Here is a 264,083-nt window from a genome sequence, read left to right as displayed (position 1 = left end):
CTTTTCTTCAGTGCTCCTGTGTTTCACTCTCCCCCAGTTGATTGCTTTAGTGATCATGCCTTAGGACTTGTCTTTACCAATAATCGGGTACTTTTCATAATCACAATTACAGGCATCTCACCAACTAACCACCATCTTCCATCTTTCCCACGCACTCCTTCCAGCACTCTGACCCTAACAATGGTGCTACCTGTGCCAGACCATCTGCATCTGTGTCTGCATATCCTGCCTTCCTCCTGTTACTAGGGATGAACTGTTTGAACTCCTGGGTTCTGTCTGTTCCCACCCCACACTCATCATCAGTTTTCCTTTCTTTTCTATAATGTCTCACATTTTATACTTTGCTGCCACATTCTACCTCAGATACTGCCCATTTTTTCCCTCTGTAATAGTAAACTCCTAAAATAGTTGACTATATTTACCATCTCCAGATAATTTCCTTGTCTCTCTTGCAGTCTCTGCAGGCAGAACTTTTGTGATCAATCTACCAAAATAGGTCTTGTCAAGGTTAAAAATGGCCTCCACTTTAGTAAATTCAGTGTTGTTTGTCAGTAATGCCAATAACTACCCTCTACCTCCAAACATAAATTTTTTTTTCCGTGGAAGAAGGAGAGGGAAAAGCAGAACTCTAAATTTGGCTAACAACTTCTGAAATAACTTAGTAATAACTAATTTAACCACATTTACCAGGACACTAATTTTGTTTTATTTTCTGGTTTGGAAAACATGTAGGCTGATTGTCAGAAATTAAGCTTAGTTATAGGAAAATTTAAAAAGTTACCTTTTTGTGTATCTTAGGTTTATTATCTATGAAATTCACTACTGCAAAAAGAACAGGAGGCATTTTAATGTGGAGAGCTGTTAAGATCTATAAAGGGGAGAGGGAAGTGGTGGGAGCATTTTAGTGTGAAGAATGAAGTGAGAAAAATGGGGGAGACCAGAAAGCTTTGAGTCCCGTATGAGTCAAAAGAAGAAACAAGAATTCCGTCTCAAAGGACAAAATTTCAAAGACTATTGAACTTAACTAATGACAGCTCTAAACCACTGACCAGTCATGAAATAAGAGGATAAAAATATTCACCTAGGCCGGGTGCTGTGGCTCACACTAGTAATCCCAGCACTTTGGGAAACTGAGGTGGGGGATTACTTGAGGTCAGGAGTTCGAGACCAGCCTGCCCAACATGGTGAAACCCATCTCTAGTAAAAATACAAAAATTAGCTGGGCATGGTGGTGTGTGTTTGTAATCCCAGCTACTCAGGAGGCTGAGGCAGGAGGATCACTTGAACTTGGGAGGCAGAGGTTGCAGTGAGCCGAGATCGCACCATTGCACTCCAGCCTGAGTGACAGAGTGAGGCTTCATGTAAAAAAAGTGGAAATAGGTTTAATGTCTTTTGAAACAGTTGTGCAATACCTAGCAATGCTGAAGGTATATAGCATGATGATCCAGGAATTCCCCTCTTAGGTTTATACCCCAGGGAAACTGTGTGTGTGCCCAAGGAGACATAAGAGGAATGTCTAAAGTGGCTTTGGTGGTAATAGCAAACTGTTGGAAATAACCTAAACATCTAGCAATAGGAGAATAGATATGTAAATAATGTGGTATGTGATAAAACAAAGAAATAAGTTGTGTTACTATATTCATATGCTGGAATGCTACACAGCGGTGAAAAGAAATAAGCCAGGACTATATTTGAACATGGATGAATATTACAAACTAGTGTTGAACAGAAAAAGAAAATTGTTGAAGAATGCATATAGTAGGATAATTTAAATCTGCAAGCATGTGCACTAAAAATATAAACAAATGCATGGGAATGAGAACCACCAAACTCAGAGAGAAGGAGATAACTCAGGAAGGAGGGGAAGGGATGCTGCTGGGAGTGGTACCAAGGAACTTCCCCTGGAATGCTTTATGCTTTATTAAAGTTTGTGGTAGGTACTTAGATGCTTTATTTAAGTCCGTGGTAGGTGCATGAGCATTTGCTCTATTATATTTCATATCATTTATATATTTCATATAAAAATGCTCAGACTACTAAGTATTCTTCATGTCTGATACTCATTTTGTCTTGTTTGAGTCTTTTACTGATTGGAATAATTAATTTTTTTCCACTTAGATGTGAGAATAACCTGGGACAGTTGTAGTGGGACACCAGCCGACCGTTGATTCATATTGCATAAGCCAGAATGTCTGGGGACCAAGGAAATGTGTCTAGAAATTTTGTGCTCACTAGACAATGATGGTAAATGTGTAATATGGAGATTTCTTATCCAAGTAAGAACATTCTAAAAGCCAGATAATTAATGTATTTTTTCATGAGGTAGAAAGCATCCACAGCATGACACCCACCCTAGTGATAAGTAAGGCATCCAGTCTTTGAAATGGGGTTATTTTTGACACACTCTGCAATCAGAGCTTGCTTTTAAAGGTCTTACGCAGACTTGTCAGGACAAGGGCTTGGGAGAGCCTACTGCCTAGGAATGATTTAGGAGACGTGCCTGTCCCAGTTTCTAGCAGAGGGACCCATAGGCCTCCAACGCTATGTCTGTGAGACCACGACTCTCTGGGATGGAGGGTGGCTTGAGAAAAGAGGAAGGGAAAGGTGCCTTGCATTTAACTTTCTCATTATTTGGTTCCTTTATGCAACTTTTGTTGTAGAAGCCTCAATGCTAACATTTCTTATTTTAAGGAATCTCACTCCATTTCACAAAGATTCTGAGAAGCAGAATATGAAGGACAAATTTTCTCCATCTTTATTATATTGATTTCAAGAACAAGCATATTAAACATAATAAAAGTTGAGAGTATTGCATTGAGACACTATTTCTGTTTTCTAGTTTTTTTCCTTCAATATTTATACCTGTCAACCTGGGGTCCTAGGACAATAGATGGCAAACACTTTCAAGAATACCTCTCTCTTTTCAAGATCTTTGATTCTTCTTTGAACACACTCTCTACTCTAGGTTTTTTTTTTTTTTTTTTTTTTTTTTGCATTGGCAACCTCTTTAATATCTAGACTAGATATTATAAAATCGGGCCTCATTTGTCCAGTATATATACAATATATACAGTATAGCAAAGTTAAATGAAATGCATGTACCATATAGGCAACGGATTAAGCTGAAATTTTCTAATAAACAATGGCAAAATGACTTTTGCAGTTTCTTCCCTCCCACCTCGCAAGTGGTTAAACAATTCCACTTCCAAATAGCATTTCCCATCAGTTTTTAAAAGCTATTTACAAAAAGTGTTATTCTACTACTACTTTTAAATACAATAAGCACTTCCAAATATCTAGAAAGGCTAGATATTTCATATAACTTGTCCACCATGTACACAGCATCATTAAATAAAATTGCAGACACATAACAATGGTTATCATCTGAGTTATCTTCCAAATGTTGCCATTTTGCCCTTGAATCATTCCCTCCTCTCTTCCTTCAATCCAGTGGACAAGTACAGGCACGTGTAATGCTTAGAGATGGTTGAACAAATTCCTATGCAAAAGTCATTTACAGAAGACAAGTTTTCCTATGAATTTCAGCACAAGGCTTACAAAATATGCTAATTTTACTAAATGCTTTGTCATATACACTGGCAACCTCTTTAACATCTAGAGACTAGATATTGAAAATTTGGACTCATTTGTCCATTATATACACTATATACAGAACAAAACAAAATGCACAAAACGTACAGAAAAATGGTGTCGAAAATGTCCAAGTACAAACACACTAGCCTATTACCTTTTGCAATTTCTTCCCCTCCACCTCCTCTAAACCATTGAACAAGAACAAGTATAGACAGTACTATACTGCTTACAAAGGTGGCTTCACAATTCAATTCCCAAAAGGCAGTATTTCCTATGAATTTTAGCAAAAAAATATTTACAAAGTGGTATTTTACTACCTCTACATTTAACATACATTGGGCACTTCTAAACATCTAGGTGTTTCAAGTAAGGGGTTAATTTGTCCACTGTGTACACAGCAGTCTTGAATAAACTGCAAACATGTAACAGCAGTTATAATTTGAAAGAGTCTTCCAAATGTGAACATTCTGGCCTAGAACCCTTCCCATCTCCATCCATCCAATGGGCAAGAATGCTCAGATTTTCAGAAGACAATCTTTCTTAGGACTTGTAAAACAAAATGTACAAAGCATATTAGTTTACTAACTCTACTTTTGTCATATACTGGCAACCTCTTTGTTAGAAGTAAATGCTCGGTGCCACCAAGTGAAAATAGCACTCAGGCAAAAGTTTTCTCAGCAAGGCAATTTACTTCTATAGAAGGGTGCATCTCACAGTTGGGGCAATGGCGAGAGCACACCAGACAAGGGAGAGGAAGGGATCCTTATTTTTAATGCATCTGGTCCCTACTGCTGTGTCTTTCCCCTGTTGGCTAGGATTGGACCACACAATCTAAACTGACCTGATTGGCTAATGTTTGAAATTGAACACAGCTATCTAGGTGGGAAGGGGAAGACTATCCATTACGGTGCAAGGCATGTCTAGGCTTCTCAGGGCATGTCAAGGTGCAGGAAGGGCAGGAAGGGTTGTTTACAGCATGGGTAACTATAGAAACTAGAGAAACAAAGAACCGGAAGAACAGGGAATTAAAACCTTTTGAAGAGGAATTTATTATCTCTGTCAATTTCCCCCTCTTGATTTTATAGCTTTTCCTCTTCAAAACACCTGATTTTATAGCTTTTCCTCTTCAAAACACCTCAGCATATCTCAGCTCTGTTGTTGTTCTTAGGCATCTAAAAGGAAGAGTTTATCTGAATAAGGTGGAGGAGAGCTATGGGAGGTTTTGCTGAGAGCTGTTTCTGTAAGTCTTTGCACTAAACCATGAGTACAGGGTATGATACAGCATCCTACAAGACTGAGCACACCTATAATGATTACAAGGGAGGTGAATATTGAGGTCATAATTCCTTTCCATTTCCCAAATGATTTTTCCATGAGGCTTGTAAAGGGGTCATTTATTCCAGAATTTTTAGCTAACTCATTTGACAAGGAGGTAAGGCCTTGTAAGGCTTTTCTTATTGTTCCATCGGGGGTGGTATTATTAGGAATAAAAGTACAACATTGGACTCCAATCATGACACAAACCCTGCCTTTCTCTGCTGGCATCATATCAAGAGCTATGCTATTTTCCTAAATCATCTGACTGGTGGGGCCTAATCATTCAGGTGTTCCTTTAATGGCATCTTTTGTGTAATTAACAAACCTTTGTTGATTATAATAATTGTAATTTATCTAATTCTACATTTTTGTTTATAGTTGACCACCAATACAGTGGAGATTCAAATCCTGCAGCTATTTGATTTTGGGCTTTAAATTCATCTGGTACTCCTTGTGGAACTCCAATAGTGTCTACATAAACTTGGGGGTCAAAGGACCTATGTGGGGCACTTCTTCTTTTACTATTTTCTTTTCTGTCACGTTGACGGACTGCTAGGGTGAAAGGGATGGCCAGTTGGACTAGAGCGCAAATGCTGCTCCAATTACTTGGCAGAGTACCCGGCAATAGTCCCCCACAATACCACCACACATCTGCTCAGGGATGAACAAGGGCAGACTGATTGGTAAGCTCTTGAAAAGGTCTGGTTTTACTGAACCCTGTTAAGTCTCCAGGAAATGCTAACTTGTCCCCCTGCCGTGAAAGGCATGAGGTGAAGTTAACATCAGGGGCTGGAGGCCAGATGGCCCTCAGAGGCTGACTGCAGGGCTCTTGACCTCAAGGAAAAGCAGTGAAAGACTCTTGCATGACTCATTGCCCCAGGCTGTGGGGTTCTGGAAGAGAGCTACCACACAGCTCATGCCGCGTCTGTGAGAGGACCACCCAAGTGGAAAGGGGACAATTTGGGTCTCTCGCCTAACTGTTGCACAAGTGTAACAGTCGCTTTTGTTTAGCTTGCGAACAGAATATTTAACCCATTCCAGCCAAGCATTTGCATCCTGATACCCTGTTTCAGTCGCTATAGTTTGTTTTAAATCTTTAACCTCTACAACAGCTACTTTGGTTTTATTATTGGGTATATAACAAGAGAAGGTTTGGTTAGTGGAGAACTTAGGAGAGGGAGAAGGGGGTGCAGGAGGTGGGGAAGCATGAAGCACATTTCAAAGGATCCTATGGAGTGCTTCCCTGAGACTTCTACTCCTATACCACAGAAACAGCTTAATGGAGGGGAAGAACTCTGGGGAGCAGCAATGGTAATCTGTACTAGATTACATTGGTTCAGCTGACAATTGGAAGGGGTAACTCCTTTAGTAAAATGAATATAAGGTTTCAAGAAACTGCAAGTACTAGTTGGGGCAGTCCATCCTTGCTCTTTAGTATTTCATAGAGCATTGGACCAACTTCAGCAGAGAAGCTCTGCTCTAGGAGGACAAGATTCCCAGTTCATACTGGAATCTTTGTCAAACTCTTCCCAAACTAACTTATCCTAGCTAACAGATTTCCAGTCTGAGGAGAGCTAGGAAGGACAAAGATACTTTTCTGAAGTGGAGAGTTTCCTCTGGCTTGGCAAATCTCCGCAGGGCATCACAAAGCAAGCATCAAAAGTAATAGTTCGGGGTGAACTCGACCTAGTTACATTAATAACGAGAGGACTAACAATAGAAGGGGAAAAGAAAGGGTTGCAACATAAGAGGATCAAACCAGTTTTAGCTTTACCTTGGTTGGAGTTGGCGCTGGGATAGCTGTCTATGATTCTGGATGGGGTGGTGCTCTTTTGACCCGGGTGTGATGAGTCCATCCTCTTTCTGCTGTTCGAACTGTGGCCTTGGTGGTTAGAAACACTAGGTAGGGCCCTTCCCAAGCTGGTTCGAGTTTTCCTTCTCTCCAACTTTTGATGAGGATATGGTCCCCAGGTTGATGTTGGTGTACTGGAAACTGTAGGAGTGGTGCCTGTGCTAAAAAACCTTTAGTTATGAGGGAAGAGAAAGTGGAAGATAAACCAAGTATATAATTTCTGAGAAACTGATCTTTTGTTTCAAATGTAGGAAGACCAGTAGTAGAATGTAGATAAGGCAATCCATAGAGCATCTCATAAGGGGATAGGCCTATATCTTTTCAGGGAGCAGTTCGGACTCTCAACAGGGAAATAGGCTTTGCTACTTTCCCTGATGAGGGTGAATGCCATGGTGTGTGGTATTCCCATTTTCTGTTAGGGTTTGTTTATTGTTTTTTCTGCACACTATATACAACTATCTGCAACTTGTCTAGCAAAGGTATAAATTCCTATGCATCCATAAACTCTAAGGACTGCATCACACATAGCTTGGGGGCCCCAGTGAGTTCCTTGATGTAGCTGTGACAATATCTCTCACATGAGGGGCTTAGACAGCATTTCTCTCTTGTCTGGTAGTACCCATTTTCCCTCATGGCTTTCTTTGGCTCCTATTTCTTCTAGCTTTTCTTGCTTTCTGGGGGAGAAGATAGGGACTACAGCTGGAGCGGGAAGATAAGGGGTTAGGTGGAAAATGGGTGCTGCTTGAGAAGAGGCAGCTTGTTTGGCTACTGGTTAGCTATGTTATTCCCTCAGCTCTCGAAGGAAAGATTCTTCTAGTGACCTGGAACATGAACAACTGCTATCTCTTCTGGCAGCTGTAAGTTCTCTAGTACTTAGATTATTAAGTCTCTATGGACTAAGTTTTGGCCTTTACTGTTAATGAGACCTCGCTCTGCCCAAATTTTCAAAGGTGTGGATGACTCCAAAGGCATACCTGGAGTCAGTATGAATAGCTCCTTTCTGGTTTTGCAGAGATTTTAAGGCTTGATTTAGTGCAAACAACTCATGTGTTTGTGCAGAGCAGTCATTAGGTAATCTTCCTGATTCTATTTTTGTGAGGGTGTCTCCATCTACCACTGAGTACCTGTTAGGCCTTTTCTCTTTTATCACTTGAGAAGAACCATCTACAAAAAGGTGTCTTTCAGTTTGAAAGGGAGTTCCAATTTCTCTGGCATCTTGGAGGGACAACTGTGAGACTGGGGCTTGTCTATGGTGAGAATTTCTAGGAGGGGGCAAGCAAGAGAGAGAAGCTGGATACTGAGGATGGGGTGGACCCGGAGAAGCAGGGCTGGAGGGAGCTGGCTCCCCTGCTGAAGGTGCCTCTGGGATTCATTTCTTTAGTTCCCTGGGATTGCACCTTGTAGCCTCACCTAAGATGGCAAACAGGAGGGCTGGATCAATCCTAACACTGTTGGCAAAGGTCTGGATTATTGCCCTGAAAGGTGTAGAAATCCTGCAAATAGGAGGCCTGCGATCATTTGTCCTCACAGTTACAGAAAAGGTTCAACGGGAGGATGGTATTGAAATGAATGGTTCCTTCCTGAGGCCAAGCCAGCCCTTCCTGTAAGTCATAATTTGGCCAAACCTTTGTGCAGAGGGCTATGAGGCATTTTCTTCCAGAGTCTGAAGGTCAAACAGTCCCAGAGATTCGGGATACACCCCAGAGGAGTATAAACTGGGGATGGTGAGGATAGCTGGTTGCCCATTCTGAAAGGAAACAGATGTCCCTCATTTTCCTTCCTTCTCTCAGCAATAACTCAGGGTGTGAGGGAGAGAGAAAGCAGGTGTTCCTCACTTTCTCTTCCATGTTTTCATCCCTGACTCCTGGTGACCTTGACAGGTGCTCACCCATGGGTGCCAATGTGGCTTGCACCCATGAAGTAGGGAGAGCCTAGAGAATAGGAATTATCTGCACTAACCTATCCCCCCTACTTTTGACAACCTTTAATTCCCTAGGCCTCATCTATGCCATGGAGCATGGCCTCCTTCCATGGAGCAGGAGTTTAATTGGCAGGAATTAGTCCTGCCCATTTACATTGTGCCTGTTGCCTGGCTTTGGATCCCTCAGATCTGGTTTTCCATGCTAAGGCTTCAACCTAAAGCTTGGAATTGAGTTTGGGACAAAAAAGGTATTTCAGGGGGGTGCATGGGTCCATTTAGATTAACCCCCATATGGGCCCTGCCAAATTTGCAGTCATCAGACACCAGGGGTCACTCCTCTGTTGTTTCCCTATCATAAGCAGAGTTCTGAGGTAGGAAAAGAACATTCTCACTTAGAAAAAAAATAGCTTAAAGTGCAAAAAAAAAAAAAAAAAAAGGCGGGGGTCTGTCCTGGGGGAAGAACCTCTTTCTCTGTACAAATGGGCTCCTTCAATCACTGTATACCTTCCCTTGTTCAGACTGAGTTGAGCTCCTCAGCAGCTGGGCTCACAGGGTCCCTGACCTCTGAGATTGCCCTGGGGTCTGGGTGGCATGTGCAGCTTACTCCTGCTCTGCTTGGCCACTGGGCATGGCACATGCATGTGGTGGATATGCCCAGGTGCCCAAGCTGGAAGGGGAGGGGGTAAGGAGGGGAGCCACCATACACCATGCATACCTGCAGCTTTTGGGGTGGGGGTGGGGATGACACCTCTAAGAACAAATGGAAATCACATTGTTCTGAATTGCATGTCTGATGGCTGGGCCAAAAGCTCATTCTACTTAATATCTCTAGTTTGTAGCAAAACCCTTAACATTATAAAAGAAGAGACAGGAGCCATTTCAAACTGTGAAAGAAGGAAGGAAAGATACTATAGGAAAATCTAGGGGTCTTGGCTGATGCTTCCAGTTGCCCCAGGACCTTTTTCTGGTCCCACTCAATGGCTAAACCTTCATGAAGGGAAATCAAGCCAACATTCCTTTCCCCTGAAAGAAACAGAGAGGTGGCAGTGTCTTGGAAAAGAGACAGAGCTGATAGTTCCACATTTGTACTCATCCTTCTGATGGATCCTGGATGAGCCCCCAGATGAAAGGAGATAGTTCCCTTGACCCCTTCACGGGACTTGTGAAGCGAGTGACTTGTTTGCTCAGCCCACAGCTTTCAACCCCTCATGGGAGGGAAAGCATGCAGGTGAGTGAGTGCAGAGACCAGGATGAACACTTCTGGGTAGCCAGCAGGAACAGAACTCCATATGGGCCCATAGCAGTGTCTAGGGGTAGCCTGTGACCCCTGGGGCCTCAGAGGGCATGTGTTACAGTGTGCTGTTTTAGCTTTGCCATCCATGAATGGCTTAACTATTAGATAACTCAGTGGAGGGTCAGTGTGACAGCTTCTTGAACCCATACCTGGGTCTTTGTCTAGTGACCAGGAGGAATCAGGTTGCACGAACAAATTGAAGATAACAAATGTGGAGGATTTCACTGCTGATGAAAGTGGCTTTCAGTGGGATGGGGAGGTAGCAAGGGGATGGATTGGGAAGGTGGTCTTACCCTGGAGTTCGGCCAGCCCTGGCCGGCCGAACTCTTCTCCGAGGTTTCGCTGTTGAGCCATAACTCTGAAGTCAAGTTGCTTCTCACCAATGTCAAGCTGCTGCTTCTCTCCTTCTCTGCCACACTGCTCTGATCCTTTGCCAATAGAGTCTGGGGTTTTAATGGATACAGAATGGGGGGCAGGGTGGGCCAGGGTGGGTTTGGAAAAGGCAACATTTGGGTGGAAAAACAGGAGTGCATGTTCTCACTTTAGAAAGCAGTTCCAGGCTTGAGGGTGGAGCCCTCACCAGGGACCCTGCACTTTTCTACCTAGCATTTCCCTGCCTACAGTCTGTATCACTGTGACCTGGAATCCCCCTCCTAACTTCAAGTTGTCTTGCCTTTGCTTCAAGTTGTCCTGCCTTTTCCAGACAAAATCATTGTTCATCTTACATATGTTGACTGATGTGTCATGTCTCCCTAAAATGTATAAAACCAAACTGTGCTCAGACCACCTTGGGTACATGCCATCAGGACCTCTGGAGGCTGTGTCATAGGCATGTGTCCTCAATCTTGGCAAAATAATCTGTCTAAGTTAACTGAGACCTATCTCAGATTTTCAGGGTTCACGTTTTGGTAACCATTAAGGGATTCTGAGTGGAGGTGCCCCAGACCTTTGACAAATCTCCTATCAGTGCTTGGTATCTGCTTGAGCTATCTTTGTGGCTCAAACCAATAAGACAATTTACTGAGGCCTAGAAGTACCCCCTCCGGAGAATCCCTGATCTCCCCAAATTTGGTCAAGATCTAAAGTTTATTTTGCTGTACAACTTCTGTTTTTTGTTTTGTTTTGTTTTGTTTTGTTTTTGGAGTTTTACACAAGGAAGGCAAGTTTTTATTGCTTTCATGGTGATGGAAGGCAGGTAACTCATTTATGGAGTTTGAGCTCACTTCCAGTAGGGAAGATGAATTCGAGATTTTTCCAGTTTCTAGGATGGTAGAGAGTAGTCTTCAGCCTGAGACCCATCCCTTCATAAGTAACTGAATTAGGGTTTGTCTTGGTCAAAGTTAAGATTAATAACCAGCTGGTCTTAATTTCTCCTTACCACTAGAGTGCTCAGTAATCGTACAAGTTTTGCCATCATTTGTTTTGCTTAAAACAGATGATGTTGTTTTTATTGTTATTAGTTTGTTTCTGTTTTTGTTGTTGTTTTGCTCTTTTTCCCATTTGGGTTAGATCAACTCTATCTGACTTGATCATGTCTGAAGGCAAGTTCCAAATTATGGGGAACAAGGCCTCTGAAGTGGCTAAATTTCCACACACAAAAAGAGGTGGTGTGGTGTTGGGAGAAAAATGACCAGCAAAAGGTGGTGGTGGTGGGGAGGAGGGGAGGGAAAGATTTTTTTATTTTGACTATTTAAGGGGCTTTATTTACATAACAAGGTCACCTTTTATCTAGGCGGGCCAAACTGAAATAGCAATGGCTGTCACCCCACAGTGCAGTCCCATAGCTAAGGGTTCTGCCTTCTTTTTTCCTACTATGACAGCCTGGTTTTGTTTCCTAAATTAAGCCCTTTCTGGTTTGATATTTGGTACTTCTGAAATAGCAGCAATTTGTTCTAGCTGAAATATGGTAATGAGATTTAAAAGGATTTTTTTTTTTCGAGACAGAGTTTTGCGCTTCTAGCCCAAGCTGGAGTGCAATGGCGTGATGTTGGCTCACTACAACCTCTGTCTCCTGGGTTCAAGCAATTCTCCTGCCTCAGCCTCCTGAGTAGCTGCAATTACAGGTACATGCCACCACGTCCGGCTAATTTTTTGTATTTTTAGTAGAGACGGGGTTTCACCATGTTGGCCAGGCTGGTCATGAATTCCTGACCTCAGGTAATCTGCCCACCTCAGCCTCCCAAAGTGCTGGGATTACAGGCATGAGCCATTGCGCCTGGCCTTAAAAGGATTTTTTAAAAGGAGTTCAGTGGTTAAAAGTCAGTTTAATTAAAAGATAACATCCAAGTTGTGTGTGTATGTGCATGCATGTGTGTGTGTTTGTATTTAAAAGGCCTTCAAGTGTTGTTTTTTTTTTTTCTCCCAGGACCTCGTTCTTTTCTTGAGCGAAAGTTTTCTTCTTTTCAGTTGACTGAATTCTGTTTTCTAAATTTACTGGTGCTGTCTCTCCTTTCTCTTGCGCCCTCTGCTGCATGAGGGACTTAAAATAGTTTATAATAGCCTAGGGTTTCTTAAAGAAGATGGAGAAGGTGCCAGACTCCCTTTGGGGAGAGACCTGTTTTTCCTTATGGAACCCTGAGAGTGTAAGCAGACAAATTCATCTCAGCTCTTAAATTGCTTCCTTTTGTGTTGTGTTACCTGATTTATTGACTAAAATAGTTATTGCAACAGAGGCTACTCTTGGGTTTTTAAGGAAGAGTGTAGTTTAGACAGTTAGAAATGCCTTTGTTTAAAAAAAATTTTTTTAAGTGCACTGTAAAAGCATCACATGGTCTAGCTTCATAATAATTCTCCATTTTTGGAGACCCAGGATTCAGTATGGGCTCTGCCCAGAGCTCAGAGATCCAGTTAAAAGAGAGGTAGTTCCGGCAGGGTGCGGTGGCTCACGCCTGTAATCCCAGCACTTTGGAAGGCCTAGGCGGGTAGATCATGAGGTCAGGAAATTGAGACCATCCTGGCTAACACCGTGAAATCCTGTCCCTACTAAAAAATACAAAAAATTAGCTGGACGTGGTGGCGGGCGCCAGTAGTTCCAGCTACTCGGAAGGCTGAGGCAGGAGAATGGCATGATCCCAGGAGGCGGAGCTAGCAGTGAGCCAAGACTGCACCACTGCACTCCAGCCTGGGTGATGGATCGAGACTCCCTCTCAAAAAAAAAAAAAAAAAAAAAAAGAGAGGAAGTTCCTAGCTAAATAAAATTGGTCTCCTCATACAATCTTATGATAGATTTCTATAATTTTATGTTTGATTTGGTATCCATCTTTAATTTCTCTCTAGCACCATTAGACTTTTTCTCTCAGTACTTTAAGATGTAAATTTTGCTATCTGAGTTTTTATCTACAAGTTGTTTTCCTTCAATATGCAGATTTAGGGCTATTTAGCTGACAACTGCCTATGGTAGCAAACAGATTATTGAGAATTTGAAAGTCTAAGATAAGAAAAAAGGTTCTTATGAATCTATAAGATGTACTTCTATTGTCATGCCTAATACATCTATGTATTTATGTGTTGTGTACACAATGTTTTACTACATATATATACATATATATAAGAGCTCTAATTGACTTAAAAAAGCACTTGAATCAAATACTTTATCAGGAAAAAAGAAAATACTAGTCAAAAGCTTTTTCAAGGTTATATAACTTTAATAAATAAGTTGGCTTTAAAATTATTGGTAAAGTAATATTAGAAATGTCTTAAGAACTGCCAGCATATATTTTTGTTTGCATTTATTGATCAAGCAATTTTATACTTATCCCTGCCAAATACTATAAGATGTCAAAATTTGTCATAAGGGTTAGAAAACTATAAACCCAGCCCAAAACAGAATGATCTTTGCTTGTGTAATTTTTAATAAATAAGACATTGATACTGGTTTAAGGAAAATAGCTATATCTTGAATTATTCAGTTAAATTACTATAACTTCTAATCGTGTGGCTTTAGGCAGTTTAGTCCATAGGCAGTAAGGTTTGTTTTGGGAAAGGACTGTTATCATCTTGTTTAAAAACTAAAGTAGAAACTAAATTCCTCCCAAAGTTAGTTTGGCCCATGTCTAGGAATGAACAAGGACACTTGGAGGTTAGAAGCAAGATGGAGTTGGCTAGGTCACATGTTTTTCACTGTTTCAGTTATAATTTTGCAATGGTGAGTTTCATATCTTTAAATGATGACTATCGCAGTTTTCATAGTCTAGGTAAATGATTAAAATAAGATAATTAGGCTAGACACGGTGGCTCCCGTCTGTAATACCAGAACTTTGGGAGGCCGAGGCAGGCGGATCACGAGGTCACGAGATCGAGACCATCCTGGAAAACATGGTGAAACCCTGTCTCTACTAAAAATACAAAAAATTAGCTGGGTGTGGTGGCACGTGCCTGTAATCCCAGCTACTCAGGAGGCTGAGGCAGGAGAATCACTTGAACCTGGGAGGCAGAGGTTGCAGTGAACCGAGATCACGCCACTGCGCTCCAGCCTGGATGACAGAGCGAGACTCTGTCTCAAAAAAAAAAAAAAAAAAGATAATTAGGTGAATGTGATGGAATAAATACTTGTAGACAAATGTCATAATTTGGAATCTAAAGTTATATTAAATTAAATAATAGATATTTCATTATTTGAATATTTTCCAATAGAAATATATTGTAGGAAAAAATTCTTTCTAAAAAAGTGTCATTCTAAAAAAGGCGAACAATTTTGTCTAATTCAAAGCTTATTTAAAGGTTATGGGCCAGTCATGGTGGCTCACACCTCTAATCCCAGGACTTTGGGAGGCTGAGGCAGGTGGATCACCTGAGAACAGGAGTTCAAGACCAGCCTGACCAACATGGAGAAACCCCATCTCTACTAAAAATACAAGATTAGCTGGGCGTGGTGGCGCATGCCTGTAATCCCAGCTCCTCGGGAGGCTGAGGCAGGAGAATTGCTTGAACCTGGGAGGTGGAGGTTGTGGTGAGCCGAGATCGTGCCATTGCACTCCAGCCTGGGCAACAAGAACGAAACTCTGTCTCGTAAACAAAACAAAACAAAACAAAAATTTCTGTGCAGTGCAGAAGGTCTTTACTTTTGCCTTTTGGTAACTGGCCTAACAGATTTTATTGTTTATTGAAACAATTCCTATGCCATTATTATCAAGTTTTGGTTTGCTTAGGAAAAAACTGAGATTAAATTAAAAAAAATTAAGGTTATTACATCCATGTATCTTTCTGTATGTGCCTTTAATGTACTTGTGACATTGAGTTACAGGGCTTTGACTCCTGGGTCTAAAAGAACACCAAGTCCTGCTAAATTTTAAACCTTGACAGCAATTAAATCCCATCTACAAGTCCAGTTGAAGATGCCAATCAAAATAAACTGCATTCCTGAAACACGGGGCCAGAAATTAAAACTATTCAATTCCTCAAGGCCCAGGGACTATTGTGGAAGAGGTGGGCTTGTGAGATTTTAAGGGCTGATTTTGGGGATAAAATACCTTCAGTTTCTCTATTAATTAATTATTAATGTCAAAGACACATGGATGCAAGAGCAGCATATAGGCCCCTATGTCAGATTAGCAAGGTTTTCTTGAAGCATTAACTGACTCCTTAATAAAGATTATAAAAGTCTTGTGGAAGTTATATCTTATAGTCAAGATTAAAATCTTAAAGATTGTTTATACATTTTAAAAAACAAATTTAATCGGTTTCATGCTGTTTTTATTAGGGCTTATTGTTTGGAAAATTAACATTCCTCTCTTAAATAATGAAGGTTTTTGATTTTTTTTTGAAATACTTGAGTTATCACTCTGGTCAGGTGACTGACTTATTTTGCAATGACCTGAGATGTCAAGTGATTTTGATAAAAGTGATTTTCATATGAACATACAATACTATAGGATTCCATATTTGCCTATATGTTTACTTTTACTAGAAGCTTTATATTTTTGCATAGTTCCATGTTACTGGATAGCATTGTTTCATTTTAACTTGAAGGACTGCCTTTAATATTGCCTTTAGGGAAAGTCTAATGGTGATGGGCTCTCAGCTTTTGTTTTTATGGGAAAGTCTTAATTTCTCCAGTTCTTAAAGGAGAGTTTGTTAGATATAGTATTCTTGGTTGGCAGTTTTTTTTTTCTTTTAGTTCTTTGAATATATTATTCTACTTCCTTCTGGCCTGTGAGGTTTCTGCTGAGAAATCTGATAATCTGATAGAGGCTCCCTTGTATCTGATGAATTGCTTTCTTTTGCTGCTTTCAAGATTCTTTTTTTCTGTGTGGTTCTTGTACACAACAGACTACTATTCTGCCATCAAAAATAATGAGATCCTGTCATTTGCAACAACATGGATAGAACTGGAGGTCATTATATTAAGTGAAGTAAGCCAGGCATAGAAATACAAACATCACATCTTCTTGCTTATTTGTAGGATCTAAAAATCAAAACAATGGAACTCATGAAGATAAAAAGTAGAATGATGGGTTACCAGAGGCTGGTAAGATTAGTAGGTGGTAGGAGGAAGAAGGGGATGGTTAATGGGTCCAAAAAAAAAAAAGAAAAGAAAGAGTGAATAAGACCTACTATTTGATAGCAAAACAGGATGACTATAGTCAATAATAATTTAATTGGACATTTAAAAATAGCCCAAATAGTATAATTGGATTGTGTATAACACAAAGAATAAATGCTAGAGGGGATGGATACCCTATTTTCCATGATGTGATTATTATGCATTGCATGCCTGAAACAAAACATCTCATGTACCCCATAAATATATATAAAAATATATAAATATATATACTTTCTATGCACCCACAAAAATGAAAAATAAAAAATTTAAGAAAAGATTCTCCTTTTCTGTAACTTTTGAGAGTGTGATCGTAATGTGTTTCAGTGTAGGTCTCTTTCAGTTTATCCTAGTTGGAGTTCATTTAGTCTCTTGAATTTGTATGCATACTTCTTTTCTCAGATTTTTAACATTTTTAGCTATTATTTCTTCATATTCGCTCCCTTTCTCTTTCTGTTGTCTCTTTCTGAAACTTCATAGTGCATATTTATTCCTCCTAATGGAGTCCTGTAAGTCCCACAGGCTGTCTTCACTTTTATTCTTCCTCTTTTTTTCTTCTATTCAATAATTTTAAATTACTTATTTTCAGTGAATTTCTTCTCTTCAATAATTTTAAATTACTTATTTTCAAGTTCACTGATTGTTCTGTCTTTGATGGTCAGTCAGGTATAGCTGACTGGAGAGACTCAGGAAGACAAGGCTTATTATACTGACAGCTGCTAGGAGAGGAGACACAGTGTGCCACACAAGGTCATCTGTTTGGTCAGGAGGCAGGAGACAGGAAACAGGAATGAGGGGAATGAGGGGAAGGTTTGGCTAGAGTCTTTATTGGAGTTTACATGAGAAACAAAAGGGAGGGCAGAATAAGTATTTTAAGTTTGACTATTTGAGTAATTTTGGTGTTATCTAAGCTATGGGTTTGTCCCTAGTTGCTCGGTACCTGGTTGTGGATGATTAAAGCATACCTCCTGGGGCATATGGGCTAGAAAGGAAAGTTAGGGCTTTAGATTTATTAGTTTGTATATCAAAGCCACTCTCCTGGCTGAGCCCTTGCTATTTCTAAGAATTGGCTGAACCCAGGAGGAGCAGCCTTTCCCCAGAGAGGAAGGTTTTTAAAGATGTCAAGACATCATTACACACACACTTACTTTATATGCATTAAACTGATTTTTCTGTCCAATGAAGTCTGCTTTTTTGAACTGTATGTGAATTTTCAACTTTGGTTATTGATTTTTTAGCTCCAGAATTTGTTTGGTTGTTATAATAGTTTTTATCTCTTTGTTGATATTCTTATTTTTTCATGCATCAGTTTCCTGATTTCATTTAATTGTCTTTCTGTGTTCTATTTCAGCTCATTGTGGATCTTTATGACGGTTATTTTGAATGTTAAATTCTCTTTCAGGTAATTAGTAGATCTCCACTTCTTTATGTTAGGGGCAGAAGGCATCCAAGTTACCAGCAGTGAATCTGTACAGATCTGCAGCCACCTCAATTCTTGCCTCCTCAGAAGAAACAACTTGACTGAGGAGCATAAGGCAGAAAAAGAGACCGAGTTTCAGAGCAGGAGTGGAAGCTTATTAAAAAGCTTTAGATCAGGAAAGGAAGGAAGGTACACTTAGAAGAGACCCAAGCAGGCACTGTGAAGGTCAAGTGTGGCATTTAACCTTAATCCTAGGACTTTATAGGATGGTTCACTTTTGGTATCTTGCACTCTTTTTCCCATGATTCTTCCCTTCAGGTGGGCTGCCTGCATGCACAGTGCCCTTGTTACGCTTGGAAGTGAGCATGAGCAGTGTGTTTAGGAAGCTGTATGCATCCCCATCTGAGGCTTTCTTCTCTTTTCTGGTGGAGTCCCCTCAGAAGGTCATACTCTGCCATTTTGTCTCTTAATGTGCATGCCTGGGCTCATTTGCCCAGTTCCTGAGATTTTAATATCAATCTCAAGTGTTTTTATCTCTTTGGGAAGTTGCTTCTCACTGGTGCCTGCATTCAATTAACACTTCAATGTGACAGCTGTGGACCATCAGTAGATTGTCTCTCCCTGGTGCTGGCTGCCAAATGATCATTTTTAGAGAGGCAATGCGAGAACTGTTGAACCATTACCTGATGATGGCCCAACATTCCTGGTGGGTAGGGGAAGAAGTCTCTCCTGCCCCACGCATGCCTGTCTAACTACCTGTAACATTTAGGGCTGGTTTCTGGAGATTTATTTTGTTCCTTTGGTTGGGCTGTGTGTTCCTGTGTCTTTGTATGCCTTGTCATCTTTTGCTGAGATTTGGGCATTTGAAAAAACGGTCACCTCTACTGTTCTTTACAGACTGTCAGTTAAAGAGGTATGTCTGTTTTTCATCAGGAGCTCATCATGTCTTGCTCTCCCTGGTGTTTGCCTCCAATAGTGCAGTTTCTCTGGTGCTGTAATGAGCCACCTTTGTTCTCAGTGGCACCCAACCTGAGTATGCTGTTGTTTCTGTTAGCACTTCAAGTTAGGTGGTACAGAAACCATCTACTATGTAATTTTCTGTTTCATGAGGTATTTCTAATTATAGGGTGAATTTTCATTTCTCAAACGCTGGATTTAAGTTTGAAACAGTATGATGTGTATTTATTTTTAAAATTATGTTCCCACTGGTTATTCAGAAATAAATAGGATTGAGGTGGCCTCCTGAGGCCTTTCAGTCATATAAAATCTCTTAACATTGCCAAAGTGTATGAGTTTCTAAATACTTTACATAGAATCATAATACTTATATTATTGCAGTAGGTTACCTATTGCATCTCTACACATGAGCTTTGATTTCCTTTAATATTTTTTTGGTTCAAGTCCAGACCTCCTCCACAGAAGTCAAAGGTTATTGCTCTGGTGTGGCAAAACACCAAATGTGTACCCTGTATTTACAGACTCAATGTATCAGAAAGGTTACAAAGTCTAAATGCATTATTTTAATTCTCTGATGAAATGGAAATAATCTTGAATAGATCTAGAATACAATATCCTAATCACTAGTTTCAAAAGACTTGAGAGAATAGGCCAAGTGAAGACCAAACTGAGTTGGTCTAGTTGGGGCTGGAGCTAAGTAACTAAACCACAGAGATTGGTTTTGCTTGCTGGGGGTATAGAGGGGATTTTCAGGAAAGTAAGAGGTAGGCTGGGCATGGTGGCTCATGCCTGTAATCCCAGCACTTTAGGAGGCCAAGGCAGGTAGATTGCTTGTGCCCAGCAGTTCAAGACCAGCCTGGGGCAACTGGCAAAACCTTGTCTCTACAAAAAAACAACAGAAACAAAAAATTAGCCAGGAGTGGTGGTGCATGTCTGTAGTCCCAGCTACTCTGGTGGCTGAGGTGGGAGGATCACTTGAGCTCAAGGGTTTGAGATCAGCCTGGGCGACATGGTTGAAACTCTGCTCCACAAAAATTAGCCAGTGTGAGCCTCTGGTCCCAGTTGCTTGGGAGGCTGAGGTGGGAGGATTGCCCTTGAGCCCAGCAGGTGGAGGTTGCAATGAGCTGTGATCACACCACTGCAATCCAGCCTCGGCGACAAAGTAAGAGCCTGTCTCAAAAAAAAAAAAAAAAAAAAAAAAATCTTGTCCAATAGAAGGTTCTCTGATGTTAGAAATGTTTTAGAATCTGCACTGCCCAATATGATACCCTCTAGCCATTCATGGCTACTGAGCAATTGAAAGTTGGCTGGTAAAAATGAAGAACTGAATTATAATTTTATTTTATTTTAATTAAGTTAAATTTAAATAGCCACACGTGACTAGTGTCTAGCATATTGAACATCATAGCTATAAATTAGCGTGCTTTTAGGGACTATCTACTTGAAATATAAGAGTTAGCTTTTAAAAATTTCCCTGACATGTTTTTTCAGCCATTTATATTTGAGTGTTTTATATACTGTTTGGCGTGCAGTGAAATATACAGCAATATCCCTGTCTTGGAGAAAAAAAAGTAAAAATTAAAATAAGCAAAGAGAGACAATACAGAAACATGAGAGTTGCCATAATACACTTTAATCTTCATCACAGAAGAGTTACACTAAGTATAGAGGACTTCAGAAAAGCAAGAGTGCTTTCCAGGTTGTAGTGTTTGTAGGAGGAAGGGACTGGTTATTGAAGCACGTGGTATGTCTTGGGTAGGTAGAAAGAAAGGAAGAGAAATTTCAGGAGGAGGCTTGGTATAAATAAAACTGGGAGGGTAGGAAGTGGTAAGATGTGACTAGGACCCAGTAAGTAGGCTAATTTGCTGGAATATGGAGGTGGTTTGGAAGGTGAAGCTGGAAGTGTGAAGGCTGGAGTCATTATGGTTATAGCTGCTCTTGAATGCATGGCTAAAATCTTGGGATTTATCTTTCAGGCAGTGAAAGTTCAGCCATTGAAGGATTTTGAGCTAAGGAACAACATAATAAGAGTCTTTTTAAGGAAAATAACCTTGCCATCTGTCTGAAATAGAGAGAAATGGGTTAGGAAGCTATTACACTAGTTGAGGCAAGAAGTAAAAGGTTTGTGAACCAGAAGGGTGGCTATAGAAATAGAAGGAAAACAAGGAATGGTTAGACGGAAATATTTTAAGAGATTTCGTAGATTAAAACTGACAGATTTTCTGACATATTAGAATGGATTGTGGTGGCAATGGGAAAGATGAGTCAAGAGGTGACTCCAGGATTGTAGCATTAGCTGAGGGTGGGAGAGTGAGTCCAGTTAAATATATACGCCAGTGAGAGATGGGGACAGATGTATTACACTAGGACCCTGAAGTTTTTCTTGGAGGGTTCCAAGAGGAACCTGAATCACTTGATGGTTACTTCACCACCAAAAAATTGCTGGAACAAACAGTCACTATTTACACGTTAGTGATGCATTTAAAAATTAACTTGAACCGGCTGGGCGCAGTGGCTCACGCCTGTAATCTCAGCACTTTGGGAGGCCGAAGCGGGTGGATCATGGGGTCAGGAGATCGAGAACATCCTGGCTAACACGGTGAAACCTCGTCTCTACTAAGAATACAAAAAAAAAAATTAGCCGGGAGTGGTGGTGGGCGCCCATAGTCCCAGCTACTCGGGAGGCTGAGGCAGGGGAATAGCGTGAACCCAGGAAGCAGAGCTTGCAGTGAGCCGAGATCGTGCCACTGCACTCCAGCCTGGGCGACAGAGCGAGACTCCGTCTCAAAAAAAAAAAAAAAAAAATTAACTTGAACCAAAACTTAATCTGAAAATGTTAGTGTATTATCATGTGAGGACTGAAGCATTTCCAATATGTTAATAAGCACATGATTGTAGAAAATGTAAATATGATGATAATTGGCAATGATACCAGGATTGTACCTAGTGATTTATTGAGCTTCCCTCTCTCCATGTCGCCACCCTGCTGCCTGTCACCACCTTGCCTCCAGCCTTTTAAAATAATTTTTTAGTAGAGTGAATAAGAGCAAACACAGTAAACTATTCTGATAACTGGAATCTGATATCATTTGTTATGAGAATTAAACTTTCATTATTACCCAAATATACTGGGTAATAAACTAAAACATTTTCAGTTTTTCTTCCTTACTAGAACTGGAAGTGGAAAGTTAGTCTGGTATCAGTCATTTTCTTCTTGTAATCTTCATCAAATCTCTCATTCTGAGCCACGGTGAAGTGTTTCTTCCAGTCTCCCACTGCCCCTGAAATACAGTTATGTGGGAGAGGTTCAGTAGCTGTTGGAAGAGTCTGTGCTTCCCTATTCTCCTGTTTCTGTATGATGATTTCTATGCCATGTTCTAGGAAGGGCAGTATTGGACAAAACGTTTCTCTTGCTATCCTGTCACTTCCTTATCCTGAAGAGAAGACAACTTTCTTGTCTGATCTGTGAGACAAGGAGAGTCTCTTGCCACCTGGTTGCATTAGTGGGTGGGCGAGACCGCCATGTTACAATAGCAGGCCTGAAGGGCTTTCTTGTCTTTCCCTGTGCCCTGTTGCACATTGAAGCATGGTGGGTGCTCATGACTGTAGCTCCCATGCTGTAAACTGACCAAGAAGGGCCTATTTCTGGGAGGCCCAAGGTACCATTTGAAGAAGAAAAAATAAGACCTCCCCCCACAAATTCTCTAATTGTAATCCCTGTTACCTTTCCCAGTTTCGTTTTTCTTAATGTTATCTATCTATATATTCTTTATTTTGCTTATCACTAGAATATAATTTCCACGCAGGCATGAATTTTTGTGTTTTGTTCACTGCTGCAAACAGTGGCTAGAACAGTGCCTGGCACATAGAAGCCCCTCAGTAAGTACCTTTGAATGACTGAATCTGATAGCATAGAACTGTCTATAAAATGGATTCTTTGCCCTATCTGACTTAATTCTATATATTTTCATGTTATTAGCCAGAACTCTTAAGGGAAAGTGGGGATAAGTGGTTGGATTTGGACATCAAATCTTACTCTCTTAATCTTAATAATAATTGGCTAATTAAACGCGATTTTCATTTTATCAGTGGCTTCTTAAATACTTCTTTTCCCCAAATCATTTATTACAGATATTATTTTTCCTAGACACAGGAAAGAAAACTCCTCAAATGCTTTAAAATATTTGACAGTTCTTTTAAGATTATAATGAAAATAAACTATAAAAACCTTTTCTCATGAATGGAGAAATGGAGTGGTCCATGATTTCAGCAGGAATCGATGAATAGTTTGCCATTGGATTCTGTTTCATGACATCAAACGAAGTGTAATGGACAATTTTATCTAGAACTTTGTCATCTAATTTCTTCCCAATAAATTCTGCCAGCTTCTGAATTTCATGCTTTGGGTTCTATGATCAGAGTCAAAAGAAAAGTAATGATTTAATAGAATTAGTTTAAAAAGAATATTATGATGGATTAATGACAGTAACCGGTAACATATTACGAGCTAAAATAAAAAACAAATCTTAACAAATGCTCAAGTGACTCATTTTAACGTGATGACCCATATTGTTCTTTTTTTAGTAATTGGAATCACTAATAATTTTTTCCCCTTAATATGTAATCAACTGGGTAGGGTTAGTGAAACATTCACCAGACAATGACATACAGTGCCTAGTGAATGGTTCACTAAGGGAATGTGTCAGGGTTATGTCCACAAGCCCTGCTCAAGGCATTTCAGAAGCACAGGGGCAGAAGATTTAAGACCTGACACAGAGGAAGCTACATCCTGTTTCTGACATTGACAGAAATGTCCCCAGACTGCAGTGATGGCAGGAGGAGAGGAGAGAAGTTTTTTTTTTGCATGCCTCAAGAGGCACTCATGGCTAGTGACTCTGGTACCAGACCACCAAGTCAAGTGGAACTGAGAGGAGCTGAGTTCCAGTGTAGCTACTGATTTCGCATCAAAGGGACATACAACCTTGTGACATCACTGTGGCTGTGGGACGCCTCCATCTCTAGGAGCAGAGGGCGGGTGGGGAAGGAAAGTGGAAGCGCTTACCCTGACCACTGTGTCTATAGTGGGCTTCTGCTTTAAAAGCTTGTATGTCAAAAATGTTTCATTTAATTGACCTCACACAGGCTAGGAATCAGAGAGTGCTGAGAATTGTGAGCTTTGTGGGAACTACAGTGAGGGGACATTCAAGAACAAGATCACAGCAATATTTTTAAAAGTTTTAGGGACTCTGAGGTTAGATTACCTATTTCGATAAAGTTTCTTCCTGGCATGCATAATACGCTAGGGTCTACCTAAACAAAAGAGCCCCATTCCCAGCGACATATCCTTTCTCTGACATGGCTATGATACATGCTGTAGGGAAACATCATCTGCCTGGAGTCTTCGTATGGTGGCACAACACTTTTGTACCAAGTAAAAACAAAGTAAACACAAAGAAGGGAATTTTATACTGATAACCTCATAGGTTGTTCTGCTGGTTCTTTGATCATGCTTCTGAGAATCCTAGAGCTATAACAATTATTTTAAAAACCACATGAAAATAGTCTGTGTTTTCCACTCCTTTGATATTTTGTAGAACTCACTCATATCACAAGGCCCAGCAGTGATTGAACCTTAGAGAAGTGCATCTAAATGGTGATGTGTGCTTGAATCTCCTGGGAATTTTATAAAACTCCAGACTTAGCAGGCCTACAGCAGGCTCCAGTAGCTCATGCAACTAGTCTGTGAAGCACCTGTTGAGTATCAAGGCTTTCAACGACCAATTCAAGAACAGACACTGTAATTCTGTATAGATCTCTGTATTTAGTGGGGTCACAGAAAATAGCTGAGTAGATGATTATTTACAATAAACATCCACTGATATTATCTCATTTAGTCCTCAAATAAATCTTGAATGGGTAAATATTATTATCTTCATTTTTACATTTAAGAAAACTAATTTCCCAAGATGTTAAGTGTCTTTACCAAGAATTGACAGAACTTGATTTCAATAATTTTGAATCTAAATCATTAGTATTTTCCATTGCACCACTTCTTAAAGTTTCTTAAAGCTATTGGCTGGGCGTGGTGGCTCACGCCTGTAATCCCAGCACTTTGGGAGGCCGAGGCGGGCAGATCACGAGGTCAGGAGATTGAGACCTGGCTAACACGGTGAAACCCCGTCTCTAGTAAAAAATACAAAAAATTAGCCGGGCGTGCTGGCGGGTGCCTATAGTCCCAGCTACGTGGGAGGCTGAGGCAGGCGAATGGTGTGAACCCGGGAGGCGGAGCTTGCAGTGAGCCAGAGATCGCGCCACTGCACTCCAGCCTGGGTGACAGAGTGAGACTCCGTCTCAAAAAATAAATAAAATAAATAAATAAATAAATAAATAAATAAAGTATTATGTTCCTCAGTGCTAATAAAAAAACAAAAACTCTGGGCATGGTAGCTCATGCCTGTAATCCTAGCATTTTAGCAGGCTGAGGAGGGTGGAACACTTGGGATCAGGAGTTCAAAACCAGCCTGGCCAACATGGTGAAACCCGGTTTCTACTAAAAATACAAATAATTAGCTGGCATGGTGGCAGGCGACTGTAATCCCAACTACTCCGGAGGCTGAGGCAGGAGAATCTCTTGAACCCGGGAGGCGGAGCTTGCAGTGACTTGAGATCGCACCATTGCACTCTAGTCTGGGCGACAGAGTGAAACTCCTCCTCTGTCTCAAAAACAAAAACAAAAACAAAAAAAACCCAAAAACCAAAGAAACCAAAATGTGCTAGGATTTTTTTTCCTGCTAAACTGCATTTTAAAATAGACATGCAAGGGAGAAAATGACACCATCCATATTGTGTAATAACCTGCCTGTAAGGGAAATGTGCAGCATCCCTGGGAGCACCAGGAAGCTGCAGGTGAGACTGTGTGATACTTAAACTCATGATCAGCCATGTGCACTTTGACAAATGACAGCTGTAACCAATGAAGTGCAGCAATTTTCGGTTCCCCGCATCAATCTGAGTCCCTGATGGGGTCAATGCATTATGACTTAAATGTTTTATGGTCCAGTGGGTACACCTTAGATGGCACTGTGCTCACCTTCTTCATGTCCTCATAGAAGAGATAGAGAATACGGTGTTTGTCTTTGGCTTCCCACCATCCTTTCACATGTTCATGCCAGGAGCCCCAGCACACTGGAGGATGGGATGGAAAACAGGACAATGAGTCACAGAGGTCCTATTATACCACTGAAAGGAGAATTCCTGAAGAGAAGTGAGAATGTTCCATTAAAGAAGGCAGAGCCCCTGCTGGTCAAAAGAAAAGATTCTTTCCTTCTAGGGTGTTTGGAGATTTTGAGAAACGAAGGGAAACAAAGCTAAATTCTCTCACCTTTCCCAGCCAGAAAAGTCTCAAAATACTCTTCCCATGTTCCTGGAGCAGGAAGAGCTTTATTCATTCTTTGGAAATGGTAATAGGACACCATGTTGTCCTTGGGATTTCTTGCTACATAGATTATCTGGGAATGATGAGGGGAGGGGAAGGGAAGAAGCAAAAAAACAGGAATTTTTTTTTTTTTTTTTTGCTGTTACTGCCCAGGCAAGTCATGTTAGGGTAGATACATTTCATACAGTTCATTTTTTCTGAGGCTGCATTCTTGTCATCCTGGTTATGGGAGACTTTTTTTTTTTTTTTTTTTTTTTTTTTTTGAGATGGAGTCTTGCTCTGTCACCCAGGCTGGAGTGCAATGGCACTATCTTGGCTCACTGCAACCTCTGCCTCCTGTGTTCAAGCGAGTCTCCTGCCTCAGCCTCCTGAGTAGCTTGGATTACAGGCATGTGTCACCACGTCCTGTGAATTTTGTGTTTTTGGTAGAGATGGGGTTTCGCCGTGTTGGTCAGGCTGGTCTTGAACCCCTGACCTCAACTGATCCACCCATCTCAGTCTCCCAAAATGCTGTGATTACAGGCATGAGCCAACGTGCCTGGCTAGGATTCATATTAATTTGCATATTGATTATTGTGAAGAGGTATATATATATATATTTAACAAGTGAAGTGTTTTAAGAGGAAATGGAAGACTAAGGTTGTTTTAAGGAGTACAACTCTGAATTCCTTTTGCTTTTTTACCTTACAGTTTTTCTCTAGCAAGGATGGTGGCAGCAAGTGAAAGGGAAGATGTGTTTTCAGGATCCGTGGTGAGGGCATTGCATGAGCTTGTTCCAAACCTGCAAAACTGGTTTTCGATCAATTTCTACGATTTTTTTTTTATCTATTTGCTTCCAAGTCTTGCTGCTTCCATTATTACTACTACAATTCAAAGCATCTATAAGAACATTGTAACTGTAGATCTGGTGTGAGAGAATACGTCTAGCCTATGAATAGATGTTTTGACTAGAACAATTCCTAACCATAACAGTCATCCAAATAAATAAGAACCTAAAAAATTCAAACCCTTTCACCAGGATTATCTTACTTGAGCTTATTCTTTTGAAGTAAAATTAATTTCTAACTAGAGAAACAAAATTTAACTCACTTTTGTACAAACAGTAATTCCATTAGAAAATGTCTGGAGTATAACAATGGCCAGACACAGTTAAAAAAAGACAAAACCATGAAACTTACCAATAATTGTTTGAAAGCCTATAATTTCGAAAGGTGCAAAGACAGTAAAAATCCTAAGTGCATTTTAGGACTGTAGTGAAGTGTGGCTATTTATACTCACCAGATCCTAAGGATGGGATTTTCATTTCGAGGAAAGGAAATCGTTGATGAGTCGGTGCCCGTTTACTTTTCTCCACATCACCTTCATTTTGTATTAATTCCACTATCTCCTGAGTCCATGTTGTTCCTTACGTGCACGTAAAATGAAGATGAATAGACATCTAGTATAGTACATTCCTTAAAATATGATCAAATACTTGTTAGAACATCTATGTCTTTTGTTTTGTTTTGTTTTGTTTTGTTTTTTGAGACAGGGTCTTGCTCTGTATCAAGGCTGGAGTTCAATGGTGCAATCTTGGCTCACTGCCTCCTGGGTTCAAGCGATCCTCTCGCCTCAGCCTCCTGAGTAGCAGGGGTTACATGCATACACAATCACCCCTGGCTAATTTTTATACTTTTTGTAGAGACGGCATTTTACCATGTTGCCCAGGCTGATCTGGAACTCCTGAGCTCAAGTGATCTGCTTGCAAGTGATCTGCTCGCCTCGGCCTCCTAAAATGCTGGGATTATAGGTGTGAGCCACCATGCCTGGACCATCTATGTGAATTTAAAAGCTAGGTTTTAAATGGGATTCAGAAGATAGCATTCCTTATTTATATCTTATTATCATAATATGATTTTAAAAAAATACTCCAATTTTGAATGGACATTAGACTGATAAATATACATTTATTTTTTTCTGTCACAACTATTAATTTGGATTGTTATTATTGTTCTATTTATTTAGCTGTATTGTCCTTAGAAAGGACATTCTCCCCAAATTGTGATCTGCTATAGAGAAATGACTACATGATTTTCAAACTCTCTTTTTCCCAGTTGCATAGCGTAGGAGACACTTAGTATTTGTTGGCTGAATGAGTGAACCATTAGGGCTTGAACTTGATATTGACCATTAGCACTTAGTATTCAATTTTTCGCCTTTCTCTGTTTCCCCCATATCTCATGGGCTGAAAGGCTGTAAAAGGCCTTCCCTAAACTCCTTTGCCACTAAGATTCTGAAGGCTATTTAGATCCCTCCAGTGAGATGCATTAGCCTGAGTTTTGGAAGGCAGTGGGGAGATAGAAGTCATCCTTCCTGAGGTGGTGGCTGCTGATAGTAGCCCCAGCAGATAGAAATTTTGCAGAGACCATTCCACGTTCCATGGCCCAGTGCCCTAGACCCAACCACTGCCACTGTGGCCATAGGTAGAATGGTATCCCCCAGCTTCAGTCTGTCTGTGTCTTGCACTGATCCTGACTGATACAGTGATATTGTGCTATCAACATAATCTTCACCCTTTGATGAAGATCTGTTGCACCAGATGTTCTGGCAAAATCCAGGTTAGGAGGATGTTGAGTTATTTTAGGATGGCTTTTTTTATTTTTTATTTTTCCAGAGACAGGGTCTTGCTCTGTTGCCCAGGCTGGAGTACAGTGGTGGGATCCTAGCTCAGTGCAGCCTCCAACTCCTGGGCTCAATGGTCCTCTTGCTTCAACCTCCCAAATAGCTAGGACTGTGAGTGCACACCACCATGCCTGGCTAATTTTTATTTTTTTTTTGTACATAGGAGTCTCCCTATGTTGCCCAGGCTGGTCTCAATCTTCTAGCCTCAAAAGATCCCCCTGTCTTGGCCTCCCAAAGTGATGGGATTACAGGTGTGAGCCACCATGCCTAGCCAGGATGGCTTTCTGAATCCTGATCTAGGTTGATCTTTCCTGTATTATCTGGCCGAAACTCTATAGATTCCTTTTCCCATATTCTCAATTTAGTGCTTTTAAAGGCCTAGAATAAGGGCATAGGTTAGAAAAAAATTAAATTACATTTTATATTTTATAGTAGTTGGTCTCCTGTATTTTCTGGCAGCAACTTTTATTACAGGACAAAGGGCCAAGATATCTTTAGCTATCCATGCAAAGAATAGTCCAGCCATTTGTACTAGTTTTATGGGAATTTATAGCCATAACACTGAATGTCTATAATGAATGAATTGAATGAATTTATAGACATGAGCCAACATGAGGGCAGATTCAAATGTTGCTAGAGGCTCCGGGGTGAGTGGAATGACTTCTCAATTTATTCTCTAGAGGCCAGTGATTCTATGATGTATTTTTTTCTTGTGTCATTCAGAGTATTATTCTTTTAAAAATTTAGGGTGAACTATTTTTGCCATCTATGCTTGTTTCTTCTTCCTTCTAATAAAATAGCCTTCATTAATGTATATGGTTTTAGTTATGATTAAATATTACTTTAGATGGCAAGTATTTAATTTTCTTAGTGTGCTTTTTGAATTGCTTAAACCTCATTAATGCCATGAAAAACCTAAATGAACCATATCTTTGTACTTGCGTTTGGCAGATAGAGAAAAGATTATTTATGTATTGAATTGATAATCAAGTGGAATTGTCAATGAAATTAAGATGATGAGATGTGATCCTCACCAGTGGCTACTTTTAGAAATTTACATTCAGAAAAATTTGATCCTGAATGGGCTCCTGATGAGTAAGATTGGGAAATCAGGACCAAAATGAAACAGATGGACAAAGAAGAGACCAAGGCCTCCATGTGCCTGCAGAATCTTCTGTCAGGATCTTGAGAGATAAGAACAAAAGAGGATTTTGAACAGTCTCAGAAAATACTGAGGTTTAGATTTTTTGATGTGTGTGTGTTTGTGTGTGTATAACAAGAGTTTTTGACAGCTTGATTTTGCAAAGAGCAAATGTATATACAATTTGTGTGTGGACCCAGTAATGTATTTCTAGTAGATATGTAGATATGCAAAAATATTTATAGAGAACTATTTCCACCTCATCATCACCCAATTTTTATGACGTGGTGGCTCGGCTTAAGCTAGTCCTACTTTTACAGACAACTTTGTTAAACTGATTGTTGAGATAAGGCAGTTGGTTCAAAACTTACCACAAAGGAAGGTGGAAATCAGAAGGATGGTTCTCAGACCCTGAGATGGGAGGGCTGCTGAGGTGATATCAGCATTGCAGAACCAAAGCTCCCCTATTTCTTTCCCAAATCAGACTCAGGATCACCTTTCTAGCTCACACACTCAAAGCAGCTTTTTACAAGATCTACAATAAGGGCCTAGATTGGGAATGAATAAATAAACAAGTCTACCCTTTTGCTCTTAACTGTTTTCACTCTCTCCTGGGAAAGTGAAAAAAAAAAAAAAAGGAAGTACATCATAGTATCATAGGAAGATTGAATTCTAAAAATTTGTATGTCATTTTAGTATGTTTCGGTATAGCTTCAGTTTCCACTAGTAACTTTCCTTAGCCATATCACTCTGTCCAGAGTTTTCCAGATCAACTTCTTTATTTCATGACTAATGCATACTTCCACTTACCTTCCTAACTCTCCTCTTCCCCTTCCCCTGCAAGCCCTTCCACCTACCTGCTTTAGGATAGGTAGAAATAAGCAGGTCATCAGGCTTGGCTTGGAAGTTCCAGATCTTATCCCAGATGTCACAGGTGTCTGTCGGTTGAAGAATTCCCTTCACGTAGTTGACACTTAAGCGCTTTGTTCCATCAAATGTAAAATCCTCCATGTCGTGTAAGGCCATTAGTGTAAGAAATCAGAGGGCTCTTCCAGACACAAAGTTATCTTCAGTCAGCATATGGCTGCGTTGTGGATAGAGGCAGCACTCTATCCACCACACTACCACACTATCCAGCCCTCTAGCACAGGCCTGTCTGGGCCAGCAAACAGGGAGAAAGTGAGTTGCAGGCCTCCCGACTCAGGTTCCAGGGAACTGGAACTCTTGTTTATGACTTTGTCCACTGGCAGTTTCCTGAGGAACTGCAGCCCCCTCCTCACCAGGCTGTGGCGTCACAGCAGAGGCGGCCACAAACCCTGCTGGCCAGCAAACAGGGAGAAAGTGAGCTGCAGGTCTCCCGACTCAGGTTCCAGGGAACTGGAGCTCTTGTTTATGAATTTGTCCACTGGCAGTTTCCTGAGGAACTGCAGCCCCCTCCTCACCAGGCTGTGACGTCACAGCAGAGGCGGTCACAAACCCTGCTGGCTGGGTCCCGTTCCAGCCCTTCCGTTCTCTGTGAGTTAACAGGACATAGTATCACATTGTTTATAGCTCTCATGTCTGTGTCCATTAAACCCTTCATAGATAATTTCAGTAATTATTCCTTCTGGGAATTTTAAACAATTAAAAAGTTGCAGGACTTGCCTGTGAAATTACAGATTCTACACAGAATGACTTCCCTGAGAGACTGCAGGGACTTTCCCGTGGGCTATTAACAGTGGGGGCCTGGATGGATCTGAATCTCCCAGTACAAACATCTGCCAGGGTCAGCTTTGTTATTTTTTAAGAGTAAAATAAATAATGCTAAACTGGAGAATTGTAGGGGTTTCATCACAGCTATGAAAACATGTATGCCTCATTTAAAGCAAAAGGGATGCAGAAAACTCCAGAGTTAACAGAAGACAGTGGCTGCCTTAGGAATCCATTCTGCCCCTGATAATCAGAAATTTCACAACTTGCTTCAGTCCCTGCCCCCGGCCTGGCCTGCACCCCAGGGCCATGCCACACTTGCTCCCCATGGCAGCACTCCTTCTGGAGATCTTGTCGGCTCTTGTGTGTCTGGCTGTCTGATTCTCTTTCTTCGTGTCCCAGCTTTGATGCCCCCTTTCTGGAGAAGCCTTCTTTGACTTTCTATGTCATCTCAAGTAGGTCCCTCCTATTTCCTTGCTCATGGCACTTTGTGTTCCTTTAGAGCAACCATTGACAGTTAGTTTTTGCGTGTTTACTTGTTGGCATTTTCTGTCTCCTTCACTACACTCTAAGGCACATGAAATGGGGCCTGTTGTTTTCTCACTGTTTGATAGCTGTATGCCTAGTGTCTGGCATTCTTCTATTTCTCGAAAGAATGAATGAGTAAAACTAAGCAAAAATTGAGGAAGCGAGTTCCTTGGGCCATCATTATGTGGGGACTAGGTGAGTATGGTGGCTGTGGCTTGACATCCTTCAGAGAGAAGTCAGGCTGCCTGTATTTGAACCCTGTGCCAAGTCCCAGTAGCTGTGGGCAATGGCAGGTTACAGAATCTTTCTCTGTTTCATATCACGCTTTTCCTCAGGTCTGAATTGGGGATCTTAACATTATCTACCTCATGGTTGTGGGGAGATAAAACAGCTTATTTAATGCTTGGCAACAGGGAAATGTTGAATAAATCATAGCTGTTAATAATAATGGGTGACTTTGTTCACCATTTCTCTGTGGCCCATGTTCTGGATGCAAACTCAGAAAAGATCAATTCTTTGGCTTTCCCTATTCCTCATCCCCTCCCTCCAGACCATGGTGAGGTGGATGGGCCCTTGAGACAGAGACTGCCAGGTGGAATGCCTGGGATGCATATGCATTTAAACAGACTTATAAAAATCACCTATAATTTTTCAGTTAGATTTTATTCTATAATCTTTTTGGCCCTGTGTGCCATCAGAGTAGAGTGGTAGATATTCAGCAATGCCTTAGCAGTTTTCTCCAGTGCGTTGTGTGCTAGAGGGGGAGGGCTGGGAGATGGGGGAGGATATGCTTCTGGACCCAAAGATGACTGACTGGGATTGAAAATAGATCCAGGGAAGATGGGAAGTTCCAAATAATTTGAAAAGTGATCTTGACTACAAACACTGCTCTTATTCTCACTTAATGTTTTTACTCAATAGTACTTTCTCATGAGGTTAGGAGAATTAAATAAATATATTTAGTGATTATAAGAATAAAGTTGGTGCTAAGTCTATATTTGACAAGCATTGCTTTGGAATTCTAAATATATGGGTTTGAATTTAAACTGCCCCCTAATAGCTGTGTAACTTTTCTAATACTTATCTCTTCTGAGCCTTTCGTTTTTTATTAATCTCACAGGGTTAATGTAATGTTGGATGTAAATAAGGTATCCTATAATCTTGGGATATATTGGGTACCCAAGATAAAGCTAATATACTCTCCCCCTCTAATTCTTCCCTGAACCTCCCTTTCAACTCTGTCACTGTTTGCTTCTGAGCATGGAGAGGAGATTCCAACTCTTAACGCGCTTTAGATGTCCTTTTTGCAAACTACTAACTTGTTCAGGCCTCAAATGTGATTCATTTGCAAAATTTGTAACTGGGGTTTCCAAACTCTTTTTTTGTTAGTAAAATCCAGCATGCTGGTTACTACCCTTAAACAGGTCTCTGTTTGTTTGCTTTTTACGAAAGGAATATGTAGGCAGGGCATGGTGGCTCATGCCTGTAATCCCAGCACTTTGGGAGGCCGAGGCAGGTGGATCACGAGGTCAGGAGATTGAGACCATCCTGGCTAACACGGTGAAACCCCGTCTCTACTAAAAATACAAAAAATTAGCCGGATATGGTGGCAGGTGCCTGTAGTCCCAGCTAGTCGGGAGGCTGAGGCAGGAGAATGGCATGAACCCAGGAGGCGGAACTTGCAGTGAGCCAAGATCGCACCACTGCATTCCAGCCTGGGCAACAGAGTGAGACTCCATCTCAAAAAAAAAAATAAATAAATAAAATTAAAAAAAAGGAATATGTCTAAAAGACGTTTTGACTCGGCACACTGTTTTAAAACACACCCGGCCAGGCGCGATGGCTCATGCCTGTAATCCTAGCATTTGGGAGGCCAGGGTGGGCAGATCACCTGAGGTCAGGAGTTTGAGACTAGCCAGGCCAACATGGCGAAACCCTGACTCTACTAAAAATAGAAAAATTAGCCAGGCGTGATGGTGCATGCCTGGAATCCCAACTACTCAGGAGGTTGAGGCAGGAGAATCACTTGAACCCTGGAGGTGGAGTTTGCAGTGAGCTGAGACTGCACCACTGCACTCCAGCCTGGGTGACAGAGCGAGACTCGGTCTCAAAAAAAAAAAAGATACCCATTGGAGAGTGAGCTAAGCCTGTGTTGAAAAAGTTGAATTGTAATGGTCTTTGTTCTTTGAATCAATATTTAGCTTAGAGGTATTGTAAATGACTTATTTGTTGTTCAATACTTGAAACCGAAGCAAGAGGAAGAACTAACAAGTCCACATAATTAAAACTGGAATCAAATCCAGATTGTTCAGATATTGATAAATATGGTTTATTCATAACTTCTTTTCCCCCTTCCTCTATTTAGATGGCCTTAAGGCCATTCTGTTTGCAGTACACTATTCCAGGAGCTGAGTAGGGAGAAAATGAAACTCAAATGAATTATATTACTCTTTGCTATAATACTTTAATCAGCTTCAGAGGTTGGAGGTAACTGTAAGCACTTAGTGAGATGAAGCAAGGATGTAGGCAATCTATAATTTCAGACAATTCCTTAAAACATAACCTAAGAACCCCTTACATTCTCAGAAAAATGAAAAGCTGTGTCAAATGCTGGGTCATGTAGAGCTTCCAGCTGTAGCAAATATAGATACAGGATGCCCAGTTAAATTTGAATTTTAGATAAACAGTGAATTAATTTTTAGTACATGCATTTTCTGTGCAATATTTGGAATATACTTATTCTTCAAAATAAATCACTGGTTGTTTATTTGAAATACAAATGTGAGTGGGCATCCTGTATTGCATCTGTCAACCATAAGTAGGGGAGCAGTTCTGGCCAAGTCTAACTCCAAAACAGAAAAACTCCAGGAGCTCAATCAGTGGGATTAGAAACATGCCTGAAGCAGAAAGCCTTTCAGAATTGCACATGAGCTGGGTGACCACTTGCCTCTTTTCCCTGGCTCATGGGGAAAACTTCATACTTTCCAGTTGTTAGCATCTCTGCCAGCCTCTCCTCTGGGCCTGGAGATTCACCCAGCTTGTTTTGTGGAGATGGCACCACCTTTATTGGGGGAACCCACACCTGATAATTCAACATGAGTCCTTTTCTATTTTCCCTAAGTGTCGGCCGATCTGAGAAATAAAGGGAAAGAGTACAAAGAGAGAAATTTTTAAAGCTGGGTGTCCGGGGGAGACATCACATGTCGGCAGGCTCCTTGATGCCCCTGAGCCGCAAAACCAGCAAGTTTTTATTAGTGATTTTCAAAAGGGGAGGGAGTGTACAAATAGGGTGTGGGTCACAGAGATCACATGCTTCACAAGGTAATAAAATATTACAAGGCAAATGGAGGCAGGGCGAGATCATAGGACCGGGACGAAATTAAAATTGCTGATGAAGTTTCAGGCACGCATTGTCATTGATAACATCTTATCAGGAGACAGGGTTTGAGAGCAGACAACCAGCAGGAAGCAGCCAGGTGTGAGCCACTGCGCCCGGTTGTACAACACTCTTAAAATAAAAGTTGGATTTGACCGGTGGAAGTAGTTTGCCAACCACTATTCAAGGTAAATATCTAGAAGTGTGATTGCTGGGCCACGTAGTAAGTGTGAGTTTAATGTTATCAATGCACTGCCAAATTACTTTCCAGAGTGGGTGTATCATTTTGTATTCCCACTATTAATGTATTACAGATCCAGTTAAATTGTATTTTTGTATTCGGGTATCGTCCGTATTTTTTTTAGTCATTCTGATAAGTGTTCTGTGGTATCTCATTGTGGTTTTACTTTGTATTTCTCTAATGGGTAATGAGATTGAACATCTTTTCATGTGCCTATTTGCCATTAACATGCCTTCTTTGGTGAAGCATGTGTTCATATCTTTTGCTTCTTTTTAAATTGTAGGGGAATTTATATCCTCAGATTTTTTATTCTGTTGAAAAGCAATTCTACTCTTCAGTATTGGTAACAAATAGTCCTGATGTTTCAGTGGCTACTAGCATAAGTCTATTTCTCTCTCGTGCTGCCTGTCTATCATGGGTCACCTGAGATCTGTTCCTGATCCCTTAGTACAGGCTTCTCACTGTGAAACCTAGCCTGGCACCCTGCCCCATCTGGAGTGTTGTTGATTGGCATGGCAAAAGTAAGCCATGCTCTAATTAACATTTCTACCCATGAGAAATACATATAACTTTGTCTTATATTTAATTAGCCAAGCAGGCCATTTGGCATGCCTTAACTTCAGAGGTGGGGATGTCCAATCTTTCCATGTCCCTAGGAGAAGAATGTAGCCATAGTGACAACAGCAACATTGTCACTAATAATAAGGTATCTAGGCAGTTCTCATGTATGTCATATTCTCTTACCGTTTCTTTTCAATTAAATTTCTAAAATATACCTGTAATCTCAGCACTTTGGGAGGCTGAGGTAGGCAGATCACTTGAGGCCGGGAGTTCAGGACCAGCCTGGCCAACATGGTAAAACCCCATCTCTGCTAGAACACAAAAATTAGCCAGGCTTGGTGGCACACACCTGTAATCCCAGCTACTTGGGAGGCTGAGAAACGAGAATTGCTTGACCCCGGGAGGTGGAGTTTGCAGTAAACCAAGATTGTGCCACTGCACTCCAGGCTGGGTGACAGAGAAAGACTGTCTCAAAAAAAAAAAGAAATTTCTAAAATGTAAAAGCACTACTAAAAGAAGATATCTTTTAAGGGGAGGCTCACTGACTTATGTATTTCATAAATTAATGTAAAAAACATGGGGCCTGATGTTTATTTTTCCAAGTAAGGATATTTCCAAAAAAATTTACAATCACACTTCCATTTCATTAAGAAGGACATTTTAACATCAAGTGTGAGAGCATAATCTCAGAGTAAAAAGAAAATTGAATGTACCTAGCTGTATGAAAAACTTGTATTATCCTTAACTTTTACATCTCATTAGTAAATCATACCATTGAAAGATGACATTTGGGATTTCTCAGTAGTGGATTCTGGATTAGGAATTACAGGGAAATGGTCCTGGGTATGTGTCCAGGATCAGGAAGTACTGTGCCATGATCAAATTAGGGCCTCACAGAGGTTTAGAAAGGCCATTAGAGAGAAAATTAATGCATATTTCTTTTACTTTAGGTTATTATTTTAAAAAGTGTTACAAGGAACCACATGGGTTATTAATTGCACTGAAAACAAAATGTTCTTTGGCTACATTGTAACTGGTCAATGTGAGTGATGAGGTAGTCTTTATCACTTGTCTTGACATCTAGCTTTACTTTTCAGAGCCCTGCAGAAAGTACAATACCAGTCAGACCTTTTCATAGTCATTTAATTGCTCATTCTGAACCACTACAAAGTGACTTTTTCCAGCCTGCAATGGTACTTAAAACGTAGCAACAAAAAATACTTCACCATAAAAATACATGTGTAGTGGCCAGGCATGGTGGCTCACGCCTGTAATCCCAGCACTTTGGGAGGCCGAAATGGGTGGATCATGAGGTCAGGAGATCGAGACCATCTTGGCTAACATGGTGAACCACCCCCACTACTAAAAATACAAAAAGAAATTAGCTGGGCATGGTGGTGAGCACCTGTAGTTCCAGCTACTCGGGGGGAGGCTGAGGCAGGAGAATGGCATGAACCCAGGAGGTGGAGCTTGCAGTGAGCTGAGATCGCGCCACTGCACTCCAGCCTGGGTGACAGAGCGAGACTGTGTCTAAAAAACAACAACAAAACAAAACAAAACAAAACAAAAACAAAAAAAGTGTAGAAAAGCTTGATGAATGTATGCTGAAATGTTAAAGTTATCTCTAGAAGATGGGATGACATATGACTTAATATACATCTGGAATCTTCAATAAGTATATATTATTTTATAATATGAAAGTTATTTAAAAATTAGAACAGTTTATAATTTAAATATAATGGGAAACTTTTGGAGATTCAAAGTGTCTCAAAGTTGATTTTCTTCTAACATCTTAGTGAGAGATGAATTATTATGAGGTCACTATAATATATCAGGAAACATGAGCTAGGAAAGTTCTGTAATTTTGTTCTGGACAAATGAATGAGAGATCAGAAGAGTCTGGTGTTCGGATTCCTACCTCTGTGTTAATTGTATCTCTTTGAGGAGGGGTTGCAATGTTGCAGGTGTCTTCCTAAACTCTTTACATGTAATAATTCATTTACTGTCCACAACATCTACTTGAAGTGGATACTAATATTCTTCCCATTTTATATAAGATACAACAGAAGAACAGAGAGGTTGAGTAACTTGTCCAAGGTAATACACCCCATCAGTGACATTACCGGTATTTGAATGCAGGAAATTTGGCCACTGCCCTAAGTATCAACAGCTGCCTTTCACAAAGATTCTTACTTCTTGATTTGACCTCTGTGATGACTAAGGATGCTCACAAATGACATGTATGCTAAAAGCTGACAGAATAACAATATGTTATAATATCATGGAGTCCACCTATAACAGTTTTTATAGCCATTTTATTGAGAGCCCTAGGCCTCCAGGTATTGTCTTCCAGAGGTTACTGTGCATTGGGATGGGAGGAGGAACAGGGCAGGGAATGGACAGGGATAGTGTCATTGGGTAAGATCATATACTTAATATTGTTATTTATTATGTATTACATGAGGTTCAGTTATTTGTTCACATTGCTGCCTCGCACCACTCTGTCATAATCTTCACAAGGGCAACCACTATGATTTATTTCTTTCTGCTTCCTCATTACCTTAGCATGTACTTGATACATAGTAGACAATATGGCTAAGTATAAATGAAGGAGTGAGTTACATTCATACCTTTCTACCCTGTTGCCCTCAAAACAGACAAAGCATACTAAATGTAACGCCCCAGGTGACTCATCTCAAGCTTATGCTATATCAATATTTATAGGCCCCAGGTGACTCATCTCAAGCTTATGCTACACCAATATTTATTTTACAAACTGGTCTTCAAAGTAAAATCATTTTTAAATAAATAGAACTCCTTCTTTCTCTGCTCTTCCCCACCATCTTCAGAGGTATTGGAAGTGCAGAGAGCTCTGGCTGGAGCCACTGTCTGATTCTTTAGTTCAGACAAAATTTCCAGCGACACCGATGTTCTGAAGTCTAATTTTAAAATCTACACCTTCTCCCTGAACATTTAATCCAGAGGGAAAGTAATATGAAGAAGAGATAGAATTGACCATGTTTGTTTCAGACATACTCAATATTGCCCTAGGAGCTTCCAGCTTCTCTTGTTATTGAAGAATTTATGAGCCAGGTAATTGGGAATTGGTTGTTATATTAAAAGAAAAAAGCAAGATGTAAGCTTCATGGGGTGTGATCTCACTTATGTAAAAAATACGTAAGATGCTGAAAGGAAATTTACAAATAGAACATCTCTGGGTGCAGTTAGAGGTGGTTTTACATTTTAATAAATAATCATGGATTCATTTTAAACTTGGGGAGAATTAAGCTTCTGTTGTCATCTACTGCCACCTTCTTACTAATGTGCCAGGTGATGTTCAAGACAGTTTTTCATTACGGATAGAAACAAAAGAACTTCCCATCACATCCTTTGCACAGGACTTTCAGCTGGAGCTTTGTTTGTGAAATGTATTTATACCAAAGCCCCTGTCCTGTTCCCTAGAAAGACTACTGCTGTTGCCTGCAGACTCACCTTTCCATCATTCACTCATCAACACTTCCTGTGTACCTGATGTATGTACGGCAGGTACAGAGTGAATGCTACTGTGCTTTTCACTTGCTTCAAAATGGAAGACATCTGGAGAGCATCACCTACTGTGCATCGCTTGCTATTGCTGGGAAAGGATGCTTCAGAGTGTTCATGGTCCTAGATCAGGAAGTATATTATTCATCCTGTGATTATGGCAAAAAGATATAATATCATCATTGACATTTCTTATCTCATAAACTAGCTGGAATAGGGCAAGAGACTGTAAGATGGAAAAAGATATATATGAAATGGCATTATATTTAGTATGCTTTGTCTGTTTTGAGGGCAACAGGATAGAAAGGTATGAACGTAGAATGTAACTCATTCCTTCATTTATACCTAACCATATTGTTTACTATGTATCAAGTATATTCTAAGGTAATGAGGAAGCAGAAAAAAATAAGTCATAGTGGTTGCCCTTGTGAAGATTATGACAGAGCGGTGGGAGGCAGCAATGTGAACAAATAATTGAACCTCATGTAATAAATGGTAAATAATAATATTAAGTATATGATCTTACCCAATGACATCGAATTACCACAATGCAAAGAATTTTTGGTGCTCTCCCCTTAAATTACTTGGTAAATATGGTATCAACTCAAAATAAGAGGCATATATGGTTTAGGGAAGGCACTTTGTAAATTCAGAATTTGTGGAGTATTCAATTCTAATTGTTACACTAAGAAGGACATGACAAAAAAATAATGGGAAGTGTGCTGTAGGTTTTTCCTAGGAATAGGAATGGATATTTAGTTTTCCTGTATGTTGGGAAAGTTTTAAAACAATTGATTTCAGATTGCTTCAAAAAGAGTCAAGCTCTAATCTAGTTTTGGGGCAATGGATGCCACATGTTAGGTCAAAAAGGTAGAATATTAATGTGATCACTCAGGTGATCAAAGGATCTGTGCCGGCCTGTTGGAACTGGTGTGCCAGATCAACGTCCTGGGGAGAGGCAATGCTTTAAATTTGTACCAGCTGGCCATTCGCAGTGGCTTGTACCTGTAATCCCAGCACTTTGGTATGCTGAGGCGGGTGGATCACCTGAGGTCAGGAGTTCGAGACCAGCCTGACCAACATGGTAAAACCCGTCTCTACTAAAAATACAAAAATTAGCTGGTCATGGTGGCGCATGCCTGTAATCCCAGCTGCTCAGGAGGCTGAGACAGGAGAATTGCTTGAACCCAGGAGGCGGAGGTTGCAGTGAGCTGAGAGTGTGACACTGCACTCCAGCCTGGGCAACAGAGCAAGACTTTGTCTCAAAAAAACAAAAAAAGGTGTACCACAATATACCATTTACACTGTGATATTTGCCTATGTTCTAGTTCTTTCTTTGTTTAAATTCCACATCCATATAGAAAGACATGCCAAAAATAATACAGCAGCTACTATAGTGACTGAGATCCTGTTTTGCTTCCTGACATATGCTATTTTCATATGCTTCCTGACAATGCTTATGCATTTCTGACATTCATTGTATTTTTTCTTTTGGAATGTTATTTATAGAAAATTACAGCAGATACATAAGAGAAAAATGAGAAGTTTCCCATTCATTTTCATCACGCTTTATTCCTGATTATTTTTAAGGGTGAAGATATGATATTTACTAGTTCCAGTGCAAATAAACTTCTCACTGCTCTGGAAGAATTCCAGATGTACTCTGCTACATGATGATTCTATGTGTTGTACTTGAAACTAACGCTGCACTTGATACATGGCAAGAAGTCAAGGCTGAAGTTAAACTCTGTTGTCTACCAGCTGAGCTCCCCAGCCTTGGCATGCTTTTTACAACTCATACTTTCTTTTCAAGGTGTTCTTTATTTGACTTTCTCATTTTCAACATCATGGTCTTCTGCTCTTTGAACATGGCAAATCATTGCTGTTTGTATATGGAGGATGCCCAGGCTGAAGATTCCAGTGATGACAGATCATTGATAGTGTGACCTAGTCTGATTTGCCTCACCGGTGAAATGCTTTTCCTTCTTTGGTTTTACGGAAGACACTGTCCTCAAAAAATTAAATACACCTGGGAAACCTGGCCTCTGCTTCATTTAGAGACAGCATTAATGATTTATTTCAAGACAACACTAGGAGAAAGAACCGCACTATTTCCATATGTTACAAGTGGGTTAGAACATAGAGGAGTTGCTGCATGAGATTTTAAAATGTTTTCCAGAAAGTTCCACACAGGTGAGTCACTAACTTGTTTAGAAGCCATTTAAGACACATTTTGCACCTTTCTAAAAAAAATTGAATTGAGTCATACCTCTCTATTGATGTGTGAGAGCCACAGATGGTTTTCTTATTTTTTTATTTTTATTTTTTTTTTGAGACAGAGTTTTGCTCTTGTTGCCCAGGCTGGAGTACAATGGTGCAATCTCTGCTCACCACAACCTCCCCCTCCTGGGTTCAAGTGATTCTCCTGCTTCAGCCTCCTGAGTAGCTGGGATTACAGGCACCCACCACCACACCTGGCTAGTTTTTTTTTTTTTTTTGTATTTTTAGTAGAGATGGGGTTTCACTATTGTTGGCCAGGCTGGTCTCAAATTCCTGACCTCAGGTGATCCACCCGCCTTGGCCTCCCAAAGTGCTGGGATTACAGGCATGAGCCAATGCACCCGGCCACAATGGTTTTCTTCTTAATCATATATTTCATTTCTTACTACATTGCTGAGTTAAGCTATTCTGCTACCAGCATATGAGCTGCTGCTCAAATAGCAGTAACTTCTCTGGCTTTTGTTAAGACATCATCTTGATTCAGAGAGCCAAATGCCACCTTAAGCCATTCAGTTTTCTTTAAAGACATATTGTGGTGGATGGTCTCTGGTACCCTCATCCAGCTTCCTTAGAGAAGGGGATTTCAGCTACCAGGCCATCATTGCCACGGGGCCTTCTCTGTGTCCTGGCCTATGGCCTGCTCTTGTGGCTTGGGCTCAGTGAGTCTGTGGGTTGCTGGTACCATGGCACTCCAGGATGCCAGCTGCCCCCTTGAGCCCACTCCATAGCCTCTGACCCTACACCAACCCCTCCTCAAGCACAGCCTCCAGTTCCACTACTAGAGTGGGAGAAGCCTCTTGCCCAACCTCACTTGCATTTATCACACATTTTGAAATCTGACATTTGGGGAGCATTCTTTCTTTCTTTCTTCTTCTCTTTTTTTGAGACAGGGTCTCGCTATGTTGCCCAGGCTTGTCTCAAACTCCTGGGCTCAAGCCATTCTCTTGCCTCACCTCTCAAGTAGCTGGGACTACAGGTGCAAGCTACCGTGCCTGGCTATTTTATTTTATTTTCTTTGTAGAGATGGGGTTTTACTGTGTTGCCTAGGCTGGTCTGAAACTCCTGGGCTCAAGCAGTCCTCCCACTTCAGTCTCCTGAGTAGCTGGAATACAGGCATGCACCACGATTCCTGGTTGTATTTATTTCTTAGTAATGAGGATTGCTAAGATTAAGTTACTTGTCCAAGGTTACATAGCTTGAGTGGTAGGGCTAAGATCCTGATCATCTATCTTAATGTTCATTTAACTCATGCCTACTTCCCAAACACTAACAAATACTAACATTTCAAGTGCTGCAAGTCACGGAACTGTTTCTGTGGCAGATGCATTCTATCTCCCAACTTCGAACACTGGAGATAAATATCTCCTTTTGCTTTGTGGAAGGAATGGGTCAGAAAATTTATTAAATAAACAACAAATACCAGTCCCTTGGTTGTTCAAGTTAGTATCTACAGCTGATAAGACACTTCCATATATGAGTTACTCCTTTGCATTCGCTGAAGAAGGGTAAAAAGTAATGGATGCTGGTCATTTCTAGGTGTTCTGACTGGGGCGTGGATTCAGGGTGTGAAAGATTTCCTTGCTGGTTCCTGTGGCTGAGTTACTTATAAATCAGATGATTTTGTATGGGAAACTGCTTGCATCAGATACCGAAGTGGACTGGTCTTACCCACTCAAGCACTGAATGCTGAGATTGAATGGGAGCTTGTCTTTTTCCAGTATTTTCATTATTCTGTGCCATATCTATAATCTCATGTCCAAGTGATTCCTGATGGGATATAAGAAAAAAAAATCAAGGTACGTTAATTATCTATAAAATATTAGTTAGAGAAACTTTCTGTAGTAAAAAGTGAAATCTATAATGGCAATTTTAGCAAAAGATGAACAGAAAAACTAGATTATAAGTGGGAATAAGGAGCAAGGCTAGCAAAGATAACTAGAAATTTGCAGAAAATCTGTAAGTCTAATTTTAATGATTGTATTATGTTGGGAATGGGTGCTCGGTGTCGCAAAAATCAACATTGAGACAAAGGATCTCTCAGCAAGGCTAGTTTACTTTCTGCAGAAAGGGTGCTGTTCTCTGGCAGTCTTGCCATGAGAGCACACATGAACAAAGGAGACGGGGTCATTTATAACCTGACGTGTCCACCCTACTGCTGTGTCTGGTTTCCTTTGGCTGGAACAGGACCTCACATTCTGTACTCCACTTGATTGGCTAGCAACTTAGAACTTCCCAAAACAGGCAAATTGCGGAATGCTGAGAGAGGCAAAAACACTTCCAAATAAGGAAGAGAAATTGGTTATGACCTAATGCTTGCTTGGACCGGTTCAGGCATGCCAGGGCAAATATCTAGGCTAGAATGTGGGAGCTGAGAACACAGAGTATATTGATTTCTTTATTATGGCTAGCAGATGTTTAAGAATATTAGCACAGGACTTTGACTAAATTTTGCTTCTAAGAGAGGTTACTATCCATTCTCAATTAGACTTGGAGGAAAGTACCTTTGAAGAGGAACCTCTACTTATTTCATTTTCTACATATTAGCAAATAGTAAAACAGATCTGAGATTCCCCTTGCTTTTCTTCCTCTGTCCTCTCCTTTAGATTACTGCCATGGTCAAATGAAGGGAAAAGAAGTGATTCATGTTAGAAAAATTGCATATATTGGAAAATAACATTTTAGGGGATGAGAATTTGCAAATCTTTCTTATTAAAAGCAGACTTAAGAGAATTAGATAATGAAGGATAACAGGATTAGGATTCTGAGGTATCCTCTAAGTGAGAACAACTTTTGGTTGTTTTCGGGTGCTTACTTTTTCTCTCTATAGGTTCTTTTATCAGAATCACTAAAGAACTATGAATATGAGAAAAAAATCCAAGAATGTTTCCTATTCAACTAAGTCTTCCTGAAGCTTATTTATTTATATTTTAAATTGATAAGTGGTAGTTATATATATTTTGGGGACATAGCAGTAATCAGACACTCTTGGGTGCCTGAACATTAAAGTTTTTGGGCAGGAAAAAGGCAACAAGGCAGTGCTTAAGACAATAAGCTTTTCAAAGAATTGGAGAAAAACCTTGGAGGAAGGAGAGCCAATGAAAAGACAATTGTTAAGGCACGAGTCAGTGAGGGCCTGGATTTGACTTTTGACAGTGGAATTGAAAGGAAAGAGAGATTCAAAAGACAGGACACAAGAAAAACAGACAGGATTTTATGACTGACTGACTGTGGAAAGAAAAGTAGATGTTGCTAACAGAGCCGGTTTAGAAGCCAGCTTCATGGAAAAAGGAGAAAAGGAGAAGCTAGCACGAAGCTTTGAAAGCCAAGGCAGTGAAAATATCATGAAGACCAAAGCAGAAGTGGTTTTCAGGAAACTGTAGTGAAACACTTTAAAAGCTGCAGGTAGATGATATCAGCAAAATGGCAGAATAGGAGGTCCCAGGCTTCACTACTGCCAACAGAAAGTTCAACTGACAACAAAGAACACCTTGGTAAAAATCCCAAACTTTGGGTATAAGCTGGAGTTTCCTGCATTGTCCACAGAACTGAATAAAAACGACATTAAAGAGATAATAGAAATAGTCTCACATTAACCATGTCACCCTTTCCACTCCCCCAAATTGGCACAGTGCCACACAGAGGGGATTCCCCAGGACCCATGATTTCTACAGTGAGAAGTAGAGCCAGAGGAGGACATCCAACTTCCCTAGTCTTCTGAGATGCTTCCCAGAAAGCCCATTCCAGTTTTACTTCATGGGAAATACAGTGGGAAACAGCGTGGCTAGAACACTTGGGGTGAGGTAGAAACAAAGCAAGGAGGTGGTAACAAAGCAGTATTGGTGGTAACTCTGTGTACCTGTCAGTGGTGGCGCCCAATCAGAGGTACCAGCTAACAGATGTGATGTAATGCTCTACCTAGCTTGAGTCCCTAGATGGTCAGCCTCCATGACTCGCCTTAGACCCTACCCAGGGATTCCACTTAAGGAGGAAGATGATCACTGCAGCAAATTTCAGTAAAGGGTAGGGACTAGTTCTGCCACACCCAGAAGTTCAAACAGCATTTGAAGCATCCTCAAAGCCCATCCCCAAACCCCACCCACAGAGGGGGACAACTGATGCAGCAAACTTTGGCAAAGAGCCAAGGCTAGATCTGCCACACACAGGAGTTTAAACAGTTCTCAGCCCAACCTCAAAGCCCACCCCAAGGACTCATTTAGGCAGGGCAGCAAACCTCAACCATCCATTGCTATTAAGCATAGCAGCTGGTTCCATCCATCCCAATCAGTGACTCCACCTAACCTCAGGGTCCCTCCTGCAACACTATTTAGCTGCTGAACTCAAATATCAGTACCATCTGACCAGGGAATACACCCTGTGGCCCTGCTTGATTAGAAGCCATTGTAGTGCCAATTGACTGGCTCGGCTTGATGGCAGAGCTCAGCCAGTAGTTTTGCCAGATAGCAGAGCCTAGCCACCTGTCCCATTTAAATTCAGAGCAAAAACAGGAGTCCAGCCATCTAGAGAAGCTGAAAGTAAGCTCTGCCTTCCCTGAGTCATTACCAGCTGACTCATCCAGGGATGGGTCCTGTTCTAATTTTTTTTTTTTTTTTCAGAATGGAGTTTTGCTCTGTCACCTAGGCTGGAGTGCAGTGGCACAGTCTCGGCTCAGTCCAACCTCTGCCTCCCAGGTTCAAGCGATTCTCCTGCCTCAGCCTCCTGAGTAGCTGGGACTACAGGCGCACACCACCAGGCCCAGTTAATTTTTGTATTTTTAGTAGAAATGGGGTCTCACTAAGTTGGCCAGGCTGGTCTCGAACTCCTGACATCAGGTGATCCGCCCACCTCGGCCTTCCAAAGTGCTGGGATTACAGGCATGAGCCACTGAGCCTGGCCCTAATTTTGAAAGAGTTTGAGAATAATTGTTGCTAATTCTGTGATTATTCGTTAGAATTCACTAGTGAAGCCCTCTGAACATGAGTTTGTTGGAAGTTGTGTCATTACTGACTTTTTCTTTGCTTATGATAGATTTATTTAGGTTTTTTATTTTTTCGTGAGTCAGTTTCAGTAGCATGTGTATGTCTAGCAATTTGGCCATTTCTTCTGGGTTATCTAGCTTGGTATAAATTTGTTCATAGTTTTCTCTTCTAATCCTTTTATTTCTGTGAATTCAGTAGTATGAAAGATGTGGTATCTCTTTTATCTCTGGTGTTAGTAATTTGAATCTTCTCTACTTTTCTTGGTCAGTCTCTCTAAAGGTTTGTTAATTTTGTTGATACTTTCAAAGAACCAACTTTTGGGGTCACTGATTCAATTGTTTTTCTATGTTCTATTTCTTTTATCTCCACATTAATCTTTACTATTTTCTCCCTTCTTCTTGCTTTAGGTTTGGTGTACTCTTATTTTTCTATTTTCTTGAGGTAGGAGAAAGGTATGTAATGATGCAGAGGTGATCCACCAGTGGTGGTGGTAGGTGGGAAGCAAGAGGAATAGACTGAAGGAGTAGGGTCATGCTGAAGCATTTTAACTTCATCCTAAGGAAAATGGCAAGCTACTGAAGGGATTTAAGTGGAAAAGTGAGAAAATCAGAGTTCTGATTTAGACAAATCATTCTAACTATAGTGAAAAAAAAAAAGCCAAAAAAAAACAAAAAAAAGTTGGAGTGGGGGAAGATGGGAGCCAGAGTCCAGAATCTTAAACCTTAGAGTTGGAAAGGACATTTGCAAGTGTTCTAATCCTAGTCCTACTTCCCAGATGGTGTAAGAATCTCCTCTACCACATCTCTATAGTTGCTGTTATACTTTTTCAGCCTAGTTATCACCACCTAACAGGTTGTCTATTCCATTTTTATCAGCTCTATTTTTAGAACTTTTTTCTTATCCTGAGCTAAACTCCTCACTGCAGCATCCATCCATTGTCCACCTCTTGTTCATTGGAGCCATATAGAATAAGCTCATTCTGCTTTTCATGACAACTTTTTAAACAGTTGAAGAATTATATCTTCCCCAAGTCTACTTTTTTCCAAGATTCTTTAAATGTTTCTTATGCTACATAATTTTAAGATCCCTGTCACTTCAGTTACCTTCCTCTGGACACACCCTGGCAGGTCAAGATCTAACATATTCTGAAGTACCAAGGAGCTTTCTGGAGGAGTCTTAAGGGTTTCCAAGGTAAACAATCCTATCATCAGCAAACAGTGACAGTTTGACTTCCTCTTTACCGATTTGGATGCCCTTTATTTCTTTCTCTTGTCTGATTGCTCTGGCCAGGACTTCCAGTACTATGTTGAAGAGGAGTGGTGAGAATGGGCATCCTTGTCTCATTCCCATTCTCAGAGAGAACGCTTTCAACTTTTTTTCCATTCAGTGTTAGATTGGCTGTGGATTTGTCATAGATGGCTTTAATTACATTGAAGTATGTCCCTTCTATGCCAATTTTGCTGAGAGTTTTAATCATGAAGGGATGATGAATTTTGTTGGATGCTTTTTCTGGATCTATCAAGATGATCATGTGATTTTTGTTTTTAATTCTGTTTATGTGGTGTATCACATTTATTGACTTGCATATATTAAACCATCCCTGCATCCCTGGTGTGAAGCCCACTTGATCATGGTGGATTATCTTTTTGATATGTTGTTGGATTTGGTTAGATAGTATTTTGTTAAGGATTTTAACATCTATGTTCAACAAGGATATTGGTCTGTAGTTTTCTTTTTTGGTTATGTCCTTCCCTGGTTTTGTTATTTAGGGTGATGCTGTCTTCATAGAATGAATTAGGGAGGGTTTCTTTTTTCTCTGTGTTGTGGAATAGGCTCAAAAGGATTGGTACCAATTCTTCTTTGAATGTCTGGTAGAATTCTCCTGTGAATCCATCTGGCCCTGGACTGTTTTTTGTTGTTAATTTTTAAATTACCATTTCAATCTTGCTGCTTGTTATTGGTCTGTTCAGGGTATCTAATTCTTCCTGATTTAAGCTAGGAGGGTTTTATTTTTCCAGGAATTTATCCATCTCTTCTAGGTTTTCTAGTTTGTGTGCATAAAGGTGTTCATAATAGCCTTGAATGATATTTTATATTTCAGTGGTGTCAGTTGTAATATCTCCTATTTCGTTTCTTAGTGAGGTAATTTGGATTTTCTCTCTCTCTTTTTTTTTTTTTTTTAATGAAGTCTCGCCCTTGTTGCCCAGGCTGGAGTGCAATGGCGCAATCTGAGCTCACTGCAATCTCCACCTCCCGGGTTCAAGTGACTTTCCTCCCTCAGCCTCCCGAGTAGCTGGGATTACAGGCACCTGCCATCATGCCCAGCTAATTTTTGTATTTTTAGTAGAGACAGGGTTTCACCATGTTGGCCAGTCTGGTCTCTAACTACTGACCTCAGGTAATCTGCCTGTCTCAACCTCCCAAAGTGCTGGGATTACAGGAATGAGCCATGACACCCGGCCTTCTCTTTTCTTGGTTAATCTTGCTAATGGTCTATCAATTTTATGTATCTTTTCAAAGAACTAGCTTTTTGTTTCATTTATCTTTTGTATTGTTTTTCTTTGTTTCAATTTCATTTAGTTCTGTGCTGATCTTGGTTATTTCATTTCCTTTTCTGGGTTTGGATTTAGTTTGTTCTTATTTCTCTAGTTCCTTGAGGTGTGACCTTAGAAGGTCAGTTTGTGCTCTGTCAGTCTTTTTGATGTAGGCATTTATGGCTATGAACTTTCCTCTTAGCACTGCCTTTGTTGTATCCCAGAGGTTTTGATAGGTTGTGTCATTATTGTTGTTTAGTTTGAAGAATTTTTAAATTACCATGCTGATTTCTTTTTTGATGCAATGCTTGTTCAGGAGCAGTTTATTTAATTTCCATGTATTTGCTTGGTTTTGAAGGTCCCTTTTGAAGTTGATTTCCAGTTTTATTCCACTGTGGTCTGAGAGAATGCTTGATATAATTTCAATTTTCTTAAATTTATTGAAGCTCATTTTTTTGCCTATTATATGGTCTAACCTTGGAGAAAGTTCCATGCACTGTTTAATAGAATGTGTATTCTGTGGTTGTTGGATGAAATGTTCTGTATATATCTGTTAAGTCCGTTTGTTCCAAAGTATATTTTTAATCCATTGTTTCTCTGTTGACTTTCTGTCTTAATGACCTGTGTAGTGCTGTCAGTGGAGTATTGAAGTCCCCAACTATTATTGTGTTGCTGTATATCTCATTTACTATTATTGTGTTGCTGTCTATCTCATTTACTAACCCTATTAGTAGTTGTTTTATAAATTTGAGAGCTCCAGTGTTAGGTGCATATATGTTTAGGATTGTGATATTTTCCTGTTGGATAAGGCTTGTTACCATTACATAATGTCCCTTTTTGTCTCTTTTAACTGCTGTGCTTTCACGTTTGTTTTGTCTGATACAAGAATAGCTACCCTGCTCACTTTTGGTGTCCATTTGCTGGTGTCAGAGTATTCCCTGACATCCCTTCAATCCCTGGTCACAGAAGTGTGTGGAGCGCAGGTGTAGAAAAGGAAAAATAGAGCCAGGCGCGGTGGCTCACACCTGTAATCCCAGCACTTTGGGAGGCCGAGGAGGGCAGATCATGAGGTCAGGAGATGGAGACCATCCTGGCTAACACGATGAAACCCCATCTCTACTAAAAATACAAAAAATTAGCTGGGCATGGTGGCGGGCGCCTGTAGTCCCAGCTACTCAGGAGGCTGAGGCAGGAGAATGGCGTGAACCTGGGAGGTGGAGGTTGCAGTGAGCCAAGATCGCGCCACTGCACTCCAGCCTGGGCGACAGAGCGAGACTCCGTCTCAAAAACAAACAAACAAACAAAAAATATATATATATTTGCACCTAACAACAGAGCCCCAAGATACATGAAGCAAAACCTGACATAATTTAGGGAAAAAGACAGTTCAACAGTGATAGTTGGAGACTTCAATATTCTATTTCCAGTAATTAACATAATAACTAGATAGAAGATTAGTTAAAAAAAAATTAGACTTGAAAAACACTGTAAACCAATTAGGCCTAACATATCTATAGAACACTCTAGCCAACAACATGATGCACATTCTTCTCAAGTGCACATGGAACATTCTCCAAGATAGACTGTATGATAGATCACAAAAAAAGCCTCAGTAAATTTAAAAGGATTGACACCAGGTAAATATATTCTCCAACCACAATAAAATGAAATTAGAAATCAATAACAGAAGGAAATTTGGAAAATTTACAAGTATGTGCGAATTAAACAACACACTCTTGAATAACCAATGGGTCACTGAGAAATTCACAAGGGAAATTAGAAAATACTGTACTATAAAAGAAACTGAAAACACAACATACTCAAACTTATGAGAAGCAGGAAAAGTAGTGATCAGAGGGAAATTTATAGCTATAAATTCCTACATTAAAAAGGGAGATCTCAAATCGAATTACCTAACTTTCTACCATAGGAAATTAGAAAAACAAGAGCACACTAAACCTAAAGCAAGAAGAAGGGAGAAAATATTAAAGATTAGTGTGGAGATAAATGAAATAGAACATAGAAAAACAATAGAATCAATGACCCCAAAATTTGGTTATTTGAAAATATCAACAAAATTGACAGGTCTTTAGTGAGACTGACCAAGAAAGAAAGAGGGAAGACTCAAATAACCAAAACTATGAAAAATTTTGTGCCAAGTTAAATAACCTAGATTAAATGGTCAAATTGCTAGAAACACACATCCTCCTGAAACTGACTAATGAAGAAATAGAAAATCTAAATAAATCTATAATAAGCAAAGAAGTCAGTCATGACACAACTTCCAACAAAGAAAAAAACTCATGTTCAGATGGCTTCAATAGAGAATTCTACCAAATATTCACAGAATAAACACCAATTCTTCTCAAACTCTTCCAAAAATTAGAAAGAGAGAGAACACTTTCTACTTCATTCTATAAGGCCAACATTACCCTAATACCAAAGCCAGAGAAATACATAACGTGCAAAGAAAACTATAGACCAATATTCCTTATTAATATAAATGCAAAATCCTCAAAAAAAAAAAAAATAAACTGAATCCAGCAGCACAGAGAAATGATTATACACCATGATGAAGTGGGATTTATTCCAGGAATGCAGGATTGATTCAACATATCAAAATCAATGTAATGTACAATATTAACAGAATTATTAATAATTTGAAAACACGTAATTTTCTTAATCAATGTAGAAAAAGCAATTGACAAAATCCAACATCTTTTCATGAACAAAATAAAACAAATTAGTAATAGAAGATGTTCTAGACTGAATAATGGTCTTCTTAAAGATTTCCATGTTCTAATCTCTGGAACCTGAAAATACTACCTTGTGTGCCAAAAAGGAGTTTGAAGATGTGATTAAATTAAGGATCTTGAGAAGATTTTCCTGGATTCTGGGTGGTCACTAAGTGCAATCACATGTATCCTTATAAGAGGGAGACAGAGATTTGTCCACAGAAAATAAGAAGGCAGTGTGACCATGGAGGCAGATTAGAGTGATGTGGCTACAAGACAAGGTATGCCAGTAGCTACCACAAGCTAGAAGAGGCAAGGTACAAATTGTCTCCTAGGGCCTCTGGAGGGAGCCCAGCCCTGTTGCAACCTTGATCTCGGCCCAGTGAAACTGATTTTACATGTCTGGCCTCTGTAAAAGAGTAAATATGTATTGTTTTCAGCCACCAAGTTTGTGTTAATTTGTTGAGGGTTTTGCAGCCATAGGAAATGAATGCAGATCTGTTAGTCACATTACAAAATCCAACATATTTCCATGATAAAAACACTCACCCATGTAGGAATAGAAGGGAACTTGTTGATTCTTATAAAGGGCACTTATGAAAGTCCCACAGGTAACATTATACTTATGGTGAAAGAGAGATATTTGCTTTTAAAATCTGGAATGAGGCAAGGATGTCTGCTCTCACTATTTCTAATCAACATTGCACTTGAGGCCCTAGTCACAAAACTTGCATAAGAAAAAGATATCCAGATTGGAAGGGAGGAAGTATAACTATCTCTATTTGCATATGACATGATCTTATATCGTCATGAGCCATATGACATTTTGGTCAACAATGGACTGCATATATGAGAGTGGTTCCATAAGATTATAATGGAGCTATGTAATGGAGAAGGATATACCATCCAGGTTTATGTAAGTACACTCTATGATGTTCACTCAGTGACAAAATTGTCTAATGACACATTTCTCAGACATTTCCCCATCATTATGCAAGGCACGACTGTATACAGAAAACCCTAATGAATCCCTTCAGAACTATTAGAGCTAATAAATAAATTTAGCAAAGTTGCAGATTACATGATCAATATACAAAAATTCATATTTCTTTACACTAATAATGAACAATCCAAAAATTCAATTGAGAAAATAATTCCATTTATTATAGCATTGAAAAGAATAAATATTAAGAAATGAAACCATAAAACATTGTTGGCCAGGTGCGGTGGCTCACGCCTGTAATCCCAGCACTTTGGGAGGCTGAGGCGGGCGCATCACGAGGTCAGGGGATCGAGACCATCCTGGCTAACATGGTGAAACCCCGTCTCTACTAAAAATACAAAAAATTAGCCGGTCCTGGTGGCGGGAGCCTGTAGTTCCAGCTACTCAGGAGGCTGAGGCAGGAGAATCACTTGAACCCGGGAGGCGCAGGTTGCAGTGAGCCGAGATTGAGCCACTGCAGTCCAGCCTGGTGACAGAGCGAGACTCCATCTCAAAAAAAAAAAAAGAAAAGACCTCTAAGAAGAGCCTGTGGTTTGTGTGTGAGGATGGGTCAGCAGAGCAACTGCACTTCAGCACTTTCTCCTGACGAAGTTTGATCACTCCTTTATCTCTGCATTTTCTCCTTAATGGCTATCATCATACCAAATTTGCCTTTCTCTAACTTAAGTTGAGAAAGTTTTTCAAAACTAACTTTATTAAAGGGAAACAAAAATCTGAAATAAAATAAAATAAAGTACATGGAAACGGGTGATTTTATTAATCTGAAGATTATTATTCAGTAGTGTGCCTCCACTGGCTGGCACAATTCCCTGGCTCCAAGGCTTTGGATCCCCTTTCCTGCATGGGTCCTGTTAAAGTCTGTGTCCTTCTAGATAGGATTTATGCATTTCAATCACGAACTCTGAGCCACATAGTTTGTTAGAGTCGCAACCCCAATGCCTGCAGGGGCAGGGCAGTAAGCAGGTGGAGTGAACTTGTTGGCATCTGGTGAGTGCCAGCCCCATTTATAGCAGGAGGCCATGGAGCTCTGGGTGCCATTGGTGCCAGAAATTGGGAGTTTATGGAACATCTCCTGACTTTTACATGTTGACAACTAATTCAAAATTTTTTAAAAACAGCACATCTGCAAGCCATATTCAACCTAAAAGCCACTAGTTGGAAACCTCTGCTCTAAGTGGAGAGCTAGGTGGAATTTTGTCTTTGAGACCAAGGCATTTTCCCTAGGTGGAGTTTAGCCTGGCTCCCACAGCCATGATGTTACTCCAAGCAGTATTAGTTTGCTATTTCTGGGTCCAGAGTTTGAGCTCCTTAAGGGCAGAATCTAGAAGCTTCTCACCTTTATACTCTCCTCAGCTCCTAAGGCATATGCTTATTTATCGAAATCATGAAATTGTGCATTAAGAAACAGACCCAAAACGTGGTGAGAAGACTCATATTCATTTCTCTGTAAGGAGAGACCAGCAAATTGCCACATGCTCCCCCTTCCTGATGTTTTCAAAACAAAACAGTTATATGTGAGAATGTGTGTTGCAATTCCAAAGTTCTGTTTTAAGACAATCCTTAGTAACACAGGACTTGGTGTCAAAAGATTTTAGTACTCACATTGGGTTACGTAAAATTAGAATTCTGCATGTTGCCTAACCATTTCAATGCCCAGTGATCAGAGAGAAAATAAAAGCAAGAACGAGACTTATAGTTCATTCTGTGTCTCCCCACAGAAGCACCTCGAGGGTAGGGGCTGTGTCTGATTCCTCCTTTCCTCTCCAGTATCTGGCACTAGGTCTACAGAGTCAGCTGTGAACCTGTAATACTCATTATTAAAAGTATTAATACTTTTAATACTCATTATTAATACTATTAATATTTTTAGTTCTCGTTATTAGAAGTATTATCTTAGGCTAGTGTCCTTAATCTCTTTTTCACCTGCCTCACAGCATCCATGGCCATAGAAGCCTCCGATTGATCTCAAAGCCCCCCCATCTGACTTTGTATAGATCTTCAAAGTCCCCCCATCTGACTTTGTATAGATCTAAAGATGCCACAGTGTGGGTAGGCTGCCATGACCAGGGGACTCCCAACACACAGAAGACCACAGTCCTTTCCTTAGATCAGCTTTAATCAGAAGTTAGCTCAGAGGTGGAGCCAAATGTGGATAAGACAGCCCCACCTTCCAGGTTAAGACAGGTTTTACATTTTGCTGACTGGTCTGCTCCTTGCTCCCTGGACGTGCTCGGTCCCCAGAGGGACACAGGGAGGGGTGAAGAAAACCTGACTTACTCGGGACCTGTTGGTGCCAACCTGATCTTTGGATACTCTGAGAACAGCTTATAATGTCCATTTCTGAGTTAAAGTTTACAATTATATAAATAGCAAGAACAAATTTTACTGCCTATTCAGACTTGTAATTAGATTTTGCAAAGAATTTGGGCATCCCTCAAACAGGAAAGCTATCATTTTATTGACTTACCGTGAAGTGAGAACAGTCTATGACTAGGGTCAGGGGTCAGTATCTCTTGGCAGATTCCTCCCCTAGAAGCAACCTATAGCATCAGCCTATCCACACACTTTAACATTCCTAAATCTATACAAAATTAGATAGGGAGAGCAAGCTTCAAGATTAATATAAAAAAAGGTAGGAATCTGAGGAAGTTAGGTAGGTGATGACTTTTCAGACCCAACCTTTCATGTCCTACTGATATTTATTTAAAGCAGTACCATGTGCCTGAGATGGAGGTGTTTGTGGTTGGGCAGGCTGGCTTTGCTAATTTTAAATCCACCAAAATATATCATTTTGGCATTGACAGGTGTATTAGTCTGTTCTCAGGCTCCTATAAGGACATACCTGAGACTGGGTGATTTATAAAGAAAAGAGGTTTAACTGACTCACAGTTCCGCATGGCTGGGGAGGCCTCAGCAAATTTACAATCATGGTGGAAAGGGAAGCAAACATATCCTTCTTCACATGATGGCAGCAAAAGGAAGTGCTGAGAAAAAGGGGAAAAGCCCCTTAGAAAACCATCAGATCCCATGAGAACTCACTATGATGAGAACAGCATGGAGGCAACCACCCATGATTCCATTACCTGCCACCGGGTGCGTCCCACAACATGTGGGGATTATGGGAAGTACAATTCAAGATGAGATTTGGGTGGGGACACAGTCAAACCATATCAACAGGAGCAACCAATTTCTCTGACGTGGCAGTAACTCATTACACCCATTGTTCCAGGCCCTGTGCTCACACGGTGGCCTCCTTCATGTCATGGTGGGGTTGAGTTGTTTGCACATCCAACTTCGCCCAAACCCCTCTTCATCTCGGGGTATGCCTGCTACACCCTCCTGGTGCTTTCTCCTCTGTATTCCTTCCATTGTTGACCTCCTGGGTGAACAGGATTTGCGTTTTTTTTTTCCCTCTGGTGTCTCCTCTCCTCCATCCCTCTGCCACAGCTGCCATACCATACCCCTGATAAGATGGGAGGGGATTGGATGACCTCAGGAAAGTGGGTCTCAGATTCTCCCTCTTGGACACTGGAACAAAAATACAGAAAGAGATTGTCAATTTGTAGTGAAAATGGCCCATCTAACGAAAGTGTCGAGGAGGCAGAAAATAGGAAAAAGTAGAAGAAATGCTGGGAAGGAGCAAGAGGAAAATGGAGTCCCTACTTGGCTGGAAGCAGCAGTGAAAGGGAGCCAGGCAGACCACAGAGAAACAAAGTTTCATCAGCCTAGGCTACCACTTCCAGTTGAGCTGCCCTTGTCCTGTCTCCTCCCATGAGTGCCTCTTTTGCCAGGATAAATTGAGAAAGTCTGTAGCTTGCATCCTGTCTAAGCAGGGCAGCTGGGTGTAACCCCTGAGATTTGTTGTGGCTTCTCTCTTTGCAGAAAGATGTTCCCACATGGGTCTGCTTATCTTAAGAGACCATATTTTAAATAATCTTTATTTTCTCTGAGTGAAAGCCACCCTCTCTGGAATCCTCTCCTTTATATTTGCCAGCCTTTGGCCTTGTTTCTGTTGTATATAATTAGCCATAGACATTTTACCTTACCTCAAAGTAGTCTAAGAAGAAAGGGAGAAGATTGGGGTCCTGAACTTGGGAAAGAAAGAATGGAGAGAAGGTCTTAGCAGAGCGAGAGAAATGGCAGCAAGCCAGGGACCCAAGAGGAAGAGGACTGGGTAAGGAATTTTCCAGCAATTATTGACTGATGAATTGAAGAATAATGAGGTCTGTGTTATATTTTATTTCTTCTTATTTGATGCAAGTACCTTAGATTTGTCCCGATCTTCAGCAAAGGTCTGCTATAATAGTTTTGCATTTGTGGTTCTCTGGCATTGCGGGGAGGTTGTTCTCTATTTGGCTTAAGAGGGGCAAGCACGTGGTCCAAAATATGTAGGACAAGTGGCAGGCAGGCAAAGGGGATTGGGGATTGAATTGGCTGCAGAATAGTAGCTCCCTCCATCTCCACTTCTTCTTCCCTCCACTGGAGTCCTTGGAAGTCTCAGAGAGATTTACCTGTTGAGCATCCTCCTTTTCTTTTCCTTGGTATTTTATTGTTGCAGACAGGAGTAAATTGTTGGTTTTGAAACATCTTCATAGGGGGCTGTTTAGGCCAACCCTGGGCAGCTAAATCTGGATTTAATATTAGAGATTAATAAACTTCTATCAAAGTTTTATCTTGTTTTAACCACTGGATTTTCTGTTAACTACAGACAAACCCAATACATTGAGGAGAATACTGGATCTCCTGTCATGTGTGATGGGTGCCTGAGTTATTTTCTTTTACGTTATTCCAAATTTAAACCCTATGTATTAAGCAGTGTTATTTAAAATAATGGTTAAGTAATTTTCCAAATACAAAATAGCCTTTTAATGGCAGCTTTATTTCAAACCAAGGAATGTCAGCTTTAAACCTACAATGTTTCCAGCATGTGAGAATGTCTCTCATGAATAAAATATCTGATGCTGGGCGCAGTGGCTTACACCTGTAATCCCAGCACTTTGGAAGGCCAAGGTGGGTGGATCATTTGAGGTCAGGAGTTTGAGACCAGCTTGGCCAACAGGGTGAAACCCTGTCTCTACTAAAAATACAAAAATTAGGCTGGGCGCAGTGGCTCACGCCTGTAATCCCAGCGCTTTGGGAGGCTGAGGCGGGTGGATCACCTGAGGTCACGAGTTCCAGACCAGCCTGACCAATATTGTGAAGCCTCTTCTCTACTACAAATACAAAAATTAGCTGGGCGTGGTGGCGCATGCCTGTAATCCCAGCTACTCGGGAGGCTGAGACAGGAGAATCACTTGAACCCAGGAGGCGGAGGTTGCGGTGAGCCGAGATTGCACCATCGCACTCTAGCCTGGGTGACAGAGCGAGACTCCATCTCAAAAAAAAAAAAAAAAAAAAAGCCTGGCATGGTGGTGCATGCCTATAATCCCCGCTACTCAAGAGAATCACACTCTGACTTAACCTGGGAGATGGAGGTTGCGGTGAGCCAAGATTGCACCCCTGCACTCCTCAAAAATAAAAAAATCTGGCAATACCTAAATAACTATACCAATTAAGCCCATATTACGTGCCAGGCACTTTATACACATTAACTTATTTAATGCCTCCAACAACCCAGTGATAAGGTAAATCACCAACCTACTTCTCCCAGATGATATAGAAGGACTACGAGGCGGATAATCTAGCCAAAGATGCCATCTAGTGGGTAAAGACAACCGCCCTGGAGCCTGGAAGGCCGGTTCAGCACCATGCCCTGCTGCTTCTGAGAGCCTCAGCCCGGCCACAGACCCACAAGACCCCCCTGGCTTTTTGTCCTTTTGTATTCCTGTCTGTGGAACTGTCTGCTGAGCCTATCTGGAAAACAGGACAATTATTTGCCCTGGATTTTGCTCTCTTTCTCTCTGAGGAGAAGTAGAAGGTGAGTTGTTTTCTCTGGCTCTTTCTGGGTGTACCATGGGTGGAAAGTGCCAGAAACTGTGCTGATTCTAAGAGTTCCTATATATTTTGACTCAAGCAAAGATCCTAAGATAATAATATTTGCTAACATATCTTGTGTTATTCATGATAGTTCTTTCTTCTCATGTCATCATGATTTTTTCTTGAATCAAGATATAGCCAGGTCCTAAGTGTACCAGTCTAAATGATGACAAGTCTCACTTGTTTCTGTGTTCTAATGGGACTACTTGAGTGACTTGCATTTTCCTGGCTTTGGCTTCTACCTACCCCGTGATGAGAGCGGGGCTTCCACAGGGCTTCCACAGGGCTCTTGGTTGAGTCAAGCTGGGGTTTAGTGGGACACACTTCTGAATGTCAGACACCACACCTTCTACGGATGGCTCTGCTGCTCCTCTGCCAGAGGCACAGTGACCAGATTATGCTCATCCATGAGATGTCTCAATTCTTATGTATACAGACATCTGATGTGCTGTCTCACTAACTCTCCCATGAATTCATCATGCATCCCTGCATCCATCCCTGCATCCATCCATCCATCCATCCATCCGACAGGTGCTTGCTGAAAACTTGCCAAATGCAGAGGACGATAATGCAGTGAAAAGGCAGACACAGTCCCTGCTTTCTTAGAGTTTCAGCCTTTGGGCAGAAAGCATGGCCAAGGAGCTCATTTGTGGATGAGAAACCTAGGTGGAGAGACAAGGTAACCTGCCAGCATCCTCAGGCTCTTGGCCGCACTGTGATGCCCATCCTTAGTCTCCTCATCTCATGCCCCTTCCCCATGCTGTGTTTTCCCAGTCTGCCTGAGCATGGGAATCCTCTCAGGTGCTTAGGTGCATGCCCAGGCTGCTGCCCTGAGAGTCAGATTCAGTCTGTCTGGAGGGAGGCAAATGGGTGGGAATTAGAAACCAACCAGGCGCATCTGGAAAATGCTGTGTCACACCAGAGTTTATGAGAAGGTCATGTGTTGAAGACACAATATCTGAAATGATAAATAGTGAACTTCTCTTTCTCCTGCTTATGCTGCCACAGATGCCTTCAGCTTCTCCCATAGTTCCTTTCTTAGAAAGATGAGGGTAAAAACTAAAAAGGCTTTAGCTTCCATGGAGATAATTCTTTGCCTCATTCTATTCCAAATTAGATAACCTTGTGTTGTATCCTAAATTTTGATTAAGGAATTTCAAGTGAAATTTGTACAGAATCTCTAACTGCATGAATCTCCCTGCATGAGTGACTTTTTCCCCTTCTCTCTTTTTTATCACATGTATTTAAGGTATACAACATAATATTTTGATACACACAGTGAAGTGGTTACTACAGTCAAACAAATTAACATCATCAATCATCTCACATAGGTTAAAAAAATTATTTTGGAAAGAGTACCTAAAATCTGTTCTCTTAGCAAATTCATAGTATACAATACAACATTACTAACTATAATCCTCACTGCATGAATGACTTATTGTCTCTATCCTTGGTTAAATGTGGGCAAATTAGAGAATGAGAATAGAGTGAACTCATTGGTACAGTAGAAGAGGGGTGGTAAGTGTTTGAAGTAAGTATTTGTGGTTCTGTAGACCCACAGGGTGGTAGCATTGGGAAGGACCCCTGCTTACATTCAGGCCACCAGATATTGCACAGAGATGAGAAAACTAGGACTGGAGATGGTAAGGCACCAGCTGAAGGGTACATAGCCAATGCTGGAGAGTCCATACTAGAACCCAGCCGTCTTCTACTCTATAAAGCAGGTTCATCAAGTTTTACTGCAGTAGACAAATAAAGGTTGACTGTGTGAATGCCATTTTCTTTTTGTTTTCATTTCACCCTTTCAATTTCTCTGCATTACCAAAAAGTCAAAAAATAACAAATGCTGGCGGGGATGTGGAGAAAGGGGAGCCCATGCTCAGGCAGATTGGGGAAATTCCAGCATGGGGGAGGGGCAGGAGGCGAGGAGACTGGGGTGGGGATGGGCATCACAGTGCTACCAAAAGCCAGGGGAGTTTCCCTTTCTCCACACCTTTAGCGGGAATGTAAATTAGTGCAGCCATTATAAACAACAATATGGGGGTTCTTCAAAAAATTAAAAATAGAACTACCATATGACCCAGCAATCCCACTGCTGGGTATGTAGCCAAAGGAAATGAAATCAGTATGTTAAAGAGATATCTGCAGTCCCATGTTTATTGCAGCACTATTCACAATAGCCAAGAGATAGAAGCGACGTAAGTGTCCTTTAATGGATGAATAGATTTAAAAATGTGTTATATATACACAACGGAATATTATGGAGCCATAAAAAGAATAAAATCTTGTCACATGTGACATCATGGATTAACTAGAGGATGTTACGTGAAGTGAAATAAGTCAAGCACAGAAGGACAAATACTGCATGATCTCACTCATATGTGGAATCTAAAACAGTTCATCTCATAGAAATAGAGAGTGTGATAGTGGTTACCAGAAACTGGTAAGAAGGTGAGGTAGGGGAGCTTGGGGAGAGATTTGTCAACGAGAACAAGGTTGAAGTTAAATAGGAGGAATAAGTTCTGGTGTTCTGTTGCAGAGTAGGGTGATTATAGTTGACAATAACGTATTGTGTATTTCAAAATGTCTAGAAGAGAGGATTTTGAATGTTCTCACCACAAATAAATGACAAGTGTTTGAGGTGATGGATATCCTAACTACTCTTATTTGATCATTAGATAATTATTCATATATTGAGATGTCACACTGTACCCCATAAATATGTACAATTATTGTCAATTATAAACAAAATAAAACTTAAAAAGTCAGATGATTCCTTTTCCTTTTTAACCTTGTTTCTCCCTCTTATCTATGTACTACAGCTGTTTTGTGTGTTTCTCCTTCTCCTCCCAAATCCCTTGTTCTTGTCAGTGGCACTGTGTGAGATACTCCCTTTGGACAGATGACTGAGCTGCAAAAGAGGCAGAATGAGTGAAACCGTTATCTGTGAGGTGGGTCTATTGTTCATTTTATTAATCTTGGGTCCTGCTTAGGATCCTTGACCTCATTCTTCAGTGCTCATCTACCTCCTCCCCCGCCTTTTCTACGTGGTCTGAGGATTCTTCTCTTACTCCAGCATTGGCTTTAGAGCAGGGGTTTCCTTTCTCAATTTGGGAAGCTGGAATCCCAGATCTTGTTCTGCTCATTTCCTCTAGACTTCCTTCTTTTGAGTTGTGACTATTTATTTTCTGCCTTTTCCACAGCTGGATGCATAGAGGAATATGGGTATAGAAGGCACCAACTCTTAATAGGACTCCCCTGTTGCTCCCCTCAACCTCCCGTCGCTCCTCCGTTGCAACTCCTCACCAAGATGTTTTCCTGATGGCTGTTCAGCAGTGCTTTATTTGCTTGTTCTGGCCAAATGTTGCCTCCAGACTTCTTTTGCTTGCTTATTGGTTTGACTCTTTCCTGGGTCTTCCTGATTCTCATTGTCCTCAGCTGCCTCTTTTGGCCATGCACATCTTTCCAAGTCCTCACCATCTTCATTCTCCAGATTTCCATTTCCTCTCCTTGGGCCCTTCTGCCTAGTGCCACCACCATCTCTCTCTTCATCTCTGCCTATTCTCTCTAGAAACCAAACCTGCTTCCCTGAGTTTTTAGCCTAATATGCCAAAGGAGAGCCAAACCTGTGACCCAGATGTAAACACTTTGCTTTCATTTTTGGAGCGTTTTATCACTAGGAGTCTACCTAAGTAGCCTGTTCACATGTTGCTCCTATAGCTCCGGCATTCGTGCCTTGGCCTTTGTTCAGAGGAATAACCCAGTGGTCACACTGGTAGATAGGTGGGCAGGATGCCAGTGTAAAATGTGCACTTGAATGAGGAAATGGCTAAACATTTGTTTAAAAAAAATCTTTGTTGTGGTTTATAGTTTTATAAGGCTAACTGGTAGCAACATAGTATTTTATTTTGTACTGAAACCAGTAGTTCCATTTCAAAACAACATCTCTATGTGGATTTCCTCTTATATTTGTGATGGATTTATGGTCCTCACTAGTGGCTTTTTTCCCTGGATCTACTAAGCGGAATCCTTGTTAGCTGAAGTGTAAGGCTGCGTCTCCACATCTTCTATTCTAAGTTGAGGTGAAAGGACCTAAGGAACAGGCTCCTCTCTGATTTTTCTTCCTCTTCTGTGACCACAGATGTTGTGTCCTCTCTTTCCCAGAAGGAAAGAGTCAGGAAGCATTATTGCTGATACCACTTTCTCAACTCTGGCTTCTTGTTAAAACCAACTCATGGGGGAGGGGCCAAGATGGCCGGCTAGAAACAGCTTTGGTCAGAGGCTCCCACTGAGAAGAACGAAAATGGCGAGTGAATCCTGCACTGGCAACTGAGGTATCCAGGTTCTCTCATTGGAACTGACTAGGCAGTTGGCGTGACCCACAGAAAGTGAGGATAAGCAGGGTTGAGCAATGGCCCACCTGGGAGCTGCATGGGCAAGAGGAGCCCCCACTCCCAGCCAAGGGAGGTGGTGAAGTGATTGTTCTACCCTGCCTGGGAAACCAGTTTTTCCACGGATTTGTGCAACCCACGGATCAGGAGATCTTCTCATGAGCCCACACCACCAGGGCCTTGGGACCCAAGCACAGAGCTATGCAGATTCTCGGCAGCCACTGGGCTAGAGACTGCCTAAGGCTACCGAGTTCCTGCGGAAAAGGGCGGCAGCCATCACTGCAGCTCCAGTCTGCCATTTTCCCTTGCTGGTGCCTGGGAGACTGGGCAGTTTGAACCCAGGAGGAATTCCCCACAGCACAGCACAGTGGCTGTGGCAGATTGTGGCCAGACTACCTCTTTAGGCTGGACCTGGACCCATCTCTCCTCACCAGGCAGGGCCTCCCTGTGGGAATTTCAGCAACTTCAGCCAGAGGTTTACAGACAGAACTCTGATGTTCCTGGGACAGAGCTGCTCAGGGGAGGGGTGGCTGTGATCTCAGTGGATCAGCCGACTTAGTCTTTCCACCTGCTCTCTCTGAGGAATCTGGGCCCTTCAGATGAGTGGGATTCCCCCCAGCACAGTGCACCCCCTTTGCCAAGGGGCAGCCAGGGTGCTTCAATAAGTGGGTCCCTGATCCTGTGCCTCGTGACTGGGTGAAATCCCCCAAAAGGGTTCACCAGACACCTCATGCAGGACTGTTCCCACTGGTATCAGGTTGGTGCCACTCAGGGATGGAGCTCCCAGAGGAATGAGCAGGCAGCCATCTTTGCTGTTCTGCAACCTCTACTGGTGACACCTCCAAGTGCAGGAGGGACCCAGGAAAATAGGGTCTGGCGTGGACCCCTAGAAAACCACAGCAGCCCTATGGAAGAGCAATCTGACTGTTAAATGAAAAACAAATAGAAAGCAATAACAAAAACAGCATCAGCAAAATAGTCCCCACAAAAACCCCATCCAAAGATCAGCAGCCTCAAAGATAAAAGTTAGATAAACTCATGAAGATGAGAAAGAATCAATGAAAAAACACTGAAAACTCAAAAGGCCAGAGTGTCTTTCTTTTCTTCTCCAAATGATTGCAACACCTCTCCAGCAAGGGTACAGAGCTGGGCTGAGGCTGAGATGGATGAACTGACAGAAGTAGACTTCAGAAGGTGGGTAGTAATGAACTTCACTGAGCTAAAGGAGCATGTTCTAACCCAATGCAAAGAAGCTAAGAATCATGATAAAACATTACAAGAGCTGTTAACCAGAATAACCAGTTTAGAGAGGAACATAAATGACTTGATGGAGCTGAGAAACACAGCACAAGAACTTCACCATGCAACCACAAGTATAAATAGCAGAATAGACCAAGTGGAGGGAAGAATTTCAGAGCTTGAAGACTATCTTGCTTACGTAAGAAAGGCAGACAAGATTAGAGAAAAGAGAATGAAAAGGATTGAACAAAACCTCTGAGAATGATGGGATAATGTAAAAAGGCCAAACCTATGACTGATTGGGGTACCTGAAGGAGACAGGGAGAATGGAACCAAGTTGGAAAACATATTTTAGGATATTATCCAGGAGAACTTCCCCAATCTAGTAAAATAGGCCAACGTTCAAATTCAGGAAATTCAGAGAACCCCAGTAAGTACTCCATGAGAAGATCAACGTCAAGTCACATAATCATCAGATTCTCTGAGGTTGAAATGAAGAAAAAAATGTTAAGGGCAGCCAGAGAGAAAGTCCAGGTCATATACAAAGGAAAGCCCATCAGACTAACGGCACACCCCTCAGCAGAAACCCTACAAGCCAGAAGAGATTGGGGACCAATATTCAACATTCTTAAAGAAAAGAATTTCCAACCCAGAATTTCATATCTGGTCAAACTAAACTTCACAAGCAAAGGAGAAATAAAATCCTTTTCAAACAAGAAAATGCTGAGGGAATTTACCACCAGGCCTGCCTTGAAAGAGCTCCTAAAGGAAGCACTAAATATAGAAAAGAAAAACCACTACCAGCCACTACAGAAACACACTGAAGTACAAAGACCAATGACACTATAAAACAACTACATCACAAGCCTGCAAAATAACTAGTTAGCATCATGATGACAGAATCAAATTCACACATAACAATATTAACCTTAAATGTAAATGTGCTAAATGCCCCAATTAAAAGACATAGAATGGGACTCTGGATAGAGTCCAAGACCCATAGGTGTGCTGTATTCAAGAGACCCATCTCACATGCAAAGACACAGATAGGCTCAAAATAAAGGGACATAGAAAAATTTACTAAGCAAATGGAAAGCAGGAAAAAAAAAAAAAAACAGGGATTGCGACCCTAGTTCCTGACAAAACAGACTTTAAACCAACAAAGATCAAAAAAGACAAAGAAGGGCATTACATGATGGTAAAAGATTTAATTCAACAAGAAGAGCTAAGTATTCAAAAAATGTGCAGCCAATAAAGGAGCACCCAGATTCATAAAACAAGTTCTTAGGACCTACAAAGAGACTTAGACTCCCACACAATAATAGTGGGAGATTTTAACACCCCACTGTCAATATTAGACAGGTCACTGAGACAGAAAATTAACAAAGATATTCAGGACTTGAAATCAGCTCTGGTTCAAGTGGACCTAGTAAATACCTACAGAACTCTCCACCCCAAAACAACAGAATATATAACACATTATTCTCAGCACCACATGTCACTTACTCTAAAGTCAATCACATAATCAGAAGTTAATCATTCCGCAGCAAATGCAAAATTAGGAGAAATTGTAACAGTCTCTCAGACCACAGTGCAATGAAATTAGAACTCAAGATTAAGAAACTCACTCAAAACCACACAACTACATGGAAATTGAACAACCTGCTCCTGAATGACTCCTGGGTAAATAATGAAATTAAGGCAGATATCAAGAAGTTCTTTGAAACCAATGAGAACAAAGAGACAATGTACCAGAATCTCTGGGTCACAGCTAAGCAATGTTAAGAGGGAAATTTGTAGCACTAAATGCTCACATCAAATAGCTAGAAATGTCTCAAATCAACACCATATCATCACAACTAATAGAACTAGAGAACCAAGAGCAAACAAACCCCAAAGCTCGCAGAAGACAAACAAACAAGATCAGAGCAGAACTGAAGGAGACGGAGACATGAAAAACCATTAAAAATCAATAAATCTAGGAGCTTTTTTTTTTGAAAAAATTAATAAAATAGACTGCTAGCTAGACTCATAAAGAAGAAAAGGAGAAGAATCAAATAGACAGTAAAAAAAGATAAAGGGGATATCACCATGATCCCACAGAAATACACACAACCATCAGTGAATACTATAAACACCTTTATGCAAATAAACTAGAAAATCTAGAAGAAATGGATACATTCCTGGACACATACACCCTTCTAACACTGAACCAGGAAGAAGTTGAATCCCTGAATAGAATAATAACAAGTTCTGAATTTGAGGCAGTAATTCCTCCCTGAATAGAATAATAACAAATTCTGAATTTGAGACAGTAATTAATAGCCTGCCAACCAAAAAAAGCCCAGGACCAGATGGATTTACAGCTGAATTCTACCAGAGGTACAAAGAGGAGCTGATCCTATTTCTTCTGAAACTGTTCCAAAGAGTTGAAAAGGAGGGACTCCTCCCTAACTCATTTTATGAGGCCTGCATCATCCTGATACAAAAACCTAGAAGAGATACAAGAAAAAAAAAACTTCAGGCCAACATCCCTGATGAACATTGATGCACATATCCTCAATAAAATTACTCAAAAAATACTCCTATGTGGGTTTTGGCAAACTAAACCCAGCAGCACATCAAAAAATGTATCCACCATGATCAAATCTACTGCATCCTCGAGATGCAAAGCTGGCTCAACATATGCAAATCAATAAACATAATTCATCACATTAACAGAACTAAAGACAAAAACTACATGATTATCTCAATAGACGCAGAAAAGACCTTCGATAAAGTTCAATATCCCTTCATGTCAAAAACTCTCAATAAACTAGGTATTGATAGAACATACTCAAAATAATAAGAGCTATCTATGACAAACCCACAGCCAATATCATACTGAATGGGCAAAAGCTGGAAGCATTCCACTTGAAAACTGGCACAAGACAAGGAGGCCCTCTCTCACCACTCCTATTCAACAGAGTATTGGAAGTTCTGGAGTTCTGGCCAGGGCAATCAGGCAAGAGAAAGAAATAAAAGAAATAGAAGAAAGAGAGGAAGTCAAACTGTCTCTGTTTGCAGAGGACATGATCCTTTATCTAGAAAATCCCGTAGTCTCAGCCCCAAAGCTTCTTAACCTGATAAGCAACTCAGCAAAGTCTTAAGATACAAAATCAATGTGCAATAATTACTAACATTCCTATATACAAACAATAGAGAAGCAGAGAGCCAAATCAGGATTGAAATCCCATTCACAATTGCTACAAAGAGAATAAAATACCAAGAAATACAGCTAACAAGGGAAGTGAATGACCTCTTCAAGGAGACCTGCAAACCACTTCTCAGTGAAATCAGAGAGGACACAAACAAGTGGAAAAACATTCCATGCTCATGAGTAGGAAGAATCAATATTGTGAAAACTGCCACACTCCCCAAAGCAATCTATACATGCAATGTTATTTCCATTAAACTACCATTGACATTCTTCACAGAATTTGAAAAAGAAGTGTTTTAAAATTCACATGGAACCAAAAAAGGGCCCAAATAGCCAAGGCAATCCTAATGAAAAAGAACAAAGCTGAAGGCATTGTGCTACCCGACTTCAAACTATACTACAAGGCTATGGTAACCAAAACAGCATGATACTCGTACAAAGAAGAAAATCTAGACAATACTATTCAGGTATTTCCTGTAAACAAATTTACAGGAAAAAAACAAACAACTCCATTAAAAAGTGGGCAAAGAACATGAAGAGACATTTCTCAAAAGAAGACATTTATGCAGCCAACAAACATATGAAAAAAGTTCAACATCACTGATAATTACAGAAAAGCAAATCAAAACCACAATGAGATGCCATCTCATGTCAGAATGGCAATTACTAAAAAGTCAAGAAACAACAGAAAGTGCAAGGCTTAGGAGAAATAGGAGCGCTTTTACACTGCTGGTGGGAACATAAATTAGTTCAACGATTGTGAATGACTGTGTGGTGATTCCTTAAAGACCTAGAATTAGAAATATTATTTGACCCAGCAATTCAATCACTGGTTATATACCCAAAGAAAGATAAATCATTCTGTTATAAAGATACGTTCTTGCATATGTTCATTGCAGCACTATTCACAATAGCAAAGACATGGAATCAACCCAAAAGCCCATCAATGATAGACTGGAGAAAGAAAATATGGTTACATATACATAATGGAATACTTTGCAGCCATAAAAAGGAACAAGATCATGGGCTTTGCAGGCTCATGGATGGAGCTGGAAGCCATTATCCTCAACAAACTAATGTGGGAAAGAAAACCAAACACTGCATGTCCTTACTTATAAGTGGGAGCTGAATGATGAGACCACATGGACACAGGAAGGGGAACAACACACACAGGGGCTTGTTGGCAGGGCATGGAGGGAGAGCATCAGGAATAATAGCTAATGCATGCTGGGCTTAATACCTAGGTGATGGGTTGACAGGTGCAGCAAACCACCATAGCACACATTTACCTATGTAACAAACCTGCACATCCTGCACATGTATCCTGGAACTTAAATAAAGAAACTCATCTGGCGAGCTTCAGAAAAGCATCTATGTCCAGGCCCCATCTCTGATGATTCTAATGCATGGCAGGGTGAGTCCACTGCCATAAAGGGGTGCCTGATTTCTCCTGGGATCCGACTCTGACTCCCTTTATCCTCATGTTAATCCTAAGCCCATAGGTGGCCAGAAAAAATGGAAGTGGGTTGTGTTCACCAGTTCACATGCCTACGAAGTTGGCCAAAGTCTCTAATGTGTGCATGTGAGACTCCTCTGAGTGTTCTATGCCAAAACAACAACCAGAAAGTGAAACAGGACAAAATGGATCAAAAAGCCTTATCTCCCTTAGTGACCTAGAGTTCCTATTTGTTCAAAAGTCCCTGGAAACTATTTCCCTTTTTGCCTTGATTTTCATAAGCCCAGAGCTAGATTTTGACCAATCACATGAACTATTCTTAGCCTTTTCTTTGTGTGTGATTATATTTCCTGCTTGACCATATGAATTTTGAGGTTTTATTGAAACACACAATAATATTGTGCAAACAACTACTCTTGTGTGGGTTTTGGACATCACATAGGAATATGCATTAGGGAAGAGTGTGGGTTACAGGGTTGGGGGGAAAATGTACCCACAGGAAGCTGGCAGGACTTGCCAAACAAAGGGATGGCTTTAGTAGAAGAGAAGAAGAAATATGACAGTAATAACAAAGTTTTCTTGATACACTAGAGAGCATTCCTCCTGTAATTCATTGAGGTTAAGGTCAGCTAAAACAGACATGCCCACAGTTGAAAGCTGCTAATGACTATGGATGGCCCACCTTTGAATTCTAGGGCTGGCAGCAGTTGAGCCATCAAGCTTATACACTTTCACACATGGCTCATTCAGAGTCTGTTTCCATTTCTCTGCATGGGGTTTATTGTGTACCTATTTATAGATTCAGAAAGCTTGCAGGGTCCACTTTATTTTCCTTTTTACTGATGTACGTTTCTCTTTTTGATCACAAGTCTTCCTTACACTTTATTTTCTTTTTTTTCTTTATTTTATTTTATTATTATTTTACTTTAAGTTTTAGGGTACATGTGCACAATGTGCAGGTTTGTTACATATGTATACATGTGCCATGTTGGTGTGCTGCACCCATTAACTTGTCATTTAGCATTAGGTATATCTCCTAATGCTATCCCTCCCCCCTTCCTCCACCCCACAACAGTCCCCGGAGTGTGATGTTCCCCTTCCTGTGTCCATGTGTTCTCATTGTTCAATTCCCACCTATGAGTGAGAACATGTGGTGTTTGGTTTTTTGTCCTTGGAATAGTTTGCTGAGAATGATGGTTTCCAGTTTCACCCATGTCCCTACAAAGGACATGAACTCATCATTTTTTATGGCTGCATAGTATTCCATGGTGTATATGTGCCACATTTTCTTAGTCCAGTCTATCGTTGTTGGACATTTGGGTTGGTTCCAAGTCTTTGCTATGGTGAATAGTGCCACAGTAAATATATGTGTGCATGTGTCTTTATAGCAGCATGATTTATAATCCTTTGGGTATACACCCAGTAATGGGATGGCTGGGTCAAATGGTATTTCTAGTTCTAGATCCCTGAGGAATCGCCACACTGACTTCCACAATGGTTGAACTAGTTTACAGTCCCACCAACAGTGTAAAAGCGTTCCTATTTCTCCACATCCTCTCTGGTACCTGTTGTTTCCTGACTTTTTAATGATTGCCATTCTAACTGGTGTGAGATGGTATCTCATTGTGGTTTTGATTTGCATTTCTCTGATGGCCAGTGATGATGAGCATTTTTTCACATGTCTTTTGGCTGCATAAATGTCTTCTTTTGAGAAGTGTCTGTTCATATCCTTCCCCCACTTTTTGATGGGGTTGTTTATTTTGTTCTTGTAAATTTGTTTGAGTTCATTGTAGATTCTGGATATTAGCCCTTTGTCAGATGAGTAGGTTGTGAAAATTTTCTCCCATTCTGTAGGTTGCCTGTTCACTCTGATGGTAGTTTCTTTTGCTGTGCAGAAGCTCTTTAGTTTAATTAGATCCCATTTGTCAATTTTGGCTTTTGTTGCCAGTGCTTTTGGTGTTTTAGACATGAAGTCCTTGCCCATGCCTATGTCCTGAATGGTAATGCCTAGGTTTTCTTCTAGGGCTTTTATGGTTTTAGGTCTAACATGTGAGTCTTTAATCCATCTTGAATTAATTTTTGTGTAAGATGTAAGGAAGGGATCCAGTTTCAGCTTTCTACATATGGCTAGCCAGTTTTCCCAGCACCATTTATTAAATAGGGAATCCTTTCCCCATTTCGTGTTTTTGTTAGGTCTGTCAAAGATCAGATAGTTGTAGATATGTGGCATTATTTCTGAGGGCTCTATTCTGTTCCATTGATCTATATCTCTGTTTTGGTACCAGTACCATGCTGTTTTGGTTACTGTAGCCTTGTAGTATAGTTTGAAGTCAGGTAGCGTGATGCCTCCGGCTTTGTTCTTTTGGCTTAGGATTGACTTGGTGATGCGGGCTCTTTTTTGGTTCCATATGAACTTTAAAGTAGTTTTTCCCAATTCTGTGAAGAAAGTCATTGGTAGCTTGATGGGGATGGCATTGAATCTATAAATTTCCTTGGGCAGTATCGCCATTTTCACGATATTGATTCTTCCTACCCATGAGCATGGAATGTTCTTCAATTTGTTTGTATCCTCTTTTATTTCATTGAGCAGTGGTTTGTAGTTCTCCTTGAAGAGGTCCTTCACATCCCTTGTAAGTTGGATTCCTAGGTATTTTATTCTCTTTGAAGCAATTGTGAATGGGAGTTCACTCATGATTTGGCTCTCTGTTTGTCTGTTATTGTTGTATAAGAATGATTGTGATTTTTGTACATTGATTTTGTATCCTGAGACTTTGCTGAAGTTGCTTATCAGCTTAAGGAGATTTTGGGCTGAGACGATGGGGTTTTCTAGATATAAAATCATGTCATCTGCAAACAGGGACAATTTGACTTCCTCTTTTCCTAATTGAATACCCTTTATTTCCTTCTCCTGCCTAATTGCCCTGGCCAGAACTTCCAACATTATGTTGAAGAGGAGTGGTGAGAGAGGGCATCCTTGTCTTGTGCCAGTTTTCAAAGGGAATGCTTCCAGTTTTTGCCCATTCAGTATGATATTGGCTGTGGGTTTGTCATAGATAGCTCTTATTATTTTGAGATATGTCCCATCAATGCCTAATTTATTGAGAGTTTTTAGCATGAAGGGTTGTTGAATTTTGTCAAAGGCCTTTTCTGCATCTGTTGAGATAATCACGTGGTTTTTGTCTTTGGTTCTGTTGATATGCTGGATTACGTTTATTGATTTGCGTATATTGAACCAGCCTTGCATCCCAGGGATGAAGCCCACTTGATCATGGTGGATAAGCTTTTTGATGTGCTGCTGGATTTGGTAATATTTGTATAAATGTATTCTGTAACATCTACTGTGTGCTCAGCACTGTCCTAGGTATTGGGGATAGAGCAGTGCACACAAGACAGGCAGAAAGCCCTGCTCTTGGAAGTACATTTTATGGGGGAGACAAATGAGATAGATGTGAAATATGCAGGATGCTATTTCACTGTGTTCGTAAGAACACAGTGTGTGCTTAGCAGAACAAATAAACCAGGGAAAGAGAGGGAAAATGTTGAGGTTACATAGGAGGCTGGTCAGAAGAAGGGATCTCTGAGAAGGGATTATTGAGCACAACCCTGAAAAAAGGGAAAGGAGGAGCCCTGCTGGGCAGAGGGTACAGCCAGGGGAGGCATTGGATAGGAGGTTCTGGGTGTGCCTGTGGGACCAGGACAGAGTGAGTGAGGCCAGGGGAGTGGGGAGAGATGTAAGAAGTGTGAGGCCTGGTCCTGTGGACCTGTGAGATGCCCTAAGTACTCTGACTTTACTCTGAGTGAGATGGGATCCCAGTCATTGGCTTCCGGCAGAGGAGTTGCATGGTCTGACTTCCCTTTTAGTAGAATCTCTCTGGTTTCTCTGCTGAGAGTAGAGTGTAGGTTGGCAAGGGCAAAAGTTGGGGCAGAGGCTGTTTCGTTCATGCAGCAAAAATCTGATGATAGTTTGGCCCAAACTAAGTCCAGAATCTGACCAATCCTCGCACTTCCGGAAGTGTGTAATCTAATCACACTTCCAGAAGTGTGAGGATTGGTGAGATTCTGGATGGAGTTTGAAGATGGGGTTGATAGATTTTCTCATGGGCTGGATGGGGTATATGAGAAACAAAGAGGCTCAAGATAAGATCAAGATTTTAGGCCTGAGTAATTTAAGGGACAGTCACAATTAACAAGAAGCAGAGGCTGAAGGAAAAGCAGGTTTTGGAGGAAAGTCAGGAGTTAAGATTTGGACACATGAAGTCTAAGATGCCCTGTAAACATCCAGGTAGAGACGCTGGTAAGGCAGCTGGGTCTATGCACCAGGAGCCCAGGGCCAAGGCCAGGACTAGTGCAAATCTTGGAGTCATCAGCAGATAGGTGACATCTGAAACCACAAAGTGAGTGATATTGACCAAGGAATGATGTGGGTAGAAGAGAGAAAGGAGCCAACTGCAGACATCTAGGAGATAAAGAGAAACCAGCAAAGGAGACTGGGAAGGAACAGAGACATAGGAGGAATGTCAGGGGAGGGAGGGGTCCTGGGAGCCAATAAGGAAATCATTTCAAGGAAGAGAGAGTGTGACCAATTGCGTTAGATGACGTTGATGGCTTAAATGAGATGAGGACAGAGGATTGATCATTGGGTTTAGTGATGTGGAAGTCATGATGACCCTGGCAGGACAGGTTTGGTGGTGTTGGGAGAGAAATTGAAGATAATAGTGTAAGCCAGTGCCACAAGGTGTTTGTAGTAAACGGAAGGAAAGATGGGGGAGGTAACTGGGGTTGGGGAGGTAGGGTCAACAGAGTGGTTTTTAAATGTTATTTTATTTTAAGGTGGGAGAAATAATAGCATGGGCCAATGCTAAGACATATGAAAGCAATAGTCTGGTAGTGCCTAGGACACAGTATAATAGTAAGTGTCTGACACATAGTAGCTATTCAACAAAAGTCATTTAAAAATTTAACTTAAAAATTCAGTAATATTTTTCCCCTTTCTTCTATTATCCCTTCTGCCAAAATTTGCCCTTCTTATGTTTCATTTACACAGCGTAAAGATTAGGTAGGATGTGTCTGAAAGTCTCTTTGATACTAGGATGTCTAAGAGCACTTCAGCCCACTCCCAGTGATAGCTTCCAATCATTAGGGAGTAGCTATTCAACCCTTTTCTCTCTTTTGGCATGCAGCGTAGTCATAGGGTGACCAGCCATTCTATTCTGTCTAGGGCTGTGTCAGTTTAATTACTGAGAACCCTATGCTGCAGGAAACTGCTTAGGTCAGGGCAAGCTGTATGGGTAGATGACCGAGACATAGGGCCAGTCTATCTGCACTTTGGCAGAAAGCACTTGTGCTACTCCAGCTGGGTGAAATGCCTCAGCATGGCACTGGTACTAAGACCCTCATAAATAGGGGGAGCTGCTATTGTTCTACTTCTTATTCTTGATTCCTTCTACCCATGTTCCATGCCATTGGCCCTGAAGGTGCATCTTCAGGAGTGTGTGTGTGTGTGTGTGTGTGTGTGTAGAGGAGTAGCCCTAAGGCTTTGTTTGACTTCAGTGCTTCTCTTCTCTGGTGCACAACTTGCCTGATGCAGGGCAAGGAGTTGGAACTATCCTCTCAGCTCTCTGATTTAGGAACAGCCATCTACATCAGCCCAGTCCTGGCCCTGCACAAGCCCAGTGTCTCAACCTGTCAACAAGGTCACTTTCTTAGGGATCACTCTTTGTCCAAAGACATTCTGACATCATTGTTAGAACACCTACAATGAAATTTACTAGAGACATTCAACCAGTGAAAATACCTTGGGGTACAATGGATCATTTTCAGAGTGTATCTCATAAGGAGAAGACTATAATAATAATAATAATTTTTGTTATTTAAAATTATGAAAGTCAAATGGCAATCAAAGGTATCATATTTTCATGCATTACTGGTGGTTTGTTACTAATGGGAAGGACTACTTTCTTACATTTATTTATAATTATTTTAGAGGAAAAAAACTTAAATATAGGAGACAAGGCAGTTGTTTCTCCATAGGACTATATAAATAATTGTTTCAGTTATAAATTTTTACCTTGAATAATAAAGTGCTTTGGTGCAAATATTTAGGTTTTAATCATGCAAAGCTGTCAATTCAACTTCATCGTGCAAACCAATTTGATATTATATTTATATTGTACTTCCCCAAATGTATAACCTTGTAAAAGCTTGCTTAAATTACCATTTTTTAAAAAACTTTTGAGAAATCTTTTTATTATGAAAATATTCTTCAGGAGTTCCTCTGTGTGTGTGTGTGTGTGTGTGTGTGTGTGTGTGTGTGTGTGTAGAGGAGCAGCCCTAAGGCTTTGTTTGACTTCAGTGCTTCTCTTCTCTGGTGCTCAACTTGCCTGATGCAGGGCAAGGATTTGGAACTATCCTCTCAGCTCTCTGATTTATATACAATATATACAAGGATAGAGGAAATAGTGTAATGAATTTCCATGAACCAATCATCCAGTTTTAATAATCTCATCACCTTTTAGTACTTTTAGTACTCTTTAGGCTTCTTTAGGAGAACAGTTGATGTATTAAAAGATATAGCAGCATTTGAGACTTAGAAAAACGTCAAGAAACTTGTGAAGACTCAGTTTTGACACTGGAAGCCTGACTGAAAGATCATACATTTTTGCACATGATAGTTTGTGAACCTACAGTGTCAGGAGCCACCACTGCACCACCAATTCAAATGATGGTAATGACTGAAAAACTTGCATACACACTAAACCTTTTCTTTCTTTCCAGTTGAACATGCAGGCAATTGGTAAGACTTCAACCGCCAAGCACACAGGGTTTGAGCTTAACTAAACCTGCCTATGTTCAAATTCTAGCCCTGCTCTCGCTAGCAGGGTAATGTAGGCAAGTTACTCAAACTCACTGAGCCTCAGTTCATCACCTACAAATGATGAATATTGTTACCAAGCTTATAGGGTTGCTCTAAAGATTAAACAAGTTAATGCATGTAAAACATTTAACATAGGCTTAGAGTTGGGACCTTCTCTTATAGCTGGCTTGCCTATAATACTGGTTTGACTTCATTCAGAGGATATATTGCAATTGGAAGCAAATCCACTGACCACAGATGACAGCCAGGGCTAGCCACATCTCTCAGGATGTTGTCTCTAGTCCTTCCCTCCAAGAAAATCTGAGCCCCTTCTACGGATGAATTTTGTTTCCCAAGGAGAATTTGATGGGGAAAGCTTATCCTCTGCAGACATAGGTGAAGGCTGGTTTCATGCACTTGGCTCACCATTGCCTGCCAGGAATGTTTCAAAGTACTTATCCCAGCTTCCCAAAGGTCAGGGAGTGCTTTGCTCATCCTTTGAAAATGGTAGTAGGACACCAGGTTATCCTTGGCATTTCTTGCCACATAGATTATCTAAAGTGGTGAGAGGAAACAAAATAAATGATAGAACAAGTTAGAAATCGGGCATTCAGTGTGCACAGCATATGTGTTCTGGTAACCTTGTGCTAAAGGTCATGAATGCATCTTTGTTCTCTTCCACTCATCATCCAGCAGCCAGAATGATCTTGTAAAAATGCAAATCAGATGATGTTGCTTCCCTGTGTAAAACTTGTCAATTTCTGTACCTTGTTCTTACGATTAAGTTCAAAGTTCTCAACCTGGTGTTCAGGGTCTGTGTAATCTCGCCCTCTGATTCCCTTTGCTTACCCTTCCCTGATCACACTTAACTTCCCTTCTTCTGTGGTAGTGCTGATTTCATGGCTGTCCTATAATGTTTCTGATTCTCCTTCTTTAGTGTGTCCTGCTCTGCCACTCTACTCTTAAATCAGGGTGTCTTGAAATGATGACCTTCAAGAGGTCTGTCCCTCTCTCTAAAAGTATATGCAAAATTTTTTATAGATGTATTACTTTGTCAGGAGTGGAGTCACAACTTTCTGTAGATTCTCGATGGGGTTTACGATCACTAAAAGTTTGAAATCTTTAAATGTTGGCCTTCTTTAGTGCTCTGCCTGGGGCCTACTTTTATTTTCACTATATTTGCTTTTCCTGTTTTTTTTTTGTTATCTTTCTATTGCGATAAATTTCATATGTTTATGACTTACGAATTTGTTTCTAGTACATGTCTGTCTCCCGAGCTAGAGACTCATGTATCTGTGTCCCTACCTGAATGTTCTGCATGCATTTTAGACTCGATGGGTTCAAAATTCAATTCGTCTTCACACAAACTAGCTGCTCCTCTTTTATGATCTCTTTCCATTAATGGTACCATGATCAATAGTTACAGTGACAAAATCATACAAGATGTTTCTTTTTCCATGTCTTCCATAGCAGGTCCTTGAGAGATCTTGTAAATTCTGTCTGTTGTGTACATTTGGAATTCATTTTCTCACTGCCTCTGCCTTAACCCAAGCCTTTTAAATTCTTTTCCTGGACGATTGCCACCATCTCCTCACTGATATCCTGTTTTCAGTCTTGCGCCAGTTCTGTTCACCCCTCCCCACCACCACATCCCCCTGGGGAACTTTCTAAAATGTAAATGGGATCATGTCACTTCCTGGTTCATTTCACGTTCTTCAGTGGGATCCAAGTAGCCTACAGGTTAAGTCCAAACATCTTAGCAGGCAAGGCTGTGCAACAGGGCATCTCTGGCTCCTTCCCACCTCTCATGCTTCTTTTCCGGCGTTGGACCTATTTTCTTAAGTCTTGGCTTTTGCTCTTTCAGTAACATGGAATGTCCTTCCCTCTCTTATCACTTGACAAATTTATGTCTGTTCTTTATGCCCTGACTCCTCTGTCACTTTTGTTGACTCTCCTTTTCAAGAAGTTTCGTACTCCCCACTTTCTGCTCCCATGACACCTTTCCTGGTTCTTAATCTCTCATTGATAAGGATGGGCTCAGTATACCTACTTCAAGAAGAGAGAACCAACATCTGCTAGGTTCAGTTCTGAGCCTCTTAGCCTCTTAATAATGCTATAAGGTGGAGGTACCTGAGCATGCTTTTGGTACTTGCTAGATTGCTGTTATAGTTATTCTTATTTTACTGACCCTCCTAGCCCAGGCCTGGCTCTATTTGTACTAACAATATATTTCCATTTGCTTTCAGTCATTCAGCCACCCCTGCCCCCAGACTCCAGATCTACATCGGAAGATCCACTAGGGTCAGTAAGGTAGAGTGAGTAAGACCCTGGATGTACTCTAGAGAACCAGAAACAGTAAAGGTGTGGATCTTGGCAAGCTGACAGAGGGAACAGAATGCCACATGGAAGGGAGGGTGGGGACTGCTTTGGCTTAGTGCCAAGGCCCATTTATAGACCCTCCCTGTAGAGGAGCACTTTTTTAGATTGAAAGGCAATAAGTGGTCTCTTGGGGCTCTGAAAAAGTTAAAAAAAATTCCTTAGTGACCAATTTAAGACATACATGAAAATGCATCTGCACTCCTGTAGGCTTCAATATGGAAAATAAATCTGATGTTTACAAAAATTTGACTTTCATCAGGTCTCAGAATGACTAGGGCTTGCAGCTTGTAGGCACCTTTAGATGTCTGCAAGAGACAGTTTAGCTACAAGTGAGATAAAGCGAGAGGATAGTAGAGCATATAGTTTTTAAGATTCCTTCAGTGGCACTTTCTGATCATTTAAATACTCATTACCTTAATATTGGCAGGAGGCCAACTACCAAGAAGCTTTGGAAGACTTCTGTGGTTATAGGAGGCATAGAGTAGGTGGTATAGAGTAACAGAAAGAGCATGGGCTGTTGGGTAATGAAGAGGTGGATTTGCAGCCCATCTCTTCCACCTTCCATGTCTTTGTCATTGGACAAATTATTTAACACCCTGAGCTACAATATGCTCACGTACCTCTACCTTATAGCATTGTTAAGGGGCTAAGATGCTCAGAAATGAGCCTAGTATATGTTTATTCTCTCCTTCTTCTTGATATAGATGTATGCTAAGCACATCCTTATCATTGAGAGATTAAGAACATGGAAGATGATAGTAGCTTCCATAATCTGTTCCTGGTAGACACAACGTAGGGATGGCTGGGCAATGGTTATGACACAATAAGCTGCTCCCTATGTTCTCATGAGGAAAATTTGTCTCTGAACATTTTCTGTTTTAAGCTTACCTTACAGTTTTCCTCCCAGAAGGATGGAGGCAGTAGTTGTACAGGAAGATGAGTTTTCAGGGTCCTTGGGGAAGGCATTGTGTTAGCCTGGTCAATCCCTGCAAAAATTTTCCTGGCTTATTCTTTAATTTTTAAAAAAGTTTTAATTTTTATGCGGTTGATCTTATCAGTTTTTTTCCTAATGGCTTCCGGGTTTTGTGCCATGTTATGCCTTCTTCACTCCTAGATGATAAGAAACCATTTCTCCCTATTTTCTTTTAGTACTTAGCACTTTGTATTTCCTTTCATACCTCTGATTTTTTGCTACATTGGCCTTCATTTGGTATATTATTTACTGTTAAGTGTCCTCTCCATTGCTCATCCCATTAGCCTTTAGAAATTACCACAGTTCCACTTGGCAACAAGGGATTGTTGGCACCAATGCAAATGAGGGCAATGAGACCACATTGGCAGAATTTAGATTACATGGTGATCATCCAGGTGACCCAGAATGTGTTTACTTTATATATTTTTTGATTACTATGAAAATAAAATCATAATTAAGCAATTGTTTTAGAGGTCTTGAGGACTCTCAAAGATGTGTCCACAGATGGCCTAAATAAAGATGACCAGGTACCAATGCTGGTCCAACATGGACTATTTAATTCCACTGTATCCCTCAGATACGTATAGCCAGAGTCCATATAGGAGACACACACACATTCACGCACACTGCATAGCTTAGTGGTTGAGAGCATGAACTTAGGAAACAGAATTCCTGGGTCCAAATCTTGGCTCTGCTACCTATTAATTGTGGACCTTCAGAATCATAATCCCTCTGTATCTCAATTTCTTCACATATAACCTGGCAGCTACCTCACAAGTTGTGAAGAATAAGTGAGTTAACATGTGAAAAGTATTTAGAATAATGCCAGCCATTTAAATGCCCATCAAAGATAGACTGGATAAAGAAAATGTGGCACACATACACCATGGAATACTATGCAGCCATAAAAAAGGACGAGTTCATGTCCTTTGCAGGGACATGGATGAAGCTAGAAACCATCATTCTCATCAAACTAACACAAGAACAGAAAACCAAACACCACATATTCTCACTCATAAGTGGGAGTTGAACAATGAGAACACATGGACACAGGGAGGGGAACATCACACACTGGGGTCTGTCGGGGGGTGGGGGATAGGGGAGGGATAGCATTAGGAGAAATACCTAATGTAGATGACGGGTTGATGGGTGCAGCAAATCACCATGGCATGTGTATACCTACGTAACAAACCTGCACGTTCTGCACACGTACCCCAGAACTTAAAGTATACATATGTAAAAAAAGAATAATGCCTGATACCTGGTATGTGCTGTGAAAGTCTTAGCTATGACTATGACACTTATTATCTTTCATGGGAAGTGCATGGTGCATCCCAAATTTGAATCTGTGGTCCTTGGTGCCAGACGTCTTTGGCACTGACACTGGGGTGCCACATGAACAAGCAGGGACTCTGCTGGGTGAGAACTGTGTAGCTAACGCTTGGCACTTGTAACTGGTTGAACACTTTGTTTAATTGAGAGATTGTACCTCTCTATTGTTAAGTGTTGAAGCGAAATACGTTAGGCGAAAGGATCTATCTAGATTTGCACAGGAAAAGTTATTTTTCATCCAGTACTTAGAATTAGGGATTAAAGGGAGTTTTTCCCCACCAGAATATGTTTGACTTTCAGACTGTCTACTCTTGAATTGCTCATCTTTATGCAAGGACTGTGGGTTTGTAAATGGAAGACTTACCACAGTGTGTCATTCTTATCCACTCCAGGAAAGGGTGTTGAAGTTGAATGGAAGCGCGCCTGCTTTTCTCAATATCGCCATCATTTTGTATCAGATCTACAATTTCCTGTGTCCAAGTGGTTCCTGAAAGAGAGTAGAATAAAGATCTGAGAAACTGATTATTGACTTTTCGCAACTTAGAATTTAGAAACATGCTATAAAAAATTAATTTGCCTGTTAATACCTCACTTATGTTGCTTACAACATTGAATTAAAACCAACTATTAAGATAATCTTTTCCTCACCAGAAAGGTTAAGGGTAGAAATGTGACTTCTTTATTTTTGTACTCCAATGATGTACTTAAAAAATCTGAATATGCATTGGTATTTCTATAAAACGATAATACAAATAACTATTATATGTAACAACAGGGATTATTTAAAAAGTTTCCATTTGGAGAAAATCACAGAAATTCCCAAACCCCAGCTTTTCCCATTAAAAGCTCTGGCTGCTAATAAGTAGTCTAGTTTTTCTTCCTTGGATTACTTTTATTTTTTTATTTTTTATTTTTATTTTTTAGAACCGAGGAACTGACACAATGTCCATAATAAGAAAAAGAAGGAAAAGTAAGAATTTCAAATAATCCACAAACTGAAAAAATGAGATTGAATGAATTCCTCTTTCAAAGGCAAAGAAAAGTTAAACAGTGGCTTCTACAAGAAAGGTGAACTCCTTATAAATGAAAAAATGACCTTTGCTGCATTTGAGGGTAAAATTTGTTTCTCTTCATGGTCTTGTCTGCGATCTCCTTCCTGATTCTGGGGCTTCCTTGGACTGGGCTCTGGCTTCTGCAGTGTCTGTCCTCAGAAAGTGCATCCTTGTTTGGCTTCTGGGACGCTTGGCTGACCTGGTCCTGTTTTTCTGTGGGGAAGCATGGATTGGATGTGTGTGGGGCTGTGGAATCAAATGGACTCGACTCCTATATATGATGTATGCATTGGGTGGTTTCGGATGAATTATGTAAACCTGATGTATATTAATGATTCTCATGTGGTTTTGAGAGTTGGAAGAGAAAATGGGCAGAATCCAGCTTGTCATAGGCACTAAAGAAATGGTAGCTGTCTTCATGTTTTGACGGTGTTGGTGTACATCCCGAGGGCCAGAGCTAGAACAGATGGGACCACTGTGCTCGGGGAAGCCCTGGGGAAGAAGGTGCCATTCTCATCGTGGCTCCCCCATACCAGTTTTCTGTGATCCTGGTCTCCTTTCCCTAGTACCCTGATAGAGGTACCTGGGTGCAGTGCCATGGCTCTGGCTCCGCCTCTAGACTATGCCCTTGTGCCAGCTGCTCAGCTCCTGGTCAGTTCCTACTCTGTACTAAAACCAATTTCTCTTTCTGCCCTTCTGGGGTCAGCACTGGCTTCGTCTTCGAACCTTTGTTGCCTCCTGATGATGTGCTGTCCTAATTCCCAGTCCACACTGCTTTGGCAGTTCCAGAGAGCCCTTCTCCACATAGGCTAGCTCTGCTTTTTCCTCTCAACTCTGAGCATGGAATTTGGGCCTTGCTTGCCTGCAGCCTCTCACAGGAAGTCATGGGTGCCTCTACCTCCAGACTCCACCTTTGTAATTGGCTCTGCTGTCGTAGATGCTGTGACCATCTCAGGAAACCTGGGCTCCCTCAGTGGCCCCTGACCCTATTCCTGTTTGGCCCACACTGTGCAAGGGCTTCTGCCAGACCTTCTTACCTCACATTCCAGATTTGCTCCCAACTCAGCCTGCTGACAGGGCACCTTGCATCATGAGTCGTACTCACTAGTAACTGCCTCCCTCTTGCCCTGGGGAGCTGAGTTCCACTAGATTATGCTTCTCAGTCACCACTATGGCCTGGTTTCCAGCACAGGCTGATGGCTGCTTTTCCATGGACTCCACCAACAAGGTGGCAATTCCAGACACAGATGTTGACCTGAATGGCAACTCAGAAAGCCATGGCATGGCTCAGGCAAGCTGTGGCAAGGGCTGTGCTCTACAGCTATTCATGGATATTATAAAAGGTGCTGGATGTACAGCCCAGATTTTGCTTCTGAACGGAAGTGTTTATTCCATCAGCTGCTGGGGATGCTGCTGGCAGATGACCCCCAGCTATTCAGCCCTCTCCAGGTCCCTTCCTGGGACATCTTCCATCCAGGGACTCGCTGACACTCTGTTCCCCTCTCCCCAACTGGGATGGAACCAACTTTGCAGGGCCATCCAAGCTTCAGATCATCCCATAGGAGGCTTTTTGCTGGGACTGAGTTGAAGCTCAACTTCTCCCTCTGGACAATCCTGCTTTCTTCCCTTCACTTCCAGAGGGAGTGATCCCAGGAGCACTCCCTAATAAACATCTCACATACTTACCTTCAACTCAGAATCTGCTTCCTGGGAAGAAAAGGAGCTGGTTTGGGAGTGAGGATCATGATTTCAGATTATGACAGGCTGACTTAGGTAAGTAGTAGATCGGGCCTGGAACCTAGCATCTGGGATGGCTTGTGTTTTATAGGGTCACTGTAACCTTCCAACTTACCCAGGGCAATACAGCTTGATTCTGTTGTCCCAGATTAATTATTAACAGTATATCTTTCTATATCAGATGACTTAGTTTGGAGGATAAATGATGAAGTCACCACAGCATCAGGTCAGCTGTTTCCTGCATGTCTCAAGTATCTGTCATGCCCTGTAGCTAGTCTCAGAAAAAATGTTCTTTCTCATTTTCTGGATTTGAGCTGGGAAAATTCTCAGTTCTCATGAGTCCCAAGGAGATAAACTTCTCATTCAAATGAAGTTCTCTTTTCATAATTACTTCCCACTTGTAGCATAGTATTTCTTCTTCCACATTGATAAGTGTTATCCTAGAGAGAAGTTACTAAGAGTGTGACCCTGGATAACTTGACTTGCTTTGTAAAAAAGGCAGTTCAAGTTTTCAGGGGAAACTTGCCTCTAGGCAGGGAAAATCCTGCCTCTAGGAGAGTCAAATAGAATCTGTGTTGATAGAACTGACAACTTGAGGAAAGAAAACCCAGTAGTCATTCCAGGCTGTGACTGGGGCTGTTTACAAGTACCAAGTGCAGTGTCCATCTGACGGCCATCTGATTAATTCGATCAAAACAGGCACTCAGTTCAGATGTTTCTGGCTTGAAGATTCACTCCACTGGTTACCAGGACACTACCCACTTCTGGCTTCTTCTCTGTCCACCGTCTAAGTGAGAAAGCTTCTTGGGGTTTGGTCCTGTGCCTTCTTTTTCCTCTATGCTTTCTTCCTATGTGATTTCATTCATTCCCATTGCTTTGAGCAGCATCTTTAGTAGACACTGTTGGTGGCTTCCTCAGATCCCCTGTACCAGCCTCTTGCACCCCCTCACCTCCTCCACGGCTGTGAGTGTTGGCCGCTCATGTCTCTCAGCTACCGGCTTTGCTAGAGAAGTGTCCTCCTCTGAAGGGAGGCTCCTAATGGAGAAAGTCTCCATCCTTCTACTCCTTCCCCTCCTGCCCTAACCACATCAGGGCAAGGCTTTACCCAATGCCACATCTTTACTTGGCCCCTTCCTCTCCCCTATCTTATACTCCTATACATACCCTTACTGTTTTTTTTTTTTTCCTAAAGAGCACCCTTCCAATAAATCACATGTACCTGAATCCTTGCCTCAGGCTCTGCCGTAGGGCATTTAACCTGAGATTTCACTATCTATAGCAACTCCAGTTATATCTTCAGCCAGAGTGGGCTTCCCTCTGTGCTCTACTTCTGACAGCCCCCCTGACGTCAACACTTAGTGGTCTAAAGGTCACCTCAAACTTAACATGTCCCAAACTGAGCTGTAGTTTAACCCGCCCACCTCCTGCATAAGCTCCATGCCTCTCCCTCTCCCAGGCCTTCCCATCCCAGCACAAGAGGCCACTCAGTTGATAAAGCCGGAAGAGAGTCACCCACGAGTCATCACTTCTTCTTGGATCTCAAGTAATTTTACCTCCAAAATACATCTCAATTTTTCTCTCACTCTTCATTTGCACTCTCACCTCCTTAGTCCAAGCTACTTTCTTTCTCATCTGGAAATGGCAACACACGCATCTTGTGTTCCCCAGTCCATTTTTGACCCCCTTCAATGCATTCAACTGCCTAATAGATGCCCTGGCCCCTCTCAGACCTGGTCCTCTCTGGACTTCCCTGAGTCAGTTCTTGGGGCTGGCATCCACCTGATCATTCCAGCCCCAAAGCTTGTCTCCTCTCTTTCTCTCACCCCACATTTATCATCTGTCAGTAAGTCCTACTGCTCCTGTCTGCATATGGAAACGTTCCTCTCCATGCTCCCTGTTATGGGCTAACTTGTGTGACCCCAAAATTAATATGTTGAAGTTCTAATCCACAGTACCACAGAATGTGACCTTATTTGGAGATAGAGTCTTTGTAGAGGTAATCAAATAGAAATGATGTCATTAGGATGGCTCTAACCCAGTATGACTGATGTCTATATAAAAAGGCAGAATTTGGAGGTAGATGTGCACACATGGAGAGTGCAATGTGAATATCAAGATGCCATATACCTGCCAAAGAGAGAGGCCTGGAACAGTGCCTTTCCTCACAGCCCTCGAAAGAAACCAAGTCTGTTGGTACCTTGATTTTGGACTTCTGGCCTCCCAAACTGTGAGACAATAAATATCTATTTTTTAAGCCACTGAGCTGGTGGTACTTTGTTTCATAGCCACAGCAAACGGATAATACATTCCCTATGTAATAATCCCAGTAGCTCAGAATTTCAGAGTACTAATTCCTTAATCTAAATTAGGACCCCCAATGTTCTCTCATTACACCCTCTACATTTCTTTCTAAGATCTTATCACAGGTAATCAAAATTCTGTGAAATGATTTGTTTAATGGTTTAATATTCTTCTCTAGACTGTACTGTAAATCCCTGCAGGACAAAGATAACAAACATTTTACCGATCACTATGCTTGGTGCCAGTCTCTGGCATTTAGAAGATTCTTGATAGGTAATTGTTGAATGAAAGAAAAAAATGAATAACATGGATTTTTTTAACCTGAAGAATCTGCTTTGACTAGTTATATGTTTTTGATATACCAACTACTCTATCTCTAAAAAAAATCCCTATAGTTTTATAGAAGAATCTTAGATCCTTTGCCATTCTGTCTGATTTATAGACAAGGACACTTCCTTCCTCTGCTCTTTGACTTTACTACATGACCCCATAAGGTGCTGATACATGCTCCAACTTCTACTTCCCTCTTCTCATGTCCGTGTACATACCTGCTTTGGGGTAAGAAGCAATGAGCAGGTCATCAGGCTTGGCTTGGAAGTTCCAGATCTTATCCCAGAAATCGCACATTTTCTTTTGAAGAATGATTCCATTCACTTGGGAAAATTCTTCTGGGGGTAACAAGCCCCATTCTAACTCACTTGTCTCCTCCACCTTATCCTTTAGCCATTCCTTCCACGGTGGTCTTGGGCACCAGCAGGGGAAAGTAAAAAGTAAATGAAAGTTGAGATTCACACGGGTTTTATGTATTCAGTGCTTTGGACACAGAGCTCTGGTCATTCATTACAGGTAAATATGTTCAGGCAAACAAAGACACAATTTGCATGGCTCCTGGGTAGAACTGGAACAAAATCTTAAGCATTGTGCCAGAATAGGCCTTACTCTTTCTACTCGTGAGATTCTGGCAGGGCTGCACCTCCATAGTGCCAGGAGGAAGAACAGCAGTGGGGCACCAGTCTAGGGGCCTGCCCAAGTCCAGGAGGTCACTTCCTGGTCCTGTGGATGCCCATGGAGATGGGGAATTGAGAGAAAATATTGAAGGAATGCCTGGAGCAAGCCTCCAGGAATTCCCTTCCCTCTTCCTTCTCTTCACCTGGAGTTACTCTCCCTACAGAAAGGAAAGTGATTCTCCCTTCTGGGTTTGGTTATCCATGGAGATTTGGAGAAACACCTTCCCCAGACCCAGGGAGACCCACGCTTCTATTGACATATCACATGCTAGGTGCCCATGTTAGGTGCACATGTTGTCAGCTGGGACAGTCCAGCTGGGAATTCCATCTCAACTTCCAAGACTGACTTAGAAAGTTACCTAAATCTCAGGTCTGTTTCTGTTCTGTGAGAGGTTAGACTGCAATATTTGAGGACTATTACTACAATGAGTTTTTTTTTTATATTGAAGCACAGTTTACATGCAGACAAATGCATAAAGTGTAAGTTTATGTCTTGATGAATTTATACTTCTATATGCACCCACATAACTACCATCTAGATCAAGATATAGGACATTCCCATTGCTTCGGACAATTTCCTCATGCTCCTTCCCAGTCAATGCTGCACCAGTGCCCCACACTCAACGCAGAGGCTGTTCTGACTTTTGTCACCATAGTTTAGTTTTGCCTATTCTTAAACCTCATATTAATGGAATCATACATTATGTACTCCTTTGTGTCTGGCTTTGTTCTTTCAACATAATGTATTTGAAATTCATCAAGTATTAGCAGCAACTATCAGTAGTTCATTTATTTCTATTGCTATATACTGTATCATTGAATGAATATACCAGAATTTTTTAATCGATTCTTCTTTTGATGGACATATAGGTTGATACCAGTTTTTGGTGATTATGAATATGAATAGAGCTTCTATGATATTTTCACACTTTTTTCTTGGGGTGGGGGATAGATGCATTCTCTCTTGTTCTCTTGGGTGTATGACTATGATTTGAATTGCTGGATTATTGGTATATTTAACCTTAGTAGAAACTTCCAGTTTCTCCATACATAGACAATGACACTTCAGTTAATGACATCAAAAGAGCTACCTGACCACCTGTCCGAATGATCTCTAAGTGCTTTTTCTAATTCTGAGATTCTGGCTCCCTGGTAGTGTGGGAGGACTGGCAGCCCCTTATTTATGTCACTCAGCTGCTGGCTCAGCCAGGTGTGTGCCTTATCGGCGCAGTAAGTTCCACTCAGTTTGAAGTGAGTGGCTGCTGAACAATGGGCCACTGAACAAATGGGCCCTGTCACTGTGTTGGAGAGGCAGGTTTTTCCAGGGACCACCTCTGCCAGGATTTCTCTCAGCATTTAGATTGACTCAACCCAAGCAAGGGTGCTTCCCTCAGTCATGTTGAAGGGATTTTAGAGCTCATACTACTGTTCATTTACTTTCTAGAATGTGTCATCTGGCATGCTGGGCATTGGCATTAACCACACATTTCAAACAAACCATTATAAAGGCCATCAGAGAAACATTGCCTCAGTTGGTCAGATGGAGGGAATTCTACCAAGCTCACAATAGCCACCGTGGCATCCCACTCTCAGTCATCTCGCAGCCTCAGCTGCAGTCACTACCGCTGCTCCTGAGAGCCCTTGCAGGGGCTTTGAGACTTCAGAGAAGACCTGCCACCTGGAGTCTCCAGCAGAAGGAGGAGAGGGAGTGTTTGCCAAAATAGTAAGTCTATTGATTTATTTATTTTAGGTAAGTTTAGATTTTTATTTATTTTTTATTTTTTATTTTTTTTTGAGATGGAGTTTCACTCTTTTTGCCCAGGCTGGAGTGCAATGGCACGATCTCGGCTCACTGCAACCTCCACCTCCCAGATTCAAGCGATTCTCCTGCCTCAGCCTCCCGGGTAGCTGGGATTACAGGCATGCGCCACCACGCCCAGCTTACTTTGTATTTTTAGTAGAGACGAGGTTTCACCATGTTGGACAGGCTGGTCTCGAACTCCTGATCTCAGGTGATCCACCTGCCTCGGCCTCCCAAAATGCTGGGATTACAGGTATGAGCCACTGTGCCCGGCCTAGGTTTTTTTTTTTTTTTTCACATGAAAATATATTTTATATTTACATATATACATTTATATTTACACACAAACACACGTATTAGGTTGAACTATTTGAAATGGCCATTTTTGAGCTTAAAAAGGTCAGATATTGGCTGGCCTGTTCATGAAGTTATTGCCTCTCATGTCCTAGTTCACGTGTCTCAGGTTTTCTTTGAGATGCTGGGCTGGGACTGTGCCATCTGTGTTTCCACTGGGCCAGCTGGTGTGTCTTCTCTGAGTCTCTGCTCACAGGGAGACTGACAGACAAGAGGAGGAGTAGGGACTCGCTCCCTTTGCTGCCTTCTTGCTCCAGCGAGTGGTACCCCTGAGATAATTCACTTCCTGTAGCAGCAGCAGAGTCCAGTGTGCAGATCACTTCAGAGTCAGCGTCTTCACAGTGTCCTCAGGGACAGAGACCTGGCCAAGTTGTGCTCCTTCCCCAGGGGCGAGGGTTTTCTCCACACACCCCTCCTCCAAGATCCTATTTCAGTAATTCTCATCTTTCTGAAGTTGCTGCCTCTGTGATTCTTGAATGTTTGCTTTCTTTTTTGATACCAATTTCACATGACTCAACCTAGTATTTGCACATCTGAATTTAACAGTAAATCATAAATATAATGGTCACTCTAACAAAGGGAGAATATTGCTCCCTTTTCAGTGATAGACAGATGCTTGGCCTATCACTGAGATAGAGTAAGAGTAAGAGATTTATTGAGGGACAACGCTTGTGAGGGATAAATGAGCAGGGCTGTCAGAGCCTGGTGTAGTAGTAACCCTTGTGGAGAAGGGCAGGAAAGAGGGAAGGAAGGAAGACTGGGTAGGCAAAGTCTTAGACTGGTTTAGCTCTCAGAAAACTTTAGCAAAGCTGTCGGGTGGTTCTCCTGCCAAGCGCCCATCAGAGAAGATGCTCTTCCTGGGAAGGACAGGCCCAGGTGACGGGTGGAAGAACGTGGCCAGCTGACCTCAGGACCTCTAAACTTTCAGTGTGGCCTCAGGACCTCTAAACTTTGGTTTGGAGACTGAACCACCAGACTTTTGACAAGGTTCCACAGTTTCTGTTACAACTATTCAGTCAGTTTGTGAAGAATGTTGAACCCAGCTCCTTAGCTAACAAAACAATTTTATTTTCCGGGGGCATGCAGAGAGGAAAGGGTAATTTACAGTTCTTGCCTGAACAATTTGAGCAAGCTCAGGAAGTCATTTCTAGGGAAAAGCAGTGACAAGGGGAATAAAAACTGGAAGACAAGGTAATAAAAGTGCCCCTGTGTAGTATAGACTTTGTCTCTCTCTCTTTAGAGCTCCGTGTGGAAGGTCAGAGAAGAGTCAGCCATTTTCCTCCCTAGTCTTCATCAAATCTCTTATTCTGTGCTGCTGAGAAGTAATCCTTCCACTCTCCAACGGTCCCTGAAAAGCAATGCAATCGTGCTTGAGAGATTGGACGGGAAGTCTATTCTGAATGCTTTTTCCATAAAGTGAAACTTTAGAGATAATTAAAAAGTATGAATTCGTATTACAGGTACACATCACAGTCTATTTTCTTTCAAAGACGTATTAATATTTTGAGAAAACCTCAGAATTATTGGCAGCATCATGTTAGTTAAAAAGGTAATAAGGCTCGTCATGGTGGCTCATGCCTGAAATCCAAGCACTTTGGAGGTCAAGGTGGGAGAATTGCTTGAGCCCAGAAGTTCAAGACCAGCCTGGGCAACACAGTGAGACCCTGTCTATACAAAAAATAAAAAATTTAGCTGGGCATGGTGGTGTGTACCTGTGGTCTCAGCTACTTGGGAGGCTGGAGGTGGGAGGATTGCTTTAACACAGGAATTGAAGGTTGCAGTGAGCTGTGATTGCACCACTGCACTCCATCCTGGGTGACAGTGAGTTTCTATCTTTTAAAAAAATGAATAAAAAGGAAAAAACGTATTAATATTCTTTCCCAAAATACTAATTATGTAATAATATGGTTCTCAAGGAAATTCATGATGGTTGGCAGGCAGCTTTCCTCATAAATGGGGAGATGGAGTGGTCCATGATGTCACAGGTTATCATTACATAGTTGGTCATCTGGTTTTTCTTCTTACTTTCAAAAGATGTGTGCTGAACAATTCTTTTGACAGGATCTTCATCTAGTTTATTCCCCATAAATTCCATTATCCTTTTGAACTTCATGTTCTGGGTTCTGTTGAGTGGGGAAGGGCAACAAGTAGTCATTAGGGGATTTGGGGGAGAGAACAAGGGAAAGCAAGGAAAACAAATCTGGGAAAAGTTATTTCAATTCTCTTCATCTCGGTATTTGTGATATTGTTGATCTTGCTCACCTAAACTTTACCTGTTGTGCCCAGCACTGCAGCTGTGTCTCTGATGTGAGAAACTTCCCACCAGCAGAAGGATCTGGAACTCAAGGCCTGCTGTGCAGATTCTTTTGTCCCATGAGGTGATCACTTGATGTGGTGTTCTCCCCCTTCCCCTGAGAGCTGGACTTCAGTGATTATTACTGCTCTTCTGGGTCTAGCCACTCAGCGGGGCTACCAGGCTCTTGTCTGGTGCTGGGGAATATCTACAAAGAGTCCCGTGATGCGACCCATATTGAGGTCTCCCAGCAGTGGATACCAGCACCTGCAGGGGTGGAAGTGGCAGGGAAGTGATGTAGACTCTGAGATTCCTTGGCTGTAGAATACGTTTAGTGTGCAGGCTTTCTCAAATGTTGGTTATGCTAGCAGTGAAGTTGTCATGTGGGCAGACTCAGGACCAGGGTGTTGCAGGCAGTGGTGTTAGCTGTTGTTTTCTTCTTCCTGGCAGCAGTGTTTTTCTGCCAAGGGTTGCTGTAATGGTCTGAGTTGAATGGCTTCCAGCCCTGAGGTGGAATTTGCAAGAGAGCTCCTGCTGCAGTAGTAGTAGTGGGACATAAGCTTGCTCTAAGTTGACCAGGGTAAGTATTCTTGTTCTCAGCTGATGGGTGGGACCATAAAGCTCCCAAGAGTTTATGTCTTTTGTGTTATGCTACCAGGGCCAGTAGAGAAATACCATCGGTTAGGGGCAGGGTTAGGCGGGTCTGAGCTTTTGGGCGGGGCTTGCCGCGGCCACTGTGGGGGATGCAGGGGTGGTTCTCAGGCTAATGGGATTATGATCCAGAGGGGAGTATGGCTTTCTCTGCTGTGCAGCAGAATTCGTCGGGGGAGTGGGGGATAGCCGGTAGCGAGAGGCCTCACCCAGCTCCTACACAGTTGGTGAGGTCAGTCTCACTCCTGCAGCGCACTGCTAACAGCGCCTAGTTTAGATCCAGGCAGCCTGCGCACAGAACTCAGACCTGGCTCAGTCCATAGGCTTCCCTGCTGAGAAAGCAAGCACAGCTTTCCTCCTTCTTTTTTATAAATTGACCTTCATTAATACCTCACATAGTTAGGCCATGGTATTCTTTTGTTGAAAATCTATGTTAAGTATCCTCTTGAGGGGACAGGAAATGCTAGAAGTTATCTGCACTTCCCCTGTGTTTTTAGTATTCCCCGTTTCGAAATGATTGGCCAGCTCGTCCTTTGATGAGTGGGAGAGGTGGGAAGAAGGAGAGGGAAAGGTGTGGCTGGGTGAAGAGAGGCAGGAAAGGGCAAGGCTGAATGGCCACAGACCAATCTCTATTCTGTGACCCTATTGATGCCCTTGACTAGGCATGTTCCCAGACCAAACCGAGGGTCAGGCTGCTTATTCTCACGGCCCAGTAACGAGATGCAGATGAACTAGGAAAGAAGAGAGTTTAATTCTGTAACTGGGTACAAGGAGAAGGCCTGGAAAATATTGCCAGATCAGCTCAAAATTACAGTTTTTCAGGGATTATATACCTTCTAAGCTATATGTTTACATTTAAGTGTGTATTCATCCAAAGACATAAGTGATTAACGTCTTCTAATCTATAGTTACGGTCTGAGTTTCGAAGAAGACCTTCCTCTGGAGCCTCAGTAAATTTACTTAATCTAGATGGGTCCAGGTGCTAGGGTAATTACCCTTATCTTGTCTCCTGCTAAATTATGGAGGTTTATGGAGTTCCTTTAGACCCACAATAAAACTTGTTTGTGGAGGTCTGGGGAGTTTCTTTAGACCCCCAATAAAAACTTGTTTAATCTTTATGGGTCCTGTTAAGAATTCCTTCATTATTTGTCATTCCTGTCAAGGCCCAGGAAAGGCCCAGGCAAAACTCTTTGTGGGCTTTTGTTACATTCCAGCCTTTGTATAAGGGCACTGGTTCTTTCAGCTTTTAATATTTAACCACTCAGTCAGTGCTGAAACAGTTGTTATGGAGGCCTGCCTCTTCAGCTGTTAATGAGACCTGGCCTGCCACAGGCAGAGTGGAGAATACCACACCAGTCACTCTGACAAACACTTGACAACCTGACCAGCATTGGGCTAATCTCTGAGATCTCTGACTTGCAGCAACCTGCTTGGGTGAGTCTACTTCTGTATTATTAAGACATTAACTAAATTGTGTCCTTTGGGTCAGATATATTGCTGCATATGAGAAACACTCCTGATAGAGAATCTGTTAAATGTCTCAGGCCACATTTTTCTTTTCAGAGAGATCTGTGAATCTCTGATAGTTTGCTTGCTGATCTGAGGCTTGGTCATCTTAATCTTTTCCTATTACTCTTCCTCTTGTCATGAATCTCCAGTGGTACTTAAAGAGTATACTAGGCACTAAAGAACCGTGTCTGCAATTAAAATGAAAAAGACCAGGCACAGTGTCCCATGCCTGTAATCCCAGTGCTTTGGGAAACCAAGGTGGCAGGATTGTTTGAGGCCAGGAGTTTTAGACCAGCCTGGGCAACATAGTGAGACCCCGTCTCTACAAAGAGTAAGAAATAAAAATTAGCCAGGTATGATGGTACACATCTGTGGTGCTAGCAACTCAGGATGCTGAGCTGGGAGGATTGCTTGAACCTAGGAGGTTGAGGCTGCAGTGAGCCACGATTGTGACACTACACTCCAGCCTGGGCAACAGAGTGAGACTTTGTCTTAAATTTTTTTTTTTTTTTAATAAGGAGTGAGTATCCTGCTGGTCAACCTGAAATTCTACTTCCTGCTTTTGTAACCAGGTGTGAGAGGCTGAGGGAGGAGGTTCCCTTAACCCTTAACCCTGGAAGTCTCCACACCCATGAACAATTCCCAGCCCTCTCAACTGGAACAGTGTGGCTCCCACCCTTGTGCTGTGTGTATGGCACAGACACAGTAGACATATTGACATGGTAGTCTGAGTGTTTCACCATCTATCTTGGAGCCTGCAGGGGCTTCCTGATGCTCCTAGGATAAAGTCTAACATTCTGCCATGACCATCAAGGCCCCATGTGACATGCCCGGCTCTCTTTGGGGCCCCATTTTGTCAGTTCTCCCTGAGCTTGTAGCTCTTCCCCTCATAGCCCTTCCTTCTTGCCCTGAGACAGGCCCGCCTCACCAAGCCTGCTCCTGGGTCTCCTTCTCTCTGCCCAGTCTCTTGCCTAGTTAAAGCCAGCACATGCTTCACACCTAGGAAGGACCATGTCCTCTCAGGAAAGCTGTGCCTCAGGCCCCAGTCTCAGCTGATCTGCTCTGGCCTCTCGAAGCCTGAAACCATCTCACATGGCACTCTCCTCGGTTGGTGACATGTGTCACGACTTAGTGGACTTTTGCTTCACATGCTAGACCATGAAATCCATAGGGGAAGGGCTTTGCTCACCACTGTATCCCCATCATTCACACAGTACCTGGCACATAGTACGTGTACTATTGAGAATGAATGAATGACTGAATGAAGAATGGCTGTAACTCTTAAGAGGAAAGAAACATAAAATCATTTCTTTTTAGCTGTTGGTACATACTTATGGTGCAGGTATATGTGGGGAGAGGGTGTGCTAGGGCTCTTTGCATCTTAGCTTGAATACTGAATTTCCTGGGGCTAGTTCTATTTCTTGCATCTCTGTTCTTGTTAGATTGGTCCCTCCTTGCTTGAGTTGTGGACAACTGGTCGAGTTGCAAAACACTGTGCTTTACCATCATGGTGGCTTTTCATTCTTGACCCTGATTCTAACGTGTTCCAGTTGCCATGTAGTTTCTACTGGTTGTTGGAAGCCTGAATTTAAATGTGATTTGTGGGTGTTTGAAAAACTCACAGTCCCATGTAATCTCACAGCATTAAACTTCAAAGCTCTTTGAAATACTAAACCTCAAAGTCGGCATGTTTAGGTCCTAGCTAGTGAAGAAAAGGAAGCAGAAAGAGTTTAAACCAAATGACAAAGATTATTTTCTTGACCAAACTTTAGTAAGGTTCTTAACATATCTCCTATACCCCTCTGTGTAATTCTTTGAAAAATCCAGTTTTTGCAAGAAAACTATTAAGTCAATATAGCAGGAACTCCCTACCCCCAACATCTGATCAGGTTCTTCATCCTCCACCACCACCCAGGTAATATCTAATCACCCTGGCCTATCTTTAGCAAGAATCCTGTTGGATCACTGTAGCCAGAACCCATCCCTTTCCTTACCGATGATGTTTCCTCTTAGGGATTTTCTATCCCTCCTTCTCCACCCTTCTGCATGGCTATAAATTCCCACTTGCCCACGTTATATTAAGAGTCGAACACAATCTCTTCCACTGCCAGACTCCATTGCCATGGTCCCTACACCTATGGAGATGGTCCTGACTAAAATCTGCCCTACTGTGCTTTAATAAGTGTCATTGAATAATTTTTTCTTTAACAGGACCAACCAATCAACCAACCAACCACCAACCCACCAACCAACCAACCAATTAAAAGTCAGAACTCATTTTATCATTTGGGATCATAGCTGACCCTGGAGTGAATGTTTTTTTTTTTTTTTAACTATCTTTATATTAGTCCATTTTCATGCTGCTGATAAAGACATACCCAAGACTGGGTAAATTATAAAGAAAAGAGTTCAATGGACTTACATTTCCACATGGCTTTGGAGGCCTCACAAGCATGCAAGTACTAAAGAACTGTGTCTGCAATTAAAATGAAAAAGACCAGGCACAGTGGCTCATGCCTGTAATCCCAGTGCTTTGGGAAACTGAGGCGGGAGGATTCACAAGCATGGTGGAAGGTGAAAGGCATGTCTTACGTGGCAGCAGACAAGAGAAAATGAGAGCCAATTGAAAGGGGAAACCCCTAATAAAATCATCAGATCTCATGAGGCATATTCACTACCAAGAGAATGGTATGGGGGAACTGCACCATGATTCAATTATCTCCCACCAGTCCCCTCCCCCCAACACGTGGGAATTATGGGAGCTACAATTCAAGGTGAGATTTATGTGAGGACACAGCCAAACCATATCATTCCTCCCCTGCCCCCTCCCATATCTCATGTCCTCACATTTCAAAACCAATCATGCCTTCCCAACAGTTCCCCAAAGTCTTAACTCATTTCAGCATTAACTCAAAAGTCCATAGTCCAAAGCCTCATCTGAGACAAGGCAAGTACCTTTCACCCATGAGCCTTAAAATCAAAAGCAAGTTAGTTACTTCCTAGCTACAGTAGGGGTACAGGCATTGGGTAAATATAGCCATTCCAAATTGGAGAAATTGGCTAAAACAAAGGGGCTATAGGCTGCATGCAAGTCTGAAATCCAGTGGGGCAGTCAAATCTTAAAGCTCCAAAATGGTCTCCTTTGACTACATGTTCACATCCAGGTCACTCTGATGCAAGAGGTGGGTTCCCGTGGTCTTGGGCAGCTCTGCCCCTTTGGCTTTGCAGGGTACAGCCTCCCTCCAGGCTGCTTTCACAGGCTGACATTGAGTTCCTGTGGTTTTTCCAGGTGCACTGTGCAAGCTGTCGGTGGACCTACCATTCTAGGGTCTGGAGGATGGTGGCCCTCTTCTCATGGTTCCACTAGGCAGTGTCCCAGTGGGGACTCTTTGTGGGGGCTTCAACCCCACATTTCTCTTCTGCACTGGCCTAGAGGTGGTTCTCCATGAGGAGCCCTCCCCTGCAGCAAACTTCTGCCTGGACATCCAGGCATTTCCATACATCCTCTGAAATCTAGGTGGAGGTTCCCAAACCTCAGTTATTGACTTCCATGCACCTGCAGGCTCAATGCCACATGGAAGCTGCCAAGGCTTGGGGCTTGCACCCTCTGAAGCCATGGCCTGAGCTCTACGTTGGCCTCTTTCAGCCATGGCCGGAGTGGCTGAGATACAGGACACCAAGTCCCTAGGGTGCACACAGCAGGGAAGGCCCTGGGCCCAGCCCATGGAACCATCTTTTCCTCCTAGGCCTCTGGGCCTATGATGGGAGGGGCTGCCATGAAGGTCTCTGACATGGCCTGGAGATATTTTCCCCATTGTCTTGGTGATTAAGATTTGGCTCCTTGTTATTTACGCAAATTTCTGTAGCTGGTTTGAAATTCTCCCTAGAAAATGGGTTTTTCTTTTCTAGTGAATTGTCAGGCTGCAAATTTTCTGAACTTTTATGCTGTGTTTTCCTTTTAAAATGGAATGCTCTTAACAGCACCCAAGTCACCTCTTGAATGCTTTCCTGCTTAGAAATTTATTTCACTAGATACCCTAAATCATCTCCCTCAAGTTCAAAGTTCCACAAATCTCTAGGGCGTGGAAAAAATGACACCATTCTCTTTCCTAAAACATAGCAAGGGTCACCTTTACTCCAGTTCCCAACAAGTTCCTCATCTCCATCTGAGACCACCTCAGCATGGATTTCATTGTCCATATTATTATAAGCACTTTGGTCAAAGCCATTCAACAAGTCTCTGGGAAGTCCCAAACTTTCCCACATTTTCCTGTCTTCTTCTGAGCCCTCCAAACTGTTCCAACCTCTGCCTGTTACCAGGTTCCAAAGCAACTTCCACATTTTTGGGTATCTTTATGGCAGCACCCCACTCTACCAGTATCAGTTTACTTTATTAGTCTATTTTCACACTGCTGATAAAGACATACCCAAGACTGGGTAAATTATAAAGAAAAAGAGGTTTAATGGACTTACAGTTCCATGTGGCTGAGGAGGCCTCATATTCATGGCAGAAGGTGAAAAGGCATGTCTTACCTGGTGACAGACAAGAGATAATGAGAGCCAAGTGAAAGAGGAAACCCCTTATAAAATCATCACATCTTATTCACTACCATGAGAACAGTATGGGGAAAACCACCTCAATGATTCAATGATCTCCCACGGGGTCCCTCCCACAACATGAGGGAATTATAGGAGCTACAATTCAAGATGAAATTTGGGTGGGGACACAGCCTAACCATATCAACATTACTTCCGTATACAACAAAATTATTTTCAGTGTTGATCATGAATAGAGACAAGTAATAATAATAGTAAAGAAATGTAGTCAGTGAAACTTTTCTTTTATTCAACTTTTGTGTATAGACTCAAGACCAGTAAAAAAATCAGAATGCCAATTTAAATAAAACTAAAATGTCTACAAAAAGTATAAGTCAGACAATTACTAAATCATACCACTGGTGTAATGTTTTATTTCTTGATTCATTCTTAAATTTTAAAACAAATAATTAACACTTAGAAAAGAGTAAATTTTGTTTTTAAAGTTATTATTCAAAGTCAGTAAACTTCCTGTATGAGCACAACTTTGTACTTACTAAACAAAGTGTGAATGTTGCTGTTCACACTCTTAAATTTTACTGTTTTAAATTCTGGATACAACTGAAAACCCCAATGAGAGAATTGAACAAACTGAGGTGTTCTGCTTCTTTTCCTTTACAACCATTGTGCCACCATCATCTATGCCAAATCTACTGTTTAAACAGCAATATCCAAATACTGCAGGGTTGGAGACACAGGTTATACCTGAAGTGAGCTTGCAAGATTCTGAACTGTTATGAACTTAACCTTGGAAGGAAGCAGGCAGAACTACATCTGCCTGCTGGAATTAAAGAGGTAGACTCTATGCTTGGGGTTTCTGAATTAATTTCCATACAAAGGTGAATAAGACATGAAACAAAACAACAAAAATTTTACAATGCAGTGGGGATACAGATAACTTTTATTTATTTACATAATAAAAAGGTGCTTATTTGAAGCTCATATACATATAGTTAAAACTCAGTGGTAACCTAGCTATTATTTAGAACTTAGGCCAATAAGAGTTTTTCTTTTCACTTTTCTTTTCTTTTTTTCCTTTTTTTTTTCTCTTTTTCAGGGAGAAGCATTTTAACACTGACATTGTTTGGAATTGCCAGTGCATGGTAATAATAAAAAGCAGTCAGTTAAGACCAGCCTGGGCAACATAGCAAGACCCTATTTTAAAAAAAATACCCTACGAAATCCAACAAAAAGCATTCAGAATTTTAGTTGGCTTCATTCTTCCTCTTATTGTCTGCTCCCAGGGTGAACTGCTCCTACTACCCTCAGCTATGGAATGCCACTATTTGGGACTAAAAGAAAAGGGTCAAAGTTCAAAATTTGTGATTTGCTGCAGTCATTTATCCATGCACTTTTTTACTCCCTCTACAAGTTCTCAAGGGCACTTGCTGTGTGCCAGGCACTGCATTAGGTACTAGGAGTAAATATGGCATGAGACTGAACCCAAAGAATTAACAATTGAGTGAGAGGTATAAATAAGAAATTGAAGAGTAAATACATAACAACAGGGCTGCAACTGGGACAAATATGGGAAGCAAGGGAAAAGAACACCTCACTTGGTTTAGGGCTTCCCAAAAGGGTGGCATTGAAGCCAAGACCCAATTACCTCCATGCCTGGGAGCCATGCCCATGCTGACGTTGTTGACAGCCATCCTGTCTCCTCCTTTCTGCTTTCACCAGGACGTAACTTGGGTTCCCAAAAGGCCACTGTCATGCTTTCTGTTTCCTATATGACCTAGCACTGGGACTATTCACCAAGTTTTGGTCTTCTGACATCTCCTCTGTGCACTTCCATTTTATTCCCACCCACCAGTGAGGGCACTCAGGCCATGTTTCCTCAGGGCTGGCTGCACCAGGGTTTCCCTCAAAGTGTTCCTTCTGATAGTGACCAGACAGAACTCCAGGATTGAGCCCAGGCTGGAGTTGCCTGAATGGCCAGGACAGATGACAGAAATTTTGTTTTTAATATAGATATAACCTAATATTTGGACTTATACTCAAGGTATTATGATGTTATAGACTGGGAGACTAGGATGCACTTTCCAGAATAATGGGGATTAAAACAATCCTTTTGTACTCAAGTCATACGTTTTACTTAGTTTATTAAGCTACCTTATATCTTACTTTGGAAAGAATAGTTGGGAAAATGGGCATTAGACGTGATCCTTTTTAAAAAATGAAGTGGTGACATACTGTTAATCATCACAGAGATTGTTTGTACTACATTGTATACATTCACAATATGCTTTCAGAGATTCTTCTGGCTGGGACTGAAGGATTGAAGATAGTATTTGCACTCTTGCCATCCACCTTTTAATTTTATTTACATCTTGCTCAGAGTTCCATGCAGAAGTTTATGGAGGTTCCTTCCATCTTTCTTCTATAGATTTCATCAAACCTCTCATTCTGGGCAACAGTGAAGTGGTTTTTCCAATCCCCCACAGTTCCTAGAAAAAGGAAGGCCAGACAGGAGTGTCACTCTGATTGAAAGATGTGGTGTCCCTGAGTAAAGTGGTGTAGTGCCCATACTGAATCTGGCCTGTCCACATACCTGACTCACCCAACTCCCCCTTCAGTGGACACCTGTCCATGAGCAGCTCTCCTATAAGAAGCAGGCCTAGGGGACTCTGTGCAGGGGGATGGACTTCTAAGTCAGCTGGACAACTGACCCAAGGCAGCTAGTGGCCTGCATGACCTGGCCCCACCTGTAGTGTATTTACCTGATGGATTACTACATAGACATAAAAGAATGATGAACTACAGACACACAACCACATGGAGGAATCTCAAAACATTATGTTGAGCAAAAGACACGAGACACAGGAAAGTAAATACTGTGAAATTCCATTTACGTGAAGTCCAGCAACAGGCAAAATCAATCTAGAGTAATAGAAATTGGAAAAACGGTTGTCCCTGGAGGTAGACATTGACTGAAAAGGGCACAAGAGGGAACTTTCTGGGGTAATGAAAATGTTTCATATCTTGATTGGGGTGCGGGTGGTGTGGGTATATACATTTATTAAAATGGGTTGAACTGTATACTTAAGATCTGTGCATTTTTGGTATTTTGATTATATCTCAATAAAAAACTATTTTGGAAAAATATGAATGAGATAATATTTTTCACCAAACAACAACTTAAACTAATTTTAAACAGGGGAAATTCTCTTTTCCCCACCAATACCTCTTCCAGAAAATTATGCAACAGAAATAAAAGCATCTGGAAATAATTTATGCACAAAGATATTTACTGTAACATTATGCATAAAAACAAACATTGAAAACAATAATAACTATAGTGTCTATCATTAAGGGAATAGTTGGATGAATTATGATGCATCCTTCGCTTGGTATAACATGGGACCAAAGAAATCAATGAGGTGTATGAGTCTATATGCCTTGCCCTAGAGGGGTTTCTCATATCCTGGTAAGTAAAGGTATAAAATATGACCCCATTCTGCATTTTAGGGAGCAAGCTTTCATTATGGTTACATATCTTTGTGTCTGTGTGAGTCTGAAGAAGGAGGGTGTATAGAAAGATGGTTATGTATGAGCCTGAAGAAGGGCACCTTGACAAATCATTACCACTGGTTATCCAAAGAGAAAAGGGGTAGAATATTTTGGTTTGTTTCATTGGTATGGAATACTGTTGTAGATTGGAAAATGCAACAACATAAATTCAAGCACATGCAAAATCAAAGAGGAAGAAGAAAAGATGTTTCAAAGCAGTGTGTATACCATGATTTCACTGTTGTGAATAAAAAATCTGTATGTTATAAATGAGAGAGAAAGGGACTTCCATACTGTTGGTAGTTACTTCTTGGGGGTGGAGTTTTTGTGGAGAGACTTTTAAAAAATATAATTTTATACTGATTTTATTTATTTATTTATTTATTGAGACAGTCTCACTTTGTCACCAGGCTGGAGTACAGTGGCATGATCTTGGCTCACTGCAACCTCTGCCTCCTGGGTTCAAGTGATTCTCCTGCATGAGCCTCCCGAATAGCTGGGACTACAGGCGTGCACCACCACGCCCAGCTAATTTTTTTATTTTTAGTAGAGACAGGGTTTCACCATGTTGGCCAGGTTGGTCTTGATCTCTTGACCTCGTGATCTGCCTGCCTAGGCCTCCCAAAGTGCTGGGATTACAGGCGTGAGCCATCATGCCCAGCCTATTTAGTTTATTTTTTAAGAAAAGCTGGTGTCTTTCTCTGTCACCCAGGCTGGAGTACAGTGGCAAGGTCCTAGCTCACTGCATTCTCAAAATCCTGGGCTCAAGTGCTCCTCCCACCTTAGCCTCCTGAGAAGCTGGGAATACAGGGATGCATCACCACACCCAGCTAATTAATTTTTTTTTGTAGAGATGGGGTCTTGCTGTGTTGCCCAGTCTAGTTTCGAACTCCTAGCCTCAAGCAATCCTCATGCCTCAGCTTTCCAAAACGTGGGATTATGGGCATAAGTCAATCTGCCCAGCCCAATTTAATATTTAACAATGACATGTTTTGCTTTTTAAATTAGAAAGTGATAAAGTTTTTTCTTAAAAAATATTAGATGGGCCAGTTAGAATTCCTCCTTTGGGAATTGGAACTAAGAAATACTGAGGATGAGGCAGTTCTCAACAGTAGTTGTAGTTGAAACTCATGAAGTAGAGCAGGTTTGGGTAAGGGTCAAGACCAAGTTATGAGCAGAAACTGAGTCATCAGAAGTTATAAAGTGGGAGAAAGTTGTAATGGGTGGAGAGACCGGAAGCTGGTTAGCAGAGGAAGCCATGCCTAATAGATATGTGAAAAGCAGCTGAGTCCTGTAAGTGGTGGAGCTTTGGAGCAAAGACACATCCCTCCTGCTGCTGAGTCCTGGACCCTGAGATCCAGCGGCCCCTGGGAGGTCTGGACCAGTGGTGGCTCCTCTTCCTAGTTTTCTATGTGATTGCATTTCCTTTATTGTCCATGGTGAATCTTCACAGTAAGCCCCTTTCTTTGGGGCTAGCTTGAGGGACTCTCTGTTCCTTGCAACCAAATACTGGAACAATACCCTAGAAAGCTCTCTTCTACAACAGGATCAAATCCCTGGTTTTATTAGAAACACATATTAGGAATAGTTGAAATGCATTGGCTTGGAATTAATAAAACTCAATATTGTCTGCTAAGAGGCAGACAGGATGTTACGAGACAATCTGAATGTATGATAAAGAGGCCCCACACACCTTTTCTCATGAAGGAGGAAATTGACTGGTCCAAGATAGATTTGGAAACTGTAGAACGATTTGTCATGGGATTTTCTTTCATTTTCTCAAATGACGTCTCCTGGACAATTTTATCTAGCACTGTTTCATCCACCTTCTTTCCCATGAACTGCATCACCTTCCGAATTTCATGCTTTGGGTCCTGCGGCAAGGGTAACATTGGACTGGAATGAATGAGAGTATCATAAAGAAATACTACAATTCTCTGGGATGTCCTTTGAAACAACTTTGAATTTCTCTGCACCTGAAGAACCACTTTAAAATGGTTCTTCTGCAGAGCCTTCACTCACCCTCTTTATGTCCTCATAGAAGAGGAAGAGAATCTGGTGTCTGTCTTTCATCTCCCACCATCCTTTCACGTGGTCAAACCAGGAACCCCAAACCACTGAAATAGACACAGGAAACAGAATAGTCTACATAGGCATCACACAAAACCTTCTGAGTATTAGGGATTTTCCTGAAGTGAGTTAGAGAGAGAAAACCCAAATTCTGTATTAGATATGTCCTAAGGGTTCTGATCTGTTTGATTTTGAGGGTGGTGTAGATGGGGACAGCCTTAGGGTTACTTGCCCCAACATCGTCCCTAAAGTGGCTTCCTATTATGTGCAATCACATAGGGACAAGGACACCTTTTGGAAGAGGATGGCTGTAATTAAAGACTCTGAATCAGGTGGAAGATGTTTGCTGAGGGCTGTGGGCATACACTCAGTGGCCAGCTTGCTCTGCCCAGTCCCAGTCTGTGGTAGGACACACCTGATGAAGTACAGGCATTCTAGGGGATAAAATGCTGCCTGTGGTTCCCTAGACCCAGCCTAGCTGGAGTGAGAATGCAAGGGTGTGAAGGATGTTCCCGTACCTTTTCCATTGATGAAGGTTTCAAAATACTCTTCCCAGGTACCAGGGTCAGGAAGCATGTGGTTCATCCTTTGGAAATGGTAGTAGGAAACCATACAGTCTTTGGCATTTCGAGCTACATAAAGGAACTTTGGGGTAAGAAAAGAGGTGGGTAAAAGATGGTATAAAAAGTGGACTTTCACAGAGTTCCCTTAGGCAGAGCCATCCTGAGGGTTGCTGTGCACTCTGGCTCAGTTCTGCAGTGCTGGCCCTGCGACTTGGCCTTGTGACCTCCCTCTTCTTTCTGTCTCTGCTTTGTCACCAAGTCTGCTCTCTACTTCAAACTCAGTCCTTTTAATTAGCTAATCAATTAGGGATTGGTGAGGATTAGATTGCCTGATTGCCCCTTTGGTATCAGGAGCAAAATCTTTTTCTGTAAACTATGACCTGCCACTTGAATAGGAGACTTCCACAGTATCAACGTAAACTGATGACCCCTCGCGCACCCTCCCAAAGATGCACAGAAGCTTCATGTTTAAGAGTTTGAGCCACACAGCAAGAAAATAGCTCCTATTTTTCTCCTGGCCTCCTCGGCTTGAATGATTTCCATCTCTAATCATTTCAGCTCTGCCCCTACAAACATTCCTTCAAGTTCCACTTTGCCCACAATTTCACATCCCTGCACTCTCCCAACCTTTCATTTTACCAAATCTGACCTTTTATCCAGTACTCAGTTCACATTTTAATGGCATCAATGCCAAATGGGCCTCTTGACTATGCATCTCAGATCTATGACCAGCTATTTCAATGCTGTGCTTTTTTATTCTTTCACTTTTAAGTGGTTCTCAATTGGGGATGATGGGATGATTGTATCCACTAGGGGACATTTGGCAATGTCTGGAGACATTTTTGGTTGCACAGCTTGGAGTAGTGGTGCTACTGGCATCCATGCAGGGGCCAAGTATGCTGTTCAACATTCTACAATACATAGAAGAGTCCCCTTGCTCCCACCCACAAGAAAGAAAAATCTGCCCCAAATGTCAGGAGTGCTGTATTAATTATGTCTTTTATATTCTGTATCTGATGCTTTGACATCCTGGGGCTTTGCTGACTCTGGAGGAACTGCCTACAACACCCCAGAGCCTATACCCCCAACACTTCCACTGTTGGGCTTTTACACACTGGGCCATTATTCACCTGCCCTGACACCCCAGGGTCAGATACCAGACCACTAGGCCAAGCCCCTGTGGCTGAAAGCCTGCTCCAGTGGTTCAAACTGGCCAATCCCAAGCCTGCCTACCTTGCCTCAACTATTCCTTCCCAAAGAAACCACATCAAGGCTCTTGCCCATGTCTTCTACTCACTGTCTCTTCCTCCTGACCTATCCCATTGCTTCCCTGTGAGGCTCTGTGTGACATGCCATGCCTCCTGTTCTAGGTATCTGCGAGGACACACTTCTTCCTTATGACAGTCACCACTGTACCTGCATGTCTTGCCATGCCTGATTATATCAAGTCCCAGGCCCTTTAGAGCAAGTGCTAAGGTTGAGAAACCCTGCTCCTGAAAGCGTTGACTCTGTTACTGTCTACTAAGTCCTACTCCCCATCTTCTCTTCTCCAACTTACCAAGCTGCCAAGCACCAGTAAAGAAGGTTTTAAGAAATGCTGATTTAAAAAATTCCCCTAGTTTCTAAATTTTTTATGCTCAGTTTTCTTCCTCTTCATTGCTGCTTGATAATCCTTTTATTAATCCCTCCCGTGCTCCATCTCTTGGCTCTTAGCTCCAGACACAGGTCTCTCCTCTCTCCTCAAACCTTTACCCTCAAACCTTCCTGTCTGAGTTCACTAATTCTCTATGCAGCTGTTCTGCACTTTATCCTATGCTTGAGTTTTTAATTTCCATGATTTTATATTTTTTTGTTATAGAAATTCCATTTATTTACTTAATATTTCTGTGTCTAAAAGTAGCATCTTATTTCTTTATTTTATTTTTGATACACTTTTTCATTTATTCACACAACTTGAACCTTCTCTTATTTCTAGAGTTGATAATTACATTGTCTGAAGTTCTTGAGGTCTGACTCTTCCATGGGTTCTTTCTGAAGACTGCATCTCATGGTGGCTTGTTCTTTTGTGTATTTTGTAATGTGGGATGGTGAGCTCAAGTGGGGATCCTATGGGGGTCTGAGTTGCAGCTGTGTCCCTCCAGAGCGGACCTGGGAACACTGGCTGTGGGGACCACCTTGTGGAATGTCTCTGCTTGTAGTTTCTTGGACAATGCAAGGAGTGCAATTTTCAATCTCAAACCCCGAGGGAGTAAACCTGTGGCTATACATTCTCAAGGGAGCTGAGCGCCTAGGTCAAGGCAGAGTGGTTCCCTAAGGTCTTTCTCTGCCTCCTCCACCCATCCATTGAGGATGTAGCCCTTCAGTGGTCCCAGCTTTGGCTCCTCATTCTTCTGGTTCCTTGTGCCATGGGCTTTGACCCTGTCCCTGTGCAGCCATTAAAACTTAAATTGCTGGATTATCCAGGTCATCAGATTTCCCCTGGAGAGTCCCAGTCTCAATTTGCCTCTCTGAGTTTCAGTTTCCTCTGCAGTTTCTAAACTTAGGGACTTTATTTTGATCTCAGTTATGCATTAAAAGGAAACTTGTGATTTTTTTATGCAGTAATCCTGGATGTTCTACATATAAGGGCTTCAGGGGTTCAGAACACCTAGTTTGCCATAATTCTGGAAATGGAAGTTTTTGTCCCCTTATCCAACATTATTACTAAAAGGAGTGAAGTCATTTGAGTCCTCCAACTTCACTCCAGTCCCCTAGCAACATATCTTTCTTAGCCCTTCTTTCCCCTTCATTCCTGCCTTTAAGGAAGCAGTGCCCCACTTTCTCACCAAGGCTGGCGGCTCAGTTTGTACCCTTGACTCCACCTGCTCTACAGCCACTTCCGTATTTACTCAGCAAGGACGTGTCTAATGCCCTCTATGTGCCAGGAACTTATTAGGCACTGGGGTGCATACGAATAAAGTCACAGAATAAATAAAACGAAGAACTCAGAGTCTACCAGAGGCAGAGGTGGGGTGTCCTCAAGAGCGTTGCTCTGCCTGATTCATCTGTTTACCCTTTGGGGAGAACTTTTTTTTTGAGATGGAGTCTCGCTCTGTGGCCCAGGCTGGAGTGCAGTGGCGTGATCTCGGCTCACTGCAAGCTCCGCCTCCCGGGTTCACGCCATTCTCCTGCCTCACCCTCCCGAGTAGCTGGGACTACAGGCGCCCGCCACCGCGCCCGGCTAAGTTTTTTTTTATTTTTAGTAGAGACGGGGTTTCACCGTGCTCTCGATCTCCTGACTTTGTGATCCACCCGCCTCGGCCTCCCAAAGTGCTGGGATTACAGGCGTGAGCCACCGCGCCTGGCCTCCTTTGGGGAGAGCTTTAGCTTTTTTCCTCTCATTCTTCCCTCCCTGGTCTGTTAGAAAACCTCCCCATGGCCTGCAGCCTGGGACCACCATCTTCTCCCCTTCATTTCACAGCTACGCTTACTGCACTCACTGCCTCCCCATGTCTCTAGTTCCCTCCAAACATTCAATCTGGATCCTGCCTTCATGTCCTATTTGAAACTGTTCAGGTGAATGTCCTGCTGAATGTAGAACTTTATGTTTTCTCTTTGCTGGTAAGCATCAGAGACAGTGGAGAGGCAAAGGTGATCACGAATGCTCTGCGTTGGGGTCTGCAGGACTCGCTTTGGTTGGCTTACTTTCCCTTCTGTCACAGGGAGCTGTTGGTATCTTACCTTGCAGTTGTTTTCCCAGAAAGACGGTGGCAGCAGCTGAGTGGAAAGGTGAGTCTTTAGTATCCGTGGAGAGGGCATTGCTTTGGCTTTTTCCACACCTTTAAAATAGCTCAAGAGGAAACATCTGCGTAGTACAAGCACTACATGGGGACCTCATGATCCAGGCTCTGTCCAGGACATCCCATCACCCACCTGTCTTTCTGCTAGTCTCTTGACTTTCTTTTGGGATTTTACAATGGGATTATTAATATAATTTTCATTTTTGTAAAATCACACAGCTTGAGTCCTGGATGGGGCCTTAGAGTTAATTTACTCTGTCACTTTAAGGATGAGGTGACAGAAGGTGAGAATGGTCAAGTGAAGTCCTGCTGAGGCAGAGTCAGCCAGGACCAGAGAAGAGAGGACTCCCTCACCTTCCTGCCAGCCAGAGATGACCCCCATGTGCCTGCAGCAGGCTGTCTCATGTACCCGGCCTGTTTGCAATCACTTGTTTCATCTCTAAAAACATGTATACTTGCTGGCCTGTGAGTCATGATTTCTACTGTCTCATTTTTTTTTTGAGACGGAGTCTTGGTCCATCACCAGGCTGGAGTGCAGTGGTGCGATCTCGGCTCACTGCAACCTCCGCTTCCCAGGTTCAAGCAGTTCTCCTGCCTCAGCCTCCCGAGTAGCTGGGATTACAGGCGCTTGGCCACCACGCCCATCTAATTTTTCTATTTTTAGTAGAGACGGGGTTTCACCATGTTGGTCAGGCTGGTCTCGATCTGGTGACCTCGTGATCCACCTGCCTTGGCCTCCCAAAGTGCTGGGATTACAGACATGAGCCACGGTGCCCGGCCTCTACTCTCTCATTTAAAAGCCTTAACGAGCACTTTGTGCAATCATCGTGTTAAGCTGAGGTTAGGGGAAAAGGCAACAAAGACAAGAAAAACACAGGCCTTCTCCCTAAGGAGCTTCCACTCTAGTGTGGGAATCAGAGGCTCATGCGAATCATGTCAGAGGAGCTGGGTCAAGTTAGTGCAGAAAATCTCCTTCCTCTTTAAGACTGAGTAATGTTCCATTGTATATCCACATCTTGTTTATCAATTCAGCCATTGGTGGACACTTGGGTTGTTGCCACCTTTTGGCTATTGTGAATAATGTTATTTTGAATGTAGATGTACAGGTATCTGTTTCAGACCCTGTTTTTATTTCTTTGGGATATATACCCAGAAGTGGAATTGCTGGATCATGTAGTCATGGTAATTTTTGTTAAATAAAAAAGTGTTTTGGTACTAAAAAGAAAAGTTGGAAAACCACCTTTAACCATTTTTGAAGTCCATATTCCTTAGAAGAACTGCAAAGCTCTCCTGCCTCTAGTCTCTTTTCTCAGCTCCACCTCTACGCCAGCTCACACTCTGACCTTCCACATGCCCTGGTCCTGCTGCCCCACGCCCCTGTGGCTCCCTCCGGCTCTCATTTCTACACATCTGGACAGTCCCACTCACTCTTCAAGGGTCTCTCCAAGTACTTTCACTGCTGGAGACATGGTGGCCTGAACATTATGAAGATCTTTCCTGTTAATCACACACCTGCAGATTCTGATTAAAACACCAAACGTATCATTTAAGTGCATAATCAGGCTCATAAGAAAATAAGGGGACCCTCCAGGGACGAAAGTGAAGAGGGAGGGAGCTGCAAGATGGAGAAGTGGGCAAAGGCTTTGATGACAGCTGCCCTGAGTGGGTTCACCCTCTGGACACCCAGTGCTCAGTTCAGTGACCTCTGCTCAGGGAAGAGGCTGGTAGCCCTGGACTTTAGTGAGGCACAGATTAGGAACAGAGACCCATGCATTAGCCGGAGAAACTCAAATGTCTGCTACCTCAGTGAAAGGTGAGAGAGAAAAAGATCACCTACTGCCAAAGAGAGGTAAGGTAATTTCCTTGCCTCGCCTCTGGGTGCAGAAAAAGAGGCTTTCTTGAGAGCTCATAACCACAATCCTGTTTTCATACTACATGCATGGATATGAAATTATACTACCAGCTTGGACCAGAAGTTAACTTAAACTATTCTAGATTGGAAATGTTCCAATGTAGGTGTGAGATCAAGACAGGGAGAAAAGAGCTTTTTATACAAAATTACAAAACAAGTGAGGGAAAAGCCCTATGAACAAGAGCTAGAAAAAAAACAGGTGGAAGAACTAAACCCCTAGTGACCTCAGTTATTGGGTACCTAATAGAGAATATAAATAACTATGTTTAAAATATGCAAAGAAGACCAGGGGCAGTGGCTCACGTCTGTAATCTTGGCACTTTGGGAGGTTGAGGCAGGTGGATTGCTTGAGCTCAGGAGTTTGAGACCAGCCTGGGCAACATGGTGAAATCCTGTCTCTAAAAAAAAAAAATACCAAAATTAGCTGGGCATGGTGATACGCACCTGTAGTCCCAGCTACTTACTCGGGAGGCTGAGATGGGAGGATCGCTTGAGCTCGAGAGATTGAGGCTGCAGTGAGCTGTGTTTGCACTACTGCACTCTAGCCTGGGTGACAGAGTGAGACCCTGTCTCAAAAAAAAGTGCAAAGGAATAAAAGAGAAAGTTGAAAACATGAGCAAGGAAACAAGAGACTACTAAAAAGACTGGGAAGATTTATAGTGTTTGGACATGAAAACCTACAATGAGTAGGGTTAAATAGCAGAGCTTATATAGCTGAAAAGAAAAATAGTGGCAGAGCTAAAGAAGCACAATGTAGAGAAACGGAGATGAAAGCTATAAGAAACCTTAGCAGACATAGAGGACAGAAGGGAAGGTTATGGATGGAGTTGGACTGTCAATCCCAAGCTGGGGAGCAAATTCAGGGAATCTGCCAGAAAGTGAGATCTGCAGGCTGGTTGATTTCCTTCCTGGTACTCGCGGCTCTCCTCTTTCCTATTACACCTGATTTAATGCCCTGTGGGCAGTAACCACTTAATGCCTAAAAGAGACCCAGTCTTCTAATTGGGAAATCTGTACTCAGTCATTATGGTCCTTAGATGGCTCACAGTCATCCTTCCTGCCCATGACAAATAAGAAGGCCCACTCCTACTCCTGATCCAGCCCTGTTGGTGGGCTCAGTCCAGCTCTAACTCCAAATTTTTCTGCCAAAAAACCCCTACAGGAGAGAGATACTGTGGAGTCGGGGCTTGACATAAAGCAGTTGACCAGTGTTTTCTTTTATGAACATAGGTACATTGTACATTCTGCCCCCCCACACCCTCGCCCCACCTCTCTCTCATCAATGATTCAGAAAAGCCCCATGGGGTTGCCTCACCCGCCAGGAATACCACGATGGTTGCTCAGACTCAGGGTGGAGAAGCACAGCGTGGAGAGTGTGCATGACACAGCCCAGGCTGCAGGGCCCATTCCCAAGCCCACTAGCTTGGAAGAAGGGGGCAAACGGGGTCATTTTTGGCCTTCGTCAGTTGCACTAAGATTTTAGCCTTGGGATTTGAGCCAAATTGCATGTGGCTGTGAGGGATAAATCAATTCAGCCAATACTGTAGAAACAGCCCCATGGGAGTACAAAGTTAAACAGAACTTGTTTCTTGCCATCAAAGAGTTTGCAGTCTGGCAGGAGACAGAGGCAGAAAATTAGTAATGACAACAGTTTATCATTTCAGGTGTCACCTCCAGGAACGGTTCATTGGCCATGTTCCCCTCACCCTGCCAGTAGCCCTCCATGCTTGTTGTTATATCATCTGCATTGGTTTCTTCCATGGGACAATAACTTATTGAGGGCAAGTAGGTGTGAAGTCTTATGAGCAGCATAGGCCCTTGAGCATAGATGTTTGCTGAAACTAAGTGGATCATTCCTAGATTTCACCTATATACAGTTCACACACACACATGCATATGCATACACATGCACACAGGTCTTTTCAAAGTCTTTCCAAACCAATTCTCTGTGGGTCACAGATGTAATCCCTTTTGTCACAGAACGGCTACAAGGCTGGGAGTTGATGGGAGAGCAGAAGGGGGCCTGGAAGGGAGACTGACCATGCAGGGCACAAGCTCATCCATTGTCCAGTAGTGTCTGACCACTCCAGAATGCTCCAAGGGTGGTTGAGACCTTTGGCCGACAGCCATGAGTCTATGTCAGCAACTGGTCTCCTCCCAGTGATGCTCCTCACCTCAACTGGCAGGGATTATCTACTCTGAAAGAAAACCACTGGCTGGGCACGGTGGCTTACGCCTATAATCTCAGTGCTTTGGGAGGCCGAGGCGGGTATATCATGAGGTCAGGAGTTCGAGACCAGCCTGGCCAACATGGTAAAACCCTGACTGTACTAAAAATACCAAAAATTTGCTGGGCGTGCTGGCAGGTGCCTGTAATTCCAGCTACTTGGGAGGCTGAGGCAGGAGAATTGCTTGAACCCGGGAGGCAGAGGTTGCAGTGAGCCAAGACCATGCCATTGCACTCCTGCCTGGGCAACAGAGCCAGACTTTGTCTCAAAAAAAAAACCAAACAAACGACCACTGCACAGCTGAGTCTCCAGCCAGCATTCAGCTGTCTGTGGCTGGGCAGATCATAAAGCCTGAGACTGTTTGTTATTCTCACACAGGGCACCTTGGTTCCTAAAGAGGCCAGGGTGCCTCTGTATGACATGCCAAGCTGGCCGTTTGATTACCATCCTTTCTCTGGATTCTACAGCTCTATCCTGGTTTTTATGCCGATTTAGTGATTGAACACTCTGCTCTCTACTGCTAAGAATACTTCATTAGAAATCTTGCTTAGGCCTCTCCTCTTTCTTTAATCTCTCAAATTGCCAGAGGTAAGACACTGGGCAGCGGCAGGGGCAGGAGGTAGAACAAAGATCAAAAGCCGTTCTTGGGCTGGGTGTGGTGGCTCATGTTTGTGATCCCAGTGGCTTGGAAGGCCGAGGCAGGAGGATTGCTTGAAGCCAGGTATTTGAGACCAATCTGGGAAACATAGTGAAACCCGATCTCTACAAGCAAAAAATTTGCCAGGTGTGGCGGTGTTCACCTGTAGTCCCAGCTACTCAGGAGTCTGAGGTGGGAAGATTGCCTAAGCCCAGGAGTTCCAGGTTGCAGTGACCTATGATGGCACCACTGCAGTCCAGCCTGGGTGACAGAGCTAGCCTCCATCTTTAAATAAACAAAAAATGCTGGTCTTAGATAATCAGGGAACACATGGGGTCATGGGGCCTGGAGAAGTGGTTAGTAAAGATAGCTAACACGTAGATAGTATCCTCTGAGTGTCAGGCACTGCTTCAAGCTTTTTACCTATACTGAATTTGTTAATGCTCACAACAACTCTTTGAGATAGGCCTTGATTCTATCTACACTTTGCAGCTAAGGAAACTGTAACACAGAGAGGTTATGTAAACATTGTGAGGTGAGTGACGGAGTCAGGATTTAAACGTTGTGAGGTGAGTGATGGAGTCAGGATTTAAACCCTGGTAGTCCTTAACTATTATACCATCCTGCTGCTCAAGGAGCAGAAGACCAGACACACACAAAACAGCAGGTCCTCATGGCACATGGAGTGAGATCATGGTTAAGCAGGCAGAGGCTGGCCTGTCTATGGGGTCAGAGCCCCACAGGTATTTCAGAGCAGGGCGGGAACAGGCACTGGGTTACAAAGCGAGTAGTTACCTACCTAGTGACCATTTTCTCTTCTTCGAAAGCCAGAGGAGCCAGAGGGGCTGGATGGTAGGATCATAGGGGAAAGCAAAATCCTTTAAGGCTATTCTGACTTGGAGACACCTCCTTCCACAGGTTACAAGTGTCTTGTATGCATCAGATCAGGGAATTTCTATCTTAGGACATTTTTAGGGATTTATCAGACCTCTGTCTACAGTTGCTCCAAGTCTAGACTTCATGCTAGAGCTGCATTAACTACATTTTCATAGCTTCAGCTACTGTGCTCCCAGCTTTCTATCACATGGATCTCTGCAATGCTATAACTTAGGGAAGTAGGCCTTCCTCCTATCCTTGTTTTGCAAAATAGTTCCAGCAGCTCCAGTTACCTGAAATATAGCATTCTGGTTATATTTTTTAGCTTTCTTTATTTTTTGATGTGAAGAGAAACACTTCTAGGTTGAGCATTACCTGAAAAGTCTTCTCTGTTGAACAGAAATAATTGGTTCCAAATGCAATGGGGTGTGTGTGTGTGTGTGTGTATGTGTGTGTGAATTATCGATTCTTGGATACCCTCCTGGCTGCACTGGGTTTTATCAGGTTGGGGTACAGATAGAAGAAGGAATAAATGGCTTACAGTTTTTCACATCTTCAATGTGATCTACAGTTGCACATGATCAGAGGGAGGGCTTAAGAAGAAAATAAGGCAGAATCTGACCCTAGCACACATCCTTTTCATTTGGTGATTCACTTTTGGTAAAAAATCTTAAATAATATGTAGACAGAGGATGAGAGGAAGATAAAAGGAAGAAACATATGACAGTGAAAATGAGAGAGAAAGAGAAGAGGAAGGAGAGATGGGGGAGAGAGAGAGGAGAGAAGAGGAGAAAAGTGAGAAAAGACAGGGGAAAACAGAAGAGAGAGGGAAAGAAAGCAGGAAGAGAGAAAGAGGGAGGTGCTCTCACCAGAAGGTTGGGGTGGCCGAGCCCACTCAATGAAAGGATGGCGGTGTTGGATGATGGCTCGCTGGCACTTCTCCACGTCCCCATTCTGTTCAATCATATCCACAATTTCCTGAATCCACGTTGTCCCTGAGGCTCAGAAAGGAAGGATGAGAAGCAGAAATCTGTTAGACAATCTTCCCTGAAGAGTCCCGAGTAAACGAAGAGGATGTAGAGCCTTGGTGTTTGCATCACCCTCCCCTTGGGTCAGAATCCTGTTTGCCATGAGTGATAGAAGTCCATGAGGGATGGACTTTGGATCTCTGTAGGGAGTGGAGCAGCACAGGCAAGGGTCTCTCCACCCAAGACCAGTGCATGGTAGAGCATAGCAGCTTTCCTGGAAAACTCGGATATCAGGCATCCTGTGTGAGCCCTGAGCTCCAAAACCCATTGTGGAACAATAAGAAGGAGCAGGTTTCCTAAGAAGGGGAATTCTAACTTAAGTGATGAGCCTGTGCTGGCTCAGCAGGTCTTTGCTGTCCCTCCTACCCTGCAATCACCTGCTTTAGGGTAGGTGCAGATGAGGAGATCATCTGGTTTGGCCTCGAAGCTCTGGATCTGGCTCCAGTTGTCCACAGTTGCAGGCTGCAGGAGGGTCCCCTCCACCTCTTTCAGTTTTATCTGTTTCCCCAGGTCTGAGGTCAGGGCCATAGTGTCTCAGGGTTGGGGTCCCTATGGGAAAAGAATAGAGGAGATTTTTAAAGAAGTTGTGGTAAAATATACATAACATAAAATTGATCATTTTAACCATCGTTAGGTGTACAGTTCAGAGGCATTAAGTACATTCACATTGTTGTGCAACCATTATAACCATCTTTTCTAGAATTTTTTTCATCATCCCAGACAGAAACTCTGTATCTATTAAACAATAATTCCCATTCCCCCTCCCTCAGCTCCTGGCAACCACCATTTTATTCTCTGTCTCTATGGACTCTATGTACCTTATTTAGGTGGAATCACATAACATCTGTCCTTTTGTGAATGTCTTATTAATTAAGCTTAATCTTATGCTTAATTGAAAGCTTGATCCAAAGCTTAATCTCTTCAAGGCTCATCCGTGTTGTAGCATGTGATGGGATTTCCTTCCCTAGTTCACTGTAGATATACACCTTTCCTTTTTTTTTTTTTTTTTTTTTTTTGAGACAGAGTCTCACTCTGTTTATCCAGGCTGGAGTGCAATGGCATGATCTCTGCTCACTGCAACCTCTGCCTCCAGGGTTCAAGCGATTCTCATGCCTCAGCCTCCTGAGTGGCTGGGATTACAGGTGCCCGCCACCATGCCTGACTAATTTTTGTGACTTTAGTAGGGACCGAGTTTCGCCATGTTGGCCAGGCTGGTCTTGAGCTCCTGACCTCAGGTGATCCACCCACCTTGGCTTCCCAAAGTGTTGGGATTACAGGCGTGAGCCACCGTGCCCAGCCTATATTTTGTTTACCCAGTCATCTATTGATGGAAACTTTTGGCTGTCATGAATTAGGTCTCTGTGAACATCGATGTACAAATATCTCTTTGAATTATTGCTTTCAATTTTTTTTGGTATATACTCAGAAGTGAAATTGCTAGATCATCTGGTAATTCTATGTTTAATATTTTGAGGAAATGTTACAGCATCTTCCACAGCAGCTGCACCATTTTACATTTTTACAAGCAGTGCACAAGGGTTCCAGTTTTTCCAAATTGTCATCAACACTTGTTGTTTCTTGTGTTTTTTGTTTGTTTTTTTGGTTTTGATAATAGCCATCCTAATGGTTGTGCGGTGATAAATAGCTCATTGGGGTTTTGATTTGCATTCCCCTAATGTCTAATGATGTTGAGCATCTTCTCATGCTTATTGGCCATTTGTGGGAGAAATATCTGCTTTGCCCAGTTTTGCATTGTGTGTGTGTGTGTGTGTGTGTGTGTGTGTGTGTGTGTGTGTGTGTGTTGTCATTGTTGTATTGAGGGAAGACTTTTAAATGCACCAAAAGGAGAAAGCAGAAGATGTAAATCACTGTTACTCAAGGATAACTGGCTACTGGGGTTCCAGAAGACATTTATTACTACTACTACTAATGAAATAGTAGTTAAAAGCTAACATTTATCGAACACGTCAATTTGCCAACGCTGGGCTGAGGCCTTGTATACATTAATTTATTTTAACTTTTGCTGAAAATGAGTGATAGAACTTCGGAGCTGAAAGGGTCCTTACAGAAAATGTAACAGTACATGCTTGCTAGAGGTTGAATAAAATAATCTGGCCCAGCTGCTTCATGGAATGGATGAGAAAACTAGGTGCCCAGATTAGTGAGGGCAGTTTTCATGGTGGCTTCTGCTTCCAGATTGAGCTGAGCCCTTTAAGATGAAGACAATTTTTGGAAAACGAAAGACAAATTATTTATGAAAATTTTCAAATATGAGAAGCAGTTGTATTTATAATACATCAAAGAAGGTGGAGTTTGGACAGTACTCCTGAGATAATGGTATGATCAAATTCAGGAGAGGAGGGATAAGAACAAACATTTCTTGCAGGCCTTCTATGTTAGGTCCTTCGTGGACTTTTCTTTTTCTTTCTTAATTCATATGACAATTTTATTAGGAAGGAATAATTATCACCCTCATAAATGTGAGGAAGCTGAGAGTCACACGATCAATAACTTGCCCAGGATCGCAGCCAACATCTGTATACGAATCCTATGTTCCTTCTTTAAAAATTGCCTCTTGTTTTTTTTTATTGTGAATTTAAAGTTATACATTGCAGAAACTTTGGAAACAGTCCAAATGTACAAGGAAAACATCTATCACACAAGAGTTGTTATTATTTTGATGTATTTCTATCTGTCTTTTTCAAATGTATATTGTTGTAGGCAGAATAATGGCCCTAAAGATGTCCACGTCCTAATTCCTAATACATTACATTGTGTGGCAAAGGGCTTTGCAGATGGAATTTAGGTTAAGAACCTTAAGGCAATGAGCATGTCCTGTATTATCCCGGTGGGTCTAATGTGACCACAAGGGCACTTAAAAGTGGACAAGGGTGTAGAAGAGCAGTCAGAGAGTCGTGTGGCAGAAGAAGTGGCTGGAGAGTTTGGAAGCATGAGAATGACTCAACTTGCCATTGATGGCTTAGAGACAAAGGGGAACACAAGACAAGGCATGACCTCCAGAAGCTGAGAATGAACCTCAGCCAACAAGCAAATGGGACCTCCATCCTACAGCCACATGAATCTGAATTCTGCCAACAACCAGAATGAGCTTGGAAGGGATTCTTCTTCAGACCCTCCAGAAGGGAACGCAGCCCTGCCAACACCTTGATTTTACCCAGAGACACCTGTTTGGACTTCTGACTTACAGAGGTGTGAGATAATAAACTTGTATTGTCTTAAGCTGCTAAATTTTTGATAATTTGTTATGGCAGTGATAGTGATAGAAAACTGTTTATACATAGTTATGAACAAAAAGTATACATATATATAAACATAAAACTACAAAACACTTTTTGGATACTGCTGTGGTTTGGATGTGGTTAGTCCCCACCAAAACTCTCTGTTGAAGTTTAACTGCCAGTGTGGCAGTGCTAGGACACGGGGTCTTGTGAGAGGTGTTTGGGCCATAAGGGTGGATTCCACATGAGTAGATTAATGCCATCTCCCAGAAGTGGGTGAGTTTGGTCCCTTTATACATGCCTGCTTGCCTTTCTATTTCTTCACCATGTCTTGATGCAGCATGGCCCTCACGAGAAGCTGAGCAGATGCCAGCACCATGCTCTTGGACTTTTCAGCCACCAGAATCATGATTCAAAATAAACCTCTTATATTTATAAATTACCCAGCCTCAGGTATTTTGTTATAGCAACATAAAATGGACTAAGACGGACATTATCGTGGTTTGAATTGTGTCTCTCTAAGTTCATATGTTGAAGTCCTAATTCATAGTATATTAGCATGTGGCTGTATTTGGAGATAATGTCTTTAAATAGGTGATTAAGTTAAAATGAGGCTGCTAGGATGAGACCTATTCCAATCTGGTATCCTTGTAATGAGAGGAGATTAGGACACACAAGGCAACACCAGGGATGTGTGCACATGGAGGAAAGACCATGTAAGGACACAGTGAGAAGGTCCTCCATAGGGTGGGGGTGAGGGGATGGTGAGTCCAATTCTGGGGTTGAGTCTGATGTATTTATGGGACTTCCCAATGTACACCTGTAGGCAGGTGTACATGTGAGCTTAGGGCTCTGGCCTTGAACTAATGCCCTGAGAATAATCCACGCAACACATTGACCAACTCTGTGGTAGGCGTTGTGCTCTGGGCAGGTAGCTGATGACCGAGGGCCTGGGCACAGCTGTGAACATGTGTGGAAGGGCACCTGCTGCTGCTGAGGACCAGGGCGGTTAAGGGCTTGGCTGTCCAGTGAACTATGGATCCCACTGTATTGCTCTTGTTGGAGGCCTGCACGGGGAGTGATAGAACCTGGCTAAAGCTGGGAGAAGGAGATGCAGCAAGAGATTGAGGCAGCTGGGTAGTGCAGTGGGAGCAGAGGGATCTGCCAGTTCCCACAGGAGAAGTCCCAAGTCCTTCTCACCCTCCCCAGGCCCCTCATTGCTGGGCCACATCAGCACATGGTTCCTGCCCTTGGAGAGTCAGGCATGTAGACACATACATTTCCCCTTGAGCAGCCAGCAGGGACATTTTCATCATATCAGGCCAGATCACTATGGCCTCCTTTGTGGAGGCATCCCTGACTCTGTAAACAGAAGTAATCACTCCTTTCCATGGGATCCTATAGTATTTTGTGTGCAAATTTTATAGGTCTTACTCCACGTCCTACAATTACTTGCTTATAAGTCTGGACCCTTGGAGCACAGGATCTGGTTCAGTCCCCTTGCAGGCCCAGCATGTGTCTTAGTCAATGGCTGGCATAAGAGGAGGGCTGTCATGGAAGAAGAAATAGTCTTGGCCAGAGAAGTTGAGCTGGCCCTGGAGGAGGATGGGACAGGGAGGGTATTTGGGAAAAGATCAGGGTGGGAGACAGAGATAGTATTACAGGAGAGAGAGCTTTTGGAGGTGATTTGAGGGGGGTCCTGAATTTCTAGGTCTGAATTTTTAGGCTGGAGGCTGTTAACAAAACTCTTTTATATTATTTTATCAGATTCTTAGGATCTTTTCTGGTTTGAATAAATGCATCTGTAAAGCCACACCTATGTGGCTAAAGGTTAAAAAATAAATTAACGAGTTAGGTACAGAATTTCTTTTAAGCCATATTCTTACCTTCAAGTTCCAGCTGAAAGTCAGCAGCTCAAAGGCCCACTCAAGGGTCAGTGGGCACGGAAAGGACTTTCACAGGAAGCAGACGGCAATTGCAGAGGCTCAAATTACTACTGTGTCAGAGTTACGGGGGCGCTCAGCAGGTAGCCAGCACTTTGGGAGGCTCTCAGCTTCAGTGTGGGAAGTTGAAGCTTTTACTGGAAGAATCCGGATTGAACAGAAACAAACCCTGTGACCTGGCCCTGGGAGGGAGAACTTCTCACTGTACCATGATCACTCATGTGACCCTGACTGCTGTGCAAATACCAACTCCCTCTAGTTCATATGAACTAAGGGCACACTCTACTCCTCCTCTCGGTCACCAGCTAGAGTTTTTCACATCTTTCCTGGCCCTCAGCTGCCTGGCCCCTCCCTCCTCCCACTGGCCTCGAAGCTTAAACAGGTGGGGGCTGGGGGGAAATGGAAGGTTGGCTCTAGGACCAGATGCATCAGGCTTCAGGTAGGCTCCTGCTTATTTGGTGAACTCCCTTTTCCTTCCTCCTTAGCCTGAGATTTAATTTCTGCATCTATGAAGTGTGGGTAATACTGCCTGTCTCCAATCCATGCTTTAAGATTGAAAGCAACAATGTTGATGAATACACTTTGCAGAGCAAATAGTAAGTGCTTAAAACTGCTGGTTCTTCTTTCCTTTCTTCCCAAGTTGTATTCATCCACACCGAAAATGCAGAGAGGATAGAACAAAAGTCTAGAGCTTAGGTGTGTACTTATTTTTTCTTTGCCTTATTGTACAAAAGGTACACTTTAGTGGAGGCAGATTATATTCCATGGTGTCTTTGGTTACCTGGGAAATTAAATGGATCAAGTGTTAATGATCTCTGAACTGCTACTCTTCTGCCAGCCCCAACCTTGTATCTACCCCAGTGCTTTCCTTTCTGGAATTGAAGCATAATTCTGCACCCCATCTGCCCTTCTTGCCAAAGCTTTCCTTGTCTTCTTTGACCCTGAACCTCCTAATGCTTCTTTGCCGACACTTCTTCTTCCTCCTTGTTTCCAAAGGGCTCTTTTTTTCCCAATAAATTGAACTTTCTTTTTCTTTCTTTTTTCTTTTTTTTTTTTTTTTTGAGATGGTGTTTCACTCCTGTTGCCCAGGCTGGAGTGCAATGGTGCAATCTTGGCTCACTGCAACCTCCGCCTCCCGGGTTCAAGCGATTCTCCTGTCTCAGCCTCCTGAGTAGCTGGGACTACAGGCGTGCGCCACCATGCCCAGCTAATTTTTTTTTGGTATTTTTAGTAGAGACGGGGTCTCACCATGTTGGCCAGGCTAGTCTCCAACTCCTGCTCCCAGGTGATCTGCCCGCCTTGACCTCCCAAAGTGCTGGGATTACAGGCATAAGCCACTGCGCCCGGCTGAACTTTATTTTTCTACTTCTGCTCTCTTTCCAGTTCCACTTATCCCAGTGCTGTCAATTTTCAGCCCCATAGGGCTGATTCACAGTTCTTAGTGCAACCTCACATTTTCTCTGCAGTTAAAGTCCCTAAGTCTACTAAAGTGTCTGCCAGTATCGGTGCCATGCTGCGCTGCATGCTGCATCTCCCTGCCTTTGCTGTCTGCATGGGTCACAGTCTCTACAATCCCAGAATTTACAGTTAGTAACCACTGCTAGTATCTGCTTCCTCCACATTTGTGGAGGATGAACTGGGATGTTGCACAATCTTCTAGCAGTCTCCTTATTTCTGGTCTCTTCCCTACTAGTCTCTCATACTTTCAGCATATAAATTAAGCTCAGCTCAGATCAGGCTATCCTTTGGTTGTTTATGGCTCAAATTCTGGGTGCTTCCACTTGGAATTCAAGACCTTCTAAATTCATTAATTCTTATTTTTTATAAGACAGGGTCTCACTCTTTTGCCCAGGCTGGAGTGAAGAGGCATGATCATAGCTCACTGCAGCCTTGACCTCCTGAGCTCAAGTGATCCTCCTACTTCAAGCCTCCTGAATGCCTGGCTCAAGGCCTTCTTTAATATAACACCATCCCCACCATGGGCCCCACACACCAGGTGAACTGAATGACTTACTGTCCCCTGTATGCATCCTATAATTTCCTGCCTCCCTGGTTTACTCCTGTTTCTCCCTGCCAAAAATGCTCTTACTCTTAGCCTGGCACACTGCTGTGCACCTGTAATCCCAGTTACTTGAGTCCAGCCTGGGCAACATAGTGAGATCCCATCTCTAAAAAAATGTTCTTACTCTGTTTCCATAGAGTCAGATTCTTCAGCTTTGAACCCATCTTTTCCTTGAAGCCTTTCCTTAGGTTATAGCTGGAAGCAATCTCTCTGTGAACTACCATATGCTTTTTTAAAAATAAGTTTTATTGAGATCAAATTCACATACTGTGCACTTCACCCAAGTGTACAGTTCAATGTTTTTAGTTGTGCAACCATCATCACACTCAATTTTGGAATATTTTCATCACCCCAAAATGAAACCCCATATTTATTAATAGTCATGCCTAATTCCTCCTACCACCATCTCCAGCTTTAAGAAACCAAAATCTACTTTGTGTCTCTATAGACTTGTCTATTGTGGACATTTTATATAAATTGAATCATACAATGTGTGGTCCATAGGATTAATTTGGCCTTCTCTTACAGCAATTTTCTGTTTTTACTTGAATGAGGAAATTAACTACCCTCCCAGTGTGTCGATTGGGGCCTATCTCTAAGACCACCTGTACCATGTACCCATTCAACTGGATTAATATACTTACTGAATGAATAAACAAATGAATGAAACAAAAACTTTAGTTTTCACCGGGACTGGGACTTGAATGAGGGAACTAAGGTGCAAAATGTAAGGAGACACTCGCTCCAGGGCCGTGCAAGAGAATGAATGCCTCCTTCAATGCTATGCCCTTACCTCACCCTAGTCCCTGCCCTGGTTTATACATAATCCATCCACATGGATTTTTCCCTGATTTGTGATTCATGTACCTCTGGAACTTTCTGAGCTGTTTCTGAGAACCAGGTAAAGTGTGCCTTCTTTGGAGTTAGGGGAATGTCTACACGGCAGCCTCTGTCCCGCTAGAAAGACCAAAGTCACTATTGCCTCCTGGAAGAGTTTTGTGAGGGATCTGATCATGGTTTTCAATTGGGAAAAGTAGCCAAGCTGCTTTGTGCCACTGGCACAAAGTGGAAGGTGCCTGTGTTCCAGCAGGCTGGCTTTGAGGAGCAGCGGGAGCAAAGGTCTCCCCCCGGGACATAGCCATTCCTTCTGGGTGCTATGTCCTACAGCTGCAACTGCTTCAGGCAAGCTTTGTAACACTTGCCTCAGTCACACAGATCCTTTGACCAAGTCCACAAGAGAGCAGATGAGCTCTTTCCTGCAGGTGGTGAGGTACTAGGTGGGCAAACTCTGACTCCTTTGTAACTTCATGGATCTCGCTTATTATCCAGGAAACTGGCTCAGCATTCTCCTGGCTTGTGCTCCCTTGTCGTTTAAATTTTTTTCCTTCTGTTTTTGACCATCCGCAATTCACATAATTACATGTCTCTCAAGCCATTTTTCTTACTTTGCAATGCTCATTGGCTTTAATTCTCCCTTTCTCTTTTCTTGTCTAATTCTTGTCCAGTCACCCAGGGAAAGATGGAACAAGTCTTTTTCTCCCTCACTTTCTACTATCTCCTTTCTTTCATATTCTCCTACTCATCCTTCCATTTGCTGACCCTGGCTCCACTCCAGCCATGGCTGATGGCTGTTGGCATGGGGATGTGGCACATTTGTATTAAGGAAGAGAGAAATCCTGAGACATGATTGACACAAAGTTAGAAATAATGAAGAATCACATTGCATTAGTTTCCCAGGGTTTCTGTACAAATTGGGTGGCTTAAGCTACAGAAACTTCTTGTTTCACAGCTCTGATAAGTAAAAGTCCAAGATCAAGGTGCAGTATGGGCTTCTTCTCGAGCTGTGAGGGAGAATCTGTTTCATGCTTCTTTCCCAGCTTCTGGTGGTTTGCAGGCACCACCCCAATCTCTGTCTTCATTGTGTGTGTCTGTGTCCAAATTTCCCCCTTTTATAAGGATATCAGTCATATTGGATTAAGGCTCACCCTAATGATCTCCTCTGCAAATATCATATTTCCAAATAAAGTCACGTTCACGAGCACTGGGAGTTAAGACTTCAACATTTTTGAGGGGGACTCAATTCAACCCATAACACACTAATATCAGTTTTTGGAGCTTTGAAAAATAGACCCCAAATGTCCAACAACGATAGACTGGATTAAGAAAATGTGGCACATATACACCGTGGAATACTATGCAGCCATAAAAAATGATGAGTTCATGTCCTTTGTAGGGACGTAGATGAAGCTGGAAACCATCATTCTTAGCCAACTATCGCAAGGACAAAAAACCAAACACCGCATGTTCTCACTCATAGGTGGGAATTGAACAATGAGAACACATGGACACAGGAAGAGGAACATCACACTCCAGGGACTGTTGTGGGGTAGCGGGGGCGGAGGGATAGCACTAGGAGATATACCTAATGTTAAATGACGAGTTAATGGGTGCAGCACACCAACATGGCACATGTATACATATGTAACAAATCTGCACATTGTGCACATGTACCCTAAAACTTAAAGTGTAATAATAATAAAAACAAAACAAAACAAAACAAAACAAAAAAATAAAAGTTTCTTTCAAAATTCCATGGTAGTTTTCAACTTCATTTACCATTTTCTCCAGCTAAATTGGCAGTTTGTTTTAAGGCACAGACATTCAAGTAAATACAATAATCTGTTTCATTTAATAGCTAGTTTTGCAGTAGCGTTATCTTTTTACTTATGATTCATTTGGAGTGCCTGGTGTTTCAGCTACCTTGTGAGTTCATTGTAGATATTACTCTAATCTTGAGAACCTAGTACTCATTTCAGCATTGTTTTTTGGGAAAATATCTTTCAAGTTTCAAAAGACTGAAAGTATACTTTGAGCGCAGTCAATTTTTAAATGGGGGCTCCCTGTGCAAGTTTCTGGGTCTATCATATGTGATAATTGAACCCTTCAAAAACATAGAAAAGTAGACCTATGATAGTCCCAACACACTTTAAGGATTTCTCAAATTAATAAATAATGTTTTGTACATATGTTAGGACACTGAATAACTGATCATATAGTGAGCGAAACAGCATATTACAAAATGATGTGTTTGGTGTGATCCTGTCTTTGTAAAAAATGTTTTGTCCATCAACAACTGTATGGAAAAAGATACACCAAAGCCTCTACCCCTGTGTTAGCCATACTCATCTCTTGGGATGAGATGTGTCACTGTGGGTGGGAATGGGGGAAGGATGTGGGAACCACTTGTCGAATGGGATTGCATTCATCCATTTTCATACTGCTAAGAAGAATTAACTGAGACTGGGAAATTTATAAAGAAAAAGAGATTTAATGGACTCACAGTTCCACATTGCTGGGGAGGCCTCACAATCATGGCAGAAGGTAAAGGGGAGCAAAGGCACATCATACATGGCAGCAGGCAAGAGAGCATGTGCAGGGGAACTGCCCTTTATAAAATCACCAGATCTCATGAGACATATTCACTATCACAAGAACAGCATGGGGAAAACCCACCCTCATGATTCAACTACCTGCCACCAGGCAAGCTACAAGGTGAAAGAAGATAGTTGTAACATAGCAGTTGTTAAAAAATTTGTATCCAGATTATATAAAGAACTCCTACAAATCTATGAGAAAAAGACTGATAGCCAAATAGAAAAGTGGGCAAGAGACCTGAACAGGTACTTCATAAATGATGATCTGACCAATAAATACATGAAGATGCCAACATCAGTAATTACCAGAGAAATAAATCAAATCAAGTAATTAAATAAGCTATTTTATTTATGTATTTATTCATTTTTTTAGACACAGTTTCACTCTGTTGCCCAGGCTGGAGTGAAGTGGTGCAATCTTGGCTCACTGCAACCTCCGCCTTCTGGGTTCAAGCAATTCTCCTTCCTCAGCCTCCTGGGTAGCTGGGATTACAGGTGCGCACCACCACACGTGGCTAATTTTTTTGTATTAGGGGTAGAGACGGGGTTTCACCATATTGGCCAGGCTGGTCTTGAACCCTTGGCCTCAAGTGATCTGCTTGCCTCAGCCTCCCAAAGTGCTGGAATTACAGGCATGAGCCACTGTGCCCAGCTCATGCTATTTTAAATAAATTCAATTGAAAATTATATCACAATTCAGTACTACTACCCAAACACCAGAATGTCTAAAATCAGAAGGTCAGGATATGTAAAATTTTAGTGATGATGAGAAACTAGGATCCAATTACAGTTGCTTTTTCTTTCTGTCTTTGTATGTTTTCCACATGTTCTACTCAATTTATGTTCTTCTCCAATCAGAATATAATGATATTTTTCTACAGAGCAGATTCTTGTTTTCTTAATGCTTTCCAGCTCAGCAACTAAAACTAAAAGATGGGCAGAACGGAAGGATGTATCCAAATAAATATGGCGGGTTTTAGACTGGTTCTTTAGAGGGCATGAGGCAATTAACAGACCCAGGTTATAGAGGGTAATTTAAGGGGCAGAATTTTTGACTTCTGAAAAGAACTTCAGCAGGAACAGATTCTGGGTTGCGGCATCTCAGTAGGTAGAGTGTAGATGACTGTGACACTGGGTAGCTCACTGTCCCACTGAACTGTAATAGTCTTAAGGGGCCAATGACAGGGTCTTGGTGGCTGAGCCTATTTCTTCTGTGTCAGTTCTTCCAGGACTTCCTACTCTAATATACTTCTCTCCAGAAATTGTTATAGTTCTTGGTCATCCAAGTACACAGTGGGCTCATACAGTCCAGTATTTTATCTGTAGGTCTACTTACCAGATATAGATGTCAGCCAATCCAAGTGGGTTATTTTGACACTATAGTTATTGTTCTTCAAGGTATCCATGTTTCAGTAAACAAACTTCTGCATTTTATTGTTTAGTGGCTTTTCTTTCAGTCAAAATATCTCTGTGATGATATAATATGATATAATATGTCTTACTATACAACTGGCACAATTCTAGGTATTTCACATTTTTATTACTTCATGTAGACCTCCAGTAACCCTGTGGGGTAGCTGCTATTATTATTCCCCTGTCATGACGACAACGAGGGGTAAATACCTTGCTCCAGATCACAGCTGCAGAGCATGGGTTTGAACCCCAGAAGGCTGCTTCTCTAATTGAGGCTTTTGAATACCACATCACTCTCCATTTTAAGGCCACCTGCTATAGCTTTGTTTCCTGGTGAATGTAGAGTAGTGGGACTGGCACCAACATGAGATGTATTCCTTGCTGAGTCATTTCCCTCAAGTCCAGGCCTCCAGGCTGGATTTCTGGAGGCAAAGGGCCTCAGCTACTTTCTCACAGCAGAGCTTACCCCTGAATCCCCTCCCCAAATACCTGAGGGTGCTCTGACCACATGTTTAAAACAGTTATAACTCACTCTCTCCTCTGTGGAAGTTTGCTCATCCTTGGGGTCTCACATGTTAAGTGTAAAGGGTAATTTGATGGTTGAAGGTGTGGAGCAGTATCACTTTTTGAAGACATTTTTCTTACTAGCCAAGGTCATCTGCAATTTATTCTTGTCTTTTAAAGGGCTAAGAATCCCATGCGCTTATCAAATTAATAGCATATTTTATATTTAATGTTTTAATTCATTTCATTTAAAGGACTAAAAGAAAAGCTCATAAGTGGGAGCTGAACAATGAGAACACATGGACACAGGAGGGGAACATCACCCACCAGGGCCTGTTGCAGGGCGGGCGGCTAGGGGAGAGATGACATTAGGAGAAATACCTAATGTAGATGACTGGTTGATGATGGGTGCAGCAAACCACTATGGCACATGTATACCTACGTAACAAACCTGCATGTACTGCACATGTATTCCAGAACTTAAAGTATTAAAAAAAATACTATTAGTAAGAGATAAAATGGTACAGTTTGAAGGGCCTTTGGTAATCTGATTGAAAACATTAAAATGCATGTGTATTTTTTTCCAAAAAAACAAAAAATAAAGAAAAGTTACAAATACATTCTCTCTCTGTCTCTCTGTCTCTCTGATTACTGACACTCGGCATTTAAGGACAAGTGGTGTATCATCGGGTGAGGAAGTTAGGGTCCAGGTCCTGGTTTTGCTGAAAGGGCCATTAGTCAGGTCTCGCTTTTGGGCTATCTGAGTACCCTGACTCAGGGTTAACTGGCAGCAGGAAGGCCTGATTGCCATTGGCCCCACCATCGAGGTGTGTGGCCACATCCTGGCAGACTGCAGCTCCTATGTTGCTGCAGCCTTCTTCTCCAATAACTCATTTTCTGGGATCACCTTATCAGGATGCTGATTAATGAGTTTACCTTTGATAGCATTGGCCACACCTAGGTACAAAATCAGGGTTGGATTTTTGTCCTCTGGGGATAAGCACACCCAGGGTGAATTCATTCTCCAGAGTGGGAGGAAATCACTGAGTGATCAGCTTCTGTGAAAATCGTGCCACAGAGAAAGGGCCATGTGCTATCCTCAGTTCCTGTGAGATTTAAGTTCCTTCTCATGGGGATGGCCACTAGTTTAAATGTTGATGCTGGCATCACGATACTGTTACAGAAACCAGAAACTTGGAGGAGCCCAGGAATTCTATAAAAACACGCAGAAGGGCACAAAGGACTCTCCCCTCAGAAATAAAAGAGAAGGCATACAGAGATACTGAGATTTCCATAGTAGATTAGCAAGGATCACCATTCATTCATTCACTCACTCATTCATTCATTCATTCATTCACCATTCATTTATCACCAGGCATTGTGTTAGGAACTGAGAAAACAAAGAAATAAGAGCTTTATATGATTTATGGAATTTAGCACTTGTGGATTTTGCTTCTTCCCTCTTTATTTCCTTATAGTGATGAGATACAAAAATCTCAAAATGAAAGGGTCTGCAACCCCAGTCTTAGGGGCAGGGGGAGGTGGAATGCTGGGCCATGCTTCCCTTTGTGGAGTCCCCAGCAGAGAGAGAGACAGGAGGTTCCAGCAGGAGCTGACGGCTCTGGGGAAGAGAAAGAGACTGACGGAGTTTTGGGGGCCTGTGAGAAGAAAGAATACGGTACTGGAGCAAGCGTGCTCTCCTTGTTCTCCATCAAACCGCCCCCCAAGTAGCCAACAGAGATACCTTCTAAACATCTCAGGGGCTTCACCCTGTGCATAGCCGGGGTCAGCAAGCTTTCTTTGTAAGAGGCCAAGTGGTGACTGCTTCACGCTTTGCCAATCACATGATGTCAGTTGCAGCTACTCAAGTCGGCCGCTGATTTGTGACAGCAGCCACAGACAACATTACACAGATAGTTGGGGCTGTGTTCCAATAAAACTTTATTTACAAAAACAGGCAGTGAGCTTTGGCTTGCCCACTCTGCTGTTTAGAATAAAGAGGAAACTCTTGAATTTGACGTAAAAGTCACTTTCAGTAAACTTTTTCCTCCCTGCACCTCTGGCTTCTTTGTGGTCATTCTCCTCATGTGAGTTGCCAGTGTCATCTTGAAGGCTCCATATTGCTGACCTTTTTTTCTTTTCATAACAACTTTATTTAGGTGTAGTTCACACGCCATACAATTCGCCCACTCACTTAAAATGCACAATTCAGTGGTTTTTTTTGCCATATTCACAGAGTTGTGCCACAATCAATTTCAGAACATTTTCATTGCCCTCCCAAAATGCGGTGCCCTTTAGATGCCATCCTCCAGCCTCCTGCTCCCAGCCCTCAGCAATCTCAATTCTACTTTATATCCCTGTAGATTTCCCTAGTCTGGACATCTCATATAAATGGAATCATACAGTGTGTGATCTTTTGTGACAGGCTTCTTTCATAATATTCTCAATCTTAACATTTTAATTTCATTATCTTTTCAGGGTTCACCCATGTTGTAGCCTGTCTCGCACTTCATTCCCTTTTATGGCTGAATAGTATTCTGTTCTAGGAATATACTACATTTTGTGTATCCTTCCATCGGTTGATGGACATTTGGGTTGTTTCCTTCTTTTAGCTTTGGGAGTAATGCCACTATAGACATTTATGTATAAGTTTTTGTGTGGACAGAGCTTTTCATTTCTTTTGAGTATATACCTAGAAGTGGAATTACTGGGTCAAATGGTGACTCTATTGAACTTTTTGGGCAACTGCCAGACTATTTTCCCAAGTAGTTGCATCATTTTACATTCCTACTCCCGGTGTATGAGGGATAAAATTTCTCTACATCCTCCACCAACTGTTGTTATCATCTTCCTTTTTTATCATAGCCATCCCAATGAGTAGGAAGTGGCATCTCATGGTGGTTTTAATTTGCCTTCCTTAATGACTCATTAAGCTGAGTATCTTTTGGCCATTTTTATATCTTCTTTGGAAAAAATGTCTATTCAAGTTCTTTGCCCATTATAAAAATCATTTTTAGCAGTTATATAATTATATGTATGTTTAAGCCAGAGCATTTAATGTGGAAAATTTTTAACTGTTATGGGCTAGCAACATCATAGTACACAGTTTATAAGGAGGAAGGGGGTACAACAAAACTTTCAACTAAGAGCTAAGTATTTAAAAACAAAATAATATTATAAAAATTCAAAATTCCTTTATGAGAGTTCAACACGACAAGCTAAATGTACTTTTTGAATGATTCTGTAATCAAGGCAGTTTATTCTTTTAAAATATCATGAAATGGACAAATGCTCATTAACAGATGTAGCTGCCCTCAAGATTTCAATCTTTTCAATCTCGGTGGCTTTCTTTAAATTAAAATTCATGAAGTGTACAATTAAAATGTGTCCAAAAACTGAATCTGCTACTCTAACAGATGTCCACGCTCAACACTTAGTAGTTTATCTGACCAAATTGGATTTTGTTAGGGGAAGAAAATGAACCACTTGTAAAGCATTTAGTTTGAAATATTTTTCTTAGAAATAAAAATTTATGGAGGAAAAGTTATTTATCATAAGGAAAATAAAGTAAAACACTAGAATGAGCAAACATTTTCAAAGAACAAGCACCACAAAGGTCACTTACATTGAATTTTTAATATTTATCAATGCATATTTCTCCAACCAGTCTACTTCATCAAATTTGGAAACATTTTCTGAATCACTAGATTCCACAGCAGTATGGCAAGACAGGACGGTGGCAACATCATTTTCAATGTCTTCATGGTGAGCTCTCTTTACACCCTGCTCTTCTACGTTGTGTAACCGAACACCTTTCCTTACTGCTTCCAGAAGTACACTCTTGGCAACCCAGACTATAGGTACAGCTGGGAGATGACACTTCGGCTCATAAGCAGACGTAACTTGTGTTGGAGGAGTTGGGGTCATTCATGGAGCTTGGGGACTTGGGACAGCAGTAGGTGAAGTTGGATGTAGCCAGAGAGAGGATGAGCAGGACTGCAACTGTGACAGATGATGATGGTTGAATACCAAGTGGAGCCAGAGAAGGTAGTGTGGGGCTGGAGGTAGCCTTGGATGTCTTGTGGGATGGATGAACTGGGACAGCACTAATTCCTGGCAGAGAGGGCTGTGTAGAGGAGCAGCTGGAAGAGGAGCTGGGTGAAGATGGCTGGGGAAAATGTGGAAAGGCGCTGGAGGAGGTGGTACTGCTGGAGTTCCCAAGGCAGTGTTTGGAGGTGGAGGCAGAGGTGGGAGAGGTCTTGGTGGAGAGCAGTTGAAGTCACTGAAGCTCCTAATGAAGACATTGACAGGGGAGATGGAAGGGGTGGTGGAGGAGGTGTGGGGATGGAGCTCACAGAGACACGTGTATTGCCTATAGCTGGTGACTGAGCATGATTTTCTATCAAACCTGCAGCAGCATTTACACAGGTGGGCATGGGTTTTGCACCTCTTCTTCCTTGAATTAGTGGAGGTGGAGGTGGTTCATGTGGCCTGACTGAGACCTTTTACTCAGCTCTCATCTGAGTCTCAGTTGTTAGACTAAATGACAAGGCAGAAAGTGAAAAAATCCATCCACATGATCCACATGCTTTGGGGGCTTTGCTGCAAAGAGATTGGCCTCATCTTCAGCCAGCTCCAGACTTGGGCCAGCTTCTGCCATCCTCTGTCTGGCTCATGAAGACAATCTAGATTTTTCTAGCTTCTGCTTCCTCCTTTCCTTCCTCTGATCTTCTATATGTTGCAACATTTTTTCTTTCATAAATCAAAGAAATGTGAAGGATTGATATAAGTTTGCCCATTTAAAAATTGGGCTGTTTGTCCATTTTTATTTTGAGTTGTAGGAGTTCTTTTTATATTTTATGCTGAAGTCCCTTGTCAGATATAGGATTAATGAATATTTTCTTCTATTCTATAGTTTTTTTTTTTTTAATTTTCTTGATAGTATCTTTTGAAGTCCAAAGTCTGTAATTTTGATGAAGCTCCATTTACTTATTTTTAATTTTTGTTTGTGCTTTCTTTGCGGATGGGCCTCAGTACACCACCAAAATTTATAATCTTTCTTCCAGCCTTCCTCAAAAGGACTTATTATCTTTTACCAGGGTGACTATGCACTGAAGAAAAGAAAATAATCAGACCCTTGGGGCACTACTAAACACATGGGCCCTGAACTGACACTAAGTTCCAGAGATCCAAAATTCCGCTGTGGCCCACCACAGTCAGAGTAGTGGCTTATGGCGGTCAGGTGAGCCATGGAATTCAGCTCAGGTCCTTCTCACAGTGGGTCCGGTGTGTTCCTGAACCCATCCTGTGGGTATTTCCCCAGTTCTGAAATGTACAATTGGCCTAGACATACTTAGCAGCTGGCAGAATTCTCACATTATTCCCTTGACTTGTGGAGTGAGGGCTATTAAGGTGGAAAAAGCCAAGTGGCAGCCACTAGATCTGCCTTTACCTAGGAAAATGGTAAATCAAAAGCAAATCCACATTTCTAGAGAGGCTGCAGAGATTAGTGCCACCATCAAGGATGTGAGAGATGCAGGGATGATGACTCCCACCACATCCCCATGCAACTCTCCTGTTTGGCCCGTGCAGAAGACAGATGGATCTTTTTTGTTTGTTTGTTTGTTTGTTTGTTTTTTAATTTTATTATTATTATACTTTAAGTTTTAGGGTACATGTGCACAACGTGCAGGTTACATATGTATACATGTGCCATGTTGGTGTGCCGCACCCATTAACTCATCATTTAGCATTAGGTATATCTCCTAATGCTATCCCTCCCCCCTCCTCCCACCCCACAACAGTCCCTGGTGTGTGATGTTCCCCTTCCTGTGTCCATGTGTTCTCACTGTTCAATTTCCACCTATGAGTGAGAACATACGGCGTTTGGTTTTTTGTCCTTGCGATAGTTTGCTGAGAATGATGGTTTCCAGTTTCATCCATGTCCCTACAAAGGACATGAACTCATCATTTTTTATGGCTGCATAGTATTCCATGGTGTATATGTGCCACATTTTCTTAATCCAGTCTATTGTTGTTGGACATTTAGGTTGGTTCCAAGTCTTTGCTATTGTGAATAGTGCTGCAATAAACATACGTGTTCTTTATGGCAGCATGATTTATAATCCTTTGGGTATATACCCGGTAATGGGATGGCTGGGTCAAATGGTATTTCTAGTTCTAGGTCCCTGAGGAATCGCCACACTGACTTCCGCAATGGTTGAACTAGTTTACAGTCCCACCAACAGTGTAAAAGTGTTCCTATTTCTCCACATCCTCTCCAGCACCTGTTGTTTCCTGACTTTTTAATGATCACCATTCTAACTGGTGACAGATGGATCTTAAAGAATGACAGTGAATTATCATAAGTTTAACCAGGTGGTGACTCTAATTACAGCTGCTACATCAGATGTGGTTTCATTGCTTGAGGAAATTAACACATCCCTGAGAACTGACATGTAGCTATTTATCTGGTAAATTCATTTTTCTCCATGCCTGTCCATAACGCTCATAAGAAACAGTTTGCTTTTAGCTGGCAAGGCCAGCAACATGCCTCACTATTGTTCCTTGGGGTTCTATCAGTTCTCCAGCTCTAAGTCATAATTTAGTTCACAGAGATGTGATTACCTTTCTCTTCCATGAGATATTACTCTGTTCTGTTTATTGATGACATTATGCTGATTGGACCTAGTGAGCGAGAAGTAGCAACCACTCTGGGCTTGTTGGTACAACATTTGAGTGTCAGAGGGTAGGAAATAAATTTGTCTAAAATTCAGGGGCCTTCTGCCTCCATGAAATTTCTAAGGGTCCAGTGGTATGGGGCATGTTGAAATATCCCTTCTCATGTGAAGGGTAAGTTCTTGCATCTTTTTCCTTCTACTACCAAAAATGAGGCACAATGCTCAGTAGGCCTCTTGGGAATTTGGAGGCATCATCTTCCTCTTTGTGTGTCTTATATCAGCTCATTTGCTGAGCAATCTGAAAATTCATTATGTTTAAGAAGGACCCAGAAGAGCAGAAGTCTCTGCAATAGGTCCAGGCTGCTGCACAAGCTGTTCTGCCGTTTGTGCCACATGACCCAGCAGATCCAGTGGTGCTTGAGGTGTCGATGGCAGACAGGGATGCTGTGTGGAATCTTTGGCAGGTGAATCACAGCACAGGTCTTTAAGATTTTGGAGCAAGCCAATGCTATCTTCCACAGATAACTACTTTCCTTTTGAGAGACAGCTCTTGGCCTGCTACTGGGCCTAGGTAGAGACTGAATGCTTAACCATGGACACCCAAGTTACCATATGACCTGAGTGCCTATCATGAACTATCATCTAATCCACAAAGCCATAAACTTGGGTGTGCAGAGCAGCAACTCACCATGAAATGGAAGTGATGTACACATGATTGGGCCTGAGCAGGCTCTAAAGGCACAAGTAAGTTACATGAAGAAGCGTCCCAAATGTCCATGGCCCCCATGCTCCACAATAGAAACAAGCAAGAGGATGTCTGGAATCCAGGAGATAACTTTGAGTGTTTGTATACCATGCCTTGTGATTAAGTTCAATGGAAAACTACAGCTGAATTCGGGCAGGACTACTTATGGTCCAGATCCTTCAGGATGAAGGCTTGGGTAACCTCACCAGGTAATGGTGCATGACTAGCTGAGGTGTTTGTAGGAAGCACAGGAATATGGAATGGGTAATGGAAGAAGGTAGTTATAAGTATCAGGTATGACCACACAACCGTTTATAGAAATGAGGGCTGTAATTGTCATGAGTATTTTTTGTTATGAATGTGTTATATAAATGTATATTAAGCAAAGTCCTTGTTTTCTTCCTTCTCTCATCCCCATCAAGTAATAGAAGATGTATTGCTTTTAAATTATAATGCTTAAGTATTATTACTTTTATATCATAGTATTTAAGTTACTGGACATCAAGGGGAAAGATACCCAATAAAATACTGATTTTCATAAACAGCAATTGGAAATTAGAAATTACAAGGAATAAATGGTTAAGGAGGAGAAGGAGCAGCAGCACGAAGAGGGTCATTTTAAGCATTTCCAACACTGAGGTACTATGGAGGGATATTACTTGTGGAGGTGGGAAGATCTGCTAGGCAGTTGAAAACATAATAATCCTGCAGAATATTTGGAACTGAAGAATTAGATGTGGGAGCAAATCACATAGAGGTTCCATTTGGAGCTTTTGAAGGGAGAAGATGATCTATTCACATTTGCATTTCAAGTTCATAGGCTCTAGGTTGGAAGGATCCTTACAGTGTTTTCTTATTTCCATCTCCCACTAAGTTGGAAGGTTATAATATTCCATCTCTCTCTCTCTCTCTTTCTTTCTTTTTTTTTTTTAACAAAGAACCCCCATCTCTCTTTTTTTTTTTTTTTTTGAGATGGAGTCTCGCTCTGTCACCCAGGCTGGAGTGCAGTGGCGCTATTTCGGCTCACTGCAACCTCTGCCTCCCAGGTTCAAGCGATTCTCCTGCCTCAGCCTCCCAAGTAGCTGGGATTACAGGTGCCCACCAACACAGACAGCTCATTTTTGTATGTTTCTTTTAGTAGAGATGGAGTTTCACCATGTTGACCATTGCTGGTCTTGAACTCCTGGCCTCAAGTGATCTGCTTGCCTCGGCCTCCCAAAGTGCTAGGATTACGGGCATGAACCACTGCGCCCAGCCTGAACCCCCATCTCTTAATCAGAAATATATTTAAGGTGAGATGCCTTTGGATGGGTTGACAGAGGTATAAGTGTGCTTGAGAAGCATGAGTCAGGTCCCTGTGCCTGAGAAATGAAAGACTTCCAGTTCTATAGATTGTCGACTAACATTTATGACAACATTCCGGAAACAAGGCTGAAATTCAAGGCTTTTGATCACAGACCTTCACAGGCACACTATGTAAAGCCTTGTGTTGAGATTGCTTTATTATTTCCAAGTAGTTTTTCAGCTTTAGATCGACTTTGGCATAATCGCACACCGGGCTGAATGTCCAAAGGCTTCTTGCCAAGGCAAACGCTTAGTCTTCTAAGGAGCATCCTGCTGGGAGCTGATTGCCAGGCAGACATCTCTGTGAAATCCCATGGCGTGCAGGCATCAAGGTGTACTTACATAGCTAAATACACTGAAAAACAGTTCTTCATCTGTCTGTATATATCTATATCTATATCTATTATCTATCTATCATCGATATATCACAATCAGAGATTTCATTATAATATTCAGTGTCAGGTGGAAAAGTATAGCAGTTTTATATTTTCAGCTTCCTTTCAGAAATTAAGTAAAGATCCATTTAATATACCCAAAAAACAAACATTATTTTGTGCCTTTAGTTTAAGTGGAGCAAGTCTGTCTATGAGTTTTGTCATCATCATAGCTCAGTGTTCAGGCATTTTCCCAGGAATCCTTTCTGGTTGTTTACTTTTCCTGTTCTTCCTGTTCCTTTCGCATCCCCTGTGCCTTCAGTGTTGTGTTTTAGTCATGAGACATGCCTCGGGCCCTCCCCAGAGTGTCTTTTCCAGCTTCCGGGTCTCAGGTTCCATCTTTGTTTCTGTTTCGTTTCGTTTCGTTTCTGTGACTCTGACCCCGGGTCTCTCAATTACAGAAGGGCCTGCTGCCCTGAGTAGGAAACACCCTGTCCTAGGACCCTCCTGGCTTGGACCCATACCCCCTGCCCCATGGAAAGGGGCTAGGATGTTGCATCTCACATTCTAGGGTTTCCTACCTAAGTAGCCATTCTCCATATCAGGGCAGCAGGGTGTGGTGGGATAAGAAGGGGGACTTCCCTTAAGGCTGAAGGCCCTCCAGCTTGGCTGGCAAAGACCAGGGCAGAGCTCACAGATCAATGCTGAGCTGGCAGATCAATCAATCCCACATGTGCCACCACTGTAGTTCATCACCATCCTCAGCCCCCATGTGCACCCTGTATTCAACAACTACCAGCTCCAACTTCAGAAGGAAGCTTTTCAACCATACAGAGCTCAAGGTTCTTGGTGCACTCACACAGTGCTGGGTTTTTCATGTGGGATTCAAAAGTGGGTTCATCCTCACTGATGCTCCCTGGTAATGAAGCTGAGTTCCTAGTGCTCCGCCCAGATGCCCTCGGATCCCCACTGCCAGTCCTCACCTCATCCCCTACCCTTTCTTCTATGAGCCTGGACCTTGGGGACTGAGTGGCTTTGCCCAGAGGCTTAGAGAGCACAGGCTCAGAGAACACAGGTATGGGAGCTGACATTGCCCTGGGGCCTCTCAGAGGGAGTGATTATGTCATGCCCCAGGAAAGCCCAGTTCCCTGACTCAAGTAGGGACAATCCCTGCATTGCCCCCTGAGGATCAGGCTGCACCTAGGACTATGCTAAGTCCATACCCTTGCTTGGCTACTTCCTCTCCAGCCTGCCTCACCACACACTGATAATTCTCTCCTAGGAATACTTTTTAAATAAATCCCTTGCACAGAAACCCTCATACCAGGATCTGCTTCTGGCAACCCAAACCCAAATACAGGATGGCACAGGTTGCTTGCACACTGTGGGATTTCACAATGATGTCTGCCTGGCACACCAGCCCCTAGCAGGATGCTCCTAAGGTTTTTCCTGTGCGAACAACCTTTGGACATTCAGCCTGGCGTGTAGTTAGGCCAAAGTGCTGTGACTGATTGCAGTTTCCTGCTTGATTACAACCAGGGTGTAATCAAGGTCCCTGGGACCTCAAGGGGCATGACTGGAGATGTTTTGTGCTAGTTTCTTGGGCTCATGTCCACGTGAGTTGCTAGGGAGGGCATCTTAACTTTTATATGGCTGTTGCAACTGATTCTACACTGAGTCTTCTGTCGGAAGCCGGCCTGGTCTGCCTCTCCCTGCACCCGTATTGTTCCCTAATTTCCATGGTGGGTACTGGTGGTGGTCGGGGCTGTTCTCCATCAGTTTGGAGCTTAGGCGGGCAGCCAGTGGCCTTCTGGTTAGGGACATGCTGGACTCTGGAGTTTTAAACCTAGGGGTGGACCAAACCCTAGTCAGTTAGTCCACCTTTTTCTGCTAAACTTTGTACCTAGGTCTGAACTCTGTGAGTGGACATCACTAATGACTGCTCCTGGAGGCCCAATGACCCAAAAGCCCACAGCAATCCAGCTGCACACTGGGGATGACCTAACAGGTGGAGAGCTGTCCATCAGCCATGCATAACCCTTCTTGATCCTTATCTTCTGGCTGGAGGCCATGTTCAGGTCACCATCTGAAAACTGCACCTGCACTTACTTTATGGTCCTTGCCATCATGGCCCACATATACTATTGGTCTCTTCTATGCCCACCTGCTTATTCCTGGGACCACAATATGTACACCACTTCCCAGGAGGTGCTTCCAGATGGGAAGGTGGGTGGAGGAAAAACTCCTGCCTCGGGAGCATGAGAGCTGTGGTGGCCTGGGACCTCCCTTGGCTTGGAGAGCTGGGCATACTTCCCCTACAAGTTTCAAAGGGAGGCAGGCCCTTTACCATGCACAGGCTCCTGTTGTTGGGAGTGCTCCTCAGAACTCTTTGGGAAGAAGGCTGGGAGGGTCTGATGATGTCTGGATTTCTGGGACTCCCATGCAATCCTCACCCAGGACCCCTATCTTCACAAATACGGATCTTCAGGAGCCTTCTCATTCATCTACATAAGATCCAGCGCAAGCTGACCCAGAAACTCAGCTTGAGCCGACTGAGGTGGGCTGCCTTTGTCAGCTGGGGTAGAAGGAAGCTCGGACACGTTTTCTGTGTCCGATGAACTCAACCCATGCTCTGCTCTGACTGGACTTTCTTCACTTAAGCCCAGTTAAGGCACAGACGAGTCAATTCAGGGATGGTCAACCAAGGCAGATAGAGATTTACAGAAAGTACTAAAATCCCTGAGTTCTGCTTGGTAGGGTTTGAAGGAAGTTGGTGTGACACATTCCATGGGGTTTCCAAGAACCAGCTGCCAATGTAAGGCAATTCCAGGACCTGGCCATATGAGTGTGTCCCCAAGAAGATGAGGTGGCCCTGGGCACATGCAGAGAGACTGCATGGGGAGGCAGATTTCCCAGAGGACTACCAAGAATCTCATGAAAGGCAAGGGCTCTCTTTCTTGCTTTGCTTATGGTGAATATGGAACATGAATGGTTGATTGTTCTTATGAAGAGGCTGCAGAATGAGGAAAGTGGAAGCCACAGTGTGCTTGGGAGTCACTGAAATGCAGAGACTGATCATGGGTCAGGGCCAGCTGGATGGAGGGCGAGAAGGAAGAGAATGGGCACCACTGAGGAGGGATGGCCACTTCACCTCTACTCTCCCAATGTGCCCCCTGGGTGGAAGGTGGTGCCCAGAGACTGACAGGAGCAATGACCCTGAGGGAGACAGCTCTGCTGGAAACAGTCCACATTGCCAACAAAGACGCAGCATTCCAGGGCGGCCTGCAGACAGCTGAGGACCCCTGATTATCTTAGACCCATCGGAGGGTCCCTGACTCCTGCTGCCCTCAGCCCAATGCTTAGCCCTCCTTGATGAAAAGGGGTCTCCGAGGAGCACTGCCTCTTCTTCCTGAGGAGGGATTCTGAAGCACCCAGTGAGAGGCAAGACATTACGATTTGCTGAGATAGCCCAGATGTACAGACTGGAGAAAGCACTGCTGATGGGGCAGGCTGTGAGGGAAGAGAGGACTCCAGGGCCTGGATGTTTGTGCCAGCCATGCATGGTGGTCTTGCGGTATGCTCTGTTCCAGCTACAGCTGGGCTTAGGGTGTTTGTCAATATTTATTCATTTGTAAAACCAAATTTGGCTTTACTCAATTTTTGTTCCCTTCTCTCCTCCTCTGCCCTCCCTCCATAGAGCAGGTGTGCAACAGTGATGCCTGTATGGCCATGGTGCCTACAGCAGGGCTGGGTTGATGGTCGTCCAGGGCCTCTGCCTACAGAACAGGGCTGCTGGGGGGTTCTCCTAAACTAGGGATCAGAAAACAGTTTCTGTGAAGGACCAGATAGGAACTATTTTAGGCTTTGTGGGTCACATATTCTTCTTTGTCATTTCTGTTGTTTTTATAACAACTGTTTAAAAGTATACAAACAGTTTATTCATAGCTCCCAGCCATACTAAATGGCTGGATTTTTTGGCCCACAGGCCACCTCTGTGGCCTAGACCAACCTCTTTGAGCCTAGACCAACAACCCATGAATGTGGAGAGAGAAAGGGCACTGATAATGGAGAAGGGCTGGGAGGGTCCTCCACTGTTGAAAAACCTCTTTGGAGAAGACTGATCGTTAGATTCCTGTAGTATGAACTCTAATTCTACCAAGCTGAAAAAAATAGAATAGGAACTGTTAAGAGGTAAACTCTGACACGTTAACATTTTAAAGAGTTTATTTGAGCAGGCAATGATTCATGAATCTGGCGCTCCAAGCCAGAAAGATTCAGGGCTCCTTTGAAGGAGCGTGTGGGGAGACTTTTATAGAGTGAATGGGAAGCAGGATAGGGGAAATGTTTAATTGGTCAAAGTGGAGCAATAATTGGAAAGTCCCTAGTCCAGGGTTGATTGGTGGTTTCTGACTGGTTGAGTCCTCAGTGTAACTGAGTTGGGTCTTGGTTTGCTTCCATAGGAATCTGGGACACTGGAGGCACTAAGGTCTGATGGCCTCCCAGGTGATCATTTTAACAACACCTAGAAAGGGTTAAGGATTTTCATTCCAGTCCCTAACCCTCCTCTCTGTCATTTGTTTCCTGGCATTCCCCATACTTGAGTTTATATGGACTAAAACTTGCCTCAGATGTTTTGGAGTTCCCTTAACAGCAAAACCCACACTAGATTATTAGGGGTAAAATGAGGAAAAGGGCAGTGGAACACAGTCTTTGGGGCTGCATAGGGAGCTCGGTCCACTCCACTTAGGGCAGGCCCTGTGGGAGATGTGATGAGGTCGGGCAGGATGCAGGGGGTGTCAGCCTGGTACCTACAGGCCAAAGAAATCCCAGAAGCCTTGTGATGGGGCTGGAGGGCAGAGCTGGGCTTTACTCAGCTTTGGGGAAGGGCAGTTTCTGCTGTGGGCTCCCTCCTGCTCACAGACATCTCCAAGACGCTCTAATGCAGAGACCCTCTCTGGGAAGAGCTGCCTTTCTAAGTGGATTCCCATCAGGCTTTGTTGTTTTTCTTTTTCTAAATAGGCCATTAGAAAAATTTTGGAATTTCTTATGTAATCAGAGAGAATCCATAGAACACCCAAGCTGTTCCAAGTGCTAAGAGGAAGTGAGTAGTGCAAGATGAAGTCTGCAGAGAAGACTTTCGCAATCTGCGTGACTCCTGCAGTGTGTGGGGAGCTAGCCAGGGGCCGGGGGATCCTGATGAACCGTGTCTGCGTGACCTGTTTGTGGGGGCCATCCCTCTCTCCCTGGCTCTTAGTGTTCTCATCTGAAAAGCAAGATTGTTGAATGATGTGATTTTTCTGACTCTTGTAATTCTCACCCTAAAATTTTATGAGTCTAACTTCCCATTGCTGCTTTTTATTTTCTTCTAAGTGAAAAGTTCCAAAGTAAATTGAACATTTACAATTTGATCTTCTATGACTGTGGTATATTTAGGAGTCTCTCTCTCTCTCTCTCTGTAAGTATGTAATAAGTGATCAGAACACAAGATTATCTAGGATACATGGATGGTCATCTTCATCGTGTTTATTTTATGCAGCTGGACCAAAGATATTTTAAGATTGAATTAAACCATTAATTCTTCTTCATAGTACTTTTAGCATTGTTTAAAAGGACATAGCAGAGCTTTGTAAAAGAGGAGTCTAGAAGTATTTTCTGTGGCTGAAATTTTTAGAGAATATAAGAATGGGATATATTTTTACAATTAAATTAAAAAAATTAGTTTATAAAGGGAGAAAAGCAAGTTTTGCCTAGTCGTAAACTCTAGACCTATTGCCTATATTCTGATCAATACTGCCCATATATCCAGTTTCTATCACAGTCACAAAGGGAGTCACTATGTGATTATGTGCTTGCTATCTAAATTGTTAGGCAGCTCTTAGAACATGAACCCAAGACATTTGGTGTGGGTATTCCTGATAAAAATTTATTTGCTATTGAATCATGCTGGTTCAGTTCACCATATCTTTCCTCAGTGCAGGCCGGAACTCTGCATAAATACTATACTGGGATATTTGTCATGTGGTTAATGATTTGCATGCTTACCCTAGAGAGGGAAAGATGAAAGAATGCAAAGGGGTATACTTTGTTACCGGGTGGAGTAGATATTTTTTTGTGTTGTATGGTTTAATGATAAGTTAACCACCTATCCCACAAAATGTACCTTCCTGACATTAAAAGAATAATGATACATGGATCGTTGTATAGCTTGTATAAAATGATGGCAGATATTTTCTTGGTACAGGTTTTAACAAAAAGAAGGAAAAGAACATAATCATTAGTGTAGCTGAAGAACTTGGCAATGCTGACAGTTTTGCTAAGAGCCCTTTAAAAAAAAGTATAAAAAACGATTTTCCACAGAGATGTGAAATTTAAGCTTTTCTTAACGTCCATGAGTTACCAAATATTTTATTTTATTTTTCCCTTGAGCTCACTGAAGACTTCCTCTCTCTCTCAGAAGTCCATCTGAAAGATAAAATCTTTCTCTGCTTTCCAGCCTTGTGTTGGCCACAGAAGTAGGCTGAGTTTCTTGTTCATCTTGTGTTCCTTATCGCTCTCCTGTGGCCTTTCTCTTTGGTTTTGGGACCATTTCAGCTTGAAGCCACCTGAGCCAGACCCAGCTCACAGCATTCCATCCTTCATGCCACCCCCTGCACCTCCTAATCTAATATCTTCAAGAGTAGGACTATCCTCTGCCTCTCATTCCTGACCTTTAAAAATAAAAACCAGTTCCCCCACACATTATCCTTAGTGCCCACTTATCATCCTCATTCTTCTCTTGCTCACTTTCTCTTACATTGAAATTCTACTCTTATTTATCTCTTTATTTATTTCACTATTGTAAACTAGTGATGGAACTAAATTGCCTTTATTTTGCCTTAGGACAGGGGAGTACGTTATGTGGTTGGTGTCTAAATGAGGGATCATGTATCTTAATTAAAAACTCTACCCAGGATTTGGTTACATTTTGATGAAGTATTATCATCTACAGGTAGTGTGTAACAGCTCCAGACTGGAGGAAGGGTGTCTTTGTTTTAAGTGTCCTTGATCATGAGGCTCAAATGGCAAAAATCTGGTAAGAAAGTCCAGGACAGACTCCCTGACTGCTCTCAGATCTCTGTGCGGAAGGTTAGGGTGCTTCCTGCCATCTTCTTCTGGTAGTCCTTGTCAAATTCTTCATTTTGGGCCACAGTAAAATAGTTCTTCCAGTCTCCAGGCATCCCTGAAACAAGGCAAAATCTTAATGATTGCTGCAGGAGTAGAGGGAGAGGTAAGCATGCACCCTTAGGACCCCACCAAGAATGAGGAGAAACAGGCAACTTGCCTCTCAAAGGTTGTACAGTGGTGCTGCTGGAAAGAATAAATAATGGAGAATGAAACATTACTGGAAAATCTAAGCAGACCATGGGGACCACAGAGTTCCATTTGACATCTTAGACTACAAAGCTTATCTACCTTTCCTCATAAAAGGGGAGATGGAGTGGTCCATAATGCTGGTGGGCAAAGTGGTATAGTTGGTCATTGGGTTTTGCTTCATTACATCAAAGGAGGTGTGATAGATGATTTTATTCAGAATTTCCTCTGATATGTCTTTTTCCAGGAACTTCAGTATCTTCTCAATTTCCCGCTTTGGGTCCTGTATGTGGAACAGTCACACCAAACAAATCATGTTGGGTCTTCCCTTGGGGATGATGTTCCATTTGGACAGTATTTGGAGAGAAATGAGTTAAAGGATCATTTGAACACATTTTAAAAATATTTCTCAAGTGACTCCTAGTGCCAGACACTGTACTGTCCCAGATACTGTAGCAACACAAAGATGAGGGTTGTCCCTGCCCTCAAGAGGCTTACCTTGAAGGAAAGGAATTAAGCATAAACACAAACAATCACAAGGCTGGCTGAGAAAGTACATGCTGCCTACGTACAGACAGAGTGCCAGGAGATTTGGTGGGAAGGAGCAATGATATCTCCTGGGGGAGAACAGGAAAGGCTGTGTGAAGGAGGAACAATGTTGGTGGTGAAGCATAGTATAACTAACTCTAGTATTTGGACTACAACAGATGGCAAAAAGAACCTATGAACTTAACAGAAGGTCACTAAGAGGAGGAATAAAAGGAATCTCAAGTTGACCCAGAAGCATAGATCCTTATTTCTTGGATCTTTTTGATCAAAGAGATACAGAAAGAGAGAAAGCTATAGCTTTTGATTAAATTTCTGAGGACATCTCAGATGCTAGTTTTGTAATTCTAGGATGCTGATGCACTGGGTCATGAGAGTGAATTTGTGCAGACACTCAGACACGATGGTTTGAAATTCAGAAATCAGTCCACTGTCCCAATATGTGGGACTAATCCTACCAGTGTTTATATGGATTAAACTTTGCTTTATGATGTGGGGTTGAGGTGTGCAAGAGGGAGAAGGAAGCTAAATTTCTTGAACACAACTATGTACACTTTACAAGTATGATAGTGTAAATCTTTACAATGATCTCATGAGATAGATATGATACCATTTTGCAGATAAAGATATCTGGCTTACAAGTGCCAGGAGCCAACAGATTCATTCAACTATAAAGCATGTGCTATTTCCTGAGGAAGAAGAATATTTTGAAAACTGAATTAAAGCAAAGCAGATTTAGAATACCGAAAAAGTAGTTAGAGCTTTTGAGGATAAAACTGAGTTGCAAACATTGTCATGGACTTGCACTGAAGGCTCTTCTGCATGAAAGCCCATGCACTACCCCATTTTTCCTAACTGGAAATCACTGAAACCTAAGTTGTGCTTTCTTAAAGCCCTGTGAACTGAAGACTAAATGTTTCAGCAGGTGCTGCCTCTAAGCCCCTGAAACAAAGAGTGCTGCTGGGAACAAATAGACCTCCCCTATACCAATGCTGCATTCAGTGTCCCATAACAATGACACTCACTCAGCAGGAAGTAGCCAGAAATATTACAATGCCCCATATCCCTACAATTCTCATGATAAATAAATATACTAGCATGATAAGAATTATGCACAAATTGACAGTGGGGATTGTGGCAGGCAGGTTGCATTAATGCAGGCCTCCATCACAACTGTTTCAGTATTCAGTGAGTGGTTAAGTTAAATATTAAAAAAAGCCAGTGCCCTTATGCAAAGGCTGAAATGTAACAAAAGCCCATCCAGAGTTTTGCCTAGGCGTTTCCTGGGCCTTACAACATGACAAAATAATAAAGGAGTTCTTAACAGTACCCAGTTAGGATTATATAAGTTTTATTGGGGCTCTGAAGAAACTCCCCAGGCCTCCACAAACACGTTTATTGGAGGTCTGAAGGAACTCCCCAAACCTCAGTAGTTTAACAGGAGACAAGATAAGGGTGATCAACCCAGTACCTGGAGACCCATTTAAATTAAGCAAACTTCATTAGGCACCAGAGGAAGGTCTTCAGGACTCAGATCTTAGTTATAAATTAAAATAAATTAATCACATATGTCTTTAGAAGGCATGCACACTTACATGTAGACATACAGCTTAGAAGGTAGATAAGCTCTGAAAAATTTTGTCATTTTGAGTTGGTTTGGTGATAATTTCCAGGCCCTCTGAATGTAACCAGTTACAGAAATAAAACTTCTCTTCCTCCCCAGTTCATCTGCATCTTGTTATTGGGCCACAGGAAATAGCAGCCCGACCCTCAGTTTAGTCCAGGAACAGTCACATTGGGGAAAGTTCTAGGGGAGGCCATGGGGCAAACTATATCTTACACCTGTCTGAATCTTAGTAGCCCATAGCCAAAATATGCCTCTAGAAGATGAAGAGCAGTTCACAGCCTCCTTGTAGAAATGACCAGCAACTCTGTTTGTAGCTTTTACGAACTTTCATCAAGGCATTCTCAAACCTTACAGTTCTTAACATTAGATAGCCAAAATGCTTTGCCCAAAACCCGTGATCCCATCTTCTACACCTGGACTCTCAGCATCATACCCCTTAATACCTGCAAAGGCAGGCAGGTATCATCCATTGCATGGAAGAAATAAGCTTTGTATAGTTGGTCATCAATACTCTGAGTCCAAGGTTAGTACAGGAAATGTCTTTATTGACAGCATTCAATTGCTTTTCAATTAGTAGAAAATCATTTCTGAGTAGGAAAATGAAATTTGCTTTTCCTTTAATCTGCCTCCTCCTCTCTGAGGTAGACTGTGGACTCTGACAGTACCTGGGGCCCGAGCTTTCTAATCATTGTGGATTCTCATGTCTCCAATTACAAAGCACAGTAGCCCTGTGAACCAGTCTTCCAGTGCATTGACTAGGCAGGAGTGATCAAGGAATCTCTTTTTTTCTTGCTATACCTTTAGGGAATACTAGAGGAAATCTCTTCTCTGGATCACCAACTAAATATGAGGATGGTAATTCAGGTGGTTGGGTTATCTGGCTGGATGTAGGCAGTGGGGTAATGCCTGATGGGGAACTTTCACCCCAGGGTCCCCTCTGGGCTGGTTCAAATGCCCCCATCTTCATCCTCTCTGCTTCCTTACAGCAGGCCTTAGGGACCAGCTGCTCTCTTTTCTTAAAATCTCATCATCTATTTTTTACCTTTGAGTTTGTCTTCCATCCAGTTGACTAGAGAATAGGATGTCATTTCCCCTTTGCCTGGCGTAACAATAGCACTGCCTTGTCACTACGATAAGGTAGAGACAATGATCACAACCACAGGGAGGTTACTTTGCTCTGTGTACTGGGAGCTATGTATATTGTTCCTGATTCCCTTTCAAGATGTTAATTGAATACCTTTTTACACTTCTTTAATTTTATTTCTGAGTTTAAGTCTTTCCAAATTTCCCCCCTTTCTTACATGTTACATGCTGTCATCTCTGAGGCCATCAGCCCTGTTGGCATCCACCTACTCCCTAAGGCCCCTCAGGACCTTCTCTTCTAATAAGACAATTGTACTTGGTCATATAAAAAACCAGGTCTTCACTGGTGCATGGTTGAAGCACTAAATTTATATTAAATCTGAGGTCATACCTATTGTTAGAGTGATGCAACAGAGACTCTTTATTAAGAGAATGGCAATGCATAGTTATTAAGAGAATGGCAATGCATAGTCATGGTGCATTTGTCCCAGATCTCAATTTATAGATTAGATACATTAAGCATTTTATTTATATCGTGGGAAGATTTTTTACAGGAGTACTCACTGACTAATTTCTCCAACTCAAACTCTTTCGATTGAGAAAATTAGTTACAAGCCAAAAGTAGAGCAGTAATCATTTTGCAATTGATTGATATTTTGCAGTAGTAATTTATTTTTATATCATTCTATTACAGAAATGGTGACTCTGAAATGTACTTATCAGCTCTTTTCTCTTGGAAGTTATTATTTATACATAAAAGTATAGAATGTACACTTCAAGCTGTTACATTCTCTCTTAACAATGGGGCTTGTAATACCTATGCATAATTTTCTTGTGAAATCTACTTGGGATCACACATGGGAATCCATGATGCAATTGTTTGTTTTTGCTCTGTCTGTCATGCACAATAAAACATACCTGTACTTAAAAAACAAACAAACAAAAAAACTCATGTAGGCGGACTCTGCTCTCTAATTCTCTTATTTTATTTACTGGAGTAACTGGTTTGTTGATATTTTAAATCATGTTTTAATATTATAGCAAACTAGCCACACTATAGGAGATGGACTGAAGCTCATAAGCTCCACATTCAGTCACAGTTCCTTGCTCAACAGAATAAAAGGCGAAATAGTTGGCATAGTCTCTGTCACCTAGTTTGTTGTTGTTCCTCTCAGATCTCCAGGCAGAAGTTCAGTGTGGACCCTGCCATCTTCTTTTCATAATGCTTATCAAAGTTCTCATTCAAAGCCACAGTAAAGTGGTTCTTCCAGTCTCCAGGCATCCCTGTAGGACATCAAAGAAGTTCATGACAGACTCTGCACCCATTCCACCTAACCTTTCTATAGTGAATGGTTCCTAGGCCTACCCACGTGATTTTCCCATGAGTGAGGGTCCCTCAGTCCCACTCCCTCTGGTCTTTCCACTATGAATGGTCCCTCATTTCCACTCCACTTGGCTTTCTTACCACAAGGCACACAGCATCCTTATACTCCTTCCTCAAATGCTGCAGGCCCCACTGAGGTGCCCCACTGTGCTGAATCTTCTGCTCCAGGGTACACTCCTGGCTCTAGTGTACCCAACCCAAAGTCTACAGCTGGTTACCATCATGGACTTCCTGGGGGACAGCCTATCTTATTCTCCCAGGGACAGTGAAAGACGTTACAAGATGTCAGTAACCTCATTGTAGAAGATATTACTTGTTGGGTAAAATTAAATAGTAAATCCACTGGAAATGACATTTGGATACTAGGGATCTTCTGCAAACTGTTGTACCTTGTCAGCCCAACAAATGCTGTACTAATGAATTGTTTCTCTAAGTTATCCTAGTACTTTATTTCTACTGGTTTCCTACCCTTTGACAAGAGGATTAATCTGAAATGCTTGCCCATAATATCAAATTCTAGATTCCAGCTTGCAACTAGTTAATTGGAATGTTCTGGAATGGGGTCACTGTTTTTAAAGGTAATTTTGATACAGCCAGGAGAACTGGTATTAGGGAATTCCTAGTATAGCTTCCACTTTACTTTCTTGTTTATAACTTTTTGCAGCTATTTTTGCATGTATCTAGAATGTTAACTTGTTGAGGACAGAAATAATGTTCATTCATCTGTACACTCACACAACAGGCCATTACTGAGTTGTTTTGAGGTATGAGTCTCTATACTAGGTTCTAGTGGAACAAAACTGAACACTACACTCTCTTCAGGACAGCCTATCATCTTATTTTGGAGACAGACATGAATATCAGTAGTTACAAATCCAAGTACTAAGTGCTTAGCTAGGGTTTTGAACTACAGGGATAGACTAAAGATGAGTGTTCAAAGCTGCTCAGAGGATGCACAAGCCTTCAAAGGGAAGTTCATGGTTGAGGTGGGTATTGTAATCAAAGTGACCAGCACCATCAGCATCACCTGAGTACTTGAGAGAAAAGCAAATTTGAGGGCTACTGCTGGATCTGTGGAATCAGTATCTCTGAGTGGGGACCAGCAATCAGAGCTTTAGCAAGGCCTGCAGGGGTTCTAATGTGACTCAAGTTTCAGAACCACTGACATTGGCTGTCTGCAAACAGGCAGGGTGAAGGGAGCAGAGATTCAAAATTTAACTGAAATGAGTCACTTCTGCCTGAAAATTAGGTTGAAAATTATTTTAGCATATAGGGTAGAAAATTTTTTAGAGTTCAGTTAAGGAAAAGAAATGCCACCAACCTTTCCTCATAAATTTTGAGATGGAGTGATTGAATATGTGAGCAGGTACCGCAGTATGGTTGGCCATGGGATTATCCTTCATTACATCAAATGAGGTATGGTGGACAATCTTGTTTATAACATCACCTGACCAAGTTTTCTCCAAGAATTCCAACACCTTGTGGATCTCATGTTTTGGATTCTGATCATGGGAGAAAAAGGCATTGTGAAGAGGGAGGAAAGAAGAAGAACTTGGCCAATTAAAGACACAGCTTTTTAACAGAATAACATTGTCAGGAGGGTTTCTGGGTCTGACCTATAAGTCTCAGTGCCACTTACTTTTTTAATATCCTCGTAGAAGAGGTAGAGGATCCGGTGCATGTCTTTTGCAGCCCACCATCCTTTCACATGGTCAAACCAGGACCCGCCAACAACTGGAAGAAGTCAGAGCACTGTTAGTTCCCAGTACTGGGACAAAACCCAAGGCTATAAAGTAAATTAGTGCTCCTTTGAAATAAGCTTCTGTAACTATCGTTCTGGTTCCTTAACGAAGTGGAAATAATTTTCTAGTAATAAAATTTGTCTATATGGTGTAAAGCCGAGATTTATAGTACACATTTATTATATGTGACTTTGCACACATTGACTATGTCTTGTGACATGTCTTAAAACATTCGGCAATAAAATTCTTCCCCTGTTCCTGGTAAACCATGTTTAGTTTCAGACTCAACTAATTCAGGCCATCCTATAAATGGGTAGGGTCCTCCTGCTGCTTTCCCTGTATAGCTGCACTATGCAGTTTGCAAGTTCCTCTTCCAAAAGAGACTCAGCAGCAGCAGAAAGAGGGGTGCCCTCCAGGAGAACTTCTATTTCCAGCTGAGGCTGTGTCTACGTGGTAAACATGGGATGCATTTTCTTTTCACTAGTTGGTAAGAGAATGAGTGGACACCTGAGTTAGCCAGCACCATATTTTATCCCAGGGATGTTTTAGTGTCCCTGATAGGTTGTAACTTCTGGCAGCTTCCTGGTTTGGTTCTGGGCAGTCATTATAAACACAGGAGCTATCTTTATTCAGGGTGAGCTATGTTGCAAGCATTGTGCTAAGTGGACTTGAAGATTCGTCTGAAGGATGATGGAAAACATTCTCCAGAGGAAAATGACCACAGACCAAGTGAGCAAGTGTGTGAAATGCTCTCTTTTGAATCAGGACAAACAGAGATGTAAGTTTGCAGTGACTTGAACTTTGGCATGTGTCATGGTGACTGGTATCTGTGTCAGCCAGGTTCTCCAGAGACACAGAGCAATAGGCAAATCCAAAGAATACATTAGTTCATCCTTATGCACAGGGGATATATCACATGACCCCCAGCGGATGCCTGAAACCACAGATAGTACCAAATTATATGATAATAGTGTTTATGTTTTTTCCTATACATAGATGTGTATATTACTTTAATTTTTATATTAGGCACTGTGAGTGAATTACAACAAAACTAATAATAAAACAGAGCTTCTATAACAATATTCTCTAATATATTTACATCTATGTGAATGTAATCTCCCTCTCTCTATCCTTCTTTCTCTTGAAATACTGTAATATTTTTGGATTGGGGTTGATTGTGGGTGACTAAAACTGCAGAAAGGGAAACCAAGTATAAAGGGGACTCATCCATGTATATGTATGTGTGTGCATGTTTTATATATATGCATAATATAAATGTGTACACATATAATTTATTTTAGGCAATGGCTATGTAATATGTACATATAGATAAATGTACATATATAATGTATATTATGTATATATGGTTTATTTAAAGGAATTGGCTCCTGCAGTTGTGGGTCTTGGCATGTTTTAAATCTGTAGGGGATGCTGGAAAATCAGGCAAGATTTGATATAACAGCCTTGAGGCAGAATCCTTTCTTTTGGAAACCTGAGTTTTTTTTCTCTTAAGACCTTCAGGTGATTGCATAAAGACCACCCATATTATTAATATTTAACATTATCTCCTTTTCTTAAAGTCAACTGATTATAGATGTAAATCACAACTACACAATTGACACTTTCACAGAAACAACAGGATTGTTGTTTGATTAAATATGTAGGTGTCACAATCCAGCCAAGTTGACACAAAAAAACAGTAACAAAATGTAGGCCTTGGAAAAAATCATATAAGAAAAGAAGCTTGGATCCTGTCTTCCTCTGCTTCCTCCTACTTTTCCTGCTCTCAAAACTTCTCTGCATAAATATTGGAAATCTATTCACCTGGAGTCCTATCTAGATTTGCTATTTTTCTTATTTCCATCTGTCAGTCCTTTTTAATTTATGTTTCTAGAGAAAATGTTCTAATGAGGTTATCTCTCTTGATTCACTGGAGAGACATGCTTGATGGAAATTATTATTTATTGACTTTTCCACAGATATCTGTTTTTATTCAGGTCATGTTGTGGAAGTCACTTCATTTTGATTTTTCTTTTTCCTCAAAAGAATATGAATATGAATATGTCAGGACTGGTTATAATGAAGCTCAGGTCCCTAACACACTTGCTCAGGGATAGTTAGGTTGCTCAAGGACTGGGAGCTCTCAGCATCACAACTCACCCATTTCACTTATGGAAGTTCTAATTATTTGAGAGACGTTAGTGAAATGGTGGAGACACCATGTAATGTTTATCCATTTGTCTAGGTTCTGCTCACTGCAGTTATAATGAAATACTATAATCATGTTTCTGCATTAATGCTCATACAAATATGTAAAGATGGTCCTTACATCCTAAATCACTTTATGTAGCCATCTTATCTTTCTTCTGTCTAGAGATTGTTGTTTTCATGAGATATTCTTCTTCTGTGAAGGGTTTGAGATCCTTGCCAATCTGATTTGACACCTGGTCAAATCTAGTCAATTGCTATTTTGAAAAGTGTGGCCCTAATGTGTTCACTGCTTCTCTGGAAGGTGTGATCTTAATAAATGGATGAGGGGTCATGGCTGCTAATTCTAATGTGAGGTTCCTGCAGGTGAACAGGTCTAAGATTGTGCACTGTGACCTACGGGAAAGGCTGTCTGTGGCTGTGCAGTGTATGACTTTTGTAACTATACGTGGTGGTCTGGCCATCCAATCACACTGCAAGATGAAACCGCAGGATATCATCTCATGCCTTCCCACTGCCAGGTCTTTCCATAGGAAATGTTGCCTCTTCTTATTTTGAAGTTGATTGTTTGAAACTCAAGTCAAGGATTTGGGGCTTTTTACCTTTGTCTCAAAACTTATGACCCCAGTTGACCTCAATTTACATTTGTACTCAATTTTGGAAAAATACCTCTTCTACCTGGCTTCTCCAGTCCCAGATCATCAAGATAGGACCTCCTCAATCAGGATGGCCTTTTGTAACTTTCTCCTCCAGTTTACAGAGGTGCTTATTGTTAGAGTCACCTGAAAGAGGGTACCAAAAAGATCAGTTTGAACTCACCTTTTCCGGACATGAATTTCTCATAAAATTCCTCTAAGTTCTGAGGATCAGGCATAAAGGAAGCCATCCTGTGAAAGTGGTAGTAGGACACCAGGCAATCCTTGGGATTTCTGGCCACATAGACAATCTGAAATCAAGGAGAGGGAAGGAAGCCATGGAGAGAAAAATAGACTGACATGAAATACTCAAGTGAGTGTTTCAATACAATGGTAACCATATCCTATAAGTTTATAGCATTAGATACATTAGTTATGAATTAAAACATTAAATAAATGGAGTCTTTTTGACTCTGCAACCCTCATACCCATGGAGAACACAAAGACAAATGAGAGTGCCCCACTTCAGAGTGGTTATGAGGAACCACTCTTCCTGGTTATGCAGGAAGATGAACACATTATTAGGACAGCACTGTCAATCATGGAATATGATGTGATATGCTGAGTAATCATGGAGCCAGTGACAAAGCATTCCTGGGCATTCAGGGAATGGGCCATGAAATGGTGAGTTTCAGCTGTGTCTCAATGAGTTGAGAGAAATTTTCCAGATTCCTACAACAGGGGAAATACTAGAGAGTGAGAAAACATTTTTGTGCATACCATCTCATTTGGCTCCTATTAGGATTAGAGTTAGGTAAGGAGAGAATAGGTGTTATCCTTCAACAGAAGAAGTAAATGACCTTCAGAGGATTGGAGGCACTACCACTAATCCATGCTTAGTACACGAGTGGGTCATGCCTGGTCACAAAAATTGGGACACTGAGTCCAGAGCTAGTTCCTTGATATTTGTATGAGACTCACATGAGGAATGTTTCAGACAATGGTTCTCAAAGATTTGAGTGATTTTGCTATATATATACACACATATATATGTGTATATATACACATATATACATATATATGCATACATACATATATACATATATATGCATACATACATATATACATACATATGTATGCATACATACATATATACATATATATACATACATATATATATACACACACACACACATATCTCACATGGTTAGGACAGAGGGGCATGGTGATGTGATGATTGGAAATTCAGTATCATTCAGTCAACAAATGCAGAACAGAGATGTTAACTCTTCCTACGTGCCAGACACTGTTTACCTTGACAAATTGGGCACGATCAAGTCCCTGCCTGTCAGGAGCTCACAGTCTGATCAGTGAGGTAAGAAGAGAGAAAATTATAATGCAATGTGGTGAACAAAATGATGGGGAAACACATGCACAGATACCCCAATATAGATACATGAAACTCACTCAGCCATGGGGTCACAGAAGCTTCCTGTAGGGGCCCTCTATGAAAAGACCAGAAGAACAAGTAGGAATTATGCAAGTAAAGATGAGGAGATGCTTGAGTCAGATGAGAGCATGTGGAAGGTGTGGGGATGCTCCATGTGTGAAAGGACCTGCAGGATTTCAGGAGGACTGTAGTGAGGATCAGGTATGGGAAGACCCTGGGGAGGAGATGGAGCAGGGTGCAGACTGTCAAGGGCATGGAAGTCATATAGAGGATATGGAGGCATCTTCGTCCACCTGTGGAAGTGTTTATAGTGGGGAAATACCTCAGTCAGATTGTGTTTTAGGAAGAGTAGAGGTTACAGGGAGGAGGGGTTGGAGGGGGCAGGTCTAGAGGCAGGCTGACAAAGTGGGAGGCAAAAGAGAGCAGTGAGCTGAGTTGGGTACAGGTGGTAGTGTTGCAGTGTAGTGCACAGATTAGAAGGATGGGAAGAATGAACTGGACTTTGTGACAGATCAGACATAGAGGTGAGGGGGATAAAAATGAGGACAGGTTTGAGCTTAGTTTATTGAGTAGATTATGGAGGTGTGGAAGCCTTGACAAGAGCAGATTCTATACCTCTGCTTCTGAGGCCAGGAGAATATCTTCTAGTACTTTGGCAGAGCAAAGCAACAGGGTTTTATTTTTAAATGTGTTTCCCTCCATTCTAGCTCCCAATACACTCTCTGATTTGTAGCAACACAGACTCAATTTTGGAAAATCTTACCAAGAATTTTTCATGAAATAGGATTAGAGGAAAATGAATTTTAGAAAACATGGATGTTTGCAGATTTCAAATTTATGTAATCCTTGATTTTAAGTGCTTCATCTAAGAAAAATAGCAAATTATATTTTGGAAAATATTTTTCAAAGTATATTATTTTGAAAGATATCTTCAGTTGTATAGTTTATATCACCAAGCTAAGAGAAGTTTGAAAAGCCCCCTCTTTATACCTTGCAGTTTTCTTTCCAGATAGATGGTGGAATCAGATGTGAAGGGAGATGTGTTTTTATCAGTTGTGGTGAGGACATTTCAAGAACGAACTCCAAATCTAGCAAGAAACAATTTATATTCTTTGTTTATTCTTGGCACTCTGCCAAAATACTTGAATTCCATTTATATCTTTGTCTGTAGAGTGATTATATTTTGTTTTATATCCATTGGAAATAGTAATTTTTTATCCACAAGGACATACAAAGCATCCAATCCTGCCTAACCTTCTAGGAGAGTTTTGCTTATTTCCTCTTATTCTCTCAGCTTTTAGACTTTCAGGAAAGCTCTTTTTCACCCTCGATTAATTCTGGGAATGTTTGTTATATATCTGGTTGTTTTTTTCCTTTCTCTTTTTCTCTCTCTCTTTTGTTTGTCAGAAATTACATCCATTTTTTTACAATAGGTTGTCATTCTTGGAAAGAAAGACCTCTAGGAGGTCTGTCTTTATTTCATGTTATTCACTGGGTTTTACACTCTGAGGAAACCTTTTCAGCTCCCCCAATTAATTCTGGGAATGTCCACGGTATATCCCCCCTACTTCTCCTCCTTTTTCTTCAGAAATCACACCTGTTATTTTACAATAGCTGATTGCTAATTTCTGGCCTTTCCACTGATTCAAACATATGAAGGAGAATACAAAGCAGAGGGAGTCTTCTTTATCGTAACATTGGGTAGGAGAAATATGAGAAAGAGAATGAAAATCTTATTGGGGAGATAAAGGCCACCAGCTAAGAACAGGAGGAAGCCCTGAAGACCCAATCTAGAGTTTGATTGTTGGCCTGAGAACAAATAGACCTCATGAAAGATACAGGCTACTTCTGGCTACCACGGATGCTCTATCAGAGACAGTACACATTGCTCTGGAATCCTGAAGTGAAAGTCCTTTCTATCTTCGTGCATATTACTCACCTGGTTTTTCTTTATGGGGAAATTTCAGTTCAAGGAAAGCGTGTCTATCTAGAGTCTGGGCTCTTTTGCATTTCTCCACATCACCATCATTTAGAATCATGTCTAAAATTTCATGCATCCATGTTGTACCTGAAAATATTTGAAATAGTTCTTTAATTTTAGTCAATTGAACTTTCATTCTAAGTTATTGAATATTTTGAAGAAAGACAGCAACATGAGAGCACTTTAAAATTAGATCAATGTTGCCAAGGCAGAAATGAAAACTGTTGTATTATACCTGCATCTATCTATCCATCTATCTATCCATCTATCTATCTATCTATCTATCTATCTATCTATCTATCTAATCTATCATCTGTTTCTTTATGTATCTATGTATCTATCTATGTATCTAAGTATGTATGTATGTATGTATCTACTATCTTCCTATTATCTGTCTATCTATCTATCATCTTTTAGTATTTAATCTCTCAACTATCATGTTTGAGTGAACCATTTCTACATTTCCTATATTATGACACTTCATGCCAAAAATGCTGTATCTTCCAATATGACATTCTCTTATCATGGTTACTAAATGTTTCTCATCACATCTAGTTTATAATAAATCCTTAATAACATGAGATACTCAACCTATGTTAATTTTTTTCCATTGTATCATAATGTTATTAATCACTTTTGCCCAATTAAGATGTATTGGCTGCATTACTTTTGCTATCCTTTTTGTCTCAGCTTAGAATCATCTTTCCATATTTTTTCTTAATGATACTGATTTTTGTTCTTTGACATTGGTTTTTGAACGAATTAGCCAGCTGTCCTATAGTACTCCCCACATTCTGGATTTGTCTGATTATTTCTTCACAGTACATTTTTGTTCCTCTATTTCCTCTATTTCCCATAAACTGGAATCCAGGTCTTGATTAGGTTCTAGCGAACATTTTTGGCAGATTTCTCAGGCAGTGCTTGGTACTTCTTGCACCATGCCAAGAAGTACATACGTCTGATTGCCTCACTACTAGTGATACTACTGTTCATCATTCAGTTTTGTAGGTGACCACCAGGTCGCTCATTGTAAAGGCCCATATTTCCATTTGCTTTTAGGAATAAAACTATGTGGTGACATTTCAGTACCATGTGACCAGCCAGTTCTCCTCATATTTTATCTAATTATTTTAAGATTCATTCATTAATGATCCTACTTTACCTAATTTTTATTGTGGGTTTCAAATTGCTTATTTTCTAATCCCCTCACTTCTCTATTTATTAGGTAGATCTTCATATAAAGAACTTTCCCTCATAAATCAGGGAAGAACTGCAATTCCTCTAAATTCTTTCTCTTAATTACTTCTTTTTAGTCTAAGAGATGAATAACAGTTATCTTCAATCATAATACATAAGTTTTTCTTTTTGTATTTTTCATCATTATGGAATCACGTTTTTTGAAATAAACTTCAGTGTGGTAAAAATTACATAGAATAGAATGAACCTGTTATAAATGTGTAGTTTAAGGAAATTTGACAAATGTATGTAGCCATTACCATAGATAAGAGTAGAACGTTGTGTCTGTTGCTATCAGTAATTCTTTTCCTCACTTCCGACTCCACGGAACTGCTGATCTATGTTTTTGTCAATACAAATTAGTTTTACACATTGTTGAATTTCATATAAATGAAACCATACAGTTTGTCCTCATGTGTCTGAATTTTTTCACACACCCTCATTATTTTGGGATTCATTTATGTTCTTGTATATATCTGTAGTTCATTTTTTTTAATTGCTGAGAACAGTTCAATTGTATGGATAAGCAGTGATTTGTTTATTCATTTATATGACAATACGAATTTAGGTTTTCTTCAGTGTTGGGCTAATTTTGAATAAGTCTGCTATAGTGTTGTGTACAAGTTTTTATATGAACATAGATTTCTATTTTGGGGGTGGGGGTGAATCTCTAGGATTGGAGTTGCTGGGTTGTGTGGTAGGTGCATGTTTAGTTTTATAACAAACTGTTCAACATTAGTACCATGTTAGGTCCTCCCCAAAAGTTCATGAGAATTTCAGTTGCTCTGTGTCCTTATCAACACTTAGTATTTCCAGGTTTTTAGCCATTTGAAGTGGTGTGTAGTGGTATTTCATTATAGTACTAATTTACATTTTCTCATGATAAATGATGTTGAATATCTTGTGTTTATTGGTTAATAGTAAAGCTTTTTTGGTGATACATTTTTACATCTTTTGCCCACTTTAATACATTTTTTTTTTGTTTTTTGTTCTTAGTTGTAACAGTTCTTTATACCTTCTGGCCAGATATATGTATTGTGAATATTTTCTCTCCATCTATGTCACATATTTTTATTTTCTTAACTGGGTCTTTAGAAGAACAGAAGTTTTAATTTGATTAAGTCTAATTTATATTGAATTTACATTAAATGCAAACCATAAAGGGTAGTGCTTTCCATTTTTTTCCCCAAATTATTGTTGCCTAACCTAAAGTTTGAAGCTATTCTCCTATCTATACTTCCATAGTTTTAGAGATTTAATTTTAATTTTTTGAGGTCTGATGCATTGCACTTTGACTTTTTTGCATCTGGCACCAAGTAAGGGTCAAGTATTTATGTCTATCAACAATATCAACAGTATCACAGTCTTTTGAATGTTGAAGCTGAGTTAAATGTCATGAAATCAGTTAATATAAACCCTGCCACTTTACTCTATCAAAAATATTTGCTTTTAATGACATTTTCATAGAAATCTTGGAATCAATTTGTCAGTTTGTGATTGAGATTGAATTTATACATTAATTTTGAAACAGTTGATATCTTAAAAATATTGATCCTTTTGATCCGTAGATAGGGTATGCCTCCTTATTTATTTAAGTCTTATACAATTTCTCTCCGTAGTGTTTTCACTTTCAAATCATGCACAGCTTTGTTAAGTTCATTTCTGAATATTTCATGTTTTCAGGTGCTATTTATTTTATCAATGGTATTTTTAAAATGTCATATTCCAACTGTGTGTTGCTGGAATGTTGAAAGATAATAAAGTTTTGTATACTATTATTTTCTGTTACTCTGAATAAATTTCTTTAATATAACTTTTTATTTATTTATTTTTAGTGCAGCTGTGCGGGCAACACATTCAGCTTTTCGCTGTCAGAGAAAAAGTCTTTGACCTTTATTTTTAGTAATATTTTAATATATTATTTTTACTGGGTATATGGAATTCTAGGTTGAAGACTTTGTGGTTAACAAATTACCACAAGCTTCATGAGTTAAAACAACACCTGAATATTCGGTCATAGTTTCTGTAGATTAGAAATTGGGGTTAACATGGCTAGTCCTCTGTTTAGGGTCTCACTAGGCTAAAATCAAGGTATCAGCTAGGGCTGCCATTCTCATCTGGGACTTCAGGGTGTTTTGCCAAGCTCCTAGATGCCAACAGAATTCAGTTGCTTGTGGCTGTAGTATTGAGATAACTGTTTTGTTGATACTTTCTCTCTTCATCATTAAATCTATAATCATGCAGTGAACTTTTATTATACTTTAAATTTCTCAGACTTTCTCCTCTGCCACATCTCTCTGACTTCCTGTTCACATGATTCCACTGGGTCCGTCAAGATAGTCCAGAATAATCTCCCTATTTTAATATCAGCTGATTAGATAGTTTAATAGCAACTGCAAAATCCTTTTGGGAATGTAATCTGAAATAACGGCAGATGTAATAACAGAGGACTAATGTCATGGGGACCAAAATTCTGTCCATCCTATCCTGATTGGAGCACAAAAGTCTCTCATGCTTGTATAATCTCTAGGAATTATATGGCTAATAGTTTTCTGGTGGTTCCTTGCCTGATCTCATGGAGCTATAGGCTCTATGGAAGTGCAGTCTACCATTCAACAATAAACTAAAAGGGTCCTCTCTAAAGATATCTAAAGGTATTTATTTGTGTAGTTTCCTTCTGTCTGGTACTCTTACCTGCAAATAGCAGCCACTTCAACCTCTCAGAACTCCTACACCTGGCTCTTGAACTCAATGAGTTTGCTATGGCTTTTTCTTTTGCACCCTATAACTATACCCTATTCAGAAAGCATCTTCAGTCTGAGGATTGAGACAACTGTCATCCAAGGTCAGAAACCAGTGGTTTCATATATTTTATCCAGTTTCCTTTTTTATTATGGCTGGAGTACACATCCAATCTTGTCCCTTCGGCATGGCTGACCAGGAGGTTTTTATTTAATGTTCTCCCAATCAGTTAGTGATCATTCTTTTGGATGCTCAAACTGTCCCAAATGTGGCTACTGTGAGAGCCCCTTCACGTTGGTTCTTGTATCCTTCTACATGTCCCCATCAATTTTTTTGTTATTATGTGTGCTTTATTTTTACAGACATTTAATACAAACAAACAATTCTGGGAATATATACTGATCACTTACTCCTTCAAAAAGAAGATGTAGTACATTCCCCTTGCATATTCTATTCCCAAGAGTGGGATCATCAATTCTCCTAATAGCTGTGGTTCATTTTAATGGAGAATGGCCTATCGAAAGTGAGTTCTGGGCATTAGGTGTGCCCATTGACTCTAGCATGTGTTCCAGTCTAGGAATTTTTAGAGAAGAATTAGAAATCTAAGGCATTTTAAATCAAGGTCAGTCATTGGGCTTTTCTGAATGAGACTAATTTGGTACAGAGCAGAAAATTCATGGCTGACATCCTCCAAGAGCTTTAGAGGATTAGAAAATCAATTTGTGTTTAATATCTGAGATAATAGATTAATATTTGGAGTAGGACATGCTTTTAGAAGGCTGTCTTGAGGGTTGATGTTTAAAAAAGCCATAGGTCTTTCAATTTGTTGACCTTATATTTGATGTATGCTATGGGTTCTGGAATGGGAGCATTATCTGCCCTACTACCAAAGCATTTAGAAATCTTTTCTGTTCTCTTCAGAGAGTGCTATTGGAAATTGTTGTCCTAGGGATCAGGAATGCTAAATGTCCTGCAGCACCAAAGAACAGATCTCCATAATGAGGAATTGTTTCTCTCCAAATCCCAATCATGCTTCATTTATCAATACAGATTATGCAATAATTTCACGTGAAAATATTGAATATTTTTATGTTTTGCTACCCTTACCTGACTTTGGGTAAGTTGCCAGAATAAGATCATCAGGCTTGGCTTGGAAATTACATACTTTTTCCCACCATTCTTTTGATAATATCAACGTAGGGACTCCATCTACTTCCATGATGTTAAACAGTTCTGGCTTTTTTTCCATCGTGGGAGCGTTTTTCTCAATCTTCGCCATTGGGAATCTGGGATGGGTAAGATCAATACTAATTAAAATTTTTAAAAATGTTGTTTTATGGTTCATAGTATGGGTTATCATCTTACTGCCTTTGATTAGAATAGCATAAAATAAGTGAAAGCTAACATATAACATGCTAACAACTTACTCTATGTACATTAATTATTTAATCTTCATAGCAACCACATAAAATAGGTAATAGTTTTTTCTGTTTTCTACATGTGGAAACTTAAGTCATTATAAGTTTAAATAATTTGATAAAAGTAAAATAATCAATACCTGTTGGGGCTGAGATTTATACCCAAATAGTCTTTTTCCTGCTGCATGACCTAACAACCATATTACTTGTTAATCGGGAATATAATGGGTTATGTGTCATATATTGCTTCATTGTCTTCAAGATATTATTTTGTATAATTAGAAGCGAGACAATTACATTGAAGAAAATTCAAAACAATGGTTTTAAGGAGCATTCTATACTCAATTTTCTTGAATAGTTTTCACAGAGAAAATCTTCAAAAAACATAATTTCATGTAGTTTTTTTTTCATTCATGGAATAATTTTTGAAATATCAGTCATGGGTTACAGCAGAAAAAACTCTCTTGTACCCATGTACCTGAAAACTCTCATGTCTACTAACTCTGGAAACTTGGAATTTAGTTGGGGTCTGATATGGTTCGCCTGTGTCCCCACCCATTATAAGGGGGAGTTCCCCTGCACAAGCTCTCTTTTCCTTTGCCTGCTGCCATTCATTGCCTTCCACCATGACTGTGAGGCTTCCCCAGATACGTGGAACTTTAAGTCTGTTAAACCTCGTTATTTTTTAAATTGCCCAGTCTCAGGTATGTCTTTATTAACAGCATGAAAAGGGACTAATACAATAAATTTGTACTAGCAGAGTGGGGTGCTACTGCAGATACCTGAAAATGTAAAATTGACTTTGGAACTGGGTAACAGGCAGAGATTGGAACAGAAGAAGACAGGAAAATGTGGGAAAGTTTGGAACTTTCTAGAGACTTGTTGAATGGCCTTGACAAAAATGCCAATAATGATATGGACAATGAAATCCAGGCTACTGTGGTCTCAGATGGAGATGAGAATCTTGTTGGGAACTGAAGTAAAGGTCACTCTTGCTATGTTTTAGCAAAGAGAATGGTGACATTTTTGCCCCTGCCCTAAAAATCTATGGAACTTTGAACTTGAGAGAGATGATTTATTGTATCTGGTGGAATAAATTTCTGAGCATCAAATAATTCCAGAGGTGACTTGGGTGCTGTTAAAGGCATTCAGTTTTATAAGAGAAGCAGAGCATAAAAGTTTGGAAAATTTGCAGCCTGACAATGCAATAGAAAAGAAAATCTCATTTTTGGGGAAGAAATTCAAGCCAGCTGCAGAAATTTGCATAAGTAATGAGGAGCTGATTGTTAATCTCCAAGACAATGAGAAAAATGTCTCCAGGGCTTGTCAGGAGTCTTCATGGCAGCCTCTCCTATCACAGGCCCGGAAGCCTGGGAGGAAAAAATGGTTTTGTGGACTAGGCCCAGGGTCCCCGCGTTGTGTGCAGCCTAGGGTCTTGTTACCCTGCTTCCTAGCTACTACAACCGTGTTACCCTGCTTCCTAGCTACTCCTTGATTGTCCCATTGGCCAGAAAATGGCCATTCAATTCCCGTGTTCCTTTAAGGCACCTATTCTGTCTCCTATTCAGACAGTGCTTAATTAGTAAAGGGATTCTAAGTCTGGAAGTTAACCAGAACCCTTTTTCTATGGGTAAATGCTTTAGCATAGGCCATCATAGCAGGATATAGAGTTCAATCTAGCATGCTCCCTCCCTTAAAGGGGCCTTGCCCAATTATGTGATTTTTCTTGAAATTCATTTTTTTTTTGGAAGGCACGCAGGCCACACAAGTCTAGGAGGTCAAAGGGAAATAAAAGGCAGAAGACTAAGACTGCCTGTGGACAGTATGACTAAGGCCCAAAAGTTTAGTTCCTCTGGGGCCATGACTTATAGGGTCATGTCTGCAGTCATGGGTGGCACATTTAAATGGGTGCCAGGATTCAGGAGCCAAAGACAGAAAATAGTTGAGGAATGCCCTCTACTGTTTTCTTCTCCATCCTTGATCACAATACCGAAAGGAAGGAGACTAAAAGGACACTTTTATTCTCACTTCTGTTTTTAGATGGGTAACAGATCATCTTCAACATGCACTCCCCTGGAGTGTATTTTGAAGCACTGGGACTCCTTCATCCTTGAAACTTTGAAGAAAAAGTGGCTTATTTTCTTTTGCACAAGAGTGTGGCCTTTGTACTAGACCTTTGCAAGTGTTGCAAAATCAACCCAGCTCTTTTAGCAATCATATCAGGCAGGCCCAAAGAGAATAATTCCCCAAAATTAGAAAAGCAAGGTCCTGGGAAACCACCTGAGGATTCCCTTATTTGGGGGTGCCTTCAAGTTCCCTTCTCATTGCAGGACTTTAGACAAGTAAAGGCAGACTTAGGCTGATTTTCTGACCACCCTGATAGCTATATAGAAGCTTTCCAAAATTTAACTCAGTTATTTGCCCTCTCATGGAGGAAAGTTATGCTGCTCCTAAGCCAAACCCTAACTGTAGCTAAAATAGGCAGCTCTGCAAGCAGATGAGAATTTTGGAAATAAGTAATATGTCTCCTATAGTGTGCCAAAATGGAAAAGAAAAAAATAGGGAAGGCAAAAATATAGGCAAAACACCATTCCCAATAGGAAGAGAGGCGATACCTCATAACAACTGTAATTGGAACTCCTTTCTGTAGTATTTTTTCTTCTTTTATGGTTTATAATGGTTCTATCTCTTTTATAATGTCCCCTTAACCTGGGAAAAGTTAATTTTCCAAACTTAAAAATGCTTGGCTTAGAGTTGAGCTAGGGGGAAGGGAACCCAGAAGTGTGATATGCTGGCAAAAGGGTAAAAATTTCTTACCAGTTGGGCTTTTGGCTTCTCTCTCCCTGTGTGAGCCAGTAAAGGGGATAATAAGGATCATTGTTTATATTCTCTGTGAATTTATAATTAATGAAAAAGGATTTTTGTTGATCTTAAGCTGTAGACAATTTGGTGTGCTTTGCATGTCTTTCTGTATGGTTCTGTCAAAGAAAAGATACCTTAGGTTAGGATGCAGGCCCAGGACCCCACAAGTCTGCGGTTCAAGCCAGCCCAACATAATAGTAACAAACTTGGCCACAGGCCTCCATCTTGTTTCATGTCTGGATACATGACCTGTAACTACATGGCAATAATATACTTTACTCTCAGCCTTTTTACAATGGTGGCTGTCTTCTTGTGCTAAGTCAGTTCCTGAGTAAGGGCCAAAAAATCATATAAGCCAGTTTGTCAATCGGGTGGTGCTAGCTGATTCATCAAGGGTAGAGTTTACAAAATATCTTAAGCACTGATCTTGAAAGCAGTTTAGGGAGGGTCAAAATCTCATAGTCTCTTGCTGCATGACTCCTAAGGGATGGTTTCAAGACTTCTGGCTAGTTTTTTGGTCTTGTTCCCAGGCAAGAGGGAAGTATATCTTTTTTTTTTTTTTTGAGATAGAGTCTTGCTCTGTCACCCAGCCTGGAGTGCAGTGGCTCAATCTCAGCTCACTGCAAGCTCCACCTCCCAGGTTCACGCTGTTCTCCTGCCTCAGCCTCCCAAGTAGCTGGGACTACAGGCACCCACCACCACTCCCGGCTAATTTTTTGTATTTTTAGTAGAGACAGGGTTTCACCGTGTTAGCCAGGGTGGTCTCGATCTCCTGACCTCGTGATCCACCTGCCTCGGCCTCCTAAAGTGCTGGGATTACAGGTGTGAGCCACCGCGCCCGGCCCTGGAAACATATCTTAAGAAGGAGCTGTTACCATCTTTGTTTTAAAGTATAAACTGTAAACCAGGTTCCTCCCAAAGTTGGTGAAGCCTGTCCCCAGGGATGGGCAAGGACAGCTCGGGCGCTGGAAACAAAATGGAGCTGTTTGGGTCAGATGTCTTTCACTGTCTCAGTTACAATTTTGCAATGATAGTTTCAAAAGCTGCTTACCCTCCTTTGAAAATGCCTTGCACACTCACGGTTAAATCATAACCTAATTAAGGCTCATTGGTTTCACCTGTAAGGTTACTTTTTGTAAAATTGAAAAGTCAAAAATCTTAACTGCTTGGCATGGCTAAAGTCGAGTAAAAAGGGATTTAAAAGGATTTTCTTAAAGAGTGCTCAGCTTAATTAAAAATGGATATTCAAGTTATAGGTATATTTAAAAGTTTTTCTGGAAAAAGCCTTTTTTCCTCTCAGTCGACTGAATTATTTTTCTCTATTTTTTGTCTTACCACTCCTAATGCATGCATGAGAGGCCCAAAGATAACTTCTGGTAGCATGGGACTCCTTGGGAAAAACAGAGGAGGTGCCACAGACCCTGTTTTGGGAAAATAAAAAGCCCTCTGTTTTTCCCACGAAGCCCCCAAAATTAAAAGTAGATAGTTTCCTCTCAAAATCAAAGACTCTGTTCTGTTATGTATTGTGTTATATACTGTTTATGTTTTGGGGGTTTCACATTACTTCACATTATGAGAGAGATTTGCTGTTTAATAACCAGGTAGAAAATACACTGTAAGGGACGGCTAGGAGTAGTAATAAATCAGAGAAGCATGCTCTTGGCCACCTGAAAGGTATGAAAACATCCCCACCCTCCACTAAAAAATAAGACTTCTATGGGGGGATGGGCTAATTGCCTTCAGCTGTGTCTGCTTATTAGGCACTAAAAAATGCATGGTACCTGACCCTGCTCCTCCAAGGGCTCCACCCTAAAGCCAGTAATCCAATTAAAAAACTGGCAAATGAAAAATCTTAACAAGTGCTGAATCTTCTGTCTGTGCTGCTATATATGTTTTGTGTGTAATGTCTGCAAAAAGAGCTCTAATTGATTGGCTTAAAGAAAAATAATTGCTTAAATCAAATACGTTTTTAGTTCACATGGCTTTAAGAATTAAAAATACTCTTAAGAATTATTGGTAGAATACAAGTGTCGTCAAAATGCAAATAGGTGGTCTGAATCATATAACTTAGATACCAGGGTTGCTAAATGTTCCCAGGTTGTATATTGCCTGCTTTACAGATAAGTAAGGCCTGGGACACATGGAGTTAGATACTGAAAAGTCAAACTTTATTTGCGTTTCTGTCTGGGTCCTAGGATCCACACCTGGTATATAATTAAAATCGCTTACTAACCAGGTTTTCCAGTGATTTTTTTTTTTTTTTTTTTGAGATGGAGTCTCACTTTGTCACCCAGGCTGGAGTGCAGTGGCGCCATCTCTACTCACTCCAAGCTCCACCTCCCAGGCTCATGCCATTCTCCTGCCTCAGCCTCCTGAGTAGCTGGGACTACAGGCACCCGCCATCATGCCCAGCTTATTTTTTGTATTTTTACTAGAGGCGGAGTTTCACCATGTTAGCCAGGATGCTCTCAATCTCCTGACCTCATGACCCACCCACCTGGGCCTCCCAAAGTGCTGGGATTACAGGCATGAGCCACCACGACCTGTCCCAGTCATGTTTTTAACTGTAACTATCCGGGAAATTTTGTCATTCACAGACAATTGTTTTCTTGCTTTGTTCCTTAAATATCAAGCAAGACAAGAGTTAACTAAGTGGACTGCACCCAAAAAGTTAAAGCAAGCTTTTAAACTTTTGCTTGGAATATTGCTGATGCTTGTTTTATTTTGTATCATCAAGTAAACTTATTTTTAACTATTTATGGCTTTTAATAATTGAGTAAGGTACATATTGTGAACCAAATTTGGAGCATGTTTATTTTTCTCTGCCTGGTTCCTCTAGAATTAGGAGACTATCTATGAGTACTCTTAACTTACGGCAATATAGTTGTTTGCATCAGTGTGACAATAATCCATTTTTCTTTGTCAACAGGACACAATTGGAAAAACTGGTTATTTTACATATGCTTTGACTGAAAGGGTGTGTTTCCCTTTGAGGAATCAAGCGTGACACGCAGAGCCAATAAAGCCTCTTGGGGAGAGCTGGCCTCATACCTTGTCTACACAGTGTGGCACAGGGTTCCTAACCTCTGGTCAGTCAGGAATGTCACTTTCTAACAGGTCTGGGAACTAACTCCATGTTGATCTTGGGAACTCAAGAGAAAGACTCACACAACTCATGGAGGATACGAACCATGGCTGGGCTCGGCTTTAAATGTCTTATCTGAAATTCCTTGTGGAACAGTTTCTTCAAAGCCAATCCAAAAGGCATATGTAGATGTAACCATTCTTGCTGCACATTATGCAAATAATCAGGCCAAGTATAAGACTATAGTGTATTCTACCCACAGCACACATGGTCTTATCATAATTTGTTTTTACCAAAAATGAGTACTGGAGAGAGAAATTGTGTTCCAAATGTTATCATATATTTGTCATTAAATTCTAGTCTCTTTCATTGTTTTGAAGCTTTTTGCCTACATTTTAGACGAACCCTGCTTATTCCTGTGAATCAAGTGGTATCTCCTACAGCTTGGAAGAAACAAAAAGGGATGGGTAATGTAAAAATCTGAATCAATATGCTAGTTCTGGGCAATGATCCTGCAAATTCTGCCAGGTAATAAAAGTAAGTAGGGTGCCCACCCATAATCTGGAGGTTTCTTTGTTTGGGAAAATAAAACTAAGAAAGTTCACAGACCCCCAAAGGGAAATTCTATATCTTGGTAAGTAAAATTTTAGATGGAAATTATCTACTGCACCACACTTATGGGAATTGCTATATTCACTCTACTATTTGCAATAGGGTTACAGGTATTTAAAGATCAAATCAAAATTATTGAATGCATTTAGCATCTCATTCTTTCAGACCATCAGGGAAAGATATCTAAATAGAGTTAGACTTCTGCTTCAGTGTTACCTCAGGACCCAATACCATCTGAAGATGCATGAGGCATTCAGTTCACGACTTACCTGAGTTTTATTTGGAGCTGCAAAGTCTAAAGGCTCCAAAGCTATTTTTTATATGATTAACAAGGGTTGAATATCCCGACCCTTTTCCAGGGCCTGGTGGTCGTCAGACACTAGGATGAGAGTCTCTAAGAGGGTGAGGCTTACCTGGTATCTCAGGCAGCAGAGGAAGCAGCTTGCTGCCTTTAGTCAAACTGCTTCCTGGAAACCCAGAGCCAGGTCCAGCTCCAGGACACTGTGCAAGCAAGAGCACAGCAGGTGAGGATGGTGCTGACTGTCCAGAGCTTATAAACCTGGGAGGATGGGTGGGGTGGGTGTGTCAGCCTGGGGTAAGGCTGATGCCAGGGCAGGACTTTGCACCTGCTGCTGTGTTCTGCCTCCACTGGATCCTGATGTACTCCCCAAGGTACAAATCTAGTCCTGGCTTGGCTCTCTGCAGATACCACAAAGTTGAGGGTCGCTGCTCCCTTTTTGATACCAGCTACTCAGAATGTAAATGAACAGGTCCAACATGAGGGAATACAAACCAATAATTCATTAATTATCCCAGGGAGCCCATATTTATACTGAAGGTCTTCCCAGACCAGCTCTCAGGACAGGAACTTGCACAATTATTTCATCCTGTTCCCTTTGACCCTGTAGAAAATATATTCTATTGCCTCTTTACTGAATCCGTAGTTAAAATTGGTGTAGAAGAAAGTTCATTTTAGGAAACCACAAGGCCTGTAATAAAACCATGAAACCTCCATGTCCCCCTCTGTGTGTGTGTGTGTGTGTGTGTGTGTGTGTGTGTGTGTGTGTATTTCAGGGCAAGAATGTCGGGGTTAGTGGATGCAGTGGGACACACTGTGGTTGTCAGTGGGTGTGGGCAGGGGAGAACAGTCTCCAGAGCTTCTGATCTTGCACTCCTCACCTGGTGCTTAGTAAAATTTCCATCTGTTGAGATGATCTAATTATTGATTTTACTCTTTTTATTATACATAGTAACACTCAGTATACTGGAGTTAAGTAAATATTGTACAGAGTTCATTGTTAAAATTCCATATATTTACATTGTCTGTCCTCTGTTTTGCAAGACTCCCAGAGACCATTCCTAATCTTCAATTTCAGTTATACTTTTGAGACAAAGTCATTGCTTTTTAATCTCTTTCTGAACTTTTGTTCCTGATGATTGAGCACTAAAACACAGAGCCTTAGGGCATGACTTTGAAGCCATATGGCTGTGTTCTCCATTATCTGGCAACCTGGTTTTAGGAATCATGTGACGTGAATTATGTAGAGCATCAGAACAGTGCCCAGGACAAAGGATGTCCGGCACGTGGTGGTTCATATCATCATTACACTTGGCTGCTGAGCTGATGTCTTGCAGAAAACCTAAATGAGGTCTGTTTGTGAAAACTCCTGGTGGAGGAGGAGGACTAAAATGCTCCCTTTATAGTTTCCATTACATATGCATGATATAGAATGTTCTCACTGTGAAACATGACCATTCCTGCTACAGACCTTCTTTAAGGGGTGAACATATCAAAACAGGAAAAATGTGAGTGTGAAAAGAGGTTCTGTTGATTACATTGACTGTCAAGGTAAGAAGTGGGAGTTTTCCAGCTAAAAGGACAGTCCCCGTCCAATTGGATCATTTGGTCACACTGTCATGACAGACCTGAAGCCAATAACAATTTTGATAATTGTCCTAGGGGCTGGTGTAGGAAGAACTGGGAGGTTTTCTTGGATAGAGTCCCCTTGCCTAAACAGATGCTGTAATTGTCACAAAACCATCTCTGCATGCTTGTTGTTTTGTGCTGTCTCTGGTCTCCTTTTGGAGGGAAGAACTGCATGTGTTAAGATCCAAGGGCAGAGAACCTGGTCTACTTGCATCTCTTTGTCTCTCCCTGTGGTTTCTTTTCACTGCACATATTTGACAATTTGATCCCCTGTCTATGTGGTATCTTTTGTTAGGTCTTAGTCAATTTTAGCTTTTTTCCATTTTAACAACTTCAAAAGGCTTAGAATTGTACCTGAGGTTTCCACCTTGCCAGAATTTCTAGTTTAGGGCCCACTATTTATCTTTTTCTTTTTATGAAAAAAAAAAAAATCTTTTTTTTGAGATTGAGTCTTGCTCTGTTGCTCAGACTGAAGTGCAGTGGTGCGATTTTGGCCCACTGCAGCCTCTACCTCCTGGGGTCAAGTGATTCTCCTGCCTCAGCCTCCCGAATACCTGGGACTACAGGCACATGCCACCACACCTGGCTAATTATTGTATTTGTAGTAGAGATGGAGTTTCATCATATTGGCGAGGCTGGTCTCAAATTCCTGAGCTTGTGATCCACCCACCTTGGCCTCCCAATGTGTTGGGATTACAGGCATGAGCCACTGCCCCCAGCCCCACTATTTATCTTTATATCAATATAACCAGGATCAGCATGTTGTCTTTCCCTGAAAAAATTATTATTTTCTCAATTTCTCCACATCCCGTAAGCATTTCTGGCCTCTTCTCTTTTAATTCTGATCTTAATGTGAATGCATCTACAGATTCCTGTATGCTGCTTGCTATATGATTTTGTTTGAGACTCTTATTAGGTAAATCTAATCCAAAACAGAAATGAAAGTCTTAATATAAAAAAAAGTAAATCTTTACCACTTTTGGACACAAAATCTTTTTATTACTATGAGGCTTGGCAGAACTTATTAATAAAATATAAAATTTCCATGTAGTAAAGAAAAAATATTCTTCTATATTAGTTTTGATAATCAAAAAACAAATATTTGGAACATACATAAATAAGTATCCATGATATATAAAAATATTTTATAAACCAAAAATATAAACTAAGAAAATAATCAGTGAATATGCATGTAAGCAATTCACAGAAAAGGAAAACCTGATGTCCAAATAACATATGGGAAGATGTCCAATAGCATGAGTTTTCAAGGAAATGAAAATGTTAAAAATGTGAATTCTTTTAAATTATTTTAGTTGGAAAAATTGACACACTTCTATAACTGCCAGGTATTGGTGAACATCTTGTTGCGGGAATGAAGGAGGACCAGAGAGATGACAGGATGAAAGAGGAGGATTTTACTGAGAACACTCAGAGCCAGTCGATTAACATCCAAAAACTGGCCCCAGAACAAAGACAGCACTTGACTTTTATACACACTTCTGAAAGAGTGTAGGCTAGCTTTAAAGAAGTTTACAATGGCGTGAAGTGTAGTGGCGCAAAAGCAAGAATACTGAGGCAGAACAAAGGCAGTTAATCAAATTGTGATAGGTTCATAACTCTGGATTACATGCAGCTCTTGCTATGCAGTCCAGATGGCTGTTATCTAGGCTTGCTCTAGTGCCTTGCATGGGCTTGTCTCATAATGTTCACTACGGGGCCTAGATGGCTGTAGCCCACGCCTGTTCAGGCATGTCTTATAACCTTCAATGTGCTGCTTAGATAAAACAGAATACTGGAAGTTAGTAGTTACAGAAAACAGGAATCTATAAACTCATAAGTTTACTCATATTATAGGGGAAAGAAAAATTTGTTTTCTTTCTGGAGAGTCTCTAGAGCACATTTCTTTGAGCCCTGGCTTCTTTGATAATGTTATCGAGAGTTTGCCTGGGTCTGGGCTTTGCCTGTTATTGCCTTTGGGACGAGTCAGACTAATACAGAAGACTTGTTTTTCTTTTCTGTTTTTTTTTTATTTTATTTTTCTTTACTTCTTTAATTTCCTTCCTCAATCGGAGCAAGTGGAAACTTCTATCACTGAATAGCAGGTGATATTTTCTATCTGTTCTTGAGTTAGTTGTGAAAAATTATACATTCTTGGAATTTTTCCATTTTGCATGTATTTTCAAATATACTGGCATAGCTTCCATTATAACATTCTTTTATTACTTTGATGTTTGCAGGAATTTATGATATCCCCTCTTTTTATTACTGGCAAAATTTTGTTTGTGCTTGGCATTTATCAGTTAATCTTACAAGATATTTTACAATTCCACCAGTCATTCCAAAGAATCTGTTTTTGATTTTTGAGGAAAAAAGAGACCTTAACTATGTCAATAACATTTCATATATTTGAACATTTTATTTATTTTGAGAGGTCTTTAAGGAACTTGATAAAAATATAATTTATTACTCTCTCTATTCTTTTCAGCAAAATAAATTATGTAGTATAGACAACATTAATTTTGTTAGAATCTTTGTCAATGTGTTTGACTCTTAGAGGCTTACTACACAATCTTGTTATGTATTTAGATTTATTATTCTAATCTAATCTGAAGAAATACAAATAATTGAGAAATAGATGATTCCAAATAGACTGTCCTCATAGTTTCAAAGTCACAGTCTCTCATGCAAGATTGTCTATATTAACAGTGTTGTCTGTCAACATTATCCGTCCCTTTTGAGGGTAGTGTCATCTGATAACATTTTTGAGTCATGGGAAATTTCCGGAAACAGAACAGCACACAGAAAGGTACGTAGCTCCAAACATTTATTAATTGTACATTGAGAACATTGTGTATCTTTATCTTACCAAATAGGAAATAGACTTTACCCTTCTTTACCACATGGAAAGTAGGCACCCCAAGCTTCACAATGGCCTTTCCCTCTGTGCCCTCTACTAGTCATCACCACAAGTTAACGGGATACCATATGGTGAAAATAAAATAGACATGGGGATGACATGGGTCTTCTTTATTTTTTTAAAAAACTTTTAAAGTTTTCCATAAGCTTCGGGGTGTAGCAACTTTCAAACAAACTATGAGAAGCAAAAAGATATTGATCATAAGCAACAACATGTATTTTTTCAGGAATTGTGTTTACTTTTTCTAGGATATATTTTGTCATCGTTTCTCCTGTAATGTTTATTTTTTAATTGAAAGTTTTAAATGTAAAACTTTTAAAAATTATATTAAAAATAAAAAATTAATTTAAAATCTTGAAATTAAAATTAATATAATATAAAATCAACCATTTTAAGGTGTACATTTTGGTGGCATTTAGTACATTCCACCATTACCTCTAGCTCATATTAGAAAATGTTTTCACCCTTAAAGAAAGTGCCATCCCCATGAAGCTCTCCCTCTTCACCCCTCCTCTCACAGCACCTGGTAACCACCAACCTTCTTTATGCCTCTACAGAATCAATCAAATTATTTGGGATGTTTCATCCAATATGTAACCTTTTGTGTTATGGCACTTTAAGTCTTTTATGGCTGAAAAACATTTGTTTGTATGTATGTGCCATATTTTGTTTATTTATTCATCCATTGGCAGGAATGTGGGCTGTTTACAGCTGGTGGTCATTGTGAGTAATGCTACTGTGAACAGTCCATTTGTGCTTAAGTATTTGAGAACTATTTTTCAATTCAGTTGGGTATATACCTAGGAATAGCATTGTTGAGTCTTATGTTTATTTCTGGTTAAAAAAAGACACAAAGAAATGTGCCATCTTTACCATTTTTAAGTGTACACTGTAATTCCCCTTTTCTTTCTCTTTTTAGTTCCTAGGAACCACAATTTTAACTTCTGATTCTATGAATTTGTCTACTTTAGATACCTTATAGAAATAGAATGATACCGTATTTGTCATTTTAGGACTGACCTATTTCTCTTAGAGTAACATCCTCGTGGCTCATCCACGTAAGTATGTGATAGGATTATTTCTTTATAAAACGGAAAAATAATCTATTTTATGCATATAACAGATGTTGCTTCTCTGTTCATTCCTTGATAGACATTTGGTTTCTTTGCACCATTTGGTTATTGTGAATAATCCTGCTTTGAAAATGGATGGAAAATATTTCTTTAAGACCCTGCTTTTAATTATTTTGAGACCCTTCTTTCCACTTCTAACCAGAAATGGGATTGGTGAATCATATAGTAGTTTTATTTTCAATTTTTTGAGGAGCCATTTTTTGTTTTGGGTTTTGTTTTTATAGTCACCATCCCTACTGAGTGTGAGGTGATATATCATTATTTTGCTTGACATTGAGCATATTTTCGTGTGCATGTTGGCTTTTTGGATAAATGTCTATTCAAGTCCCTTGTCTGTTTTGTAATTGGGTTGTTTGACTTATTTGTATGGCTCCTTTATGTATTTTGGATAGTGACCCCTTATGACTTGTATAATTTACAGATATTTTCTCCCATGCTTTTTCACTCAGTTGAATATAACATTTGATAGACAAATGATTTGAAGCTTGATGTAGTTCCATTTGCTTATCATTGACTGTGCTTTTAGTGTCATGTCCAAGAAATCATTGCCAAATTCAGTATCATGAGTATTCCCCCTTATGTTTGTTTCTAGGTGTTTTACAGTTTTACGTCTTCCATTTAGGTTTTTATTACTTTAGCTTTTCTGAGGTATAATTGACAAATTAAAGCTGCATGTATTTAAGATGTATAAAAGTTGATGTCTTGATAGAATATACACTGAAATCATCACCACTATCAAGATAATTAATATATCCATTACATCAGACAGTTACCATTTTCTTTTTTCTGTCTTTGTTGTGTGGTGAGAATGACCTTTCACAAATTTTGAGTATATAATACAGTATTATTAACTAAAGTTACACACTATACATTGGATTTCCAGAAGTTATTCATGCTGCATAACTGAAACTTTGTGACCTTTGTCCAAGATCTTCCCATTTTCCTTTCCTTCCACCCCGGCAAACATCATTCTGCTCTCTGCTTCTATGAGTTTCACTATTTTAGACTCTACATATAAATAGTTCATGCAGTGTATTAGCCTTTTCTTGCAATGCTAATAAAGGCATACCTGAGGCTGCATAATTTATAAGGAAAACAGGGTTAATGGCTTCACAGTTTCATATTGCTGGGAGGCCTCACAATCATGGTGGAAGGGAAACAAGAAACAAAGATACATCTTAACAGGGCGGCAGGCAAGAGAGCTTGTGCAGGGAAACTCCCAGTGAAAAAACCATCAGATCTCCTGAGACTTCTTCATTACCAGGACAACAGTATGGGGGAAACTGTCCCCATGGTTTAATTATCTCCACCTGGCCCTGCCCTTGACATGTGAGGATTGTTACAATTCAAAGTGATATCTGGTGGAGACACAACCAAACCATATTATGTTGCCCTGACCCCTCCCAAGTCTCACATCCTCACATTTCAAGATCAATCTTGCCTTCCCAACAGTCTTCCAGTTTTAACTCACTTCAACATTAATTCAAAAGTCCACAGTCCAATGTCTTATCTGAGACAAGGCAAGTCCCTTCCACCTATGAACCTCTAAAATCAAAAGCAAGTTAATTACTTCTTAGGTTTAATGGCGATACAGACATTGGGTAAATACGCTTATTCCAAATGGGAGAAATTGGCCAAAACAAAAGGGCTACAGGCCCCATGCAAGTCCAAAATTCAGCAGGATAGTCAAGTATTAAAGCTCCAAAATGAACTCCTTTGACTCCAAGTCTCATTTCCAGGTCACATGGATATAAGAGGTGGGTTCTCTTGACCTTGAGCAGCTCTGAAATTTTACAAAATTTTCTGTTCTGCTTCTCTTCTAAACATAAGTAATTCCAAACCGTATGTTTTGAATACATAAAACTCTAAGTTACTATATTTGTCAATGTGTTTATTGTTACCAGAGAACCTTATATTTTTATACAGCTTTATGTTGCTGTCTAGCATCCAGTTTTTCAATTTGAAGGGCTCCTTTGATTATTTATTTCAGAGCAGGTCTAGTGGGAACAAACTCAGCTTTTGTTTATTTGGAAAAAGCTTTACTTTCTCCTTCATGTTTGAAGGTCAGTTTTGCTAGGCACAGTATTGTTGGTGACAATTTTTCTCTTTCAGGACTTGGAATATATTGCCCCACCTCCTTCTGGCCTGGAAAGTTTCTGCTGATAAATTGGATGATAATCTTAAGGAGGCCCTTCATATGCAGCAAATTGTTTTGTCTTGCTGCTTCCAAGATTATCATTTTTTCAGTTAGCTAGGAAAAGTAATTTCAAGAGATCTATTGTACAATATGGATCACAGCTAATAACAATATATTGTATTTTTGAAAATCATTGACAGTAAATTTTAAGGGTTCTCACCACACACACACAAAATAATAAATATATGCACATATGGTAATGCACATATTAAAAAACTCAATTTAGCAATTCCACAGTGTATGCATTTTTAAAACATAATGTTGCACAGAATAAATATGTACCTTTTGTCAATTAAAAATAAATTAATTTTAAAAATAAAATAAAAACAAAAGTTACAAGTAAAAAAGATTCTCTCATTGTGAATGATGTTAGGCAGTTCAATTATATTGTGTCATCATGTGGTTCTCTTTGGATTTATACTTGCTGAATATTCTATTCCTAGTTACTTCAGTGTTTCTATCATGAAGAGATATTGAATTTCTCACATGTATCTTTTGAATTAGTTAATATGATTATGTAGTTGTTCTCATCCATTATTCTATTGATGTGGAATATTACACTGATTGATTATTTTCATTTCTTGAACCTCTGTCGAATCCTGGAATAAATCTCAGTTGGTCATGGTATATAATTCTTTTTACGATTCTGCTAGATTATTTTCTAGTATTTGTAGAGGATTTTTCCACCTATATTCATAAGGGATGTTAGTGTGTAGTTTTATATTCTCATGATGTCTTTGTGTCTTCATTTCTGGAATGCAGTGATTGAAGAAATATTTCTGTTGCTAGGAGAAAGGACCTTGAAACCTTGAAGTATTCTGTGGTATCCTGTGTGTACACAGTTCTTCTTCAAAGAGAACTTAGAGACATTTACTTGGGTGACTTGACATTAAAGGGAAGAGATTGCCTAGAGCAGGGGGCAGCACACTGTGGACTGAGAACCAAATCAAGCCAGGCATCTGTTTTTGCAAATAAAGTTTTATTAGAAAACAGCAATGTCCATTCATTTACACATTGTCTATGGCTGATTTCATGCTACAATTGCAGAGTCCATAATTGCAACTAAGATGTTATGATTTGCAAAACCTAAAGTACTCACCAATTAACATTTTATAAAATATGTTTGCTGACCCTTGACATTTGAGGACAGTTGGACATGGGTCTAAGGTGACATTGATACCCAAAGAGCCAAAGCATCATCATGGCCCCCTGATAAAGTGGGAGCTTATAGGGTTATGTAATAATTAGTGTCCTGGGTGAATTCAGTTAAATTCTGCAGACCAACCCAGCAGTTCTCTTCCCAGTCCCTGAATGGATAATTCGATTAATATACTTGACCATTGGGGTAGCTCCTGCATTGGGCCCTTTGCCTGTCAAGTAAGAAGGACATGTGAAACCACCTGAAACTGCCACCCAAGTCACCTACATAGCAAATCAATAACAATATCGCATGCTCATAGGGGGCTGGAGTTGTGTTGAAGAGATGAGTGTCATTTTAAAAGTCCTTAAGCTTGTGGTGGGATACGGAGTGGTGGGGGTTTTTATCATTTTCTTTTAACTCCTCAGTGCAGCCTCTTTAGTAGCAAGCTGTATCCTGAAGGAGAACTGGAGATTACCTCAACCAACCAAGTTGCCACTCTGATGGCAGCTTCAGCTCCAGACACAGAGTTGTTTTTAGAATTGATTCCAACAGCCAATTGGGCACATGGTGCACAACCCTGAATTGTTGGATATACTCTTCTCTTCTGATCAGAACAGAAGTCTTATTGGAATTCATGTGGAAAGGACAATAGTTACTACTAGTCTTGCCCTAGAATTATGTTTACTCTACTTGGCCCTGTTATATAAGGGAACAAAGCCATCTGGTGCATCTGCAGAACACTATGCTGATCTACTTTGTCGAGACGTCATGCTGATTGGGTTGGATAAGCAAGAAGCCATGGAGGTCTTGGGAAGATACATGCACTCCAGAGGGTGGATGCAGGAGCTAAACTCTGAGAAGATTCAGGGACTTGTCACTTCAATAAAGTTTTGAGGTGTTTAGAAGTCAGAGGATTTGTAGAATGTTTCTTACAGAGTTCAAGCAAATTGTTGTTGCATCTTGCATCTCCTGCCACAAAGAAGGAAGTTGATCACCTGGATAGGTCCTTTGGGATCTGGAGATGACACCTTCTACATCAGATGACTTAGACCATGGGCAGCTAGGAACAGGTCCTTGGGACAGGAAAGGGCTCTGCAGTAGGTTCACTCTGTAGTGGATGCTTCCCTGCCACGTGGTCTGTGAAACCTACACTCCCCATGGGGGTGTCAGTAGTAAGTGCACATGCAATGGGAGAATCACAACACAGGCTCTTGGAAGAGATGCAGTCCATGCCATCTGCAGCTGAAAAATCCGCCCCCCCTTGGGACATACTACCTGGCATAGTACTGGACCCAGGTAAGTTTGGAATGTCTGGCCATAGGGTGCATATGTCCATGCATTTGAAATTGAGCACTATGAGCCTGTCACATTTACCAAGTTAGAGTGAATAGGCCACCCAGTATTCCTTTGGAGGTTGGAAATGGTACATTCAAGGTCAGGGCTGTGAGTAACAAGCAGTCACTATCCAATTAAAAGAAATCTGGGCATAGAGCTTCTATTCAAACAGATTGTAGGAGGGAGGGGAGGAGGACTGTTGCAACAGGGAGGACCCTAGACATGAGATTGGCAGGTGTCTCTAAGGTCAGCCAGAGAGGAGCTTTTACATTATAGGGAGGAGTAAGGAGGCCAGAAAAAAAAAAAGAAGGACTGCAACAGGGGCTCGGGGATTGTGTGTCTTTGAGACCAGCTGATACTTAGGAGGGTTAAGGAGGCACCATTCTGCATTCAAGTGCTGAGCTAGGCTGATGGTGGGCTGAAGAGATGAGGAGAAAATAGGAGGTGACTTAAAGGAATAAAAGGTCTTCCACCTGTGAGAATGGTTGCAGTCACAGCTCCCAGGAGTCTACCTTCCTGGATCACTTCTATTTGCTAAATGATTTTCCTTCCCCTTTCATCAAATGATAAATGCTCTTTCTCCATTTCCTTGAGACTGGGCTGGCCTGTGGCTTGCTTTATCTGATAGGATGTGCTGGAGAGGTGTGTGAGCTGGAGGCCTCGAAGGCCTTGCAGCTTCTGCTTAGAACCTCTTACAACGCCAACATCAACTCCCCATCAGCCTCCTGGGAAGAAGCCCAGTAACCCCAATGGAAGCATGAGAGGCCCTAGGAGAAGAATTAAGATGCCATCGCCAACAGCTGGCACCAGCATTCCAGAGTCTGAATGAGGCCAGCTTGGATCCCAATCAGCTGCATGAGTGACCCCAGGTGAGTCCCACAGAACTGCCCATATTACTACCTCTCAGAATCATGATAAAATATAGTAAATAATTTTAAGCCATTGCATTCTGGTAATAGTTTGTATACTTCATTGAAGGCTCACCCACTGGGGAATGTGAAGGTGCCAGTTATTAACCTATCATTTCCTAGCTTCCAAACCACCCATCTGCTCTGCTTTGTGAGGTCTGAGCTAGGACTCTGCACTTTACATTATGCTCGCCAGCTGGCTTCAATCAGGCCCTGCCCACACAGGCAGAGAGTGATATTAGGAGGCTGGAGCAAGGAGGACAGACTCTTCCAAACTTGTGAGTGATACCCAAAAATCTTGGTCACTGCATCTGAAGTAGGGCCTTCCTATAGCAGCAGTTAGACTGAGTGGGTGGGTTTGTCAATATGTGCACACTTTCCTCATGGCCCTACTTGGAGATGTCAGCACCTGCCCAGCCCTGGGTTACTGTCCCAGGGGACTTTTCCTTTAAGCTTTTAAATTTTAATAATTCAGCTCCCTCTTTTTGTTCTACCAACCTTAGGTGTGGCAGCTGCTTCTTGCAGTTGCTACTTTTAGAGTACCCCAGAGTTTTATTTTATTTTGCTTTCTGGTTCTTCAACATCTAGTTAACGATCTTTTACATCAAAATCCCTCTGTTTAAATACTGCTGCTGTGGTTTCTGTTTCCTGGCTACTCAGACTGATACAGTGATTATGGTTAATTCATTATTTGTAAGGGAGACTCACAACTTCATTAGGAAACTCAGTGAGACAGGCTGCTCAAAAGCTTAATGATGCGGCTCATACCAATTACAGAAACACTATAGGTAATATAGCCCAGGGAAAGACAAGCCGCCTGCCTGCCTGCCTGCCTGCCTGCCCGCTTGCCTTCCCTCCCTCCTTCCTTCCTTCCTTCCTTCCTTCCTTCTTTCTTTCCTTCCTTTCTTCCTTTCTTCCTTCCTTCCTCATAATATATTGAGAAAAGATGGGCTATTGAGTTAGATATATCAATTAAAAATTCTAAATCCTAAATCAATTACTTACTAGCATTGTAGCCTTGGGAACATTGTTTAACCTGTTCACACTCTGTTACTCCTTCCCCCAGAAACTGCCCACTCTATCCCAGTACACCCTTAGCAGCTTAGGAAGATAACTATTAGTTGTATTTACTGTCAAGGAAGCACAGACACATCTCCGGATTTTCTTAATAAAGAAAATACTTTATTAAGAGCAGTTGGTGCAACAGAGAAATGCTCAGGGTCCATGCCAGAACATTTCTTGGAATAGGTGGTCAAGCAAAGCTTTTACATGCAAAGACATGAGATCGATGACTGTGGGAAGAGAAAAACTAAAAAATGCTGAGCGGTCTTGATACTTAAGGAACTGTGTCAAATGTTGCAATAACAGGAAGGTAGGGAATGTTCATTTTCATTTAAGTACATGGGCAGAGGTTTGTCCCTGAGATAGAGCAAAAAAAGTTATAATGAGGGAAGTTCATATAAAACTGAGGGCCAGCCATCACAGTATATCCAGCCTCAAGTTATGTCAAATGTAGTTTGATCAGCTTTGTCAGTCTCTCCTCTGTTTTAATACAGGCTCAGATAAACTGTCCCTGAGCAACTCAGGGATAAGGGAAATTAGAAGTTGTAGATGGCTGAGTGCAATAGTCTTCAGGGCCAGAGTTTCCTGAGCATTGTCCCTGGAAAACCAGTGGAAACGTCTGTTGAGCACGCTAGCAATGGTGAGCTGTTTTATGTCCCTAAGATGAGGCATTTTAAAAGTGGAATGCCTAAAGTGAAAAACATAAATATAGCATAAAATGTTGTATTAAACAGCCAAGAGTTGAACCCCAAGGGTATCCAGTCTATCAGATCCCAGGAGGTCTTTGGATGGAAATCTCTGGATTATACACATTGCTTGTTGAGTTTCTTGACGTGAAGAGTCAATGCTCTGGGGGATGTTGTCCACAGTATGGTTTCCTTTTTTTTAAAAAAGCAAGTGTTTCACCAGACAGTCCTAGGAGCTCACACAGTGGATTGTCTGTGGGTGAATCCAGCAGTCTTAAGTGGTTTTCAGTTTTTCCAGGTTCAGTAAGTTGTCAGGCTTCAAATCTTGGGACTTCTTCAGATCCTGGGGAAAAGGCCAGCTTCGGGGTATCCTAGAGCCTTGATAGAGATCTGTGCAGTCAAGCTGTGGTTCTCAGTAATGCTGAGTCAGAAGTGAGAGAGAAAAATTAAAATATTGGTCTGGAGGGTCGGAAACAGATATTGAAGGAAACTGGAAGTCCTGAAAACTTGGTGAAGCTTGACAGTGTGTACAAGGTGACAGGAAATAACACTGTCTTTTGTTTTCACAGTGGGAGAAATCAAGACAGTTTGCTTATCCATCAATTATTACAGTTTTTAAACATATTCAAAGTAGCATAAAGATAATGAATATGATCAGAATCTGATATCCCTGAAGGATGTTGTGGGTTGAATTGTGTGCCCCAAGAGACATGTTCAAATCCTAACCTCTGGTGACTGTAAACATCATCCTATTTAGAAGTAGTGTCTGTATTAGTCTGCACTAAAATACAATATTCTGGTGTGTTCAAACAACAGAAATGTGCTTCTTATAGTTCTTGAGGAAGGGAAGTCCAAGCCACATTAAAGGTACTGTGCCTACCTGCTAAGGAGTTCAGAAAGTTCAAAAAGCAGTATGGATAAGGAGATGATAAAAGGGAAGAGGGCAGCCCAAAGATCATCTATATCCCCAAGCTGATAGCATAATGAAGATACCTACTTTGTGACAATGTTTTATTGATTCTGCAAACTTATCTCACAGACCTAAAAAAAAAACCTGAGCAATATTTATTCAGTAATTAGGAGGTCTATGCCCCACTGAGTCAGAGAAAGCAGCAAGCTTGATAGGTTTGCTATGGTCAGAAGATGATCTTGCATCAGTTATTGGAACTGACTAGTTAGCAGGTTCCCTTTTGCCTGAAGGAACGCTAATAAGAACACAATTCTAAGCTGATATTCATCGATGTTTGAAAAGAAGGAAAATTTGAATCCAAGTCCAAGTTAGGAAACCCGAAATCATCAGTGTTTTGTTAATCCTCGTGAGGGCTTTTCTCCTGGCTTACAGATGTTCACCTTCGTGCTGTGTCCTCACGTGGCCTTTCCTTGGTGTGTGCTTGTGAAGAGAGAGCACAGGCTCTCTAGTGTCTTTTCTTAGATGGGCACTAATCCCATTAGACCAAGGGCCAATGTTATGACCCCTTTTACCCTTAATCACTTTCTTCCTCCAAATGTAGCTCCACTGGTATTTAGAGCTTCAAAGTATGAATTTGGTGGGGGGACATGATTTAGTTTACAATTGGGTCTTTGCGGGATGTAATCAAGTTAAATGGGACCATATGAATTAGAATGGGCCATAATTCAATGATTAGTGTCCTTAAAATAAGAGGATATTTGGACACAAATGCACAGAAGGTCAAACAGGGTACACACACACATACACACACACACATACACACACACACAGGGCAGAAGGCCCTATGATGATGGGTGGAGATGAGAGTGATACGTCTCACAAGTCAAACTAGCCAAGGGTTACTGACCACCATGTGAAGCTAGAAGAGGTGCTGAAACATTCTTCCTAAGTCTCAGGGGGACCACAGACCTGCTGACACAATTCCAGATTTCTAGCCCTCAGAGCTGCCAGGGAATAAATTTAAGCCACTCACTTTGTAGTACTTGTTACAGCATCCCTAGGAAATGAATGCAAATTTGTTAGAGTCTTCTATTAAAAGACAACATTTATCCCTACAGTCACCCCCATACCTCCTTTTGATCAAAGGCAATCTCAAAGAAATATCATTCTTGACCATGAACTACTAACCCATGGTGGGTCTCATTAGATGTGGCCTCAGTATTTCACAGATAAAGGAAAAAGGACAATTTGCCATATAGGACTTTTAAAGTTTTTTTTTTTTTTTTTTTTTTTTTTGTAGGAAGTTTCCATAAGGAATCTTAGATTAGACTTTTAAACCTTCTTGAAAACCAAGCCATTACACTTCACCAGCAGTACTTCTAGTTTTTGGGTGAATTCTTCTCTTCTCAAGGACATAAAATATGTTAAATTTCTTCAAACTGCCAGGAAATGATCTCTATTTTTTACCTATATATTTGGGAATTTATAAGTCATGTATGGCTTTTCCAAGAGGGCTTTGAATGTACTGACTTTTTCAAGTCAACGTTAGTTCCTTAAAAATGTCTGGTCATACCTGAGTGACTATCATTTTAAAATATAATGTCTCAGGCAAGGCCTTGAACCAGTGTTTTAAGTTATATCCTGTTAACCAGAATAGACTCCTACTAAATGTATGTAAATAACTATATTGCCATGAAAATAAGAATTTCTGGGTTCTGAAAGGTTCAGGCAGGGAGAAAAGGATAAATGTTTCATTTTTGTTAGCAAAATCAAGGTCGATTAAATTGTTATGTTATAGATGACCTACGAAAACAGATAAAAGATTCCTTGCATTTACAAAGTGTAACAATAAAGCAACAGCAATATTCCAAGCAAGCCCACAATTATTCTTCATCAGCTCATTCAGTCCTATGTAATTAATTACTGTTCTGCTCATCTTGGGTTAGCAGTCTCATAAACTCATCTGCTTCTTGAATAGTGTTCTGGAAATCTTGACCCAGTCCACTGTATGGTTTCAGATTTTTCCAGATGATGTCATCAAATGCCTGTGCCTGTGAGTACCAAAGCCAAGCCTCATGCATCCAAATCTTAGCAAGCATAACTATAGTCACCAGTTACCTGAGTGCGTCACATGACTCACCTCTCTTGTTGGTGGAGGGCTCAATTCCACAGTTTCAGCTTAGCATTCCACTTATAATAAAGAGTCCATTGAACCTCTCCTCACTTGGAGACACATTTTTGTCCCACATTCAAGTCCAGTTTTTGGGTCAAAGCCCTAGGAAAGAAAACTGGATCTGAGAGATCCAGAGGCAGATGATAATAGAAATTAAAAGGCACAACACAGGTGAACATGACTAATTCCTGCCAAATAAGCCAAACCTTCCATTTCATGGACAAAGTTCAGCTCGTATCCATGGTGTAAATGAGGTCTAGGGAGTTTGAAGGCTACTGACAGTAGGGGAGATAGGGTGTACGTGGGTAAGAGTGGATATTCCCACTCCCTAGGCCCTCCCGTTAACATGGGTGAAAGCCACTTTGACACCCATGGGTGGCACACTTTTGCAGTTGCCAGGACATCCTATGTCAATAAGATGATGCCTTCTGTGGACAGGCACCAAGACCTGTCAAGAGAGTGAAGCCAAAAGGTAGAGAAAGATCACAGAAACTCTTGCAGGGGGCAATAAAAGCAGCAAAGAAATTCGTCATGGCTGAGGCATCTGCAGATTCTCTGTTCCTGAGAACGCTGAGACCTCTTTTCCATTGGAAAAGGCTGGCTGGGCTGCCCGAAGCCCTTCTGAGAAAACAGGAGCCACCCCTACCCTTCACAGTGTTCAGTGGTCTGCATTTAAAGGGAAAACTGGACTTGTTGGTCAGGCAGCTTGCTGGTCTCCTGAGCTACTCTATTGACTGTGGTTCCTTTCATACCCTTATCACTGCCTATGTGTGTTGAATATATTTGCCTGACTGTTGGTGTGTCCTCACAGTAAACTGTGAATTCGGAGAGCATTTAATTGGCCATTGAGTTATTGTGGAACTTCCTGCAAAACCAGGCTGATTCTAACCTGGCAGAAGAGCCATTATAAACCTGGGTAACAGGGAAGCTGGAGGTGAGCCTCGAGTGCACTGACATATAGACATGATATGAAATTCAAGTTGGAATCACAAGAGAGAATGTAAATGATTTAAACATAGACATTGCACAAACAATATTATAATTAGATATTGAGACATGGGTGTAGGGAGGCAGCAGATTAATAGGCAAATTAATGTTCTCACACTTCAGAGGATCGAGCCAATATGTAGTATAAAACCAAAATATTTTTATTCAAATCTAGTATGCATAATATGATTTCAATTTGGGGATAAAAGATAATAATCCCTGATTGTGAGGATTTTGCACTGTAGTGAGAAGAGGAGCATCTAAAGGAATCACAATAGATTTTGTTATGAGAGAATTGTGATAGAGCTCTACAGAGTGATATGGGAACTAAGACAAGGCATTTAAACCAGAGGACAACTCAGGCCTCCTAGCAGAGCAATTGCTTGGCTAAGACTCAGAGAAGAAGGAGAAGTAAGCCAGGACCAGAGAAGGGGGGCAGCCATGACAGGAGGTAGAAGGGGTCAAGCACCCACACATACAGAGCCAGTGCAGGAGCTCAGGGCATATTGAGTTGGAGGGTCTGTGGAGAAAGATGTAAGGAGGAATTTTCAGTAGTAAGTAGCCCGTGCTTTGGGGATCATGCACACTTCAATGGCACTTGAAGTGATAGAGTCAAAGATTGGCCAGGACTCAGAGAGAGGCGTGGAAAATGGGCTTAAAGAGGAGCAAGAGAAGAACGGGAACCCAGCCAGAACTTCTCAACTGGGCATCCCTGGGAGAATTATGTCTGAATATCCTAAAGCCAGTGGTTTTTTTAATTGAACATGTATCTAGACCACTGTAAGGCCTGTCAAAACACAGGTTGCTGGGCCCCACAATGGGAGCTTCTGTTCTGGTGGGAGTGGCTGTGCCCAAGAAGTTGCATTTCTAACATTTCTAAGAAGTCTCCAGGTGATGCCTAAGCTGCTGATCGCAGGCCCCCACTTTGAGAACATTATGCCTAAGGCATCCATTATATGCAATAAATTGACTTCATTGCTATGCAGCAGAGAATGGTATTAATTATGTACTACCTTGAGAAAATTGGGAAAAATCATCCTATTATGATCCCTCATTTTTTGTACTCTGGGGCTCAGACACAGAATCCTGGTAGGTAAAAACTGGAGGACTGAGATGAGGAGGACTAAGAGGAAAGAAGAGAATGGGAGTGGGGCCAACGGAGGCAAAAGGTTACAGCATCCAGGAGAGAAAGTCCACCCAGAGGACCCAGCCTGCCCAATATTAAGTAGAGGAGAGTAAATGTCAGTTTTAACTTAAGTGAATTAGGAGAAATGTGCAATCCTCATGTGCCACCCAGGATTATTGCAAGAACTCAGTAAGATAGATAATCATTGTAGATAAAGCATTTGGTAAGCAAATACCAGTGGGCAAACACAAATTATGACTGTTATTCTGCACTGCTAGGCTTTTCATCATTTGTACTGCTTTTCATCCACGATGAGACTTCATGGGCTTTCAATGAAGATGACATAGCAGAATCTTCAATGTTTGAACTATTATTAATGAAAAAATATAAATTCCCATTTTTATAATATTTAAGAGCATAAAGAAAGCATTTTCACCTGTATTATTTAATTGGATTTTAAAAAGTAATCCCTATTTAAAGAAGGAGTGTACTTGATTTCAGGCCCAGAATCGTGGGGTGTCTGGGAAAGGAACCATGTTTTTGGCTCCTGAGGCTGCAGAGGGCATCTCAGGTGACTTCTGAGAATTGGCCAGGATCAGCTCCAGTCCCCTGGCAGGGATGGAGCCCAAGGCCTGCCTGTGGCCATGCATGCCCTGTGCTATTTGTTGCTTCCCTGTGTCCTCAGGAAAGTCAACTTGCAGCAACCATTAGGGTGCCTAGAGGCCCAGAACTGTCCACAGAGTGGGCAGGCCTGGGCTTCCAGAAAGAAGTATTAGAGCAGGAGCCTGCCTGGAGCCTTTCCGGCTGGCTGCCCTGCCAGCTGTGCCCAGGCCAGGTCTGATCTGTGTGTGGGCCCCAGAGTCTGTAGCCTGGTTACTCTCCCCTTGGGAACCCCGTGTCCTGCTGTGCCCAGTGAGTGCTTGGCAGCCTTCCCTGAGCTGGGACCAGTGGAGGATTTTACCCCAAGCTAGGTGACAGTTTGTTCCTTCATGCTAAAAGCGAAGTGTGCAGCCTTTTAACTTGGGCTCAGTGTCCCATTCAGGACACTGTATTTTCAGATCCCATACTGATGTGCTTCACAGGGGTCTGACCAAATCTGAATCTTTTTCGTAAACCTTTCCAGCGTTTCTTCAGAGAAGAGTGTTATCCTTCCAATCCTACCTCCTGACCCGCACAGCTGGGACCTCTCTCCGTGGTATCTTGCTGCCACTGCTTCAACACTCTACAGACTTGCCCTGAATCTCACGCTTCAGGAATCAGGGCAGGTCCCTTCCTCAGTTAATAAAAGGCTCTTGTTCAAATCAAAATTAGACTAATTTTCCTTCTTATTGTATTATTTATAACAATAATGGGTCACGTTTATTGACATGCTTAACCTAGTGTACATACAAGACCTCACTTGTCCCAACAGCTATATAAAGCAGTTAATATCATGACTCCTGTGTCTCCAGTGCAACAGCTGTGGCTCAGAGAGATGAAGTGGTGGTTTCAAGGTCACAGGGCTGGTATGTGGCACAGCAAAATCAGCCTCAAACCCAAGTCTCAGCTCTAAACAGCCAGGCCATGCTGTCTTTCCGGGAACAGCCGGAGGCCTCTCCTTTCTCCTATGCCAGCTGCTTGGATGCTGGAGCACAGTGGCCTGACAACACGTGACCACCTTTAATGGACAACCATTCATTGTGTACCTGTCCAATGAACACACTATCCTTTCAGTGAGGACAGAGTGTTATCTGCCCTCAGGAACACTCTGCACCTTAGACTTGGTCCAAGTCTCCCTGGGACAAGCCTTATCTGTAAATCTATAATATTTATAATGATAATTTATAGTTGAAGGCCTGTGATAGGCAGAATGATGGCCCCGGAAGATATCCATATCCTAGTCACCAGAACCTGTGAATATGTTTGTCAGTTTCCTTCAAGTTTACATCTTGAGACTAGGGAGGAAAAAAACATGGCAAAAAGTTTTAAAATGCATTTTGGGGCTAAACTGCTCGGTTTTGAGACTGGTTTGAAGTCTGGTGGAGGCTGGGGCAGAGCTGGAGTCTGGTTTGTTGATAGCTGCATCTAGCAGGAAGTGAGGGGGAATGAGCAGGAAAGACCTTGAGCCATTGACCAGGCCCTTGGTGTTCCTGTGCCACGTGGGCTAACAAGGTCGGAGGGAGGCATAGGACACTGGCCTGTGCTTCAGGAGACTGTCCCAGGCTCTCCACAGGTGCTGCAGCTCTGAGTCCCCTTTCCTCCTCCCTCCCCACAGATTTAGATTAATCTCTTCTCTGAACAAGAGTTTAGATTTTTTTTTCAGATTTGCTGTTTGGCTTCTGTTCACAACCGTTAAAAAGTGTGAGTCATCCATTTAAAACTGACTTAATCAAAGCTTAATTTGTTATATTTCTCAGTGTCTGCCTTGGACAAATCTCTGATTTTACCAAAAGCTGCTATGTTCAAAATCCAACATCCCATACATAAAGTGTTGACTAATTAGTTCTGTCTGTGCAGCAGCTCTCACAGCCAAACCTGGCCCATGGTTAGAATGCATTAAGGGTGAGATATATTTTTTAAGCTGCCATGAGGTTGGAAAAAAGGCCATGATTCTCTGCATTTTCTTATTTTGACGTTGGTGCAATAATGTTGAAATTATTTGCAATTCAGTGTGAGGTACTCATGGCAGTACACGGCGATGGGTGGAAGTATGTTAGTTGAACATTATTATAATATTCGTAAGAATTTAAGCCCATTATTTTCTTGTCTGGTACCTAATTGGACTGCATTTAATTTATTTCTTCATCAATAAGCACTCATATATTATTTCTTGGTTATTTTATTGTTGTCAGTACTGACAACACAATTTACAAAACTTTAAAAATTACATTTAAATAGAAACTTCATTGTTACTTTAAAGACTCATATAATAAATGATAGTCTTCCAGTTTCCATTCAATTCATCAGACGTTTATTAAGCAGCTACCTTGGACCAGATACTGTTCCAAGTTTTTCAGTTTCATCAGTGTTTTACATAGATAGATAGATAGATAGATAGATAGATAGATAGATAGATAGATAGATATAAAATCTGTGCCAATGAGCTGTAATTTTAGCCATAATCTTGGACAAGAAAGTAGTGAATTTATTTCCTTTAAGGACGTGTATTTGTAACTCATTTTTATGCTGTGTCTTTGTGCTGATGATATTTTGCAGTTGTCACAGTGACTTATGAAAAATTCTAAGGGGGAATCAGGCTAGCTCCCTAAGAATCACACTTTTAAACTCATGGTTTTAAAAAGTCTGGCCATTAAGTGCAATGATTAAGGTTAAATTTGTGTACCTTTTACCCAAGAGGTCAAAAGTCAGATTGTCTTCAGAGTCTCACTAATGAACAGCACATTCAATTCATTATGGTGAAAGATGCTTGAATTTTGACCACCACCCCGTCTTTAGACTATTTAGTGTCACTATAAAGGAATAGCTGAGGCTGGGAAATTTATTTTAAAAAATGTTTATTTGGCTCATAATTCTGATGGCTGGAAGACTGGACACGTGGTGAGGGACTCAGACTGCTTCCACTTCTGGCAGAAGGTGAAGGGGGTCAGTGCATCCAAAAATCACATGGTAAGACAGGAAGCAAGAGAAGGGAGTTTCCAGGCTCTTTTTAACAACCAACTCTTGTGGGAAGGAATAGAGCAAGAGCTCACTCACTCCTGGGGAGGGTATTAATCTATTCCTGAGGGGTCTCCCACTATCACCCAAACACCTTCTGTTAGACCCCACCTCCAACATTTAGAATCAGATCTCAACATAAGGTTTGGAAGGGACAAATGTCCAAACCATGGCAATCTCTTTCCCAGGGAATACTCATCCTGTATATTTTTCCATGTGAGATCCAACCATAACCTAGGCATCTCTTGTGAGAAAACAATGCTGGTAGAATTCTGAGATTCAGTCCACTGGATACCTGTGGGAGGCCTTGAATGTTGCCTTTGTAAATCATCTCTAGTTCTGGCCATGTGATTGTTGGGCAATGGGCAGAGGCTGAGAATGGTCTTCCTGGAGCCTCCAATTTAGTGAGCAAAGTGTAGAGTATGTTAGAAGAGATGATACTTGTGATGGAAATGATTAGGGCAGAATAAGGGGAACCAGGAAGTGCTGGATTGTAAGTAGAATGATCAGGGAAGACATGACTGAAATGATGCTTTCTGGGTAAAGATTGAAGGATATGAGGAGAGGGTCATGTAGCTGTTTGATCGAAGAGCATTCTTGGCAGAGGAAATGCCAGGCCAAAGTCTCTATGGCAGGACTACACTAGGTGAGTTCAAGGAAGAGTGGGGAAGTCACTAGGTCTGAAGAGAAGTGAGTGTGCAAAGGTTAGAAGGTGGTTAGAAAGGGACCTGGGGACAGATGGTGTAGGACAGGAGACCGTGATACAATTCAGCTTAGACTGAATGGGTTGGGGCACTGCTGCAGCATTTTGATCAGCACAGTGATGTGATCCATTTAGGATCATATGGTGACTGGGTAATTATGACATAGAAGGAGGGATATTCATTAGGTTGTGATTGCAAGTCTTCAGGGAAGACACGCCAGTGACTCAGAGGAGGTTGGTCACAGTAATGTTGATAAGAAGAGGTCATGTTCTGGATATAGTTTGAAGTCAGAGCCAAATGATGTATGGATTGGATGTAGTGTGCAAGAGAGAGAGAAATAGAATAAGCTTTGGCTGAGCAACTGAAAAGATGGAGTTGCCTTTTAATTGAGATGAAGAAGACAGTGGGTGAATTAGGTTTGTGGGTTTGACTTTTTCTGTTTGAAATGTATATAAAACAAGGAAGTAGAGATATGAAGTAGGCAGTTGGGCTGACAATTTAGGAATTCAGGGTTGAGATCTGAGGTGGAGATAAAAATTTGGAAGATGGTACCATGTTGCAGAAATTTAAAATCCATGTGAGAGAATGAGATTATCTAAGAAGCGAGCCAGAGAAAGAAGAGATAGAAAGCAGAAGTAACATAAAAGCTGTAATACTATTTAAGCCTTTTTCTCTGTTTTTATGATGTTTCTTTTATAAGGATTATTTTTAAAATTTCTTTGCCACATTATTCTAATGAGTCCACTGTCTAGTTTTACGAAAACACATAATAATGTTCCTCAATATCTATATTTCACTATGCCACTCGACCTACCCAGCATTTAAAGGTGCACTTGAGTGTTTATGAAACGTTCTTTTAATCTCCTGCTATATAAAAAGGAAAAAGTCAAAAATATTAACAGCTGATGGACAAAGAAATAAATTACGTATTTGCATGTGGAAATAATAAAGCAACTTAGAACTAAATCACAAAGTTATCTGGGAAGGACATTGAATGTTTTATTGTAAATCTTTAACATAACTCAAAAATTAGTAGTAGTATTGGAGAACATGCAAACCTCATGTTAGTTTACATTTCAAAATCAATTATTCATGTCAGAAACATGTTCAAATTTCTGTGAAAGTTTAGAAGATATGTATCACAAATAAAAGCATTTCAAATGCTCACACAGGATTTTTGGGAGAGAGGAGAGAGAAACCACATTAATTTAAACAAGAAAAGTTTAATACAGAGAATGATTAACTCTAACAAGAGATTGGAGTAACGAGGTGTTGGCAAGTAAGAAGTAAAACTCTGAAGAATATAGGAATATCAAATATAAGGAACAGCCACTATCCCTAGGGCTGAGATAGAGTAAGAGCCTCTTCGAAAAGAACCTGTCTTCCCATGCCCACCAGGACTGAGACCCAGACCTTATGGGAGAGGACGTGGCATGACTCATGGGACAACAGAGAAGCTACTGCGGTTCAATTCTGGAAGAACTTGCTCTACTCTCTGAAACTTGCAGGAAATCCACCCTCTAGGGTGTGGGGAAGGTGTTCACAAGGATGTGTCTCCCTGGAGGCATCCTACTACAAAACCATCCTGGGAGGAAGCTGGGGAAGCACTGGACACCCCCACTGCAGGAGCTGAACCCTGGGGAAGCCATGTGTGCTGCAGGAGTGGGACCTAGAGGAGCTGGCACAGTGGAGAAGAACCACGGGAGCCTGGCCAGTGAAAACCCTGAACCAGGAAGCAAAACTCTTTCCTCCCACAATGTCTCTCCAGTGCTCTCTGCTGACAAGGTTTCAACATCACAGCAGCTGGCAAAGGAAAAATATTGAAAGGGTTCAGATTCAGTTTCGCAGAGAGGGCAGACAGTGAATTTGGACTGAGAAGCAATCAATCGATTACTGGACAGCATGGAAAAATTCGTATGAGTTTGTGTAGTTTTATAAAATTATCAGAGTCTATCAAAAACACATTTTAAAAGTCACACACATCGTTAAATACCAGAGCATTTCAATTACTATCTAAAGTTTTCATTACATTTTTATATTCCAATAAACATGAAATTTCCTGATATTTTGGCATAGTATCAAAGTATTTTGAGTGATCAGACAGAAAATTTAGAAAATTGAAGTATTCCTTTTCTGAAGGAGTGTGTGTGTGTGTGTGTGTGTGTGTGTGTATTCTGTGGTAGTGGAGTAACAACCACAAGGATTACATTTATTTTAAGAATTGTAAAATATACGTAACATATAATTCACTATTATTTTAACTATTTTTAAGTGTACTATTAAGTAGCTTTAAGTACATTCACAACGTTATGTAACCATCATCACTATCCATTTCCAGAACTTTTTCATTATCCCAAACAGAAACTATACTCACTAAAAATGTCTCTATTACCTTCTCCTCCAATCCCTGGTAACTTCTACCTTCTCTCTCCATAAATTTCACTATTCTAGGTGAGTCATAGAATGAGGGAGGTATTTTTCTGTCTCCAATTTTTTGAAGAGTTTGAGAGGGTTTTTGTTCGCATTTAAATGTTCAGTGGAATATGCCACTGAAGCTATCTAGCTCTAGGCTTTTCTTTGTTCTCTTTATTAGCTGTGAGTCTGTTCATATTTTCTATTCTTTCACAAGTCAGTTTAGTATATCGTGTGTTTCTAGGAACTTGTCTATTTCATCTAGGGTATCCAAGTTGTTCATGTACTGTTGTTCATAGTATTCTTCCATAATCATTTTTATTTCTATGAAATCAGTAGCGATGTCCCACTTTCATTTCTTTATTTTATTTTATTTTATTATTATTATACTTTAAGTTTTAGTGTACATGTGCACAATGTGTAGGTTAGTTACATATGTATACATGTGCCATGCTGGTGTGCTGCACCCATGAACTCGTCATTTAGCATTAGGTATATCTCCTAATGCTATCCCTCCCCCCTCCCCCCACCCCACAACAGTCCCCGGAGTGTGATGTTCCCCTTCCTGTGTCCATGTGTTCTCATTGTTCAATTCCCACCTATGAGTGAGAACATGCAGTGTTTGGTTTTTTGTTCTTGCGATAGTTTACTGAGAATGATGATTTCCAATTTCATCCATGTCCCTACAAAGGACATGAACTCACCATTTTTTATGGCTGCATAGTATTCCATGGTGTATATGTGCCACATTTTCTTAATCCAGTCTATCATTGTTAGACATTTGGGTTGGTTCCAAGTCTTTGCTATTAACACTTCCAAGTGAAGTCTCCAAATCAATTTTTACTCTTGAACACATTCTAAACATCTTTAACCTTAACTGCCATTTCTTAATGACCCCTTTGGAGCCTTTCTTATAGGCATTGGGGATGGCATTGAATCCATAAATTACCTTGGGCAGTATGGCCATTTTCATGATATTGATTCTTCCTACCCATGAGCATGGAATGTTCTTCCATTTCTTTGTATCCTTTTTTATTTCATTGAGCAGTGGTTTGTAGTTCTCCTTGAACTGGAAGGTTTACAGGTTTACCACTGTAAATGAGGTTTACAGTGTCCATGGCTATGTGCTTGTGTGTGCTTTCATAGCAGATATCATCATTTTATTTCCATATTTAGAACTCCACTAAGCATCTCTTGTAGGGCCAGTCCTATGGTGATGAATTCCCTTAGCATTTGCTTGTCTGGAAAAGACATTTTTCTCCTTCACTTATTAAGCTTAGTTTTGCAGAATATAAAATTCTTGTCTGGCATTTTTTTCCCGCATTGGCGGTTCAACAATATCCACTGTTCTGCAGCCACCACTGCTGATACCCAGGCAAACAGGGTCTGGAGTGGACCTCTAGCAAACTCCAACAGACCTGCAGCTGAGGGTCCTGTCGGTTAGAACATAAACCAACAAACAGGAAGGACATCAAGGTGTACAGATGGGACACCAAAACCCATCTGTACATCACCATCATCAAAGACCAAAGGTAGATAATACCACAAAGGTGGGCAAAAAACAGAGCAGAAAAACTGGAAACTCTAAAAATCAGAGCACCTCTCCTCCTCCAAAGGAATGCAGCTCCTCACCAGCAACAGAACAAAGCTGGATGGAGAATGACTTTGACGAGTTGAGAGAAGAAGGCTTCAGATGATCAAACTACTCCGAGCTACAGGAGGAAGTTTGAACCAATGGCAAAGAAGTTAAAAACTTTGAAAAAAAATTAGACGAATGGATAACATCTGCATCATGCAATATATCCACATAACAAACCCACGCATGTACCTTCTGGATCTAAAATAAAAATAAAATAAAATATTTTTTAAAAGATATTCCATGCACGTGGAATGTAAAAGCAGAGGTAGCTACATCTATTATTTCAGAGAAAACAGACTTTATGTCAAAAACTGTTAAAAGACACAAAGAAGGTTATTATATAGTGATAAAGCAATTAACTCATCAAGGGGATATAAGAATTATACAGAAACATGCACCCCAAATTGGGAGCTCCTAAATATATAAAACAAGCATTAAGAGATCTGAACAAAGATATAGATTGCAACACAGTAATAGTAGGGGATTTCAGTTCCCCACTTCAAACAATAGATTGACCAGTCAGAAAATCAATAAGGAAACATTAGATTTCAACTATAGAGCAAACGTATCTAACAGATATACACAGAGTTTTCCACCCAACAGCAACAGAATACACCTTCTTTTCAAGTATACATCTATCATTCTCCAAGTTAGATCATATGTTAGGCACAAAACAAGTCTTAACAAATTTAGGAAGATTAAATCATGTTATGCGTCTTTTACAACCATGACGCTTTGAGACTAGAATTCAATAACAGGATGAATCATGGGAAATTAACAAACATGTGGACACTAAACAATGTGCTGTAGAACAAGTATTGGGTCAAAGAAGAAATTATAGGCAAAAATTAAAAATATCTTTAGCATGTAAAAATAGAACACAACATATCAAAATTTATGGGGTGCAACAAAAACAGTTCTAAGAAGGAAACTTACACTAATTCTTTTTTTCTTCCTAAAGAAAATAAAAAACAATCCCATGTGCAATGCTGCATGCCTGTACTCTCTCCCACTCAGAGGGAGGATCAATTCAGCCTGAGTTCAAACCCAGCGTGGGCTATATTGTAAGACTTTGCCTCTAAAAATAATACTATTTTAAAAAAAAAAAAAGAAAAGAAAGATCTCAAACAACCCAGTGTTACACCTCAAGGAACTAGGGGAATAAAAAAAGAACAAACTAAGCCCAAAGTTAGCACAAAGGAAAGAAATAACAAAGACCAGAGCAAAAATAAATAAAACAGAGGTGTTAAAACACTTAAAGATATCGATGAATCTATGAGTTGGTTATTTGAAAAGCTAAACAAAATTGACAAACCTTTAGCTACACAAACTAAGAGAGGCCTCATTAAATTCAGAAATGAAAGAGGAGACATTACAACTGATAACATAGAAATACAAATAATCATAAGATTACTATAAACAACTATATGTCAACAAATTAAATAATCTGATAGAAATGGGTAAATTCCTAGAAACATTACCTAGCAAGACTAAAACACAATAAAATAGAAAATCTGAACAGACCAATAATGAGTAAGGAGATTACATAATCAATTAAGTCTCACATCAAAGAAAACCCCAAGACCTCATAACTTTATGGCTCAATTCTACCAAACATTTAAAGAAGAACTAATACCAATCCTATTCAAACCTTTGCAAAACCTGAAGTGGAGGAAGCACTTCCAAACTCAATTTACAAGGCCAGAATTATCCCAATGCCAAAGCCAAAGAAAAACACTATAAGAAAACAAAACTACAGACTATTATTCCTAATGAACACAGATAAAAATATTGTCAACAAAATACAAGCAAACTATATTCAAAAGTACATTAAAAAGATCATTTGCCATAATCAAGTGGGATTTATCCTTGGGATGCAAGGATGATTCAACATATACAAATCAATAGATGCAACATAATTTAATAACAGAATGAAGGACAAAAACATATCAATATCTCAATCAACACACAAAAAAAGCATTTGACTAAATTTAACATCTTTTCATGATTAAAAAAACTGTCAATAAATTAGGTATAAAAGGAATGTTTCTCAACACAATAAAGGCTATATACAATAAGCCCACAGCTAACATCATAATCAATGGTGAAAAGTTGAAGGCTTTTCCTCTAAAATAAAAAACAGGACAAAGATGCCTCTTCACACCACTATGTTTAGCATAGTACTAAAAGTTCCAGCCAGAAAAATTAAGCAAGAAAAACAAAGAAAGTCATGCAAATAGAAAAGGAGGAAGTGAGATGTTCTGTTTGCTAATGATATGATCTTATATAGAGAAAATTCTAAAGACTCCTCCCAAAATCTCTTAGAATTGCCAAAGAAATTCAGTGAAGTTGCAGAAAACAAATTCACCTTACAAAAACCAGTTGCATTTCTGCACACTAACAATGAACTATCTTTTTAAAAAATAAAAAAATAAACCAATTTACAATAGCACCAAATATAAAATAAAATACTTAGGAATAAATTTAACCAAGAATGTGAAAGATCTATATACTGAAAATGGTAAAACATTGATGAAAGAAATTGAAGATGACACAAATAAACTGAAAGATTTTCTGTGTTAATGTATTGAAAGAATATTTTTAAAATATCTGTACTACCCAAAGCCATTCATAGACTCTATGCAATCTCAATCAAAGTCTCAAGGTCATTCTTCACAGAAATAGAAAGAGAAGTTATAAAATTCACATGAAACCACAAAAGGCCACGCCAAAGCCATCTTGAGCAAAAAGAACAAAGCTAGAGGCATCACACCACCAGATTCCAAAACACTTTACAAAGCTATAGTCGTCAAAACAGCATGGTGCTGGCATAAAACAGATACATCATCCAATGAACTAGGATAGAGAGTTCAGAAATAAACACCCACAATTACAGTCTATTAATTTTTGAAAAAAGTGCCAGTAACACACAATGGGAAAAGAACAGTCTCTTCAATAAATGGTGTTGGGAAAATTGGATATCCACATGCAGAAGAATAAAAGTAAACGATTTTCTTACCCCTTATACAGGAATCAACTCAAAATGGGCTAAAGACTTAAAATATATGAGCTGAAACTGTAAAACTACTAGAGGAGAACATAAACATAGTGGTAAAGCTCCATGGCATAAGTCTGGAGCTATGTGAAATCACTGTGATGGACAAAAACAGACAAATGTCACTGCATTGATCTGAAAGCTTTCTAAACATCAAAGGAAACAATTAACAGAATGAAAAGACAACCCACAACCTGGGAGAAAACATTTGCAAATCATAGATTGGATTAGAGGCTAATATTTAAAATACACAAGGAACTCATACAACTGAATAACAAAAAAAAGAAATAACCCTAATTAAAAATGGACAAAGGTTCTAAATAGTAATTTCTCAAAAGAATACATAGAAATGGACTACAGATATAGGAAAAAGTGCTGAACCTCTCCAATCATCAGAGAAATGCAAATTAAATCCACAATAAAATATCATCTCACACATGTTAGATCATCTCTTATCAAAAAGACAACAAATAACAAGTGTGGGGAAGGTATAGAAAAAAGAGAACCCTTGTACAACATCAGTGGCATTGTAAATTAGTACAGCCACTTTGGAAAACAATATGAAGCCTCTTCAAAAAACTAAAAATACAATCACTAATGATCCACAGATAACCAAAAGGCCAGGGGTCCAGTGTAGGTCCTGCAGCTCACCACAAAGAAAGCCAATGATTAGGACAATGAGTAGTGCCAGGAAGAAGGAAGAAGGATTTAACGGGGTGCTGCAACCAAGGAGGTGGGATATCAGTCTCAAATCAATTTCCCTGACCAACTACAATGAGGGGGTTATAGAGCAGGGAACACATGTAACAATATGTAAGAAAACAGGAACTAGAGAGGGGCAAGAAAACAATCATGATGAATAAGGAAGCCTGCACTGCATTGTCTGGATGTGGTGATGGATGAGTTTCAATTCTTTGATACTTTTGTTTAGAGGCCTGATGGTCATTTCCTGGGGAAGGAATGCAGAAAAAATGAATGTAAGTTTCAAGCTTTAAGACCAGAAAGGTCAATTTCTATATTTATTCAAAAAGTTGCCTATGGGACTATTGGGTGGGTTTCACAGCTCTGCCACTACTGGGTATACATCCAAAGAAATGAAATCAGTGCGTTGAAGAGATAGCTACACTCCCATATTGATTGCAGCATTAGTCACAAGAGCCACAATATGGAAACAACTGTAGTGCCTATCTGTGGGTGAATGTATACAAATATTTGGTGTGTATACACAATAGAGTACTATGTAGCCTTTAAAAACATGAAATTGGGGGTGGAGCCAAGATGGTCGAATAGGAATAGCTCCAATCTACAGCTCCCAGCATGAGTGACGCAGAAGACGAGTGATTTCTGCATTTCCAACTGAGGTACCGGGTTCATCTCACTGGGGAGTGTCAGACAGTGGGTGCAGTGCACCGAGCGTGAGCCAAAGCAGGGTGAGGCATTGCCTCACCTGGGCAGCACAAGGGGTCAGGGAATTCCCTTTCCTAGTCAAAGAAAGGGGTGACAGATGGCACCTGGAAAATTGGGTCACTCCCACCCTAATACTGCGCTTTCCAACGGTCTTAGCAAATGGCACACCAGGAGATTATATCCCGCACCTGGCTCAGAGGGTCTTACACCCACGGAGCCTTGCTCATTGCTAGCACAGCAGTCTGAGATCAAACTGCAAGGTGGCAGCGAGGCTGGGGGAGGGGTGCCTGCCATTGCCAAGGCTTGAGTAGGTAAACAAAGTGGCCGGGAAGCTCAAACTGGATGGAGCCCACTGCAGCTCAGGGAGGCCTGCCTGCCTCTGTAGACTCCACCTCTGGGGGCAGGAAATAGCCAAACAAAAGGAAGCAGAAATCTCTGCAGACTTAAATGTCCCTGTCTGACAGCTTTGAAGAGAGTAGTGGTTCTCCCAGGATGCAGCTTGAGATCTGAGAACGGACAGACTGCCTCCTCAAGTGGGTCCATGACCCCCGAGTAGCCTAAGTGGGAGGCAACCCCCTGTAGGGGCAGACTGACACCTCACACGGCCAGGTACTCCTCTGAGACAAAACTTCCAGAGGAACGATCAGGCAGCAACAGTTTCTGTTCACCAATATCCACTGTTCTGCAGCCTCCACTGCTGATACCCAGGCAAATGGTCTGGAGTGGACCTCCAGCAATCTCCAACAGACCTGCAGCTGAGGGTCCTGACTGTTAGAAGGAAAAGTAACAAATGGAAAGGACATCCACACCAAAACCCCATCTGTATGTCACCATCATCACAGACCAAAGGTAGATAATACCACAAAGATGGGGAAAAAGCAGAGCAGAAAAACTGGAAACTCTAAAAATCAGAGCACCTCTCCTCCTTCAAAGGAACGCATTTCCTCACCAGCAATGGAACAAAGCTGGACAGAGAATAACTTTGATGAGTTGAGAGTAGAAGGCTTCAGACAATCAAACAACTCTGAGCTAAAGAAGGAAGTTCCAACCCATGGCAAAGAAGTTGAGAAACTTGAAAAAAAATTAGACGAATGGCTAACTAGAATAACCAATGCAGAGAAGTCCTTACAGGACCTGATGGAGCTGAAAACCAAGGCATGAGAACTACGTGACGAATGCACAAGCCTCAGTAGCTGATTTGATCAACTGGAAGGGAGGGTATCACTGATGGAAGATCAAATGAATGAAATGAAGCAAGAAGAAAAGTTTAGAGAAAAAAGAATAAAAAGAAATGAACAAAGCCTCCAAGAAATATGGGACAATGTGAAAAGACCAAATCTACATCTGATTAGTGTACCTGAAAGTGACGGGGAGAATGGAACCAAGTTGGAAAACACTCTGCAGGATATTATCCAGGAGAACTTCCCCAATCTAGCAAGGCAGGCCAACATTCAAATTCAGGAAATACAGAGAATGCCACAAAGATACTCCTCGAGAAGAGCAACTCCAAGACACAAAATTGTCAGATTCACCAAAGTTGAAATGAAGGAAAAAATGTTAAGGGCAGCCAGAGAGAAAGGTCGGGTTACCCAGAAAGGGAAGCCCATCAGACTAACAGTGGATCTCTCGGCAGAAACTCTACAAGCCAGAAGAGAGTGGGGGCCAATATTCAGCATTCTTAAAGAAAAGAATTTTCAACCCAGAATTTCATATCCAGTCAAACTAAGCTTCATAAGTGAAGGAGAAATAAAATCCTTTACAGAGAAGCAAATGCTGAGAGATTTTGTCACCACCAGGCCTGCCCTAAAAGAGCTCCTGAAGGAAGCACTAAACATGGAAAGGAACAACCGATACCAGCCACTGCAAAAACATGCCAAATTGTAAAGACCATCAAGGCTAGGAAGAAACTGCATCAACTAACTAGCAAAATAACCAGCTAACATCATAATGACAGGATCAAATTCACACATAACAATATTAACCTTAAATGTAAATGGGCTAAATGCTCCAATTAAAAGACACAGACTGGCAAATTGGATCAAGAGTCAAGACCCATCAGTGTGCTGTGTTCACGAAACCCATCTCATGTGCAGAGACACACATAGGCTCCAAATAAAAGGATGGAGGAAGATCTACCAAGCAAATGGAAAACAGAAAAAGGCAGGGGTTGCAATCCTAGTCTCTGATGAAACAGACTTTAAACCAACAAAGATCAAAAGAGACAAAGAAGGCCATTACATAATGGTAAAGGGATCAATTCAACAAGAAGAGTTAACTATCCTAAATATATATGCACCCAATACAAGAGCATGCAGATTCATAAAGCAAGTCCTGAGTGACCTACAAAGAGACTTAGACTCCCACACAATAATAATGAGAGACTTTAACACCCCACTGTCAACATTGTACAGATCAATGAGACAGAAAATTAACTAAGATACCCAGAAATTGAACTCAGCTCTGCACCAAGTGGACCTAATAGACATCTACAGAACTCTCCACCACAAATCAACAGAATATACATTCTTTTCAGCACCACCCCACACGTATTCCAAAATTGACCACATAGTTGGAAGTAAAGCACTCCTCAGCAAATGTAAAAGAACAGAAATTATAACAAACTGTCTCGCAGACCACAGTGCAATCAAACTAGAACTCAGGATTAAGAAACTCGCTCAAAACCACTCAACTACATGGAAACAAAACAACCTGCTCCTGAATGACTACTGGGTATATAATGAAATGAAGGCAGAAATAAAGATGTTCTTTGAAACCAACGAGAACAAAGACACAAAATAACAGAATCTCTGGGACACATTGAAAGCAGTGTGTAGAGGGAAATTTATAGCACTAAATGCCCACAAGAGAAAGCAGGAAAGATCTAAAATTGACACCCTAACACCACAATTAAAAGAACTAGAAAAGCAAGAGCAAACACTTTCAAAAGCTAGCAGAAGGCAAGAAATAACGAAGATCAGAGCAGAACTGAAGGAAATAGAGACACAAAAAACCCTTCAAAAAATTAATGAATCCAGGAGCTGGTTTTTTGAAAAGATCAACAAAATTGATAGACTGCTAGCAAGACTAATAAAGAAGAAAAGAGAGAAGAATTAAATAGATGCAATAAAAAATGATAAAGGGGATATCACCACCGATCCCACAGAAATACAAACTACCATCAGAGAGTACTATAAACACCTCTACGCAAATAAACTAGCAAATCTAGAAGAAATGGATAAATTCCTTGACACATACACCCTCCCAAGACTAAACCAGGAAGAAGTGAATCTCTGAATAGACCAATAATAGGCTCTGAAATTGAGGCAATAATCAATAGCTTACCAACCAAAAAAGTCCAGGACCAGATTTATTCACAGCCAAATTCTACCAGAGCCACAAGGAGGAGCTGGTACCATTCCTTCTGAAACTATTCCAATCAATAGAAAAAGAGGGAATCCTCCCTAACTCATTTTATGAGGCCAGCATCATCCTGATACCAAAGCCTGGCAGAGACACAACCAAAAAAGAGAATTTTAGACCAATATCCTTGATGAACATGGATGCAAAAATCCTCAATAAAATACTGGCAAACCAAATCCAGCAGCACATCAAAAACTTATCCACCATGATCAAGTGGGCTTCATCCCTGGGATGCAAGGCTGGTTCAACATATGCAAATCAATAAATGTAATCTAGCATATAAACAGGACCAAAGACAAAAACCACATGATTATCTCAATGGATGCAGAAAAGGCCTTTGACAAAATTCAACAATGCTTCATGCTAAAAACTCTCAATAAATTAGGTATTGATGGGACGTATCTCAAAAAAATAAGAGCTATCTATGACAAACCCACAGTCAATATCATACTGAATGGGCAAAAACTGGAAGCACTACCTTTGAAAACTGGCACAAGACAGGGATGCCCTCTCTCACCACTCCTATTCAACATAGTGTTGCAAGCTCTGGCCAGGGCAATCAGGCAGGAGAAGGAAATAAAGGGTATTCAATTAGGAAAAGAGGAAGTCAAATTGTCCCTGTTTGCAGATGACATGATTGTATATCTAGAAAACCCCATCGTCAAAGCCCAAAATCTCCTTAAATTGATAAGCAACTTCAGCAAAGTCTCAGGATACAAAATCAGTATGCAAAAATCACAAGCATTCTTATACACCAATAACAGACAAATAGAGAGCCAAATCATGAGTGAACTCCCATTCACAATTGCTTCAAAGAGAATAAAATACCTAGGAATCCAACTTACAAGGGATGTGAAGGACCTCTTCAAGGAGAACTACAAACCACTGCTCAATGAAATAAAAGAGGACAAAAACAAATGGAAAAACATTCCATGCTCATGGGTAGGAAGAATCAATATCGTGAAAATGGCCATACTTCCCAAGGTTAGTTTATAGATTCAATGCCATCCCATCAAGCTACCAATAACTTTGTTCACAGAATTGGAAAAAACTACTTTAAAGTTCATATGGCGCCAAAAAAGAGCCCACATCGCCAAGTCAATCCTAAGCCAAAAGAACAAAGCTGGAGGCATCAAGCTACCTGACTTCAAACTATACTACAAGGCTACAGTAACCAAAACAGCATGGTACTGGTACCAAAACAGAGATATAGACCAATGGAACAGAACAGAGCCCTCAGAAATAATGCTGCATATCCACAACTATCTGATCTTTGACAAACCTGACAAAAACAAGAAATGGAGAAAGGATTCCCTATTTAATAAATGGTGCTGGGAAAACTGGCTAGCCAAATGTAGAAAGCTGAAACTGCATCCCTTCCTTACACCTTATACAAAAATTAATTCAAGATGGATTAAAGACTTACATGTTAGACCTAAAACCATAAAAACCCTAGAAGAAAACCTAGGGATTACCATTCAGGACAAAGGCATGGGAAAGGACTTCATGTCTAAAACACCAGAAGCACTGGCAACAAAAGCCAACATTGACAAATCGGATCTAATTAAACTAAAGAGCTCCTGCAAAAGAAACTACCATCAGAGTGAACAGGCAACCTACAGAATGGGAGAAAATTTTTGCAATCTACTCATCTGACAAAGGGCTAATATCCAGAATTGACAATGAACTCAAACAAATTTACAAGAAAAAAACAAACAACCCACCAAAAAGTGGGAGAAAGACCTGAACAGACACTTCTTAAAAAAAGACATTTATACAGCCAAAAAACACATGAAAAAATGCTCATCATCACTGGCAATCAGAGAAATGCAAATCAAAACCACAATGAGATACCATCTCACACCAGTTAGAATGGCAATCATTAAAAAGTCAGGAAACAACAGGTCCTGGGGAGGATGTGGAGAAATAGGAACACTTTTACACTGTTGGTGGGACTGTAAACTAGTTCAACCATTGTGGAAGTCAGTGTGGCAATTCCTCAGGGATCTAGAACTAGAAATACCATTTGATCCAGCCATCCCATTACTGGGTATATACCCAAAGGACTATAAATCATGCTGCTATAAAGACACATGCACACGTATGTTTATTGCGGCACTATTCACAATAGCAAAGACTTGGAACCAACCCAAATGTCCAACAACGGTAGGCTGGATTAAGAAAATGTGGTACATATACACCATGGAATACTATGCAGTGATAAAAAATGATGAGTTCATGTCCTTTATAGGGACATGGATGAAATTGGAAATCATCGTTCTCAGTAAACTGTCGCAAGGACCAAAAACCAAACACAGCATGTTCTCACTCATAGGTTGGAATTGAACAATGAGAACACATGGACACAGAAGGGGAACATCACACTCTGGGGACTGTTGTGGGGTGGGGGGAGGGGGGAGGGATAGCATTGGGAGATATACCTAATGCTAAATGACGAGTTAATGGGTGCAGCACACCATCATGTCACATGCATCCATCTGTAACTAACCCGCACATTGTGCACATGTACCCTAAAACTTAAAGTATAATAATAATAAAATAAAAAAGGCTTCAAATGATAGTTTGAAATATTTTTTAAAATTTGAACTTCTTAATTCCAGCAGTTCTGTTTATTCATTTTTTAAATACAGTTAGGTACTTCAAATTTTTGATCCTTTTTCTGGCTTCTTTCTGTTACATTTCAACTTTCTCTTGGATCTCATTGAATTTGTTTTCATCCATATTGTGGATTCTATATGTGTCATTTTAGACATTTCATTCTGGTTAGGATCTATTGCTGAGTAGTTAATGAGATCCTTTGGAGCTGATGAAACACTTTGTGTTTTTGTTTTTTTGTTTTTTTTTCATTGTCTTGCCAGAGTTCTTGTGCTGATTCTTTCCCATCAGAGGAGCTGACACTTTCTTTCTCCTTCTTCTCCTTCTCCCTCTCCTTCTTCTCTTCTTCTACTTTCTTCCTTGAATTTGCTATTGTTTTAATTGGGCTTCTTGATTATTTACTCTTTTTTTTCCCTTGGAGGTATTACTGTGATGTATATTGTATATTATTAAATGGCCTTGTTTTGGGGTGCTTTCAGGATGCCAAGGCTCTGTATGGGTTTCTTGGCTGTAGTTAGTTTTGTAGCTTTCTCAGATGTTAATTGTTATAGTGAGGTAATTGCATTTGGTTGTAGAATTCAGGCTGCAGTCCTTACTTAAGAGTAAGCTCCAACAAGTAGAGATGGGGCAGAGGCAATGAAGAAGCACAAAATATGCCTTTCCTCAGTGTGCATTTGCCTTCAGTGGGGTTGGTGCTGCTGGAGAAGACTGAGGAGCACACTCTTTTAGCCCACACTCTCTGGGCCCCAATGGGAAGAGTCACTGCTGAGTTTGCAATAGTGCACTAAAGAGAGGGGCAGTGGGGAATAGATGATTCCCTCTCCATGTCAGTGTCTGGTGCCATGCTTGTGCTTCCCTTGACACAAGGCGGGGCTTTGGTGGGCTGTACTTTTCCCTCCCTTAGGGGTGGTCCACACTGATGATTAGATCTCTAGAGGAATGGGGGTCCACCTCCTCCTTGTTCTTCAGAGCAGGTGGGGCACTTTTCCCCACTGACCAAGGAAGTATGGAATATCAGTTTTTCGTTTTTTTCAGTCTATGGGTTTCTTTTAAGGTAAAATGAGTCTCTTGGAGGCAAAATATATGTAGCTCTTATTACTTTCTTAATCCATTCAGTCACTAGATGCATTTTGATCAAATAATTTAATCCACTTACATTCAAGTAATTATTGACAGGTAAAATTTTTCCAGTTCCATTTTGTTTATTGTTTTCTAGTTGTTTTAAGATCCTTTGTTGTTTTCTACCTCTCTTGTTTTTTTTCTTTATGGTTTGATGGCTTTATGTAGTGGTATGTTTGGATATATATTTTTTTCTTTTGTTTATCTATTATAGGTTTTGCTTTATAGTTACCCTGAGGGATATATAAAATCTCTTATAACTGGTTATTTTAAGCCAATAACACCTTAATTTTGATCTCAAACACACACACTGTATTTTTACTGTCCCTGATTCCACATTTCATGTTTTTAATGTCATCATTTATGATGTGGATATTTTCTCAGTTATCCAGCGGGTAGTAGTTTCTCAACTGGTTTTTGATTTTCTGTCAGAGGGAAGTCATCTGTGAATATATATTTATTGGCTATGTCTGTGGGTGGAGTAGAGTAAGGAGCCTCCTATTCTGCCATGTCAAAATGTCCTATTGAAACAGGTCAGTGGTCTCGTGTCTGAGGTGTTATATGAGCTCATTGTCTCACAACCAAGAAAATTAAGGAGCAGGCACAGAAAATGTGAGGTTGGAATGAAAGCTTAATAAGTGACACAAGAAAGTTCTCTGCAGCGAAGATCGGAGCCCAAGTGGGTTGCCACTTTTATAGTTGAATGCAAAAGCTTTTTTTTTTTTTTTTTTGAGACGGAGTCTCGCTCTGTCGCCCAGGCTGGAGTGCAGTGGCGGGATCTCAGCTCACTGCAAGCTCCGCCTCCCGGGTTCACGCCATTCTCCTGCCTCAGCCTCCCAAGTAGCTGGGACTACAGGCGCCCGCCACTACGCCCGGCTAATTTTTTGTATTTTTAGTAGAGACGGGGTTTCACCGTTTTAGCCGGGATGGTCTCGATCTCCTGACCTCATGATCCGCCCGCCTCGGCCTCCCAAAGTGCTGGGATTACAGGCGTGAGCCACCGCGCCCGGCCGAATGCAAAAGCTTTTATGGGAAACTATTCTCTTTTCTGTAGCTGTTTGAGTAACTTCTCTTACCTGTAAAGCTGTCTGTATAACTCTCCTTATCTATGCAGCGGCAGGCACATCAAGTGTAGCTTCTCTTGTTTGTATAACTGTGGGTCTGTTTTATGTAAACCTCCCTCCCTGTGCAAGTTCCCATGGAGCCCACGGTGATTGTGCCTGAAAAGGGGAGGAAACTTTTTCCTGGGAGTCCGTTAATCATACAGAAAACAAAAGGCTTCTATGCTGGACTTTGCCTCCTTATCTCTCTATACCTGGGCATTCTGAGTTTTCCCCAGACTACTCTATTTTTGCCTATAGCTGTCTGCCTAACTGATTTTTCTTTTTCTTCTCCCTCACTATTCCACTGACACCAAAATACACTGTTTTAAGTATACACTTAGGTGGTTTTTAGGATATTCACGGAGTTTTGCAACCATTACCACTATGTAATTCCAGAACATTTTATCACCCCAGAAAAGAAATGTTATACCCATTATCAGTCGATCCCCATTCTGTAGCAAGCTGTTTTCAGGTTCATCCATGTAGTTGTATATATCAGTACTTCATTTCTTTTATGGCAAATATTCCATTGCATTGTTATACTACATTTTGTTTATCAGTTGTCAAATTCAAATTGAATAAAAAGGAAAATTTCTAAATTTGAAATGTTTTATTTGGGAACAAGAATTGCAATTTGGGACACACCACAGACTGTGTGGTCTTCAGTATGTCTGAAGAACAAAGACAAGATTCGAAGTTTTATAAAAAGGAGGAATGTTACATAGTGTTCTGAAAGAAAGTTCATTGGCACTAGTAAGATTTTTGGGAGCTGGCAAGCTCTGATTGGTAAATGACAATGTTGGGTAAAACTACTCTTAGAATCACAGCAGGCTGTTTCAGCAGCCATTGGATTAAACTGGCTTCATGTTACAGCAGACAGCTTTGGCATCCAGGCTTGCAAAGAGTTACATTCTTGGAGTAAAGTTTTATTCCCTGGGTGATTTCCCACCTGTCCTGTGGACTCTGTTTCAGTTGGTATGACAGGAATTTCCCTTGTGACTAATGATATTGAGTATTGCACTATTCTATAGGCATGCTATGAATTAACAAAAAATTTAAAATATGCTTTGCTTTTATTTTTAGATACATAATATATTATGATATTTGGTAATTACTTTGCCTGAGTTATTGTTTTTTTTTTCTTTGAGACAATGTTTGGCTCTATCACCTAGGCTGTAGTGCAGTGGCAGGATCTTGCCTCACTGCAATCTCTAGCTGCCTAGCTCAAGCCAGCCTCCCACCTCAGCCTCCTGAGTAGCTGAGACTACAGGCATGCACCACTACATCCAGCTAAATTTTTTTTATGTTTTATAGAGACAGGGTTTCACTATGTTGCTCAGACTGATGTTGAACTCATGAGCTCAAGCGATCTGCTCACCTTGGCCTCCCAAAGTGCTGGGATTACAGGCTTGAGCCACCACACTGGGCCTTGCCTGAGTTTTAATGTTTTCATCGGTACCTACCCTCATAACATATTTTTATTTAATGTTTATTATATGTATCTTTAATACTATATAACATTATATATATTTTATTGGGAATCTGTTTAATTTAGACCAATTTGTGTGTGTGGAAAGGAGTAAAATGTCATTAAAATTATCTCAGCATTTAATCAATATACGCATGACCCGTGTAGCTATATTGTCAAAAAATCCCTCTCCCTTAATCTAAAGAAGATAGGAATAGTAGAAATTCAGGCAGAATTTCTACTATTGGAGAATTGGGGAAGAAATGCCCCAAAATTAGATTAGAAAATGGAATTTGGCAGATTTTTATAGATTACTAAAAGCAAATGATGCCACAGATTTAAATAAGACTAAAAAGTGATTTAATGTGGTCAATAGATACATAAAATATTCAGTAAAAATATTAAAAAAAATTTGCTTTATTTTATTCACTTTTACCAGAAGACATCTCATAGTTCTAAAACACATGTATATAGTCCTGAATAATTTACACTATTTACCTTAAACTATTTCCAGAGAGGTGAATTATTTGCTATCCAAAAAGAATTACTGATACCCCTAATAATTAGCAAACACTTAAAAAATACTTAATACTGATGAAGGTTCACTTAGATATTCAAGAATTGTTGATGGAATGTCAAATTGGCATACATTTTTTAAAATAATTGAGCCTTGTGTGGCCATGAGTATAAGATTATTGACCCAATAATTATACATCTGAAAACAAATATTTATTTATTTTATTTTATTATTATTATTATACAAAGGACATGAACTCATCATTTTTTATGGCTGCATAGTATTCCATGGTGTATATGTGCCACATTTTCTTAATCCAGTCTATCATTGTTGGACATTTGGGTTGGTTCCAAGTCTTTGCCATTGTGAATAGTGCCACAATAAACATACGTGTGCATGTGTCTTTATAGCAGCATGATTTATAATCCTTTGGGTATATACCCAGTAATGGGATGACTGGGTCAAATGGTATTTCTAGTTCTAGATCCCTGAGGAATTGCCACACTGACTTCCACAATGGTTGAACTAGTGTACAGTCCCACCAACAGTGTAAAAGTGTTCTTATTTCTCCACATCCTCTCCAGCACCTGTTGTTTCCTGACTTTTTAATGATTGCCATTCTAACTGGTGTGAGATGGTATCTCATTGTGGTTTTTGATTTGCATTTCTCTGATTGCCAGTGATGATGAGCATTTTTTCATGTGTTTTTTGGCTGCATAAATGTCTTCTTTTGAGAAGTGTCTGTTCATATCCTTCACCCACTTGTTGATGGGGTTGTTTGTTTTTTTCTTGTAAATTTGTTTGAGTTCGTTGTAGATTCTGGTTATTAGCCCTTTGTCAGATGAGTAGGTTGCAAAAATTTTCTCCCATTCTGTAGATTGCCTGTTCACTGTGATGGTAGTTTCTTTTGCTGTGCAGAAGCTCTTGAGTTTAATTAGATCCCATTTGTCAATGTTGGCTTTTGTTGCCATTACTTTTGGTGTTTTAGACATGAAGTCCTTGCCCATACCTATGTCCTGAATGGTATTGCCTAGGTTTTCTTCTAGGGTTTTTATGGTTTAGGTCTAACATGTAAGTCTTTAATCCATCTTGAATTAATTTTTGTATAAGGTGTGAGGAAGGGATCCAGTTTCAGCTTTCTACATATGGCTAGCCAGTTTTCCCAGCATCATTTATTAAATAGGGAATCCTTTCTCCATTTCTTGTTTTTGTCAGGTTTGTCAAAGATCAGATAGTTTTAGATATGCAGCATTATTTCTGAGGGCTCTGTTCTGTTCCATTTATCTATATCTCTGTTTTGGTACCAGTACCATGCTGTTTTGGTTACTGTAGCCTTGTAGTATAGTTTGAAGTCAGGTAGCGTGATGCCTCCAGCTTTGTTCTTTTGGCTTAGGATTGACTTGGCAATGCGGGCTCTTTTTTGGTTCCATATGAACTTTAAAGTAGCTTTTTCCAATTCTGTGAAGAAAGTTATTGGTAGCTTGATGGGGTTGGCATTGAATCTATAAATTACCTTGGGCAATATGGCCATTTTCATGATAGTGATTCTTCCTACCCATGAGCATGGAATGTTCTTCCATTTCTTTGTATCCTCTTTTATTTCATTGAGCAGTGGTTTGTAGTTCTCCTTGAAGAGGTCCTTCACATCCCTTGTAAGTTGGATTCCTAGGTATTTTATTCTCTTTGAAGCAATTGTGAATGGGAGCTCACTCATGATTTGGCTCTCTATTTGTCTGTTATTGGTGTATAAGAATGCTTGTGATTTTTGCACACTGATTTTGTATCCTGAGACTTTGCTGAAGTTGCTTATCAATTTAAGGAGATTTTGGGCTTTGACGATGGCGTTTTCTAGATATAAAATCATGTCATCTGCAAACAGGGACAATTTGACTTCCTCTTTTCCTAACTGAGTGCCCTTTATTTCCTTCTGCTGCCTGATTGCCCTGGCCAGAACTTCCAGCACTATGTTGAATAGGAGTGGTGAGAGAGGGCATCCCTGCCTTGTGCCAGTTTTCAAAGGTAGTGCTTCCAGTTTTTGTCCATTTGGTATGACATTGGCTGTGGGTTTGTCATAGATAGCTGTTATTTTGATACTAATTCATTTTGAGACCACAGTTTATATACAAAGATGTTTACTGCATTGTTAAATTAAAATGCAAAACTGAAAAATTATCTCAGTGTTAGAAATTGTTAAATGAGTCATAGCACATATTTATGATGTAATATTAATCAGGCACTAAAATTACATGTACAAATAATTATTGATAAAATATATGAAATTATAAGTCATTATTAAGAAGTTTTTATGTTCCAGTCACTAAATAAACATTTTACATAGGTTAGTGCCAATAAGCCTATCAAGAAACCTATGATGTTAGTGCTATTAGTATTCATATTTTATAGATGAGGAAACAGAGGTACAGTGGTGGTAAGTAACCTGCAGCTAATAAGAGGTATAGTAGGGATTTGATCTCCATTTTTATGATTGGAGTGCTTGGATTTAACCACTTTGCCATTTTGCTTCTCTCTAGATCAGGGAGTATAAATGTTTTATTCCAAGTAATAAGGCTAATAATTATTAAAAGCAGGCACTGTGTCTGAAACAGCAAATTCAAAGATAAGTTTCTACAACCTGGTTGCTTGTGGCATCTCAAAAATCTCAGATAAAGGGAAATCTGGGAAAACTGGTGGGGGATTATAACATCTTGAAATATGTTAGAAATCATAAACATGGAAGAAGGAGTGGACAGGCTTGAGTATTATTATTATTATTATTATTATTATTATTATTATTAGAGATGGTCTTGCTTGGTAGTCCAGGCTGGAGTGCAGTGGCGCTATCTGATCTCTGCTCACTTCAACCTCGCCTCCTTGGCTCAAGTGATCCTCCCACCTCAGCCTCTGGAGTATTTGGGACCACAGGCCCCCATGCCCGGCTACTTTTTTGTATTTTTTGTAGAGATCGGGTCTCGCCATATTGCCCAGGCTGTTCTCAAACTCTTGAGCTCAAGGTGATCTGCCTGCCTGGGACTACAGGGGTGAGCCACTGAGCTCAGTCTTGAGTACCTTCTAAGAGCAAAATTACCACATGTAGATCAAAATTTTAAATGAATTTTAACAAACTGTTTTAAATTCAGAAATTTACACAACTAGAGCCATCTAGTTATTAGACAGGAAGTCTTGAAAAAAGTATAATGGAAACATTTTGGCCAGCTGTAAAAAGACTCTGTTTTTAGAAATACTGTGCTAAGAATTTCTGCATGAGATAAAGTTTCTTTTAAATACCAGGAGTCTGCCAAAATATCAGGATTCTTCAGAATTTTAACCTAGGCATAAACCATTAGAAACAAAGAATATTTGTAAAGCAATTGACATTGTAACTATTTGCCATTAAAGACAAAATGCCTCCTAATTTTATAAACATACATATCAAAATATGTATATGGCATACAATAAGTAAATAAATATTAGTTCTAAATATATATAGAAATAACTACATGTATCTTTTAGCAACAGGTGGCATCCCTCAAGGGTGTCAGTAAACTGCAATCTAGTCTGGCCTGTTTTGTATGGTCAGTGTACTAAGAATGATTTTTATATTTTTAATGGGTTGCTAAAATAAGACAAACCAAAACAAAGAGAATATGCAACAGAGACTATATGTGCTCTAAAATGCTTAAAATATTTACCCTTCAATCTTTATAAAAAACATTACTGATTCCTGTTTTACATTTAATAATTTGATATCACATAATGACAATTTTTTTTCTCTACAAGATTAAACAATATTTTGTTGTCAAAATTTATTTGTCTAACGGCCAACAGAATTGTAAAATAACAGTTTGGACACTAGAGGGAGACTTTACATTTTTCTTTTTGATTTTCAGACACAGAATGTTCAAGTGAATACACTCATATTAAACTTGAGATAAATTCAGATTGATTTGGTGTTATCTTTTCTAAGACAACACATCACAGATGATACCGGTAATGAAAATTTTCCTTGAATTTGCTTTCCATAGCTGCAGCAACAATGGTATGTTTTTCTAATCTGGCTAATGGCATCGTACCAGATTCCTCTTATGCCCCTCAGACCCACTTATCCTCCCCCATCTCTCATTCTAGCTCTGTCTGGGCTCTCTACAGGTGCCACCTAGCCGTCCTTCACCTCCTGCCCACAACACACACTCAGCCGTCTTTCCCAGAAATGCCCAGGTGTGTGCAGCCCCAAAGTATGGGGAGTTCATATTCTAAAAGGTGTTTTTGTATTTGCCTCCTCTGAGGGCCAGCCATCGCATGGTCTTTACATGGCTTTTTCAGGTATGCTTCCACTAACTGAGCAAGGGCTCAGTTTCCACAGTTATCAAGGGCCAGCTGCGTAATGTGTCCTTGTTTTGGCTCCCCTGCCTCTTCTGTTTTACTAGCTTTGTTCCTCATTTCTGCTATGTGGGAGTGTGCTTCTAATAAAATAATGGTTCATAAGCTATGTTAGGCTCAGCTTTTTGAGAAAGTCAAGCTAAGAGAAGTAATGAAGGAGAAAAGAAAAACTCAGCTTCATTGTTCTGGAATCCATCTGGTTGCCTGGATTTTGATGTTAGAACACTTGAGATGTTTCCTTGTTTTTCCACATGCTGGGGAAAAGTGCACTGTGCTTGAAATGTACATTCTAAACATAACCACTTAGGTCACAAAATAAGAAAATCAAGTTAACATCCACATAACCCAAATGAATCCACCACCAATTACTGCTAACTCTTACTTTGCTTTTTTTATTTTTCTGGGAATTTCTCACATATTTCGAGAAGGATTATCTACGATTATAAAACAGGATCTTTCTCTCTGGCCAAAGATACCCTAAAAAGCTGAGACAATCAGAGCTCTTTCTGAGGAATTTGGATTTTTAGTTGACTGCAGCTCAGTTTGCACCTATTCTGTGGCTCAGATAGGATGCAAGCACACTTTTATATCACCCCAAAAAACAGCACTTTTATTATTAAAGTGGAGCCTATCTTTTCATCAATGAACAAGTGGCGTTATATATTGCTTCCAATATGGAAAATGTAAATTTTTGTTATCTGTTTACTAGTTTTTCATTTAAAAAAATCCCTTGACAAGTTTTTACACATAATATTGTTACTAATATTTTAAGACTTTACTGAAGAATAGCAGACAAACAGAAATGCATGCTAATTATAAGAATACAACTGATTACATTTCACAAAGTGAAGAAATCTTTGCAACCAGTACCCAGATTAAGAAAAATAACATCACTGTCTCCCAGGAAGTCCCCCTTATGTTCCCTTCCTGACCTACTCCCTTCTTCTCCTGACATCAAAGACAGCCACTACTGTGATTTCAAACACTATTCTTTTTTTGAACTTTAAATGGAATCATACAGTGCGTACCCTTTTGTGTCTGGCTTCTTTCGTTCAGTTTGTCTTGGTGATTCATCCAATTTGTATGCAGTTGTATTTCATTCTTTCTCATTACTTAATAGAATTCCATAGTGTAAATAAACCTTTATTTACTTTTACTTTATTCAACCGTTGAAAGGAAGTTTCTAGTTTTTGGTTGGTTGTGTGCAGTTAGCAGACATTGCCAAAATGTTTCTCAAAGTGGTTGTGCCAATTTATAAACCCCTAAGATGTGTAAGAGAGTTTTATAGGTATGTTATAACACTATATGGTGGTTCCGCTTTTTATTTCCATAACAATTAATGAAATCAAGCACCTATTTATTTATTTATTTATTTTTTATTTTTTGAGATGGAGTCTCACTCCGCTGCCCCAGCTGGAGTGCAGTGGCACAATCTCGGCTCACTGCAACCTCTGCCTCCCAGGTTCAAGTGATTCTCCTGCCTCAGCCTCCCAAGTAGCTGGGACTACAGGCGCACGCCACCACGCCCAGCTAATTTTTGTATTTTTAGTAGAGACGGGGTTTCACCATATTGGCCATGCTGGTCTTGAACTCCTGACCTTGTGATCCGCCTACCTCGGCCTCCCAAAGTGTTTGGATTACAGGCATGAGCCACTGCTCTCGGCCTCAAGCATCTTTTTATATGTTGAGTGGCCATTTGGATATTTTCTTTTGTGAAACAGTTTTCTACAATGTTTTCTTCTTTTTGACTTGTAGAAGTTACTTACATATTCTGGGTGTTTGTCCATTGTGAATTGTGATTATTTCAAATATCTTCTCCCAATGCATAGACCTGACATTTCACTCTTTTAATTGTACCTTTTGAGAGACAAATCGATTATTGTCCAGTCTATCAATGTTTTTCTTAGTAACTGCAGCTCTTTTGTTGTGCTTGAGAAATCTTCGCTCATTCCAAGGTCACAAGGATGTTCTCTTATGTTTTCTTCTGGTAGTTTAATTGTTCTACTATTCATACTCAGATCTCCAGTCTATCTGGAGTCTACTTTTTAATCAACTGTGAAGTAGGAATCAATGTTGACATTTTTCATGTGAAGGTGTAATTGACCCAGAACTATTATTTGAAGAGACGTTTCTTTTCTCTTTGCACTACAATTTACCTCCACCATAATAAAGTGTGGGGATGTGTTTCTAGATTTTCTGTTTAGTTCCTTTGGTTTATTTGTCTCTGCTACTGCCCACAGCACACAACCTTAATTACTATAACACAGCTTTTCTGGGAATTGGTTTGAGACCCTGTATTTAGAGTGTGGACTCTAAAGATTATTTTTGAAAGAATGTAAGTCTTTATTAAGTCTTCTGATATGCAAACATGACATATACCTCTATTTAGATTAACATAATAATGCAGAGATCTTATATGATATCTTTTGTTAGATTTATTTATGGATATTGTCGTATTTTTAATTTCCAAAATATACATTCCTTTTGTGTGTTTTTGGTATACGAGGATACACTTACTTTTACATCTTTTCGTACTTTAGAACCTTTGTTAATTTGTTTGTTAGTTGCAATATGCCTGTAAATTCCTTCAGATTTTCTACATATACAATGTGATGTCTGCAAATAATGATTTTTCCCTTTTGTCTTTATAATTCTTATTTCATTCTCTTACTTCATAACATTGATTCATTCTTCACTTCTAAGTAGAAAAGAAATTGTTAAAGTGGGTATCTTTATCTCCACCTTCATCTCAACATTTCATCATTAAGAATTATTTTTTAATTAAAAAAATCTTTACCAGTTTGAGGAAGTTCTCTTTTATTCACAGTTTGGCAAGAAAGCTTGGATAACTGGCTAGCCATAGGCAGAAGAATGCATCTAGACTCCTATCTCTCACCATATAAACAAACTAACTCAAGATGGATTAAATCTTTAGATATAAAACCTCAAACTATACAAATCCTAGAAGAAAACCCAGGAAATACCATTCTGGACATTGGCCTTGGCCAAAAATTCAGGACTAAGTTCTCAAAAGCAATTGCAACATAACCAAACGTTGATAAGTGGGATCTAATTAAATGAAAGACCTTCTGCACAGCAAAAGAAACTATCGACAATGTATACAGATAACCTACAGAAAGGGAAAAAACATTTGCAATCTACACCTAATAAAGTTCTAATATGAAAAATCCACAAGAAACTTAGACAATTCAACAAGAAAAAATGGATAACCTCACTAAAAAGAGGGCAAAGGACATAAATAGACACTTGTCAAAAGAAGACACATAAGCAGCCAGAGAGCATATGAAAAAATGCTCAATGTCATTAATTATCAGAGAGCTGCATGTCAAAGCACAATAAGATACTATTGCACACCAATCAGAATGGCTATTATTAAAAAGTCAAAAAATAACAGATGCTGGAAAGGATGTGGAGAAAAAAGAACACTTATACACTGTTAATGGGAATGTAAATTAGTTCAGCCATTGCGGAAAGCAGGGTGGTGATTTCTCAAAGAATATAAAACAAAGCTACCATCTGACCCAACAATTCCATTATTGGGTATGTACTCAAAGGAAAATAAATCATTCTGTAAAAAGACACAAGTGCCCATATGTCCATCACAACACTTTTCACAATAGCAAAGACATGGAATCAACCTAGATACCTAGATCCCCATCAATGGTGGATTGGATAAAGAAAATGTGGTACATATACACCCTGGAATATTATACAGCCATAAAAAAGAATAAAATTATGTTCTTTGCAGCAACATGGATTCAGTCAGAGGCCTTTATCCTAAGTGAATTAATGCAGGAACAGAAAACCGAATACTGCATGTTCTCACTTATAAGTGGAAGCTGAACACTGAGCACACATGGACATGAAGATGGGAACAACAGACACTGGGGACTGCTGGAGAGGGGAGACAAGGAGGGGAGCAATGTCTGAAAGACAGCCTATTGGGTACTATGCTAACTTAACTGAGTAATGGGGTCATTTGTACCCCAAACTTCAGCATCTTGCAATATACCCATGTAACAAATTTGCACACGTACCACCTGAATCTAAAATAAAAGTTGAGATTATAAAAAAGAAATATGTTAAAAATAAAATAAAATATCAATAATAAATATTGAAATTTATCACTTCTTTTCCATCTATATTTACTTATTTTTTCTAGCCATTTTTATATTCCTAGGATAAAAAACTTGTTATCATACATTTATAAATTGTTGGACTTTGTTCACTAATTACAAATATTTTTGTTTATGAAAGAAATGGCAAGTAATTATTATTGTAATATCCTTGTCAAGTCTTTATATCAAAGTTATGTAGGCTTCATAAAATAAGCTGTGAAGTCTCTCTCCTCTTTTCTATGTGATTTTATGTAACAGTGGTGCTATTTGTTACTGAATTGTTTTTAAAAAGTCACCAGTGAAACCTATGGGCCAGGATATATCTTTGCAAAACGGTTTTAAAAATCAAATTATTAAATATAGGGGCATTCTTTTCCATTTCTTCTGAATTCTTCTTTCATTACAAGGCTATAGTAGTCAAGGCTATGTTATATAAGTGGCAGGAGAGACACAGATTAAAGAAATAGAATAGAAGGTCTGCGGCAGACTGCCACGGTTACTACTTGAGACCGTCACTACGATAGTCATTACTGTTACTACTTGAGACGGTCATTACGAGACTGAACAAAGGGGGATGAATACAGAAATGAAAACTTAAAACAAAAGAAACTGTTTTAAAAAAGGGGCCAGGGGAAGAAGAGGGCTCTGTGCTTTTAGTGAGCAAAAGCAGCTGCCCTGAGCTTCTGCAGTCCTTTGTATTTATTGGGTAGAAAGAGCAGGGAGGAGGAGCTAACGACTGGTCAGCTGCTTGATTGATCACAGGTTCATATTATTACTAACAGGCTTCAGATTTGCCTAATCACAAGAAACACTTGTGCCTTGGTGGTGACTGCCCTCAGCATTCCTTCTGGGCAGCAGACACAGTGTGTCAGTTTGCTAACATCCTGCTGTCATGAGAACAGTTTGCTGTTTACTCATATAGCCTCCAGTGGTATACTGAGTTTTGCACTACCCTCATTCTTTTGGCTTTCAACAAAAATCCAGAAATAGACCCATACACCTAGTAAGCTGGATATTTTTTCTTTAAAGAATGTTAACTATTTAAAGTAAATGTTCAAATTTATTAGAAAAAAGTTTTTTACTAGTTTCTCTTATCTGTTTATTATATATCGGTGCTTCTCATAATATTCTCTTTTTCATTCCAAATATTGGAATTTGAAGATTTTATCTTCCTCTCTTGATGAGACTTGCTAGAAGTCTATCCATTTTATTAATCAGTACAAATAACTAACCTTTGGCTTTATTGATATTTTTTGTTCATTAATTTCTGCTTTTATCTTCATTTTCTTTCTGCTGCTTTCTTTGCTTTTCATTAGGTATTCTTTTCCTAATGTCTTGAGATGAATAATTAAAACTTGATTTTCAACATTCTCTATTTAATATAAGAACTGAAAGCTATAAATTTTCCTTTAAGCACAACTCTTAGTTTCATAAGCTTTGTTATATTTTATTATCATTTTCATTTAGAATACATTCTAATTATTTTTTAAATTTCTTCTTTATGTTTAAATGTGTATTACTTTATTTTCAACAACTGAGGATTTTAGTCATATATATTTTTGGGTTTTTTAAGCATAATTTTATTATGGTCAGAAGACATACTCTGAAGGATTTCAATTCTTTTCATTTTTTGAGACCTTCTTTTTAGCTTATCTTGTTGTTAGTCTGGGGAAATATCCCATGTGTATTGGAAAAAAATGCATAGTCTGTCATGTTGTAGTTTCTTATATTTATTAATTAGATTAATTATAAATTCCTTATATTCTAATATTTTGTCAATTATTTTGTTTGCTTGTTTTATCAGTTGCTGATAAATCCTCCAATTCTAGTTATAGATTTTTCTATTCCTCCTTTTTAGTTTTATCAATTTTTGCTTTATATATTTTAGGAGTATATTATTGTCTGTATGTTGCTTAGGAGCATTTTATCTTCTTGCTAAACTTATGTAATTACTGACGTATTTGGGTTTATTCATTTTCTTGCTATTATTGATTTCATTCAATTTGTTTTACATTTCGGTTTCTCTGTCTTTGCCTTATTTTGAATTAATACAATATTTTAAATATAATAGACTCTACTGTTAGTTATATATTCATATTAAATCTTTTAATCATTAACCTTGAGATTGTAATATAAAGTTTCACTTTACCATGTCCTTGACAATACTATGATATTATAATAGTTTAATTCCATTTACCCCTTTTGGTAGAATACCCTTTTGGTAAATGGAATTAAATAAGGGGCTAAATGGAATTATATAAGATAATAATAAGACATTATTATTGGGATACTCTTTCCTTTGTTCTTTTTTTTCTGCTTTTCTGTCCTTTTATCTGGAATCCTTTTCTTTTTGCCTGTAGAATTCCACTTGATATTGCTGTTAGTTTAGATTTGCTGACGACAGAGTTTAGTTTTGTTTTTCCAAAACATTTTTATTTCACCTCCATGTTTTTGAAGGATGTTATTTGCTGGGTATAGAAATCTAGGTTGTTGGATATATTTTATCAGCACTTTTAAGATGTAATACACTGTCTTCTAGCTTCTGATGATAAGTCAAAAGGAATTGGGTAATATGTCTATTTGTCCACCTTGTTTTTGAGATTTTGATCTTTCCTTTGGTTTTCAGTAGTTTTGTTATGATGTACACAGAGATATTTTTGTTTATATTCATTCTGCTTGGCATTTGCAGAATGCCAAGTAGAATGAATTTTTTTTTTTGAGACAAGGTCTCACTCTGTTGCCCAGGCTGGAGTGCAGTGGCACTATCACAGCTTACTGCAACCTCTGCCTCCTAGGGTCAAGCAATCCCCCCACTTCAGCCTCCCAGGTAGCTAGGAATACAAGCGTGCACTACCACATCCAGCTAATATTTGTATTTTTTTGTAGAGATGGGGTTTCTCCATGTTGCCCAGGCTCGTCTCAAATTCCTGTGCTCAAGTGATCCTCCCACCTTGGGCTCCCAAATTACTGGGATTACAGGTGTGAGCCACTGCCTCTGGCCTTAATGCTTTTTCTGTATTTGCCTTGTTTCACTTTGTACTTCAGTCTAAATATTTCAATTAATCTACCATTGACTTCCATCTTCTGGATTGCTGTGTATGAGACAGTTTTGGCAATAACCTCAGTGGCATTTTCACCTGAAGTCGTTCCCATGATGGGCTAGTTTTGTGTCATTCTGGAAGTCTCCTTCTGATTATGATGGAATAGCTGTGGTAGACCAACCCCCCATTGAGAAATATTAGAAGAGTTTTTTTAATCTCAGTTGATTCAGTAGCTTTCCAATGTCTTCAAAAGTTGTTTTTATTTTTAGTGTTTTATCGGATCCTGAAATATTGCTGAAGAATATCTTCATGTTGCCAGGAACTTGCTGATTAGGAGAAACAGCCTCATCACCACCTTCTTAATCTCATGGGAATATATCTAACTGGTGGAATCAAATTTACATGCAAACTCCATGCTATACGATAGCCTAGAATATGTAACTTTTATCTTACCAACTTCGTCAATGATAAATAGAATGAATGGAGCTTCAATGAGCCATTTCATCATATGTAGTGTGATATCCTTTGGCAGGATAATCTTTCTGTCGTTTCTCTGAAAAATGGGGAAAATAATATCTTGTTTGTTATTATCTGGTTGATAAGAAATGGAGAAGTTTATGAATGGTGATTTAAAAATACTTATTTCCTTTTCAGAAGAGCACAATAAGTAATTTCTCTATCTATCTAACTTATTTTGATCATTAAATGACGGAAAAAGCCACATGGCTGGGAACCAGAGATGGCTTCTAAGCTGCTTCAAAGGAGCTTTTATTTCGTTGGATGGAATAGCGTGAAGTCAGAGTGGCTTGCTTGGGTTAATAGGGGGAGATTTTAGGGATCTTGAAATATCAAGGAAAGCCAATGAAAGCAATTCAGAGTAGAGCTGATAGAAAAGAGAACCATACAGGGAGAACAGAAATAGCTAATAGGGATTTTTATGAAATGGTTATTGTACACAACAGTGAAATGTACACCATCTTATTTGTCTTTCAGCAAAACCTTTAATGAAAGTCTTGTCAATCATTAATGCACTATGGCATTGAATCACTTATTCTTTCATTTTAGTTTCTTTGTTTTAAGAGATGTGGCCAAATGCTGAGTATGGCCTCAAAGTAGACCTTGGGTCAGGACAGAGATTTGCAGCGGAAAAGTTTTTGTATTTGTTTCATATAAAGTATTTCGTACAGTGAAAGAACTCTTAAAACTGTGACATAGTTAAATTTATTTCAAATTTATTCCTTTCTTCCAATTTAAAAATCTTTTTAATTTGGGGATTTGACCACAGTCTTTACAGTAAATTACAGTTAACCTTGATACATGACTTTAGCAGTGCCATATACATAACCCAATCCCTATATATAGCTAACATATTCGCAAATGTGAGAAAACAATAAAAAACTATAAAGTTGTCTTCCTGAGTATTGAAATCTGGTTAAAGTTTAACTCATCTTAATGTTTAAGAAAGAACAATTTATTATTCACACAAGGTTACAATGATAAACCATTGATTTTTATGATAAATAATATAATATTACAACTGTAGAGTAAAATTACAACAAAGATTCAGAATCACTATTTGTTTATTATTTTATTTTCAGAGACACATAAACATTAAACTTCTTAAATTTTTATTTAAAATACTTTTACTGGCTGGGTGCGGTGACTCATGCCTATAATCGCAGCACTTTGGGAGGCCAAGGCAGGCCTGACCTGATGTCAGGAGTTTGAGACCAGCTTGGCCAACATGACTAAACCTCAACTCTACTAAAAAATACAAAAAAAAAAAAAAATTAGCTAGCATGGTGTGCACTTATAGTCCCAGATACTCTGGAGGATGAGGCAGGAGAATCACTTGACCCCGGGAGGTTGAGATTGCAGTGAGCCAAGATCCTGCCACTGTACTCCAGCCTGAGTGACAGAGCAAGACTCCATCTCATAAATAAATAAATAAATAATAAGTACTTTTACTTCCTTGATGTAAAGATATTAGGCTCTGCTGTAGTCTGATTGTTGGCATCTCCTTAAATTCAAATGTTGAATGAAGTCTTAACCGCCAAGGTGAAGGTATTAAGAGAAGGGGTTAGGGGGAGATGACTAGGTCCTAAGAACAGAGCCTGAAAGAATAAGATTAGTGCCCTCATAAAAGAGTCCCTAGAGAACTAGTTAGTCCCTTCTGCCATGTGAGGTTACAGAGCCAAAGCTGCTGTCCATGAAGGAAGGAGGCTCTTACTGACTCTGTCGTTGCCTTGATCTTGGACTTTCCAGTACAGAACTGTGAGAATTAAATTTTTGTCATTTCTAACTGACCAGTCTATGGTATTTTGTTATAGTAGCCTAAACAGACTAAGACAGGCTCATTTGATGGAAAGAAGAATAAAATAAAAGGGTAGGATCCAGGGTTTCTGAAAATTAAAAATAAATGTAATTTCACGGTTCAGCTTCAAGACAGTCTTTTTAGGTCATTTGCTACTTCCATATAATTGCTCTTACTGGGTATATACAGGTGATAAGATACAGAAATTTGAAGAAATAATCTAGGAAATTTAGGCCCAGAATTTGTTTTGTCAAGAGGAACTAAAATTACTAAAATTGAGTTTCACAATATTTGATTGGATTCGTTCTATGATTGTTTCTTTTTCAGGAGAGATAAAATGTTCTACAGGAATCAAAGCTTGTCATTCACTCAGGCCCTCACTTGGTGGCAGTATGTTAGAGAAGACTGCTTGTTCCAGAGCCTGGTTCTCAGCTTTGCAATCTACAGATGGTTCATTCTAGCCACGTGTGCAAGGATGTGATATACTAGAGTGCACATTGATTACTTGAACTTCCTTGAAATATCATTTTCAAGACAAGACTACTAAGGACTGTGAGTATATTCTCTCAATACTATAATAATACTAATAATGATATCTTACATTTTTGAGTTTTTAGGAGACACTAGACTCTGTTGTGAGTACTTTACATATATTGGCCCATTTGTTCATCACTTTGACATTTTGGACCAGGACTTTCATGACAGCTATCTTACCAGATGATTAGACTAGGGCAGGCAGAGGTAAAGTAACTTGGCAAAGGTTATAGTAAATGATAGAGCTAAGATACAGTCTCTGGCAGTCTGATCCCAAAGCCTATGCTCTCACTACCATTTGAGTTGCCTATAGCAGTTGCTACGGCACATAAACTCAAAGTATCGGTAGCCGAAATACCGGACATAGATGTTAGTGGTTGTGGAGCTTTTCTAGGCAGTTCTCCTTCAAGGGATGACTTCTGGGGTATGGCCTCCTACTGTGTAGTCAGTCCATCACTTATAAATTATTACCTTCTGTTAATGATGGCTAGGGCTCTGTGATAAATTCGTATCTAACAATGCTTCAGCAGAACATATACATGATCTGATAAGATTGTGTGCCATTGATAAGTCTGTGCCTTATGGCTGTATGGAGGCTGAGGTGGGCAATGCAAGGTCATCATGCAAGCTCCCGGATGTGCCATCAGTGAGGCATGAACACCTGGAGGCCCTGAAAAGACTGTGAGGCACTGTGAGGAACTGGCTTTTACCTTGAGTTCATACAGCATCACAGGCTTTGGAGCCCAGGTCCAGGTCACTCTTGTTGTTATTAGAATAGACCATGGAGGCTCAAGGGCAGAAGCTGGGAGACCAGTGAAAAGCTGTCGCTATAATCTAGGTGAGGTTCAACGGTGCCTGGACCAGGGAGGCAGTGGAGGAGAAGGTGAGATGTGTTTTGAAATTGAACGGGAATAAGGTGGAAGAAAAAGAGAAGGAGCCAAGCATTTGGGCCTGCCCATCTGGAATGCAGCTTCCAGTTAGAAAGGGAGTCATGTGTATTAGCATGATGAGCCTGGAGCCATACTGCTCTGGCTTAATTCCTGATTCTGTTATATACTTCCTGCAGCCTCAGGCAAGTTACTTTTCTGTGCATCACTGTCCTCATCTATAAAGTGGAATTACTGATAGTATTTCTTTATAGTGTGGTTGTAATGCTTTCATCAGTTACCATACGTAAAACATGTAGAAAATATTGTAAACATTGCGATAACATTTACATTTATTGTTTACTGAGATGGGGAAGACTGTATGGGGGTATTTTTGAGAGAAAAATTATTGATATAATTCTGCTTCCATGGTAGCTCATCATTGATGTGTCTGCCAGCCTTATATGTCTGCGAGCCCCTGGGGAAGGTTAGTAGGGGTCTCATTCTAGGAAAACACCTTGTGCAGCCCCTGGAATGGAGGAAAGCCTCCAGCATGCCTGCTAAGAATGTACAGTGTTGGTGGTCCAGGGGATAGCTTGAGGCGGAGGCTTAACTTCCTTCTTCTCTTCTCAGTCCCTCAGATATCATGAACAGGAAAGGGAGGTAAAAAGTCTTTTTCCTTTACCAGTCTTAGGTTATTTGCTGGGGCCCTGCAAATCAGACTGACAGAAGACGGCGTAACAGGAGAAAAACAGATTTTTCAGCTTATTATCCTGTGCAGGGTACAAGGAGGAATCTTAGTGATGAGTAGCACAAAGGGATGGTTAGAACTTGGGCTTACATAGCATCTCAGCAAAGAGCAATGCCTTTGTAGTGGTGACAAGACCGTTAGCCTTCCGAGGCAGAAGGTTAACACATGGGGGCGCTCATGGAGTAAGGTTTGCTTGTGCAGGTCCATCTCAGTGCCGACTTTTTGTTCTTTTCATAGCCAGAAAACTTCCCTATGAAAGGAGTTGATGGAAGTTCTCATTTCTCAGGAGTTTCTGCTTTTACTCAGATCAGGGTTGTGCCGGGAAGGCACATGCATCTGTTGGATCTCATTTGCCTCCAGTTCAAAATAACACTTATGCCAAAGTGGCTTATGTTGGGGTGGCATATTTTGATCTTCAACAAACGTAACATTAAAAAATTAAAACACTGGACTTGCCACAGACATTCATTTCAACACACCCCAAATAAATATAGAATCCTATAAAAGAATAAGTAAATGCAGTTTAAAGAGTCTCTCAGCCTCTGTTCAACCAGAATGGCCCTTCTTAGGACCTACTGAGGAAATCAGGAGCCACTATTGCCGAAAAGGCCTTTGCAAAAGAGCGCTGAATCTGGCTGGTAACTTGTTCGGAGCTTTGAGGATGGGCAGATTTCCAGTAAGTCACTCAGAGTCCTCTAAATATAAAATATTCCATTTTGGCTGGGCGCAGTGGCTCAGGCCTCTAATCCCAGCACTTCGGGAGGCTCAGGCGGGTGGATCACGAGGTCAGGAGTTCAAGACCAGCCTGGCCAACATGGTGAAACCTCGTCTCTACTAAAAATACAAAAGAAATTAGCTGGGTGTGGTGGTGCGCACCTGTAATCCCAGTTACTCTGGAGGCTAAGGCAGAAGAATTACTTGAGCCTGGGAGGTGGAGGTCGTAGTGAGCTGAGATTGCACCATTGCACTCCAGCCTGGGCAATAGAGTGAGACTCTGTCTCAAAAAAAAAAAAAAATCCTATTTTATTTGTTGGTAAAATTAAAATGATTTTGATGCTGAGTAATTTAAGAATCAAGTCAATTTTCTTCTCCCTGTGAAGAACTGGGATAATATCCGTGGATTACTGGCCTTTCTTAGCCTAGTGTTTGTTTTGCCCATGTGTAGGAGTGGGTTAAGTGATAAGCCAGGGTCAGGCTCTAGGACAAAGGATGGCTTCTTTAGATAAATGAGATTCCTTCTTCAGTACTAACAAGTCTTATTCCAGGAACCATCTTGGACTAGCTCCCATATAATTCCCCGTTCTTATATCTTCCCAGTAGCCCATTAGCTGCTCTGGGTTTGATTTTGACCTACTTTGATGGCTTTTGTGTTTTGAATCTACCTGGATTTCAGCATGAGTCTCACTGGCTCTGCCCACTGAATTTCTGCCCTCACACTTCTCCCATCTCATCCTTTCACCTGATCAGTTGTTGGAACCAAATATTCACCCTAAGTTAGGGTATAACTGCAGTTTATACTACAATTTTATATATATTTTATTACATTTATATATATATACACAATTATATATATGCAATCTTATATATATGATATATCATATATAATATATTATATATATCATATATTTTTATATATATGATATATATATAGATGCAATAAAATTTAAACTTTCACCATGATCAGGGGCCCTAGATCTGAAATCAGACTAGGTTGATTTTGCATCTCAGTTTTGCTGCTTGATCCGTGTGACTTCGAGTGGATTGAAAGGCTATTCTGAGTACATTTTGCTGCCTAAATTGAGCATAACAATATTGAATGCCCTACGGGGTTACAATAAGGACTAAATGACAATGTATATAAAGACCTTATAGTGTTTGGCATATAGTAAGTATTTGATAAATATAAATTTTAATTTTTGTTATTATGTCAATTCTCCTACTAAGACAGACACTATGAAGGATGTTCATTTGAAGCCGAATCCGATGATGTATTCTCTCTACTACACATGGGAGGAAGAGCTAACAAGTTGTAAACATTTTACTTTTTAGAAATAGGATGCCATCTATTTAACTGCCCTTGCTGCTTTTGACAACCTTTGCAAATCATTGATGGAGACCAAATCAAGGACAGAATCCCTGTGCATGATGGAGGAGCAGCACCTGAATCAGTCTGGTGCCTTTCAGAGGCTACAAGGCACAGAGAAAGCTTAGCGTTCATGGTTCATTGGTGTTGAAAAAAAATCTCGAAGCTTGTCTTGTGCAAACTCCTCATTTCACCATTGGGAAACTAATCTGGAGAAATTAAATATTGTGCTTTGGGTCACACAGAAGTGTTAAGACCAGAACACTCGTTCTGTGATACCAAGTAAGGTTGGTGACCATTCTTCTCCATCACTGGTTCTCAAATGGTGGTCCCTGATCTAGCAGCATCAGCTTCACCTGGATGGGAACTGATTAGGAATACAAGGTCTCAGTTTTGTCTTAGGCCTGTTGAATGAGAAACTGTTGGGGTTAGGCACAGGAATCTGTGTTAAAAAAAAGCTCCAGGTAATTTTGATGCATAAGCAAATTCGAAAATTACTACTGCTCTTTGTTGTGTTTGTACTTATCATTTTTCCAACCTATTAATATATATTTCTGCATATCAAGATAGAAATATAAGGAAGCCTGAATATAACACATAAAAAGAGGAAAAAATAGACATCTTTTGGTAGTATCCAAGACACACACATACACAAACTTTTTGTTTTCCCACAGAAGACAAGTTATCTATTTATTTTACCATCTTTAGGTCTCTCTACTAAGAGAGCAGCTCTCTTCTGTGATTTATTGCAAAGATACAAGTACATTTCCAGTTTCAATATTATTGCCTGGATGTAGTAATGACTATTGGCTCTTTCAAGCATGTAAACATAAAAACACCAGAGAAGGCAGAAGGTGTATTTGTTTGAGAAATATTATTGTTTGGTCCAACTGTTTTGTTATTTTTCTCCAAAAATATGACAACATGAACAAGTAATGTGAAAGTGCCAAGAAATTGATGTTTCATGGCAAAGCCAACAGTCTCTGGAATGCTTAAATCATGTTACATAGAGCTATCATTTCCTTCTCCCTGAGCATCTGTAGGTGGTGCATGAAAGCAGTTGAGTATAATATAATAATGATTTTTCATAGGTCTTTCTGGATGGATCTTTCTCACTCATCATCAGACTCCATAAAAGTGTCTGGTGATATTTTAGCTCCTGGAGTGTTTTGATTATTTTGTATGAAACTTTATAGCCAAAGCATTGGGTTTCTAACACTCTCACAACTAAAGAATAAAATAGTTTGATTATTTTTTAAAAAGTTTGAGATGAGCTGGTTTAGGGCATTGATAGTCCTTGGAAAACATTGCTAGGCTTCTACAGGAATATCTTTACAATTTGGGGTAATTGGGCTGCCATTTTGAGGCTTAAATTGGAGTTTCAATCTTAAGGAGGGATTTTGGATGTGGATCATTGATTATGGGAAGAATTACATATATTTGCAGCCTTCTAACCACTTCACACATGATAATAATTATTCTTGCTCTTCTCAGAATCTTCATCATCATCATCATCATTAACATAATCACAGCTGACATTTACTGAACATTAGCAATGTGGTAAGCACTGCAGTAGGAGTTTTCACGTGTCTACTCATGTAATCCTCAATGCAACCTTAAAGGTGAGTAATGTCATTACCCATTTTATAGATTAAGGAACTTAAACAGAAGGATAAGGTTAACTAACCCAGGATCACAGGGGTAGGGAGCAATGCTCAGGATAGAAGTCCAACATGTTTGTCTCCAGAGCACTCTCTTAACCTCTATATGCTGCTGTTTTTTCATTTCTTTAAACCTGATGTCACTGCTAAATTATGTGTGATTATTTCCTCTATATGAGAAAACAAGGTTGAGAAAGAAGAGAAGCCTTCGTAAGGTCATAGGGCCAGCAAGTGGAAGGCTGGTCTGTGTGGCCATTTGCAATCCCTGCACTGCTTTTCACAGTGCCTTGCACACACTTCTGGTGTCTTGTGTTTTTCTATGTCTTGCCTTTGGTTCCAGTGTGTGGTGATTTTCACAACATTTGTCCAAGAACCATCTAGTCTTCTAATGTTCTGGCCTTTTCAAGTGAAGAAATAGAGAATGTGGCTGAATACTGAGACTGTGCTAAGAAAGATAATACAAAACTTCTGATTCCATCAATAATTATTTTGTAGAAAGTGTGACTAATGGTCCAGAGGGAATAGAAAGCTCAGTTCCAGTTTGACTCCCTGCTGTTTATTTCCGTGTGATGGCAGGTTGTTCATCAAATCAATCTCTGCTTGGATTTATAATGGTTGCCAACAGATACACTTGATATTACTTTTTAAAATAATAAATAAGTGAGTAAGTATTGTCAACTAGTAGACATTCATAAATATGTTTTGGACAAAATAATGACCTTAGACCATTTCACTTCAACCTTCTTTCTGCAGAAAGTGAGATGAATATGACTTGCAGAGGTGTAGTGAGAATTAGTCTGTACACCTAAGGTGTAGAGCCCACAATTTGTTACCAAAGAGGCACTCAAAAATGGCAACTACTGTTTGCTATCAGAAACCAGTTGCCTCAGAGTGTAGGTTATCTAGTGTCTCTGTCTTTGAATACAAAGACTGAGTGTGGGAGAATGTTTATTCACTTAAATTTAGCTTTCTAGTGTTTTACTTTACAACTTCTCAAGTCCAGCTAATAATCCACCTTCCCATTAGCTGGATAACTCTGAGGAGGTAGGATTGTGCCCCTTTCTCCCTCAAATGCTGCTGTGAGGCCCAAAGAATTGTGAGCTGAGCATCTTACTATGTGTTTTGCTTTAGCTGGATTTATGTTGCCACCTGGTATAAAAAAAGATGGAAAGCAGGCTCTTGATTTTATCCCCTAAACTTTGAGGAATTGGGGAAGATTTAGGATAATTGATGAAGGGAGTTTATTACTTAGTTTATCCAGTGCTCCTGGGTTTTTCCCAGGAGGTCTGGAAATGGAACCCATCTCTGCTCAATATTCTAAACTCTCCTTAACTTCCTACCACTGAATATCCCTCTGGTTTAAGTCAGTCTTCTCCAAAGCAGGGTGTGCACACTTCAGGGCATGGGAGATTCATAGAGTTGGAGGAAGAATATATTGAAATTTTCATTTCCATTTATTTTTGTTTCAGCAAAACTAACTTAGCCATTATTATCTTTAATGCTGGTATTCTTCCTCATGGCCTTTATGTTGGTAGGGCTGTCATAGCTGTCATGCCATTTGCTTTTGGTGAATAGTGACTTATGGAAGATTTTTTGGAATCAGCCAAATGGATTTGTGAGTTATAGTAACCACCTTTACCTAAACTAACCTAAAAAAGTAGACAACAACTTAAAAAGTCCTGCAAAAACAAACAAGCAAAACATAGTTGAATATTGGTAATTGAAGCACAAGCAAAAGATAAGAAAGTAGTCAAATTGACCCTTACACTCTTGGTATGAGTTCCATGTCAGCCATCTCATGGTAAAATTAATGACAGTTTCGTTAGTTCTGACAAGATGCCATTCTAATAAATTAGAAATGCAAGGTTAGTTACATCCATTATTGTTGATACTTCCCGCTCAAAGTATATCTTATCTTGAGACTTTAGCTAATGATAGCAGCACACCTATACAATTTACCAATAAATAAGGCAACACACCAAATCTAGTATTATGTCCTTTATTTCCTCTGTCAAATTAGTGCCTCTAATCTTCCTAATCTTTTCTTTCAATCCTTCTCTTTGTAGCTAGGCTCACTGTTTACAAACACAAATCAAATTGCACCAGACCCACTTGCTCCCACTCCCGGTTTAGAACTCTGCAGCTGCACTTGGAATCAAATTAAAAGTCTTTACTGCAGCTTGTGAGGCCTGGGATCCAGGTTTATCCTAACCCTTCAACTTCATCACATACTCACCTTCCTTTCTGCTACCTACTTTATGGTCACCCTGTTTTTTTTCTCCATTCCTAGTACAAGTCAAGTTCTTTTCTGTCTCAGGATAGTTGCACAAGCTATACTCCTGATAATAGCTGCCATCTCTATTCCTGTGGAGTTCAACTATAAATATGTCCAAATATGTACATTTCTCATAGTCAGTGCTAAGTGCAGCAACTCTTTCACTTTAGAGGTTATAATCTGCTTAACCAAGACCGCTGATCTCTGGAAACTTCACTAATGAGTTATGCCTTTGAATTTCATGTGTTATTTTTTCTCACTCTTACAACAAGATAACTGGGCTATTTGGTATTTCCTGTTGCTATCTATATAATTTACTCACCATACTGGATCAGATGATCAAGGTCTGCCCACTATATAAGGTAAAGGAGGACAGTTGTCATAGCCAATGACTAGTTAGCCAGTAAGGATGTACTGCCGTCTCTGCCAGGTGAAGGCAAACCACTTCTACTTGTATTGACTAATTGAGTTCGGGGAAAAGTGTATTCCTAGTAAATATTAGCATACCAGGTGCTAGGGGTTGTGTTGGTCTCTTCAATAAATACATTACTTTTAAATCACAGCTTGACTAAATTTATAACAACTCACAGCTATTCTTTTTTTTTTTTTTTTTTTTTTTTGAGACGGAGTCTCACTCTTTCACCCAGGCTGGAGTACAATGGCACAGTCTTGGCTCACTGCAACCTCTGTCTCCCAGGTTCAAGTGATTCTTCTGTCTCAGCCTCCCAAGTAGATGGGATTACAGGCATGTGCCACTATGTCTGGCTAATTTTGTATTTTTAGTAGAGACAGGGTTTCTCCATGTTGGTCGGGCTGGTCTCGAACTCCCAATCTCAGGTGATCTGCCCACTTCAGCCTCCCAAAGTGTTGGGATTACGGGCGTGAACCACTGCAGCCGGCCATCACAGCTATTCTTAAGTGTCATTCGGATTCACCATTCTTGCATTTTAAAAGTCCTTTATGGTATCACTAAGCTATGCTATTTCTCCCAGAAGTACAGTATTGCTTTTGATTTACCAGTTTGTCTAGAGGCGGAACAGGCAGGTCCAACAGCTCCACTTGGCCCTTTCTACCATGGTAGTCTTTACTCCAGACTGCAGGGGATCGACGTGGGAGTAATACCAGTTCTAAATGCATTTATTCCAATTATACCTGCAGAAACCATGGACATACCATAAAATAGATCTGGCAGTCTACAGGGCCACTGTGAGACAAATTTAGATATACTCTTTATTGAGCATCTTCCCATAAATCCTCACTGTAACCATTCAACCATTGTGTTCTTAGGATAAGTGTCAATTCAGAGCTAACACCTAAGAACCCCCTGAAGGTCTGGGCATCTCTCATTCACATAGTCAGTCTTTAAATAGATGCAGGTTACTCTGGGAAAGAACTGGGGAGATTTACAGCACATACTTGAGGTCAAGTTTCAGGATACTATCCCAATAGTTCCTCGACTCTCTCCTCACTCAAGGGGCTCAGGATCTGTAAACTGGCTTAGGTATGGGTTCTGCCTATGGATTTATACCAGCACCTCTGTGAAGTTGCATTTTTTTCCATCAGAGATAGTGATTTCTGGATTATATTAATCAAGTCATGTCATTTTTGGCCACCCATCTATTTTATTCATAGGAAGCCAGTAATAAGCCTCCACAGATTTCTAAGTGTCAGTACCCTCCGATTGCTACTGCATCTCTGTGGTCTATCACAGAAATTGAGCCAACTTTGTCTCTGATAATTAAGCCTCACAACTGGGTCCCTGCCACCCTGAAATAGCATCATTGCTATTGAAATCAGAACAGCCAGATCAATGGCAAAATCTCTCATCATCATTTCAAGGCTACATAGAGTAGCCACACAGAGCTCTTCAGAGACCCTGGGAAGACTCTCGCCAATCTGTTTCTCTTTGCTTTGCTATGGGGTGAGGTTAGGAGGTAGCTAAGCGTGTTGCACATGAGAGGTCCACTCTCCCATGTCCATCTACTTAAGCCTCCAGTTTCCTTAATTTACAATATGCCAAGGAAGCTTCCATCTCAACTGTGCTTACAGGCCACCACAGATGCAGGCTTCAACTAATCAAACAACCAAATCGTTAGAGCCACTCCCAGCTATGTGAGCTAAACAACAAATCCAAAATTTTTGAGGTAGTACATCCATCTTTCTCTTTCTTTCTCTCTATGCATATATAGATATACACACACACATGTATACATATACAGTGTCTTCCTTGAGAATATTTTCCATAATTCTTTTCACATTTATAGAATATACATTACATGATTTATATAAGATATTAATATCTTATATATCAGTAATATATACTATGTTAAAATATGTATACATATATGCATATAATTATAAATAATATTTAGGGGTATTAATTAGCAAGATCTTCCATTCCCTGGAGCAGTGATTAGACACCTAGAGACTCGTAGGGGAATAAGTGATTGACAACCCTAAAGCAGAGGGGCATGAGGAATTGCTGTGGGAGCTGAAGCCATGGAAGAAGGGCCACCTGGAGGCAGCTGCAGTTGTGAAAGGTCATGGCTGCTACCAGAGGCATGGTACAGGAGGAAGCAGGAAAGAATGCCCTACTCTCTGTCTTCTGGCTTCTGGTCTTTTGGTGATTGCTCGCTGGCTGAAACCAATTGGAAATCAATCAGCAAGGGAGCCCTAGTGATGTCCTTCGTGTAGATCAGCCTCTCAGGAAATACAGAAAGATAGAAAAGATTGGCAAATGGTCTAGAATGGAACTATGCAAATGGAGAATAACCAGCAATCCATTAAAAAATCAGAGTCAATATACAACATCCCAAGTTTACATTTCAGAGGCTCATACATTATAATTCTCATCAGTGAAACATGAAACAAAACTTTATTTGGAATTTGTCCAAGACTTGTAAAGTTACTCTTTGACCAAGGAAAATCTTATTGCTTCCTGGACGTAACTGAAGGTAGGCATTGCTCCCACAGCTGTAAACTTTCCAATTCCCCCCATCCCCGTTATATTGAGAAAACATTAATCTAGGCATTTTTATGCATTTCTGTTTCTGCCATGCCGCCTGGGATGAAGGGGTAAAGACAGATGTGTTGAGGGAGTTTACAACTCCATGCTTAAATTACTTCTTTTTTCTATCTCTTTAAATTCATGCCTTCTGGAAATCATATTCCTGGAAGTATCCAATTTTCATGCTTAATACAATTGTGATTAAGAGATATTTGCTTGTTAATGGTAACTGATAGTGTAAATCTGTTTGAGCATTGTAATGTTCATAAACTCTTCTCTTTGATACTGTTAAAGTATTACAGGTGTCCTTCCTTACCAGCTTTGTAACCCCAAGCAGAGCTCTGTTAATATTTTATTTATACAAGGGCATGAGTCCACAACCCTTTGGTGGTCGGGCCACCCTCGGCATGGAAAGTCTTGTTACAATAAGAAATATGTTTACATATGGTATTTCTTAGACCTTAGTAGAGATACTGATCTCCAATAAATAGAAGTATATACTGAAACAGAAATTAACAGACTATAATTATGAACATTTTTACATATATAAACATTATATGTTAACTTGGTAATTTTGGGGAATCTAGATATATAGGAAAACTAAAACATCATCTGTAATTCCACTATTGGGATGTTCATTATTAACATTTTTGTATGTATTATGTCAGTGCTTTTTTTTCTTGATGTACATATAGTTTACATATATATATTTCTATGTCTATATGTTATAAAATCTATATATCTTACATATGTTGATACATATATGTGATATAACATTGATATCAATTTGGAATTTTTTAAAATTACTATATTATTTGAATATATTTTAAATAATCTACAATGTAATCTTTAGTGATTTCATGTTGTTACATTATTTTAACTAGTCATAATTTATAACCAATTTCCTATTTTAAAAAATTGTAAACAGTAGTCTATCAAGCCCCTTAATTTTAGAAAAAAATTCTATGTATTTATAATAAATACTTTGAAGTAAAATTACCTGCAAGTGTACTTACTGAGTTAAAAGATTGCATGGATTATTTATTTTTTAAAGTTTTATGTACTAATGTAAAAGAAACACAATCAGTTGTTTTGTCTGCATTCATCATAGATATTTTTGTATGCATTGGATATGAAAAGTGTCAGAAGGTTTGAAACCCTGATGGATTATTCTGGGCAGAACATTTTCTTTTTTGACAGAATGGTTGGCTTCTTGGTCCTGTCTCTCTGCTTCATTGAGCAGGAGCGCCTGTTCTGTTTGACTTCATCCATTTTGAAGTTTCAAATGGTCACAACCTCTAAGACAGAGTGACAAAAGGCCATCAATCAGCATAAATTGGTGCTCATTCCACAGGTCTGATCCTGGGTTTGGAGAGACTGTCACTGGCCATTCCTTGGGATGTAAATTTGTCCTTCATATTGATGTAGCTAGTCCAGAGGCAGCAGGTCATAGTGCCTGGTAAGGATTCTAACATAAAGTGCATTTTTAAAAACCTGAAACACATGCATACAGCTTGAATTTTGAGAGCACCCTGCTTTCTCCTAGAAATTCTGTTCACTTGTTAGCAGGTCAATATCATTCTTGAAAGTATTGATTTTCATTGACCATATAACCATCCCTGTATGTCTCCTTGTAGGAAGAAACCATGCAGAGCTCGGATATTAATTTTCTGGTTGTCTTTAAAAAAATTATTACCTTTGGGCGTCCAAAGGCTGAGCTGGAGAGGCAGCATTAAAATCAATGCCAAAAAACAAAGAGCTTCTGGCTAGACCTTATGTTTGGCAATAGTAGAAGCAACTAAACAGCCTTTGTTTTGAATGAGTATAAAGAAAAATAATAATCTTTTCTGCGTACACTAATACCCATTCCTTCTGGGGAGAATGTCTTTAGTGATGATATAAGAGAGCAGATGCATGGCATGTGAGTGCATTACAGAATTTTCCTAAATGCTTCCTCTAAGCTGTCTGAGAGAAGGGCTTTAGGGTGACTAACTTCCCGTTCTGACTAGTGTAGGCTTGAGCTAGCAGTTCGCTGAGTGTGCTCTCTCTCTTTTCCTCCTTCCCTCTTTCTATCTGTTCCTCTCTCTGTCTCTGCTCCACCTCTCTCTCATTCTTCCCTCCCTACTTCTTCCTTCTGTTTTTCCTTTCTTTTTTCTACTTTATTTTTTTATTTTTTAAAATTGCAAACATAATACACGTTAATCACGTTAATTGTGGAAAATTTAGAAATGTAGAAATTTATGAAGATGGGAATTAGCAAAATCATCTGTAATCCCATTTCACAGATGAAATGCTTCATGTTGATGGGAGGGCAAAGGAGTGTGTGTGTACGTGTGTATGCACAGCCATGTTTGCACACATACACATACACACACAGGTATCCATATATAATTAGCCAAGATGGCTAGCATTAATTTTTTATTAACAAGACCAATCTGGTTGTTCTTAACTAGTAATTCTCCTTTAAGATAGGGAATGTTGTCAATAGAAAGTGTTTTGCCACTGAAAAATTAAAAGGTGATGCAATTTCTGAAAATATATTTCCAAAGAGTGATGTAGAGTCTTCTGTTTTAAGTATTGTTTTGAATGTGCTTGAGGAGGAAGGTGGGTAGTCTCAAAATATCTCTAAGGACCGCCTTGTTCCCTATTCCTCTGTCCCCCTGCCCTCCAGGCAGATGCCACTAATGTGCTATAGGAAAGGCTCCAAAGGGGTCATTAAGAAATGGCAGTTAAGGTTAAAGATGTTTAGAATGTGTTCAAGAGTAAAAATTGATTTGGAGACTTCACTTGGAAGTGTTAATAGCAAAGACTTGGAACCAACCCAAATGTCCAACAATGATAGACTGGATTAAGAAAATGTGGCACATATACACCATGGAATACTATGCAGCCATAAAAAATGATGAGTTCATGTCCTTTGTAGGGACATGGATGAAATTGGAAATCATCATTCTTAGTAAACTATCACAAGAACAAAAAACCAAACACCGCATGTTCTCACTCATAGGTGGGAATTGAACAATGAGAGCACATGGACACAGGAAGGGGAACATCACACTCTGGGGACTGTTGTGGGGTGGGGGGAGGGGGGAGGGATAGCTTTAGGAGATATACCTAATACTAAATGACGACTTAATGGGTGCAGCACACCAGCATGGCATACGTATACATATGTAACTAACCTACACATTGTGCACATGTACCCTAAAACTTAAAGTATAATAAAAAAAAATTATCTTAAGCCAGAGAGGCAGGCTCCAAGCACTATAATGCCCCAAAGGAGGATCTGCTCAGGACAGAGAAAGCACAACTAAGGATTAGCGCCTCTTACAGAAAATGCTTGGGAACACCATCTCTCCCTTCATCATCAACCAGGCATGCAGCCTGCCCAGGTGGTCTGAGCTGGGGACTGGCCATGCCTTCTGCTGTCCTGTGCTATTTAAAATAAAGAGACATAAAAAGAAGGCAGATGCATGTATGCAACCATCAGAGGTTGAAATGTGGCAGCTGATACAATGATCTTACTCTGGGTTTGCTGTATTTTTGTTTAATCGTAAATAGGAGTAGGAGAGAAATTCCCATGCCGGGACTCAAAATAGCAGTTACTTTCAAAGCTGTTACTGTTTTCTCTCAGTAGATGGCACTGTTTTGAATAACTACATTTTGGTTGAGTTCAATTGGAAAAGTGAACAGAATAAGGCTTCTTTGAATGAAGAAGAATGCATTGTCATGAACTCCAAAGCTTTGCTACCAAAGATAGAAATAGCATGGTAGCAAAAGTATGTTTTCTAGCTCCTAAATCAGCACTATTCTATAGAAATATATTGGGAGCTACATATATATTTTTAAAGTTTTAAGAAGTAACATTGAAATAAGTAACATAAAAGGTGAAATTACTTTTAATAAAGTATTTCCTTTAACCCAATATATCAAAAATATTAAAAATTCCACATGTAATCAATAATACAATTTTTAATGAAATATTTTGCATTCAGATGACTAGCATTTCAAGTCCTCAATAGCCAGTAGCTAATATGATATTATACTACTCAATCTGGCTGGTTACTCCTCTTTTCCTCCCTTCTTTCCTGAAAAGAAGTGTGATTTTCCAGAATAACTGGCCTGAACAGACTCCATGTTTGCACTTTTTAAGAGTAAATTGTTGTGTGGAATTTCATCCTTGCTAAAGTAGGGTATTTGACCTTGCAAAAAGATGTATGTACTAATGCCACTTTTGGTCCTATAGAAGACTACAATGCCAGCATCTGGGATAACTACTAGAATGTTCTCTGCCATCCACTAAGCATTGAATCCCTCCAGACACTGTTACAACAGGTAAGAGTCATCCTTGTATTTATAAAAAAGATGAATTAAGCGAAAAGTTTGAAGAGACACCATGTGACTTGCATCTTTCTCCATCCGTTTCTCTCCATTTAGTCCATTCAATTGACATTTGTAAAGTTCCAAACTGCTTCCCAAAATTTGTCATGTGCTGAAGATGCACAAAAGAAAAAGGTTGCTTCCCATAAGATCACAGTGCTATGGGGGAGTGGACAGATAAGCAGACAATTACACAGAATGGCATAAATGCTATTAAAACATGTTCAAGATATAATAAGAGTTAAGAAAATGCACATACTTTCAGATAGAGGGTGCTTGTGTTAGGAGGTGGGGAAGTGGGGTAAGCTTTCAGAAGGGTTTGGTGTCTGAGCTGAGTCATTGAAGGACGAGTAGGGCCACAGGACTCGGAAGATGGCATGTTCAGTTCAGGGAGGGTGAGGATGCACCAGGTAAGGCCAGCATAAGCACTGCCTGGAGGTGTGAGAGGATGTGGTATGTTTAGAGAACTACAAGTAATTGAGGTTTTCTGGTGTGTATAAAGCAGCAAGAGATGGACGATGCCTGGATCATCAAAGGCCTTGTATTTTATGCCAAGGCATTAAATTCAATATTGAAGACCAAAAGGATTAAGTAATTTTTATTAGAGGAATGATATGGGTAGATTTCAATTTCAGAAAACTCACAGTACCTTTGGTGTGGAGAATGGAATTGAAGGGAGCAGGATGAGGTATGGAGACTCAGGTTTTGGGCTTTTAGCAGCAACTCTAGGAGGAATTATGAGAGCCTGACATACAGCAGTAGCCACAGGGATGATTCCTCTTGTATTTGAGAGATATTTGGGGAATAAGATTAATAGGAAGGAGTGATTTGCTGCATGGGAGGGAGACCAGCACTAAGGAGAGAAAGAGTTGATTCAGGTTTTGTGGGCTCAGAAGTTTCTATAACTTTGGGGATGTATCCTCCAGAAAAAAAAATACAAAATAAAGAATTTATATGGTGATGCTGGACACATGGGTCTGGAGAACTATGGATCATAGATGCCTCTGGATGTCATTGGCACATGAGTGAAGCCACAGGAATAGATGATACCACCCAGGCTGGAGTAGGAATAGAAAGCTGTGGCAAGCAGTTAGCGGGGGGAACAGGCATAATTACTTACAGGTGGCTAAAAGCAAAACAAACTGGGCCAAACTGGTTAGCACAGGGACCTTCCCTCTAGTAGAAAGGAACTGTTACAACAGGTTGTAACAATGTAGAGAGATTGCTGTCATCGTGCTTTAGGCACAAGTAAGATTGTAGCAAAGATGAAACTGACCACAACTGGTTAAATTAAAAATGGCCAAAATCTTGATCTACTGCTGACCCTTTTATCAGAAAATGTATGACACTATTACCATAAAATTTCCATGGGGAAGCCTCTCACTTTTATCATGCACCTGATGCCATGACCAGATTTACCACATTTAGTCAAGAAAAGGGTGGCACCCCCTGATTCTGGGAATTGCCTACCCATTTCCCAGAAAATCCTTCCCCTTATTATAGAATACTCTGTGACTTCATTATGCTTACCCATATAGTATTTGAGCCCTGACCATGTTGTGCATATCTCATTCTTTTGAGCACACATGCACATACTCCTGAGTGTATGCTTGCTTTTGCTCCACATTAAAGCTTCTGTACTTTCACTGTAGTCTCACTTTCAAATTCTTTTGCACTGCAAAGACAAAAACCTGTACTGGGCTACTGACAACAAAGCTGTGGCAAATCTCTGGAAAAGCCCAACATTCGGCTGTGGGAGAAAGAAGAGAATTATCCAAAATAGAGTGAGCAGGAAAGGCTCCAAGGATGTGAAGAAAACGAGGCCAGAGTGCTCTGGAGGCCAACAGGAAGGTAGTCTCCAGAATTGTGCAAGTGACGTACTTTCAGGTTTGCTGCCATTCACAACAGACAACCTACCAGCTTTCATGGTCTAAAGAGGGCTTAAATTTAATTTGCAAATATCTTCAGAGAAGAAATACAGTCTCTACAGTCTATACTGAGTTATAAGTGACTGATACCAGCTCTTCATTAGAAGGTTGTTCTTTCTTCTATTTGCCATGAACTACAGGGGTCAAAAGAAGGGTTAGCACTATCCTAGCTCCCTGTTAATTCTTGCAAATCAGCACTCTTTTATAACCCTTTGTAACATCCCATTTCAATGCATAATAGAAGGTATGCAGTCTTCCACCTCCTCATTGGTGGGTGCCATTTACACACTCCTGGCCAATCCCCTCATTCATGAATGATATTCATACCTTCCTTAAAGTCATCATGCTTAATGTCTTCTATAGCATTGAATAAACTCTGTACTATTTCCTTCACAGTGACTTCACTTCTGTTCTGTGGCTGACATTGGAACTTCTCTTTTTGTAGCTGTTGTCCCTTATATTTTCATTATATTATGTAAAAAACAGAAACTGATCAGGCACATGACTTCTGAGCATACTTTGTTGAAACTCTGGTCTCCCTAGCTGGTCTCAACCTGGTCTCTGGACCTGGTCACTGTCCACAGCACCATCCCTTATTCTCCTTATTGTTTCATTTCCCATATTACTAAGCAAAATAAGAAAATACTCCAGTTATTAGTAAGAAACTGTGTCAGATCCTCCTACACTACTCCTTTCCAGGTGCCCAGCAGATACTTTCTCATCACAGACACACACAGGAACCGGGCAGGGAATGATTACCGGGTGGTGGGGAATGGGCTCTACTGGAGGGCTGGATTTCATCCAGTGTCATTCAAATTTGAACCCCTTAAAAGTCCATTTAGGTGAAAGAGAACCAGCTGGATATGATTTCTGGCTTTTACTTTCATCCCTTGGATCTTCGGCGTCTGCAAATAAAAATATAAGTAGGTTAAATTTTGTTAGGTACTTGGAACATGGGTCCATAGTAAGTGCTGTATGGATGGATACAGAAATACATCTACTATATAGAATTTCTTTAACCCATTGGAAAAATATGCTCTTGGCTCTCTGGCCTCTCATCACAGGGACCCAAATCATTCCAGAATGCCTCTGGGCATAGTAACTAGGACTATAGCTCAGGAAGGACCTGGGAAGTATCCAGTTCAACCTCCTCCATGTTACAGAGGCAGAAACTGAAATCAGAGAGGGTAAACCACTACCAATCACCCTCTGATTGTGGTCCCTCGAGTTTCCCATATCACTGCAACAAAATAAGATAATAGATCTAAGCCTTCTGAAGGGGCTGTAGCCATGTATTCAGCATTCATTTAATGAGAATATAATGCCAGTGGCTCTGGTAGAATTCTGCCTTAAAATGAGTTTACAATTTTGGAGATGGTGTAGAACATGTCTGAGGCATATATAAACCAAGAAGAGGCTAGGGCAGAATTTCTAATTCTAGGGAGCATGAGGCTACTGACCTTGCAGCATGAACAGGGCTGATGAGTGAAGGCAGTGAGATCACCAAGACTGTCAGTTCAGAAGGGGCCCAGAGCCCAGCTGTGCTGCATGTCGATACAAAACTCGTGTACAGATATTCAGCCAGCATGCACCAGCTGTGGGTGGAAGAAATTACTTTCACTGTGTCTCTAACCCGCTTGCTCTCTGTGGCTTTGTCCACAGAAGAAGGAAGAAAGTGGTTTCTGGGCCCTGGCACTGTTTAGTGCTGGGGGAATTATGGTGAAGCCCTCAGTAGAGAAGTAGCTGGTTTAGTAGGAGACCAAAGCTGCACTGCTTTCGACTTTGCTGCTACAGGACATCAGGTCCCAACCCACAGTGTAATCAGACAGTGGGAAAGAACATAAGTACCTAGCAGCGTTGGATGTTTAGGAAGACATGTTTATGTTCATATTTATATTTAATATTTGTATTAATACATAAGGGGTCCTTGCTAACCACTTCTCACAGTTTTCTTCTACTCTTTAAAGATCCATAAACTGGCCAAGCATGGTGGCTCACACCTGTAATCCCAGCACTTTGGGAGGCCAAGGTGGGCAGATTGCCAGAGCTCAGTAGTTCGAGACCAGCCTGGGCAGCATGGCAAAATCCCGTCTCTACTAAACACACACACACAAAATTAGCATGGCATGGTGGCATATGCCTGTAATCCCAGCTACTTGGGAGGCTGAGGCAGGAGAATCCCTTGAACCTGGGAGGCAGAGGTTTCAGTGAGCCGAGATTGTGCCATTGCATACCAGCCTGGGCAACAGACAGAGCGAGACTCTGTCTAATATAAATAAATAAACAAATAAATAAATAAATATCCACAAACAATTGTATTATTTCTGATAAAATGACTATTTCTATTTCTGGGTAGACAGCCAGAATTTTCTATACTTTTTTGTCTTTCTATCTGACTTTTAACAGAGCCAATGCCCTCTTGAAAGATAAAAATGACCACCTCAGTGTCTTGTACATTATCTGCTTCTTCTGCCTTGTCCTCTTTCTTTCCAGGGCAAAAGGAGAAAGATGAAGATAGACATATCCCTGCTGTCTTTTCCAATTAAAAAAAGAATAAATTGCTTTCCTAAAATCCTAAAAGCCAGAAACTGGGTGTGATTTTTCTTGCTGGTATGGATGGCACACTTAATCTACCATAGTGTTGAATTATTGATGCTGTATTTCTGTTTTTCATAATTTTGTAATACGCCCTGTAAGCTTGGCTTCACTGTGGGCTTTCATCCTGATTTCACATTTTATTTTAGCCCATGAAAACAATTAATAATTTAAAGTCTTCAGTTACATGTTATCAATCTCCTTGGGAGATTTTCAAGGCAACACTGATTGAAATGAAATTCTCTCCATATTCCTGGATGTTTATTATGGAAAGATACAGCTGCATTATTTTTCTGAAGTGTTACATATGAGCCATACATCAATATGGTTACCCAGCATGCACATATGTTAATGTGGAGTTTAGTAGAGGTTATTTTTCACCCATTGGGTTTAGTAAGGTTATGATAAACGCGGCCAAAGGGATTTGTGAGAAGACATGCTATTTGGGAAACTTCCACCATGAATTTTACAGTGCCAAGAAAAACAGCTCTGTAATGTAAAGTAAATTGATTTAAGAGAGAATTGTGTGCAAGCTCATCTCAAGAGGTGGGAATGGTTGACAGAAATAACTGAACATTTGTGTTATTTCTAATTGCTAGAGTGAATGACAGGTAATGGAGGTGGGGAATTGGGAAGTTTTATTCTTTTCTTCACCGTAGTAAGTAGATTGCAAGAAAAATATATTTCTTTTCTTTTGGAAAGGGAATTAAGGCTTCTAAACTTGATGTAGCACAACTTGACAGTTTTGCAAAAAAACAGCTTAAATTATTGAAATTTCCTATATTGGATTTATAGATGCCAAGGAGTCACTAATAATTTCTTCTCTTTAACATCTACTCAAGTGGTCTCTATGTAGTTCTGAAAATAATAAGGGAATCACAAGTATTAGTGATTATATTCTAGCACAGTTGTGCCTACTGGAGGCTTCTAGTGCCAGAAAGGTAGGCAGGAGGTTTTCTTTGTATAGGATAGCCTGCTGGGCTGACTCACAAATCAACACAGCCCCATCAGAACTGACTATGCTGCAATAATAACTTCCACCTTTCCATCCCTAAAGTATCGTCAAGTATGAGGCTCAGAACAGCTAGAAAATGCCTTTCTAGCCATTGTTCTGGTTAGTTGGTATTCATATTAATGCAGATGCATTTGCATATGTTTCAGCCAGGAAAGGACCCTGTGTTGTGAAATCATAGCATTTTGTTATAGTCCTTAGAGAGTGAGGAGGCATTATTATGAAAGCACCTGTGTTCCTGGACCATCACCAATGCTGGGCACTAAATACATGGTATCATTTCTTTGATGCGTAAACAAATGCAAGGCACTTCAAACTCCGTGTATCACTTCATCTAAATTGGCAACATCTCACACTAGTTTCCCCCTTTGCACTAGAAGTATTTTTTCGAAGCCAATCTCTTAGACTTTCCAAACTGCCTAATTGCCTGCTCTGTCTCGCGTCTTTTGCTTCATCCTCTCCAAGTCACCCTGAACTGTTGGAATGGTTATCCCAGATTGTGGCTTAGGTCTCCTATCCCTTCTTCTATTTCAGGGATTTTCCTTCTGCTCTGGAATAACAAAGGCCTAGAATTCATCTGGCCCTGGGAACACCATCATTAGCTTTATGCTTTTGCACTTCCAAGTCTTATTGTTCTTAGAGGCATTGGACCTAGAGCTGTTAGAAATGGAAGGTGCCTGCGTGATGCTCCTGTTAAATCTTTTCAGTATTCAGAAGAGTAAATGGAGGGGTAAAGTCATACAAATGGCAAAGAGCAGTGCTGGAATGCAAAGAAGTTCTCTGACCCCCATGAGCTGCCCTTGAGAGTGCTCTGACAAAGCTGGGGTCAGTGGGTGCATCCTTAGCACTTGGGCTGTCTCTGCAGGGCCTGATCCCAAGCAAAACCCTAATAGTCCTGTGGGGAAGGCGTGGGGGGCTGAAGAGAAGAATGAATAAAGTGGTGGAGGTGGGGAAGGGAGGAGAGAGATGGAAGTGTCCTGTAAAAACAGGAGGGAAGTCCAAAAGCACAACTGCATGCATCCAGATTGCTGGTATTTCCCATTTGCAGGTGGTGCGCAGAGGTTGTGATGACCATGGTACAATGCCTGGGCTCCAGTCATGTCTCCATTGCTAAGTAGAATGAGCTGCAGAGGAGGTTCCAGTCACTGTTCCATATAATCTGTTGCTTAAACCCTGATATTTTTTCCTTATCTGTTTTTAATTTTAGAAAAAAAGTTTTAACATGGAGATTATGGCTTCCACTGAACTGGGATTTAGTATTTCGAAACATATAAAAAGGATTTCTAAAATCAAAAGATCTATACTTTTTTCTCTTTCCATCTGGAGTCAACTGAATATTCAACTTTTCCATTGAACAAACAAACAAACAATTGTGCTCCTGACTTTTTCCAGGCATTAAACAATATAATAACAAAAATGAAATGCAAATAAATGTACTTTTAAAACTTTAATCCTACAGCAAAAGATTCTACTGGCTAATAATGCTACCTGCCTGAAACTTTATATTCTGATATTTTTCCTTAATAAAAAAGTATTTTTTAAAGTTTTGCCTATTTTTTTTTTTTACAATTTAGATATCCAGCATGATGTGTTTGTCTTCCCTGTTCATTAAGATCTTTATTAGTATTTTAATTCTGTTTTTATGAGAATATATCATAAAATAATTTGAATAAATTTATATACACTATGACAATGCATCATACATTTTAGAAACCTGGTCTAAATAGTTTAACTTTCATTCATCTACAGGTCTTATATGTGAGATGATCTTTTGTTGGGCAGATGTTGCTACTCAGGGAAACAAAAAAAAAAGAAAAAATGTGCATTGGGTAATTGTCCTCTAGTGATGTCAAAGTACTTTATCTGGATTTAAGGATCTGGCTCTCAGAGCTCAGACACCTTGTACAATATTAGTCCTGCTATAAATTTAAAATTTTATACAACGAAAGATATTGAAATCCTTACTTACCAAGAGGATTTTAGATATCCCTCTGTGTGAGAATGAATAATCACAGGATACATGGTAACTGATGGATATTAGGATGTATCTGACAACTCTTCTTCATTTAAACCCAATGAATGGTGTAACCTTAATGGTAAAGCTTTAGGTAATTCCATGCTGCATAATGAATTGCCTTAGACATTTTCTTATTCAATTAAGAAAATAAACACACATCTAAAGAAAGAAGTAGTCCACACAAAGGAACTAGCACTGCACCGAAGTGAGACAAGCAAGTTTGAGATTCTTCTTTGCTACATACCAGCAATACTATCTTGAGCAGTTTTCTTTGTCTGAGCTTGTGCAATATTCTTGAGTCCTTTTCTGAACTGAAAACAGAGTGATTTGTCTGATGTATAAGTGGAAAGAGTTTGAGGAAATAACTTAGCTGGCCTATCTTAGGACCATGACCCTTTCTTCTCTTCAGCAGTGGAAACCTTAGAGCCTGTGTCCCGGATGTTGTTGTAAGCTACTAAGTTTGTGATAACTTGTTATGCAGCAACAGGGAAGTGATACAATATCCTTGTGATTAAATTAGATTTTATATGACATTTTGGAGTGATTGGAACATACATTTTTGCTTTTGAGCCAATGGCCACAGTACTTTTTATTAAAAAGTCAGGGCTATAGGACTAAACAGTGGGAAAAAATTATGGACTATCATAGGTCATAAAAAACATGCCAGAAATATTTTCTTATTTCTAAAAACACTCTCAAGTGATAAACAGAGATGTTTTTATACCTGTTGTATGACAAGAAGAGTCTGAAGTCATTTCTGAGTCTAACTACAGTCCACATCCATGAGAATCTGAGGGGTTGGACATAAAAATATGCACATATAATTATGGCAAAGAAAGTTTTGAGTGGAGTGGACAGTGTGACTTTCTCCAGTACTGTTGAAATCTACTTGCTTGAGTTTGACAAAAACAAAATATGGCGTAGAATTGAAAACATAGTGGTAGTTGATACTGCTTTTGTCTTGCTCCAGGCTTTGTTATTTTATCTCACGCTGCTTATACTTCTTTAGAAACTACTATTAATCAACCATTGCACAAAGGGAAAGTTGTTCCCCTATCCATGAATATGTCATTACCCTAATTTAGGTGCCATATATTGAATTTATAATGTAAGGTATAAATATGAATTTTGCAATAATCAATCAAATAGGAAGAATAATTTATACCATAAAAGAAAGGTGTTATTTTAATATCTGAATATTCAAGTTTTTGATAGAAATTTGACTTTCTTAGAATTTGTCAAATTTATGCATGTAAGCATACATTGAATTTTCATTTAAATTTTTATATACTTTATAAAACCAAAATTGTAGCACCATAATTGGATTATAACAAACTCAATTTGTATGTTGTCAAAACTAGTGGATTTTAGAATGTTAGTTATTATTATTGTAGTTATAATTACTCTTGGAAGACCCAGAGGTCACCAAATATAGCACAAAGAATCTGAAAGTGCTAATTAGAAAAATTCTAGAAAATTTAAATCTGTGTTAATTATGAATGACATATTTATTTTATCTCTTGTCTTTACCTCATGCCTTTAAATACCATGATTTTTCTAAATTTTCATCATCCAAAATACCAGTTGTTATGCCTTTTGAGATACTTCACTTATTGTGTAAATAATCATTGAGAACTCTCCAGACCAGTCTCTTTCTGTGCACACACACTCACACACACACACACACACAGAGGGAGAGAGAGAGAGAATGAAATTTATTTCTGAACCATTTGAGGATGATTTACCTACCCATGGCTTTAATCTCTAAGTACTTCAAGGTATATTTCCTAAGAAAGTCATATTATCTTACTTAAAAATAGCACAGTTATCAATGCTAGTAAACTTTACATTTACATATTTTAATTAATCTACCACTTACATTCCAATTTTACCCTTTATAAGCATTTTCCCCCCTCTAGTATAGGTTTGTGTGGAACCGAGGCTGCAGTTAATTATTTCTCTTTGGCCTTCTTTTATCTGGAACATTTCCATACCTTTTTATTTTCGCCTTTTAAAACATTGATTTTTTAAAAATAATTTTTTAAAAACAATATTCTCACTTTGAATTTGATAGATCCTTGGGATTAGATACAGGTTTTGCTTTTTTGCCATGAATACTGTATAGTCGGTTGTGTCATTTTCAGAGTCTCTTGTCTGGAATCACTTGATGTCTATTTGTCCACTTTTGGATGATGTTAATTTTGGTGCACTGGTGTGATGGTCAGTTCCATGCATCAGCTTGGCTAGGCTGCAGTCCCTGGTTATTCAGTCAAAACTAATCTAGGTGTTACACTAGAGGTATTTTTTTTTTGTATATATGACTAAAGTTGACTTTCAGTAAGTGAGACTCCCAAATAATCTTAGTGGCTTGATTCAATCAGTGGAAAAGACTTACAAGCAGAGCTGAGGCTTCCCTGAAGGAATAGTTGTTCTTCCTGTGGACAGAAGCTTTGGCTCATGCCTGAGAGTTTCAGCTGCCCTTCTTGATGGCCTGTGGTATGGACTTGTCTACTCAGCCCTCACCATTGTATAAGCCAACTTCCTGCAATAAATCTCTTTATGTATGTCTCCTACTCTTTCTTTCTTTCTTTTTTTTTTTCCTGGTTCAACCCTAACTGCTAAAGATTCAAATCTGCATTAGTTTCCTATTTCTGTCATGACAAATTACCATAAATTTAATGGCTTAAAGCAACAGAAATTTATTATTTTAGAGTTCTGGAGTCCAAAAGTCTAAAGTGTGTTGGCAGGGCTGCATTTCTCTAAAAGCTCTAAGGAAGATGCCATTTTCTTGCTTTTTATACTTGTAGAGACTGCCTGCATTCCTTGACTCATGGTCTCACAGAATTCTGACCTCTCCTTCCTCTGTCAGTCTCCTTCTGAATCTTAACACTCCTGATTCCCTTACAAACACTTTTGTGACTATATTGGGCAGACCTTGATAATCCAGGAAAATCTCCCCATCTCAAAGTCTTTGATTTAATCATATCAGCAAAGCATTTTTTGCCGTGTAAATTGACATATTCACAGGATCTGGGGGATTAGGAGGCAGTCATCATTGCAGAGAGCCATCATTTTGCTCATCCCAGCTTGGCCCTCTGACTCCCAAAGATTCACATCTGTCCCATATGCAAAGTGCATTCACCCCATTTCAAGGTCCCCCAAAAGTCTGAGCCCATTATGCCATCACCCATCAAATAAAAATTTCATTTAAGTGTCATTAACTCAAAACTCCCGAATCTCATCATTTAAATCATCTGCATTTGGTATGGGTGAGGCTCTGTGTGTAATCCATCTTGGGGCAAAATTTCTCTTCATTTGCAGACCTATAAAGCTAGAAAACAAATTATATGCATCTATGATGCAATGGTGAGATAGGCATAATAGAACAATTACAGACATTTTTATTCAGAAGGATAGAAAACAGAAAGAAATAACGAATTCTCAGCCCCAAGCAATTCTAATATCCAGCCAGGTAAACAATGCTGGCTTTGGAGGACTGGAAGCAATCCTCTGTGGTTCATGACTCCACTCTTTGGGCTTATGGCTCTGTCCTTGGAGTCATTTTAATTTCATGAGGGTTAGCATATTCTGGCTGCTGAATAGTTTAATCAGTCTGTTTCCAGTCTGTAGAATTTTGGTTGTCCAGCATTCTTCCTCCATGTTATACTCTTTACGTCTCTTTCATTTTGAGCTCGCAATGTTTCTGTTGGTATCATATCTGACGGACAGTGGACAGTGTGGGTCTCCTGTGTATGTCTCAGGATTCACCCTACTAGATAAGAGATTCCTTCACAGATTTTACCTGAATAATTCCATCTCTACTTTTATCTTCTGGCTTAGATGACTGAGAGGATCCATAAATAACATGCCAATGTTTTCAAAGAATCCTCTTTGTGTCTAAATACTCTGACCTTTTCATTCTTCTGACACACCAAGCTGTTTAGCCATACCTTTGGCTTTCTCTCCAGGGCATGCTTTCCTGAGAGTAAATTTCCTCATTTTAAGGACTTTTGATATTTGGAATGTCTAAAAATGGCCCATCTATCTACTTCTGCTTCCTTGCAGCTTAACAGTTTTCCCCTCAATTTTTTTTTCTTCTAATATTTTACTATATAAGAAGCAAAAAGAAACCACGCTGTACCTTCAACGCTTTGGATGAAAATATTTTCAGTTAATATCCAAGTTCATCATTTATACGTTGTGCTTTCCACATGACCATAGTTGCATTTTCTCACTCTCGTAGGAATGCGGAAGGCATGAGCCTTCTGTAGATTAATCTGTCCTTCTTGTTGGTGTCATGTTTTGGGAGGGGAAACGAGTGAACAGATGAAAAACCAAGATTTGTTATTTTCTCCAGACCTAAAATCTTTCATTTCTCTTTCATATTTTACCTAATTTCTTTAAATGTTTCTTCTCCTTTTAATCTTATTGGAATTCAGGAGAATTATCAAATTATTGGAATAATTTGATTCTTATCCAATAATTTAATCAATTTATTCCAATAATTTGATTCTTAGCAAGTTTATTTAGTCCTTGTTTTTCCCCTTAATATGATAATTAAATATCTAATTGTCTTTTAATTTTCAACTTGCTTTCTTTGTTCTGAATTTTTTCTTCTTATATTTTTGTTTTATCACCTGGATTTTGAATCCGCATTCTTTTTTTTTTTTTTTTTTTTTTTTTTTGAGACGGAGTTTCGCTCTGTCGCCCAGGCTGGAGTGCAGTGGCGCGATCTCGACTCACTGCAAGCTCCGCCTCCCGGGTTCACGCCATTCTCCTGCCTCAGCCTCCCGTGTAGCTGGGACGAATCCGCATTCTTAAATTCTGCTATATCTTAAAGCATTGGTAGGTTTTATTACATTCCATGGGTAATGTGTTCTTCCAGAATGAGTTCTTCTTAGTTCCTAACTTCTTTTACCTTTCTCCCTCCCTCTCTCCTTCTTTCCTTCCTTTTTTCTTTCTTACATTATTATATTTCCTTTATTTGCTTACCTAGTTGCCATGCTAATTATGATCATCTTGTTGATGTCATAATTGTCAGCTCTCTCTGGATTCTTACTTTTCATTGATATAGTATAGGTGAATACTCCTTGGCATCCTTTTTGCATCTTCTGCCGTGGTTTGTCTTTTCTTCTGAGTATGCTAGATATTGTCTATTGATACTTAATACCATCTCAAATCCTTTAAACTCTAATTTGTATCCTAATGGCTAGAAACCTGAAACCTGTATTTTACATATTCTTTTGACATTTCTGGCCTACGTTTTCACTAGTAAGAAGCAGTTGAATGATATTTGGAAGATTAAAGAGAAAGGGAAGCCATTATTCTCTGTTGGTAGCAGCAGTGGCTCCTGGACCCATCGACCCATAGGCAGATAATGGATTTGAGGTGTGCAGTGATTTCTTAGTAAGTTCCTTTGTTCTTTGATACTACGGATAGTTAAAACACTTAGATTTTTTTCTTGAATAATTGCTGATATGCTCAAACCACATTTTGAGGGTTACTATAGTTTTATGAAGCCCATGGGATGAGAACATTGTGTAGCAATGTCAGATAATACTAAGTGACATCTTAGCTGGACCTTTGGGCTCCATCTCTTTGGAGAAGCTACTAAATATTCTGAGGTTAGGACTACTTCCTTTAGCCAGGGGTATCCATAACTTCCATGAACATCAGTCATGCTAATTTTGATTTAAGAAATGTCTTATTAGTCTCAGAATTAATGCATCTAGTAACAATGTAAAAATGTTCAAGATGACATAGTCAGAACTTGCTATCAATAAAAAGTGGGTCTTATGTGGCTGTTCCTTGTGACATTATCTGATTGAGAACATTTGACTGAGGACCTGACTCAATATAAAAGTCCTAAACCCTTTTGGCTGCCTTTCCCTTTGGCTGAAATGGGAAAATAAAGCTATTTCAACACTAATTGGAACATCAAGTTTGTCTTGGATTTCTAAGTCAATATAGGTATAAACTTAATTAAAATGACAAATGGAATTAATAGAGCTCACCTAGGTCCCTCAAAGGCTGCCAGGATCAAGGGAAAGTTGGACACCAGCATTGCAGTGAGTAAGGAGGGTTCAACCTAACTGGCAACCAAACTCACAAGATCCAGTCGGCTTCAATCTAATACGGCACATACTGAGCCTTACAGGAACATACAGTAGGAAACACTGTCCACACTGCATCTTGTCTCATAGCACAATAGCTACCAAGTAATCAGGATTTCAAATGCCCTCTCCCATAAGGAGCAAGTATACTTGCTGCAAATGAGAGCCAAGGTGTGCTTGCCAAGCTGACAGAGCGAAGCTAAGATTTCCACCATGTTTATCCAATTCTATATCATAGGCCCAGTGCTCACTTGCCAACTCACAGCTTCCCAAGCTCAGGTGCCATCCTACAGGAAAAAAAATGTTCACAACAAACAAGGCAGGCACACATTCCATATTTTTCTTAGCTTTGTTTTCAGGCATTCCTATAAAAAGACAGACCATTGCAGGCCTGATATTAACCCTTTTCCCAGAATTAGATAGATTTTTCCAGGAAGACGAGCCAAGATTTCAATCTGATTGCTGATTCAGGACCTAAATAAAGCGAGGAGGAAATACTGGATGTATCTTTCTCTACCTGCTTCAGGTTATAACTCCATGGCTGCAGGGAGTCTAGATGCTCCTAGGATGAGCCAAGGCAACACCATTTTGCCACAATTCTTACCTGTGTTCTGTAGCTCTAAGCAGAGATTGCCACTTATAATCTAGAATCTGTCATGTGTAGGTGACAATAGCTTTAACTGACTTTGCTTTAGAATAAGATGACGTCTACTTGCAATAGATGAAATTCGAATTTTGCTTTTTTTTTTCCTCTGGCCCCTCATCAAAAAAGCAACGTGAAAAAAACAATACTCTGCTTGATTCTTTCATATCACATGCAACTGATGAATTAATCAGAAGAAATGTTCTTGAGCTGTCTGTCTCCTGGTTCTTTATCCTACTCCTGGCTGGGCTTTTTGCTGATCTTTCATTAGCGCTGATGAGCCCAGGGTGGAAAGGTGCTTCTCTCTTTGTTCCTGAGAGAATGTCATCTTGGCCATCTCATACTTTCAGTCACCACTGATAGCTATTTTGGCACAAATTCAGAGTAGGCTCAGTGGGGGGCAGAGGAAATATTCTGCATTAGCTGGATTATTTTAAATTTTCAACCCTGCAATGTTCCTGTAGGACAAAATAAGAGGTGCCAGGAAAGACAGCTTGCTTTCCTTAGAGCCCACAGGAAAGGGTGCCTGCAATGCTAAGCCATGCTGAATCCCTGGCCCTCCACCGGATGCTGCGCCTCACAGGCTTTATGTTCAGTCAATGGAAATAGCAACTGCGACTGTGATGTGTTTGCTTTGTGGCCAGTATAATGATCTACTGGTGATTGATTACAGGGGTTGACTAAAGAAAAAAGAAAAGGGAAAAAGCCAAGAGTAAGTTTTCAGGACTCCTCTTAGATGTAACATAATAAACTTAACTGCTTCAGTGCTGAGTTGCTGTAGGTCTCCCAGCCGTATATTAAGAAAAAATTTATGTTGTTGATAAATATGAAAAAGACTGAGAATAGATACAGGTTGGGCTTGCACATTCCTATGTAACCAGATTTGAGGAGCTTACCTCCTCCAGGGACAGATTTGGGACTGAAAGGGAAACATGTGGGGTTGACAGGGACCTGGGCTCAGGCTGGTTCTTATTAGTTTGAAGGAATTGAAAACAACAGACACTCTGAAACAGTCCCAAAGGTGGGCATTTTGCCTAGATGCAGTATAGCACAAGAGTTAAAAGGATAAACTTTGGAAGTCTGGCTTTAAAGCATAGATCCACCAGTTGTGCATATTTTGGTGTATTGTTCAACATTTCTGAAGCTCAATTTCATCAATCAGAATTGAGAAAATAATATCCTCAGTTTGATAGGATTACTTTAAGGAGTGAATATGATATTGTGATAAGTGTGATAATGTGTGTATGTGTGTGTATATGTGGGTACGTGCATGCATGTATGTGTACGTGTGTATGTGCATGCATGTGCATGTGTGGGTGTGTGTATGTATGCATATAATGAATGATATCTAGCATGAACTTAATTGTTCAATAATTGATAGCCAGTATTATCTGTCAGATCCAGACACTGTTTAAAGTATCTCAGCTTCTTCCAGGACGGCTTTAGTTTTATAACAGACTCTTGGTTTTCTTACTGACTACATACTTGATGAAAGCCAAGCTCTCCTAGAAAAGGATATCCTTGATGAAGGCCATGGGTCACCACAGATTCACAGGGACCTTCTGGTATGTGCCTTCCTATTCATTATTTGAGTCATTGTCTTCTGTACTCACCAGGCAGGGAGAGACGAGGGAGCATTAGGACCTTGAGATCTTAATATAAAATTATGTATAAAATTATGTTTATATATCTGCATAAACATAATACATTACCATTACCTTAGTTTCTTTTTTCTTTTTCTTTCTTTCTTTCTTTTCTTTTCTTTTTTTTTTTTTGAGACACTCTCCCTCTGTTGCTGAGGCTGGAGTACAACACCTCAATCTCTGCTCACTGCACCCTTTGCCTCCCAGTCTCAAGCAATCCTCCTGCCTCAGCCCCCTGAGTAGCTGGGACTACAGGCCTGCACCACCACACCCGGCTTTTTTTTTTTTTTTTTTTTTTTTGCATTTTTTATAGAGACAGAGTTTCGCCATGCTGCCAAGGCTGGTCTCAAACTCCTGGGTTCAAGCTATTCACCCATCTCAGCCTCCCAAAGTGCTGGGATTACAGGCATGAGCCACCACACGCAGCTCCTTAGTTTTTAATCAAATCTTTTCTCTTAGACATGAAAACATACATTTTGAAGGGGTTGGAAGGGGGTCGCACTTATAAACACTTCATAGATTTGGGCTTGGGAGATCAGACTGACAGAGGCTGGTTCTTTACTTCTGGGTTTGATTCCAGTTGGGAGCTGGCTCCGTGTTAGACTCTGCATGTCAGATGGAGAGACCAGTTCTAAGCACAAACCATTTCCACCTTTCAGATATTCTGAAACCTAAGTCAAAATATCTCAATTATGTATCAAGAAATATTAGGCTTGCACATTTGCATCTCAAAGATCAGCTGGTGTTCAAGGGAAGCACTCTGGGCAGCCTACAGCCCCTCCCCCTTCTCTTGTGCCCACATTCCACCTTCCTCATCTCTACCTTGCTGTCAGCTCTTGGTCCAGAGCCACTCACTCTTCTTTGGTGGTTGTCTGTGCTCTCTCAAAAGCCTTAGCCTTCTCCTGCAGGCTTAAGTTCTGTCCATCCATTTGGCTATAGGTGTCTTCTGCCTTGACCAGGAATGCTCCATCTTAACTCACCAGAACCAGGCCTGGCTCCAGCCCCTGGACAATCAGGCCAGTCTTGGTACTCTGCTGGGTGCTGGAGAACAACAGAAAATAGAACGTGAAAAGAGTACAGATCTAGTCGATGGAGCGTTAAACTGATGCTACCTTTTTATGGAAACATGGTACATTATCTTCTCTATGTGACAAATATAAGCTTAAAGTTCAAAAGCTAAATAAATGTAGATGCTTTGGTAAGAATACTTTGTTAATTAATGAACTCAACTATTACCAGTGTCTGATGTGCTAAGTATTGGCTTGCCCTTTTGTTGTAAGAAAAGTTGTCATATCCCCCACTCAGAGTAGAGGCAGCACTCCCAGTTCCAGCACAACTTCTGTCTGTGAACTGGGACAAATCTCTGTGCCTCAGTTTTCTCATCTGGGCATCACTAGAGTATCTACTTAATAGAGTTATTGTTAGAATGAAATGAGGCCGGGCACAGTGGTTCATGCCTGTAATCCCAGCACTTTGAGAGGCCGAGGTGGGCAAATCACCTGAGGTCAGGAGTTCGAGACCAGCCTGGCCAACATGGTGAAACCTCATCTCTGCTAAAAATACAAAAATTAACTGGGTATATTGGCAGGCACCTGTAATCCCAGCTATTCGGGAGGCTGAGGCAGGAGAATCACTTGAACCCAAGAGGTGGAGCTTGCAGTGAGCTGAGATTGTGCCACTGCACTCCAGCCTGGGTGACAGAGTGAGACTCCATCTCAAAAGAAAAAAAAAAGAATGAAATGAGATATGCGTCTTTAGGAAGAGGAGAGGGAAAGGAATATTTTCAGTGTCTCAGCATTGTACTTGACATGTATATGAACTCCTGCAAGTCCAAGCAGCCCAGTGAAGGTACTTGTTAATTTCCTAATTTTATAATTGGAAAATCCAAGGTGAAATCAGGCGTTGATCCCAAGCCTTTTTGGTCTCAGAATCTGATCTTCTGTTGCTTGTAATCTTGTGATAGCTATTTGGCTAGCATTTTAATCTTGGCTAGATTTTTTACTTCTGGCCAACGTAGAGAAATGAGACTGAGCATGACTGTTGGCTTGTATCTTTGATATTGTTCTCCTTTAAGTTAGTTAGGGACACCCCAGAAGCCAGATTGCTGTTGTACATGTTTCTAGCTTACTTAGTCTAGTTAGTGTCTCATCCCTTGTTCAATTCATCACTATGTTTGAAGAGTAATTTAAAAATTGTGTTGTTTGATATTTCATCAGCTTTTACAACTTTCTTGAACCTCTTTCCATCAACCTTTCTTTCTTAAAGAGACCAGTTTATCTATTAAGTGGTTCCCAGTGGAAGGATATAAGAACAGATTTAGTTGAGATGCCACAGTGCAGATCTGTGAGGCTCGGGGCCTCACAAAGACTTACTGAAGGAAAATAAACATCATTTTAAAAAATTAGAGTGAATTTGAACTACCCAATTAATCACAATTTTAATTTTGAAATATAGTTGATATCAACTGGTGATAATACTTAGGCATATCATTTAATAAGCCTAAACTGAAAGATACTTTTTTTTCCAGGCTTTATACCTCTGAATTTTGAGATTTATTTTTGTGATCCTAAGGATGAGAGGCCCACTGGTGTACACTTCATATATATCTATAATTTAAAATAACTCAGTGTCTTCTAAAATACATATATATTTAATTTAGAAATGAGGCATAACAGTAATGTTTCTATTTGTTCTCGGTAACTTTTATCTAACTAAAGAGCAATTATAGATATTTGATACAGCCGACTGAGAAAGCATAGTGATCTTATGGTGATTACTTTCTGCTGCTATTGAAGACAGATGTTGAGAGGCGTGACCACCAACAGATCGAGTGGGAACTGAATGCCCATGTAGATGTTCTGCTTCTTCTTTTCTTGATAGAGTTCATTTCAAGATTTTTGATTTGAAAACAATCTACAGCTGTCACTAATGCAATACTGAAAATAATATACATACATATTTTATCCACTTAAAATATGAGCACATCTTGAGGGAGGAAATTTTTTTTTTTCTTGATAAGGTACTGGAAAGCAATGCATGGAGATAGGTAGTATTCTGGCTTTTGATTAAGAGAAATCTGAGTTTGAATCCTAGCTCTGCTACTTGGGCAAGTTACCATATCTCTGAGATTCTCTTTCCTAAAGTGTAATAGAGGATAATACCTATTTCATGGGACTTTAACAAAAATAGAGCAAGATACTCAAGATAAAGTTTGGAACTGTATTTCAGGCTCTCAGTAAGTGCTCATTAAATGTAACATTTCTTCCATTTTGCTCGTTGATCTCATGAGCTAGACTAAGCTCCTGCCCTCTGTGCCCACTCTACTTACTCTCCCTGGTGGGCAGAATGACTTTTTCCCTTGATGAATTTAGGACAAGCAGCTGAGAATGTTGTCCTGGCTGCCTCTTTTCTCTCTGAGTCAGTCTGCCTGCAGAATGGTTGGTCTACCTTCTTGCTTTGCCTGTAGTTTGGGGACATATGTTTATTTTGGTCCATTGCAGCTGCACATCTAAAACAAATCTTCTGTTCCAGTTTGATCAACAATAAACTCTGTCCAACACTCATTTATATCTCTCAACTGATCCCAAGCTCAGTGGAGAATAAGATGTTGGGATTCTTCAAACACCGCATATGTAAATAGTGAGACTGGTTTATGGTTAGGTTAACAAAATGGACCATATTGAAAGAATAAAGGACAAGTGATTTTTGCACAAGTGATTTTAAGAATTACTGGAAAAGATTCAGACAATTTCTAGTTCAAGGAGAAATATTTCATGACCTGAAATTTTACCATCAAACTTTTTATTCTTTTGAGGTCCTTTTCTATAGTCTTTTAAAGAAGTACAATATCATAAAAAGTGATTAAAAACCTTAAATCACAGTTTCTTGAGAATCATAAATGCTCCCCTTTCCCACATGGAAGAGTGTAAAAAAAAACCCAGGAGCTGGTAGATGTAGTGTGTTCAGAAGGCAGAGTAGAAAGGAGAGACGTGAGGGATCTGGGAGCTAAGTGTGACCTAATGCAAAAATTAGTTGCCCTCCATCAGCCTAATGAACTTTGCTTACATCCACAGAAGAAAATTGTACACAATAACTGTTGGTGAGATGAATGAATGAACATTTATACACATATGCTCAGTGGAAATACAAATACCTACTCATACCACTATTAGTTGTGAGCAGTTGCTGGTTTGAAAGAGGGTTCCCATTTTACTTCTTGTTGCATATGAAAAGAGAAGGTGGCCCATGCATATAATGTCTTTTGAAATCTTTAATTGACTTTATTATAACAACCGTCAACAATGTAAAAATTTTGAGTTAAAGGGTATTTAAAATGACTATAGATTTGAAATAATGAAGTACCTGGTTGTATATCAAATATTTATTTTCAATGGTAAAGTACAACCTATGCAAGATCTTTACATTCCTTACATTGTGGAATAGTCTTGCACAGTAGTATTCTTAAATCTTTACAAACTTGATATTAAAAGTGATCTTACTTATGTGAGACCCCAAACCTGTCCATACTTAATGAGCTCATGGACTTTGTTTCATCAATAAAACCCATATTTAACATGTATGTATTGTTTCAAATGATGCCCCACTATTAGATGGGCTTGCAGACAGTGTGGCTAAATTGCTTGTAAGTTCCAAACCACTGAATTGAGGCTCTTTTAACAAGATAATCTGCCATCTCATCAGTTTTTCTTTTGACAGCTCGACAATGATAACGTCAAGTCTAGCATCGAGATGTTCTATTTTGATCCCCAAATGAATTCTCATATTTGTTATCCACGAAAAATGAAATTATAAAGTGGCAACACTTCAATCAAAGATTTCAAAGTGTGCCGCACACATAGACCCTGCTGAGAGAGGATGGAGTACCTTGTCAGAACGTCTAATGTGGGGATTAACATGGGGACTGTGTGATGAGCCCAAGTCTGGAAAAAGGGTTTTTGATTTTTGTTTTTTGTTTTTGAAGGGGCAGGAATGGAATAATGAATTTATTATATTTTCTCCCTTCATAATAATTTTAAATTATATTTCCCACAATGAAAACTACTGTAGCTGAACCTGATTGTAAGTCTTTGAGAAAATTTTATCATTCTGACTAAATATGCAGAGCCTGCCATACTTAGTAAGAGGTAAATATTTTTAAATCTCTAAATGGATTTGCTGGCAATAGGTGCTCTTTTATCTTAGTGTATACATTGGTTTAATTAAGGTAAATTTAATACAAAAGTATTCTGTTCTCAGACTTGGACCAAGGGCTCTGGGGGAAATTACAGAAGGAAGGCAAGGACAGAAAAATTGGTGGAACTTCCAGACCAGCCAGTAACATTTCCAGAATGGCTAAGAGCATTCAGTAACAGCATCACCCAATATCCCTTTATGCCAAGAGGAACTGATCCTATTCAGGTCTGCGGAAACGAAATCTACCAGGCACTGAGCATTTTCTAGTTCTTCATCTGCTTGTGCTCAGTCAAGAACAGTCAAAAACAATAGTTCCCTGGTTATGGCCTGCCCTATTCATCAGAGATTTAGAAAACTACCATCAAATTTGTGGGTGATGGCAAACTCTTGGCTTTCTCTAATACACATTAAATAACCAGGTCACTGCCTGGATAACAGAATCATTTTCATAACCTGCATTTTAATTTATTTCAACTCTTATTGTAAGACTACACCAAAAATAAAAGTCATACGTAATTCACTATTACATTTGCTATAAAAATGCTACTGTAGACTTCCACATGAGAATATCATTTTAGAATTTTGCTTAAGGAATTTGTGTTTCCCACTTTCCATTAAGAAGAAACTCATTACTGCTTCTGTTTGGGCTCAGTGTAACAGCAAGCACTGCAACAAAGTTAAAAGTTGTTAACTTACTTAAATTATTTTCTTTGACTTTCTAGAGCTTTTTATATTTTAATATACTTTTATATAATATTTCACTGTGAATATTTTTGGCAAACAGACTATATAATTTCTGATAGCTTCATCTTTGGCTACACTGTATCTATATGAATATGTTTTTTTTTGTAAATTACCTCTGAAATTTTTGAACATAGGTGAGATACAAATATAAATATACAAAATAAAACAAAATATAGTGTCAGAAATGACTAGGCAGGCCCAACCCTTTTGCAGGGCAGGAGTACAAGTGGAGATCCGTGTACCATATATTTGAACAGTTAAAATAAAGCAAACTAATAAACATATTTATGTGTGTGTATATATTTATAATGCATATATAGACACCCATATATAATCTACGTTTACGAATATGCTTTCATAACAACAAAATGTGTATATAACTGAAAGTCAGCAAAACATAAAAAAGAAATGAACTTAATTATTGTTTACCATATAATAGTCAATAGTCATCTCTGGGGAGGTTCCTGGAATATGGGAGAGGACAATGAAGGAGAATTTTCATTTTAACTCTGTTATTTGAATGTGTTCTTTAACTATTTGTGTAGTTTAAATTATATGAAACAAAACAAATACAAGCCTCCCAAAGTGGAATCTGAGACAGCAGACTCAAGAGAGGCTTCTCTCGGCTTCTCTCCTTTATCTATGTGTCTCGGAGGCATGGCTTTTCTGTGCCTGAGTAGCTGATCTCTCCTGGTCTTCAGGAAAACTATCTCTGTAGGATCCTCCCTTTGTCTGTGTTACTTAGAGGGTCAGACATGTTGGGGCCTTTTCTTCCCGGCTATAAGGTCAGCTAATCCCAGCTCCTCTGTTTGGTTTTACAACTTTGTATCTAGGGAAAGGTAGTCTTTTGACTTATAAGGTTGCAAATTAATGAATTAGTACCTTTTCATTTTGTCTTCTGTCACAAGTTGCTCCTAAAACTCAGAGTGGCGGATAAGGTTGTTCTCATTATTTAACAGAACTAAACTTAATACATTCTGTATAGCCTTTACAAAGCTAAAACCCTCTCAAAGCATTTGATAACCCATAATCCAGGTATGCTCTGGGTAAGTGGAAAATAAAACTCAGTATCTGTACAACCTACACAGCATCTAAGGAATATGGCTTTTGAATTGATATAATTTGATTCCTTTGTTTCAGTGTGAACCACCAAAGCAGATGTATGAAATGAGAGGTGGAAGAGATTTTCTTGTGGATAAAGCTCAGTATTTCCAGACAAAGCTCATGAAATAAAACTCCTTTGATTCATTCTTTTAAAAACACAAAATTCAAATAATTCTTGATTAATGTAGGTAGTGTCTTTATGGTTAAGGCATAACAAAATCTCCTTCCATCAAACAAATATTGTCTGGAGCAAGCTGGGTACCAGACCCATCATTCATACTCAGGGTAAATGGCTATTTCCTATAAAACTGTCCTTTCAGAATGAATTCTGCACTCAGTACACCATGCAAGCACCCAGGAGCTGCTGCCCAATACAGTTGTTTCCTGGCATCCTAGGCTAGAGGAGGCCAAATTCCACATGTTCTAATTACTCTGGTCATACTAATTAGTATTTCATTCATTAAAGATATATTTGCAAAGTAGAAACTGTAACAACTCTGGTGCCATGAGACTAAAATGCCTTCCTTGTTAGAACAAGCCTGTACTCCAAAATACTCTGCACACAGGAGCCTGAGATGCATAATTTGGATCCATTTCCATTAAAGAAATGGTCCTCCTCCACCCGGTCCCATAATGTAATTAACATTGCAGGTCTCATGGCTCTCTTTAAGAGAATTAGAAGCCATGAGTCATTTGGGCATCATCAGAACAAGCTCTCCTAATGTAAAATGACTCAATAGCAGAGATTGCTATCTGGCAGCATTCCGAGATATCAAGACCTGAAAGCCAGCACTTAATCTGATTTAGGGCCTCTTAAAATATTCTTCAAACTTGACTAGACATTGTTCTGGTAAAAAAGATAGAAACTTATTTTAGGAACCACCCAGGGTCTGAGCTGTCTTAGCTGTGTTATTGATTCCTTTTAAGTAATTGCATTTAATTTGGAAACCTATGGACAATGACGCTGATGAAGAAATGTGACTATTCCAAGTAAAGTCACAGCAAGTGTATGGAACAAAGATAATATAAAATTAGAAATCTTTGTATAGA

The 264,083-nt window shown here is 40.4% G+C and overlaps 3 protein-coding genes, 1 long non-coding RNA gene and 5 pseudogenes across 12 annotated transcripts, besides 5 other annotated features; 2 read left to right on the top strand and 7 right to left on the bottom strand.

Moving 5' to 3' along the window:
* Positions 5,035–5,535: an enhancer, noted in NCBI's record as "OCT4-NANOG-H3K27ac hESC enhancer chr2:109020415-109020915 (GRCh37/hg19 assembly coordinates)". NCBI's record gives its function as "activates a minimal SCP1, AML or CMV promoter by ChIP-STARR-seq in primed H9 embryonic stem cells {active_cell/tissue: H9 hESC(primed)}" and the evidence as "EXISTENCE:reporter gene assay evidence [ECO:0000049][PMID:30033119]".
* Positions 5,536–6,036: an enhancer, noted in NCBI's record as "OCT4-NANOG-H3K27ac hESC enhancer chr2:109019914-109020414 (GRCh37/hg19 assembly coordinates)". NCBI's record gives its function as "activates a minimal SCP1, AML or CMV promoter by ChIP-STARR-seq in naive and primed H9 embryonic stem cells {active_cell/tissue: H9 hESC(naive and primed)}" and the evidence as "EXISTENCE:reporter gene assay evidence [ECO:0000049][PMID:30033119]".
* Positions 20,505–31,540, bottom strand: SULT1C4 (sulfotransferase family 1C member 4). Of its 5 annotated transcripts, none has more exons than XM_017003807.2 (7): positions 30,988–31,540; positions 27,607–27,782; positions 27,012–27,109; positions 26,275–26,401; positions 25,984–26,078; positions 23,122–23,302; positions 20,505–22,174 (listed from the first exon to the last, which is right to left on the bottom strand). In XM_017003807.2, the coding sequence occupies exons 2-7, from the start codon at positions 27,629–27,631 to the stop codon at positions 22,062–22,064; spliced, it is 639 nt and encodes a 212-aa protein (XP_016859296.1). In that variant the 5' UTR covers positions 27,632–27,782; positions 30,988–31,540; the 3' UTR covers positions 20,505–22,061. The 5 variants fall into 5 exon arrangements, 3 of the variants coding, with proteins under 3 accessions (XP_016859296.1, NP_006579.2, NP_001308699.1); NM_006588.4 differs by having other exon boundaries at positions 27,607–27,732; NR_135776.2 differs by lacking the exons at positions 26,275–26,401; positions 27,012–27,109.
* Positions 41,554–42,378, bottom strand: GMCL1P2 (GMCL1 pseudogene 2; annotated as a pseudogene).
* Positions 43,907–45,106: an enhancer, noted in NCBI's record as "MED14-independent group 3 enhancer chr2:108980844-108982043 (GRCh37/hg19 assembly coordinates)". NCBI's record gives its function as "activates an origin of replication core promoter dependent on BRD2, BRD4, P300/CBP and CDK7 cofactors, and independent of MED14, by STARR-seq in HCT116 cells {active_cell/tissue: HCT116}" and the evidence as "EXISTENCE:reporter gene assay evidence [ECO:0000049][PMID:35650434]".
* SULT1C5P (sulfotransferase family 1C member 5, pseudogene) lies at positions 55,695–87,256 on the bottom strand (annotated as a pseudogene). Its single transcript, NR_037191.1, has 4 exons — positions 87,033–87,256; positions 81,759–81,881; positions 79,978–80,075; positions 55,695–57,124 (listed from the first exon to the last, which is right to left on the bottom strand). The product of NR_037191.1 is annotated as a sulfotransferase family 1C member 5, pseudogene (transcript).
* Positions 59,344–59,403: an enhancer, noted in NCBI's record as "active region_16341". NCBI's record gives its function as "activates an Ori minimal core promoter by ATAC-STARR-seq in GM12878 lymphoblastoid cells {active_cell/tissue: GM12878}" and the evidence as "EXISTENCE:reporter gene assay evidence [ECO:0000049][PMID:35858748]".
* SULT1C2P2 (sulfotransferase family, cytosolic, 1C, member 2 pseudogene 2) lies at positions 90,883–91,769 on the bottom strand (annotated as a pseudogene).
* On the bottom strand, positions 99,579–120,599 carry SULT1C2 (sulfotransferase family 1C member 2). 3 transcript variants are annotated; one of them, NM_176825.3, is made up of 9 exons: positions 120,424–120,599; positions 115,676–115,847; positions 115,140–115,265; positions 110,833–110,927; positions 108,559–108,594; positions 104,794–104,920; positions 104,228–104,322; positions 103,899–104,079; positions 99,579–101,142 (listed from the first exon to the last, which is right to left on the bottom strand). In NM_176825.3, the coding sequence occupies exons 2-9, from the start codon at positions 115,824–115,826 to the stop codon at positions 101,030–101,032; spliced, it is 924 nt and encodes a 307-aa protein (NP_789795.1). In that variant the 5' UTR covers positions 115,827–115,847; positions 120,424–120,599; the 3' UTR covers positions 99,579–101,029. The 3 variants fall into 3 exon arrangements, with proteins under 3 accessions (NP_789795.1, XP_005264070.1, NP_001047.1); XM_005264013.5 differs by lacking the exon at positions 110,833–110,927 and having other exon boundaries at positions 108,559–108,656; positions 115,140–115,271; NM_001056.4 differs by lacking the exon at positions 110,833–110,927 and having other exon boundaries at positions 108,559–108,656.
* Positions 131,551–132,850, bottom strand: WASF1P1 (WASF1 pseudogene 1; annotated as a pseudogene).
* On the bottom strand, positions 144,143–169,526 carry SULT1C3 (sulfotransferase family 1C member 3). Of its 2 annotated transcripts, none has more exons than NM_001008743.3 (8): positions 169,411–169,526; positions 162,128–162,306; positions 157,001–157,129; positions 156,052–156,149; positions 153,796–153,922; positions 150,666–150,760; positions 144,489–144,669; positions 144,143–144,255 (listed from the first exon to the last, which is right to left on the bottom strand). In NM_001008743.3, the coding sequence occupies exons 2-8, from the start codon at positions 162,297–162,299 to the stop codon at positions 144,143–144,145; spliced, it is 915 nt and encodes a 304-aa protein (NP_001008743.1). In that variant the 5' UTR covers positions 162,300–162,306; positions 169,411–169,526. The 2 variants fall into 2 exon arrangements, with proteins under 2 accessions (NP_001008743.1, NP_001307807.1); NM_001320878.2 differs by lacking the exons at positions 144,143–144,255; positions 144,489–144,669 and adding exons at positions 148,608–148,926; positions 150,348–150,528.
* Positions 183,160–183,571, top strand: SETD6P1 (SET domain containing 6 pseudogene 1; annotated as a pseudogene).
* LINC01594 (long intergenic non-protein coding RNA 1594) lies at positions 191,653–241,746 on the top strand. The gene is made up of 5 exons (NR_131251.1): positions 191,653–191,799; positions 224,812–225,036; positions 230,213–230,340; positions 239,908–239,996; positions 241,725–241,746. It is a non-coding gene; the product is annotated as a long intergenic non-protein coding RNA 1594 (long non-coding RNA).
* Positions 253,797–254,035: a silencer, noted in NCBI's record as "fragment chr2:108771915-108772153 (GRCh37/hg19 assembly coordinates)". NCBI's record gives its function as "represses an EF-1alpha promoter that drives an FKBP-Casp9 reporter gene in an ReSE screen in HepG2 liver carcinoma cells {active_cell/tissue: HepG2}" and the evidence as "EXISTENCE:reporter gene assay evidence [ECO:0000049][PMID:32094911]".

Source organism: Homo sapiens, chromosome 2, assembly GCF_000001405.40.
Source record: "Homo sapiens chromosome 2, GRCh38.p14 Primary Assembly".
In the NCBI taxonomy this organism is placed as follows: Eukaryota; Metazoa; Chordata; class Mammalia; order Primates; family Hominidae; genus Homo; species Homo sapiens.
This window is presented reverse-complemented; position numbering and strand designations above follow the sequence as displayed.

Excerpts from the sequence above, each read along its gene's own strand:
- SULT1C4 (NM_006588.4), bottom strand. The coding sequence starts at position 31,156 with ATGGCCTTACACGACATGGAGGATTTTACATTTGATGGAACAAAGCGC. Across the intron at positions 27,733-30,987 it reads TTCTACCTATCCTAAAGCAG|GAACAACATGGACTCAGGAG; the intron begins GTAGGTGGAAGG and ends CGTGCACGTAAG. Across the intron at positions 26,402-27,011 it reads TGCTAGAGAAAAACTGTAAG|ATAATCTATGTAGCAAGAAA; the intron begins GTAAAAAAGCAA and ends CATCATTCCCAG.
- SULT1C2 (NM_176825.3), bottom strand. The coding sequence starts at position 115,826 with ATGGCCCTGACCTCAGACCTGGGGAAACAGATAAAACTGAAAGAGGTG. Across the intron at positions 115,266-115,675 it reads CTGCACCTACCCTAAAGCAG|GGACAACGTGGATTCAGGAA; the intron begins GTGATTGCAGGG and ends TCTGAGCCTCAG. Across the intron at positions 110,928-115,139 it reads TCGGCCACCCCAACCTTCTG|AGACAGGATTTCACCATGTT; the intron begins GTGAGAGCACCT and ends TTTTTTTTTTAG.
- SULT1C3 (NM_001008743.3), bottom strand. The coding sequence starts at position 162,299 with ATGGCGAAGATTGAGAAAAACGCTCCCACGATGGAAAAAAAGCCAGAA. Across the intron at positions 156,150-157,000 it reads TCCCCATAAAGAAAAACCAG|ATTTGGAGTTCGTTCTTGAA; the intron begins GTGAGTAATATG and ends GTTTCTTGCTAG. Across the intron at positions 144,256-144,488 it reads CTCCCCTTTTATGAGGAAAG|GGATGCCTGGAGACTGGAAG; the intron begins GTAGATAAGCTT and ends GCCTTGTTTCAG.